The 288,358-nt window shown below is 29.2% G+C and overlaps 8 protein-coding genes across 10 annotated transcripts; 3 read left to right on the top strand and 5 right to left on the bottom strand.

Moving 5' to 3' along the window:
• The first annotated feature begins 5,591 nt into the window (after positions 1-5,591).
• LOC129910379 (soma ferritin) lies at positions 5,592-6,459 on the top strand. The gene is made up of 3 exons (XM_055987740.1): positions 5,592-5,815; positions 5,886-6,107; positions 6,172-6,459. Exons 1-3 carry the CDS (start codon positions 5,678-5,680, stop codon positions 6,361-6,363), a joined length of 552 nt encoding a protein of 183 aa, XP_055843715.1. The 5' UTR covers positions 5,592-5,677; the 3' UTR covers positions 6,364-6,459.
• Positions 6,460-13,009: 6,550 nt separating this feature from the next.
• On the bottom strand, positions 13,010-22,066 carry LOC129910648 (dual specificity mitogen-activated protein kinase kinase 3). The gene is made up of 6 exons (XM_055988104.1): positions 21,650-22,066; positions 21,385-21,583; positions 18,452-18,643; positions 18,251-18,383; positions 13,447-13,649; positions 13,010-13,387 (listed from the first exon to the last, which is right to left on the bottom strand). The coding sequence occupies exons 1-6, from the start codon at positions 21,706-21,708 to the stop codon at positions 13,184-13,186; spliced, it is 990 nt and encodes a 329-aa protein (XP_055844079.1). The 5' UTR covers positions 21,709-22,066; the 3' UTR covers positions 13,010-13,183.
• Positions 22,067-24,702: 2,636 nt separating this feature from the next.
• LOC129910109 (UPF0488 protein CG14286) lies at positions 24,703-28,567 on the bottom strand. Its single transcript, XM_055987372.1, has 3 exons — positions 28,294-28,567; positions 28,099-28,233; positions 24,703-25,080 (listed from the first exon to the last, which is right to left on the bottom strand). Exons 1-3 carry the CDS (start codon positions 28,454-28,456, stop codon positions 24,782-24,784), a joined length of 597 nt encoding a protein of 198 aa, XP_055843347.1. The 5' UTR covers positions 28,457-28,567; the 3' UTR covers positions 24,703-24,781.
• Positions 28,568-30,017: 1,450 nt separating this feature from the next.
• On the top strand, positions 30,018-30,933 carry LOC129910146 (60S ribosomal protein L30-like). The gene is made up of 3 exons (XM_055987417.1): positions 30,018-30,160; positions 30,231-30,376; positions 30,717-30,933. The coding sequence occupies exons 1-3, from the start codon at positions 30,140-30,142 to the stop codon at positions 30,880-30,882; spliced, it is 333 nt and encodes a 110-aa protein (XP_055843392.1). The 5' UTR covers positions 30,018-30,139; the 3' UTR covers positions 30,883-30,933.
• A 2,015-nt stretch (positions 30,934-32,948) lies between these two features.
• Positions 32,949-34,968, bottom strand: LOC129911466 (uncharacterized protein DDB_G0292186-like). The gene is made up of 2 exons (XM_055989279.1): positions 34,792-34,968; positions 32,949-34,712 (listed from the first exon to the last, which is right to left on the bottom strand). Exons 1-2 carry the CDS (start codon positions 34,864-34,866, stop codon positions 33,039-33,041), a joined length of 1,749 nt encoding a protein of 582 aa, XP_055845254.1. The 5' UTR covers positions 34,867-34,968; the 3' UTR covers positions 32,949-33,038.
• A 2,775-nt stretch (positions 34,969-37,743) lies between these two features.
• Positions 37,744-42,306, bottom strand: LOC129910776 (small ubiquitin-related modifier 3). The gene is made up of 3 exons (XM_055988313.1): positions 42,125-42,306; positions 38,069-38,188; positions 37,744-37,999 (listed from the first exon to the last, which is right to left on the bottom strand). The coding sequence occupies exons 1-3, from the start codon at positions 42,140-42,142 to the stop codon at positions 37,841-37,843; spliced, it is 297 nt and encodes a 98-aa protein (XP_055844288.1). The 5' UTR covers positions 42,143-42,306; the 3' UTR covers positions 37,744-37,840.
• Positions 42,307-47,736: 5,430 nt separating this feature from the next.
• On the top strand, positions 47,737-48,792 carry LOC129911464 (uncharacterized). 2 transcript variants are annotated; one of them, XM_055989278.1, is made up of 4 exons: positions 47,738-48,038; positions 48,091-48,209; positions 48,302-48,521; positions 48,585-48,792. In XM_055989278.1, exons 1-4 carry the CDS (start codon positions 47,958-47,960, stop codon positions 48,633-48,635), a joined length of 471 nt encoding a protein of 156 aa, XP_055845253.1. In that variant the 5' UTR covers positions 47,738-47,957; the 3' UTR covers positions 48,636-48,792. The 2 variants fall into 2 exon arrangements, with proteins under 2 accessions (XP_055845252.1, XP_055845253.1); XM_055989277.1 differs by having other exon boundaries at positions 47,737-48,038; positions 48,302-48,792.
• A 16,058-nt stretch (positions 48,793-64,850) lies between these two features.
• On the bottom strand, positions 64,851-185,830 carry LOC129912307 (protein Tob1). Of its 2 annotated transcripts, XM_055990518.1 has the most exons (7): positions 185,678-185,830; positions 144,514-144,566; positions 105,550-105,578; positions 69,770-70,173; positions 67,635-67,811; positions 67,240-67,568; positions 64,851-67,167 (listed from the first exon to the last, which is right to left on the bottom strand). In XM_055990518.1, exons 4-7 carry the CDS (start codon positions 69,920-69,922, stop codon positions 66,399-66,401), a joined length of 1,428 nt encoding a protein of 475 aa, XP_055846493.1. In that variant the 5' UTR covers positions 69,923-70,173; positions 105,550-105,578; positions 144,514-144,566; positions 185,678-185,830; the 3' UTR covers positions 64,851-66,398. The 2 variants fall into 2 exon arrangements, with proteins under 2 accessions (XP_055846493.1, XP_055846494.1); XM_055990519.1 differs by lacking the exons at positions 105,550-105,578; positions 144,514-144,566; positions 185,678-185,830 and adding an exon at positions 100,033-100,272.
• Positions 185,831-288,358: the final 102,528 nt, after the last annotated feature.

The following is a 288,358-nucleotide window of genomic DNA, read 5'->3' as shown; positions in this document are numbered from 1 at the left end:
TTCATGATAAGGTACTCAAGATATTATTTCAAGGTATTCGATTTTTAAGTTGCTATAAGGCTAGTTTAGTATTCGGAAAAAAAAATCGAACTAGAAATAACAATTAGACATAATGAAAGCGAATACAAAAAAAGTGGGTTCCACAATTCTGTCCGTCTGTCTGTCATGCAGTTACTCAGTTTATTTCGAACTAGAGCTTAAACTACTAAAGCGACATTCTTCAAACTTGGTAGTTGATGGAATTTTAATTTTTTGGGACCAAAATCAACGGTACTTGCCATATATAACCTTAATGAAAAAATATTCGTACTTTTAAATATGCAAATATTTTTGCAAAAGTGTTTTGGTAATCGTAAATTGAAAAAAATCGAAAAACATTTCCGGATTTTTTTTATTTGAATTTAAGTGCCTACATTTTTGAAAGCGTTTGATAAATTTTCTTGCAACTTTTTTTAAGTGTTTCCTATTTTTTTTTAAATATTGCATACCAATTTTTCTTGAAAAATGTAATAAACTTTTTATATATAAAAAAATACCTTTTTACTTGCTCAATAGGGCAAGTATTGGTTTCGTGTCGAAAAAAAAATTTAGGGTTTTAATCAAAACCAACATTACGATGATGGAGAATTAAAAAAAAGTGGGTCTCGCAATTCCGTCCGTGCGTCTGTGCGTCTGTACGTCCATATCTGTACACATTTCCACAGCCTAAACGGGTGGACGGATTTTCTTCAAATTTGGTACAGATGGTTTTTATGGAATTCTGAAAGTTGGTTTTTTTTTTGTTTTTTTTTTTATCTCGCTCAGAAAGTGTACCTCCCATACAAATTTTTCAATTCAAACCAAATAACTCAAAAACGGCTCTAACGATTTTTATTAAACTTCGCAGACGTAATATTTCAAGCAATTGCAATAAAACTGCATTTTTAGTTTTTCTCAAAAAAGTCAAAAAAGTGTACCTCCCATACAAATTTTTCAAAATTTTGCTCTTCCCCAATATCAACAAAATTTCTTTAAATTTATGTAGAGGCAGCTCTTAAAATCTAAAGTAAACTAACATAATAGTGTTTTAAACTGCAAGAGCAAGTACGTGCGACCCCAGTCGTGCATTTTATTTTTGAAAACGATTCTAAGGATTTTAAATTTGTTTTTTCCAAAATACTCTATTATATAGAAATCAAATGCCATACTTCTTTTTATGGTTAAAATCATTTAAAATGGTGTATTGAAACACAATTTTCAATGATTTTAATGATTAAAAATAAAAAGATTTTACATTTCTTAGTAATATGCAATTTAAGAAAATCAAATTATAATTGCTTTAAAAAGCTTTAGTCATGAGAACAAGTTCGTACGACGCAGTGGTGCATTTTATTTAATATTTAAGTAGTATTTAAGAGTGTTTAGCAGAATCTAATAAGCTTAAATTCTCAAGGACTTTTGTGGGAAACAGTCATATTTGTTGGAGTTTTTTTTATTGAAAAGTGTATAAGTAGGTCAGCAAAATTTTATTTGAAACCTCAAGAAATCAAAAGATTACTCATACACCACAGTGAACAAAAAAACTGAACAAATATCCAACAAATTAATCATGAACATGTACGAGTTAATAAACATACTAATGCCAATATGTCGTCGCCCTAGTATTGGAGTGCCGTATACGCCAAATTGCATTTTTTGAACTAGATGCAGTCGTATGTTTTCGAAGTTGCTCTTTTCAAATCTGCTATCCGTTTTTTTCTATCTTTTTTCGTCTATTGTTTCGACAAAAACAAGAAATTTTGGTATTTACGTCAAATTTTTCATGCAATGCAAGAAAATTTTGAGAATTGTTTTGACGTACGTTATGTTTTTCTTTGACGTACGTGTATATGAATAAAAGAAACTTCTGATTTTCATGGCGTATACGGCAAACTCATTTTGGACAAAAATTTAAATATTTTGAAAACAAAACGAATTGCAGATGTCCAATAGCATGTATATAAAAGACACATTTTAATTATATATCATACTAAAATATCAAAAAATACCAGTGGTTAGTTCTTTCGCAATTATCTTCCGAACATTTAAATGCGATTTCCCAAAAATGTCAAAATGGCGTATACGGCACTTCAATACTAGGGCGACGATGTATGTAATATACATAGTATTGTAGTTTGTAGGTGATAGCAGAGTCAACCAACTCATGAGAGTAAGTAATTGTTCTAACGTTTTTCTTAGGTAAATAAAAATAGGTGTTTTTTCCACCAGTACAGTGTTACATAAATGATCTACATCACTAGAAAGGTTTCGATAAGATAATAGTTTTTTGTATGGGGATACATCGGATCTCGTAAGTGGAAATTTCTTCGGTGGCTTCAATTTTAAATACATACATAAGACTGAATTTGGTAAATGAAATTAGGAATAATAGGAATTATTTTTAGAAGAAAAGTTTTAATGCCAAAATTGTAGAAAGAAACGTTCTAATAAATTTCTTTTCTTAGTACGCATTGCATCAAATCCCGCTCAGAAAGTAATTTTTTTTTTTAAGAAAAAAAAATTAATATACAATACCGAACACACAAACATACCAACCTACATTGCATAACAAGAGTTTGGTTTTTATTTGGGGTATCAATCGGTAATAAAATCAATTTTTGCAATCAATTAACATTGATGATATTTGTATCCTAATTAATAGTTTCAACAGTGACAGTGAGAGTATATGTATTAGTAACACATAATAGGAAATTATTTTCATCAATTCAAAAGAAGAAGATGTTGTATTATAACTACTAATAGGAAAATAATAAGGTGTCATATTGATTGTATGATTCGTTTCATTAATTATTATTATTCTTTTTATGATAGACTACATTAATTGTATGGTTTATATAATGAAGGCATTCTTTGTATAAAATCTATGTTTTGATTGATTTCGACAATAGGTTTACATAAATAATTTCTTATTATAAGGAAATAATAAAGGAAAATGTGAAATCATATAAGGCTCAAATCAATAAACATTTAAAGCTACATTGCAAATCTGGCACGTGTGTAAGAAAAATGATACCAGTGAAATAGTAATCCAGTCAAATAAGGGTTTCACCTCGGAATGAATGGTAATAGAAATTTTTTTTTGCTCAATATCTTCGTTTTGGCATTCTATATAACATACCTCAAAAGTCTAGAAAAAAATGTCTGCGAGTCGCGATTTTCAAGGTCAAAGCGCGAAAGGAGATTTTCAAAATTGGCAATAATAGACAATGGTATTATATACACATATGATACATGTCTTCGAGATATTTTTTAATGCTGATGCCAAAAAATCTAAAATCAAGACAATCTGACGTCTCTGAAAAAAGTTATACCAGTTTTTCATCTGTCAACCCATATTATTATAACAGTTGCAAACTTACTACCGAAAAACCCTTAAAAGTTATGGTGGAGGAACCAAATTTTGCATGAAGGTTTTCATATCCATTATTATTGAAAATCCATTATTATTACGAATCAAAAATTTGCAATGAAAAAAACATACATTCATATCTATGAAAAATTGGTATTTTTTGAAAAAAGGAAATTTTGGGATGGGATACTAAAAAACATCCTGGTACAATTTTGGAATTAGTGCTAATAATAGGCTAATTTTTTTGTTTCTATCTTTGTTTGGATATTCTATATCTTATGTCAAAAATCAAAAAAAATCTCATGTCCGCAAGTTTGGTTTGGGAGATCAATTTGCGTTTTTCCAAAAACAAGGCCTTAAAGTTTTAATACCATTCTTTCAGATTTGAAAAAACAGCCTTCCTTTATTTCGTTTAACGAAAAATTCTATCTTTTTTGTATTAAAAGGGCAACTGCCAATCTTATAAATTGTTTGATTTGTAAGTCAGTTATTTAATTAACTTAATTAATATAAATATTTAATTTGCAGTCAAAAATATGCTCTTAACCGCCACTGCCAACACCCTCTAACTAAATCTATTACTTTATTACAAACCCTTCAAGTACCTTTTTTTGAATTAGCTAAATCATTATTTCATCAGAAATTTAATTGTCAAAAAGTAGTTTGATAGTCTGTTTTCACTAGAGCAAATGAGATAATTTCGCAAATGAGGTCAGTTCAGATTTGAAATTCAATTTTTTTCTATAGAATTTGCATTCGAAATGAGATAATTTGCGTAATTATCTCATTTTGACTCTAGTGAAAACAGGCTATAATTGAATTCCCATTTTTAAACTAATTATATAATTTATATTATATTGAATTTTTAATTAAAAATTTTAGATTCGCTAATGGTAATTTTTCTTATAAAGAGGTTCAAAATCCTCAGAGGTCAAGTAGATTTAGCCATATATGGTGAAGATCCAAAATAGTTTAGTACAAACAAAAAAGTACCTTTTTTTTAATTAACAATAAAATTGTGTAATAAAATAAATTTATTAATAATTAATAAATAAATTATTAATAAATTTATTAATAATAAAACAAATTTTTAAAAATATTTTCCAAGTTTTAAGCCTTTTAATTTATTCTTACCAATGCCTTCAAGCAGCTAAAGTTTTTTATGGGAATACAGGGGGTTTTGCTCCTTGACAAAAATTAATTTAGTTCCAGCCAATCTATTTACTCCAAAAAATTCAAACTTATTTTAACTTTTGCTATACAATACCTAATAGTAATATAGCAAACATTAGCCTGTTGCTAATTTTTTCCTTTCTTTGACTATTTTTCGCCTATTCTTACTGGTTTAGAGCTTTAATAAGAAAAAACAAAAGTACAACAACACACGTACGCGCTGTTAAAACAAAGACATTAAAAAAAACACGCTTACACTTTATATTGTTTGTGTAGTTAATTTTCATAATAATAAAATAAAGCATTTTTTAGTCTAATAATTTGGATTAAATTTTTCTTAAGTAATTCAATTAAAATTAAACTTATTTATATAGATTTTGCAGACGTATAGCTGTCTTTTATCAAAAAAAGATTATTCTAATAAATTTAAACTAGTACATATTAAAAATATGGTCTCTTCTATATTTCCATAAAAAAATAGTTACACATACACCACGATGACCCTTTTGGATTCTTTTAATTTAATCACTGACTAATATTAAAAAAGTTGATTTTTGTTGGCCATTCACTAACATTCAAAATTATATAAATACATAATTGTTGAGTCGAATTTTCTCATGCGGGATTTTGATAAATAGATTCCTTATACTTGTGACACACCGCTAATAGAAAAACCATAGTATAAAGTTATACCACATGTGTGTCAGGGAATAGAATACCATCCTAATAACAGACGAGCTGCAGATTATGGATATCAAGGTTTTTACTTTTTTAGTGTAATAAATATAAATAAAATGTATATAATCTAGTGTCGATTTCCAATAATTGAAACAGGGGTTTCTGTTTAAGATAGCGAAGACTTGACTATTATATCTTACCTATGTAAACTTGCATCTGACACAATACTTTTCAAATTTGAATTTTCATTCAAAAAACCGCTCAATTATTCCTTTATCCTTATCCTTTAAGGATAATATTCGAGGTCATGCGCACTTTTAAAATTACCGCTCCTGTCAAAATATATTTTAATCATCGTTTCGTAGTTGATTTCCTTTAGATAACAATTACTTTGTTCCCTCAGCCTTTGAAAATTTAATCAAAAATAATTTAAACAAAATGAAATTTCTTCCTAATTTACAAATCCTTCGTCGTATGAGTCTTTTGGTAAGGCAAAATTTCCATGCAGAATGTGAGAAAGAAATTAATCGTCAAATCAACATGGAACTCAATGCCAGCTACGAGTATATGGCTTTGGTTAAGGATAAAAAATTGATGTTGTCCAGACCATATGATATAATAATGTATTATTTTTGATGAATTATAGGCATATCATTTTGATCGAACTGATATGGCGCTTCCAGGATTAAGTAAATGGTGCAAGAAATGCTGTGACGAAGAAAAAGTCCATGCTGAAAAACTAATGACCTACCTAAACAAACGCGGCGGAACCATTGTCTTGAGCGATATTGAAAAACCGAAATTTGTATATGAGTCGGTGAAAAAGTCAATGGAATATGTGTTAAATTTGGAAAAAACCGTCAATCAGGTTAAAAATTATACCTTGTCAAATTTTCGATGAAATAAATCAATAAAAATGTTTTTGTTTCCAGAGCCTTTTGCAAGTACATGCGGTAGCTACGGAAAATAATGATCCAAATTTGTGTGATTTCCTTGAATCAGAGTATCTTCAAGAACAAGTCGACGCTATTAAAGAAATATCTGATTATATTCGACAAATTGAACGCTGTGAAAAAGAACTGGGTGTTTATGTCTTTGATATTAATTTTGATGAGAAAAAGTAAATTATTGTGCTGCTATCAGAACGATGTCAATTAGAAGACTTGGAAATAAAATTTTTACAGGCGAATGTGTGGTTAAAAATGTACCTCTATCTTAAATATTGTATATTTTTGTCATTTTTGTTTTGTTGCTTTTGACGTTATGAATGGAAGTAAATCGGACTTTTATGTAGCTGAAAAGTTATTTTTTTTTAAAGAGTTTTCAATCTTGCTTACTTAGATGTGTGAGTGAGTTAGGAGTTTGACCCCCACTCTCTTATGGCGGAAATCGGAAATTTTCTAAAAACCCGTAAAAAGGATAAGTACTTTTTACTTGCGATAGAAATATGTAAATACCTACTAAGGCAACAAGTTTAAGGGCCGGTTTGTTCACAATCGATTATCTTTAATCAAAGATTATTCCAGTCGATAATTGTAGAATCCGTTTGCTCACTAAAATTTTAATCAAGGAATCTATGATTTGAGCAGTTAAATTGAGATTTTGTTAATCAGCCAATTTAGCTCGATTAGCACCATTTAATCAAGGATTTACTCGAATTCTGTTTGTTCAAACTTGATTTTCGCAATTGACATGATAGGACAAACAAATAATTTTTTCATCTCTCAATACAATAACAAATTTTGGGTTGTTGTTTTCAATGTTAAAAAATATTTCCTTATCTTTTCACCAAATTAAAACTGACATTAGTACCTACAAAGTTCCAAAATAAAGAAACAAAACATATTCTTTGGCTGCCAAATTTACATTTATTAATAGTGTACAACTTCCGCAGCAACATTATGCACCTTTTTTTTCTTAATACAAATTGCATTATTATATTAACGCATCTAGAAATTTATTTGGGATTCGTAGAGTCATTCCGATGTGGCTTTAAAATTGTCCGCAAAGACCTCCCAAGCTGCGTCCTTTTGCTTGGACGTGATTAGGAATTAATTTTTTATCTTCGGCCTTGGAGAAATTTGATGTCCGTTTTGACTTAGCGATGTAACATTATGTATTTCTGAAAACACACAATCATAAATAAAACCAACTGCTTTCAAATTCACGAACAATGGGCAGGTTCAGAAACGTTAGGCACTAAATATTTAGGTAATTTCTCGGTCTCTGATTGGTCAGCTGTCAAAAAAAATCTTTCCAATTTAGGTAATTTTATTGGAAAGATGACTGGAAAGTTAGGCAAGAAAATTTTCCCTAAACATTTAGGAAATTTTTTTTTTTCAACATGACACAAGATTGTTTTGAATTAAAGAATTAATTTAGCAAAATTAAATTTATTTGTGTGAAAAACGATTAAAAAGTGCATTATCGGTTATAATTAATATTATTTATTCATTAAAGCTAAGTGAAATTTGGTGTCGTCCCCATGCGATCGGTAAAATACTTAAGTAAATTTTGAAATTTGACAATAGCATCATATCCAAACTAATTTAGTCAATTTCCTCAAATTTCCGTTCAGAAAATGACGTTGCCTAAATATCTAGTCACTAATATTTCCTGAACGTGCCCAGTGGCGTATTGAGGGGGGGGCTCAGGGGGCTCAAGCCCCCCCAAGCCTTCCAGATCATGTTATTTTTTACATAATTTCATTGTAATGTATATGCTTCACTGAAACTTGTTCGTAAATCTTATAGATTTAGAGGCAGCTCACATGCTCGAGCCCCCTCCAAGTTCTGAAACGGCTATTTGTGTTTGTTTGAGTAAGAGCCTTAGCTGTAGCTGGGGGTTGGGTGGTTTTTTTCGGATTTAAGTCCAATTCGAAATTCTTCAGATCACTTTTTAATATAATACGTACGTCGAATATCATCACCGTGTAATTTTGCAAAAGTTCTTATGCAATCTCGATAAACACTTTTTTCAAAAATTATATACTTCTCAAAGCTATTGGAAATAGAAATATTTGATATCTCAAAATCTTAGTGGTCAACATATGTAACTAATGGTTTCTTTCAGCAAATGCCAGTTTGGACTTCGAATTCGGATTATAAAAGCAACATATTACGAAAAAATATATATTTCGAATTAAACATCTAAAATAATTTAATGGAAAATTAGTTTCTAGGCTTTCACTTTCTGCATTTTTCACTCATTTAGATTTTCTGATCGAATTCAATTCACATTATTTCTGTTTGTAAATTTGGTGCCTTTTTTAATGAATCTATAATTTTTAGACAAAATATTATCATAACTTATTTGTGTCTCCTTATTTTTTCTCTTGAATTCTTCTTTTTTTTTCATTAAAATTGCCGATAAAATTGCATCCAGCAGTAATAATTTAACTTCAGAAACAAAATTAAAAAGGATGATCCTTCAGCTATGACAGTTCGAAGCAATTTCGAAGTTTTTGAAATTGATCCAAATGAAGAATATGATATTTTATTTCACGTGAAATCTAAAAGTGATTTCAATTCACTTTCGGTCGAATTGCGGAACAAGAACTTTAAAAACAGGAGACAGCAGTACGAAGCTGTCGACGTCGAGAGCAGTTAAATGCTACTATACCACTTTCAGTATCGCAGCACAGCGCTTCACTCTCGATCAAAGGTGAATAAAATAGAGAGAAAAATTTTTCGTACCCCTCTAAAAAATGTTTGAAAAATTTTCTAGCCCCCTCCAAATTTTTTTCTGGATACGCCACTGAACGTGCCCAATGTGTTTTGTTCACATCACAAACTTCAACAAAATGACAAATAAAAACTTAATTCTTGATTAAGTTTCGACAACCAAAATGACAGAAAGATTGGAAAATGGAACGATTTGTGGAAAAACTATGATTTGTTAATCAAGGTGAAAAAAATTTGAAAAAAGGCTCTTTGATTATGAAGGATACTAATCCTCAATTAAGGGGAATCCGTAATAATCAAATTGACGATTTAATCCACTCTCAACAAACTGGCACTAAAATCGCCAAAAAATCAATCTCGAGATAACAATCAGACAAGACATAATGATGAAAGAAAATGCGCAAAAAGCGGGTCCCTCAATTCTGTCGGTCTGCCTATCAGTCTGTAATTGTCTCGAACTGTAGTGAAAGTACTAGAGCAAGATCCCAGGGCCGCCAGACATTACTTATTTTCTCAAGAAAAAAATGTATGGAATTACGTAGTGCCAGGACATACTATTAGTGAATGGATACTGGCTATCTTGTGCCGACGGCCATTTTACCACTAACAGGTGCTAAAGGTACGAAAAATACGTAGTTAGATTTCTTATTTTCTCAAGGCTGATTTTTATATATGATACTCAGGGAACTAATACATTAATTTTTGTAAGCTGCCAGACCCGTCGGATGGGCCTAACACCTTGCCAGACACGCATTTTAGTATACGGGAAAGTTAGATTTTGTTATATGGAGGTCTGGGAAAAAATTTATAACACATTTTGACTTCAGGACTCGAAAGAGTATCAAGACACGAGTCGAAAACCACATTTTGAACAATCGCATCTAGAGTCATTTGTTTTTTTTTTTAATTTCAATTTTTCAGACAAGAACAAAATCGTATAACTAACACTGCCAGACCCATTCCGACAGCCATTTTTTTTGCCAGACACCTTAAAGCTTTGAAAAAAATAGTTTAACTTTACTTATTTTCTCAAGCTTCATTTTTATATATGATACTCAGGGAACTAATTCAATAAATGTTTGTAAGCTGCCAGACCATCGGATGGGCCTGACACCTTGCCAGACACGCACAAATGCTCGCTATGTGTATCAGCGCCAGCGCAGCGTGAGCATGTTTGTAAAGGAGTTTTATAACAAAGCTTCGTTAGATTTGTTATTAATAATCTAATGGGTCTTCCGTAGTATTGAAGTAAATGTGGTAATTATTGGTATTATTAAGAATAAACATTTTACTTCAATACTACGGAAGCCCCATTAGATTATTAATAACAAATCTAACGAAGCTTTGTTATAAAACTCCTTTACAAACATGCTCACGCTGCGCTGGCGCTGATACACATAGCGAGCATTTGTGCGTGTCTGGCAAGGTGTCAGGCCCATCCGATGGTCTGGCAGCTTACAAACATTTATTGAATTAGTTCCCTGAGTATCATATATAAAAATGAAGCTTGAGAAAATAAGTAAAGTTAAACTATTTTTTTCAAAGCTTTAAGGTGTCTGGCAAAAAAAATGGCTGTCGGAATGGGTCTGGCAGTGTTAGTTATACGATTTTGTTCTTGTCTGAGTGCAACCTACACGCCTAGGTTGTTGTTATATCTAATGCAAATTACCCTGTACTAGAACATTTTTCCTATATTAAAAAATTGCAACCTTTTTGAAGTTTTTTTCCTACAGATCAAAAACGGACTGTCAAATCGAAAAACCGTTAATGTAATAATTGAAGGTAATAAAAAGATCTACAACTTTTACTTCAAGTTAATTTTCAAAAAAGCTCAAATAAATGATATATGACGAAAATATGGTTTCAAAAAAAAACCACCCTAACTCTTAAACCGAAGGTATAATCGAAAAAAGTAATTTAACATATATTGTAGTAAATTAAATTATCTTCAAGTTTGCAATACATTTTGTTTCTGTAGATTCAAAAATACATGAGTTATGTGAAAAATTGAAATTAAAAAAAAAAAAACAAAATGGCGGCCAAATGACTCTAGATGCGATTGTTCAAAATGTGGTTTTCGACTCGTGTCTTGATACTCTTTCGAGTCCTGAAGTCAAAATGTGTTATAAATTTTTTCCCAGACCTCCATATAACAAAATCTAACTTTCCCGTATACTAAAATGCGTGTCTGGCAAGGTGTTAGGCCCATCCGACGGGTCTGGCAGCTTACAAAAATTAATGTATTAGTTCCCTGAGTATCATATATAAAAATCAGCCTTGAGAAAATAAGAAATCTAACTACGTATTTTTCGTACCTTTAGCACCTGTTAGTGGTAAAATGGCCGTCGGCACAAGATAGCCAGTATCCATTCACTAATAGTATGTCCTGGCACTACGTAATTCCATACATTTTTTTCTTGAGAAAATAAGTAATGTCTGGCGGCCCTGGGATCTTGGACTATACTAGGCGAAATTAAAATTCCATTTTTAGGATCAAAATTAACGGTATCTGCCATATGACCAAAATATATAGTTTGTTTTTCACAACAACGGGTCTAACGATTTTGGTTGAAAAAAATCTGTGGACTTTCACAAATAAGGGCCTACTTTTGAGATAAAAAAATATATTTTTTGGACTGTTATTAACGGTTCGTGTCTTTGAACCGATAACTTCATTTCTGACTTTCTTTTAAATGACTGAACTAATTTCAACTAAAACTTTTATACAGAAACGTTTGAGTAACCTTAAAATTATTGGCTGTTAGTAATTAACCCGAATTTAGCAAAACTCAATTTTAACAAAAAAAAATTAATGGTAATAAAACTGTACATCAAACTTCTGAACTTAGAATTGGCTTAGGGCAGTTCACATATAACTAAGTCGATTTTAAAATCGTAGCACTTTTTTAATTTAATTATGCATTTCTAGATGCCCCACGTAGGGCATTTCTAGATGACCCACATGGGGCATTTTCAGATGCCCCACGTGGGGCATTTCTAGATGACCCACGTGGGCATTTCTAGATGACCCATGTAGGGCATTTCCAGATGCCACCTGGAAATGCCCCACGTGGGGCATCTGGAAAATCTAGGTCATCTGGAAATGCCCCACGTGGGTCATCTAGATAATCTAGGGCATCTGGAAATGCCTCACGTGGGTCATCTAAAAATGTTCCACGTGGGTCATCTAGAAAATCTATGCCCCACGTGGGTCACCTGGAAATGTCACACGTGGGTCATCTAGAAAATCTAGGGCATCTGGGAATGCCCTACGTGGGGCAACGGGGGTCATCTAGAAATGCCCCACGTGGGTCATCTGGAAATGCCCCACGTGAAACAATTAGTTTTTCAATCCTATCCTGAAAAGGGATCGTTGGGAAGAAATTCTGAAGTGAAAGTCAGTCAATTTGAGCCCAACTTGTGTTCGATTCAAGGTACAGAGAAACGAAGAGAAGCATACAATCGCAAAACTCCGTTCGTGATCTGCTCTTTACTTTCCAGCCTGATTTTGCCCGTCGTCGTTTCTGAAGAAAAACACTAAGCTTCAGTAGAAAATGCCTTTATAATCTTTCAAACAAACCTAAATAACAAAACACAATTGGTCTTATCACGAGTTCCATTCTTATCGGAAATTTGCTACGAACTTTGAAAAACAATCACAGAATCCGTTCGTAATGACAAGTCTTTACTACAAACCAGCGAAAACTGATAAAAAATAAAACTACATAAACAAATTCAGCTTAAATGATCAAAAACACTTTATAAGGTGTTGTTTATTAAAAATATATAATTTTGTTTATATAAATTTAAGGCTCATTATGTTTATTTCGCAGCAAAAAGACTTGAAAGCCTTTCGTTTTTCATTTAATTGAATTATTACATCAACATTATAATTATGCTCTAGTTCAACTTTTCATTTGCTCGTTACTTTTTTTTACAAAAATTGCTTTTTTATCTTCGTAGAATTAATAATTGACTTAAAATTAGTTTTGTTTTTTAGGAGTACTTTTAGTTATCCTGCTCGATTGTTAATTTTTTTTTCTTTCTTTTTAAATTGTATTTATGTAAATGTGTTGGTTGTGTAGGCTTTTGTTTTGTTTTTTTTTTTTTTGTTAAAGTTAACTTGAATTAATAAATAAATGTATATAGTTTAAGTGCATCAACAACAATTGTTTTAAACATACTGGGCTGATTTCAAACGCAGCATTGCTGCATGCAAAAAACATGATTTTTAACAAAGAAAACATCCATTGGGTATGGACTATTCTGGAAGATCTAAGATTTTGCCAACAAAGCCCGATATGTCGGTGTTTCTACTTATGTGATCGGATATGAACGCACTCTTTAGCAGTTGATCGTAATTGGGGCGTGCATCGTATTTTTTCTGCAAGCAACTCGTTATGAATTCTTCGAATTCGGGAGAAAATGTGTTGGGTTCTAGGCGAGGTGGATTATCGGTTACAACCTAAAATGAAAATTTTATTAGGAATTTCTAAAAGAACAAATATGTTTGATTCTATTTACCTGTTTCAGTTGTTCAAAAGGTGTTGTCCACGTTTTGTAAGGGAACTTGCCTGTAGCCATTTCAATCATGCTTATTCCTAATGACCAAACATCTGACCTAATATCATACTGCTGTGGATTGCCGGTAGGATCGATTCGTTCAGGCGCCATGTAGGGTTTGCATCCAGCATCTACAGTTTTGGCAACTGAATCAACAAGATAACCTGCAGAAAAAAATGGAATTAATAAAATATTGGATGAAAAAAGATTTTTTAAAAGAGAAATAGGAAAAAAAATATGGACATGTGTGTTAATGTGGCCTTGAATGGGGTAAGATAATTTCAAACTTTAAGAAATGATTTACTAGCGTACTACCAAGATTCATACACCTTATTTATAAAAACATCTAATATACAGTGCTGCTAAAAACATTCCGGATTTTTTTGTCATTTTCATCAAATAAAATTTTATAACACAAAACTGAAACAAAATATTGCTTTAGTATTTTTTCTAGGTCGTTTATATATCAGTTAAGCAATTTCAACAGAAAATAAAGGCCTTTAACACATACAAAAAAATTGAAAATTGAAAAATGAAGTAAAGCCAGAATTTCGGCTGTGAAAAACTAACCGGATTTTTTAATGTTTATGCTTAAAGTTAATATTTTGTTCAGAAACCTTTGTTTTCTAAAACTGCTTGGCACCAACGAGGCTTGGACTCGGACAAATTAAATAAAATAGAACTAGGAATATGCTCCTAGTCATTTTTAAAAGCTACAAGAACCTTAGTTGCTGAGGTGTGCTATTCCTTCTCTACCTGTCACTTAAAGATGGCCCACAAATTTCGAATCGGGTTCAAGTCGGATAATTGTTCCGGCTATTCCAAGCCAGGAGTATTTTCTACCCCGAACTACTGTTTTTACGAGCTTTTAAGAATTTTTGGCATCATAACTTGCAGGAAGAGCCAATGTAAAGGCATTTCTTTCTCCTTTTATGGAGCCATTATCTACTCCAACATCTCTCCATTGTGGAAATGATCCATAATTCCGTTGATTTTGTGTAACGGGGTAGAGCCTGCAGCTAGAAAAACCCCAAACTGTCAATGATCCTCTGCTGTGCTTCACGGTAGGGAGCATATATATTGTTTTGGTTTCAAACATGTCCATGTTTGAGCGCCTGGCTGCCATTTTACAATCGGAATTTACAATAATTGCCTACCTTTTTAGACAATGCTTAGTATTAAGGAATGACTTTTTTCCGAGCGGAAAGAGATTAAGACCAAATCTCTCAAAGCCTTTCTCACTGTTTTTTATGTTGAAGGCATATTAAGCTCCTCATAAATCGTTTAAGAAGTCGCAAACGGATCTTTTATCAAAGAACTCTTTATTCGCCTATCAGTTTTTACAGATATTTTGTTATGGCATCCACCCAACTGATTAGCTTCAACTGATTTTTCTCTTTTCTACTTTTTGACGATATCATACTCACTTGACGTTGCAATTTACAACATCCCAATGGGATAACATTTTGTTTTATTTCGGTTTGAATGTGTTTTACGACTAAGTAACGAATTTTATGACTACAATCCGTTATTCCATTAAATTATTTATACATTTCATAAAGCTAACAACTTTGTTTGTCACCACAAACAAAAATTTTACAGAAATGGCGCTTAAAACCGTTACCTCAACACCGAGAATCGAAATCCTTGAAAAATCCGGTTAGTTTTGCACAGACGAAATTCTGACTTTCCTTCATTTTTCAATTTTAAAAATTTTTGAATGTATTAAAGAACATTTTTTTGTGTTCAAATTCCTTAACTGATTTATTAACGATCTAGAAAAAATATTAAAACAATATTTTGATCCAGTTTTGTGTTATAAAATTTCATTTGATGAAAATGACAAAAAAATCCGGAATGTTTTTCACAGCACTGTATAAAATTCTCGTGTCGCAGAATTTGACACCAAACTCCTTCGAAACGGCTGGACCGATTTTTATGAAACTTTGTGTGCTTATCGGATAGATCTGAGAATCGGCCAACAACTATTTTTCATACCTCTAAATTGTTAGGGTGGTCCAGCCAACCAAATTTTGTATGTACATATGTCGGGAAGGTCTGATAATTGGCCAGCACGAATTTTCATAACATAAAGTTGTTAGGGTGGTCCAAGCAAAATTTTTTTTATATATTTTTGGAACGATTTTTATGAAATTTTGTGTGCATATCGGGTAAGTCTAAGAATCGCCCAACATCTATTTTCATACCACTAAATGGTTAGGGTTGTCCACTCAAAATTATGTTTTTGAACAGCAGCTTCAAGTTGCGGCTTTATATTGTTTTCAACGGGTTCAATAAAGTTAGTTTTTCAACTCATATCAAAAGCCTAAATTCGTACTATTTCATATTGCTCTGTCATTATTATTTTGCTTTATATCAGGAATAGTGTTTTTTTGATTGTTTTTATTCTCAAATAATATGGAATACATTCGTTTTGATGCAAACCATAATATTTCTATTATGTATAACTCTGGAACAAGTTGGCTTTGAAAGTGTTCAACCACACTCAAAGAAAGAGGTTGAAAAATTGAGATAAACTGCGTTTCTAACTTATTTTTCACAAAAAGTGGAATAGATTGTTTTTGATTCTAGGGGACACAAATGACCGTTGACTACCAATATGAAATTTTTTTTTTCACGTTAAGTTTATCTTTCACACCCGTAATTGTGTCAAAACGAATATTTTGATATGTTTTCATCGTTTGGTTTCTGATTGTGGGAGGGGTACTGAAGATAAACATAATCAATTAGTTGTTATATTTGAAAGTAATATAAATCCACGTAAAAAGACTTTAAGTTAACGTCCAAATTATCCGCAATTAAAAGGTATTCGTGAAATCGTATAAATAATATAACATAAATCTATATTTTTTGAAAACAGTGATAAATGTGACCACTTTACAACTATAAATACTAATATGTATATATGGTGCAGAAGCAAAGACAAAGACGAAGGCGGATAAAACTCTTTGGATTGTTTTGAAAAAAATAGGTACTTCGTGAGATTTTGATCCTACTGCATTGGTGTATTTTCTTTCGAAAAGCGTTAAATCTGTTTTCTTCTAAAAGCTTTTTTTTCAATGTTAGTTTAATTCTTAATTTTGAGATAAATAACAAAACTACACAAGAAAAAAGTTCTGGCCAGAGGGTTTCCGGATTCGGTTAAAAAAACATATGATTAACATAGTCGCATCCCCAGATCAGATTTTTTTTTGTATGTGGCTGTTTAATTGTTTGAAAACATTAAAGATAATTTTTTTTCTTTTAAGAACTATACATACATATATGTATACACATCATATTAAATTAAAAGTAAAAAAAACATGACATTTTGATGTAAAATCAAGTTGTTTTTTATGTAAAATCAAGTTTGCAAACATCAGCTGCGTTCCTTTGGCAATATTTATCTACTGCTTAGTACTTAAAGCTGCTTTAAACTACTTTTTCAATATAATAAAAGTAGTTCAAAATAGTTTTAAGTTAACAGTAGATATATCGTCGCCCGAAAATTTGATTGCTCCATAAACTTCTTTTTGAATAAGGAATATATTCCTGATTATTGATCGCAAAATTTTAGTATTATCCTCTTCCATTACAGTGAAAGCAACTGTAAGGTACATATTTTTTGCGTTCCACGAGTATACACAAAAAGAATCAATTTCAAATTAAAGTAGGTGTGACATAAGAGAAAAAAGTAGACTTTTACGTTGATTTATGGAGCTTTTTAATTGTTTGTCAAAACACAGAATTATTAGGTGAACTCTTTATAGGGTTAACTTCAAGTATCCAAACATTTAAATACGTTCTTCTCAAAAAAAATGCCAATGGCTTATGGAACAAAACAATTCTTAGGCGACGATATTGTTCCTAAAAACTTATGTGCAAAACCCCACTGGAAAAGGCCGATGATAAGTACCAATTTTGAATTAAACCGACCCATCCGTGTAGCTTCGTTAAGCTTAATATTTTTGGAAAATTTGCCAACCTCTTCCATTGCTCTTCTAAAGCATCAACTACACAACATCAAAATTATGGTATACCTTTTTGTGGAACTTTTTCTCCGATCAATAAAAATTGAATTAAATAGCTTTAAAAAATGAGAGAAGAAATGGGGAAGAGCTGAGAAGAAAAATACGCAAAATTGTATTTTTATGTCCTGTTTTCCCAGATTTTTCTCTAACTACTAGGTACAAAAATCTGAAGTCATCTGCATGCTGCATTCTAACTCGATTGGCATGCATCTTGCATTAGAACAAGAATTAATTAAAATATGGTCAAGTTAAAGGTAATGTCGTCTACTTTCAAAATTTTTGGGTCAAAGCTTGGCCATTTCGTTACGAATTCTCGTTGATATGTTTATACTTTTCGGTATGAAAAACACTGATTGACAGGGTTCACTTGTTGACGCTCCCAGACGGAAAATTTTGTTAATTGCGTGAAAATAACTCTACTGAAAATTATAAAAATCTAAACGCCTCGCTAAAAGTACTCTCTGTGAGAAGGGGACTCTAATGCAAGACAGTGTGTCTAATGCGTTTAAATTTGGGTTAAATTTTGCACCTTGGATATAGCAAGAATCACAATCTGATTTCGTAACACAAACCCTTATCAACTAATAAGAATTTCAAATTCACAAAAATCACATAATTATACGTCATTCAATATTTTTCTTCTGAAAAGTTCAGAAATACGAATGCATTTTTTTGGTTTGTCAGCAAAGGGAAACTTAAGTTTGGAAAATATAAAAACAAAATATTTTACATACCAGATATACCAAAGTCGCACATTTTAACTTCTCCTTGTCGATTAACCAAAATATTTGATGGTTTAATATCCCGATGAATAACCTTCAACTGGGCGTGCAAATAATGCAGAGCATTCACAACTGACATGGCAATCTATCGAGGAAAAACAAAAAAAAATCATTCATATTTTAGTTACAAAATTATAGACTGAATAACTTTACTTTTCCCAAAACATCTTCTTCCATTTTAAGGTTGTTTTTGAATACTTTCGGATAGAACTTATCCAAACTAGCGTCCATGACTTCCATGCAAATCCAAACATCTCCTTCACGAAACAGTGCACCATAGAAATGTACTGTGTACATGCAATCACTTGATCGCATGGATATGTCCAAATCCATAAGAAGTCGTTTCTAGAAATATTTATTTATTTATTTATTGCCTATAGGTACATATAAACTTTCTTAGACTTAACAATTTGCACTGTGTACATTCTTACAATATTATAATTTACATAAAAACAAGAAAATAATTTACTTAATGATACTCGATTTGAAATATAAACAAGGGGTTTGGATAGGTTTGACTTAAAACTTTTCAAAAACAATGCAAGAATATTATCTGGGGGCAAACTTTTTGAGAAAAAATTTACCTAAAGACAAGATTTTTCTTTACTCAAGTGACGGCCCTATTTTCAATTCCCTTGAGCGATTCCTTGAAATATTTCTCTACTTACTGGAGTTGAGAAATAAATTCCGCTCTAAATGAACTGATCTTAAAATTTGATTGAAAGAATGCTGCGTATAATTCACAACTTTCAGTTTCATTATACTTCATACAAGTTGGAATACCATAAGACTTTCGTTTATAATTTATATATTGCCAAAAACACTTCGAATTCGTTTTAATCTTTGATTCAAGTGACCATAGATATTGACTGTGTAAGAATTTAAAATTTTTTTTCGACGCATAGGCATTAAATACAAATCGATAGCCCCATGCAAAATAATACTAAGTGACTTTATTCTTCAGAAAAGACGTTTAAAGTTTTATGCGTATAACTTTTTTCTGTTTTAACCGATGTCCTATCTGAAAACACGTATTCTTAAAATTTATATACAGATTTTTAGGTTAAATTTCAAATCTGTTAAGACGTGGGATCTATGTTATATTGCACTTAGTATTATTTTCACTGTAAAATTCAAACTCTTCAACATACTATGTGATGTTAGTTTTATTCAAAAGGAAATAAATCAAATTCAATACTATTTTAAGTGCACTTAGGTCCATTTTCTTCACTCGGAGTTGAACAAAACTTGAGAATTTTTATATTAAAAAATTCTCAAGTTATGTTCAACTCCGAGTGAATAAAATGGACCTTAGTATTAAAGTGGTTGGAAGTCAATTTCAAACCAGGGACTTAAGTACTAGTTATGATGGCTTCTTTTATTTTGTTCTCAATTAAAATGTATCGAACATAAGATAGTGTACAAAAATCCAAGTGAAGCCATGTGTGATTGGGCCTTTTTATTTCAAATCGATAAAATATTATAAAGTTAATACTATTATGAACATGCGAGGTAAGGTAAAAACAACTTTAAATAAAAGAAAACAACGCCATTTTTTTTTAAAACATCCTGAATTTATGTTGTATTCCTACACATAACTGGTAGCCACGATCCTACAAAACTTGGATCACTAGGCGAGTGCTATATATCATCAGGATATCTCACTGTTGAAAATTACTGTGACAAACTGCATCTAAGACTAAAATTTTTTTCAAAGTTGTTTCAACATAATTTTTAAGACATTTTTAAGTTTTTTTCTACGTCGAATCAACATTGGCCATTTTGCAATATTTCATTGCGGTTTTCCGTCAGTGTATGTTCAGTTTATGTGTAGGTTTTATATAAGTTCATTATCGTTTTCCAAATTTGATGCATTTGGGACAAAAGATGTGGTCTTTATTGATCTGTTGAATTTTTGGTAGATATTCAGCCCTATTCTGAACGAAAACTCCCGGGAAATTATGTTCAGAAAAAGGGCCCCTTATCGTAAAATGTCCAGAATATCGTTCCTTTTGCTTATAAATTTTGTTCTTTTTTCGATAGTAATAATGAAAAAATAAGCTTTTTATTCTGAGCCATTTTTTCCAATACATTTCCCTGCGAGTTTTCATTCAGAATAGGGCTGATTAGAAAAAATGTTTTGATCGTAAAGCCATCAAATAATAAGTTTTTTTTAGCTTTTTGCATTTATTATGATAGACTGAAGTAATTAGAAATTAGAATATTGAATATCCGCTTCTCCGGATTGTACTTACTTCTCTAAAAGAAGTATTGTAAAAACATGTGTACAAAGGATTTCATCCTTAATGTTGAGCAATTTACCTGTAAAACTTAACTCATTTTAAACTTCATTATAATAGAGATGTTGGATTGCCAACATCTCTGAACTCGCTTGGTCTAGGTTCAATACTCAAGTGTGACGGAAAAAGTTTTTCAGATTAAATGAAAAATTACTAGACTAGCACCACACACAAATGGAATAAAAGGAGCCTGATGATCGGATTGGCATCCGTAAAACAGTACTGTAACTCTAGCCATAAACACTTGGTGGTAGCACCTTCAAGATGTTGTTGTTGTTAAAAGAATATAATAAAATTGACGGTATAAAATAGCAGCCAAACTGCAAGTATGGAAACACACGAAACTTAAACATTTGTTTGTTTAAATTTTAAAGCTTCTTCGAATGATTTCTATGGAATAGTTCCCTGAATCCGAAGTGTTACTATGTCAATATAGTATGAATGTGTTTTGTAGAAATTTTATTCATAAAAATACTAAGTGCAGTTAGTTTGATATTGTTTGGAATAAGTGATAAAATAGGGCAGTATACTAAGATCTTTTTTGCATATATCTACCTAGTCGATTGATGGATTCGCGTGAAACAAATATGAAAAATAAAAGCTGATACGAGGATTCCAATGGTATACATAACTCAAAACTATACTATGTTCACTTAGTATGTTTTTTCATGGGACCATCGATATGAACTTTTTTTTAAAATCATACTCTCGAACCATACGACAATAAATACAAAAATGTTATTATAAGAAACCATTAAACCAACAAAATGTACGCTATAAACTTACTTGCTCCTTCATATTAACTGTGGCAGTTATACGTTTCACAGCCATCACTGTGCCAGTTTGTGTATGCCTCATCTTTTCCACAATTCCATAGGCTCCTCTACCAAGATCACAGATTTTCTCCAAACCATCAGCGTCAACTTCGAAGGTATTGTCACCAATTGTGATTGTTGTCCGCTGGTCGAGATTTCTCGGTGGTGTTCTACAATCGACAAACAAAAAAGGTACTTAAAAAGATGCATTTGCTTCTGAAGTGGATAAAACCTACACTGGAACCTCCGGCTCGGCAGTGAGCTTCATTTTGAGGTTAGGATTACGACGTGACATTTTTAAGTTAAAATTTGGCTTTTCTTTTTACCCGAAAATAGTGTAGACCCGAAAGGGTAATTGATTAAAAAATAAAATTACAATCACTTTCTTTACCACGATTTAGTTAACTCTTATTTACATGTAATTTCAATTACCAAAATATCTATCTATGTAAGTATGTGTATCTATATTATATTTATTTTGTTTAAACAAAAAAAAAATTGGTAATTTTCAATCGATTGTTTTAAAGCAGTTTTATTTTGGCAATTTGTTGGTAGTGGTAACTTTTTTGAAATTCTATTTTAGGAATTATTTAATTATTATTATTTTAAATTTCGAAATGGTATCTATTTGATTATTTTTTTTATTTTTTTTTTTAATAAAATAATAATTGCTTGACAGTAAAAAGATTTTTTTTCGCGTTTTGTTTCGTTCGATAGTTTCGATGGTTTTGAAACTTTCGATGGTTTCGATTTTTTTTTTAATTGTGGAATTTGCGTGGGAAAAGGAATAATATTAGCGAGACTCGAAAAACTGACAGAGAATCGGATAGGGATGGGCGTTGATAGCACTGCGTCAAAATCGATAGATCGTGTTGCCCTTCGAGCAAAAGTCGGAGTTTTTTGAAAATTATAGCCTGTGCCCATGTTCTGTAACTTTTATCACTGGCGATAAAATATTTTAATGACCTAAAAATCCATTAAAAATCATAAAAATAAAAGAAATTTTGTTCCAGATCATATTTTCTTAATTCATAAATTCTGAATTTGAAATAAATTTTGCTTTATTTAAGCCTGGTATGCTGCTCGCGCTAAATTTTAGCTCCCATACAAATTATCGAAAAATTTTAGCTGAGCTAAAATGGATCCCATACAAATTATCGATAACTTGTATGGGAATTTTATCTTGGCTAAAATTTAGCGCGAGCAGCGTACCAGGCTTTATGGAAGAAAGTGGATTTTAGAGACGTTGAAAAACGTTTATCGCCAGTGATAAAGTTACAGAACAGGGGCCCTGGTACGCTGCTCGCGCTAAATTTTAGCTCCCATACAAATTATCGAAAATTTTTAGCCGAGATAAAATGGATCCCATACAAGTTAACGATAACTTGTATGGGAATTTTATCGCGGCTAAAATTTAGCGCGAGCAGCTTACCAGGCTTATGAAAAGTAAAGCAAAAGTGTTTAACATACTTACAAACATAAGCCTGATACGCAGATCGATATAAATTTACCAAGCTTTAAAGCTCCCATACAAACTATCGATAATTTGTATGGGATGCATTTTAGCTCGGCTCAATTTTTTCGATCGATCGAGATAATTTTGGCATGTTGATCAGTCAATTTTTCGAAAAATTTTCGATATCACTTCAGGTAAAAGCCTAGTACACAGATCGAGATAAATTTTTGCTCCCATAGAAATTATCGAAAAAATGTAGCCGAGCTAAAAATTTAACCCATACAACCTATCGATAAGTTGTATGGGAATTTTATATCGGGTAAACTTTAGCTCAAGCCTGGTATGCAGCTAGCGCTAAATTTTAGCTCCCATACAAATTATCAAAAATTTTTAGCCGAGATAAAATGGATCACATACAAGTTATTGATAACTTGTATGGGAATTTTATCTCGGCCTTTATATATAAAATCTAGAGTACTATCATGAAAAAATACGGCGCGACCAAAATAGTAAAGCCTGGTACGCTGCTCGAGCTAAATTTTAGCTCCCATACAAATTATCGATAAATTTTAGCTGAGCTAAAATGGATCCCATACAAATTATCGATAACTTGTATGGGAATTTTATCTCGGCTAAAATTTAGCGCGAGCAGCGTACCAGACTTAAGCCTGGTACGCTGCTCGCGCTAAATTTTAGCTCCCATACAAATTATCGAAAATTTTTAGCCGAGATAAAATGGATCCCATACAAGTTATCGATAACTTGTATGGGAATTTTATCTCAGCTAAAATTTAGCGCGAGCAGCGTACCAGGCTTTAAGCTAGCAAACGAACTAAAAAATATGTCAAATTTCAAACAGAAATGTATATCTCATCTCCTTAAGCCTGGTACGCTGTTCGCGCTAAATTTTAGCCGAGATTAAATTCCCATACAAGTTATCGATAATTAGTATGGGATCCATTTTAGCTCGGCTAAAAATTTTGTATGCGAGCTAAAATTTAGCGCGAGCAGCGTACCAGGCTTAAAGCCTGGTAGCTAATGGGAGGTAAATTTGAGCGCGAGCTGCGTACCAGGCTCTAAGCAAATTTTTTTTTCAAATTCAGGGGTCGAACTACGGCATGGTCTTTTTATACCATGGAACTACGGCATACTTTCGTTCACGTTTTGACGTGAATCAGAAGAAATGATAGAGCCATAAAGCGTCAATACGTTAACTTAAGCCTGCTGCTCGCGCTAAATTTTAGCTTCCATACAAATTATCGAAAAATTTTAGCCGAGCTAAAATGAGTCCCATACAAATTATCGGTAACTTGTATGGGAATTTTATCTTGGCTAAAATTTATCTCGAGCAGCGTACCAGGCTTTACGTATATGCCGTAGTTCGACCCCAGAATTTATGAATTAAGAAATAATGAATTTTAAAGAAATCTCTTTTATATCAATGAAATAAAATGGATTTTAAAGTCATTCAAAAATTTTATCGCGTGATAAAATTTCCAAAACAGGGGCTCTGGTTAGAGAAATATTTTTGTATGTGCGTTCCATAGTTTTTCATGTTGCAAGAATGCCCTTTATAGGTTATAAGAAATGCCTCAATTATGGAAACTATTTAATCTAATTGGTTTTTATACAGTAAAGCCTGGTACGCTGTTCGCGCTAAATTTTAGCCGAGATAAAATTCCCATACATGTTATCGATAATTTGTATGGGATCCATTTTAGCTCAGATAAAATTTTTCGATAATTTGTATGGGAGCTAAAATTTAGCGCGAGCAGCGTACCAGGCTTAACAAATTAAAAGACTTTTATTTAAATAGAGCTGCACATTAGCAGACTTTGTAGAAAAAGTATATTTTGTATGTAATCATAGGAATAAATTTTAATAACGAGTTTTTATGAAGATATTTTTCCATTCAACTTTTAATAGACAATTTTTCAAAATCAATATGTTCATTGTTACTTTCGATATCAAAATTAAATTTGAATCCGCCACCAGATGAAAAATTAATATTATTTGCTACGGGAGCAGTGGTCGTGGCAACTGATTCATTTTCCTTTGTCTCCTTCTCAGTGGCTTGGGTATCGACCGATGATGTATCAGGATTAAAGTTAAACTTAAAATCCTTCCCAGAAGTTAGTATAGCTGCTTTTTTAACAAAGCTTGATTTGTTTTGTGCATCAGTACTGGAAGTAAACTTAATTTGACGGGTTGCTATAAGTAAATTAAACAAATAAGATTAAGATAATTATGTTGCAATCATTTTAATATTTAATATTTTTTGCATTCTGATTATAAAAGTATATGTCTAGTTGCTCTAAAATAGCTAGATTCTATTAAACAACTTTGAACTTTGCTACTTTAAAAATAAAGTTATACACCCACCAAAATAATTATAAAGGCAGTCGATTTTATTCGTTTTTAAACCATATAAAGGATATTTAATTTTTACTCCTTGCACGAATAAGATGACAAGTATATACTGGATTGTTTGCAACCCTTTATTTTTATTTAAAGCCTAGTACGCTGCTCGCGCTAAATTTTAGCTCCCATACAAATTATCGAAAAATTTTATCTGAGCTAAAATGGATCCCATACAAATTATCGATAACTTGTATGGGAGTTTTATCTCGGCTAAAATTTATCGAGAGCAGCGTACCAGGCTTAAAGCCTGGTACGCTGTTCGCGCTAAATTTTAGCCGAGATAAAATTCCCATACAAGTTATCGATAATTTGTATGGGACTCATACAGTAAAGTTATATTTTAGAATGGAGAACTGTTACAAACTTGATCTGGGGTCTCAAAAGACTGCAGAATTAATGATAAATGATGATGTGTTGTGAAGGGACAAAATGGGACAACAGCAGGTGTTGGGTGTTGTTATAGCAGGCCTGAAGGCAGAACTATAACACTAGTTTTCAAAATTATACGTTTTTTGCCGAGACTAAACCACTATACTTTTCAAAAGGTTTTCGGTGTGTTGAACTTAAATCCGAAGTCCGAAAAATGCAATCATCCGATCCGTTAGAAAGTTAAAAAAATATTTGTTTACTACTTTTGATGTTATACTATGTGAAACAATTTTTTTAAAGTTTTAAAAGTTTTAGGTGTTTTAGTTGCCTTTTAAATAAGCTGTAGATCTAGAAGATATTTAAATAACAAAAAATAATTTAAAACTTATAGCTAAGAGTACGAACTAAATACACTTCAAATTTCATATTTCTATCTCATGTCAAACATAGTGAAAGAATAGCTTTAAGGGCCATTTGCTGAAACGAAACTTAAATAATTTAAGTTGAACATAAACTCTTATTCCCTACTTTTTCCTCTGCGTAAACTGCGATTTGAAAAATATTTTAAATAAAGCATTAAACATTAAAAGACCTTTGATTTTGGAAATTTTTTCAAGTAAAACTCCTTAAGTTTCATTAAAATTTAAATTTTAGTACAAATGGAATTCAATTTATTTCTATTAAGCTTAAAAATAATTCAATGACAAAATAAGCCTCAAACTAAAAATAATAGCAGTGATTTTCTTTTTCTAATAAATTTAAATAAAACAAGGGCGAAAAAAGTTCACTTTATGACCCCAATTTTAGTATCTTGAAACCATTGCCTGGCTGCTCTGCTGATGTGTTTTGGGTTATTATCCTCTTGGAAGACCCATTTAAGCGTCATTTGGTGTCAAAGTAATAGCAGCATAATGTTTTGCAAACTATTCAGGTGCCAGAGCTGGTTAATTACAGTTTTGATCAAAATTGTTTTTTTTTTTTCTTTTGTGTTTCAAATCACGTAAAAATTGTCAAAATTTTACTATGAGTAAATTTTAGTAGGTATTCAAAAAATTGTATTATTTTTATAAATTGTAATTTTGTGTTTCAAATCACGTAAAAATTGTCCAAACTTTTCTTTGAGTAAATTCAAACATTTTATTAATTTTTAAACTTTAATTTTGTGTTTCAAATCACGTAAAAATGCCATGTCCTTATTCTTGGGAAATAATATTTGTAATATCTTATGAAGAAAAAAAAAAAACAAATAAAGAATTTATCTATCTATCTATCTAGTGTGAATTTCTTGTATTTATCTGAAGTCTAACACAGTAAATCATATCATTAAATAGTGGTTTATTTTGCTTTTTTAACGTTTTTCGTGTTTTTTTAAACAAGCAGTAAACTAAGAAGATATGCAAACAATACAACTTTTATTTTCAGGACTAATAGTTAAATAGTTTCTATCTTTAGTCAAACCGTAAGAAATCAAGAAATCATAGCACAAAAATGGTTTTTTTTCCAAAGCTCAATATTATGAGCTTAAAATTTTTGCATAAAGCCTGGTACGCTGTTCGCGCTAAATTTTAGCCGAGATAAAATTCCCATACAAGTTCTAAAGTCAGTCAAAAATCACAAAAATTCCGTAAAATTACCAAATTTTCTAAAATTGTTTTTAATTCAGGGATAAATAAAATTTTTAATATTTACTCAAAAACTATCTATTATTTATAAGCTTTGAAATGTCGTTTCAAACAAAAAGAAATGTCAAAAGCAAAATTATAATAACAAAAAAGATTAACTTCCTTACACTCCTAGAAAACATCCTCACAAAGTTTGAGCAAAATCTTAAATGAGACAGCAATTCCGATTGGACGTTCTCATATGGAATTACTAAGCGGTACAGTAAATTGTGGTTAAAAATTTTTGTAATCGAGAGCGGTCAAATTTTTATTTTAACTTTGTTATTTGAGCTTTTAGTAATGCAGTCCAACACTCGTTATACAGATTCATTGACTTTCCCTGGATTCCTTAATTTTACAAATTTTAAGCTTCACTCCACTAAAGCCTGGTACGCTGCTCGCGCTAAATTTTAGCTCCCATACAAATTATCGAAAATTTTTAGCCGAGATAAAATGGATCCCATACAAGTTATCGATAACTTGTATGGGAATTTTATCAATTTTAGCGCGAGCAGCGTACCAGGCTTAACAATGAAATAATCGAAATAATTGCTATTAATTTTTACTTTCAGAAATCTGAAATTTCACTGGAAACTCGACAGGTCGAGAATAAACTTTTTGTTTCTACTGAACTTTTGGTGAAAAAAAGTGCAAACATAAATTGACTTAGACCTTACACGCATTTGTATACACTTTCATTCACCAGAAATGTGAGCAACAAAAAGTACCTATACATTACAAAATTCTAACAAGAACGGTTAAGTTTTCCCAAACTTACCGAGAGCTAATTTCTTTTCTTCTTCCTTCATTTTGGATCTATAATCACCAAACGATGCTTTCATTATTTGTCGCTTCTTGACAACTGGGGCAGTGCTGCTTTTCAGGGTTTTAAGACTTTTCGACATGTCTTCTCCTAAATCAAATTGTAAAATAAGTTAAATATTTTATGATAACTAATGAAAAACCATCTTACTTTGTTTATTAACTTTTGCATTTGCAATTGCTACCTCAAGTTGTTGAACACACCAATATAATTCCAATTGGAACTGAGATTCTGCATCTAAATCACGAACAGGAGGTGCAGTAATAATTGGTGGTGTTTTCTTTAGGGTTTTAGCTGTTTTCATTTTCAACATTTTGTTAGAAATTATAGAAAATCAGACTTGAATTCTTTTTTAAAAATTTTAATTTTTCTTCTATGCGGCCGTGTTGTCTTTTTGTTTTGCTTTTACTGTTCTATCACATTTTTTTTTCTTCCAGTTTGACGTTTTCTTTTGAAACATGTGTTTTTCGAAACTGGGTTTACAAAGTTCTACTTTCTACACGGTGACTCAAGAGATGTGACTCTTCAGCCGTTATGTCACCTTTTACACGGTGACTTTTAAGGCTCTTAAGCATTGGGCACATTTTGCAAAGTGCAAATGTGAAGCAGTACACAGACCGAGCTCAAACGGCGTACCAGGCTTTAACGATAGACCACACCGGAAAGGTATGTGGGAGCGGTACGGGTAATTGTATGAACAAAATTCAAAACTGACACATATCAACGTTCAGATGTAGAATTTTTTTTAATACAAGTACCGTTACCGCATCCCTTTCGGTCAAGCCTTTAGATGTTTTGTTTGAAAAACCAAAAACAAATTGAGAAGGCATGTTGAGAAGGCATGTTGTCAAATTCAAAATGATAAAACAATAGGGGTATTCACGATCTGGTGCAACAGGCCTGGTAAAAATGTAAAATTTTATTTTTTTACAATAGATCGTGAACGCCCCTCTTCTTATCTATAGTAAATATTGAAGCATGAATGATGTTTTTTTTCCTCCACCTTGCTTCTTCTTTTTTCCATTTTTTATAAGGGGTATTCACGATTCGATGCAAATGGTCTTGTATCGTTGTAAAAGTGCAAAAGTGTAACATTTTCTTAAAATAAAACAACCAAATATACAGACTATAATTTTTTTACACTTTTACACTTTTGCTATACCCCAACCCTATTGCAAAAATAAAATACAATGGTGCAAAATTTGTCTATTGTAGTTGTAGTAGTAGAAAACAAAATTTTGCATTTTTACACTTTTTTTGTTACACCGGATCGTGAATACCCCTATAGTTTAATTCTTTGTTTTGTTCTGGTTAATTAATTTTCATTAATTATTTAACATCAAAAGAAACTAAATTACGGGACATGAGTAGCGAAAACCATTATAAACAGAATAAAAAAGACAAACTGTTCATCATGGGTGACGCGACGGTGAGCTGCCATCTGTCAAAAATAATTTTACTCCATTGTATTTTTATTTTGCAATAGGGTTAGGGTATAGCAAAAGTGCAAGACCATTGTAAAATTTCAATCCATATATTTTGTTGTTGTAGTGTTGTTAGATTTTACACTTTTGCACTTTTGCAATGATACTAGACCAGTTGCATCGGATCGTGAATAGCCCTATTTAAATCAAATATCGTTCAAGATTTCGCTATGCTATTTTTATATGAAAAATTTCGTCCCTACACCAAACGCCTAATGTAAATCCATCAAATGTAAACCACGCTTAATTTTCGAAATCGAATTCATCTCGTACCAGCAACCACAACCAACTTCACGTCATGTCATTTTTCTTCTCCGAATTCGATGTACGAAGCCGCCATCATTCTTTTCTTTCTTTTTCAAGTATCCGTTGCTGGAGGTGGGTGTCAACATTTTTTGTTCTTCAAATAATTTCTCAAAACTTTTTTACATATTTCAAATTTTTACTTATAAATTTTAATTTTCAGATTTGTCTTTTAGTTTTTTTAAAAGCTAACAACAAACAACTTCAAAATGGTTGCAATCAAGAAACAAGTAAGTTTCACTAAAATATCCCATCCACGTGTTAAAAATTCTAACCTCATATTTTTGATGCTCTTCACAGAAAAAGGCATTAGATTCCACCAACTCGCGTTTGGCGCTTGTTATGAAATCAGGCAAATACTGCTTGGGTTACAAACAAACTTTGAAGACCCTTCGTCAAGGCAAAGCTAAATTGGTCCTTATTGCCAGCAACACTCCTGCTTTGAGGTGAGAATTGACTATTGAGAAGTAGTTTTCCATTATCTTGAATAGTTGGAACCATATGGAGTCTCTTGACTAAGAAGTATGATTTCATAAAATATTATAAATTATGGAAAACTATGGAGTAGTCAAATGAAGACGACAAATTCATGGTTCCAGCTATTTTACTGGGTAAGATTTGGATGCAACACATTTTTTGTATAAAATTGTATACATGATGATTTTTGACTCCTGAAGCGAATGAAGATATTTTCTAGAGACTCTTTCTGAAGATATATTAATTCTATTCAATGCAGGTAAATGTATTTTCAGATAATTTTAATCTTTTTATTTTTGTGTATTGCAGGAAATCTGAGATTGAATACTACGCTATGTTGGCCAAGACTGAAGTCCAACATTACAGCGGCACCAACATTGAATTGGGAACAGCCTGCGGTAAATACTTCCGCGTCTGCACCCTGTCCATCACAGATCCAGGTGATTCAGATATCATTCGCTCAGACAACAACTAAATGCAAATTAGTTAGCGTTTCTGATTAATTTTATAAAAAATAAATAAAAAACAAAAAAAAATTAACTTCAGACATTTTTATTTGAAAATTTCTCTTAAGATAAAGCTAGTATTGGCAAGATATAAGATACGATTCTTGCAAAACAGAAACTCGATTAACTACATTCTGCAAAGGGAAGAAATTTACAAAAAGGAGAAAGCTTTGTACTTGCGGCGAATATTGCTCCCAGAGTAGGGGCGCTTTCATAAATGCATGGTTGCGCAAGTCTGACGAATGCAAAGCTTTCATTAATGCAAATGACAAATGTCAGGTGTTCATAAATGTAAAACGCAAATATTTGCAGCGCAAATGTGCAAATGAAAAAATTCTCATGCGCAATGAATTTAAACTTAAAGAAAGAAGGAACATGACGTAAAAGATGATACAGCTTATCTTTATTTCTCAATTCTGTTAAAATATTAATTGGAAATTCAAAGTAAAAGTCAAAATAACAAAAATAGCGGCGAATTTCTTGGATATAATAAATTTGTAAATATTGACAGAAATGTTTTAAAAAAAGTTTTTTTTCTTAAAGGATGGAATTAAGATAATATATTGCTAATTTTGGAGAAGAGGCTGAATTGCAACTTAAAATTTTTGTCAAAATGACGCAAATCAGAAAAAGTGTTCATAAATTCAAAGTAAAATACATGCGCAAATAGTTTTTCTGACATTAGTCTGATCGCAAATGACCGCATGTAAACAAAGCAACCATGCAATTATGAAAGCACCCTAGGTTATTTTGGGTGCTTTTTGCAACTATCGGCCCTAGCAAGGTAATCCGGCGGAGCGACTTTATACGAAATATGCTTCGAGGTGTTCCGACATGTAAAAACTGTCCGTTTTGGATGAGATCGGAAAAAATCCGATCTGATCCGTATAAACGCATTTCGAAGTTAAACGTGACAAAATGCAAGGATTTTCCACCTCTTCAGCCAACACGTTAAACCTATCGTAAATTTCTTATCAATTAGACTTTTGGTAACCTCTTGTGCAGAGAATGTCTCTTTGGGGAAAGACTAAAAGTGGGAGGAATTTTTATTTATTGATTTCTACTTCATTTTAAAAATGTATCGGGAAACCAAGTACCTACAAGTGGAGCGAAACTTCAGCCCTATTCTGCCATTTCAGATTTCAACGATTTTTTACTCAGCCATTTTTCGGTCAATTTCACCTCATAATCATGAAAATTGGTGTTTTTTGCAATAAATTGAAATTTATTTCTCAAGTAAAAAAACCATAACTTCCACAAATTCTAAATGTTTTTAATGAGTAAAAGCTTTCTTGATTCAGCATAAATAAAAAAAATGTTGTACTTTGAGATTCAGCCCATAAAACCTACACCCAATTTGGTGTTTGAGCATAATAAAAAAATATTTTTAAAAAGAACAAGTACTCTGTAAAAAAAATCTGAAATTGATCGAAAAATGGCTGAGTACAAAATCATTGAAAAACGGTTTTTGACGATAACTTGAAAATTTGAGGGTCTACGAAAAATTTCAAGTGCCGAAACATGATGTACTCAGTAATACCTACAACCTCTGCTAGGTCATTTCCAAAGTAATTGACATGATTTTTATTTTGTAACACAGTGTAATTTTACTCAATGTTTGAATAAACCCATTCAACCTTAGCAAGATATAAGTGGGAGTGAAAATTTTTCCGATTCCATATGAATAATGCATCGAGGTGTGCTTCTAACAAGCGATAGAAAGTAGTATTGCAAAAACCTATATACCTTCGTATACTCACATTTTGGTCCTTCATTCATAATAACTCTCTCACGTATCTGCTATCTGCTTCCACTAGTGTTCCACCTGTGGGGTTCGCCGGGTTGACCTCAGAAATCGTCGGCAAGCCTCACGGTTTTTATTGTTCAATTTCTGAGGCCAACTGATTGCTGGTGTTTTGGCCTTTGCTTGTAGCAGGCGTTTATAGGCCTACCTTTCTTCTTACTCACATTTTAGTAAAATCTTTATATTCAAAATCAATTTTTGTCTTTGTTTAATAAAAAAAAATATAAAACCTGGGGCATGATTAAAATTTTTATTGAATAATTGAATCTTACTAATAATCTTGATTACATGCAAAGTATAATACTTTCCTTAACTCCCAATCTAAGATTTCACTGGTTTTGGTTTCTCTTCACTTTTTTTAACAGCAGCCAAATGTGCCTTACTAAATATATGCTTCTTAATGCGTGCAACATCTTCCAAAGCAGCATTACAAGTTTTACAATAATACGAACCGCTTGGCGTTCGATACATTGATAAATCCAAAGGACTATTATCATTTAAGCTCTCTAAAATCGTAGTGGATGATTTTTTGTCCAAAACAATCGGAGGTTCACCAAGAGATCGTAATCTTTTGGTATGACGTATACCTTTCAGATGAAGCAACATTTGATCGTATGATGTGGTACTAATTCCACATATATTACATTGTTGTGTATTTAAAGCATCTTGTGCTGCTTGAGTGTAATTATTAACAGATTCTAATGAAATTGATTTAAACTCATTGTTTGGATCTGAGGCTTTTTTCTTTTCATATTCTGTTATCATTGTCCGATATTGCTCTTCCTTTTGTTGCTTTATTTTTGCTTGTTCTGGGTTTTGGGGTTCATTTAAATGGGCTTTCTTTTGGGGTACAACTTCCGGCTTATTCGCTTGCAATTCTGCAGGTCTTTTTACCCCAGCAACCTGAGCTGGGGCAACATGCAAAACAACTGGTTCAAAACCCGTCGGGGTATTGACCAAAATATAAGACGATTCCTTCCCAGTTACCTTGTCCATGACCTTGCCCGTTTCCACCCAATTACCATCAACATTATAATAACCAATACCAGTTGGTGGCGAGATCTTGGTAGCAGCTGTTCTATGCCTCTTGCCATTATAATGCTGCAAAGCATGCTGAGCTGATGTTAAATCAAGCTTACATAGCTCACAACGATACGGACTGACTGTCTCTTGGGTAACAAAACGCTTTACCTCCGGGACATTCAGTCCCTTATCGGCAAATGTTTTTTTCATCCAATTCGAGACCTGTTTATCGTGGGCTTTCGATTCATAATGAATATTAGCGCTCTTAATGGAATTCAAACGAGAATTACAAACGCCACAGAAAAATGGATTCATTAGACTGTTCAATTCGTCGGGATAGGATTCATTTCTACCCATAAACAACGTTGGAGCTGGCGTTTGTTGTTCATCGCCGTTTGAAGTTTTATTTTGGCGATTAATAAAATGTTGTCTGAATTTGCCAAAGGATACATAATTGGCGCTAGAATCGCCATAACCATTGAACTGATCGGATTGATTCGGTTGGTTTGCATTTGGATTATTTCCATTACCAACCGAACCCTGTTCCGACCCGGACAACCACGATCCTCGGTTTTTATTGTTCATTGCGTTATTGGAATTCGATTGATTCCACTGAGAATTAAAATTGTTTTGTTGAGATCCAAAGTTTTTGTTATTCGAACGATTGTTTTGGAACTTTTTGGGATTTTGTCCAAATCTACCACGATTATTGGTATTTTGGTTTTGCATGTATGCGCCGCTATTATTGGTATCTTGACCATAAGAAGAATCATCAGAAAATCCATAATCTTTATGGAAGTTAATGGATTGTTTATCTAACCCAAAAGAGTCAACATCATTTACACCAGTAAATTCATTATTGGATTGATATTGTGCTGTTGAATTAGCAACATAATCGATTTGTTCAATTTCATTGAAGTTAGAATTCGCGGCATTTCCAGAGTCTTGGTAATTTGGTTGCCGATCATATCGCTGGATGAAAATATCGATTAGATTAGATTTTTTGTTTGACATCTTGACTTCTTTTTGTATTTTTGTTTTTTTAACTCACCGAATTAAAAGATCCCCAATTACTATTAGCAATGGGTATAACATTTGCTTGGACATCGTTTTTATTATAATTCATATTTATTTCAACTTTATTTATTATAGTTTTTTGAATAAAAAAAAAAAGTTGAATGAAATTTTGCTCAAGAAGTAGGATGGAAGTTTTTTTGGTAATCAATTTTTTTTTGGCGAAGCCGAATGTTGAAGGGTTGACATTCAGCTAAGAGCTAATAGCTTGAAGATTGTGGATATTTTATTGAGTTACGTTTACACTTTAACATATATCGTATTGTATTCGCTTTTTATTCGCTAAGTGAACATTTTTAACTCTGGGCCTCCGCTTGAAATAAATGATTGCAGAAAATATGTATGTCATGTGAGCAATATAACCTGTGGATTCCCCTTATGTCTATTTTCAGACATCAATTTCTGTATTTATTTCTTTTTCTTCTGAGAAGAAATAAATAGACAAATAACCTTCTACGTTTCATGACACCCCAACCCCAACTACACTGGACACAAATTCCGGTATCTAAAATTCTATTTGCCAAAAGAGATCATTTATTTTTGATCTGAGATCTAACTTCAAAGATCTCGATTTTTAACTAGATTTACACCTGTTTGCACACGCACTTTCATACACACCGCTGTATTTGACATTTATGTGAACATTTGTTTTTATATATTCTTGACTTGATTAGGTTTTTTTTTTATATGAAACAAAAAAAACAACTACGAACAAAAATATATCAATTGGCAATATCCATTTGCCACGATGGATCAATGGATTTGATACAAAAATCTCTGTTTCAAATGGAAATCGACATTAAAAATTGCTATTTTTTAGTTAAGCCTAGTATACTAGTGATGAGAACTATCGAATAAAAACTATCAAACTATCGATAGTTGCAAAATATCTTCACTCATTCAATAGTTTTAAATCATTCATTCATTTACGGCCATATTATTCACTAGTTTAAAAAATACATCTGAATGTAAAGAAATTGAAATGTCAAAAATAAATCCAAATCCATGATATTCACTATCACAAAGACAAAAAAAATACTCATTTTTAACGATTTTTTAACTATTTTTATAGTTAAAATCGGGATAGCTATTTTGGATTTGGATTCATTTTGACATTTGACAATTTTTTATCCAGATGTATTTTTTAAACTAGTGAATAATATAGCCGTAAGTTACTATTTTCATTGAATAGTTTTTTTTTTATTCGATAGTTTTTTCATTCGAATACTTGTTTTTACTCGAATAGTTTTTTTATTCGATAGTTTTTTCAATTGAATAGTTTTTTTATACGATAGTTTATCGTACTCGTGCAAAGACGATCACCTACCCAAATATACGTTATTTTTGGACCTAAAAGATCCGAGAAGTCTTTCTGGAGTTTTTCGAACAAAATTGTTGCTTGAAACCTCTATAATGAGCTCAAACCTCAAAAGTGAACCAGAAGAAAAAACATATTATCATGTTTCCGTTAATGGGATTTCCGAGGGAAAAGTTGTTCAAATTTGAAAATAAATCTACATTTTTGCAACAATTTTTGCGCTATAACCGCGACTCTTAAAAAGCTCTAAGCCAAGTTATACTTTTTATACAAAAATTGCTTCTGATGAAAGCTTTATAGAAGCTATAACATGTATAAGTTTAATTAATAAACTTATTAGTTGTTTTAATCAATCATTTAAGTTAATCGTCAATCTCCAAGGGAATTTTGTAAAAGGCAATAAAATGTAACCAAATCCACAAAATGCAATACATCAAACCTTATTACAGGGAATATTAGCGTTGCAATTTTTAATTTTTACTTCTGGGTTCTGGCGTACATACATGGGTTATGTTGGCTTGCAGTCTACATGCGAACCCATTTAATTCCACACTTGTGTTTCAATACTGTGATACATTTTTTAAGATGTTCGCGAATATTTTCAGTTCTTCTGTGTTGAATTTTCTGAAAAGTTTTCAAAAACAGAACATTTTGTTTTGATGAAACTAGTCGCTAAGCATCTTAGTGTCCTTATAAATACGGGTTTGACAGTTAATTTTCAGCTGGTTCTCATCTTGTTTATATGCGTTTTTGGCCGTTTTCACTATCACTGATCCACTGTATTAAGAATTTGATGCTTCTTATTCAGCACCGAGTTTCCTTGGATTATTTTGCTGCATGAAACAGAAAGTAGAATTTCAAAAGAAGTAATTTTCATTTCATTTTATAGTTAAAAAGAATAACTCACTACAGTTAGATCTCTAGGAAATAGATTGTCCAAAATTGCATCAATAGAACTGCTGACTACAAATATACATATTCTTTTGTGATGACCCGGGGCCCAATTCCGCAAGAGTGAATTCCTCTGTGTACACAAAAATTGCCTTAAGAACAAAGCAGAGAAAAACTTACACAAAAAAACTAATTCTTGCGGAATTGGGCCCCAGCCCCAGGACAACCTTTACAAAAATATCAATTAAAAAGTCAAAACAAAGATATTTCTCTTGGAAATGTTTTCTTTTTATTTCCTTAACATGAAAAAAAATCTAAATACAGATACATTTATTATTCTTTTATACTTCCATTCATATTTAGTTGCTTAGCCAAAAGTTCTTTCAAGACAAGCCTGAATTAGAACCTCACAAAGATGAAAAAATAATAAAATCCAAAATGATGACAGTTTTAAAATTAATTAATTCAGATGTGTTCCACCAATTCAATAAATTTAAGAACTTTTAACATAAAATTTGTTTAGTATTGATGTGTTTACTATATTGATTTTGCATACATATGTACTCTAAGGACTAAGTGTTGTTCTATTTCGCTTGTGGATCAGTACAAGTAGCTGTTTTTATTTGTTTGAGCGAGAGAACTGTTGTTTTATGTGGACTGGGTATGTTTGTCGCTTTTTTTCTAACATACATACATAATTATAAAGTAATAAAATTAAGATTAAAAGAATGATATTCCGTTTATTTTTGTTTTAATATTAATTTTGTTTTGTTTTTTTTTATTGTATTTATTAAAGAGGAATAGTTTTTTTTTAGTTTTAATATGATAAATCTTGGGTTTTAATTAGGCAACCACCCGTCTGTTGTTGGTAGACTTCGATTGTATCGCCTTCTTCCATCTCAAGCGAAGTTGGTGTGTCGTTTTCATTTATTGGCTGTCCATCGAATCGAAACCGAACCACTTGCATGGATAGACCCTGGAAACGAAAAACAGCATAAATGAGATAAATTTGAAACCAAAATAAACAAAAAAAAAAAAAACTTACCGCTCGATCACAATAAGCATTCATCAGTTTTCGCAGTGGGGTATGCTTTTTGATTTTAAACTGGACGACAGCATTGTCTTGTCCCAAGACTTTCAAGTTGATGTGTTCAGTTTCGGATCCCTAATTGAATATAGAAGCAAAATGTTACACATAAACATTAAACAAGAACTAAATTTAATGTAAAAAACTAAAATAAAATAAAATCATCATTTCATTATTTTTTTCCATTGTAAAAAACTTAAGTTAGAAAGTTTGAATGCGAACTGCTTCACTTTTGTGAATTTGAAACGCTAAACGGCAAATGTTCTAGTTCTTTGGTTAGAACTCCGAATGCAGGATATAACACTAAAGTTAGTTTTGGTGATTTTTACTTGCGATATTGTAGGTACTATACAGAGTGTCCCAAAAATAATGGATCAAACGAATTATACTTAAGGGCTCTCAGAATTCGGTAATTTATTCATCCCAAATTTTGACGGTTTTCCATTAAATGCATTTTTGTGAAATTTCGAAAATTCCTTACTTTTCGACAGTGTTTTGTTTTGTTTTACAATTCTTTCACTTAAACATTGCCTTATAATTGGGAACAGTTAATCAATCAAAATATTTTTCATTTCATACGCCATTTCGCTACAAATAAATTAACAGTTTCAAGTTTTATAAAAACTGAATTTCTGTCTTTTATTATGTTTTGTTATTTTAAAAACTTTCCCTGTTATTGCAGTTTTCAAAAAGTTCTAAAAGTCTCCAAAGTTGAAGTTAGAACGAAAGATATTACAATTTGAATTCATCAAAACAGGGGTTTTCAGAGGTTCATTTTTTAAATCCGATTTTGCCCGAAAAAAGCTATTATATAATTTTAACATAAGCCAAAAATAAAATTAAAAAAAAAAGAATTTGAAAATTTTGTTTGAAAAATCAAATTTTCTGAAACAGGACATTGAATTTTTTTGAAATTTTGGTTTAGATGTTTATTTGTTATGGCATTCAAATCTTATATTTTTTTTTTTTTTTCAAAAAATGATTTATAAAAAACCACCCCAGACTTACATATATTTTTCATTCTTTGTGTTTTTTGAGAATTATTTTTTTTTTATGAATTATATATTTTCAATTTTGGTTAAAGTCAATTAAGTGTTATGATTAAGTTAATAATTTGTATTATATCTAAAAATGTTTTTTTTTTTTAGTTAATCCTAGCACCCATATTAAATGTGTTGTTATTGGAAGGTTAATAAAAGAAATTAAATTGCATACTTGTCTTGGAGGTCACTTTGATTTCAGAAGTTTTGTTTTTACTTTTGAAAACCCAATTTTTTTTTTTTCTATAAATTTTCTAAATCTATTGAAAAACTCTTAAACATTTTAGAAACTTTAACCCTAAAAGCAAGTTCGTGCGACCTGGTCGTGCATTTTATTTAACTTTAAAGTAGGTACTTTTGTTGTTTACAGTTTTGAGCCGTGGCAATAACATACAGAATCCAACATTTACAAACATTTGTATCAGTTGGATTTAACGTGCGTGGCTTTAATTGACAGCTGCGAGTTGTATATCTTATACAACTTTTTTACTGCACATACGAATAGCTTTACCAATAAATACACATTGGGCCATATTCACAAACACTGTCTAAGCTGCTTCTAAGAAAGACTGGACTTATTGAAATAACATTGGATAAACCCCAGTCTAAGATAAACTGGGATCTAAAAACGACTATGAATATGCCCCATTACGTCTATTATTGACTGTGTTTTTATTTTGGTAACTCAGTACATAGTTCAGTAAAATTTAGCACAGTAAACAACAACAAATTATTGCTTAGGATAAACAAGTTGTTTATTTGTTGGTTTACCGAGAAATTTTTGACCCTTCACAATAAATGATTATTAATAAAAGTAAACGTTTGTTGTTGTTAACTCAGGAAAAAACTGAGTTACGATTATTATACGATGAACTAAAAAACATGACTTTGAAAATCAAAAGTGCGAAGGAGAAAATGATACAAGTTTTCCTTCACACTCATACAATGAGTCACAATTTTGTTAGATATGTAAGTCGTTTCTTTTATTTTTTGCATCACTAATATTTTGCTTAGAAAAATGGAACCCAATTTAAATTGTAAGTAACATGCAAACATGAGAAATAATATCTTGTTTCCTTTCGTCCAGGTACGAAAATGGACTCATCAGTTAAATACTGGCATACCCTTGGTAAGACGCAAAATTTTGGTCCATGATCAAAATTATAAAAATCACAGCCTGAATAATTTTGTATAAGTCTGTGATCATGGACCGTATTTTTGGTCTTAATAAAGGTATCACAGTTTCTAAATAATGAGCCACTGTCGTACCTGGGAGAAAATTTATTTTCTGTGTTAAATAATAATATCAAAAGTAACAAAATAAAGACGTACCTACTTGGTTAAAACGAATTGAGTCACTAAGCGACAGATGCGACCATGTTCTGTTCTAACAAATTGTCATTGTGAAGAAATGCAAATACGGTTTTCTTATGGGCTTTTCGATTGGTAAAAAAAATCAAATTAATTTTTGATCTAAATCTGTCAACAAATTGATTTTTTGTGTTTTGAACTTCACTCGACTGCTGACCACATCAGTTTTTTCAAAACATAGGTTTTCGTTCTTTTTCTCGTTTTAATGGTCAACTTTTTTTCCCCTGCCTGTTTGATTCTCAACGTTATAAGGAATATGTTCATAACACAAAAAGATAGTACCTAATATGCAATAGTTTTGGATGCAATCATAAAATAAAATAAATCTTTGCCTCCTAACTTATTCATGAATTTCTCTTAGTTCCTAAGACTGTGTTAACCAGTCTTTTGGAATATAGTAAAAAACACATAAAACCGTTACAAAGTAATAAGAGAAGTATTTTTGCATTATAGATACGTTTCATTATGACCAAATTAAGCAACTCTTAATTCTATATTCGATCTTTGCCAAAAATATGTTTTCTATCTAAGGCCGGTTACTCACGATACAAAATAACTTTTCAAATTGACATTACAGACTTGAGCGCATATAAAAATTATTTTGATGTGTACACTTAATTAACTTCACAAACAAGCTCATTCACAACACAAAAACTATCAAACTTGAATTTGCGTTTTTTTTTTCGTGTCGTGAATGGCCAGCCTATTTGAAGTTATAATAGAAATAAAAGTGTAATAAATAAAATAAGTCATAAGTGAACAAAATCGCCATTTTACCAATTTTTAAATAAATAAACAAAGAAGCATTCATTAATCGAATTGTTTTGTAGACAAATGATATTATGCATGCGCAAACTACATTCTACTAAACTACCCAAAGAACTTCATTGAAAAGCAAAATTTTTCAATACATCTGCCTTTTTCACATTCAAATGTTTGGGTATTATTTTTACGACTTAAAAGACGCCGATTTCAGCGCGCCTAAAACACATCACAACAATTAACAATAAAAACATGTGAGAAAGCAAAATGTAAAATTGAATAATTTTTAAAAACTGTCCCTAACATAATTCAAATCGTTTTAACCTTGAAATTAAAACATTTTAATGAAAAAAAAGTAAGTGGGCGGCAACTTTTTGTTGCAACTGTAACTAGTATACATATAAAATATTTCAGCGAATTTCATAAAAAGAACGATTTTTTACAGTGCATGTATTAACATGATTTGTAATAAAAAAAAATACTTGACAGAATTTAAAAATTCTGCCTCGTGAATTGGATCGAGCGAACGCTAGACAAAATATGGTTAAGATTTTTTTTTTTTGAAATTATGAGGAATAAAATGATTTAGCAAAATCGATTTTCAAATTTTGCATTTCTATTTTAAAAGTTTGTTATACGCAATAAATAAAAATAACTTATTTAGTACAAAAAATCGAATATATTTTGTTCAATTTCATTTGCAAAAAAAAAAAGCCGGAGGTTGAGGAACACCGCGCCATGTTGTCGGCGTCATACCCGCACCAAATTTTTTCTATGCCAATCGTTTTCAATTATTTTATAATTTGTTGTTAAAGTACAAACGTAGGTTTTATTTGCTTACCTTCTTTTCATCAGACATTGTGAAATATAGTTTTATAAACCAAATTAACTTCCAAACTTTTAAAAAACGACTAAAATTTAGATTCAACACCAAGCACGACTCGCTCAACGATTTATCACTGAAGAACACAATTATTTAAATGGCGGAGGTGAGGTTTTTTCTTTCGATAGGTATCTTTTTGATTTGCTCAACTTTTTTTTTTGTAAATGATGCCGCTGAAGGTGGAAGAGAGACAGATGGATGGCGTTGTAGCTCAAATAGTTTTGAGCACAAAAAAGTGATGCCAATCACAAGATGGCAGCATTCAGACAGAACAAATTGTTTATGATTATTAAGGCTACCGGCATACTATAGTTTATTTTTGTCAAACTGCTGTAACCTTGTTCTGTAACTTTATCACTGAAGCCTAGTACGCAGATCGCGCTAAAATTTAACTTTCATACAAATTTCCTCAAAAGATAAATTTTAGCGAGGATTTTTAGCCAGGTAGTACGCAGTTCACGCGCTAAATTCGAATTCTCATCTACTACTTTTGCAAAAAGTCTCCACTCAATTTAGCTCGCGAAATAATGCTCAGCGCATTTTTTCACAGATAAATTTAGACATTTTTGTGGTTGTTGTTGTTGCTGCAAGGAATAAGACACAAAAAACCTTGGAATATATAAAAGAAGAGGAATAAAACAAAATGGGAGCGTAAAAAAGGTATTCTGCAGGTAAAAAAAATATGTAATGTAATATTGAATGTAAGCTGGTATAAGTAAATGAAACTGTGATTCAGCCGTTATTTTTAAATTTAAATTTATCTTGGCTTTTAGCGAACGCGTGTAGAGATAAAAATTGTCGAGATAAAATTTAGTTTAGCGCGATCTGCGTACTGGGCTTGATGGTTAAAGCCATAACTAACGCACAAAAACCTTAGAGGATATGAGTGTCAACTTAGCGAAACACCCATCACTGATCCAAACGGGACTAGGTGCATAATTTGCCGTTATTTAGTCGTTAATTAGTTGTGGTAATTTTGATTTTGTCGTTCATTGTTTTCATATATATTTTTGATGTTTCGCTAACTTGATATCAACTTAGCGAAACAACAACTCTTAAAAAAGGTCTTTTTGAAAACTTGAGTATGCCGGAATTTGCCGTTAATTAGTCGTTAATTAGTTGTGATAATTTCGATTTTGTCGCTCATTGATTTCATAGGAAAATATGTTGTTTCGCTAACTTGATATCAACCTAGCGAAACACCATCTCTAAACAATTTTTTTTTGGAAAACTAAGTATGAGGGAATTTGCCGTTAATTAGTTGTTAATTAGTTGTGCCAATTTCAATTTTGTCGTTCACTGTTTTCTTTCAAATTTTTGACATTTTCCCAATTTGACATGAATTTACCAATTTTTGCTTCAAAAAGTGACTTAAACTTGACGCATCAAAGCGTGGCTTATACCAAAATTTGCCATTTGAGACCCTCGAATTAGTTGTGCCAATTTCAATTTTGTCGTTCACTGTTTTCATTCAAATGTTTGACATTTTCCCAATTTGACATGAATTTACCAATTTTTACTTCAAAAAGTGACTTAAACTTGACGCACCAAAGCGTGGCTTATACCAAAATTTGCCGTTTGAGACCCTCAAATTAGTTGTGCCAATTTCAATTTTGTTGCTCACTGTTTTCATTCAAATTGAGTGTTGTTCCGCTAACTTGACACGAATTTACCAAGTTTCGCTTTAAAAGTGGCTTAAACTTAACGCATCAAAGCGTGGCTTGCACCTGAATTTGTTGTTCGGGACCCTCGATTGAGTTTTACCAATTTCAATTTTGTCGTTCACTGTTTTCATTGAAAAGTGTGTTGTTTCGCTAACTTGACGTGTCAACTTAGCGAGGCACCCTACAAAAAGTGGCTTAAACTTAACGCATCAAAGCGTGGCTTATACCTGAATTTGCCGTTCGGGACCCTCGAATTAGTTGTGTCATTTTTAATTTTGTCGCTAACTGTTTTCATTCAAATTTTTGACATTTTCCAAATTTGAAAAAAATTTACCAATTTTCGCTTAAAAAGTGGCTTAAACTTAACGCATCAAAGCGTGGCTTATACCTGAATTTGCCGTTCGGGACCCTCGAATTAGTTGTGCCATTTTCAATTTTGTCGCTAACTGTTTTCATTCAAATTTTTGACATTTTCCAAATTTGAAAAAAATTTACCAATTTTCGCTTAAAAAGTGGCTTAAACTTAACGCATCAAAGCGTGGCTTATACCAAAATTTGCCGTTCGAGACCCTCGAATTAGTTGTGGCATTTTCAATTTTGTCGCTCACTGTTTTCATTCAAATTGAGTGTTGTTCCGCTAACTTGACACGAATTTACCAAGTTTCGCTTAAAAAGTGGCTTAAACTTAACGCATCAAAGCGTGGCTTGCACCTGAATTTGTTGTTCGGGACCCTCGATTGAGTTTTACCAATTAAAGTAAACAGTGAACGACAAAATTGAAATTGGTACAACTCAATCGAGGGTCCCGAACGGCAAATTCAGGTATAAGCCACGCTTTGATGCGTTAAGTTTAAGCCACTTTTTGGAGGGTGCCTCGCTAAGTTGACACGTCAAGTTAGCGAAACAACACACTTTTCAATGAAAACAGTGAACGACAAAATTGAAATTGGTACAACTAAATCGAGGATCCCGAACAACAAATTCAAGTGCAAGCCACGCTTTGATGCGTTAAGTTTAAGCCACTTTTTAAGCGAAACTTGGTAAATTCGTGTCAAGCTAGCGGAACAACACTCAATTTGAATGAAAACAGTGAGCGACAAAATTGAAAATGCCACAACTAATTCGAGGGTCTCGAACGGCAAATTTTGGTATAAGCCACGCTTTGATGCGTTAAGTTTAAGCCACTTTTTAAGCGAAAATTGGTAAATTTTTTTCAAATTTGGAAAATGTCAAAAATTTGAATGAAAACAGTTAGCGACAAAATTGAAAATGGCACAACTAATTCGAGGGTCCCGAACGGCAAATTCAGGTATAAGCCACGCTTTGATGCGTTAAGTTTAAGCCACTTTTTGGAGGGTGCCTCGCTAAGTTGACACGTCAAGTTAGCGAAACAACACACTTTTCAATGAAAACAGTGAACGACAAAATTGAAATTGGTACAACTAAATCGAGGGTCCCGAACAACAAATTCAAGTGCAAGCCACGCTTTGATGCGTTAAGTTTAAGCCACTTTTTAAGCGAAACTTGGTAAATTCGTGTCAAGTTAGCGGAACAACACTCAATTTGAATGAAAACAGTGAGCGACAAAATTGAAAATGCCACAACTAATTCGAGGGTCTCGAACGGCAAATTTTGGTATAAGCCACGCTTTGATGCGTTAAGTTTAAGCCACTTTTTAAGCGAAAATTGGTAAATTTTTTTCAAATTTGGAAAATGTCAAAAATTTGAATGAAAACAGTTAGCGACAAAATTGAAAATGGCACAACTAATTCGAGGGTCCCGAACGGCAAATTCAGGTATAAGCCACGCTTTGATGCGTTAAGTTTAAGCCACTTTTTGTAGGGTGCCTCGCTAAGTTGACACGTCAAGTTAGCGAAACAACACACTTTTCAATGAAAACAGTGAACGACAAAATTGAAATTGGTACAACTCAATCGAGGGTCCCGAACAACAAATTCAGGTGCAAGCCACGCTTTGATGCGTTAAGTTTAAGCCACTTTTTAAGCGAAACTTGGTAAATTCGTGTCAAGTTAGCGGAACAACACTCAATTTGAATGAAAACAGTGAGCAACAAAATTGAAATTGGCACAACTAATTTGAGGGTCTCAAACGGCAAATTTTGGTATAAGCCACGCTTTGGTGCGTCAAGTTTAAGTCACTTTTTGAAGTAAAAATTGGTAAATTCATGTCAAATTGGGAAAATGTCAAACATTTGAATGAAAACAGTGAACGACAAAATTGAAATTGGCACAACTAATTCGAGGGTCTCAAATGGCAAATTTTGGTATAAGCCACGCTTTGATGCGTCAAGTTTAAGTCACTTTTTGAAGCAAAAATTGGTAAATTCATGTCAAATTGGGAAAATGTCAAAAATTTGAAAGAAAACAGTGAACGACAAAATTGAAATTGGCACAACTAATTAACAACTAATTAACGGCAAATTCCCTCATACTTAGTTTTCCAAAAAAAAAATTGTTTAGAGATGGTGTTTCGCTAGGTTGATATCAAGTTAGCGAAACAACATATTTTCCTATGAAATCATACTCAAGTTTTCAAAAAGACCTTTTTTAAGAGTTGTTGTTTCGCTAAGTTGATATCAAGTTAGCGAAACATCAAAAATATATATGAAAACAATGAACGACAAAATCAAAATTACCACAACTAATTAACGACTAAATAACGGCAAATTATGCACCTAGTCCCGTTTGGATCAGTGATGGGTGTTTCGCTAAGTTGACACTCATTTAGAGGATTATAATATATGGAGTGCTTGTGCTGTTAGTTCCGTGAAGCTTTTATAGAGGGCTCTATTTTCTCTAAGTTTTTCGATGAGTGCATCCCAACTAACATTTCAGCTTCGGTTAAGGTATTATAAAAGCTACATATCAGCTTCTTTTAAACTTTAGTAAGGTTGTTGGGCATGGAAAAAGGAGAACGTTTGTTTAAGTTTTTTAAGTTTGACTCTCTATAAGGATCTTAAACGAAGCTTTACCGAAGCTCTACCGAAGCTTTGAGATTTGACAAATAGCTTCGGAACAGCTTGTATAGCTCTTTAATACATGTCTTATCGAAATTAAAAAAAAAAAACAACTACAAAAACAAAAAAGAATTCTTTTTTAGCACGTTTTAAATCATGAATTTTATCTTTTGATCTGATATTAGGTGTGTTTTTTTGTTTATCTATATAGATTTTGTGCAAAAAAACGACATCGAGATTTTTGAAATCAAAACAATTTACGTGTTAAAAACAACAAAAACTTTATCTGTATAGATTTTTGAAAAATCCAGATAATTATCCAGATTTTACTTTCTCTCGATAAAAACAGTAGTGCCATAAGGTAGTTTAATTGTTGTGTTCATACAGAAATATCTGAAAATATTAACAAAAAAAAAAAGCGGAGAAAACGAGGTTTGAAAAAAACTCTCATAGAAAAAAATAATCAAAAATTTGTTTGACATGGTTGCATTGAAATGTTAATATCTCGAGATATACCCAATGCACTTTTCAGATAAAAGTCTTCAATGGATCCTGATAAGATTGTTGAACAGATATGTATATAAAATTACCAAAGTTTTTTCGAAAAATTAGAAATAAAAATAAAAAAGTTTTTACATTTGATTTTTAAAAAATCGAAAAAAAATTCAATATGGCTACCTTCAAACGCTTATAACACAAGAACGACATTTCAACGTTCAGATGTGGCATTTTTTACCCGTACCGCTACCGCATAACCTCCGGTGTGGCCAAGCCTTAATTCATTTATTTCTTGCTATTAAAATTATTTTCTGTTCTGATTTTTCTTGATTTAAATTAATTTTGAATTTTTTTATTTTGACTTTGACAGAATACTGGATGATATTTGTTCGTTAGCATTTTCGTTGTCGACTTTGGAGGCTTGAAAATTTTTCGTTTCGCATCAGCAGCGTATTAACTAGGCTTTATGTGTACTGTGATAAAAGCCGATAATTTGATAGTGTAAACCATATAAGGTCATAAAATGATATTTTGGCACCACTTTTAAAACTATTTTGGCTTAACTTTTATTTCTACAACATCTTGATGAACTCAACAAAACAAGGCCACAATAAACATAAACATCAAAGCGGCAAAGAATGGAAAAATAAAAATGGATACGGCAAACTGCGAAGCATTTAATTTCTTATATATTTCACCCGATAAAAATGATGACATTCAAGAATTCATTAAGGTAATTTCTGCAATATCAATTTTCTTTAATTGTATTAGATAAATACTTACAGATTGCAGCAACATTAATAAAACAAAATAAAAAAGTTCTCCTATTCACTCGTCAACATGTTGATATGATGCCGGCTTTAGCCGGTTTGAATAAAGAGCAGATGCAACATTTTATCATTTCGTATGTACTTTTGTATCTTAATTTTTCAAAACGAATTTTTTATCTTTTTGAATGCATGTTAATTTATTTTTTTTTTTTCATTTATTGGGTAGATATCATTCAGATATAAATACTATCATTGGAAAACTATTAGAACTTCACGATTGGACAATTTTGCCTGATTTCGTTGTATTAAATTTGAATTCATTCTACAATCCTTCAAATGATGAGGACGAGAATGGTCATCCCAAATTTGATAAAGTATGCTTTTGTATCTCAACATTGCTAAATTATATGCGTTTTTTGAAGACAAAGAAATGTTCAAAAAGTGTGGTACTTTTAAATTCAAATCGAGATGTGAAAGTACAGCTTTTAATTGATTTTTATTTTTATAAGATGGCAGCATTCAATGAGATCGCCGCGTTACAAAATAAAGTTTTGAATTAAAAAAAATATAGCCAAAGGCCAGAGCATAAAGGTCTCAATTTAAAAAAAAATTAGAAAAAAAAAAAAATCCATAGAGTATACCTAGACCATAGAGTATTATTATAAGAATCATACATTTTATTTAAGATATACATAACTTATTTTATAAATTAATATTATTAAATTTTGAATTTGTACTCTGCATTTTTTTTTGCAGATACAAACATTTTTGAAATGAGTTAAATCGTTATTTTACTAAGAAAACACATTTTTTTGAAATAAAACTTAGCAAGGTTATTCGAAATTATTGTAAAGTTTCCGATTCAGATTTGGGGATAATTTTCGTTTGGTACAAAAAATAGTCGGAAAAGGAAAGCTAGAAGTTAAGATTCCATATAAAATTCGAAGTTTAAACGAAATCCCAAAGTAGTAGCTATTTGATTAAAATTCTATAGGTACTTCATAATTAATGTATATAAAAAGAAAATGCACGACTGGGGTCGCACGTACTTGCTCTTGCAGTTCAAAGCACTTTTATGTTAGTTTACTTGTAGATTATAAGAGCTGCCTCTACATAAATTTTTAAGAAATTTGGTTTATGTAAGGGAAGAGCCGACGTGGAGACCATTTTTTTTGTTAAATACATTTTTTTTTGTTATTTGACTTTTTTGAGAAAAACTAAAAATGCTGTATTATTGAAATTGCTTTGAATATTACGTATGCAAAAATTAATCAAAATCGTTAAAACCGTTTTCGAGAAAATTGTAATAACTACCTAATTAAAGATTTAAGGGAAGAGCCGACATGAGTGATTTAAAAAAATGAAACATACCATATTTCCATTATCCGTATTTTTAGAGAAAAACTAAAAACGCAGTTTTGTTAGAACTCTGTACAGCATTACGTGTGTTAAATTTAATCAAAATCGTTAGAGCCGTTTTCGAGAAAATTGCAATAACTCGAAAATTTTGTATGGGAGGTATACGTTCTAAGCGAGATATTAAAAAACAAAAAAAAATAACCTTGGAAATTACGAAAGAAACATCTATACCAAATTTCAAGAAAATCCGTCCACCCGTTTAGGCTTTAGCTACTTTTGCAGATGGACGCACGGACGCACCGACGCACAGACGCACAGACCGACGGACGTCATGACGAAAACCACTTTTTTGGACTTCTCTATCATCGTAATGTTAGTTTTGATAATTTTTTTTTTACACGAAACCAATACTTGCCCTATTGAGCAATTTTTACGTACGCTAATTGTGATTTTCTACATGAATCTGCACACAACTAGGCTGAAATTCTGAAATAAATTTTTACTCGGCTAAATTTTTGAGGGAGCTAAAATTTACTTCTATCTGCCTACTAGGCTTCAGCAATACTTTTTTTTTGTATGTAATTATGTTTTCGTCAGTAGGTATTAAAAACATTTTTTGTATCTGAGGTTTTTTTCTAAGCGAGATATTAAAAACAAACAAAAATGCTCGGTTTAGGCTGTGGAAATGTATGCTGATGGTCGCAAAGACGGACGGACTAACGAAATCCACTTTTTTCGTGATGGATAATGATGACACGAAACCAATACTTGCTCTATAGATACGGTGACCATATTTCTAAAAGCAAAACCCGGGGCAAAAAAATTAAAAACTTTTCTTTATAAAAAAAACATACATAATGTATTTTAGGAGACGATTCATATGTATCACCTTTGACGCATATTTTGTTGATCATGTCTGCCTATTGATTCCATTCGGGATTCACTCGTTCTGAAATCTCTATTGAAACATTTTAAATGTGTGTTTGTTTGCATTCGGGACAGTCACGGGAAATCCGGGACGGATGTTCACCGTATCTACAAAACAAGTAAATCCTAGCAATTAACTCTAACTGACACGATTGAAAAATTGGTATTATAATGCTATTTTTTTATTTGGTTAACAGAATTTTCGATTGACGATATACATATTACTGAGAAAAATTTGATGCTGCGTTAATATCACCTCAGTTTTTTTCAGATGCTTCCTTTCCCTTTAATTTGAAGAAAAATTGAAGTTAAGTTCAATTAGTGTCTTGAATCCGGTCAATTTGCATGTTTTCCCTGCATTAATAAAATTATCTTAATATCTTGAGACACATCAAAAAGTTATGAATTTTGTTTGATATGAAAACCCTTTAGTTTGGAAAACGAGTTCCGAAGCAGTGGAAGAGTACTTCCAAAAACACATTGAGAAAATAGTACAACTAAAGCTCAAAAGTGTGAAAATGGTTTAAAAGAATCATGTCTAATAAGTATCTACTAACAAATTAAAAGGTAAAGTGCAAAGTTAGCCAAATGTCTGCCTCCACAATTTTTTATTGTTATTATTATTTAGTTTTTGTGTATTGTTATAGGTTAAGTAATGTTTGAGTTTTAAACACTCCATTTTTCGAATAAAATATTTTCACAAAAAAACCGACATTTTATCCCTTTTTGGATCGTCTAAGAATACTTAGTTTCTCTCCATTGTATTCTTCAATGCAGGGTCCATCGTTGTCAATCTTTTGGTGGAGTATTAAAGTGTGATGAATGTTTTTTTATGATTTTTTTTTTATAATCTAATGTTTATGAATAGTTTCTCTTAACAGTTTTCTTATTCAGTTTAGAGAGCAGTTGGCTTCAGTTAATATCAAATTATTCTACTCTTTTAAAAATGAAAACACAAGACGCAATAATTTTACTATTGGTTTTTTTATTTTAATTATACATTCATACAAAATAATTACCTTCCTATTAATAAATTGAGGACTGTTTTTTGCAAAGTTCAACAAGTAATTTTTTTCTTTTTAATATTTTCATAAGAAGGTTTGATCTTTCCTATTTAAATTTAAAAAAGAAGACATCACCTTTAATGCACATTTCATTGAATAAATGGAATAAGTTTTAATATACATTTATAATAGGCGAGAAAATCGTTTGTGTCTGTTAACCAAGTATCTTTAGAACATAATACAATTTGAAGAAAACACTATTTAGTGGCATTTTAATATTGCAATGGGAATCATAGATCTGGTCTTGCCAAAATTTGATTGCCGATATTTTTTTTTTGTGGATAACTTAATTTCAGTTATATTCTTTAATTAAAAATTAAAAATCAAAAATAAAAATTAAATCAATCATTTCATAAATATTAATGTTGTAGCCTGTGAAAATATTTTATATGTTATAAATATAATTATATCATAGGTAATCTATTATATTATATTATTGTTATATACATATATATGAAAACGCTAATTTTATAACAATTTTTAGCCCTGAAGATGAGGTGTAAATCACCTCGAAATATATTGGCAAAATATTAAAAAATAAAAAATGGCGTTTTAATTGAATTTGAAGAAAGCTATACAACTAAAGAATATAAATATAACAATTCAGCAAAACAAAATAAAAAATATATAATTAATTTCAGTTATTCTTAGATTCATTATATTTATACATTATTTATAAATTCAGTTAATAAAAATTTAAGTTGAAGACATTTAGAGAAAACAAAAATAAGTATCTTACACCGAATTTTTGAAATACTCTTTTAATCATTCTATTTTCTTTTTAAATTTGTACAAAAATAAGATGAATTATAAAGCAATAAACGTTTGATCACGGATTAAATGACTGAACATCGAATGAACTTTCGTCTTACAATTTATTTAATCTGAAGTTCAATTATGTAGGTAGGTACTTCATATCATAAAGTACTACTTCGTAAATAAAAACAATAAACATAAACTACATTATAGACCAATCAGCAGACAAAGGAACCTTATATTCATGATGAATTTATTTGCACACTTATGTATTATATACGTAAATTACACCTTCGTTGGACTATGTTTAATTAATTTTTTATTTATTTAACTAACTTGAGCTCGAATTTATTTTATATTTTTTTTATTAAACATTTAACAAATAAATAAAATAAGAACAAGAACAAAACATTATAAAATGTCTGTTGTTTTTTTTTTAAATTTGATGTTAAATGTATTTATTATACATTTATGTGAATATTAAAAATAATAAAATCCTAAGACTGATTTGTTAAATTTAATCATGTACTCATCGTAGCGCCTGCAAATGACTTCAATATTTTTTCATTGTCATTTGTTTAATATTTTATTTGAAACTTACTTAAAAGAGAAACACGTTTAATTTCTAAGACACATTTAGATTTGATTTCTGAGGGAATATTTTTTTTTGTTTTGTTTTACTTTTAAGCTTTTTAATGACATTTTTGAGATATTAACAATTGGAAATCTTCTAGTTTTTTTTTGGAATAATTTTTAGTGGAGGTTTTGCTTCTTTCTTTTTTTTTTAGTTGTATTCTGGTTTCAGATATTGTGTCTCGTACAAAGTAAAATTACCTGCCTATTGTTTAAAAAACTAAAACAAAAATGCAGTCTATAAATATAAAATAAAATAGATTAGAATAGTAGTTGTTGAAAGAAAACTTTTAAGTAGATAACTAAGAGAAACCTAAAATTCTTCTTTCCAATTCAAAAGTCACACAAAAAGCGTCCTCCATTTTCGTAAGTGTGATTATCTGATAATGACAAACGATGTAGATGCTTTATTTAAAAGTGTAAGATCGAAGTTTGTGATTGGATACAAAATTCACTCCTCCCGAAAAAAATGCGTTGCGTTTCACTAATTGTAATAAGAAGATACCTACCAATTATTTGATCGTTGATTTTCAAATTAAGTTGAGTTCAATTTGTTTCATTATTGAATGATTTTATATAAAATTGACACCGATATTTTCTCAAGCGCTAGAAATTTTTTTTTTTAAATTGAATGTAGGTACTAAAAAATCCACTGAGAAAATGAAGCTAGTCGTAGATAATTTTTTTTTTCAAAAATTAGTTCATACAAAAGAAAATTTCACTAATATGTCATAAGAAAACAAATATAAACAAAAATAAATCGTATCGATATGCTGCTATCATAGACGAAATTAATAAGGAAATTTTACTCAAAATAGAGAATTTGAAAAATGTAAATTGTTATTTTTATCCTAGGCACGTTATATGCAAGAAAGTTTTAATAGTTCTGTGGGCGTTGTTGACTGGCTATTACTTTGTTGTTTATATTTAAATGTATAAATATAGTTTAAAAACTTTTAAAATTTAAACAAACAAATTAATTACAAAAAAAAAAAAACAAAATTCACACGTACCTTTCATGAACAAACAATTTTTTAAGAGTGGTCGTATCATTTCTCGTTCCATTCGGCATTTTAAAATACTTTAAAATAATTTTTCATATCGCCAGATTATATGAACATAAAATTTCTAACTTAATCAATCATCTTCTATTCCCCAACTCTACAATAAATAAATTTAAAAAAAACACGTATACGCCACAGTGTACAACGTTCAAATAATTTCAGTTTTGTTCTAGGTGCCAACACAACCAAATCGATATTAAATAACATTTCCACTTAATAAATTGAACAACAACTTCATTTTCTTTGTCGTCAGTGTTAACAAATGAACGGAAGAAAAAAATCCTTTTAAATAAGAAAAAAAAAAAAACAAATTCTATTTCAGGGATACACAATCCTGTAAGGCGACTATGGCGCCAGTTTTCCCAGTGTCAATTATATTTTTATATTTTTTCAATGATGCTGGTAACCGAACGAGGCCATTTTATCATATTAAATATAAGCAAAACATTGTTTTCTAAAACAAAAAAAATTATTAAAAAATCTTACCTCAAAATAAACTCAACAAAATCTGAAATTAAAGTAGCCTATTAGAAACCCAATTTAAAACTTTTTGCTATAAAAAAAAAATACATTTAACTCCGGCGCAAGAAAACTATCAAGTCATTAAAACGTTTCTTTTTTTTTTAACAGATTTATTTTCAAGTAACAGTTAAATCAAAAGGAGAAACAAATAAATTTCATTACAGACACATACTTTTGTTTTACCGTTTCCGTTTTAATTCCTACACATAATTCCTGTACAAACACATATTTTAAACACACACCAATGATTTTCCTATAATACTTTAACTGTTATAATAAAAAAGATAAATAATTAATATTTCTTCTAATATAATAATAATATGTGTATATCATAAAGGTAGATGTATTCTTAAATTCTATTGCCTATCTCACAGGGATCTCTCTGCATGCGTGTGTGTGTTTTTTTTTTCATTTATTTAATTTTTTCATATATATATTTTATTTTTTTATTAAATAGTTTTATTTGTTCTGTATACAAAATATATGTTTTATCATGTTTTAGCTTTTGAAAAAAGTACAAAACTTGTTTATTTCTTGTTTATAGAAAAAACCTAAGGATAATTTTGTTGTTTTTTTTTTTGTGAAAAGTGTGTCTTCGTGTTTGTGATGTACATTATATATCTATATATGTTTAAGGTATATATTATTTTTTTGTTTGTTGGTAAAAGATGTATGTACAGATATTTTTTTAAATGTAGGTATGTATGTATGTGTTAATTTTTAAAATTGCGACCTGCACAATATTATATTTTATATCTATCATATTTTACTATCCTTTTTCCTTTCATATCTTTCTATTTAATTTCATATACAAAATTATATAAAAAAAAACTTAAAAAAAAAAAATAAACACATACATCTAATAGTTCCTGGCGTTTTAATAAATTGTGTAAATTAAATAGAGTTGTGGTTATTCATTTGGAAAAAGAAAAAATAAAACTACCTACGTGTTGGAAAACTTATCAGCACGACTGTATTCCAATTCTATCAAATGTATTCTGCATCGAATAAAAAAAAAAATAAAATATTTAAAAGGATAGAGTTATGAGCCAATTGGAAAATAATAAAACAATTTTTTTTTGTTTTGTGTTGAAAAAATTAATATTATTTATTGATTTAATTTTCTTTATATGAAATACAATAACAATAATTGTTGCCAGTTCTAGGTATGAACATTGCAGAATTCTATAGATCCTAACTTACTGTCGGAGTTGCGCAATAAATCTATAATTTTTCTTGATTTTTTTTTTTGTTTTTATTATTTAATTACAAGTCTAAGAACTCTGCGAATAAATCATAATTATTTTTCTGCTATATAACTTTTTGTATTCATTTAATAGATCTTTTTCTTTTTTTGTATTTTTTTTTTTTTTAATTTGGTTTCTTGAAAGTTATTATTAGGATAAATTTTAGAAAAACATTTTTAAGAGTAAAAAAGTACACATATTTTTCTCCATATAATATTTTTTTTTTTTGTTTTCTGTACATATATAATAGTATGTAATAATATTTTTTTTTTGCATTTTTTCTTAGTTTTTTTATTTGTTGTTGTTTTTTTTTTGTATGAAAGTTTTATGCTATAAATAGGTTTTCATGTAAGAAATTTGAATAAAAAATCTACTCATTTATAACAAAATTATAAATCTAATATTTTTTTTGTATGTTTTTATTTTTTCAATATATAATTATATATATTTTTTTTTCTTCTTGTTACAAAATGTATATTACATTTATGATGTATGAAAATCGGTTTTATATATATGTATGTATATATTATTCTATTCACTAGTTGCATTGAATACATAAAAATATTGTTTATATATTTTTTTTTTATTTATATTTTTATTTATATTTAATGATATAATTTCATTTTAAAATAAAGAAATCACACCCAGATTATTATTAAGTAGCCTTTATGATGTATATAATATATATAATCTATATTTGATAATATAAAACTTTTTATTAATACTTTTTTGTTCGAAGTGTTTTTTTTTTTTTTGTTTTCTGTAGCATTGTTTTTTTTTTTTTTGTTTAATTAGTATGGTTTTTTTTTTCTTTTGCTTTTATGTATATTTTGTTGAAAAGCGCTTTACTTTTTTTTATGAGAATTATTTTTTTTATATATATATTTTTTTTCATAGAGAATTCATTACTTGCTTTATATTAATTTATATGATTATTTAAGGATTATGTGAGTTTTATATATATATAATTCATGTAATGTACATAAGGTTTAAGTTTTATTTTAAATTTTTTATTTTAAATGGAACATCTCATATTGGCTGTTGTGTTTCGGTATTAAAATTAATTTATATATTTTTTGGAAATTTAATTCGATAATTTTTGTTTTGTTTGGAGTGGGTAATTAAAATCTGTTTATTTTGTTTAAAAATTTATTGTTTCGATGATTTAATTAACAGCACAGCTGCATGATTAAACATTTATTTGTTTGTTTTTTTTTTTTTTTCTTCAGTAATATATAAAATAAATAACACAATAATATCATGTTTTAATTCTTTTTTTTATAATTTATTTTTTGGTAATACAAACAACACATTAATATTTGAGCTGTCTAATAGATTCTTTTTTTCTTTAATTGGTAGGTACTTTTGCAGTTTAGTTTTAGTATTTTTATTTACAGAGTAGTTTAAGTATTAGTTTTATTTATTTATTTTTGCTCTTTTTTTATTATATTTTAATCTTAAAGATTAGTTAAAGTAAGAAAATAGGTTGCTATTTTGCTTATTTTTTTCCATCATCTTTTTTATTTAATTTTAAATATAAATAAAAATGTTATTATCATTACGACAATTCACTTAGCGCCCATGTTTCTTCTTCTTTTCTGGTGTTTATTATTAAACAATTAGTAGAAGGTAAGTTCTATATTTTATATATTTTTTTTTATATAATTAGGTTTATGTATGTACAAAAGACTTAAATACGACAAATTTTTATATTAACTTTTACTTTTTTTGTCAAAGTATTTTTTTTTAATTTTTTTTTAATTTAAAGCGTTCTTTATTTTTTTGTTTTAAATTAACCCTTTTTTCATATAGAATTATTATAACAGGTACTCTATAGCTATGACCTTACGTAAAAATTTCCGCATGGATGTAATAATTAAGTAGAGAACAAAAAAATTTTTGCATTTGCATAAATTGAAAAATTAAATAAACACGATTATACTAATTAACTAACAATTATGTATGATAAAACATTCATGTACAAAAGTTGTGTTAGAAAAATGTTTAAGGTATACTCTACACATAAGGATCGATTAAGTTTAAAATGTTTTTGTTTGGATAAAATATAAGCTTGTATTATAACAGTGAAGAATTCAAGGACATGCATATTTGTATGCAATTTTAATTTATTTAAACTAGGAATTGAAAGTATTTTGAAAATTTTTTCAGAGTTACATGAATTAGTTGCTTAGAGTGTTAAAGGTTTCATTAGAATAATTTTAGTTTAATTTTATAAGAAATGTAAAAATATAAAGTTCTTTTAAAATTACGAAAACAGCTTTGTCAAAAAGTATCCATTTGATTTCTTGTATAACAAATTTTTTGTAAATAAGAACTTTCAAACAAGCATCATAAAAATTGGTGTCTTTCTGTAGAATGTATCAATTTACACATAAAAATAAAATTTCAAGAAAATCCAAAACTAATTTATTTGAAAGTTTTTCTCAATTTTAAAATTAGAGATACTTAAACGTTTTCGTACAAAAATGTTTTTTTTTTTTAAATTGTTTGCATCGTTTACAAGAAAGTCAGTCATGAAGAAAACGGTTTTCTTAAGGTTCGAAAAGTATTTCCAAAGAAGGACCTTAGTTTCAGGAAATCAAAATAGTCTTTTTTGAGAAAAACAACCTTTTCCATTTTAGTCATACACCAAGTACGACTGACGACAAAATAGTGACTGACGAACAAAATTCTACACCTGAACGTCAATCCACTAACTTATTTTTGATTTCTCTTCAAGGAGTATGACATTTCCACTAACACATTCTTCCATGCTTGATGAAGTTTTAACCTACATTATGCAGCTTTATCGCTGTATACGTTGTAGCTCATTGCATACAACTTCCATTAAAACTTTGAAACCAGTCAAAAAATAGTTAATACTTGTACAATGGAATTAATTACTATAAACTAGTTTTGATATGCACAAAATGTGGGTAAAAAAGTTCATACCTACTTTACATTCTTACAGGTAAAAGCATTTACTATTTTGTATGCATACCCCAGTGTGTCGAAATTATTTCGACTCAAAATTGTGGTAGTTCTGATTTTTGACAGAGTTATTTATAGTTCTGATTCATTGTTTTCGGAATACAAAAAGTCTTAAATCCTTCGCTTTAATCCTAATGTTTAAAATATTGCTTTTCAAATAACGTTAACATTCATGAAGTCGAATAGTTTTTGTGAAAATGCAAAATTTGTGAACAAGCGAGTTGGTGCCAACTTGTTAACATTTTGTTTGTTCAAAGTAAGCTATATTCGTCGGCATCACCAATATGAATTAAAAATGTACAAAACTGTACAAATAATGCGGTGTCCATTTTGCAAAGAAAAAAAATTGGTGAAAAAGCTTAGATCATAAAATAAATCTAATGAAACCATACCGTTGTACAATGATAAAATAAATGGAATTATGTAGGTATGCCATTTTCAGTATTCAGTCACATTTTTGTGCTTTTAATCTGACTTCCTATGCTGTTTTTTCACGAGCCGATTTTTGTCGTGCTGCGAAGTTTTTCTGTGTGAGTCGACTCATGTAAAAGTGACCCACCGGTGACTTAAATCCCACACTTTTGCGGTGCGGTTATTAGGTTTGCCGCTGAAATCGACTCGAAAAAATTCTGCACTATGGAATAAAAACTATCGAGTTATTCGATATAATCTATAAATGTTTATTTATTCGATAATTCTTAGCCATTCATTCATTCAGTAACTGTTTTCAGTTACAATTTTTAGTCAGCTACTATTTTTTTCCTGGCAATCATTTTTTCAAATTCCTAACATTTTCTCCTAAGCCTAGTACGCGCTATATTTTAGTTCAAATACAAAATTCTATCCAAAATTTAGTCAGCTAAAATTTAGCACGATCTGTGCACTAGGCTTTAAAGCGGTACCTAACATTGTACCGCCAAGTACGAACGGGTTCATGAAAATGATACTTTTGGAGGCTTTGTCAATTCCTAGCAAAAGGCAGTACCTTTTAAAAAATATTTTTAAATGATTGAGGCTGAGATTCGAACCCTAACCTCTGACATCAGAGTCCATTGCACCACGGGGTATGTACGGAGTATGAAAATAGTAATAAATGAATGAATGGTCTATAGTTTTACAATAAATGAATGTATTTATTTAAATCATTCACTTACAAACCATCTAGCTCAAATCATTCGATAGTTTCCATTACTATTTTTATAATGAGCTGCAATAATTGCAAATAAAATAAATTGCACGACTGGGGTCGCACGTACTTGCTCTTATGCTTGAAGTAACTATAATGTTTAAAATTTGATATTTTGAAGAAATTTCATAAGTAGTATAAAAAAAATCAAATCTGTTTTTATAATTAATTAAAAGACCATTTTAAATTATCTTAAAAAAAAAAAAAATATGCCATTTTATTTCTTGTATAAAAAGGTATTTTTAGAAAAAAATTTTCGAAAATTGTAGGAGCCGTTTTTTAAAAAAATAATTTTTTATATATAAAAAATGTTTAACATTTTTCAAAAAAAAAGTTGGTATGCCATTTTGAAGAAATAATTAATTTACATATAAAAACAAAATTTCAAAATTTTTCATTGATCCGTTTTCAAAAAATTGATTTTTCAAAAAAAAATTTTGAAATATTTTTTAAAAAACCAAAAATGCGTTTTTTGAAAATTTTCTAAAATTTTAATATTATCTTTACTTAAACACTTTTGTATAAAAATTTTCATTTAAATCGGGTTAATGTTGCACGAGATATTCAGAAACGAAAAAAACCGTTCTATGACAGGTACCGTTAATAACGGTACAAAAAATATTTTTTTTATTTCAAAAGTTGGCTCTTATGTGTAGTACTACACACAAAAATTTTAATCAAAATCGTTAGAGCCGTTTTTGAAAAAAATTAACTTTTCTATTTCCGTTATATGGCAGGTACCGTTAGTTTTGGTCATAAAAAAAAATTTCAATTTCCCCTCTAGGGAATCACCAAAAACTGCTAACTACCAAGTTTGAAGAAAATCACTTCACTCGTTTAGACTGCAGCTCCAGATAGAGACAGACACACAGCCAGACAGACAGACAGACAGACAGACAGACAGACAGACAGACAGACAGACAGACAGACAGACAGACAGACAGACAGACAGACAGACAGACAGACAGACAGACAGACAGACAGACAGACAGACAGACAGACAGACAGACAGACAGACAGACAGACAGACAGACAGACAGACAGACAGACAGACAGACAGACAGACAGACAGACAGACAGACAGACAGACAGACAGACAGACAGACAGACAGACAGACAGACAGACAGACAGACAGACAGACAGACAGACAGACAGACAGACAGACAGACAGACAGACAGACAGACAGACAGACAGACAGACAGACAGACAGACAGACAGACAGACAGACAGACAGACAGACAGACAGACAGACAGACAGACAGACAGACAGACAGACAGACAGACAGACAGACAGACAGACAGACAGACAGACAGAATTGCCGGACCCACTTTTTTGGCATTCTCCATCATCGTAATGTCATGTAAAATTGTTATCTCGAGTTCGATTTTTTTTACGAATCCTAAACTTGCCCTATAGTACCTATATCGCAAGTAAAAATACAGCTGCAACAGAGTTCAGATTGATGCTTTAAATTGTTAATGCCAATGTTTATGTGAATTAATCGATCCTTTGCTAAGTAGGTACCTACACATTTATACATTTTGTAAAAATTGCTTAATTTACAGTGACATTTATCTCGTAAAAAAAACAGATTTATATTAATACAAAGATTAATACAAAAACTACATCAAAAGCAAAAATAAAAAAGAATATTATCAGCAATTAAATAGAGTAATACAAACATTTAACAATTTAAAAAAAAAAATTGTATAACTAACAAGTTTTTATAAGTATGCAAATAAATCTATTGAAATTTTTAAACGTATACATATACATTTATATATATTTAAGCATATATACATTATTCTTTGTGATAGTTCTTATTTTTGTTAAACACTTATAAACATGTCCATTAAGATAATAAAAAGCATAAAAGATTTATTTTTGTTTGACATTTATGGTAAAGTTTTATTTTCTTTATTTTAATATTATATAAAATTTATTTTATCATAATTATTGTATCATTTGATATGCAAGTAATTTTTCATTTATTTTGTTAAAGTGATTTTAATTTTATTTATGTAGTTTTTTTTTCAACAAATAAAAGAAATAAAGCACATACAATACATACAAAAAAAAAACAAAAAAAAAATTATGATTGATACATATTGATTTTATTCAAAAATTTAAAACCGTTTGATTGCGAATTATTCAACGATTCTAGTGAGAAACAAGTATCCGACACTTATTTTGTTTTCAATAGAAAAAAAAAATTCGACAAGGACTCACTAAAAATGAACTAAATTTAGTTAGCAATTTAAAAGTACCTTTTACATGTTTTGCACTTCGAAAAACAATTTTTAATTAAATTTTTTTAACAATTCTTACTGACAACTCAGTGTAAAAATATCAAGTTTTAAAGGTGTTCGAAGGTACATATGTATTTTTGAAATCCGAAATAAAAAAGCAGATGGACACAACTCAGAATTAGAAGACAAGTAAGTTACAAATTCAGGAGGGACATTTTTAAATTGAATGTAAGCCTTTTTTGTAACTTCTTAGAAAAATGAAAAAATTCCAAACCTTCCACGTTTGATTTCTGGTGTTAATCTGTTTTTGATATCCGAATCTCATTTGTGTGTGTGGGGTGGAGGGGGGGGTGGTAAATCCTTACAAAAAGTTAAAAAAAAGTTTTCAATTTATCATCAACCGTCTTTGATTGGGGATCTAATCTTCTTACCTATGCAAATCATAATTCAAATAATAATTCAATTGAATTTTCCTTTCCTTAAAAAATTAATTAAAAATGTAGGTATTTCAAAACAATAAAAAACAGGAATGCTAGAAAATTGTTTTGAAAATATTTTTTTTTGCAAGGCTTTAAGTACAAATTTTAAGAATTTTTATTTGTTAACATAAAATTCTTGGCCTATTTAAACCCTTAAATGTTATACAATTTATTTTTGGGATGGTCACACTGATCATTTTTTTTTTTTTCATATTTTGGATAGGTATAACAGTCTGTTTCGGCAAGAGCTAAGAAACAGGCTATAAATTTTATATGTTTTAGCCCTGATTTTTCAATCATCAGTTAGACTATCAGAAGAATTAATGTCAATATAACAAAAACTTTTATTCCTAGGAAAAAGCTCTGGGGTTTATCTGACTATTGAAAGGGTTGAGTATTTAAAAAAAGGAAAAAGGAAACGCACGTACAGACAAACAAGTCAAGCAAGAAATTCTCCTTATTTAAATTAAACAAAATATGTTCATAGGTATATCGTTTAATATCGAAATGTAAACATTGTTATGTACACAAAAGACTATCGTAGAATGGACCTTCGAAGGTTTTTTTTTTACCTTACGGAAATATTTTGAGGGAAACAATATTTTCTTCTTCGTATGTTTCGGTACTTTTAACAAACAAAAACAAAAGATGTAGGTACAACTTAAAACCCAACCTAAAAAAGTGTGTGTGAACGTTTCAAAAACACTGAATAGCAAAATCTAATCAAAATCATCAATTTTCGAAGAAAGAACAAAATATGCTTTTGATACCAAAATAAGTGTAAAAAAATAACAAACATTTTTTTGTTTTCATATAAAATAAAAAAGCTTTTATTCAAATTTAAAAAAAATGTATGATCTATTAGTTTTTTTTTTTGTTTATATAAAAAAATACAAATAAAAATTATTTAACTGATTATACAATTATGTAACAAAATTATAAAAAAATAAGTGTTTATTTAATGTTTTTTTTAAATATATTTTTAAAATTACAATAACAATAGCAAAAAAACAATAGTATAGAAAGGAAAAAAGAAAACAACTTTTAACTATATAAATAGAACAAAACAACGTTTATTACACGTTTAGGAATCTAAAATTCAATTTGAAATTTTTTTGAAATCTGTGATTTTTTTTGTTTTTCTAAACATGATAATAATTATTATAAAGTGATTTGTCACTTTCAAATATATATATTTACTAAATAAATGTAACGCTATAAAAGTATTGACTATTCAAAAAAAAAAAAAACGTACTTAGAAGTTTTATTTATACAAAAGAAAAAAAAATTTATTAATTTTACGTTTATTTTGTTCAGACTACATTTTTGACTATATAAAGTATGCCTACTCTAAATTTAACTAAATGTATATATTCATACATGTTTTTTTAATTTTTTTTATTAACTATATTTAAGGTATAAAAAGATTTAACGAATGTTTTTTATACACTCTGATTTAAATTTTAATATATAAGTGTTTTTTTTTTTTGTTTTTGTATCTAAATAGAAAAATATGTTTTTCTTAAATTTTATGTAATAATAATGTTTTTTCTTCTTCTTTTTTTGTCTCTATTTTTTGCTCTTTAATATGAAAAAAAAAACTTTAAATAAAAAAATTATATAAAAAAGTATGAATGTTTCTATACAATTTTCATCTATTAGATAATACTAATTTTATGTATGTGGCTGTGTGTATAAAAAAATATAAAAACAAAAAAAAAACTTGATGACGGCTACGACCACAATAACTTTTGCCTTTTTGGATGATTTACTCACAAAGTGTGATTATCTAGATAAGTTTATACCTAAGGCAATTAAATCAGATGAACTAGGTTTTATATATTTATTTTTTTGTTTGTTTTATTTAAAGGAATTATGTATACCAATTTATAAATACTTAGGCTTTTATAAATTTTGCTTTAAAATCTGATAAAGAGCTTTTTGTAAAATATTAAACAGTATTTATTTTTTTTACATATACATTTATATAATATATTTATATATATTTATATATATTTTTACCACTATTCAGTTTATTTAAAAAAACTATTTATAATTGCTTTTGTTTTTGGAAGGTTATATTATTCCTTGCGTAATTTTTGTTTTTTTTTTTTTTTTTGAATATTATTCCGCATGAGATACTTTCAAATATTTTTTTTTTCTACTACTCTTTATTTTTTTTTTTTTTCAATTTATAAATAAATTATTGTGATTATAATGCCGTTTTATTTTTTGTTTTTTGTCTTTAAAATCTAACCGCTAATTTTTTCTTGTTGTGAGAAGATAAACTCACACGTATTTTTTCTATTATCTTGTATATCTTTTTTTTTTGTTTGTTGTTGTTGTTTAACTTGTAATATAAATATTAATGAATATTCTACAAAAAATTGGTATAAAAATACAAAAAGATAAAGTCTACATAGGTACATAAAATGTGTTGTATTTAATTTTTTCTTATTTATTCATTTTGTTTTTTTATTTAATATTTTTTTTTCTCTTTGTTTGCCTTATAACTATATTTTTTTTTTTAATTTAGGTGAAAAATAATTAAAATTAATTTAACAATAGAACTTAAATAATTTTTTTTAAGAAATTTTTGTGAGATTTTGAAGGGAGTAGAAAATTCGCTTTAATTTTGTATACAAAAAAAGAATTGTTTGCTTTTATTTTTTATTTTTTCTAAAAAGATATTCGAAATAAAATAATAATTTATAAGCAAAATTAGAAGAAGCTGAAATGTAGCTACTATATACAACATTAATTTTGTGTTTGTTAAATTTAAGATTGCCAGTATTTTTTTTTATTAGATTTTAATGAATACAAAAAGAAAGATATATTTGCGAATTTTAATTAACTCCTCAATTCTCTCGGTAGAAAAAATAAAAAAAAAAAAATAAAATAAAACTTATATTTATTTTAAAACTTATGAAAATGTGTAAAAAAATATCTGTGATTAATAAATTTTATTAATGTGTATTCGTCCATACTTATTCTTTTTTTTATCTTTATATTTGTTTTAATATATATTTATCTCACCAATGTTATAAAAATATATTTATTTTTACGTATATTCTTATTTTTTGTATTTTTTTTTTATTAATTTGTGTTAAGTAAAAAAGGTAAAAAATTATAATATGTTAAATTTAATTCAATACATTCAAAATTTGTCTTATTTTTTTTTTTTGTTTTACTTATTTTTGTTTTTAGTAGTCATACAAAATGTTTAATATAATGATTTTTTTTTATACATATTTCGGTCAAATATCTTAACACTATTCACAGTGGACATTTTTTTTCTCTATTTGTATCAATTCATAGCTGTTTTTTTTTTTGTTTTTGTTCTCATAAAGATAAATAATTTAAGTTTTCTTTTTTTTTTTTTTGGTGGGTAACTCGCGTTTAACTTCTCCATTTTTAATGCCATTCACTGATTTTTTTATTTAGGGTGAAATAAAAAAAATAATAGTAAAAAAATTATTAAACAACATAAATCATTTTATAATAAATAACAGTAAGATAGTTTAATAAAAAAAAATTAAATCTTAAGGTTTATGTTTTTTAATCTATGATTTTTCTATATAAAAAATAACGCGTAAAAAATAAAAAAAAAATATATATATTTTCCTAGATAACAATATTTTCCATAACATATTTTTTTTTTTGTTTTTTGAATTATAGGTACATATATGTGAAAAATTACAAAAAATAAGATTAAAAGATATATATTATATATTTTTATATATATTATTATTATTATTTATAGCGAATTCAATAGATTATATAAAAAAAATTAATGAATTAATTAAAAAAAAAAATTAAAATAAACTTTCACAACTTAAATATTTAATTAGCAACCAAAAGGTGCTGATAAGGTCCTGTTGCATTGGAATAAAACGAATTGAGACCATCAATCAATTTTGAATTGTTCGAGTCCTGATTTCCGCCAGAGCCAGGTGAGCTCATTGGTGAAACAGCTTGCTGTTGTTGTTGTTGTGGCTGTCCATTTGCAGAGCTTACACCAGCTGAATTAGCACTTGCACCTACAGCTGCAGCTGCTGTTAAAGTACCAACAGCAGCTGAAATTGCAGCCGATACATTGTTATTGGCATTATTATTTGGCATTGTGGCATTACTATTGTTGTTGAGATTACCTCCACCATTAATATTATTTGAGTTGCCATTTTGTTGCAATGGCTGCTGCTGTTGTTGTTGTGGTAATTGATTGTTGAGACCATAAAATCCGTGGGGTTCAATGTATGATGAGAATTTACCATGACCATTTGGTGTAGTACCATTGCCAATAGGATTGGCACTATTATTGCTGCCATTGTAGATGCCATTGTTTTCAGCATGGAAATGAGAATCAAAGATATTTCGGTGTCCATTGAATTGTGGGTAGATGCCCATGCCGATGTTGGGGAAATAGAAAGGATCATTTTGGCCAATGCCCAAACCGAGAGGATTTGGTGAGAGAGATCTTGATGGAGATGATGGTCCTATTGGGCCGAAGTGATTACTTGGTGCAGCTGGACCATGGGAATGATGAAACTGCTGTTGCATTGCCCTTTGTTTGATATAGTTGGAGAATTCCGTTGGTGACATTCTGTATGAGCTGTGAAATAATATATTTAAGTTAGTTAGTTTATCTTTGTTATTGGTTAAAAAAGTGAAAATGTTGGCCTACCTGTTAGCTCGCTTAGAGCTGGTTTTTAATTTTGTGCTACCAAACTTAGTTTGGGCAAATGTGGCTGTGGTAAATGTCAAGGGCGCTTGTGAGCGCGCTAGAAAATTACCAGCTGGATTCGGACTACCTTTGTATGTTGGACTAGTAGACGAAGCGGGTGATGAGCCCGAATGTGGTGATGTTTTCGGACTCAAGCTAAGTCCATTCATACTTGAGCTAACAGCATCGATTGGCCGAAAACATTGTGCTTCCGGATTAAATGTTTTTGTTACTTCACGATCGGCTGATGATGAGTCTTCATGGTTGTCATTGTTTTCAGAGTATAAAATCTAAATAAAAAAATAAAATATTTAATTATAGTTTAACATTTTATTTGAAACTAATTTAAAACTTACTTTAACTGCACCCTTCTCACCAATTCGATATGATACCTCACCAGGATCAACCCATACTGATAATTCTGATGGAAGATTTTCTAGGATATCAGAAATGGGTACGCCACTTTCACGAGCCGCTCTTTCTAGCACTGAATCAATTGGATCTCCTGTTTTTAAACAGCGAAATGCTGAGCCCTGGAAATTAAATTTGATATAAGAATAAGTTTTATTTGTTAAATAATGGAATTCAGAGAAAAGAATTAAAAAAAAATAATAAATATAACAAAAGAAACGTGAAAATTGCAACAAAAAGCTACAGGTCTTAAAACCATTTATGTAAATAGTACGACAATTACTCATTTCGTTTTGTAAAAGGTTCGTCATAAGTCGTTCTTGTTCTTATTTTTAAAATTGCTTACATCAGTTTTATTTTACATTTGAAGAGTTTCAGTTCAGTTTCAGTATTTAAAAAACGCTGAAGATTTGTTTTTAAAAATTACAAAATATGAATTTTGTTCAAAGTACCTATACATTATACATTATAGCAACCTAACTGCATGTAAGGAAACATACGGAATTTGAAATTTTGAGGCATTATTTTATTCTTGCTTCACAGTATAACAAAAATATCTGTATTTTTGGTATTTTACCATTTTTAGATTTATTATTTGCGATATGGATAGTTGTGCAACAGTACCTGTCGGCCACACACCTTTTCCGAAAAAAAAAAAAAAAAAAAAATAATTTTCTAAAAAAGCGGCTGTTACGATTTTGATAAAAAAATTCAGAGCCTTTGGTAAAAAACATAACTTTTTTCAAAAATCAATATTAACCTTTTTGATTTCAACCTTTTGCATTTACGTTCCCTTTAAAAAGTTCAAAACCAAAAATGATCTTTGAATTTAAAAAAAAAAATGGATTTTTTTCGAAGTCAATTTTTAGATTTTTCGAAATTTTGTTTGATTTTATTGAAACTTATTCCATGTTCAGAATATAAGACCTCTCAGGAAGCTCTAAAAAAAAATTGATTTGATTTTTGATTCCAAAAATTAACGGTACTTGCCATATGACCAAAATCGAAAAGATTGGTTTTCTTAAAAACGGTCCTAACGAAGTGTGTTAGGATTTCCACGTCCTACTTTTGAAATATAAAAAATATTTTTTGAGTTGTTATTAACGGTGCTTGCCATAGAACCGCTTTCTTAATTTCTGACTTTCTCGTAAGCTAAAAAACTGATTTCAACGAATTTTTTTTTGTAAAAAAAAACTTTATAGCTTCAATGGTAAAATTAGGAAAAATTTTCAAAAAATTTTTTATTGGATTTAAAAAAAAAAGTTTCAAAATTTTTTTGAAAAATCAATTTTTTGAAAACGGGTTGATAATTTTTTTAAAAATTTGTTTTTATGTGTCAAATTATTATTTCTTCAGAATAGCATACCTACTAAATTTTTTTTTTTAATTTTGGAATTTTTTTTATTTAAAAATACTAATTAAAAAAAAACGGTTCCTACAATTTTTTGAAAAAAAAAATCTTATTGTTTGTTGTACAAAAAAATTAAATGGCATTTTCAGTTTGAAGATTAAAACTATTACGATATTTTTGTTTTCAATGCTTTTTTGCATTTCTTATAAAATTAATAATAAAATAAAATTAAAATTTCTATTTTATTAATGCTATTAAAAAACTTTGACATTCTAAGCAACTTTCACCATAAGAGCAAGTAAGTGCGACCCAGTTGTGCATTTTTTTTGACAATTTTGGAATTTTGTTTTTTTTTTTTTGACAATTTTGGAATTTTTGTTTGAATACGTTTTGTTAAATATGAACGAATTTAATGTTTTTTCGATTTGTTTTTGCAATTAAAATAGACGTCCCTCGTGTCCTTAAAAAAAATGTATGTTTTTTTCACATTATTCAATTAGTTTGCGCCATAATTATTTCTTGCTTTTTAGTTAGCAAAAAAGTACTAAAATCAGAGTTATCCAAAAAATGAACTCCAACTCCAACCCTTTTCTCACTTTTCAGAAAATTTTCTTTAGATCTATCTCAAGCAAATCCCTACGTGTGACCCAGTTCAGAATTTTCCTTATATTTCTGAATATTAAATAAATATGATTTTATTTTTTTTTTCTTACATATCAACATTCTTACCTTGAAAGGCTTTTCAGGATACCAATGTCCTTGGAATTTGTCTTTTAATGCTTTTTCTAGCTCCTCACCAAATATGTTGACTCGTCGCCGTGGCAGTTTATTATACAGATACGATATAACAAAATTTAATGCGACCTGAATTTCTATATGCATTGTGATGGTGTGTGATAGCAGTGATGTGGTGGTGTTTTATTGTGATGTAATCCGTTGCAAACTTATTTAAATATATAAATACTTTAAACCGTCCGCCTTGTCTTTTATTTATTCTCCGCTTGTGTTCTTATTTTTTTTTGTCTTTAATTTATTATGTGTAACGTTGAAGTTCCCTTTTCTTGTTGTTGTAGTTCTTGCTTCTTGTTATTATTTTGTAGTAAAAAAAAATCGGGATCTACAATTTACACCACCTGGAAATAGAAAATAGAAAACAAAAATAATTAGTCAGGTGAAATAAAATTCAATCGATTGATTTGTTTGTATAGATATATTTGTGTGTATTGTGTAAATCGTAAATCTATTACAAAGTGATGGCATTCATACGTTTAACTTTCCGTGTAACCTTGACTCTAAAAACTAAATGCTAATTACTTGCCAAGAAATAAGATTAACAAGAGCCTCGTTAGCGTCGTCGTCGTTTGCGTCGTTGTCTTTGTATAGTTTTGTTCATTTTATTTGCTTTGCTATAATATGGTTGATTCTATAATAGCAACGAAGCCCTACACCATAACCAATGTGGTCTATGATTGGAAGCATGGTATGTGGTGTCTAACAAATTTTATGAATGTCACACCGAAATGGTGCAGCAAAACTCAAAACCCTACATTAAATAAATTGCTGCCAAAAAACCTTGAAAATGTGTTTGAATAAAAAACTCACATTAGCCAAAACATCTATCACTTTCAAATGCAATTTCTTTTGTTTTATGTATATATTTGTCCCTATATTAACAAAATAAGATAGATATAGTGTCTATAGTCTTACCATTAATATTAGACAATTCATATTAGTGCCAAAAAAATATTTAATTTATTTAACATTTGAAATAGGCTGTTAGTTATATAGTTTTTATTGCATTTTTAGATACCTACACAAAGGATTTCATAAAATGACGTTTTTTTCATAATTACCTTAGTCAACATTTAAGATAAGATAAACCATGTGCAAATTGATATAAACAATAAATTCAAGATTGAAAAATTAAATTGTCCAACTTAAGATGAGCAATGGACTATTAAATATGAGAAGAAATTGCGGATAGTAGATTTAAGGATTTTCATATTTTTAATTGCATGCAACCGATTCCTTGACAGCACGGTGCTGAAAAATTTAGCCTTCATTAAATGGTCAAACTGCTCATTTTGTAATCTTTTAGATACGACTACTGATGAATACTGTTAAACACATTCAATTTCTACCACAAAACTGTAATATTTATTCCTCAAAAATATTTATTAACTTTGAAAAATAATTTAATATGCTAAATAAATGATTTATTTAATATTTTTGTAGTAAGTATGTTTTTTAAAGTTTTTGACTCAATTTAAAGGACGAAAGAGTACATTTTTAAATCTTTAGAAAAGTAAAATAGACATAATATAATCAAAAATACCTACATACATGTATAGATTATTATTATTAACCCGCTGTCGGCACACGATGCGAATTTGGCAGGACATAAATGAAAGGTGTTCACAAAAAAGTGTCTTTTTAAGAGTGAAAATAACTTTCTTTGAAATTGTGAATACAATATTCGAAGTCCTCGGAAAATTCTACATCAATTTCATATATGATTCTCTATAAAATAGTGAGACAGAAAAAAGTTCTAGCGACATGAAAAAGTATACACCAAATTCGCAAAAAAGAGGTGTGCCTACAGAGGGTTAACATATAAATAATTAAATTTATACATTTTGAGAAATTCTTTGACTATAATAATTGAAGAATATACTCACACCAAGATTTGAATAACAATCCCAATATTATTGTTTTGTATAAAAATAAAAAAAAATAAACAACAAAATACCTTTCTTGACGTAGACGTATATAAGAAAAGAAAAATAAATACATTTATTTCATTTTAAATGATTTGCAATTCAAGGTAGGAGTTTGCGTTAATAAGATGGATATGCTTATAGCGAAACGGATAAACAAAATCCCTCTTTCAAATAAGTTTCATTTTAATTTAATTGCTAGAGATATACCTACATCAGACACAAAAACAAAAATATGTTTTTGATGGTACTTTTGACGGTTTTGTTTTAAATATAAACGATTTCTATATTTAGTTAAAAGTAAAAGTCAATTTTACTTGACTAAGAAGAATATAAGAAGAATATGCACTAAAACTATCAAGCTCAACGTGAACCTCATATATATGTACATATATTGCTGTACTCTATTTAGTTTTCGAGAATACTATTGGCCAATTGAAGTACAATAATAGTTTTCAAAATGATTCACGAAGAAAATTCGAAAAACTTGTTAAAGAAGTCAATTATTTATATACAAATAAATTTTACATACATTTTTTTTTCACTAATAGCACGAACATTAATTTTAAGAGCAAACAAAAAACTTTGATATGTAAATTGTGGCCTCTGATGCAAACCAATTTTCTTTTCCTTTATATTTTCTTTATATTTCAATATGTACACATAAATACTTCTTTATCGACACACGGCCATTATTCTTTCTTACCACTGTAAAAAAGAGTTTTTAACCTCTTTATAAAAGTGTTTAACATTTTTTATATTTTCATAGTTTTTTTTCAAAAGCGCGTACACAGTGGCAACATTGTACATTAATTGTACATCCGGGCAATTCCATGGTAACTCACGTTACATTCACAAAAATTTCCAACACATAAATAATTTGTTTTTTTTTTTAATTTTAATGTAAATTGATACGAAATTACTATCCATGAATGGAGCATAACTATTACTTTCATAATTAACTAAAAAAATTGTCTTTATTTTTAACATTTGCTTGGAAAAAATAAAAGTTTGATGGTAACTCACGTTACAAAAATCGGACACGAATTTTAAGAGTCCGACAGTATAAAGTTTTTATGTGAAATTAAGAATCTTAATTTGTTTTCAATGAAGATTCCATACATACAAAATTACAAGCTTTTAATATAAGTGACAAAACCAATCATTTTTTCAATATTTCGAGGAAAAATTTTAAAATATTTAGGTAACTCACGTTACATTATTTTGGTAACTCATGTTACCTGCGATTTGTGGTTCCAAAAGTAAAGAAAGGACGCATTTTCACTAATTTTATTTTTAATCGAATAGTGTGTAACGAAGCTTGCTTAAATGTTAACTTATTTTAGCACTCACGAGGGGATATTGTCATCGTCACTATTAGACTCATCATATTTTCAGTTTGCTTGTTTTTCCATCATTTTCATGTGAAATTCTTCTGTTGTTGGCAAGCTTATGCTATAAAAATGCTTTAAGATTATTAAACTCCCTGAATTTTATGTCTATCCATAAGGAAATACAACAAAGAATCTTTTCTTGCAACTTGCATAAAGAGTTGCCGTTTGTAAATAGTAATTTGCTAATAAAAAAAGTAAAAAAGACTGCATAATTTGTTCAAAATTCGTGTCCACTTTTTCATGGAATTACCCATCCATTGCTCGTTGCCATTTCTTTGCATTTTTTTTTTTTCTAAAATTATAACTTATCATATTTTTTCAGTTTTCACGCAATTCTTAGATTATTTATTTTTAATTTCATTTGTTTTTTAATAAAATTATTATAAAAAACACTAAAAAAGTAAAAAGAAGAAAACAAATAATTTAAAATAAAATAAGTTTTTTTTTCCAGATTTAGGTAACAAATTAAAGAAGTTTTTTATCCAAATTATTAAGATAACTTTAACTGAATTTCAGTTTCATTTTGAGTGCCGTACCCTTCTGAGTTTTAAAAAACTTGCTGAATTAGTTCTTTATTAAATTGTAACAACCAATTAAATGTGTTGCAAAAATTAATATAAAAAATATTTAAGTTTTATAATTTATTGTATAAAGAAACACAAAAATTTATCAGCCAGCCAGAACTTCTGTCTTATACATATGTAATACATATATTTCAAATTAAAGCATTCAAACCTGGCGTCTACAAATCTTACGCCTTAAATTACTATTTATGAAATTCTTATAGAGATAATTATATTTGGTTCATAAATTGGTCAGCAATAGATTTTAGCTGTATTAATTTTTCCATTGACAAACTATTACGTATACACCACAGTGACCTTCGAGTTTTGAGATTCACTTACAAAGTGAAAGCAAATAAATTACAAAATATTGTACTCAATTCTTTATATTCAATTTTATTTAGTATTTTGATTTACGTTACTTAGAAAATTGATTACTTTATTTGTATTTAAAAAACCAAAGTCATTTAAATTATAACTTCCTATTTGTGGAATTAGGTGGGATATTTATAGATTGAGTAAGAACTAGTTTGAAATATTACGCACATACAATATTTTACATACAGTATTTTACTATTATTTTCTATTTTTCCTTCTTAATTTGATGTGGTTCTAATATGGCATGTTTATGATTCTTAAAAAAAAAAAATGGATATATAAATTGAATCATAAGTTTTAAGAATGGAATGGAAATTGACTTCTTGATAATATAATATAATTTTGTTATAATTATTATAGAGAGTGCATCTTTAACAAAAGCACTGTTTGTAAAGCATTTTTTTTTTCATTTTAATTTTTGACATTATATTAGAAACAAAAAAAAAATTGAAATTCATTATTAAAAAAATTAAACAAAATTAACATGCGCAATTTAAACAATTTTGTCAAATACTCAAATACATAATATCGATTGTTTCTAAAGTTAAGATTTTTGGCTGCGGCTTAATTATAAAATTTGTAAGCATAGTAAAATGGTTAACGAAACCAATCTTACCACTGGAAACAATGCAATGTCAAATTATGCATTCGTAGGATTACCATGATAGAGAAGGTGAACAGAGTAGGTCAACAATTCTGTCTTTTAAACATATTTTTAGTACCAAAAATAATAACAAGTGGCGGTTACCAATTTTGGGAAACTTTTTGTTTTCTAACTTCATTCGGAGCGTTATTTTTTTTGAACAGCCTTTTCCACACTTATATAAGAAGCCGTATTAAGTAACCGTATTTTTTTTTCTAAATACATATGTAGAAAGTGGAGGCCTAAAGCGCTTTACTTTCAAAAAGCTTGGTCTAACATTTGTAGCTCTTATTATTGTACTAACGGTTGAATAAGTATTATTTGCACTAAATTCTTTTTTTTTCACTCATATTTGAGCTGAGATGCATTAATATCTTTTGAAAAATCGTTTATTTTAAGTTTATTGTTATGAAATTTTTAAAAAATGTTTAAATACCCTTCCGTTTGTAATAAATAAAAATAATTTTTTTAAAAATAAACTTTTTCGAGATTTAGTGCAATTACATATAAATTTGCAAAATTGAACATAAAGATAAAAATATCATAGTTATTTATTTACTTTACAGAAAAATTTTAATGATACAGGAAAAATATTTTTGTTTTATTTTATTTTATTAGGCGCAGATACGTACGACACAGTGCAGTTAGTAAACTTACATTTCCTCAAAAAAACTAAACAAAAAAACAGATGGAATGTCAGCGATTTATAAGGTAAAGCGTTTAATATTCACAATATAATAACTCTCTATTTCAATTCATTTAAATGCATATGCCATGTGCAAAAAAAAAATTAAAACTAGTGCAAGGGCTTCGCTATAGTAATTGCCATGCGAAGACGAATCGCATTAGCACCAATCACATATAGTAATACCTGCAACAGCCAGCATTAGACATGAGCTTGGACTTATTGCCTCATTTTGTTTTGTTTCTTTTTATTTATTTTTTTTTTACACATTTTTCAATGCATTATATTATTTTGTTCCTGTTTTGCACAATATGTCCATCAAAGAGCATGCACATTTTGCATATTTTAGCCTATGGTAGTCTCTGCTGTAATAAGCAAAACAGAATATACATATTGAAATGCAAAATAAAAATTTAATGAAGGGAATAATAATAAATACTTTTTTTTTTTTTGTTGTTGTTTACAAACGTTACCTTGCACTTGACCTTGAGAGGTGTTTTATTGTTTATTGCTTTTGTCTTATTAATCATATATCAACGTACGAAGACCGACAACGTCTGAAGTAGTATAATGACACGTTACGTTAAGGAATTCATATTTTTAATGAAGGCATTTTTAATTGTAAGTGACAGTGACATAATAAAAATCATGTAGGAGGGCAGGTATGTAGACAATTTGATTTCCTATATTATAAAACTTTACAGATTACTATCCATAAATCAGAGTAGGAACTACTCATCAGAATAAATGAAATAGTTTTTGTTATACGAAACATTGCATGACAGAAACCATAACCACCTTTATGAAGTAACCACACCATGAACCTTTTGTTTTTTGACTTCATTTTGTTCTTTAAAGAATTTAAGTAAAATCGGTTGGGCAGTTTCAGAGTCCATAACCATTTATTTCGATTTGTGAGAGTTACACGTTTAAAAGCTCAATACAGCTGCTAAAGTACCTACCTATATTCCAAAATTGATGGTTAGAAAATTTTTCAAAAGAAGGAGTGTTCGTGGTTGAGAAAAACAAAACAAAACAAAAAAGAGCTAAATTTTCCAGTACTTTTCAGACTACAACACATGATTATTGACAAACAACACACTAAAATGCTTTGAAAAAAAAAACGAACTATCCCTTTGCAAATGCAGCTTTTATTTTGGCAAACAAAGTTTGTTCTACTTTTCAACTCCAAACTGCATCAGATACATGTGTGTTGTTGTATAAATAGGTATATGTAGAATACAGATAAAGAAAAAAGAAGCAAAACCCCAAATGAAAAATGGCATAGTTTTCTTGGTACAATCGCAAAAAAGTTTTTCGTATAAACAACACTATGCACCTAAATAAGGAGTTAGCTATAGATACGAATATATACGTTTTAGAACGATAATCATACTTAGATATAGGAAACTATTACGCTAATGCTCACAAGAGCCAAAACGATGGCTTTTGCAATAATACTATATGTATACGAGTACAGGAGTACTTTTAACTTATGATGCTGGTACTTTGTACTTAAAGGGTTTATATAATTTGTTTGAAAAAAAAAGAAATAAAAATCGATCGAACTTTAAATAGATATCAGACATGAATTTAGACGATGTAATTTGTCTCAACTCAAGTGTTTATTGGGTATGGCTTTTTTTTTTGCACCACTAGTTAAAAAAAACAAGCAATTTATATTTATAGATATAAATAAAATTGATGCAATTCGCATTTAAAAGAAAAAAACTTAGAACAATCATTTTCTAAGCGATTTAATTATAAAATGTGCTTTAAAAGACAACAAATTTAAGATAAGATCGACACATTTTGGAAGTGAATTATGGAAGTTCATTTTTTTTTAATTTGTAGCATTTGAAACCTCTTTCCAAATGCTACAAATTAAGATTTTTTTTATGAGAGCTAAACAAAATGAATATGTAGTAGATCTATGTATATATCTCCAAATTTGGTACATGTTGCAAATATTCGATAACAGTTTTGAGAGTCAAACCGCGGGTCACTGGGGCGTATGCGTAACTTTGTTTTTATTTATTGAAACTTGCAAATCGTTTTATTCTTCAGGAATTTCTGAATTTCTCCGACGTATTGTCTTTTTGCTGACCATTCTCTGATACTTTAAATACTTCGATTCGCTGTCCGAAGTTTTATATGGGAAGTAGGATTTAGGGCCACGTTAAAATTTGTCAAAAAAATAAAGCTGCGACCGACACTGATAACTTCTCAATGGTGTTCCTGAAAACTTGATATCTGATGACGTTTGTTTTTTTTTTTTCAGAAAATTGACAGTTTATGATCTTTGAACATAAGTGATTTAATAAATTCAGTATTTCAGATATTTGAGTTTTAAACAATATAAAGTAACTAGCTGACCCGGCGGACTTCGTTCCGCCATTTCTTGTATTTATTTCTATTTTGGACTTTGTAATTAGTCATAATTTCCAATACAAAAAGGAAATCAAAACTTGAAAAGTTCATCCAATTAATTTAAAAATATTCACTTTTAAAATTAAAAAAAAAGTGGCCTTTGTTAAAAACGTTTTTTAAGTTTTTTAATTTACCATTGTGAAGCTTGTAGTGAATGTATTGTTATGTGTGATATATCAAATAAAAGGTAATATTATCAGGATGCTCAATAAAGATAAATCAAATTTTTGTAAGCTCCAGATCAAAAGATGTAAAGTGTTGAAAAATTAGAGTTTATTTTACCGTTATTTCAAATTTGTCATTACAAAATTAATTGAAACTTTGTACAAATATAGTCTTGCCCATTATCTATCTACACTGTAAATTTCATTCATTTATCCATTGAAGAAAAAAAGATAAAAATAAAAAACTGTTAAAAACGGCCAAAAAACTTGGGACAAAAAAAAATTGTTTTTCCCGTTATTCGGTCAAAAATCATTTTAAAAATTCAAAAGTTTGTACATGCAAGCGCATGATTATATTTCCTATATTTCCTATAAATTTGAGACTTTTAAAAATTCCAAAAAAATAAAAGACTACTCAAAAATGTCCCTAAAAATTAGGTTGTTTTTCAAAAAATTTTATTTCAAAATACAGGGCCTATGAAAAAAATCCGTTTCAGACCCCTAATTTTTTTTTTAAATATCTTTCTCATGGTGTAACTCAAATTTCTGTGCAAAATTTTGCGTACCTCTAATTAGTCTTTTGTCGAAGGTCTATGACTGCAAAAAAACCTTCACAACTTGGTTTTGAATTTTTTTGAATTTTTTCAATACCTTTTTTAACTATTGAATAAATTTGTCTATCATTTAAAAAAAAAGTCAACTCTTTACGACTTACCGTTTAGAAAATAGCCTCTTTTTTCAATGTCGTGTTACCCTTATTTACCCCACAAACTGCGAGAAACACAATAACTTCCCATTAAAAGTAAAAAAAAAACTTTACTATAAATCACAGTCTGCAATAGCAGACGTCACTGTTAATCACAGTCTGAGATAGCAGACGTCTCTATAAATAACAGCCGGAGATAGCAGGCGCCACTGTAACTACTTTGGACATCGGATTGCACCGTCACTTTTTGGATCCTTAGTCTTTTAAAAGAAGTACTTCGTGTTTTTACAGCTTGGTAGGTGCTAGGTACTCAAGAACAATTCGCTTTGTACTGACTTCATTTGCTCATTTTGCATGTTTATGTAGTTACCAGGAGTGAATTATATTTTCATAGAAAACAAAAATTACTACGTTTAATGTATGGAGTACCGTGTTGATAGTCGGCAATTGAAGATTGGAAATTTACGATTTATTGCTTTTAAAAAATCTTCTGCAAAGGATAAGTAACATATTTAATGGACATCCGCAAAACAGTATCAATTTATTTTATTTGATCTAGAATTACTCTCTTTTATTTTTGAATTTCGATAATAATAAAAACCGATGTGATATAATGTAGGTACATATATGAAAAGATACAAAAAACAATTCAAGGTTTTTTTTTAACTTATAGGAATAATACAAAAAGAAAAAACAAAATATTACTTTCTTTCATTCTTTTACATAAAATCTAAAATGTTATTTCTTTTTTATTCTTTTTGAAAATATATCGATTTCTTTTATGAGTCGCTGGAATAAAGTATTAAAATATACAAAACTGTAAATTGCTGTCGACAATTTAGATGTTTCTTTTTTAAGTTTCATTATATTCGTATGCAATATTATTAGAGGAGAAATCAATGTATAGGAATGTGAAGCAACTATGACATTCAATTTTGGATGTCATCCTTGAAATTGTGCCAAAATATTTCTACAAAAATAATCGTTCATACGATTCTTGTTTTGCAAAAATCTACATCATTGCTTATCTATGTTTTAGAATGACAAAAAGTATATAAACACAAGTGTGTAGGATGTAGGTAGAGATGAGTGTGTTTTTTTTTTTGTAAAATAAGGACATTTTTATTCAACAACAAACAAAATGTTGGAAAGGAGTAAAAAAAAAGTCAGACAGTTTATTCAGAATAAGGTTTTCTAAAGGTTTCGCTGTATTTATTTTCTAAGCAGACAAATAATTCAAATATTGGTGAATGGTTCTTAAAACATACTTTAAGACTGTTTTCTACTATCATATAAATACAACCTATAAAATGCTGATTGCTCTGAAACGAATTTCGAAATTTTTTTTTTCTTAGAACGGCTGATTTGGATACATCCATTGACGTTATAAGTAACTAATGTAGTTCGATGAAAAACAGATTGGCGAACTGTGAAGAATATTTTAGTACTAAGTGACGACATGAGTACAAATAACTTGTACTTCATGTATAATAGCAACTGTATTTAAAAAGTCGTAATGCAGTACCGAAACTGGTGCTTATTAATATAATTTCCATAAAGGTATTCCTTGAAAATATAGAATTAATTACTTGATTGCTTAGAAGCTGTTCTTTTCTTATTAACTTTTGAATTTGCTTTTAAAGTTCTGTATACTGTACAAAGTACTGTATACTGTAGCTCCAATTTCTTATAAACTACAAAAAAAAAGTAGTTTTCACCCTAAATGGTTCCAGATATATAAGTTTTAATTACAAAATCAGGTAAATGTATTAAATTTTTTTACTACTTCTGTAGAAATGTTATCAGTATAAAAACCAGTATTGTACTTATATCTTAAAGAAGTTCAAGGTAGTCTTACTACAATTTGTTTGTTTCAGAAAATAAAACTTGACAGCGAAAATGTGAAGGTATTTCCTATACTGAATTTTTCTTTAGTATTTAAAAATTATTTATAATTTAAAAATAAATAAACAAATATCAGAAATAATAAATATGTTATCGTACTAGAATAAATTCTACTTTGTATTGATTTGTCTCAAAAACTGTCAAAACATTTTAATTTTTTTTTTCGTTGTAAAATCTATTAATGATAAAAAAATAAATAAAAAAAAAAAACAATGAACCGACGAATGATAGAATATTTTTAATACATTTTTGTAAACATTTAAATGTCATTTGAAATGTTTAAAGATTTACGATGATTTGTGATATTTATAAAATTTTAATTGGATAGGAAAATATTTTTCTGTTGGTTCATCGAGTTGGAATTTTGTCAAAAAAAAAAAAATAAATAACATAAAAAAAAAATTTTACGTCAAAGAAAAAGTGATTGACATGTGAAAGGTGTTCATAGATGAGATTTCACTTTCAAAAGGAATGAATTTTTTCTATAACAGGTAACAACAGTATGGTAGAAATGTTCGTTTTTTATGATATTATTTCAGAGAAATTTGTCTCTTTTTGAAAACTGAAAAACCTTGTCTATTTTTATAAAACATACTTCAATTATATTTAGTAATAACGGTAAATAATAGTTAAAAAAAATATGTTAGAATATGTTGAAGTTTTAGTTTTTTTAAATTTATTTTTAAAATTGATAATGTAGATAAACTTCCTTTAAAAGAGTTAAAAGTCATTCTTCACTTTCATGATAAATCTTCAATGTATACTGATAAATTTATGTTCGTACATCAGCATTTTACTAATAGCTTTCTTTGAAATAATCTACACCTTAAATATCCTAAACATGTTTAACCTTTAGAATTGTTTATCTTCTACAAACAATATAAAAAAACAAAAAAAAAAAAAAAAACAAAAACACCCTAGTGATAATCAATCACTGTTGAATTTTCCTTACACACGAATACAGGAACTCTCATTTTTCTTATTGTTTCAACTTATTTTTTTTTCCACCCACATGACCTTTATCATTTTGTGTAAGTGAAAAATCACGCAGTACTCCCACACTCTAGTATATGTATATCGACCATTATAGAGAATACCATATCCACATGTTCTGTACATATTTATTTTCAACAACATGTAAATATATATATGTATATTTTTCATTTGTTAAAATGGTCCGTTGTGGCTTTAGACAGATACTTAACCATCCCCAATGTTTACTAGATGTATGCACACAGCAATACAAATAAAAAACAAAATTCAATACCCAAATGTCCGTTTGAATGTATCTAACCATGCAAATCAATTTTCCAATTAAATTGAATAAATAGTTGATTGCTCTTATTACGAGTTGAGTAGTTATGTTTATCACTGGACAGAGTTAACAAAAAAAAGAAAAAAACAATTTCTGTATGGAATAGTTTGATGCTGCAGTTCAGGTGGAAATAGTTATTATGTTAATTTAAAAAAAGGTACCTACGTCAGTTGGAAGCTTTTTGAAAATTGGATGTTCATGTTTTTAAATAATCGCTATGACAAACGGAATATAATTTCAAAGTGTTCATTACTGATCTTTCTGATATTCGAACCAGATCCGTCAAGGCAAACTGTTAATCGACAATTTACGAGTACCGATTTTTTAATGCAAAAGTGAACCAGTCAACACCACAGAAAAAACCGTAAGCTTGTGAAATAGTTCTAAGTGGAAAAACTTATGATATGAGGTAACTTTCTCGTTTTCACTTTGTTTTATTTTAACATATTTTATGTTTACGGGTGTCGTTTCCGTAAAATAATTTTATCTTTGCAAAGCTTCAACTTATATTTAAACAAAAATTTAACTGCTAATATTATTTTTATTAACGTTACAGGTTTTTAGATTTTGTACAAAAACTTTTTCTTGCAGAGTCCAACAAGTTTTTTTTTCCCTCCCGTGACACTAAAAATTAATTTTTGTATTTTATCTTAGTTCACAATTTTATATAAACCAGAAGGATTGAAATAAATTTGGAATAAATTCGTAGACATTCTATAATAACAAATTATACTTCGAAATCATTTTTTTTGTACATCCAGCCGTGACAGCAGAAAAGACTCTGCCCGTTTTTTTTTTTTAATAAATAAGTTGACCTTTTTTTCATCGCACATTTCAATTAATTCTTCTCTTGGTATTTAGAAAGTCCCTGTCAGCAAGAGTTCAACCCGTGACAATGTCTCTACTACCGATAATTTTGTAGATTTTAATTCCTGTACTTTTTCCCACTGTAGAGTATTTTGATAATAAACAAATTGTCGTATGGTTGCCACTTAATGTAGTTATACGACCAAACACCTAAAAAATTTATTAAACAAATGTTCCCAACATTTTTAAGCCTCTATCATTATATTTATTCGTGTCAACTAAATTTTCATTTTTTCATACAAAAAATCTATTAGTTAAAGGTAGTAGGTATAGTATTTTGCTCTAAAAAAAATGTCTTCAGGACTATAAGTATTACAAAAAGAAATATTTTTTTTTTTAAATGTAATGAAATTGAAGGTTATTTTTTGTTTAAAAATAAATGCATGTCCTATACCTAACTATAGTGACCATTTTTTCATTAACGAACAAGAGAAAAATTCTTTTGTACATATAAAACTATGTTTAAGCACAAGTCAGACTTATCTGGTACTAGCCTATGCCTAGTCGTAGTCTGGCTTTAAAAATAAAACCGATGTCAGTTGGTAACCAATACCTGCTACCAAATGGTGAACAGAACCTTTGCCAGCTGTTGATAAATGGTCGCTAGCGGATGCAATGGCATCAGAACCGAATCTCTCTGCGACTTCCTCAATTAACGGGCTGCTTAATGTGACTCGTGCTTAACAAGGAATCGAAAATGATTTAGGAATTCAATGCAAATAACTTTTTGGTGATCCATTAAGGCTGGTGGGGTTCTTCGACAAGTCTTTGAGAATGCATTTTTCAATGCAGTCACCCCCATAGTATTTGGTACCAAGAGTAACTTTTCTTGTTCTCAAAAACAATTTTTACGGGCGTTGCAAACTAGGGAAAGAAAAATTGGTATTGTTGAAAAGTTTTATCAGTTCTGTCTGTCAAATGTTTAATTCACTAAAATTGTACATAAGGAGGAAAGTTTATTAAAAAAATGATTATTATCTGCTGTCTCTTTAAATATTAGAGAGGACACAATAATACAAAAGGGGAAAGATTTTTTTAAAAAAACATCTTACCTATTAACGAACAAGCACATCATTTTCGAAAATTATATTGTATAATTTTTTCCCTTAAAAACATCTATCTTTCTGCTAAATTTTCGGTATTGGAACATTAATAAGGGGGCTTCAAATTGGTGTGAGTTAAGTAATTTAAGTTCTTCAAATAAGTTTTTGGTGCTAGAATTCTTAGACTGAGCATAATCGTGCCACTTGATTAATGAAATAATGTTGTATAACAAGCTACTTAATATTTTAATTTTCAAAATAACATCACACTTTATAGAATAATTCAAAATTAACAAAAAATTATTGAACTTTTTTCATCTTCACAAAATGCACTTAAATTGCATTTTGTGTTATAAATTCTTCAAAATTATCTATATCTATTAAAAATCTTGCTAGCGCAGCTGTAAATATTCCCATTTACTCGTGCCGACGACGATCACCTTCTCTATCATAGATATTATTTTAAAGCACTTTTCATTAAAATTAATTTGATCGTAAATTCTCCTTGGAAATTAAAAATATTTTCTCTCTTTTTTATATCCATTGTCAGATGTCTTGACTGACATTCTATTTTAATCAAAAAAAGACTCGACCAACAAAAAAAAAAACTAATGTGCAATATTTTATGGCCACAAAAGCAATTTATACGATAGTTTTTGGTTGAAAATTTTATTTGGCTCATATTAAAAAAAAAAAACAAAAAAAAACTATAAATGCCAAGTAAGAGTGAGATCAAAAACTAAATAATTTGCTCTTGTTGTTTTTGTATTAAAATATTTTTTGTTTTGGTTTTATACCAAAAAAAATAAAAAGTAAAAACAACAATTTGATTGCATCCTTGGTCAAAATGCCAAATAATTTTTAGATCTCTATTGAATTGATCAATTGGTTGATTAAACGGTACGACTACAGTCGAAAATAAAATGCATACCTACCTACACTTTTCTAAGTAAAAGTTATGAAATATAAATTAAAAATGATGAATTGTAGTCATTTTATAGTCCAGCGAATAAAATTATCATAAACAAAGCTGAGGCTAAATGGTGTTGAATATTGATAGTTCTGTTTTTTTTTTTTTAATCAAAAATAAATGAGAACTAATGTAGGTAGTTTTATTAACAAAAACAGTGGTGCCAAAAGAAGTTTTTTTTAATTTTGAATTAAAAATTTTATTGCTTCATCTGTTTCTTAAGATCGAAATCCTGTAGAAGGCTTAGTTATAGGTACATACTTAAAATGCAGCTGATATCCTAATAGCTCCAAAAAGGTATAGACAGTTAAAAGTTTTCAAACAACTCGAAACTTTTAAATCTTAGTCAAAAACTATGAAGTTTCTCTGTGGGAACTATTAAATCAGAGCCTAAACCATTTAATTTCTGTCGAACCTGTTAACTTTCAGCCAAAACTTGTCAATGTTAAAAGAAAATGTTTATCTAAGATGAAACTGGTTAACTTAAATAGATTTTCTGTTAAAATTAACATTGAGTTTGGTTAACCGAAATTCAAAATCATAAGTTCTTATTAAAAAAAAGGAAGAAAAGAAACTCGAGGTTAAAATGTATAAAAACGTACGAAGGCAACACTGTTCCTGACGCAGATACAAATAAAAAAAAAGAAAATGCATTTGATGCACCGCCACTATGCAATATTCAGCAAGTACCAACGTCGCCTAAATATCTAGATAGAATGTTCTTTCCCCTGCTGCTGAATAGATATTGTAGATAGATATTCGTAGTTGTAGACAAACAGTATCTAATGTAAAAAAAATTGGTGCATCGAGAAAGGAGCTGAGAGTGTGCTTTTGATAGGATAGATATAGGGAGAACGTGGGACGACGACAACAAGGTGAAGAATTTTCACATTTTACTTGACATCCCGTCTGAGAAGAAACATCGCTGATGGCGTGTCATTTTGTTTTACGAAATCGATTCTCGATTCGAATAAATAAATGGCACTATGTCAGTGAGTTGAAAAATGTAAAAATGTCACTAGTTCAAACTAGTAAAATACATAATATATCAAGAGATAAAAACAAAATAAAATAGTCAGTCAGTAATCTTTATAGTAGATGTAATTATATGGGGAAATACATATAAAAATACAAACATTAAATGCTGTGTTCAAGATTATCACATGTTTTCACATCGATTTAGCTACTTTTGGACACAATGATTTTGGCATCCACAAACATAGATAAAGTTTATTGGTTTTTTTTTGGTCGGTATCCTTTATGCTGTCGTAAACACAAAAATAACCAAGATTGGAGTTTAGTCTTAAACATCAATAAAAAGAAAATACATATGTATATGTTCAGTAAATTCTTTATATCTATATAAGAAGGTGTAATTGCCACATTTAAAAGGTATTTAAAAATGATTTCTGGCATATGGCCAACTTGGCTGGCTCTATCAACGACGTAATCGATTTGTGGAATTTTTCGAAACATCTGGGCGTGTTTTGTTTGATTAGCACGCGTTAAGTGAATTTTTGGTTATATTGAAGCTTCAATTTAAACCTTTGTCCGTTTCCGTTGTTAAATTAGTTTTTTAGGGTTTTTAAATCTGAAAAAGCTAATCGTGGTATTTTCAATCTACACAAAACAAATGCCCAACCAACTTCACAAAAATATGTCATTGGATAACACATCATAACCACGGTAAGATAGATATTTACCTGACCTATATGATAGAATCTTCATCTTAAAAAATCTAATTGCAGAAAATTTCAATTAGTATCTTCATCTTCCGAGAATATTTTTCTTTTTTTTTTTTTAAATTCTTTAAAAAATATGAACAAAAATACCTTCTGGAGTTATTTTGTAGAATTCTACCTACCAAGTAGCATAAAAAAATCATTTTGTGTATGACCTGGAGACAAAAACACTATCCAATTTCTGGGAATTCATTTATTTTTATAGGTAATTCATATGTAATTTTGACCCACATCAAAAAATATTTTGATTCAAATGTGACTAAAGCAACGTTAATGATAATGTCTTCTTCCATTTTTGGAATTAGCGATAAAGTTGAAAACAAAAACATAATAGTGGGGCAAATTACCACAAATTCCTGAAATTACTGAAATCATTATTACCAGTAAAGGACTTATCAATTTTTAACCAAAAAGAATTATAATCAGATTTTCCATCAACTCTTTTGATAGTGACTGCTATGACATGACAAAGTTTAAAAAGCAAATCCTTTTAAAAATCTTAACGCCCAAAAAAGGAGATTTGTGTTCAGAAATATATGAAATTTAGAGGTTTTCAAGGATTGACACAAAGTTATAATAAAAAACGGGGTTGAAGTTGCAAAAGATTAAAAGCTTTTCCTTTGAAAAATGATTCATATAATTGATTGTTCCAATTTTTCTTATAAAACTTAGGGTTTCAGAGATTTCAAAGTGTTTTTTTACGAAAGCTGAAAAAGAAAAATGAACAAAAAAGTAAAATAGTAGCTCTTGGTACCTAAAATTTTAGTACTACATAATTTTCGCAGCATTCTCTCCTATCAGGTAAGAAAATAAAAAGTTCCGCCAACTTCCGCCATTTTATTTTATGATTTATGGGCTAGTGGGTAAAAAATACTTGATACACATTTTCGCTTACGATATTTAATGTCTTCGAAATCTAAGCATCCCATATGCAAAAATTTTGACATTTATTAAATGGTCAACAACTGGTGTAATTGTTTAGTCAGTTATAAATTTGTTTTAACTATTTTGTTTGCGTCTTAACTGCGGATCACTGTGGCGTATGTGTAACATTTTATATTGAAATATCTTATTGGTTAATACAAATTGTAAAATATGGTAAATAAAATTTTTGTATGTATTTATTAATTACACTTTTTAAGAACGTTTTTCATTTAAAAATACGAACAAATAATTTTGATCACCTTTTAGGGTCAAATACCCCTATTCCGATGCGCCGAATTAACTTTAAAAGTTTTAGTGAGCAGACAATTTTGAAAACTATTTTTGCTTTTTTTTATTTTCAGTGTTCATTAAAAAATATCGCTTGAAATCAATTTTTTTAACCTTAAAATCATCCTCTGTAAATTTAGCCTTTTGTGAATCAGAACAATTTTGTTTTCTGCCAACGAAATGCTCAGGAGTCAGAACAAAAAAATAAGCTATCAAAAACATTAAAAATATGTTTTTTTTATTTCTTACAATACTTTATTTGAACAAATTTTAAGAGGATTTTCGAATTTGGCTTTCAAGTTAGACTAAATCTCGAAAAGTATCAAACTATTTAGTTTCGAACTGTCTGTCGTCCCAAAAAGGTCATATCTCTTCATAGATTTGTTTTCTTTGTCAACAACAAAAATTAAAACTTTGAGAACTCAAACATTTTTAAAATTTTTTTTTTTGATTTGTTATTATTACAACAAAAATTATAATTTCCTTTCAAAAAAATGTTTAGAAATGTTTTGACTCTTGGGAGTTAAACTTAAACTTAAAAAGTTATTCTTATATTTCTTGTTTATTTATTCGATACTCAGGTTCTGGTTCATTTCTTATTCTTCGTACTGGTCACTAAATTATTACTCAAAATATAGCCCGAAATATGCTTGAAAAAAAATATGAAAACAACCTTAACTTAAATTATACCTTGAAAACGAGGTCAAAAGGTGTACGTACACGCAGAAAAATGATGGGTTAAAAACAACGTAAAGCTCATGTAAAATTAACAGAAAAGATTGTTAATATAGCACCTGCAAACTAACCCCGGTTAAAATTACACGAGTCGACTCGGTAATTTAAAATAGTTTAATCTTACCCACTTTCTCGGTTAAATTTTACAAAAATCTCAAATTTTAACCGAGTTTCTTGATCAATATAAACTAAACAAGTTGATCTGTTAAAATAACCTTCTAAAATGCTAAACAGTTTAACTTAACCGAGCTGACTACTTTGATTTTAGCAACGATAGCTACGAAGTTTTTAACCAAGACTACGTCATTTTTAACACATTTTTTTAACCCACCTAAAAAAACTTCTCGGTAGGTCCATTATTTTTCTGCATGTATGCAAAGAAAAGAAAGTAAGATTGGTTTCAGTGTCAATTTGAATTTTGGTTGTAAACAAGTTTAGGTTATTGATTTACCGCATTGAATTGAAAATAACCTGCGCTCTGCAGGAATACCGTGGAGAATAGTAAAAAAAGGAAATCAATTTTCCAAAAAAAAACGGCAACCACAGTTTTATTAGTTTAGTAGGACAGTTATAGGACTGCATAAAAAGTGTACCTGGAATCTTTTTTCTTCTGATCTCTTCTTGCTACCTTCTGCTGGTTTGAAAGAGCTTGAGTAAAAGATGAAGTGCATATAGTATCCAAGTGTAACACTATTATGGTTAGGTATCAGTAGACTATATTATTTATTATATAACTTTAATATGTAGATATAAGACGTTATTAACTATTAATTATTTGGTCTTATGTAACATATTTGATATACAGGATTTCACACAAATGTATAATTATCTGATTAATAAACCTTTTATGTTGCAGTATAGAAACCAATTATTAATATTATACCTATACCACATAATTACGAATTTGTATTACCTATTACATACCTTTATCTAGATATTATAATACATTATAATATAATTTATGAAACGAGCAATATAATTAGACCATATGTGAAGAATATTCTTCTTCCTTAACCCCATACTCCTGCCAATTAGATACCCCCTTTATCTTGTCAAAAAAAAGGTAAATAATGTAAGTAAAGTACTTAAACGCATTAGACATTAGATCTATACAAGTATTGTTATAATAACAAAAGCAAAGCGAAAAAAAAGAAACCCATAAGTGCGTAGAATGACAACTTTTAGAAAAACAACATTAAACCTGAGCCAATTATCTCTATGCATGTGGATTTACTGACAATACTCGTATATACATATCTAACACCCCTTCTTTTTTTTTTTTGTAAGTGCTCCACAATTGTCCTCGTCAGGATACAATAATTATACAGATACACATATACAACAAAAAATAAAAATATAAAATGTACACCAGGTAAAAGCAGGCAACAGCAGCCATAAATAAATGCTATAAATATTTCTATAACAATGACGCTGACAGCAAATACGCATATGCATGTAGGAGTATATACATGCTGATAATGATGATGTAGACAAGCTTTGATATGATGGAAAAACTCTATACATTCATTGTAAAAAAAAAAATGGGGATGAATTATGAGAAAAAAAAAATAAATCAAACGAGGTCATTGTTTACTCCCACCATTTAACTTAGTTTTCCCATTATTGTATCAAAAATTTATCAAAAAGACAGACTCATTTTGGTTTTGGTTTTATATGTGATTTAGAAAAAAAAAGTTCCTTTTTTTATTTATTTTTATATACGTACTCGTATACCGGTACTTGTAGTATTGTATGCGAAGAAAAGAAAAAAATCAATAAAATCTGGGACATTTCGGGTGGTGCTTTTTTTTTGTTATGAACAGAAGTGCGAATACAAAAATATATACAAACAAGAATATTTGCCATGTAACCAAACAGTGGGGTCTTAAGGAAAATTCATAAATAAAAAATGCAAAAAAAATCCAAACAATTTCTTCTGAAAGTGCTGTATGATGTTCAGAAGTGGTCATATATGCCTTTTTTTGCATAGCTAAAGCTAAGCAAAAAGCAGGCCCAACTAACACACCGGCTTCTGTACAATAAAATCCCGCAGATACTACTTTGTATAGAGCTTGCATTGAGCTTGCTTCAGAATTAAATTGCTTATAAAAGTTGGAACTTGTTTAACAACTTCTAATAAGTTGTTTTAATACTGTTAAAGAAACTTAACCGAAGAAATCTTGTTTTTGGATAAGCATTGGTTAATAAACTTAAAGAAGCTTTACAGAAGTTACCAAGCTTTGTATTTATATGATTTTTGGTTTTGATATTGAATAATCTAGCTCGGGCATTTTTTGGTTTTGACATTGAAGGTAAGAAATAATATACTTTTAAAATTATTATAAATGATTTCGTATTAAAAGATAAAATTCATGAAAAAAATATCAAATCAAAATTGAAAAAGAAAATTCTTTTTTTTTTATTTTTGTTTCAATAATTTCGATAAGAGTTGTATTAGATAGCTATACAAGCTCTTCCGAAACTATCAAATCAAATCTTAATGCTTCGGTAGAGCTTCAGTTAAGTTTCTAATAGACCTTAATTGTTATAAAGGGTCCAACTAGTATAACGTTCTCCTTTTTCCATGCCCAACTAACTTAATTTTAACAGAAGTTGAAATGTTGCTTCTGTTGTACCTTTATCGAAGCTGAAATGTTAGTTTGGGGGTTATGTATTTTACCAGTGCGTTTGAATGTATATTTATTTGTGGCTTTTTATCGTTGTATCGTTGGAAGCGTCTTGCCTGTCCGCTGGTTAATGGCTATATTTCGCTGCATCAAATTGAAAATGACGCCATCTATAGCCAAAAGCCATGAACTCTTTTTAATTATATTTAATGTGGATACAAAAATTATGAAAATACATTACAATGACATTATAACTCCAAAATGATTTAAATACAAAAATATGTTCATAAAGTAAAACTCCGAATGCACATCACACAACAATTTTAAATGAGAATTTATTTCCCCTTAAGCGTCTTTTCGACATAATTCGATGAGGTTTAATATGTGGACTTATTTTGTATTTACAATTATTTGGGAGCCACTGTACATTCAAAACAAAATGCTTTTTGACTTTTTTTCTCCAGAAGGCATCATATTCAATTTAATGTGACGTCAAGTAGTCTATAACCAGCGGGCATGCAAGACGCTTTTACTGATACCTAATTTGCCAAATGTTGAGGAGTAGTTTATAAATTATAATGGAACAGATGGACATTACTTATAAACAAAAATACTAGTGGAAAAAATAGCACTTTTTTGGACTTTGTCGAAGTAGGTTAAAAAAAGGATAAATAAATATATGTATAAGTAGATTAATGTTCCTATTCAGCTTTTTAATATTTACCACAGATACCAAACTTTTAGGTTTCAATCATGTGAGGGATCTTACAGCCTACCTTTTTAATATCTTTTGGTATTAGGAAGTTCTAGTAAAGTATTTAAAACCTTTTGTGAAAAAACCCTATTAAAAAATAAATAATTTTAAATGAAAAGGATTTCCCTTTAAAAAGAAGATTGAGGTTTTTTTTTCACCTCTTCAATGTCATTCCTAAACACATACAAAATAAGCCCTCATTCCTTTAAAAAAAAAATCAAAGTTTACTTACAAAAAAAGAGATAATCTTTCCCCCTTTAAAAGCTATATGCTTCACTGTTTTTTGTATGTCTCACACACCGCAATGATGTAAGGGCACACTTATATATTTCCCAAGGCCCCACAAACAAAAAAATAAATATCTTCAAAAAAAAACTAAAAAGAAAAAAATATTTTTGTAAAGGAACATACCTATAGTAGGATTATTCATACTTGGCTTTTTGAAGTAGTGCAGGGTTATTATAAGCCAGCATGAGTAAAGAATTTCCTTTCCACGAACAACGTTACTGAAATAAAATACCGCGCACAAAGCACTGCTTAGGGTAGGAATGAGTTAGTGGGGTTGTGGATGACCTTTTTATATATATTTTTTTGCTTTCTAAATTATTTATCTCCTGATGTGATACCATATCGTTGAAAATAATAGGGTGGTATGTGGTGGTTGAGAAGAAAGTAGGTAGGTATATCCTTCCTTCTACTACGTTTTGTTTTTTGAAAAAAATAATAAAAAAAAAAAAAAATATGTGAAGAAGTTCTCTCTTGATATGCTGATTTCTAAAAACAGACCTCTTTACCAAAAGGTAGGTCAGTAGAAGTATTATAAAGAGTACGCTGGTACGTACCTATATAGTGTAGAAGTAGTACTTGTACTATGCAGAGGTAATTTATAGCTTTAGTTTGTGTGTGCTTTTTTCTCAATAAAATTTAAATAGAATTCCATTGTAGTAGAGGAAAAGTTAGTTCTTTATTTTTTTTTTTTTTGTGGACGACGACGACGATGGGTATAAACCTCTCCCAGCTGGAGTGCTGGTTGTTTTCATGAATTTCCCGACAGGTTTGAATTGTTTCCTAGTTTCCTAGTTTTATTACCTACAGTCTTTTCTTTTTTTTTTTTCATTCAACACTTTATGGAATTTTATTTTTACATTTTTTTTTTTAGTTTGTTTTTTTTTTATTTAAAATGTTATGAGAGAAATCTAAGCCACTTTTGTAGAGTCCTATGGTCTCATGTTGGAAAGTCCTCTTACAAACTAAGTGGTTTGTCGATGTGGAAAATTTTTGACACACTTTTGCAACGTAGTTTGGTAAACTCTCTATATCACGTTGGGAATATTAAGTTTTAACACAATTCCCATACTATGTTGTTCATGACAGGGCCGGTCTTTTAAGTTTTTAAAGAGGATGTGGGTTCCTAAAAGATGTTAGAATTATTTTATATAGATAGATTTAAGGTGATATAACTATGAATGTATATTTGTGTATGTGTCTTAAAACTAAAACTAAGGTATAAGAATTCGAGAATTGTCGTCTCGTTACCAAAGTTTGTAGGTTTTGAGTGTAATCAAGTTAAAACAAATTCAATTGACGTTATTTTGTTGTCTGTTGAAATTTCGGTAAAATATTGACAGGGAAGAATAGACAGTTGCGTTTAGAGAAAATTATAATTTCAAAAGTTTGTTTGGGTGTTAAAACCTTGTTCACAGTTTAACAAAATTTAATTTCTGAGTTCTGATGGTCATTTCCCAATATTTTAGATATATAGAAAGGAACTTCAATTTTTCCAAATTCTTTGACTTAAAATTTAAGACGTTAGGCCGTTTTACATTGTTATATTTCAAAAAAGTGACGTTAAAAAAGTGATAAAATATGTTTGTTGGGATGATTTTGAGACATAAAAACGGCATGCCATAACAACTAACGTTAAAGATATAGGTAAGTGTTTTGGAACTCATTTTTTGGAAATATTTGCTTTATAATTATAACAATCTAATACAGGTTTTAATAATGACGTTTAAACAAAATAAAACAAATTGAAAAGCTCTGATTGGAAAAAAATTTAAATCCACTCTCTTTTTTTTGAGAAAAAAAAGCAAATGAAAAAATTAACTAAGCAACATCATCGTCGACACATCAGCAATTTCATCTGATCTGAATGTCAAAGACTCATTTAATTAATTAATTAATCTAATGCTGAATAGCAGGATAATAGATTCAAATCTTAGCGTTTTTTTCGACACGAGCGACTTTTCGACACGATCTGTTAGTAGAGACACACCTCAGGACGGAGTTCTATCTCCTTTTCCGTAGAATCTAGAATTTAACAAGCTGCAGAAGATCACAAAATGCCTGCCTATGCGCACGAAGACTTTGCAATTCTCGTCACATGAAAGTCTCGTTTTTCTTAAAGCATCTCCTACAGAATGCTTTTAACGCGCTTGATTGACTATTCGGCAAACGTCGACTGGTGATGCAGCACTTTAATATTTATTTGGATGTCGGACCACTGAATAGCTTATGAATAAGTCAATCTTTTCCACAAGCAATGAATAAGTTGACATACAAATCGCTACTTGTAAACTCAGGCAGGATGTAGAAGAACATTCCTACTTGTGTGGCTACAAGACAAATCGGTCCAGTTTTTAATAAAAAACGCTCTAAAAATCTTCTTTGAACAGATTGTAGCACACATTAGAGCACTTAAAAGTATAATAACAGACTAACTTGTCCGCAGCCACATCATTCCGGGAACGCTTGTTTTGGGGTATATTTAGATTAAAATTTTTTTTTTTTGTGATATTATGATAAATAATCGAGGCAACTATAATATAATCTCAAAACTATTTCGTTTTACTTTATGACATAAAAAATAAAAATAAATTAACGTCATAACGTCATTTCCGGGAACGCTCTTACAATATGAATAAATAATGTGTTCTTACATACGTAATTCTACATTTTTTGGATATTTTTAATCAGTATCCTATCAAAGCATGACTTTTATCAATATAAATTAAAAAAAAAGCAAAAATTTGTATGGCCTAAGTATTTCGGAAATGCATAAAAAGCAATTTGTTTGTAGAAATTGTTATCTAAATCGAGAAATAAAGATATATTTGATTTTGACCCATATAGTGCCCATAATCTCGTAAAGGCCCTAACTACACTTTTCTTACTTCCGAGTTATAGAGGGAAACACTAAATCTAATATCGCAATTTGCATATAAAAATGAAAAAAATCAAAAGTGCATTTTGAATTTTCTGACGTATTTGAAGACCTAGGCTAAAAAAATAAATGAGGATAAATCAGAGACCTAACTCAAAGTATGCAAAAAAATCAAAATCGAAATTTTTGTAGTTAGGGCCTTTACGAGATTTTGGGCAGTATAGGAGAAAGGCAAAGAACAGGGCGTCAAAACGTAAAAAGTTTAGTGACTTTGTCCAATTTTTCAGAACCTCCCAAACCACGTACAGTTTCCTAAATACAGTCCTATTTGTATCGTGTTATATGAATGCATGAGGCCTTAGGTTAAAAGCCTGATATATCCACATTAAGTGTGGCCTGGTGCTCGTTTTTGATTACCTTGATTAACTATGCAAAGAAATTTGAGTTTCTGCCATAATTGGTACAGAAGTTAAGAAGTGGAAGTGAAAATGATATGAATTGCAATTGAGTGTACGTGATGAAGAGTCTTGAAGGGTATTAAAATGTCATAGTTAATGGACATAAAAACTGGAAACTATCGAGGTTTTTAATTCAAAAGTTTTTAGTTATTTTATACATATTTATTATTAATCATGAACAAAGAAATACTGAAAATCCTTTTATTAAGAATACAAAATTCGTAAACAACTCACAAGTTTTTTTTTGTTTTAGTTTGTTTCCAAAATTTTAACACGTATTTCATACATTCGTGTTCAATAAACACACCAAACACGCACATAAACACATGTATAAGTATGTTCTATAAATATGCCTTCATTTTTCCTAAACATTAACAAGCTAGCACGAAAGGCATACCTACCTATCACCCTTTCAAAAGATGTTCCCATTTTCGCAATGAATTATTATAATTGTGACTTTGACATTTCAGAAGTAAACAAAAGCCATAAGTTTCTCATGTGAAATGAAACCATACATTACAACACATTTCTATTTAATAACGCGGAATAACTGTCACGATGACATAAGATACCATTTGCAAAAAAAAAATAAAATGATAGCATCTTCCGAAAAGGATGATGGTTTCTGTGTCACCTTGTATTATGTAATAGCTATTCTATTTCAATTTTTATTCCATTTAAAAGTATGAACTTAAAATTTAACTTATTTTGCTATGACCTAATACATATTCATAGTTTTTGTTTGACGACAGTTTAATTAAAAATCTAGTTAAGATAAACTCCAGTTTTTCTTAGCAACAGCTTAAACATTGTTTATGCATACGCTCCATTTTATCTGTATAACATAATAATGCCTGTTTATGCTTATCTTTAAATTGGGTCAATTCCAAAAATCGATAAAAAACCACAAGTATTTACTAACGTATAATGCACTTTAAAAAATGTATAATATTTTGGAAATAGCAATCGGATCTTATATGTATTTTTATTTATTTTCTTATGAGACGAACGTGGTTAGCTGATAAAAAAGAAATTCTATTTATTTACAAAATGAAATTAACAATAAAACATGTGTTTTTAGAAAGAACAAATGGTGCGCCATGTTGTATTGATTGTTGAATTTAAAATTTGTCACGTCTATTAAATAAAAACAAAAATGTTAAAGTACAGATGTAGCGTGGGAGAACAATGCTCATCAAAAAACATCTGTTAGACGGTTGATGAAAAGTATTTTATTTTTTTTAGAAAATAGACACACAAAGGTCTCATTGATGATTAAAAAAAAAAAAATTAATACTTAATAAATACGAATATTCTTAGTTGTTAAAAATATTTTTTTTTAAAAACCTGTTCAAATGTATGTATACTTTGCGGTATCTTCAAAAAATTATATGAAATATTTGGTATGTGATGATAGTCCTGCTTCCATAGATAATACTCAAACAAATTACTTATGGCTTCTGAAGAAAATATATGTATGAAATTTTTTTTTTACAAAAATCAACGACAACGACAAAACAGCAAACAAAGTACAAAACTTATTTCGTTCCAAATGCATACGTATGGCGTATACGTACTTTTTTCGTTATTTAGAAATTGTTATTGCTGGCTGGGTGAATTACACTGGTCTGCAAAATTTATAATTTTTTTTTTCCATCAAATGAAAGAGAATAAAGAAATATTTGACATTCCTGAATCTAAATCTGGTTTCAGAAAAATTCTAGCACGTACCATTTTTTTTTTTAATGATTTTTTTTTTAAATATGTGTAGTTTGTAGAAAATAACCCTTTTAGATTCGGTTGACCTTGTAGAAAAATAAAACTATTATTCGTATTAAGCTCACATTTAAAGGACTTTAACACCCAATATTTTTCTATGTAGAAATATGTTATTTGAGATAAACCATTCGATAAACTGCCTTGTTAAGCTTCAGATTTGTTTGTCCTAGGAACAAAAGTATACTTTTCTTATAGTTTTTCATGTGCTGAGTTAAAATCCGAAGTCAAAAAAAATTCTATCACGTCAGGATTTTAAAATATACGCATTTAGGGATCACAAAATCAAGTTTTTTTTTAGGAAATCTCAAAAAAACTAGTATACATATTTAAAAAACCAGAACTGACCAATATTTTTTGAGTTCTTATTCAAAATCAGCACACTAAAATTCATTAGACAAGTATACTTCTGTTCTAGTTAGAAAGATATATGAATTTTTAAAGGTCAGTTTTTTTTTATGGTAATATATGCCAAACCTACTAAATTTACTTAAATTAAGATATCTCGGAGAAGAAAAGAGATATTGAGAATTTTGAAATTTTAAAGATAAAAATAAGTTCAAATTTAGTTGAAAAAAATTACATTATGCCAAAATATTGCTTCAAAAACAGCAAAAAAAAGAGGTTTTTGAGATTTTCTGACGATTTTCTAACTAAAGGTTAACTCGAATCTAAATATTGCTGTTAGAAAGTGCAAAAAAAAGGTTTTTTTTGACAACTTCGGACTTTATTTTTGCAAAAAAATGTTTTTTTTTTGCTACTTCAGAAATCAGTTTCTATAAGAACCTGTTTTCCTTCTTTCAAGACTTGTTATTATAATAATTCCTTTTACTCCAACTTCCCTCTAGCTGGAACCAGTTTTCGTTCGACTTAGAGGGAGTCGAGTTTATATACGTTATTGTCTCCTTTATGATAAGTAAAGCCAAACACACTTAGGTAGGTACATATTTCGTCTTAAATATTTCGTGCAGTTAAAAAGGTATCCAAAAGATATTAGCAAGACGTAGGTATGTATATGAGTTATTATCACACTAAAATAGGTTCTCAATAGGAAATGACTTAAAATTACACAGAAATTAAAAAAGGATGTAATTAATTTTACCTACACTTTTGAAAACATGGGCCTTAAAAACACACAAATGAAAGAAAAGAGCATCAAAACTTCTGTTAACGACGAGGAATTATAGCAGACGTTTACTGTTTCTAAAAGTTCTTTTGATAGACATAGCCCCAAACCACGTATCCTGTTAATTTTTGCTAAAACCAGGCGCACAATTAGAAAAATCTGTCCCAAACCAGATACTATTTCACAAAATTAAAATTTGTAAAGAAAATCTTAAAGCAAACGATTTTGTTGTTCTAATTCTTAGAGCAACTTAGTCCCACTTCAGCTATAAACGAAAAAAAAGTAGTTTGAGTTAGCAGTTCAGGATCACTTTGAATTGTTTTTGTAATTTTTTTTTTATTAAAACTTTTTTGATAACAATAACGAAGTAAAAATAACTAAAATAATAAAAAATTATTAAAATTATTTTTATTTTTGGAGTTGAGGTCACTTGAATTTATAAATTGTAAAACTTTATTTTTAAAACAAAAACAAGCATAGTCAAATAGAACTTTAATCACGATGAGAGACTGCTTAGGAAGCAATTCTATTTATAAGTTTAAAAGAACAAATTCGTTTAAGGAATTCCAAGAATTTCATCACTGAGTTAGGTATTCTTTAACAACTTTGCTGGTTTGAAATTCTAGAAGTTTAAATCCTTAAGCAAAGTGGTGTGACCTCGAAATGAATTAAATCAAGTGCATTTTTCTACAGAAATTTCACTTTTCTCGTCATGCTTTTAAAAACTTGAAAAGTTACTATAAATATCTATACCATAGAATTTGACTAAAATAAAGTAAAAGTGCATTACATTACTCAAAAGCAAATAAGTACCAAAATCATTCAAATCTTAAAATTTTCGCAGATTTAAATGAAGATTAAAATAATTTTAGTTAAAATGGTATTTTATTTGATTAGGTTTGAGACCAATTACGCACGACTCAATCGTTAACTTTTTTTTCTGTTACATTGGACATTATTTCCTTCATATTCCAAAAAAAAATTCCAAATTGTATAATACAATTTTTTTTTTTTAATTTTCGCCTAAAAGATAATCCACTTTTTCCATTTCTAACAGTGACTGAATAACGAAAAAAAATAATAGCGATTTTTTGTTACATGGTGTGGGCGACATTATCACTCAACCTTTTCATTTTCTTCAATTTGGCAAGAGCGTTCATCTACATGCACAAAAAAAAAAAAAAAAAAAAACACTACAAAAAAGCTCAAATATCTACGTAGTAATGGCTTCTAAGGATAAAACCCACAAAAATAAAAACAAATGTCGACAAAAAAATGTAATTTAAGGTTCCATTTTTATTTAGAAGTGCGTAGTTACGAGTAATATAGTAGATACCTAAATTGCGTCGTATCCCTACAAAAATCAGAAAAAAAAAAATAAATACAAAAACTCAGTGAATCCTTCGAGATCTTTTTAAAGCGTAGGATGCAAAATATATTATGTAGACCACTCCTTTTAAAGACACCAATTTTATCCATTTACACAATTTTTCAATTCCCATATTCCAAAAGGGAAAAAGTTACTTCTTTAACATTCACACAAACAACACCTTAACTTTTTAACAAAATAATTAAATATGTAAAAAAAAACAGTCCTTAAAAAAAGTGTTCTTTCTTACTTTCAAATCTATTTTTATGTATGTTGTATATTTATCACTCGGTTAACTTTAGGAATTTACGCATTATAAACACATTTTTTTTTTCTTAACTTCTATATCATTTAACACATATTTTTCTATTTTTGTAGTTTTGTATATATTCTACAATAAAATACACACAAACACGCACACGTACAAATCAGCTGATAGTATCCTCCGAAATCAGGACTCTATGTCGGAACGATACGAAAGCCATCTCGTTCGGTATGAAAGTGCCACGTTACTCAATTGAAATTGTGCCAGCAACTGTGCTTCAAAATTGATACCATTTCTGGCCCCGACACACGAACGACGACAATACTCGACAACTGGCTGGAAGGAATCAGCAGAGAAGGATACTTTCCCCAACATCCTCCATCAAAAAAAAAAAAAAATTACCAACACTACTGACCTAGTGAGTTTGCGTATACACAAAAGTAATACCAATACCATTTCATATGTGTGACGACTACACGACTGACGGAACTTTATTCCTATTTTTGTATGTTTATTTTTGAAAAAAAAAAACAGTTATAGCAGGTGGAATAAGCTCCTGGTGGGTTCTTTTTTTTTTTAACTTTATGACGAAATTAAAAATATTTTTGTTTATTATCTCTTCAAAAAGGTACTTCAGAAGTTTGCTCAAAATTTGCATATTAATGGATTAAAATTAAGATTTGTACCAAGGCAGCACAGATTAAAAATATAAAATTAAAAAAAAAAAATTCAGTTAAGAGTAAGTGAAAATAAATATTTGCCGAGTCCTTTTTTTCCAACACACACACACACATACACATATAAAGGTTGACTCTTATATACACAAAACTTACTTACTATGGAGAGTGTTTGGTGTAGAGCTATGTTCAAAAGTAGGTTAACAGCTTCGGCTTTATCGATTTCCCTTACCATTTATATCCTGTGTGTGTTTATGTAGGGAAAAAAGGGTAACTAATATACAACATTTCTGAATTCTATGTAATACTCTCGAAACGGAAGTCTCTTTCTCTTGACTTGAAGCGATTTACTTGGCCTCATCGTCGTCGTAGTCGTCGTCAGTATAGAGATGTGCGGTTTGCACAAAAAAAAAAAGCAAAGTAAGAAAAAAAAAATAATTAAAAACTATCGGTTAGCCAATAAAAATTGGACAAAGATAATAAGAAGGACGACGACGATGATGATGATGATGATGATGCTGATGGTATAGTGGTTTTCTGGTTATTCAATGAGGACATTGTAAGCATGATGTGACTTACATTAGCATGGTGCAGCAGCAGCAACAGCAACATCAACGTTGATGACGGTGACGACGTCAAAAGGATGGCCAGAATCCATTGATATTGTGTTTCTATATTATTATGGTTGTGATAGAGTATACAGTGGGTCCTAAAAGGGGCGGGTATTGTATCAATGGATTTATTTTTTTTGTGTATCGTTTTTTTTTTTTTGTTAAAACTGAGAAAAAGTAAATGGCCTTCATTTTAGGTTTGGCCCGATTCCAAAATCAACAGTAAATTAAGGACACTACTGCCAGTGACATACGTAGATATCTGTATGTAACTGAAAATGAATTCTATTTTTTTTTTCTGTTCATTTAATAATTTTGAAATAGTTTGCAGATTTTAGAGATTTGATATTATAAATCAAGGACTTTTTTTTTTTTGTCAATATGTATTGATTTATCATAAGTTGGAAAACATGTTATGTAATATTAACAACACCAGAAATATTTATCAGAAGTGACATAAGAAAGATGCGTTCAAAGTTGCAAAAGGTAAAGCTTGAAGTAATCCAGTTTTCAGATTAAAACGTTTTTTACCTTACATACTTATGATCGGAAAGTTTTTAATGGCCATGTTGCTTACAGATTTTTTTTAAAAGCGTTCTCGTTATGCATCTCGTTCTCAATGTGCATCTTTGGACCCCTTTCGAAACTTTTGGACGCCCAAAAAACAATATACGAAAGCTGTGGTCACTTTTGTAACTCAACTATGCAGCGATCAATGCGCCTACAAAAACTGCGCATACTATGTTATAAAGTTAGCTTTTTATATAGCCTGAAAAAAGAGTCAATGAACGTCACAAAGAAGAACAATATCCACTTTATTAACTACAAATACTTCCAAAAAAACAAGACAGGTCAAGTAAGTAATTGCTTGCTACCTTACCAACAACCTTTTCGGCATCTACAACTCAAGTTGTCCGATTTCTCAGCCAAAGTTTGGTAGCAGACTTATCAACAGTGTTTGGGTGTTTAGGATAACAATGACAGAAGCGCTGTTATCAACTATTGGATGGCAACTGTGATTAGCATTGGTTGATCTTCATATTCCAACCGAAGCCAATCTTCCTTAGAACCCAGTCAAACTGGATTTCTCTTTGGCAATCTCAAACCTAGTTTTCAACGTTACAGTCGTTCCGACTATGAGGCTAAATTGTTGTCCTTCAATATCACATCTTGATCACCAGCCAAACTAAAGAATTCATCAATTACGTCGATGAGCAAATCATCTTGTCTGCAGTAATGTGGAACTTTTTTAGTTTCGAGACTTACACCGCCACTGGATGAATTAGATAAAGCTATCTACGAGGTAGTTTGGAACCAAATCCACCCAAGAAGACATCAGGGGACTGTTAACAATATTTTTCCGTGTACATCCCTAATTTCTTCTTCGATAGATAGAGGTTTAAGTAAGCGACTACAAAAGATTCACAGACGGTTCTGAAGGAGCTCAATATGTAAACAGACTTCAGTCCATCAAACTAGATGTATACCTACAGAAGGATTATCCAGCTTCATTAGAAATATGCCTTTTATTACCATCAACTATGTATTAAAATAACTAAAGGTGGTGTTAAATCCATAGAGGAAAAAGCCCAATTCTTTTACAGATTCCCAAACAAATTCACTAGTGGATCCCGAATTTTTCGGGCAAGTAGATTAATCCATTAAGCGAGTGAAGTTGTATCAAGAAATACAAGATTCAGTGTTCTATCTTGTTGACAAAACCTAGTTAACCGCTCCTAAGCCAACAGACGAAGTTATACTAGGATTTAAAAAAAAACAGTCTCAGGTGGTCGTGATTTTTCTGACAATACCCATTAAAAAACTTTAAAATCAACGTCTCTTGATCTAGGCAAATTTCTCTCCTCTGCAATCTCAGAAAAATGTTGAAAGATTTTCTACTTAAACCTCTCTTCAGAGAAAAAGAAGCTCTCTCACTGAACTTTCACCATCAGGTCACTATTGTTTGCTTTTTTGATATCGAAAAGGTAACCGAAATTTACTGTCAAAGACTGTCTGATACAATTTTTAATTTTCTGGTAACACTGGTCGGCAAAAAACTAAAAAAAGTCGGGAGCAAAAACTTTATAAGCTGATTTTGATTGACTTTAGTGTGCTGAATTCAAAACTGTTAACAGATTTTTTCTATCACGTCTAGTTTTTGAGCTATACTCATCACTATTTTCGCTATAAAGCTTCAAAAACTACTTTTTAATTGAGTTTTTTTTATGTTTAGTCAAAAATATATATTTTCCGTGATATGTTGCTTATATCACTTATATATGTTATAAGTCCAAATCAGAAGACGCAAGATGGAATTTGATTCAAAAAACCATTCATTACTTTGAAAAAAATAATCAAGATTTTGAGATATCTATCATAAATTCTTTTTTCAATATCTTTGAGAAAAAAAATAATTTAAAAAAATATAAATACATCTGGGACGTGTTAATATGGCGTTTTGAGATTGCATAAGTAGTTTTACAAAAAAAAATTAACGGTGATGTAATTCGATGTCAAATGTACCCAAAAATACGCGTTTTTGACCTATTAATATTGAATTATTTCAAAAACGTGACGTGCCAGTGAAATTTTGACTTCAAATTCGGACTCAGCACACAAAATTCCTCTCGAAAAGTTTGGTTTGGTTTGGTTCTTGCTCTATATCCGTTGCCGACCAGTGTAATCAATTTAAAACAATTTACAACTTAATAATTCAAGGAGTTTTTGTTTTCAAGTCCCGGAAACTGCTAATCAACAACAAAGACTAGAAATTTTCAAAGGGTCCATTGCAGATTTCCAATTTGGTCCACGGCATCAATGATATATGTGAAAAAAGTTGTTATTCTTCGAAAGAAAGATGTTGCAAATGGGTTCAACAACGATTGATAGATATCTCCTCCAATCTAGTTAAAATACACTTTGGAAATCAGTATTTTATTTTAAATTCAGTTGAATTCAAAACAAATTTAATCCTAAAATGAAAAATCGAGTATACTTCATGGCGCAAGTTTTGCTCTGGGTTCAAATCCAGCCCCTAGAATCAAGTGCAAATTGAATTTCTGATAAATTAATCAAACGGACTTCAAGTTAAAGTGGTGCCAAGTTGTATATTTTCAAAAATGGTTAAGGTTAGGTTTAGATTGACTTAAATTTGGAGTCTACCTAAAAATTCTTCTTAACTTATGTTGGAAACTTTTTATATTTTAAACACTCTTTTTTAAAAATCGCACTCAAATTGGCATCACTGGTAACGAACTTCATCATCATTACAACACAACATGGTTCTTTCGACGACGTTAAAAAGGTATGATGTACGATTTGAGTATACAAACAATACTCTATTGATTTTTACAATGTGTTCAACCAACCTACATTTTCTCTGGCGATGTTTCAAAATTGTGCGCCTGTTTTTTTTTTGTCGTTGTTTTTTTTTTTGTTGTTCCTGTTAAATCTAGAGTAGACCATGAGTACAAGATGTTGAGGCAGTAGCAGAATAATATAATTTTCTACCCGCATAAATAACATATACAGCTGTTCTGTTATTTTATGGCCGATTTTATTTTACCTAGGCCGAAATTAGAATGAAGTTATGTATATATTCCCAATTCCAACCTCACAACCCACCCCCTCAAGTTGTGTAGCCAATTTATTTCTATAGTTAGAAATCGATTTTGATGATAGAGTTGAAATCTGTGTATAAGTTAGTGTATCATTTATATGATTGTTGAAACACAACACACATTTTTAAGAGAGAAGGAAAAAATGTTCTGCAGTTGATTAGAATTTTTTATTTTGGAAAATGAAATAAAAAAAGGGACTAAGGGGGAAAAAAAAGGATTCGAATTATAGGTATGTAGAATAGAAAAAAAATTGATGCTGTAGTATATACAGTAGAGTAAAATTAAAGTCTATTGCTATTCACTTTTTTGTTATAGTAGAACAACAAAAATTTTTTGGACCTAGGTATACAGGATTTAGAAAAAAAAAAAACAACACCGAAAGGTCAATTAAGGAGGGTTGAAAAATGCTCTGAAAGTTCAAAATGGATGGGGAATATACTTTTAGCTAAAAGCCCTTTAGAAGTCCTTGTGTACACATTAATCAGAATTAAGTAAGAATTAAATTGCAGAAAACAAGGTGATGTTGTGGGTTGTGTATACTATGTTATTTAAATAGGTCAGTGTGCCTTTTAGAATATTAAATAGAAAACTTACATAAATTTTATTTGGAATCCGATGGTTACCTGGAAGAAAAGAAAAAAGATTAAATAATGTATTCATAATTATAATAAGCTATTACATAATTTTGTTTTATTGATTTAACTATTTGAATTTTTATTATTAAAAATATAAACATAAATTTAAAATTTTATGTGAATAAAAAAAATTTGTTCTAAATTTTACAATTTTAAATGTTTGTACATTATTTTAAGAGATTGGGTCTTTGATGATTGTGATATAATTAATGTTAGACGAATAAAGTTGAAGAAAGTATAGACGAATAAAATAATAGTCAAAGTCCTTTCAGATTCGTTCTTACATTTCTAATAAAAAGATCGAAAATTAAGTGATTTCGTTCATTATTCGCAAAGCTAATACTACAGTAAAGTTAGTAGGTACTTGCTGGTAGTTTGAACCCCACTTTGATCACCATTGTTGTTTCTGAACAACGAATATTAGTAAATCAAAAACTGCACTAAGAAGTCACCTTAAGCGTTGGCGAAGGGTGTCAAAAATAGCTTATCTAGCTCGTTCAGTAAAATTGATTCTACTTAAGAGTAAAAACTTAAAAGTTTTTCTAAAAAATGTTTCTAAAAATTTAGGGGTCACTGTGGCGTATGTGTAACTTACCTATTTTTAATGAACAAATCTAAATGGAAATTGTTTTTCTTTTTCTTGAGTTAATTAATAAGATGAGTTTCTATTCTGTAAATTTAATTAATTAATTTATTTTTTGGTGTTCAAAAATCTATGCATATATGTACCTATGAAGCAATATAAAGGAAGAAGCAAAACAAAAATTCCTTTTTTTTCAAATTTTTCAAAATTTCAATAATTTAAAAAAAAAAAAAAATTAAATTGGTAAGACATTTTGTCGCAATTAGATACACTGGTCGGCAACGAAAATTGAGCTTTTTTACCGACTTCCAAAAAGGCGGAGGTATTCAATCCGTCTGTATTTTTTTTTTTTTTTTTATGTTTGTTACCCCATAACTTAGGCATGAGTGAACCAATTTTGATAATTCTTTTTGTATTGGAAAGCTGGTGGCTGCAGTGTGGTCCCATTTCAATTTCGTTCACATTTAGCCATAGGAACTATTTTAAAAACCATAAAACCCAGTTTTGATCCATGGAAGTCGGTCTTGTTTTTTTGCTAAAAATGATTATTAAGGATTTTTGTGTGCTGAGTTCGAATTCAGGTCAAAATTTCACTGACACGTCACGTTTTTGAAATATATGCTTGAATAAACAGGTCTAAAACGAGTTTTTTGGGTACATTTCACGTAGAATTACATCACCGTTAAATTTTTTTTGTAAAACTACTTATTTTATTTTTTTCGAAATTATCGAAAAAATCTTGATTATTTTTTTTTTTTTTAAGTAATAAGTGTTTTTTTGAACCAAATTCCAGTTTTCATCTTTTGATTTCTCCTTAAAAAGGCAACATATTACGGTAAATATATATATTTTTGACTAAACAAAAAAAAACTTAGTTGAAAATTAGTTTTAGAGTTTTATATAGCGAAAAAAGTGATCAGTATAACTCAAAAACTAGACGTGATAAAATAAATCTGTAAACAGTTTTGAATTTAGCAGACTAAAGTCAATTAAAATCACTAAACCAAGTCCTTGCTGTCGACTTTTTTGTTTGTTAATTTATCAAAACCTAAATCCAAATTTTCAAAAATTTTAATGTCCCATTTTCAAAAATTTGTTAAAAAAAAATTTTTAATGCAGAAACTTAAAATATGTATTTGAAATTAAATCGATAAATTCACAAATTAAAAAGCGGTTCTATGACCGGTACTGTTAACAATCATTTCATCAAATGAAAGACCTTGTACTAATTTCGAAGGATTTTTAAGGTTTATTCGTTTGAATGACTTTGAATCCTTTGTGTCTTTGACCTCACCTTCCCTCCTATTGGAAATATAAAGATTATTATCGACATCAATACTAGCCTATTGAGATTACAATATTTGACATAAAATATAGATATATCTGAGTTCTCCTCAGAGATTTAAAGGACAAGTACATAAACCAGACCACTTTAAAATACAAAATGAAAAGAAAAATTAGAAAAAAAAAAAAAAAAAAAAACAAATAAATTCAAATAAGAAGCTTATTCTTTTCTAAAAATAAAACGAAATAAAACAAAACATCGCCTAAAATGTCTTTAATTGATTAAAGAAAGTTATTATTTTATAAAGCTAAGAAGGAATTAACAGACCTATCTTTTCATATTATGACATTACCTCAAAATAAAAGTTTTAAAAAATAAATAAAACCATTTTCTTGTCAAATTTAAAAGTTTTGAAATGTTGTTGCCTAAGTTTCCTAAGTGCAGCACACAGAAAGTACGTCGAAATCAGGCTTCCTTGGCTTAACGGTTTAGAGCAAATAAGAAAAAAAATCTTGAATGTTATTTCCAGACTCTTAACTTCTCCTAAAAACCTTATCAAGTATCTATTATATTTTATTATTTTTATCGTAAAATTGTCGTCATTTCTATGGAAGTGCTTAGAAACCACACTTTATACACATAACTCATAAGTTGTTTCAAGTAAATTTATTGATTTTTTTTTTGTTGGATTAAAAATAAAAAAGAAGAATCTTTATCTTCTTTTACACAACACAAATTTATTAAGAAGAGAGCCCCTTTTTGCTGTAAAGCACTCCAGTATTGTATGTGTAATAATGTGTAGGTAGGTATTTTCTGTTTTGAGTATGCGACTTTGAGAGGAAATAACTTTCCAAGAATATAGTCAAAAGTAGCATATCCTTGTTATTTATACGAGTATATTAACACATTAGCGTGGGATGGTGCTTCAAAAAAAAAAAGAAAAAAAAAGTAACACAAACGAAATTCTGATTAAATGTTTTGCCACACTTTAAGTTATTAAAACTTTTGAGAAGTTTTCTTTTCCAAGCCAAGTGAAGATTATGAAGATGTGCGATGATTAAAAATGCCTTGAATTTCACAAAAAGTAAATATGCTATAACTTTGAAACGCGAAATTTTGATGATGGATGAAGAAAAATGTTTTTATGATTATGAAAGTGTACGTAGTGAGTTGACGTTTGGTTTTGATTTGTTTTTTTTTTTTTTGTTGTTTGTTCCAAGGATAGCAATCATTCTCTCAGTTTATTTACCAATGGGTTTTGGGGTAAAATTCTAAAAACAACATTTATTTACCCATGATTTTGAAGTTCCAACCAAAAGAACTCAAGATATTAAAAAAGGAGTCTTGAGTTCTGTTGATCGGATCTTAATTAAATCAGATCTTTAGGCTAAGAAAAAATGATAGAGCGTGTTTTCTTTTATTTTTCTATCCAGGTAAATGTCATGGTCACATTTTATATTTCAAAAATTTACAGAAAATATAAAATCAAAAAAATCATCATGTAAATATAATTCACATCAAAATCTGAATTCTATTGTATTTATTTACAATTCGCACTCATTACACACATCATCATGGAAAGCTTTACTAACTGACTGGTGGCGGTCGTCATAAGCCGCCTCTCATAATTAATGGTTTCCATTATCTAATGATATCTATTTTCGTGTAGTTGGGTGGCTTGGCGGCATGTGTGCGAAATAATTCTAGAAGCCATATGGTTATGTCTATCTATATGTCTCTTACTATGATATTATCACAAAAAAAAAAAAAACTGTGGTTTCTTATGACAATGGGGGTAATTAATAATGAAAAATGTACTGGAGAATTCTCTTCAACATGTGAAGTTATTCAAGGGCGTATTATTATAAAAAAATCCCTGATAATATAAAATTCATGCAATGATTGTTGAAAAATTAAAATGATTCAGGAAAAGCATTTAAAAAATTGATAAGAAAAGAACACACACGTTTTTTCTAGAAAATACCTACTTCATCAAAAATAAAGAAGAGCATTAAAAAGTTAATTTCGCAATTTAATGGTGATTTTGTTTTGTTTTGCTGTGCTAAGAATTGCTAAAGATCTGTAAAATATTAAGTTAACAAAGCCGTTTAAATTAAAAAAAAAAACTGTTAAGTTTTAGTTCTTCCTTCACCAGTCATCATAAAAAAACGACTTAAGAACTCTAAGCGAACAAAATAATTTCTAAGCCACTTTTTTCCATCAACTATTGCCTATCCCATAAATAATGCAATTTATAAAAAATAAAAGAAAACATTTAAAATTCCAAAAAAAATATCACTTAATTTTATGAGAATCACCAAGAACGAATAATTTCGTTGATTTCTTGGTCTGGAACGATTAACAAACGCGACAAAGGGCAGTCTATAGAATCCGATAATAAAAGAAAAAGATTTAACACGAGACATACGTATACACTCCCTTACTGTGCTTCGGTTCTATTTTCTTTAGAGTGCGGTAAATGTTCAATATTTAATAAGATCAAGTTACATTGTGGCTCTGTACTAATTGCACTTAACAGTTTTTTAGTCTGTCAAACTGTCAGTTTTTAATTTTTTAAATTTGTATCCAAGGAGGGAATGATTAAAACCAGCTTTCCTGTCTAAAGCAGAAGTGCGACGAACATAATATAGAAATCATAATCAGCTCTCGTTTTTGAAATATTACCGTTTGTCAAAAAAATTGTTTTTGGACTTATTTTGAAGTTAACAAGAACCAAAATATACTTTTCTATAGGTTTTCAGTGTGTTGAACATCCTATCAGCTCCCGTTTTGGAAATATTATCGTTAAAAAATGCAAAAAAAAAATGCACGACTGGGGCCGCACGTACTTGCTCTTGCAGTTCAAAGCACTTTTATGTTAGCTTACTTGTAGATTATAAGAGCTGCCTCTATATACATTTTTAAGAAATTTGGTTGATGTAGGGGAAGAGCCGGCATGGAGGCCAAATTTTAGTTAAACACAATTTTATTTTATTTGACTTGATTTTTTTTGAGAAAAACTAAAAATGCAGTTTTATTGCAATTACTTTGAATATTACGTATGCAAAATTTTATCAATCATTAGAGCCATTTTTGAGAAAATTGCAATAATTCCTTAATGATGTACGGGAAGAGCCGACATCCGCGATTTAAAAAAATGTAAAGACCATACCTATTTCCACTATCCGTATTTTTTGAGAAAAACTAAAAACGCAGTTATATTAGAACTATATACAGCATTACGTGTGTTAAATTTAATCAAAATCGTTAGAGCCGTTTTCGAGAAAATTGCAATAACTCGAAAATTTTGTATGGGAGGTATACGTTCTAAGTGAGATATGTATTAAAAAACCAAAAAAAACCAACCTTGGAAATTACGAAAAAAACATCCATACCAAATTTCAACAAAATCCGTCCACCCGTTTAGGCTGTAGCTACCTGTACAGATGGACGCACGGACGCACAGACCGACGGACGTCATGACGAAACCCACTTTTCTGGACTTCTCCATCATCGTAATGTTAGTTTTGATTCAAACCTCGAATTTTTTTTTTGACACGAAACCAATACTTGCCCTATAGATCAAGTAAAAAAACGTTTTTTTTACCACTTTTGATGTCATGCCTTAATTTGAAGATTTTTTTTTAATATAAATCATAACGCTTTCTATTTTCTTTTTTTAAAAAACTGTTTAAATCTTTGCAATACCTTTTTTATTGGCCGAGATATTTTGAAATAAAGTAAGTATGTTTTTATCAAAAAGGAAATGAAAACGTGATATCTGTTTGATACATTACAATAAGCCAAAAAACTGACGATATCTCTCGAACAATAAAAAAGATATCGAAAAGATTTAAAAAGATCTTGAAAGAAGGAAAATAGTTGTTATAGACACCGTTATAATTTATATAAAAACAAAAATTTCTTCACATAAAGCATAACCTCAAAAGAATTTTTTTTACATCTTCTAACGGTAATATTTCAAAAACGGGAGCTGATAGGATATTTCTGACTTCAGATTCGATCTCAGCACACCGAAAACCTACAGAAAAGTATATCTTCGTATCGGCACTAAAAACCTTGTAGAACTGTGTAGTCGAAGACTCAGAAGACACTTAGGTATGTCGTTTTCGATTGGAATAACTCAAGGATTCACTCATTCTGAAATCCAATAAAACAGTTTAAATCGCTTCCACTCAATTTTGAAATTTTATATTTGTATTGGTGAATAATCAAATAAAATTTTTTTGCTTTTCTACTAGAAAATTTGGTTTGACGTTTACTTATTTAAATATTAGTAATTTTGAGTGAATTCTGTTTTGAAATCAAGAAGAGAATTTTTATTTTCAGAAGCGTTCTGTCTGTCATATTAGTGCGAATAAAACACTTTCAGAAGGCTTCTGAATGATTCCGGACCAGTGGTACCACTTTACTTCAATTGAAGTAGATCTACTTCTTTTTTTCAAAAAAAAAATTAAATCGACTTCCTACTTCGCACCATCACGAAAATAACGAATTCTACTTCATTTTAAAATCTCTGTTACAATCTACTTCAAATTATCAAAATATAAGCCAATTCTACTTCTTTTTGCAGAAAACCAAAAATTTGACTAAAAATTGTTATAAAATAATGTATTGAAATAATATTTATACCGAAAATATAGAGTTTGAAGGAATTCAAATTTTTGGTTTTAGTTGTTTTTACTAATTAAATTATTAACTTAAATAAATTTAAGAAAATAATTTTTTTTAAGATGGATTTTTATTAAAAAATGATATTTTGAAATCTACTTCGATTTTTCTCAATCTACTTCCATTTTTTCTTCAAATCTACTTCGACTTTTTTTCTGCAAGTGGTAACGCTGTTCCGGACTCTTCCGGAGAGCCAATCGAAAACGACATTAGTGTGTGTGCGAGGAGAATGATAAAAATAGTCAAAGATTTTTTGAACAACAGATTTTTTAATCTTCAGTTCATGACTTTCACTGATTGTGTCAAGTTCATTTTAGGTACTTCTTCATTGGTAAATATAAATTTACCAAAAATCTTTAAAAATGAAAAAAAATATCGTAAACCAGGATTTTTGCCATATTTTAACAAATTTCGAACATTATGCCTCACGGGAAGTCCTTAACCAATATGAACCATTTTTGTTTCTACTTAATGTTAAGCTCATATTAGAATATTGTCTAAAGCTATTACATTCAAGAAATGAGATGTTAGGGTGGTCACATTTTGTTTTTAAAAAAATATCATTTTTTTTAATTTTTGTTTTTTTTTTTTTTTTTTTTAATTCAGGGCTGATGCGTGACCAGAAGATTTGAACCGATTTTTTTTATACTTTTCTTAGTCTTCACCATTCTCAACTTTTCCCCGCTATTACGATTTGAAGTTCGAAAAAAAAAATTTTTTCGGCCCATTCAACACTCATTTCACACCATCCCATCAGGTTATTAAGAGAATTAATGTTAGGATTCATGAGAAAATTCATTTTATTGATTTAAAGTAGGTACATTTTTTCAGTTTCAGTTTCAATTCTACCAATTAGGTATTTGGAGAAATTTTCAAACATGTTACTCTATCTCTCGAAAAAGTATTGATTCTTAATTTGTTAAACGTGTTTTTCGAGGTCAGGAAATGCAACAAAGTACCTACGAATGCCTACAATAATTTAAATCATTGTCTATTCGTTATTTAAACAATTTAAAAATAAATTATTACAAATATACATTACTTATATTTAAATATTACCAAAAAAAGCCAAAGAAAATGCAGTATTTAAAAAAAAAAAATCATGAAATTGCAGGCCTATTTTTAAGGGCTCTTCTATTTAAAAAAAAAATAAAATAAATATGTACCGTACCTACTTCCAACCTACTCAAATATAATGTGTTTACACTATTCAAGGGTCATTTTCAGTTTATCTTTTACATCTCGCACTACATTAATGCCAACACACACATAATCAATTAGCAAGATATATATTGACAAATGATTTGTTGCAGCAAGGCCTGCTATTTCACACGTCTTCATTCGTACGTGACTTAACATATTAACATCAATTTGCTACTTACGATACGCATGCCATGGCAAGTATTATTTTTTTTTTTTTTTATATTTAAGTTGTTTTTGAGAATTTAAAATAGCTTATAGATAGTTAAGTTTTATGCTCGTTTAACAGAGTAATTTGAAAATAACATTAAGTGTTATTGACGATATTCTATTTTATTTTTATTGCCAACAAAAAAAAAAAACATTATTAAATTAGAAGTAGACACCGTTAACAAAAAAACAAGGAAAAAAAGTCATTATTTTTCTGAGCTAGCTATTTGAAAATTAATTCAATTTTAGAGTTTATTGTAACCTTTACTTCAAATTTTTCACTAAAATGCAATCTTTGCTGTATTTAATTCCATGTTTTCGTATTGGTACCCTCTTAAAAGAGGCAACATTTCCGGATCAAAAATTATGATTTAATTACTTGTAACCTTTAAGTTAAAGTTAAACATTTGTTTAATGTATTTGAATTTTTTTTATTAAAAACAATTATTGTGATCAGTAGGTAAACAATTATTTCCTAATAAATCTCTTTGACCATGCTAATTAGAAAACTTTCCGAGGAAACTTAAAACAAAAATACAAAATACGGAACAAAAACAAAAACATTTTCTAAAATTAAAATAGTTTTAATTGTTATTTAAAAACACTTATGTTTAATGTTTTAAAGCACAAGTTAGTCTTGAAGTGTAAATAACAATATTTTTGGATCTTGCCAAGAGACACAATAAATCTGTTAGATAAAAATAATGTTTATGACAACAAAATATTTTGATTTAGCTAAATGATTAATAACAGACAAAACCAAGTCTTCCGCTTAATATTTATAAAAATAGTACCTACATATTTACTTGACCTTGTCATTTTGTTTTTTTTTAAAGACATTTTTTTTCTACGCAAAATATTTTGCAAAAATTTTGTCTATTTTGAAATGTTATCTATGAGAGAATTGTCTGAGTAAAATGATTTATATTTTTTGAAGGTTTTTGGACTATTTTTATAATAAATTAACATATGAATATGTAGGTAGATGGTTCTTCTTAAAAAATAAAGTGACATTTACTTTCTGCTAGGTGAAAATTTATACGAAAATCTGGATGTTGGCATAGGATAGAATATAAAGTCAACATTCAATACAAAATACATAGTATACTAGACTGATTAAAAAAAACATTATTTTTTTTTGTTCATAGTTATATCGAAAATATTATTGGAAATGACGAAAAATAAAATGCACGACTGGGGCGCACGAACTTACTCTTAGAATTAAAGTTGCTTAAATTTTTAAGACTTTTTATATAGAAATTTTTAAAAAAATTAAATTCGTTAAAAAAAAAATAAAATAAAATCTGAAATCAAATTCCCCTCCAAAACAAGTATGCAGTTTTGATTGATATATTAAGATGCATTTTTAGAAAAAAAAAATTCAAAATCGTTAGAGCCGTTTTTTAAAAAAATAATTTTTTATAAATAATTTTTTGGAAAAAAAGTTTTAAAATTAAATTGGTATTCCATTTTGTAGAAATCACTAACCAGTATCTTAAAACAAAATTTCAAAAAAATTCAATGTCCCGTTTTCGAAAATTTGATTTTTCAAAAAAAAAAAATTTTTTTTAATTTTTTTAAAAATCCAAAAATTTATTTTTGGTTTATATTTAAATTATATAAATGCTTCTTCACAAAAAGTTTCGTTGAAATCGAATAAGCAGTTTTGGAGATAATCGGATTTGAAAAAAACGGTTCTATGGCAGGTACCGTTAATAATGATTTTCAAAAAAAAAAATTTTCATTAGAAGATAGACCTTAGCTTAAAACTAACATTTGAATTTTTTAATCAAAATCGTTGGAGCCGTTTTTGAGATATTTCAATTTTACTAAAATCGGTATATGACAAGTACCGTTATTTTTGGTAAAAAAAAATTTATTCCAAAAACACCTCTGGAGAGTCGCCAAATAACGCTGCATACCAAGTTTGACATTAATCGGTCCATCCGTTTAGGCTGTAGGTCCTTATACAGACAGACAGACTGACAGACAGACAGACTTCCGGGACCCACTTTTTTCGCATTCTCTACCATCGTAGTGTCATGGAAAAATGCTATCTCAACTTTTTTTTCAGTTTTTTGATGAAATTATTAGGTTTTTCAAGAAATTTGGCAAACTTTTCGAACTTTTTGTATTCTCTGTTGTTTTTTGGTTTCAAAAATCCTTTTACTTAACTGTCAAACTCCTAATACTATCAAATTAGAATTTTTCAACAAATTCGAATAATTTTTAGTTGAAAAAATGAATAATTATTATTCATTTTTTCAACTAAAAATTGTTTTTATCAATTTTTCGCGCCGGTTTTTTTCAAAATTTTATAAATGCATTTTTGTAGAGCGTTCAATTTTATACAAGAAAATTATTAAGTCGAGCCTTTTTGATGATCCATTAAAAAGTTATAAAATTTTTAACTCAAAAACATGATGGCTGCATACCTAGAATTTGAGCCATATTTTGAGTAATAAATGCCTAATCTGAGTGAAATAACCGCGGGACCCAAAATAACATTTCGGGATCAATTAAATGAAAAGGTGCAACTACATAGTGTACAAATGTAAAAGCTACAAAAAAATGAAAAGTAAAAAAGTGAAAATTTTCAAACTTATTTTTTGGTCAGGCTAGAAAACCTAAAAAAAAAATGATGCAAAAACTATGATTCTAAAAAATAATTTATAAACACTTTTTAACACGCAAGTTTCTTAAAAAAAATATTTATACTTTTGTAATTTTGCAGGTTTAACCTTTACCTGATGATAATTTGAAAAAATCGACAGTCTTAGATATAAAAGTTGTCGTATAGAAAAAAAAGTCAAAATCTTAAAAATACCGGAAACTAGTAGACTTTGAGTCAGATTTCTCCTTTAACGTTAAAAAAAATAGAATGACGGTTAATTCTCAAAGTATTAGCGGATTAATCAACTTTCTAACATTTTCAAAAATCCCAACCGTTTTTAGCCTGTAAATCTCCAAAGTGGCAATGTTCTAAAAAATTGCATTATTGTATGAAATTCTCCATTTTATGAAATTCTTTTTGTATGAAATATAATTAAATGTATAAAAACAGGGCTTTGCACGGTTATTAGCAAAGAAAAATAAGGTAGGTCCCTACTTTTTTAAAAGTTCTATGAATAAATTATTTTGAAGATATGAAATTTTTTAATAGCGAGATTTGACTATTTTTTTTTTTTAAATTTGATGAAATACCTACATATTTAAAAGTTTTGGAAGAACTGAAATAATTTAAAAAAAATATTGAGATACACTATTTAACAGAAGAGTAAAAATTCCATTTATACCTAATGTATTTTTTAACAAATCTTTCATTTATAGTGTGGTTAAGACCTTTTGCCGTTGTTATATCTCATTAAGGTTTGGTTTTAGATGTATGGATGTTAAATTTTATGAAAAATAGCGAAAAACGGTTTTCAGATATTTCGATTCCAATTTTATTTTTCTTAAGAAACAAAAGGGCACATCACGTATTAAAAGTAAGTACCTTTGTATTGTTATACCAAAAAAAAAAACAAGCATAAATAAAATGAGTTTGGACTCGAAACAATTAAAACATTATTTTGAAGGATTCAATTAAAATCTATAAGTAAGTAGGTACTTAAAAGTTGATAGACACTTTTTTTTCAAATTAAAAGCACGTTTCTCACACTTCTTTTTTTTTTAAATAAAAAACGAAATCAATATTTTTTTATCTGACATCTAAATTGACAAGGGTTTTCGTAGACTTAACTAAAATGGCAAAAGTATATTTAACATTATTTCTTCTTAAAATCACATCATCATGATCTCTGGTGGTTTCAATACACTCCTATACACAATAACACACATGTAATAACAATTTTTAATCGAAATTCTTTAAGTATGAAATTCAATCTTAATCGTCATTTTCCGTATATGAAACTCAATTTGAAATGCACGATTAAATTGGCTCGTGGCAATTCATCATCATCGTTTGATATGTATAAACGAGAACCTTTTTTTTTTTTATTTTGAATTAAAGTAAAAAAAAAAAAAAAAATAAATCTGGATCAGTTGAGAGATATATTCATTTCAATATTTTATATTCTACCTACATTCATTATAATTCGTATATACAGGTAAGTAGGTACTTTATGAACGGATGAATGAAAAAAACGAGTTTGATAAATTACATGCAGATAAATGCTCTTATGTTGTAAGTGGGTACTTATAGAAAATTAATTACTTCAATATTTTTTCAGAGAATGTATTAAGAAAAATTCCAAATAATAAATTTTGTTCTTAATATGTTTTGCATTGTTTTTTTTTAATGTTACAGATGAATATTTTTAAGAAATATCACCAAATATTTTTAATAAAAATAACCTAAAAAAAAAAGTTCAAACTAAAATAAAGGATTTCGTTAACTTTGCCAATAAACAAAAAAAGTCACACAAAATGTGTACTTAATTTTCAGCCAAAAGCATAGTATGACCATAATTTTTACAAAGCACCAAAGATAACAATACAAATGAAAATTGACAACTTCTAGCAAAAACTTTGACAATCATTTTCATTACCACTCTTGCCAATAATGCCAGAAAAAATGAGTGCCCTTAAAATGAACAACAATAATATCAGTGGCATCACTAGCAGACATTTTCTTCAATATTTTTATAATGCCAAAAGCAACACATAAAATATCATTATAGTGGACCATCATCATCGTTGGCTTTTCTCTAGTATAATGACGAAGACGACAACCTTTACGCCTACATTGAAATAGGAAGAGAATCTCAACCTATTCTTTTCACAAATAATATGACAGAGGACTTTTATGGCTCTTTACTTATATACCTTTTCTTAAAAAAATAAACAATAACGGATATTGTTTGGATAACTGCGAATATTTTGTGTTATCAGAGTACTTTGAATTTTATCAAACGTAATAATTTGGCGAAATTTAACAAACTATATTTTGTTCATTCGTCAGTTGTGGGAAGTTAAAGGTAGGTATTTGACAGGTTTTAAATTTTCATATAAACTCAAGGTCATCGTTTTTTCGGTATTGTTCTAAATTTAAACCATTTTAAACCAATATTTTCAGTGTGCTATAACGTGGGTCAGGTTTTGCGAAAAAAGGCTTTTGATTCTTTTGGGTTCGTAAAATGAAAATTTAAAAAACAAACTTTAGTGTGATTTTTAGGCATAGTGTAGGCGTGCTCGAAAGGTCAATTTTGATGTTTTTGTAGCTGAGGTCATATTTTGTTTATCTTTTCATTCAAAAATCATCCCATCATTTAAATATAACAATATTTTCGACTTCCTACGCTTATTCGGACACAGTGTTTATTAATACATATAATTTGATAAAATTACTTTTGGTTAAATAGCCCACGTGCCATGCTTTTGAATAGACCGGAAAATATAGAAAAAAAGGAACATCACCAGTTAAAGGGTTTAAATTATTTTTTATATTCTGTTTTTTTTTTTTTTTAGAATGTCTAGAATGTCCACTCCAAACAAGTTTTTATGAGCCCAATTAGAAAAAAGAAACTTAATACAAGCTATTTTTTAACTGATTTAAATCATAAAAACTGCCTTTCAATCGAATAGGTTCGTCATTAGTTTATATGAGACTCAAAAGCAAAAACAATTTCCAAATCAAACAACACTAATTTCAATAACGCAGCTGTCAAAAACATAGGAAGCCATCTTGAATTCTCACTTTTCTGAATGCATAGACCTGTTGAATATGACTTTAGTCAAAAGATATCGTTTTCGGAACGTAAGAAAGAAAAAAAAATTATTTGGTTGGAAATATTTCAGGAACCAGATCCCCAAAGAAACTTTCGGTTTGCAGAATTGGGCTTAAAGAGACCTTTCTTCTGATGTCTCACTCGATGAATTTGGAGGAAATTTTTTTAAAATGTATTTTTTTTTTTGGCAAGGAGTACCCCTTGAATTTTTTTCAAAAATCTGAAATGAATTAATTTGTAATTTTTTATTTACCTAAATGCAAAGGCCTGTTCCGTGTGAAATCATATCTGAAAACCAAAACAAAAAAGGTGGCGTTTCCGGTTTATTGTAGTATACTGTGCATTAGGGTGTGTCACTTTTGTGTAGCCAAAAAAAGTACTCTAATTTTGCAATGTAATAGTGGCCGAAAGTTTTATTAGGGTCTAAGGTTTAATAATATGTAAAAAAAAAATTATAATATCGTTTGTCTTTGGCTCACTCAAATCTGCTGAAGTTGTTAAGAAACAAACGATTTTATATGAAAAAATGATCTTTTTCCTTCGCCTATTATTTCGCATCTTCTTTACTAAGTGTAATATAAGCTTACACGTTTTTTCTTCGAATTGCCTTTCACGTGAAAGCCTGTATTTAATATATTTGTTTTTGTATCCAAACGGCGGCGCAAACGCATATTTCCAAGAACCTCTAAAAATCCAAATTTCTTCGATTTCTTCCTATATTTTGAGCGAGCCAAAGATATTAATTAAAATGAAAATTGTAAACGCAGGATTTAGTTTTGATAAGCAATGCAACTTTTAAAAGCTATTACATTTGAAAATTCCATACTTTAGCATTTTGACACACTCTACCTACTGTGCATCCATATAACACTTTTAAAATTTTTTTTTTTAGAAAAAAAAAAAAAAAAACGTTTCTTTGTCATTTAAAGTACGTTGTTCCTCATTAGGTTCTAAAAACTAGGCATGGTGAGAGTTAATGACACCAAACTTGTGACTTTAATTAAAAAATTGTTTCTAAAGTAGTCGAACAACCAAAGTGACAATTTTTCCAAAAGCTTGTTAATTCACTCATACTGGTTCTAAGAACTTCTTAAAAACATTCATACAGCTGGAGTAGTCAAGAAGAATTTCTGATATTATTCTTAAAGATGCTTATATTAAGAAGATGAAAATCGCAAGTAAACGGTCCGATAGAAAGAATTAAAAAAAAAAAAAAATAGATATACCTAATTTTTGACTGAATTCGTAAAAATCCTACCAAATCCCATATATCTATTGATTGTTTAAATACAAATAAAGGAGTCATTATTTTAAGTACAATATATCAAATTAAGAAAATAGAACTTACATAAATAATTTAGTATAATATTTTATTAAACATGTGCTTTCACTTTGTACGATCTCAAAGATCGAAGGTCACTGTGGTGTATACGTAACTTTTTGATTTTGTCTGTACAAAAAGTAATACAGCTAATATTCTGTTGCTCATCAATTTATCGGACCAATTTATGCTTTATTTTTTATCTTTTAAATGATGATCATAAACGGTAATTTAAGGCATAAATGGTTTATTTTTTTTGAGTATATAAGCCAGTTCTGTTCTGTGTGATAATTTTTTGTGGTTAGATAATGAATTTAGGAATTTAAATATTTTGTTCTTTTTGTTGCATTCTTTTCCTGTAAATACATAAGCAGGAGCCTACAAATTATTATTTATTTTTATTTTTACAACGTTGCATTCAAACTTTAATGCTTGGATTACAAATTTAGTATTAAAATAAAACAACGAATTTCAGGAACTTTGTCGCCCTCTATCTTGTAAATAATCAAAATTTTAGGGTGAATATTTTTTTATCTTTCGCATTTTTCGCCATCATCTCTATGACTATTCGAAATAGTGTTGAAATACCGCAATAGCAACAATTTTAAAATTTGTATTTAAAATTACACTATACAACCATCAAACTGTACAACAAATTGTGTATGACAAATCTCTTCTTATTTTTTTTTTTAATTTTTACATAAAATATGGAATTTTTCTTTCTAACATGACACCAATATTTCTTACTTGTCCCACTTAAATATTCTAAAATAATATTTTAGTGCTCTTCGATTTTATTTATTAATAAATATATCTTGTATACAAATAAATAACTTTTTTTTTTTTAGTTCTAAATTTAAACTTCAAATATACTGTGTCATCATAGATATTACCGCAATATCCTTTCGTGTGATTGATGGTAACATTTATAGATATATAAAGTACATTATTGCCTTCAAAACGCACGCCCGTCGTCGTTGTCGTTGTCTATACTTTATGTCCCCAAAGTCCGAAAAGTCCCCCAATAAAAATAAACAAAAACATAAAAATGCGCTTCTATAATGCTCGTTGTAATAGAATATTCCTCATCATCAGGTGACCAGCTAGCAAATTGCTTGCCGTACTTACGTATTACGTACATCTTCGTCGCTTTTATAAATGATGAGTAAGTGTTTTTATAAATAGAGATAAGTAAACTTTCCTATCATAATCACAGTGGGGCAGAGATTTCTTAAAAGATGGAATAAAAGTTGTATTTGTATTTTCTAGGAAATTTTTCTGGTTGGGCATTTTTCTTCAAAGTTTCTAATAAATTTTAAAGGACTAAAAATTATCATTATTTATGAAAAAGAATTGTTGACATAAATATGTATGTATTTGCAACAAAACATATTTTTTTCTTACACTCAGAAGCCGATATCTTTTGACCAAAGTCTCAAAACAAGTTTTGGTTTACAGATATGTGTTCACAGTGAACAGGCCTATACATTCCGGTGAAAAAATTACAAACTTAATTTTTTAAAATTTTTGAGAAAAAATCAAAAAAATTCCATTTTTAAAAATGTTCTTCAAATCCATCGAATGAGATATCAAAAGAAAGGTCTCTTTAAGCTCTATTCATAATTGAAAACTAAATATTGCTAAGAAGTCTGGTTCCTGAGATACATGTAAGCAAAGCTAATTTTTGTACTCTTTTAAAAATCTTGATCAACTTCACAAATTTTGTTTTGATAAAATGCCCCCACTGTGTACATTGCTGTTTGTCTCCCTTGATGTATCCAGAGCACTACCACATGGCAAACTGATTGCGCCAGCATCATCATTTATGATGGCCGACTTTTTGAGATAAATTTCTACAAAAAATATGTAGGTATTATATCTATGGGTGCCAGGTCAACTAACAAACTCAGAAGAGCAAAGCTAAATTATTATTATTATTACATTACGTTGATTACGTATTAGCTGTGACAGAGTGACACGGGGTGGCGGCACTGGCATCTTCAGTAGCAGACACTGTCTTTGATTTTGTACAGCCTTCAAAAATTCGGCACACAAAATAGTATTTTTCTTTTACGTATGAATTGTATACAAATTCCACCTGCCGGCTGTTTTCAATTATATTATACAAATTTTTCTCCCACTCACTTTATGGTTTTTTGTATATATATATTTTTTTGTTTTGTTTTCTTTCGTAACATTTTTATTTGAAGGTGAGTCTGAGTCGTCTCCCATTCAATATAGTAGAGCTTTGTGCTCAAATATATTTCTAGTTCAATAGAAGATGTAGGCGGGGGGGTTGATTTTGATTACGTCTACCCTTTGATATAATTTAGGTGGAGAAATTTTGTTTGTTTTTATAATAATGTCTAAGAACGCAGTTTTGAGTTCTTTGTTATAAGAAATCCAAGTTAATTGAAAACCTTGAAGTTTCAAGTCTGAACCAAATTAATTACACAAACACCATTGAAGGCTTACATTCCAAATGTTATATAAGAAATTTAAATGAAATTAAGATAATAGTCTTTCTAGACTTCACGAGGTGCAAGATTTTTACAACAAAAAACTGCATAACACTTTGAAAAGATACCTTTCTTGAACTTTGATTATAGCTTACAAAATTATTTGGAAGGAACATTTCGAAAAATTCGTCTTCAGACAATTATTATATAATACAAAATTCCAAAACTTTGCGATATACGAAGTATAGTACCTTCGACTTAGGCATTTAAACCCTCCTTCACTTAACCCTTGAATCATATTTTAGACTTACAATATAGAGTACAGAGAATAGTTCTTTGGCTGCACATCAAGAATATGAAATTCGTTTAACCCTTTCGAGCCCAGCGTTACTCTCATGTAATTTTTAAAAATTCTTAAAAATTATTCCATTTAATAATTTTTTAGGGTTTTAATGGCTTAATTGAAAGATAATAATGTCTTGTTACTGGATTAGTACAAAAAGTTACTCGAATATCATACTATTGATTTTTTTATCGGAAAAGAAATTGAAATTCACATTTTTTTTCACTAATTTTTTTTTTGTATATGGTCATAATTTTGAAAAATAAATATTTATAAAAAATCCAGAAGGTGTTTTAATTTTAAGCTTAGAAGAAATAGTATACATTAATATTATATAGAAAATTATTTTCCCAATTGTCCGGCTTTTTTTTTTGGTCATCATCATAGAAAGTGTATGTTACTTACATGTAACACAAGAGTAACATATTAGTTTTTCTATTTATTTTTTGAAAAATAACTTTTTACTAGTCATATTTCTTAGTCGTAATATGTATGACACGATAATACTGAAAACAACGCACTTTTAAGATTTATTGATATTCATAGTTTGGGTTCGAAAGGGTTAATTGGGACTATAACAGGCGAATATTTTCACCGATTTTAATTTAATTGGATTCAATTTCAGCAGACTGTTGTTTTATTGGATTGTTTCAAAAATTCTGCGTCATAAATATGTTCAACACTCAACTTTGTTCAAAATTTAGGCATAGAAAAATTCACATAAAAAACTCACTCTTGCGGAATTGGGCCCTTGGTGAAATTTAAAAAAATGTGAATTTTTTGCATTAGTCATAAAAGGGTAAGAATTAAAAGTTTATTTTTGTAATTTTATTTAAGATATTTTGTATTTAAATCTTATTACAACAATATTATTGAAACTGTGCTCCTTGATTTTGTAATGCATGATGATAGAACCCGTTTATCTTGTTTCGAAGCCATTTTCGACCCCGAATCTTATTTCTATACCAAAGACGTTAGAAATTTAATATTTACCAGGTTTGAAACAAAAAAAAATCATAGTAGGATGAAACCCATTGGAAAAGGAGGAATATGATAAAAAAAAGGAAAAACAAATTACGGGCGAGCCGAGTTCGGGAAGTGGGTGGGTTGAGTTTTTAATGGTAAAAAATGGTATATCTCGATTCCCGGCAAAACTACAAGTTCTATGGAAAACTGTTGTATGGCAAAGTTGTAGGTAATAAAAAGATCTACAACTGACGCATTTAAAATTTTTTTCAAATAACCTCAAAATTTATATGAAAAATTCAAAAAAACCGAGTTTTTGATTTTTTATTTTTATCTTTTTCAAAAAGATGTTTTTTTTTACAAAATTTGATGAAAACCTACCTTATTATGTCTCAAATACACAGTAATTTATTTGATTTAAAATATTAATTTATTTAACCTTATTTTGACTTAATATCAAAAAAACACCCTACTCTTCAATCGAAAATTCACGTGTCAAAATATTAGTTTTTTATAAAAAATCGGTGAGTAATTTGTTCGTTAAAATCTCTTCTTTCTGATGGTGTAAACATAAATTTACATTAGTATACCATAGTACATATTCTCGGAAAATGCAAAAAATGAAAAAAGCTTAAATTCGAAAAAAAATTTTTTATCATTATTAACAATTTTGGCCTATTTATTAAAATTAACACTTTAATTACTCAAAAACCATTAGATTTTATGTTACATTGATAAATCTATTGCTAATTGAGTAGTTAAAGTGTAAATTTTAATAAATAGGCCAAAATTGTTAATAATAATAAAAAATTTTTTTCGAATTGATTGACTCAGTCATACACTGGGAGCTCACCAAAATTATGGTGCACCTTCCGTTATTTAAGAATCTTAAAATTGGTAAAATGATGAGATTTGCCGTTTAGGGGTAGGCTAACCACCTACACTGAGGGAAAAGCCACCATAGAACAACGTGAAATCAATGAAAACCACATTGATTTAACTATTATTCCCAATGATTTTGCGTTCAAAATGAACATTTTAAAATTAACGTGGAAAAAAAGTTAGTTTTTGGTGGTTTCGTATCTTGAAATCACATAAATCAAAGTAGTTCATTTTTGAAACAACCACTTTTCAACTTTAATTTATTTTTTCCCTCAGTGTATTTTTGGCCAATGTAAGGGGTACCTATTACAATCACACAACTATTTTAAAAAACATATTCAACTATGGATTTAAACTCTACATACAGAAATACATACATTTCTACAAAAAACAAGACTGTAACAATGAAAGTTGGTTAGTCTTTGAAATCTGTATTATAAGTTAAGCCTTCTTACTAGCACCTACAAAATGCATTATTTTTTAATATTTCATTTTTAAAATGTAATGTGCTTAAACGTTAATTTCAAATCAGTCTATGCTGACTTTAAAAATAAAATCTTAGTGTGTAGGTCCTATTATAGTAATTTCATTTATAACTTCAATTTGTATTTGATCTCGCAGTTGCCGGTTAAAAAATAAATACCTTGATCTTTAGATGATAGATTCGGTTATTAACAAATCTGTCATTGTTGCTCTAAATATTTGTTAATTTGTTAACCCCGAACTTATCCATCAAAATAAATTATTTTTTTTTCAAGATATATGGGTATTTTCAAGCTATCACCCCCACATCATTCACAAAAAATTTTCCAGCCTTAAACGAAATATATTACAAAACGTGTCATTTATGGCATTAGCATCAATCAATTCCATCATTTCCACATAGTTGTTAGTGAAAACAGTTTTTTATTTGTGTCTGTCAGTCACATCATATATTACAACCTTTCGATGGATTGCTCCCTCTATGAGCACAAATACACTTACACTCTATATAATCTATCGTTCTAAAGTAAAATTTTTAACGTAGGTATATGTATGCACGTGTATCTAGGTTTATCTAATTTTTGCTATCTCAAGACTGCATGAGTATATCGACATTGAAGAAAAAAATAAACATCAACGGATGCCACGTTTTGCCTATGCGCGAATGTCACCGGGGAAACTAATTTACTACCAAATTCTCATCAGACGCTAATTGATGGGGATAATTGAAAGTTTCTATGGGAAATAAAATTAAAAAAAAAAACTATTTCTCTATCAACAATTTAATTTAGTCGTGGTACCCCTTTTTGCTTAAACGGAAACGAAAATATAGTAACCAACTAACCAACGACGACATGTTGACATGATTTAAATCTTTACAATATAATTTTTTGTGAATGCAATGCAATTTGTTGCAAAAAGTAGAGGTCATTTTAAGTTTTTGAATTGTAATCAAAATAATAGATAGTTTATTCCTTTACTTTATGTTGAAGGAATTAAATTAATTCTGAAACAAAGTTAATTTATAATTCTCAAAGTCAAAAGCAATCCTCTTATCTGATGAAAGTCTTAATTTCTTTATTTGTATAAGTTTTTGGTTTTGTGGGTTCACGCAAATGCTCTTAAAATAATTAGGTACGTACTTTATTTTATAACAATTTAAGGCAAGTTTATTCAAAATAATTTTGCGTGAAGGTATAAACAAGCCATTAAATTTAACGATTTAATGGTTGTTATAAGCTTAAGCCTCTTATTTCAAGGTCATTGCCGTTCGTTTTTTTTAGCTATATTGTGATTTTTCTATTCGAAAAATTAAATTTAATTATAGTAATTACTTTAACTTAATATTTTGTATTTGAAATGCCTGTTATGTTACATATCGTAAAAGGGAAATACCTATGCATTTGGTTTCGCGTAAAAAATCAAGGTTTGAAAAATTATAACAGACTATTTGTTGCAGCAAATTTCCTGTATACTCACTTAATACCGGGATCTCAGTTGAAGATGGCTAGCTAGGATCCCTAATTTGAATCTCACTAGACTTCTCTGTTTGATGAGCTTAAGACGTCAGGTTTTTGAGATAACCTCAAAAAATGTCAATTACAAAATTTTTTTTCTCTGATCTGGATGTGCGAATATATTAATCATATAGTTTTTGGATCGCTGAATCCAGATTCGAAGTCAATTTTGCCCTATCACGTCAGGTTTCCGAGATATCTTTAAAAAAATGTCAAAACCAAAAAACAAATGCTCTTATCTGGGGGTGCAAATATGTCAGTCGTATGTTTTATGAGTCGCTTAAACAGAATCCGAAGTCTATTTTGCCGTATCACGTCAGGTTTTTGAAATATCCTCAAAAAATGTCTGAACTCAAAAAAAAAAAAGTTCTTATCTGACATTTTTTGAGGATACCTGATGTGATACGGCAAAATAGACCCAAAAACCATATGAAAAACCTAGTCGCAATCCCAGGTCAGAACTTTTTTTTTGTGTGGTTGTGTTATTTGATTAACATTAAATTTAATCAAATCAAAAATCAATGGTCTAAAATTTTTTTTTAATAAAATTTAAATTAAATTTAGCTTTTTTGTACTTTGTGACTTTTGGAAGAGCCCAAGTGATGAAATGAAAAATGAAATATTTGTTTCAAAATCTAAATTTGTTTTTAAAAAAATTTTTGGTTTCTTCAGTTATCATACTTAGAGGTCTTTGTGAACAAGTGCCTGTACTTGTCACATTGTTTATATTTATACATAATGGTATCTACAAAGATCTTGAAAAAGTATCTTAATAAATAAATTTGTCTTTGGATTTGAATAAAAATGAAAAAAAAAAACAAATTTCCCACATAATGTACAATTTTTCTTAGGTAATAGGTATTATGACTAAGTACCTACTTAGTATGGAGCTTCAGGAAAATTTGTTTATCAACTAAATAAAAGCAAATAAAAAATCATTACTGCATTGTGCAAATAAGAACCATATTTGCTAAACATTCTGTCTCATGACATTGGAAAGAGACTTAAGATGAACCTGGTAGCAATAACAAATTTGCAGTTTTATGCAGAAAAGTCAAATATCAAACAACTTTTATTTACAAGCTTAAACTCTATTGATTTATCAAATGTGAATTTTTTTGTATGACTTTTAGAACGGCATAAACAACGAGACTTAAAAATACTTTAAATGCAGCATGTACAAATTTTTCAAACTTCACATTTTTCTTATAAAAGAAGTTATGATAAAATCCTTCGCTCGACAAAGAACTTAAAGTTCAATATAAAAAAGCTATAATACTAAATAATTCGATTTATTTAAAAACATCTTAAACTTATGCAAGGTGATTTATCAAAAAAAATATTAATTTTTCATTCATACTACAAAATGTGAGAGCTGTCAAAAAATTATATAGAAAATGCTGTATTTTGATAAAAAAGATTGGGTATTTTTTTTTCTAAAAGTTATTTACACAAATTAAAAAAAAATAATATTCTATTCTTGAAAAACTATTTATCAAGACCTAAACATAATGTTTACAAGAAATTGCAAACATTTTGTTTTCGTAACAAGGCTCTCAAGGAAAGTCCAAAGTAGCAAAAAACAATAATCTTAGAAAAACAGCTATAGCTTAAAAGAATGTCAAATACTAAGGTTCAGCAAATCCATCCATAAAAAAAAATGGTTTTAGAATTGCGAAAACATCTTATTAAAAGGTATTAACTTCCAAACGAAGTATACCCTTTAATTTCTTTTATAAAAAAGAATTTTTGGAAAAATATTTATTTTGAAACCATTGGAGTGGTTTTTTAAAACTCAAAAAAAAAAAAAAAAAAATAGGGCATGCCATTTTTCGAAGTAATTAATCGTCACATAAAACCAAAAAAATTGATGTAGCTATGTAAGAAAAAAATGATTTTCTCTTTTTTAATTTCAAAAATATTATTTATAGTAGAGTAACTAAAGTTAAAAAAATGGCAATATTAGGGAACCCGGCCGAACAGCTTAGATTTTGATGATCTTTTTTTTCAAACGTCGGTAATTAAAAATACTTTAAAGTCTATAGATTAAAAATGTCCGGTGTTGCCGTTTTGATTTTTTAAATTTAATTGAAGATTTTTGTGAACAAAAAACATTTTTTTTCAAAAATTTTGCTTAAATTTTATAAATTAATTGATGCCAAAAGATTGTCTAGGAAATTTAAGGAAAAAAAAAATATATGGGAGCGAGGGACAATCTTCCATCGTTTAAGAGATAGATGATATTTTCTTATTAATTGACTTCCAACGCAAAAAAAAATATTTGAACACAACGGCAACACCTACAATACATAAATATACATTTTTAAAAAGCTAGAAGCTTATTCATATTTGTAAAATTAAAATTAAGTAAATTGAATGAAGGGCTTTTGAAAGAATGGTAATTGAACTCAGATTGTTGAAAAAAAAAAAAATTATTGAAAAAATTTTAACATGTCGTTTTTAAAACTTTTTCGCAATATAAAATGCATTTATTTTTCAATTTTTTTTGGCCACATTTATTATGATTTGAAATTATAAACGGAAGTGGCAATTTGTATTACGGTTTCTGAAAAAATTTAAAAAGTATTTCATTTTCGAAGAACTTTTTATAATAGAAGGTTTGAAAAAAATTTAACTCTTTTTTTTTTAAAGTTCAACATTTAAATATAAAATTATTTTTTATTCATTCAATAGCCCTTGTTGTTAAAGGTTAAATACCAAAAGTTTAAAGTTCTTATTTATCAAAATCTTTGAGAAAATCAATTATTGCAATTTTAAATTTTTTTTTTTTCAAAACTGTAATATATGTTACCTTTTCCTCTTCGGAATTCAACTGACAATATTCATGGCCAAAAATTTTTTTAAAATAAATTTATATTCTACTACTTAAAGTTTGAAAAAAATAACTTGTTTTAATTTTTCCAAAAATTCATTCAAAAACTCTTGGTTAAATTTAGTGGATTTAAATTTTACAGATAGAAATGAGATTCTAGCTTTTTAAAAACGTGTTGCCGTTGTGTTTAAAATATTTTTTTTGTGTTTGAAGTCAGTTTGTGAGAAAATTGCATTTATCGCTTAAACGATGAAAGATTGTCTTTTACTATCACCATTTTTTTTTCCTTAAATTACCTAGAAAATCGTTTGCTATCATTTGTTTGGTGAAATTTAAGCAAAAAAATGGTTTGTAAAAAAAAAATTTAATTTTAATTTAAAAAAACAATACGGCAACATCGGCAATTTTTAATCTATAGACTTTAAAGTATTTTTAATTACCTACGTTTGAAAAAAAAATCATCAAAATCTGAGCTGTTCGGCCGGGTTCCCTAATAATTTCCTTTAGTTACTCCACTATTAAAATAAGCTTAGTTTCAGGATATAAATATTCGTTTAAATCGGCAAAGTCGATTCTATATTAGGTAATAGGTACCGTTTAAAAGTACACAAATTTTAGGAATCAAAATCGTGTGAGCCGTTTTCGAAATAACAAATACCCTTTATTACGAATTTTGAAGCAAAACGTTGCAGTGCGGTTTGAACTGTAGAGAAAGAAACAGTAGTAAAAATATGTAGACCTTGATTGACTTGAATATTTTACAACGCTTTCATATTTCACTGTTCGCTGAGGCCAGCTTTAATTTTACGTTTTACGCCGCAGTAGAACTAGATCGATTTGAAATGGTTGGACTCGATCAATTGAGTCTAGTACAATTCTTGCTATCCTTCTCTTCAAATCCAATTCAATCTCTGCATGCAAAGTAAATATTCCAATACATTTGCTGGGGTGTTCATTTAATGCATTATCTCCGTAAATAAATGTCCTTACAATGTCACTATGTCATAGTGTGGTTATAAACTAATAAATCATTGCTAGATCCAGCATTTGATCATAAGAACTAAATTGAAATAAAAAATGTTTCACCTTCATGACTTTGACTTTTAAATGGATCCACGTTTATTTTCTGTTGTACGAATATAATCTTTATTAAAAAAAAATTAATATTGTTCAAAATGTTCCATTCAAATTTTAATGTCGAATTTAAAATTAATTATTTATAAATTCTTAACAGCAATCGGTTTTTAGAGTCTTATCTGTAAATTTAAAAAGATACAATAACTGTAATTGTGCGGTTTTTTTTTGTTTTGTTGTTTTGTGTTTTCTTTAACATTGAACTAGTTTATTTCAATGGTTTTTATTCAAACTTACATATTATTTGATTGACTGTATACTTGCCTACAAACTTATACCTATAAATGCGGCATTTTCCTATGTGACTCGGTACTTTTTTTTTTTTTTGTTTTGTTATTGTTTTGTTCAATCTTAATTCCGTTTCCGCTGGATGATCCCATTTTATACTATTTCATTCAACCTTCAAGAGTTGGTTTGTATATACGTATAAACGACAAACGAACACGATTAAACTGATGTAATTTCAATTATTGAAGCGAAAGAGCGCAAATTTAGCAGCATTTTCGTTAACGTTTTTACGTTCTGAACATTTTAAACTATTGCTATTTTGTCTGGATATAATAATAACAATAAATGTGACGCAGTGAAGTGGAAAATCAGCAGTAATTTGCAAAATAATTTAATTTAACTGTTTATAATATATGACAGAGCCAGTAGAAAAGATAGAAAATGACGACAATATGAGGTGTATCTATATGTACCTATCTGTCAGCATGTGTAGATTTTGATGATGAGACCAAACAATCATCCGGCTGTGTTCACGGCTTCACGCAATGTCGAAATACGTAACATACTCGTAAAGTGTGTTTATTTTGTGTTTTTTTTTTGTAATTTTATTTTGTTTGTTTATTCATGTGTCACGTGTGACACAAGTACAAACAGCTGATGTTTAATGTTTTGGTTGATCATGCAAAAAAATTAACAATATACCAACGCAAAAACTTATGTAGGAATGTTCGCTGCTTATAAATTATTTTATAGAGATAATTTTATCATTTTAAGATTTTAAGACTATCAAAGCCTTAAAAGATTAATAAAATGAAATCCTTATCTTTTGTTGACACTATCAAACTTCGCATAAATTTTAGGTAGATACTTTAGTGTGAGTCGTTAGTTAGGAGTAAAATGCTTGCTCTCAATTTACACAAAATGTTTAGATAATTAAAACGTGGTGGGAATCACATTTATTATGAATCATATCAATAACAAAAACATCAAAAATACTCACTAAAAGAATTGTGTATTATTCAACTTCTTGAGTACCTACAAAATTTATCGCCATTCTTAAGTAGTAGGAGCAGAAGTGGCCTAATAAGGCTTCCTTGAGGAAGTCCAGATGATAAGAAAATTGATAAATTTGTAGCGCAAATATCTCACGAAGAAGTCAGGTCTAGTGGCTTGTACTCGCAACCGTTCCATTTTCGTTATATTTTTGTAGGCCTAGGTATAGGTTTTAAGATTTTTCGTCTACTACGTAGATCCAGCTTAAAAAGCTTCACCAGATAAAGTTTTTCTTTTCGAATAATAAACAACATATGGAAGAGTTAAGAACCCAGCTAAATTTCAAAACTTTTAAAGGCATGGTAAAAGTCGAATTAAAGATTACACAACTTCAAAATCGTTTTAAATAAAATTAAAATTTTAAAAACCAGCTCTCACGATTTTGATAAAGAAAATATTTTTTAAAAGTTATTTTCAACAGTACTTATAAAAGTACTTGTAAACAACTTAAATGATTTTAACAAAAATGTTCCATAAAAACCGTTTAAGAAATCTAGACCTCAAAATTAGGAATAATTATGAAAGGTCATTTTGAAAAATATATTTTTTTTTGTAATCAATACTTTCAAAACGATGCAACGAATTTTTTATCTGTCCCAGGTTTCGCTCTTAGAAATATGGTCACCGTAACTATAAAGTACCCTGGTTAGTTTCAAAAACCCAAACAATTGTTGGTGTTTTAAAGTTTCTCCGTTTTGTTATTGGATACTCATCCTCATTTTCGAATTTTGAAAATTGGTGGTTTCAATCGAAACAAACAATTCATTTATGTGTTTTGACTTACCGTCGTGCACTGGTCGTGAAATTCCAAAGCTGTTTTTGTTTGTTTTTTCAAGTTTTTACATTTTTCTCGAAAACGGCTTGAAAGTAAAATATTTTTTTTTTTTTTTTTCAAAAATCCCATTTTATTAACGGTAACTCAACCATATATTTCTCAGTTTCAAAGATTTAAATAAAAAAAAAAGAAGGTATCTTGCTATCTATCTATTTTTCTATTTTTAGTCCCAAATCACAGAAATAGACAATTCCAGAAATTTTACAATCAAAGTAGGAGTTCAATTTTATAAATAAATTCCAATTCTGTGAACTTAACAGTTTTTAAAATGTTTTATAAATTCAAATTAAATATTTTGATGTTGAGTATGTCATTATTATGACCAACATTCAAGGCAAAAATAAATTAATCACAGCAAAATTACATCTATAAGAAGAAAAGAAATCCTTTTCGAAAAGTTCTCAATATCTATATACGATTTTGATAAGAAAAACCAAGAATATTTAATCACAACAAAAACATTACTGTTAAAAAATGACCCAAGTTCTAATATGTTGAAGTTATGCTAGCACAAAAAGTACTGAAATGTAAAAGTGTACCAAGTTCTAAAGCTTGGCTTTAAATTTGTATACATAAAATGTTGATTGTTCTCTTGAAAATTTTTCTTTAAATTACCGATTTTTAAAGCTATTTGAAAAATTGCCAAGCAAACAATCAACATTTTGTATACAAATTTAAAGCCAAGCTTTAGAACTTGGTACACTTTTACATTTCAGTACTTTTTGTGCTAGCATAACTTCAACATATTAGAACTTGGCTCTTTTTTTAACAGTAATGTTTTTGTTGTGATTTCACTACTTTTTGCAAGGTATTGCTCAGAAAAAATGGGCGGTTGCCACGACCCTTGTCTAAAATTGTCAAATTTTAAATTTTTTCTTTTGTATAAACTACCAGGTCTACCATTCTACCAAATTTTAATGTTCTACGAAAGTTAGAAATGCTCTATAATATTTGATGAAAATTCACCGGAAATAGGCAGTTGCCACGCCCCCCCTGGCTAAAATTCTCAGATTAAAAATTTTTTCCTTTGTATAAACTACCAGCTCTACCATTCTACCAAATTTTAAGGTTCTACGATAATCAGAAGTGATCTATAATATTTTATGATAATTCAGCGGAAATGGGCGATTGCCACGCCCCCTGGCTGAAATTCTCAAATTTAAAATTTTTTCCTTTGTATAAACTATCAGCTCTACCATTCTACCAAATTTTAAGGTTCTACGATAATCAGAAGTGCTCTATAATATTTTATGATAATTCAGCGGAAATGGGCGGATGCACCGCCCCTGAATTGAAAATCTCAAGTTTTCGATTTTTTCCATTGTATAAACCACAAGTCCTATCACCGTGTAAAATTTCAAGTTTCTACGATATCGGGAAGTTCTCCATAATTTTGATGATCTGTCAGTGAGTCAGTGAATCAGTGAGTCAGTGAGTCAGTCACGGTTTTTGCGATTTTTAAAGCCCTATATCTCAGAAACTACTCATCGTAGGAGGCTGAAATTTTGCGAGGTGTTTGGTTTTGACCAGTTCAACAAATGTAGCGAGTTTGAAATTTCTGGCATCTTTGGTGTGGAAGTTAGAGGGGGGTCGAAAATGGCCTGAGTTGTTTCCTGAAAATTTTTTTGTTTAACATTTTGAACTCAGGAATAAACTTTTGTTTTGAATGTTCACTGAAATGGTGAAAAGTTAGTTTCCGGAATAAAAACAAACAGCTATATTGTTTCCATTGATTATTTTAGTTTTAGATAAGGCTTTCAAAACATTTAAAACTTTGAACAAATATTTATATTCACGTTTTTTTTAAAGTTAAATCCATTTAACATCGAAAGATGTACCGGTTTACTCTGGGGCTCAAAATCATTGAACCATTTTTCTTAAAACTGGGTTTGTACCTCCCATAGAACGTTGTTGTTTTGATTCCTGACTCGTAAACGACCTAGTCGACAGCAAAATTTTGTATACAAATGCATTTACGTGAGCGTATTAAGAAAATATTACAAAATTTTTAAAAACTAAACTATTTTAGATTTCATAAAAACATTTTAAATATTCTTTTTTATTGAAGAATTAATGAATGATTTTATTTTATCATTTGCTTATAAATGGCTTACCAAATTTTTTTGTTCTTTTGAAAAATATTTTTTTTTTGCATAAACCATTAAAAATATGGTTAGTTTAAAATGTAAATTTTATTTTATTTGTCATGAAATTTTTTGAATATTTCGCTTCACGGCAGTTCAGCAAAAGTGATTATTGTTAATTTGTTATGAAACTAAAATATTTACATTTTTTATTTAACTGCAATAATTTTTATTTTCAATCTACCTCAAAGTGTTTTAACCAAATTTTTCTCAGAAAACAGATGTTGGTGCGACACAAATTTATCAAGACCTTTTGTATAAAGAAACATTATTATAGTTAGATAATTGGTATTTTTAATTTTTTTTTTAACTAATTGAATTTTGACTTCAAAACTTAAAACTTGAATTTCGACCTCAAACTTAATTTTCTTAAGAATTCATTGGATTTTTCTAAGAAATGAAAACCAAAAATCTTAACCAAAATCAAGAGCTCTTTTTTGAGATTTCTTTTGAAATTTTTCTTGCATTTACTGTCACTTGAAAATGGTTTTTGGTACGAACAATACCTAATTGTTCATGGAAAATTTCATAAAATACAATTATTCTTACCTTTTATATTTTCATTCTAAGGAAACCTACAATTTTTCGAGAAACTTTCAAGATTCATAAAAATTGAATTTCTCTTCTTTAAACCCCATCTTCATAAATTACCTACCTTTTTTAAAATTAAATAAAGATTTCAAATGAAAAATGTCACACAAAATCTATCTTTGACAGAGTCATGAAGTTTATTTTCAATTGTTTTGTTGCTAAGAATTGTTAAGTTGAGATTCAAAATAGCATAATTAAAAATGGAGGGAGAAATTCTTTAATAAATGCACAATCTATTCTTAGAAAAGGGAACATTTTTCTGCGAAGCTATCCAAATTAATAATTAAAAAGGTTTACCAAACCAAAAAAATTCAGTTGACATTTTTATGCTTAACTTGACTTCGAAATATTTTGTGATAAATTTTTAATGATACAATTAAATAATAACCATTTGAGTTATTTCCTTACTTTTTAGGTTGAGGTACAAAAAATATTTATTTTGGCCACAAAACAATGAAACAAATACTAACAATTAAATAAATTTTAAAACAATCTCCTTGTGTATTTTATATGGTTTCTAAACTATTTGACAGCGTCACTCTTTTATAAATTCTGATTAATAACAAAAAAAAAAAAAAAAAAAATACAAATTGCAATGAAATAAAAAAAAAAATGAATTCTGGAAAACACTATCTCAAACTGCACTTCACACACGTGGTTGTCGTTTTGTTTTTTTTTTTTTTTTGCTTTCACAGAAAATTTGTTGTTGTTATTTTTTTTTCGTTTTTATATCACAGAGAAATAATAAGTAAGTTCAGATGTTTTCACGGCTCGATAAAAAAGTTAACTAAACCTTATGAATCAACTTCGAAATACTGCCGACATCAAGTATTCTGGCGTGTAGTTGTTACAAAAAAGAAGACAAAAACAAAAAAAAGTAGTTAATAGCGCCAACGACGACGACGATTAGTGTGACGCATTAAATAAATTAATTTGTCTTATCTTATCAAACACATACATATCTGAGGTATATGACAATTTGATAAAACAAAACAAAAAAAAAATCATTCATGGTCCACATTACATGCAAAATTGACAATTTAATTGATTTGTCTGTTTCGAAATAGATATACAAACTTTTCATGAATGAAGTGTAATTATACAATTTGAACAACAAAACAAAAAATTAAAAAAAGAATATTTCTACGTTTTGGTTATTGGATATATTCGTAGTCGTATGCCACTATCAAAGGCAGATCTGAAGTCTATCTTCACATTTTGTTGTCATTCACAAAAAAGTCAGAATACATGACCAAACATTTTTGAGTTTGACTGCTCATCAGTCCTTGACTATTACATTACATTTTGAGGGCTAGAATAATTACACTTACTGACCTCAATCCAAAATGAAGGAGGATTGATATTGTATTCATGATATTCTAAAATTACGATTGTAACGCCCCCTCTTTTGATGTTTTGTTTTGTTTTTTAGATTTTTGATAAATTATTTAGCTTATACGCACATTTTACCATTAAGACCTTCGAAATTTCCAAAAAAAATCAGATGTCATTCTAAATATAGAGGCTTGAAAATACGGTACATATTTGTAATTAACTGTGGGTTGATTTTCCAAAAACCCCAAATATCTCTGACAAGGGTTGAATTTAATAAATATTTTATATCTCACTTTCATATACATATGTGAGGGAAATATGGTCATTAATAGTTAATTTGATTTAAATTTCATCAAAGGAAATGTGTCGGTGTAATAGTGTAAAGTATACGCAATATTATAATTGATAAGTAAATTTTTAAAAAGAAGCATCCCCAATTTTAGAACAATATGTATTATAGACTTTGATAATGATGAAATAAATGATTGAAACATATACATATATAATGTTGGATCTACACACAATAAACAAAATTAAATTCATAATTTTTATATTAGGTCCTGTAGAGGTTGTGAAAAAACTATTTCTTTTTTTTTTAACAAAATTCCTATATGAATAGGAATTTTGAAAAATTATGACTATGCTATTTCCAAAGACCAAATAGATATTGGAAAAATATATAAATAATGTAGGTTAGTAATTTTTCATAATATTTTAGGTAGATAAAAATTGCAGCAAACTGATTTTGTTGTGTTTTCGTTGGAAAACTTCGAAAGACCTGAACTGTGGTACGTAAGAAACCGCGATTTTTTTTGGATTTATTTCAATTTTTTTTTTAGCTTAAAAAGGCACTATAGGAAGCACACCTAAAATTTTCCCTTAAAAGTACAAGTTTGCCGACCAAACTTGAGAAGATGTTTTTTTAATTTTCTGTCAAAATTTTGTTGTTCTGTCAAAAGCAAGCAGAAATGGAAAAAGCAAAAAAAAAATCGAAAAATGAAACATAAAATTGAATACAAATATGCTATTGATATGATAGATTCAAATTTTAATTTAAATAAATGACAGTTTTTGTTCCATATTTCATAAATATCCCAGGGATATTTTTCAATCTTGAAGTTGGCTAACTTTAGATCTTCAACTGGAGAGTTGAGAAAATAAATTAGTGATATAGGGCTGTAAAAGTAACGACAAAATGAGTACCCGCATGTATACGTTACTTTTGCTAGTATCATCAATAATATCGTTACTCGTTACTTTCGTATGTTTCGCATTTTTCGCATATTTCGTATGTTTCGTGTGTTTCGCATGTTTCGTTACTTTCGTTACTTTCGCATGCTTCGTGTGTTTCGTACATTTCGTATATTTCATGTATTTGATACGTTTCGTATGTTTGGTATTTTAAGTATGTTTCGTACATTGGTATAAGGGTGTAAAAATTTTTTTTTGAAAAAAACCAAAAACAATTTCTATAATCTAAGCTACATTTTAAGGTCATAAACATTAAAATTAGTTGCGGCATTCTCATGTAATAAGAGTTTAAAGGTAGATATATTGAATTTTTTTGGTTTTTTTTTCTTTAATCAATCGTGGAAACTTTTTTGATTTTTTCCAAATTTTTAGACAAAACTTTGGTAATTTTTTGTTTATATTCTTTCAGTAATCTTATCACAATTCTTCAGAGACCTTTATTTCAAAAGTGCAACGCGCAGATCTCGAAATATTAACACTTCAATACAACACTGTCGAACAATTTTTCATTTATTTTTTCTATTGAGAGTGATTTTCAAACCTCGTTTTCTCTGCTTTTTTTTTGTGTTGAAAATTTGGCAACAAAAATAAACTAATTTTTTGAAAAACCAAAAAACTTTTGTACATTCTTAAGCTAAATATCAATACCATTAACACCAAAGCCATAAACAGATTGGTTGCGTTGTTTATATACATATTTCGGCCAAATAGAGAAAATAAAAAAACGTCCCTTTGATATTTCTGTATAAATTATCGACAACACAATGATTACACTGTGTTCGAAAATTGAACTTTTTTTTTCCGACAGAGGGCTCTCATATCTACTAAAGATAATTCGAGTATGCTGAACACGATGGCGTACTCAGTTTTTCTGGATTAGGTCAAATAAGAAAGATTTTTGCGTTTGAAATTTTGTTTGCACATGCCAAAACTGAGGGTATAAAACACCATATATTTTCCAATTTTTGATTTTTTTTCAATGAAAAATGATGGAAAATCTATTTTTTCGATGAAAAATGATGGAAAATCTATTTTTTCGCAAGTATTATTCGTAAAAGAAGGTATTTGAAAAAAAAAAATCTGCCGAATGACATTTTAAATCATTATTTTATGGCAAAAAAACGTCGATTTTTCTTCAATTTTTCTAATATTTTTCGTATTACTTAAATTTAAATGCAGCACTCGGTGGCAACGATTTGATGTTGTATTTCAGGATAGAATATGGCTTTGTTTACAAATACGAATAGGCAGTTCCTACCTATCTACAATATTGGTTAAGCTTAAGAGTGAAAAATTAGCAGTAAAACACTGTTTTTTTTTTTTTAATTTTTAAGTTTATAAAATAAAAAAATTACAAAAAGTTTAAATGCAATACATATGTAGGGGAAGTGGGGGCAAAACGCCCATGGGCTCAAGTAGCATAAAAACCCGCTTAAGAGAAACCCTCTTAAGAGAAAAACCCGCTTATCTGAAACACGTTTCTGATCTTTAAATATTTTCTTCAGTTAAACGGGGACTGTGACAAATATATTATGTGTTGTGTTATGTAAGCTCATATAATGCAGATGGAAGTAATAGTAAATATGTTTTAATTTTAAAATAAATTGAAAGAAAAATGATTTTTTGAACTTAAACAAAAATTAAATAAAAATATTGATACCATGCCTGATTTTTTAATCAAATATCTACATCTACATATGTATAATATTCCAGAGTACTAACACATACAAGATGTGTACAAAAAATGTTGAGTTTTCGCATACATTTGTACCTTTATATTTAAAAAATGTAAGAAAAATTGAAGAAAAATCGACGTTTTTTTGCCAAAAAATAATGATTTAAATAGTTATTCGACAGATTTTTTTTCAAATAACTTCTTTTACGAATAATACTTCCAAAAAAATAGATTTTCCATCATTTTTTTATCGATAAAAATCAAAAATTGGAAAATATATGGTGTTTTATACCCTCAGTTTTGGCATGTGCAAACAAAATTTCAAACGCAAAAATCTTTCTTATTTGACCTAATCCAGAAAAACTAAGAACGCCATCGTGTTCAGCATACTCGAATTATCTTTAGTAGACATAAGAGCCCTCTGTCGGTTTTTTGAACTATCACAGTGTTATTGAACCTTGGCACTACTGTTTTAATCGAGACAAAATTAAACTCCAGATAAATTATCTGCAGTTAGCATTCTGACTATGGTTACGATACCGACACGAGATGCGAAATGCGACAAATTGAGTGTATCACTTCATTTCGTATCTCTTACATCGGATTTAGTTTTGATACTGGAATCGCGTCGTTACTCGTATGTTTCGTATCTCGTACGTTTCGTATGTTTCGTTACTTCAGTACCCAGTAATCAACATACGAGTAACGATACTGTTTAGAAAGTAACGTTTCGTTACTCGTTACTAAAGTGAATACCCGCATTTTAGTAACGAATATATACGATTTGCTACAGCTCTATTAGTGAATAAAAAGAAAATAGAACTTCCGTTTCAACTCTCGAGTTATAGTCAACTCTCAAGTGGGCAAACTCGAGAGTTTGCCTCAAGTTGAGCAATAGTGAAAAAAATGGCCCTAAGTGAACTCGAAGTTCTTTTAAGGGCCAATTTTTCAATAGTCCGATAAACCTCAGACAGAACTTATTCCAAGGAATAAAAGTTTTTTTTTTATATTGAGATTTATTCTTCTGATGATGTACGGTTTAGGCACCGTACAAAAATAATAATTACACTAGTTTACAAGGGTTTTGTTGCCGAAACAAAAATATACTTTTCTGAAGGTTTTCGGTGTGCTGAATTCGAATCCGAAGTCAGAAAAAACTAATCAGTTACCGTTTTTGAAATACATACTACCATTAGAAAATGCAAAAAAAACGTTTTTTTTTTAATAGTTCGGACCTTATTCTTTTATATAAGGAATATTTAGAATATTTAGGAACGGTTTCTAAAATATATTTTTTTCATGTTTAAAAACCTGTTTAAATCTTTTCTATATCTTTTTTACTGCCTATCTTAAAATGAAGGAGATAATGGCGTTATACAATTTCCATGGATAATATAAAGTGCCAAACAACTGAGGATATCTCGGGCAGTAAAAAAGATATCGGAAAGATTTAAACAGGTCTTGAAAGATGGAAAATAGTTCTTATAGAAACCGTTCCTTAATTGAGGCGCTCAGCGCCAAAACGGATTAACCCCAAAAATTTCGTTTTGAGAAAAACGAGTTTAAAGAAAATCATATTTTCAGGGTTTCTTTTTTGTTGGCTTGTAAAAGTTATAAAAACATATTATTTAATTCTTAGTTTGTAATTTTTTTTAGTTAGGAGAGTTGGCTATACTTTTGGGCTAAGGTCTGATATTTTTTTTTATTCCGAAACTACATTTGTTATAAATGATGTAGGCAATTTTGTCGCCGAAGCCAAAATGGCGTCCACTAGAGTGACACAAGTTGTTGGCTCTAATTTTAACTCTATTTAATATAATTTAATGGGAATTTATTTTTATATCATAAATTGTTTTATTGCGGTTCGATCTGTGTACTCAGTTTGATTTTTTTTTTTGAAAATGTGGGTTAGGTCGTTTTAGTTTCTGAGCGCCTCAATTATGCTCAAACAATTTTCCTTACATAAAAAAATAAAGTCCAAAGTACAGCATTTTCTAACGGTAATATTTCAAAACAAAAAAAAGTTTAGTTTTGTTAACCAGTGTTATTAACCAACCTGTACACCAAAAATCAGCCCGTTACAATTTTTTTTCTATTTTTACTGATTTCAAGGATTTTACATATAAATTTCAATAGTTTTGGATTAAGATAGATATTTTATTTAAAGTAATGTTTTTTTTTTTATTTTGAAAACTTATTGCTAAGTGTTTAAAATGTTAAAAATGTTAAAAGATACCTAATAAAAATATTTTTTTTCAAACATTAAAAAATTTTAAATTATATTTAGTTATTTCCTTAATTGGTATACAAGTTCGGTAACGTATAATGCCTTTCAATATAATTAGTATTTAATAATAAAAACACTAATGGAATTTCTTAATCTTTAACTGATAAATTAATAATATAAGTAATTGTTATTGAATTCTAGCTATGTTTATTTATAATTTTTTAACTTTGCTGACAATGCCATTTTTAATATCAAATAAAATGTTATTTATCTTAAAGCATCAAATACTCGTAAAATCCATTTCAATGTCATGAACAAAATATAAAATTCCAGAAAAAAAAACACTAATGATTTCATTTAAAGTGGGCGTCTTTGTCGTTGTCGATTGTCTTAACAAAAATGTTCAAATGTAACAGTTTTTTTTTTGTGTTTTTGCAACAACAACAACAAATCATGTTTTCGACAATTCTTCTTACTTTTCACATTGATTGATTGTCTATCAAGCTTAAAAACAGAAAATCCCTCCGCAGTAATAATGATGATAGAGAAGAAATGGAAACAAAAAAATAGAAAATCGAAGCTGTGTGTTTTCATTTTGTTAATGGAGAAAATAATGTAAACACTAAGTCATTTTTCCTTGCAGTTGTTTTTGTGAGTTTTTTGTTTAAAAAAAAAAAAAAAAAAAAAAAACAAGATGATATATAATGGTGTATCTGATTGATTACAAAGTAATAAATACAACCAAAGACCATGGAAACGAGCTTCTTTATATTCTTGTCTCATTATTTTCAGATGAAAAAAGGTGTCAAAGCATTGTAAGTTTTAAATAAACTAGATCATTAATTTAAATAAAATCATAAAATAATGATTTAAAGATGAATGATGCATGAAGAATTTTTGCATTTAAGATGAATACTTATCATTTTGAGGTATTATAAGATTGAAATAAAATATGATTTGATTATACTAGTTTAAGTTGGAATTAAGATAAAGTTTTTTGAATGAGGAATTTAAACAATGCTAGTAATTTTTTTAAGAACAATACTAACTACAATTAAATTCTTATTTCATACTTTAAAAATATTTTAAATGAAACCAATTGAGGCAATAACACAATTTTTTGTTTTGTGTGTTTTGCACTGCAGTATTCTTATTTTCAGTTATAATCAGTTATGGGTATTACCATTGTAACGGGTGTGACAGAGTTACATAATTTTTTGTTCTTGGGTTGTGTACTATTCACTAAATAAAGTATTTAATAGCTTTAACACCTAATAAATTATGTTGTTAATATATGCTAAAAATAACATTTTTTTAACCTGTCTTTCAATGACACAAACTCTTGAGATAAGATGTAACGGTTGTGACGTAAGAAAAGCGATTCAAGCTGCTTCGTTGACCTTAAGAGCTATACGAACTGTAGATTTTTGAATGAAGATTCGTGGATATCGTATTCAATATGAAAGGAGATTTAATAACGTTTCCAGTAACTCTCAATGAAATCAATACAAAAAATGTGGTTTTATAACAATTCAAAAATGTAACGGCTGTGAGATATTTTCGTAACGGGTGTGACACTGTACGAAAAATATGTATTTTAAAAATCAATAACTTCAAATTTTTTTCCAAGCACTATTTATACGGTATCTAAATAATTTTGTAGGGTTAAAATCTCAGTATACATCAGAATAATTGAATCGAGATTTTTTGAGCAATTTTTTTCAATTTTACATAAAAATGAACGTTCACCGTCAATACAATTTATTATAGGGTTTTAAAACAATGCTTGCTTTGAAAATTTTTAGAATGTTGGTTTTCCTGTCTTTTATTAAAAATTTTTCCCATTTTTTAAATTCTTATATTAAGGTTTATAAAAATAAAAATAAGGTAAAGTGAAATTATTAAAGTTAAATTTTCTTAAAATATAATAAAATCATATTCACTTACATTGATGAAATATTTTTGTTTATATATTTGAGCCGCTATAGAAACATCGCAATCTAAAAAAAAAAAGAATAAAAATATAATAGTAAAAGATAAAAAATACATTTTTGTTTATAAATTAGATATTTTTTTAAACTAATTAAATATGCAACTTTATTTGGAAATTTGTAATAGAAAAATCATTTTGAAGTAACTTACCAATATTATCTATTTAAACACAGAAAAATCAATAGAAAAACACTTTTTATACAAAAGTCTCTAATTTTATTATATCGTTTTAGTAATAATTTCTTTTGAGAACCTAATTTATCAAAATCAATATTTACTTTGTTCACGCAAATAAAATTCTCACCTTCAAATTTGCATTTAATAAATCAGCCCTAGAGCAAGGGTATGATTATTCTACCTGGGTAGAGGAATTTATTAAAATCCATAATGAGCTTAGGGTATTCTACGAGTACGTACAAATAAAACCTAAAAACCTTAAATTTTGTTTAAAATTGTTTCATTTTCCTAAGATCTAATTTTCATAAATCCAACCCATAGGCTGAAAACAAACAAAATTCAAAAAGTAATCCACTCAACCATAAGTTAATTACGAGGCTAAATCTTGAACTTGAATCAATTTTTAAACATTTCGATGAGTTTACATTCAATTAAATTTAATTAAGCTCAAAATATACAAATCATTGGCTTTTAAGTGAATTACGAAAAAAAAAACAAAAAAAAAAAAACATGCTCCATTCACTGTCGGTCATGGTAAAAACAAAACCGACCTTCATTAAATTTAATCTCATTAAAAGTCCATATACTTTTTCTACAAACATTGATGTACATTGTACAAGTATGACAAATATTAATAAATAACTTCTATTTTAATTTAAATTTAATATATTTTACAGATTTTTTTTTATAATCAATGTAAAAATAATAAATTTTAAAGAAAAGTAAATTTACCTTTATTTCTGTTCAATTCAACCATAATTAATTGAAAGTCACACTCAATTATAATGCGAATTTATAAAATATAATAATACAAAAACTCAAATAGTTGAGACTCAAGACCACATTGAGGGCAAGAGCGACTCTTCGACGTTATCGCTCTATTGTACTAAACGAATTGCAATTTGAAATTCATATCGTACACAATTGTCGGTTTTTTATTTTAGTTCTGGATACAAAAAAAAAATTGTATACGACATTGGTCGATGCTGCCACTCGATGGAAGTGTGTCAGGTTCGCATCCATTATGTGGGTCTACCTTCGAGTTGAGGAGATAATGTTTGAGTTGAACTTATAGAAGGTTTTTTCTTTGGAGGCGTATCGCGTATTTAATAAAAAAAAAAACAAAACAACAACAACAATGTCCGCTTTGATTATATTCAATTTTCAATTGCATGTACCCATATAATTACCAAGTGTTGTTATTTTTTCTGTTTATCATGAAGTTGGAGGTTGTCCATGCAAGAAAAATGATTATTCTTTCACTCTATTGAGTGTAAAAGATTTTAAGAAGTAACGTATTAAATGTAGTTAGTTAGAAGAGTGTTTAAATTTATTAAAATTTGTGCACCGAAATAAATGTGTAAAAGTTTCATACAAATGAAAAAAACTAGGATTTTCACGCGAATATTCTAATAGGCAAACACTTCGTTTTTGTTGATTCTCACACTTTTAACCCCTTGTAACCCAACATCGTAAATTTTAAAATTAATAATGTAAATCGAAAGGGCTTTAGCTTTAATAAACACGTATTTTTTAAAAATTCAATAAATTCATTATTTGCTTAGTTATTTCGAGATTTACGCAGTAAAAAAAAAGTTTAAATAATTTATTTTTGTATATAAATGCAAAAATTCAAACAAAAATCTATCTAATATTTATTTTTAGGCGCATTCCTTAAATCCAAAAATAAAACCCCGTTAGTTTATGCACGAAAAATATTTTTTCTGAATTTCGTAGTTTTTACATAAATTTGCTTGTTTTCTAAAAAAGCCGAACTTTCAACATTAACTGCCAATTAAAAACTATTGGTGCTATTTATTAGAAATATGGCGCATTATTTCGATAAATCAATTCTTAAAGATTATGTAAGAAGCATTAAAAGAATAAAAATATGTTTTTTACAGCTTTTGGGAGATCTTTTTCGGTTTGTTACAGAAATGTCACATGGGGCTACAAGGGGTTAAAGGACTTTTATAAAATTTAAAATTGAATCGTCAGTTGTAAGAACGGAATAAGTCCACTTTTTTCTGAAATTGACTTTTTGATGCAAATTTCTATTAAATGAGAGGTTGGAAATTGAAGACAGGATTGCAAAAGCCCCCTTTTTATTTTTTTTCAATATATCTCGTAAACAAAGCATAATTTTGATAAATTGATTTTAAAACTTGGTATAGAGAATCAAATTTAATATCGGAAAAGTGTTTTTTTTTTTAAATGAAAAAAAAAAAAAACTCTATACCAAAACAGTCCAAAAAACATGAACAAAAGTCAAGAAAAGCGATTTTTTGAGTTTTTTTTTTTTGCTTTTTTTAACGGTATTTTTTTCGGGCTGAGATAGTCATATGCATTTCTCTAAATAAAAACAGAAGATTAAATTTCCTTCAAAATGATGGGCTCAAAAAGGTTTTTTCATTGAAAATTAACAAAAGAATTACAATTCGAACCTAGGTTTATTTCTCCATTTTTTTACTCAAGTAAAAAAGAGACCACAACAAAAATTTTTGTTTTACTATGTATAACACTTTTTTTGTTTTGATTACTCAAGCTCTATCAATAGTTTATCGATTGCTATCATTAAAACTTTTGTTTTAAATAAATTATATGTTTATTTCATTCAAAAATTTGGCTTTTGGGTGAAATTTCAAACCAAAAGTTATAAGAACGGAATAAGTCCAAAGTTTTTAAACCGTTATACCTGTCTACTAGAAACCAATAGAAATAAAATTTTTGTCTCATTCTACTCAAATCTACATAATCTTAATTTTATCTGAACGTCAAACATCTGAAAACAGTAGAATACAGAAGCTATTCAGTTTTTTGCGTTTTACCAACAATTTTGCAAAATGGACTTATTCCGTTCTTACAACTTACGATTCAATTACATTTATATCATTTCTGAAAGATGTATGAAAGAAAATTGGTTAAAAATGTTTAATTTATAACTAAAAAAAATACTTGATGGAAGGGTGTTTTTTTTTATTGAAAAAAAAAAAAAAAATATTTGTTACCTTATAAAAATTTATTGATAAAGTTACATTGGGGATAAAGAACAAGAATTAAGACACCTCATAAAATTATTTTGGGGGAAAGGCTGTTTTTTTTTCCAGAAGCGAACAAATTCTGTAAAAAGTCGTAAAAATCCAATGATAAGTTTTTTATTCGTCATGTCAAACAAAATACATAATAGTATGGCAAGGCCTCCAAAAACATAAAACCTTTTATAATTTAGAGCTAAACGTAAACGAGAAAATCACCTCAGACGTTTTTTACCCTAAGAACCCATCTTTTAAGTATGTTGCAGTGACTATACCATTAGGACACCCTGTATACTAACATGGAACGTCCAAATTTTCTGTAGTTTTTCTTTTCCATTTTCATTTTCATTATTCTTTAGAAAATAAGTATATTTTTTCATTTCTTGAACATTTCAAATATTCAGAATTATTCCGTTTATATTTGTTTATATTTTTCTTAACTTAAAACAATTTTTATAACTATTTTTATTTAACATTTATAGAAACATATACAAGTAAAGTTAAAATTTGATTTTAACTTTGAAAAAAAAAAATAAATATGTTTTTTTTGTTTTTCTTTCCTTTTTTTATTCAAAGTTTAAGTAGTCTTAAGTAATACTCCATTTGTTTTAAAAATACTTTCTAGAAGGAGCATCATTAATAAAATTATTTCTACTTAAAATCCACTCCTACTTGGTGTTATAAAATCTTTCTTTGATGTGTCTACATCTTTTAGTCCTGAAATGTTAATAAAAATAAATGAGCTCACATTAAGATTATCCACAAATAAGTGCTAAGAAAAAGAAATCTTTATGCATTTCATAGGAAAATAAAATGTACCTACATCAAGTCGTAGGTATTTGTTTTTAAAATTTAATTTATATGAGACATTAAAGTTTTTATAACAGAGCGAAAAACAAAAGGAAATTATTATCTAAAATAAATTGATTTTATAATGCCCCTAGAAGAAAAACTTTCAACTTTTTGAGAAGAAAAATTAACTATTGATTCTTTAGTTTATAATTTTATTTATCTAAAAATAAAAATCTAGAAGATTTGGCCTCTTATTCATGGAATATTTGATATTTGCTCGCGTCATTAAAAAAAAGTACGTATACGCCCTAGTGTACAAAATCCCTTTGTATACCAAATAAATTTAAATAAGGTCACATTTCTGTTTTTTAATGAAATTTCTTCAAAATCTAATACATTTGTTCAAAACATTACTACCTATAACATACAAAATGAAAAACATATAAAAAGAAATTAAGAAAAAAAAAAAAAACAAATCTTCAAGGCTAGAAATAATTGAAAATGAAAAGAGTGCCTAAATACCTTACAGTACTCTTGTATAATTTTGCGTAGGTATCCCAGGAAGGAGAAAATAAACGACTAACATAGAATTAATAGTTTTTTTTTTTTGTTGTTCCTATTTTGTTTTGACAAATACAAATTAACGCACATGCTAACAAACACAGACTTAAATTTAAAGTACATACTTGTACTATACACTAACAAGTTAGTTTCATGTTTCTTTTGACATACAAAAATTCACCCTAATTAGAAATAATTAACATTTCTTGGCACAACGACGAAACAATAAGAAGCAAATAAGTTGAAAAAAAGCAGGAAAAAAAAATATTCAATTCAAATGTAGGTAGACAGGGGATTTTTAAGTGCGTATATAGAGCGCTGACGTATTTTAAAAGTACCAACGCCATGTTGATATTATATGTATGTATTTGACACAAACCTTCCTTGAAGGTTATGTAAACTTTTTTTTTATTAAAAAAAGGAGGGAAAAAAAACAACAGTTCAAAAAGATGTGTATCTTACTTGAAATACTTATTTTCAACGTCATAACACTTTATGAAGAGGAATTCAAGTAGGTTTTTCTCATTTCAACAAGGATCCTTTAATCACCAAAGAGAAAAAGAGGGATCAAAGCGACCTTTCTTTGAAGTCAATGTCAGACATTGAGAGCCTCATGAATGAAATTAGTTTTTTTTTTGTAGCCTTCTTCTGATATAATACTTATCATAATGTGGGTGAATGGATTAAATAATATTATAATCAGTTGAACCATCAAAATTTCATGCATTTGGTTAGTCAGCGAGTTTGTCCTAATAATCCAATTTGCAGTTGGCAGGATTTTTTTTTGATTATACACATCTTTATTTTGAATCATTTCAACCTTGATGAAATCTCTTAGAAGTCTTCAGATAATTTAAACCAAATAGGAACAGAATATTCATTGAAAACCTTGAATTTTTACAACTTATTCAATCACAGTATTAAACCAGTAACGAGGTCGATTCACTAGTTGAGAGGAATACTGTGCATTATAGATATACACTGAGGGAAAAAGCAACTTAAAATCAATGTAAACCACTTTGGTTCAAGTATTTTTCGGAATAATTTTGTGTTGAAAACGGAAATTTTAAAATCAAAGTAGAACATCGTTATTTTAAACGTTTAAAGTGGTTTACAGTTCCAAAACATACTTAAATCAAAGTTGTTTCAACTTTGAAAAAAAGGATCAATTTAAATTAAAAATTGGAGCCATTGGGGATCAATCCTACAACTCCTGGATCACGTGCTATCTTAATGTTGGAAGTTACGGTGATAAAATGCCAGAAAAGCTAAAGTACGACAAAAAAATTAAAATTTTCTAACGTTGCTTCAATTTGAATTTAAATATGTTTTAGTAAGTTTTTTCAACATTTAATCAACGTTGATCATATTACATTTGCGGTATAGAGCCCAGTGAATATCTTGAGTTTTCGACAGAGTTTTTTTTTTTTCTTCAAAAGTTCGAAAAATTAAAAAAAAGACCGATTATGAGTCTGTTTACATGACTTTTACAGTTGAATGTCAATGAAGTTTGAAGTTGATATTTCATATTTGAAATTGATTGTGTTGTTTTATTTTATTTTTTTTTTGAGGGTACTGAGCATGTGTTCAAAGTGTACCAGCTAAATTTTCAAAACCTTTATAAAGGCAGAGATAAAAAACTGACAAATTTCAAAAGAGCGTTTTGTCGGATTTAGTTTTATTTAGTATTTATAATATTTTGAAATCGGGGCAACCCTATAAAGTTTTAAATTTTGTTAAGGTTACCCTATATGCATGTTTATAAAATAATGAAACCTGCGTATAATTTATATTTAAACTCGATAAACATAAAAAAAAATACTTCTTACCTTGTGATAAACCTGGCTCTTGAAATGATATGGAGCGACAACCCTGTCACGTTTTTAATACTCAGGTAAGGGTGTTGTGTTGTAAAGAAATCTTTTATGCAACCTTGCAACATCAAGGAAAAAGTTTATAATTTTTGAATTTATACTTTTAAAACAATGTTTTAATGGTAAATTACTTGTTTTACTGTAATGAAATTTTAAATTGAGGAAAAAAACTTATTAAAAGTAAAGCCATCATGAAAGGTATGGTAACGGACCAAAATTAACGATAGTCAACAAAACCGAAAACCTAATTTTCCTCAAAAAACGGCTCTAATGATTTTCATGAAAAAGGTTGTAGTATCGATAACAGTAAAAAAATATTTTTTTGAACCGTTCTTATAAGTAGGTAACTTTCACAGAATTGTTTTCCCAAATTTTGAATTTTTGATTTTATTTTTTTTTTTTTTTTTTGAAAAATCAATTTGATGAAATCGGATTGATAAATATTTTTGGTTTTTTTTTTGAAGGTGTTGCTATATTTTTAATATTGGCATATCATTTTTTGTATGCTAGAATTTTTGTACAATTATAGAAAAAAAAGTCGATTTTGACTTCTGTCCAAATTAACCAATAAAAAGAAGCTTTATTTTTCGATTGTAACAAAACAATTATTTTACCAAAATGTCAAGGCACTCTCAGCTTAAACGATTTTTGAATTTTTAATATTGAATAACCAAATTAATATTGAATAAACAATTTCTTATGCGAATTTTTAAAAATCGAAAAATAGACGAAGGAAGAAGTTTTCATTGAACGACGAAGATTTACTAACGATTTTCGAAAAAAAAAAAAAAATTCTAAAAATTCTTCTTTGTATGAGAAATCAAATTGCATGATTTGTTTTGAGTTAAATATCTATTTTAATTATTGTGTATTTCAAAATTTACAATGATTGTATTGTTTGTATCTCGTACATGGAAAATGGCTACAGTGATCTCATTTGGTATTTGCAAGAAACTTCATAAGTAGTGTAAAAAATAAAATCTTTTTTTATAATAAATGAAACACCTTTTTAATTGATGTTTTACAAAAAAACCAAGTATGCCATTTTGTTACTTGTATAAAAAGGTATTTTTAGAAAAAAAAAATTCCAAAATCGATAGAGCCGTTTTTTTTTAAAGTAATTTTTTATGTATCAAAAATTTCTAACATTTTTCAAAAAAAAAGTTGGTATGCCATTTTGAAGAAATAATTTATTTACACATAAAAACGAAATTTTAAAATTTTTCACCAACCCGTTTTCAAAAAATTGATTTTTCAAAAAAAATTTTTTTAAATATTTTTAAAAAATCCAACAATGCTTTTTTTGAAAATTTTTTAAAATTTTAATATTACTTTTACCTGAACGCTTTTGTATACAAATTTTCGTTGAAATCCGGTTAATTTTGTAAGAGGTATTCAGAAACCAAAAAAATCGTTCTATGACAGGTACCGTTAATAACTATACAAAAATTATTTTTTTTTAATTCAAAAGTTGGCTCTTATGTGTAAAACTACACACAAATATTTTAATCAAAATCGTTAGAGCCATTTTCGAGTTATTTGGGATAAATTAAAAAATTGTATGGGAGGTACACTTTCTAAGCAAGATATAAAAAAAAATAAAAAAAAAGAACTTTCAGAATTCCATAAAAATCATCTGTACCAAATTTGAAGAAAATACATCCACCCGTTTAGGCTGTGGAAATGTGTACAGATGGACGTACAGACGCACAGACGCACAGACGCACGGACGGAATTGCGAGATCCACTTTTTTGGAATTCACCATCATCGTAATGTTGGTTTTGATTAAAGCCTTAAATTTTTTTTTCGACACCAAACCAATACTTGCCCTATAGAGCAAGTGAAAAATCGAATATTTTTTGGCAATGGACTCTTATAAAAACTTCAACTTTTCTATCACGGTTCACCATTTTGAATTAAAGATGCATAAAACTGCATTTCGCATAACAACTTGTTTGTTAAGCTTTGTAACTTTGTTAACCATGAATTTTTTGAACATTTTATACTAAATTTGATATAATACCTTATCATTAATTCTATAAATGGCAATTTTTTCTTAATAATTTGGGTTTTAATTTTTCTTCATTTGTTTTAGGTGAATGTTGTTTTCTTTTACAAGTTCAATGTTTCACAGTTAAAATAAAAAAGTATTTCCTAGTATTCATGAATATAAAATATAATTCATTATTTCATTGGAAAATGGTTCACTTCTTCAAGAAAAAGCCAAGTACCTACATATTTTCTTTGTCATGAGCTACCATCATAACTTGAGGAATGCAATAAAGAATGAAAAAATGAAAAAAGTACCATCTGGTTCGTCTTGTATACTTTAATAAGGTTTCAAAAGATATATAATATATTCACATAATCATGATTGCATAATTGGTTCTTTACGTTCATGTGCACCTTGTTCACAAAAAAATTGTACCAATTGCACTGATATTGCTGCAGAGCCATGGCGTTGATTTTCGATTAAAATAATTGAGTGAGAGGTCGATATTGTATAACAGCAGACGGTCGAAATAACGACAACCGACGCACACGGACAGACAGAATAGTGTTGCTTACGTATATTAGTTCGTAGAATTTTCTCCTTTCATAATGTTATATAGAATATACCCTAGATTGGATGCATTTTTATGGATTCATTTAGTTGGTTTGCTATTTAAAATAATGTGTAAATGTGTGTTTGTGTGTGTTTTTTTATTATGACAATGTAGTTCTAGGTGACATTCTTAAGCTTAAACCACATCGATTTGTTCTAGTTGTGGTTCTGTTATGAGGTACCACTCTGCTCACACTCAAGGGAAATAATTAAAAAGTATTATGTTTACCAAGTGTCTCGGACACGTTTTTTTTTTTTTTTTAATTTCTATTTTGTTGTATTTAAACAAACATGTGCTAGAGAGGATATTGTAAAATGCGATAGAAGGAAATTGGATTGGCAATAATGGTGTTGCATGCGTATACATGTGTTGTGGTTGAAATTGATGAGTAGATAAAATTGTATCCTTTTCAACTAATATAGCAAATCAATGTGTTTTATTTTCCTCGTGATCCAGATCAGATCATTGTTTTTATTAGCTTTACAATAAAAGCAGGATTTCGTTTTGTTACTGTAACGCAAATAAATACAATGATCTGATCTGGATTACGAGGAAAATAAAACACAGCTATTATGAAATTAATTTATGTGTATATTATAAAATTAAAGCCTAAAATGGAGCTTTGTTAAACTGATCCCAAAAAATTTCCCACCTTTGACAATTAACTTATTTTGTTGACAAAGGCTTTGAAAAATTTGGGACCAAAAAACACCGTTCCAAAAAAAAATAATTTTTTTCAAATTTAATCACCATTGAATAATTTATAACTTTTTCGAACAGCTTTAAAAATTTCTTATTTTTATTTTTTTTTTATTTTTATTTTTATTTTTATTTTTATTTTTATTTTTATTTTTATTTTTATTTTTATTTTTATTTTTATTTTTATTTTTATTTTTATTTTTATTTTTATTTTTATTTTTATTTTTATTTTTATTTTTATTTTTATTTTTATTTTTATTTTTATTTTTATTTTTATTTTTATTTTTATTTTTATTTTTATTTTTACCGTTAAACCATTACAAAAATTAACCTTTCTATAAAACCATTCTAAGCCATGCAAACATTTTTACTTGCGATATAGGTAGGTACTATAGGACAAGTTTAGGATTCGTAAAAAAAATTGAACTCGAGATAACAATTTTACGTGACATTACGATGATGGAGAATGCCAAAAAAAATGGGTCCGGCAATTCTGTCTGTCTGTCTGTGTGTCTCTCTCTATCTGGAGCTGCAGCCTAAACGAGTGAAGTGATTTTCATCAAACTTGGTATTTAGCAGTTTTGGGTGATTCCCTAGAGGTGAAATTGGAATTTAATATTTATGACCAAAACTAACGGTACCTGCCATATAACGGAAACAGAAAAGTTAATTTTTTTCAAAAACGGCTCTAACGATATTAATTAAAATTTTTGTGTGAAGTATTACACATAAGAGCCAACTTTTAAAATAAAAAAAATATTTTTTGTACCGTTATTAACGGTACCTGTCATAGAACAGTTTTTATTGATTTATGAATAACTCTTCAAGACTAATCCGCTTTCAACGAAAATTTGTATACAAGAGCGTTTAAGTAAAGGTAATATTAAAATTTAAGAAAATTTTCAAAAAACACAAATTTTGGATTTTTAAAAAATATTTCAAACATTTTTTTCGAAAAATCAATTTTTTTGAAAACGGTTTGACGAAAAATCTTTAAATTTCGTTTTTATGTGTAAATTAGTTATTTCTTCAAAATGGCATACCAACTTTTTTTTTTTGAAAAATGTTAGAAAATTTTTATTTACCTATAAAAAATTATTTTTTTAAAAAACGGCTCCTACGATTTTCGAAATTTTTTTTTCTAAAAATACCTTCTTATACAAGAAATAAAATGGCATACTTGTTTTTTTTTTTGTAAAAGATCATTTAAAACGGTGTTTAATTAATTATAAAAACAGATTTAATTTTTTTATTCTAGGTACTTTTGAAATTTCTTCAAAATATCAAATTTTAAATTTCTTGAATAAAAACAAAAAGCTTTAACATTAGAGTTACTTTAAGCATAAGAGCAAGTACGTGAGACCCCAGTCGTGCAATTTATTTTTTAAGATGCTCAGTACAGCATTTACCGCAAAATTAATACTGAAAAGTTCTTTTCGCACTTATGACACTAAATAGAATGAATTGAATGGAATGAGTCCCCAATATTATTTCAGGTCGACAAGGGTACGCTTTGAATTTTTTTTCGAAAATCTAAAAAAAAAAGGGAATTGTAATTTTTTTTACCCAAATGCATAGGATTGTTCACTGTGAACTCATACCTTAAAACTAAAATTTGTTTCGAGACTTGGATTCCAAGTTATCTGTTTCAAAATATTAAAAAACAATATTCCTATTGCAAATAATTCAACAAGAAACTTTTAGGTTTCACTTTTGAATCCAGCTTAAAAACCCCTTTCCCCCAGTAGCTTAACGTTTGTCTTATGCAAGGCGGGTATTAAGGCCATAAATTCGGGCACTACGTTTTCTAATTTGATATTTGACCTTGCAGTGCCAAAATGAACTACTTAGTCTGAATTAAAACTCCAAATAATACTCATTTGGTTGCTAGAGATAACAGTGGTATTGAAGCAAATGAACGGGCAAGAATCAGCCCTATATGACTCCCGCTCTTGAAACCTCCAGAAATCGATTCCTTGGTTAAGCATTCTATCAAGATCTTGATGAGCTCTCGGAATCGAATATCAACGATTTGGATCTTTGTGTTCGTACAATATAATTGAAAAAAGTCTCAGGCTAATTGCTTTATGAGTAAAAATTATGTAAAAGGCAAAAAGTCATATCTCAGAGAAATAATCTCAGAGAAATAATCTCAGCGACTTTTCTTATGAATGTTTTATTTAATATTAAATATTTCTGATCAACCCTTTAATTGACAAAATAATTTATTTTTGAGGCTTAAGTAAAAAACTTATACATTTAATATTTGTTGAGCACAATATCGTAAATAAAATGACATTAAATTAAATAACTTTTGTAACTTTGAAGGTCTTATGCAAATTATTTTGTGTTTTTTTTTTTTTTTTTTTTTGCTGTAGTACCTCTAGTGATATTTTCAGAAACCGTCACGAAGCATCTGCTAGCACTGTGAATAAATCTTTAAAATCCAATTACATTCAAGGTTGGGTTCAACAGAGAAAAGAAAACTTTTCTGCAGAAAAATAAATTACGATATTGTCAAACAAAAAGACGAATTTTCCTTTAAATATTCCATACTTAAGCTGGTTTTTGCTTTTCAAAGTTTGTTTTTTTTTTTTTGTTTTTTTAGGAAAAGTTCATCACCAAAAAGAACGACAAAATTGAAAAAGATAGTTCCTTTCCATGATAAATTGTGAAAGAAAATATGCATTTCTAAAATGTTATTTACTGCATTTTTGGTTTCAATTAAACATGTGAAACAGTACTAAAAGAGTATGTGCACTAGTTTTCAATTAAATTTGTTATTTATTTGTTAAATGAATTTATTTACCACACATGACCTTTGTTTGTTATTATTCAAAATCTCAGTGATAATTAAAATTAAAAATATTTAAAGTTTTTTCGCATTGTTTGTATTTAAATCTAAATAAATCTCGATGTAACACGATTTCAAAAAAAAAAATTGATCTAAATTTAATAAGCATTTCAAAATGAAGCATTGTGATTTCATGTCACACCTTTATAGCAAGCTGGTATCTAACCTTATCTTTGGAAATTATCACATCAGTCATAATTAATCCAAGGTACATAACATACAATTGCATTTATAACAAATTAGTATATATGAAATAACAAAAACAAATAGAAGTTAATTAAAGTATGTGTGCGTACGATATATGTATTATCTTTTGTATATAGTGCATTGCAAGGTACAAATATGATTTCGGCATTTTTGATGTTTTGGGTTTTTTCCATATAATTTTGATTTCGTTTTTTTTTTTTGACAGCTATTATGTTTACTAAAAATATTGGATAGACAGTATTGTACACCGAAAAAAAAAACCAATATCAATTTAACATTTTTTAAATGTCAAATTAACATTTCTTAAATATCAGCCAAAAATGCTCTATAAAATGTGTTTAATGATATTTAAAATGTTAAAACAACATTTTTATTATCAGTATGATATTTAAATGTCACATTTTGGAAATTTTTTTTGATATTTTATTATCATTTTTTCATATCAATTTCTCATTCCAAATTATTGAAAAATATTAAATACAAAATTCTTAATATGTACTAATTTAAAGGCGCGTTGTGTTTTTTCGAAGTAAAATGTATGATTTACTGATAAAATTTGATCGGCACTAAGATTTTACTTCACATAGTTTGGGAGATAATAACAAAACAATTATATCACCTATAATAGAAAAAATAATATGATCATTATTTTGTAAAAAATATTCTCTTTCAGTAATGTTTTGAAAAAAGAAAGAAAATTCTTTTAATAATAAAAATAATAAAAAAGAAAAGGAAAGAAATAGGTTTCATTATAATAAACTAAAACGTAAAATCTAGTCAACATTGATATTTTCATTGTCAAAGTGAAATTTTCACTATCCACTTAAACTTAAAAAAATGTCAAAATGATATTTTAATTGTCAAAGTGAAATTTTCACTATCCCATCTGAAATTAAAAAATGTGAAAATGATATGATAAAATATCAAAATTGATATTTTAATTGTTGGACGACTTTTGTCACTGAAAAATGTTAATTTGATAGCTGTTATTATCATTTTTTTTTTTCGGTGTATTATTAGTGTAAGGTGTTTTCACGTTTTTGTACCTTTGTCACACCCGTTACAATGGAAATACAATCTGGTACGATATTTTCTTTTGAATCTTCTTCTGTAGAATCAAGAAAAAATTTGTCAGCTATGAATGAACTTAACCGAAGAAGTATTTCAAAACAATTTCAAAAAGCTGTGAGAACTTTGCTTCTTTCTGTAACATAACACTTTCACTTTCGGTTCATCATCATTCAGTTCGTATCTAAAAAAGCCAAAAGTGGTACGGATTTGATACTTCAAAACTATAAAAAAAAAAAGGTTCAAGTCAATTAAAACCGACACATTCTAAGTGAAGGCACGCTTGAGCGTCGTCGTCGTTGTAGACAAACATAAGAGTAGTAGTGTCAGTCATAATAACACTATAAAACCGGGCTCAAAGATTGACTTCAATTACATGTTTAAGGTCATTTATCATCATCCATTTCTGTTAGTTTGAGTTTTGTAATTTGTTTGACCTTAAGTAGTTTATAACGATGTCTATGATGGTGATCTTGAATATGACACCAATGCTCCCGAAATATGAAACCTTAACCACAATCTCTTAATGGTGTACTGATGTTGTGTACTTGTACACCACCACAGGTTGTTTTTGATTTGGTTTAATGTTTTTTCTTAATTATTGTGATTTGTTTTTTGTTTTGTTTTAATGAAGTCTTAAGAAATTGAAGATAAAGTTTACATTTTTTTTTTATTTAATTTAACAAGATTTGAATATTCAGTTTAACAGTGTTTAGTTTTAATTCAATATAAGTTCAAGTGACCTCAACTCCAAAAATTTATAAAGCGTTTCGCCCAGGTACGACAGTTTGCTCATCAGTTAGATCTGTCGTACCCTTACTAAGACGCCTTATTTTGGTCGATGTTTACCGACACTATATAAAACTCACAGCATGAATATACTGTGAATTATAATATTCTAAGGGAATTTGTTATTTTTTTCTTTGTTAGTGTTTAGTTTTAGTTAGGTGATAACTTAGTATTACAAATTTGGATGTTTTGCTTAAGACCTCGGGTATTTTTAATTAACTTTTGCAATATTATCAAAATAAATTGTTCACAAACATAGTGTTAACTAAACTAAATGATAACACTGTTTAACAAAAACAAGGTTTTAAAATATACTCGGGCGGAGACCTATCATGTTTTTTAAAGCTAGTTCACTGATTACGAAACGTTACTTAAAAACTCTGTAACACCCCCAAAATCTGGAGTTAGGGGCAAAAAACGGTTTTTTTTTACCTTCACCCATTGAAAAAAATCTATCTCCGTCAAATTTGTACCCATTTTAGATTTCTGTACAGTTTTATAAGCTGACAAAGTTCAAAAATTCCAATTTTTCGTCACTTATACCCAACTTCGACATCAATGGCATTTTTTTATGAAAATCAGTTCAAAATTGGATTAGAAAAAAAATTTAACGATTTACCCAGATACAGAAATTCGAACGTTTAGGCACCGAACAAAAGTGTAATTTTCCTTCAGGCGGGAGAGGTAATTTCCTAAAAAATTAATTAAAATAAAAAAAAAAATATTAGAAAACAACGGCAACACTTACAGTTATAACTTATAAGTGATACCAGAATTGTATATTTAATCTTAATTTTTAAATTAGTATACAGGGTGTCCCGGAATGAGATAAATATTTTTTGGGGAATGATTCTTGGGTATATTCTAAGAATAAAATTGTTAATGAAGTTTCTATCATAAGTATTAACGGAGGTATTAACATTAACATGAGTAAAGGCATACCAAAATAAGCGTTTTCTTAAATCATCGCTACAGGTTATCAATTTTGCAGATAGAGAGTTACTGTAGAAAAATATTATTCTTAGAATATGCCAAAGAATCATCCCCAAAATACTTTTATCTCATTCCAGGACACCCTGTATTTCAACCAATTGTTTTTGAAATAATCGATTTCAAAGTTAATAAAATACACGACTGGGGTCGCACGTACTTGCTCTTATGCTTAAAGTTACTCTAATGTTAAAGCTTTTTATTCAAGAAAATTAAGAAAATTTAAAATTTGATATTTTCAAGAAATAAAAAAAAAATAAAATCTGTTTTTATAATTAATTAAATACCATTTTAAATGATCTTTCACAAAAAAAATTTCGAAAATCGTTAGAGCCGTTTTTTTTAAAAATTAATTTTTTATATATAAAAATTTTCTAACATTTTTCAAAAAAAAGTTGGTATGCCATTTTGAAGATTTAATTTATTTACACATAAAAACGAAATTTCAAAATTTTTCATAAACCCATTTTTAAAAAATTGATTTTTCAAAAAAAAATTTTGAAATATTTTTTAAAAATCCAAAAATGAGTTTTTTGAAAATTTTCTAAAATTTTAATATTACCTTTGCCTAAACGCTTTTTTATAACAATTTTCGTGGAAATCGGGGTGGTCTTGAACGAGATATTCATAAATAAAAAAAAAACCGTTCTATGACAGGTACCATTAATAACGGTAAAAAAAATATTTTTTTTATTTCGAAAGTTGGCTCTTATGTGTAATACTACACTCAAAAAGGAGATGGCACATTTTTGGGCCCAGTGTGTTCACTAACGAAATGGGTATCAAATGAAAGGTGACGGTAAGCACATTACGTGGGTAAAATATTTGCAAATTCGTTAGTGGGGTTTTGGAGATATTTGAGTTTGAAGTTTCGGATTTCACAATCAAGATTTCAGCTAATTTTTCGAACAATTAATCGTAGAATGCGTAATAATGGGTGTGCAGAAATAATATTGGTATCAAATGAAAGGTATTTCTCTTGTCTATAAATCTGTATCAAAGTTTTTTTTTTTTTGTTAAAAAAAATAATACATATTAGCTATTTACTTCTCAAAAGGTGATTTTTTAAGCGATTCATTTGGCACATCGAAATATCAAAATATTCAGTGGTGACATGCACTTTTTTTTGAAATTTTTCGATGGCTGAATGTGTTACCTTTAATTCTATATATAAAATAGTTCTATAAAACATACAAAAACGCATTTGTCTCAATATCTCGAGAAAGACTAGTCGGACAGAAAACTAGAAAGGACTTTTTAGATTGGAAATTAATTAATCTTTCTTTTTTTAGGACATAATTTTTCTCTAGGAGTTATAATTTCAGAGTTACAGTACCGCAAATTGTGTGTTTTTTTTTATATTTTAAATATTTTAAACAACCCTTAAAGTTAAGTGCGGAATTACTTAGAATGAGATACTTTGCGGTTCTCTTACTCTGAAAGTATAACTCCTTCAAAAAAATGATGTACTAGAAAAAGAAAGATTAATTAATTTCCAATCTAAAAAGTCCTTTCTAGTTTTCTGTGCGACTAGTCTTTCTCGAGATATTGAGACAAATGCGTTTTTTAAAATGGCGTTCGCCCCACAAGACAAAACAATACGCAATCTGAGATTTGTACTTGGGATAAACCCCTCTTCAATACTGCATTCAAACTTAGCTGACGTCATAGCTTTTTCCAGATTTTTCCCCATTGATTGAACTATAGTTTCTATTCTCATTATTTAATAGGCATATTTCAGCGCGTTTTTGAGCATATTGCTTATTATAAGGTTTTTGTACGTCTTATAGAACTATTTTATATATAGAATTAAAGATAACACATTAAGCTATCGAAAAATCCCAAAAAAAAGTGCATGTCACCACTGAATATTTTGATATTTCGATGTGCCAAATGAATCGCTTAAAAAAATCACATTTTGAGAAGTAAATACCTAATATGTATTATTTTTTTTTAACAAAAAAAAAAACTTTGATACAGATTTATAGACAAGAGAAATACCTTTCATTTGATACCAATATTATTTCTGCATACCCATTATTACGCATTCTACGATTAATTGTTCGAAAAACTAGCTGAAATCTTGATTGTGAAATCCGAAACTTCAAACTCAAATATCTCCAAAACCCCACTAACGAATTTGAAAATATTTTACCCACGTAATGTGCTTACAGTCACCTTTCATTTGATACCAATTTCGTTAGTGAACACACTGGGCCCAAGCTCCATAGAAAAATGTGCCATCTCCTTTAATCAAAATCGTTAGAGCGGTTTTTTTGAAAAAAAATTAAATTTCCGTTGTAAAACCGTTAGTTTTGGTCCTAAAAAAAATTTCAATTTGTCCTCTAGGGAATCACCCAAAACTGTTAACTACCAAGTTTGAACAAAATCACTCGAATAGTTTAGGATGTAGCTCGAGGTACATACAGACAGACAGACAGACAGACGGACAGACAGACAGAATTGCCGGACCCACTTTTTTGGCATTCTCCATCATCGTAATGTCATGTAAAATTGTTATCTCGAGTTCGATTTTTTTTTACGAATCCTAAACTTGCCCTATAGTACCTATATCGCAAGTAAAAATAGGTGAACAAAAATTGAAAAAATAACTCATTGAATACTATTTTTGTTCAGGCTTTGAATTTGAATACAAGCTTGACTCATGCAGAAAACTGCCTCAATTGATTCCAAATTGAGCAATGAAAACTTATTATAATTATAACAGCGCCATTTTTCAATTAGTACCAATAACAAAAACGAACCAAAAATTCTTATAACATTTACAACTTATTTTCTTATTTACAACCAATCATCAGTTAAGAATTTCCAAATTGACAGTTATTATAATTTCCTTCGTAAATCAACGTGTCGTTATCAATCGTTTTTTTTTTCTTGGTTACCAAACCAAATAATGATTACCTCAAATAGCATTAATATGATATGTTATCCTTCCAGCTTATAAGCATATTATTTAAGGAAGAATTTATTTTATTAAATAGAACCTCTTGAAAGATAATCCTATAAAAAGTATATGGGCATCAAATATGTGATATCTTTGAAAAATAAGACGAGAAAAACATAAGAGTAATTTTTTTTGACATGTCTTTTTTGTCATCGTCGGTAAAATGATTTAATATAATGTGTATGTGTATAAGAACTCCTTCATAATATCCTGGTATATATTGGTTATGATAAATGACAAAAAAAAATGTAATGACAGCATAAGTAGGACACAAACTGAATAACAAATTTAAGATCGTTAAAGCAAGATGGTGCTTTTATGATTCAACCAAGTTTGCATTTTCTTCACATCAGGGAGTATTATTTATTTTTTTTTAAACATCTTTAAAAGAAAATTGATATCTTGAAAATTTATTGTTTAATATTCAATAAAGTTCATCATATTGAATTTCTTTATAATGTTGGCTGGCTTTTATAGTAAACTCATCTAAGAGCCTTTTTTTTATAATCATAAAAAGGGTTGAAAACTGTCAAAGCAATGTAAATAGAAGAATTGACAGGTAATTTCCTTTTTCCTTTGTTAAAAGGCTTTTAACTATAAGGGTATTTATAAGTTAATCTTAAGGTAAATAAGGCAAAAACTATCAAATAAGAAATGTGATAGGTACATCTCAAACACGTTTCTTTAGATAAAATTAACTTTAAAACCAGTTTAAATTATATTTAAAGTCGCCATTATAAATAGAAAATCTGTCAAGTTTCTTAAAAATCCTCAAAGTATTAATTTAAATAACGACTTTTAAAACTAAAGTAGAGAAAATTAAAAATCAGGTGCTTATTTCAGAGCTTTCTACATTGTTTACATCAGCTACATCAATGACTCTAAATATAAATTGCGGCGACCTGTTGGGTCTCCCGAAGCACTTTTTTGAACATTTGCACTATTTAAACCATAACAAGTACATATTTCCCGACGTTCAAACGTATTCAACTATTGACTTTTGAGGTTGCTGATGAAGTAAATGTAGTCGATGTAGTGAGCTCTGAAAGAGGGCCCTAGCGGTTCTTTTTAGAAAAAAAATCGTTAAAGCGATTTTGAAGAAAATTGCTTTATGGATCTTGAATTATGGTTTTTATTTTTAGTACGAGAGGGAATTCTCTCATAGCTTCAATAATTGTTTGATAAAGTAAAATGTTATTGTACTTATAATTCCAAATACAAAATGGCATACCTATCAACTTTATATTTTTTTTAACAATTTATAAAAAGTAAATTAAAAAAAAAATGCTCTAACGTTTTTGAACATTTTTTTTAATGCATCTTAATAAAAAGAATTGCATTCTTTTTTGGAGCTCAGTTTCATTTAAATTTTTTTTTTTTTTTCATTTGAAGAACGATTTTGATGTCTTAAAAATTATACCAGCTTACGTTCTATGAACAAGTTCTTGCAATCTCGTCGTGCATTTTATTTTTTTCCACTCGAAGCCGAAATTTGTTGTATGCGCTTTTATACTATGTTTCCAACTACCCTAAATCCGAGATTTAGCGAAGTAGTTTTAGAATAAATCTCGAGATTTATTCTAATTTACTTAGCTGAATTTCGGATTTAGGGTAGGTGGAAACATAATATTAGACTATTTTATTAAATGACATCGGCAAAACTTAAGTTGAGTTATGTGTTTACTAGCTGACCCGGCGGACTTCGTTCCGCCATTTCTTGTATTTATTTCTAATTTTCGACTCTGTAATTAGTTAATTTTCAAACGAAAAAGAGGGTCAAAATTTGAAAAGTTCATAAAATGAGTTTAAAAATGTTAACTTTTGAACTTTTAGCAAAAGTGGCCTATGCAAAATACTCTTGCATGCGCATGATTGAAACCTGTATTTCCTATAAGTTTGAGATTTTTTGCAGACTTTAAAAAATTTCAAAAAATAAAAGACTACTCAAAAATGTCCCTAAAAATTAGGTTGTTTTTCAAAAAATTTTATTTCAAAACACAGGGCCTATGAAAAAAATCCGTTTTAGACCCCTAATATTTTTTAATATCTTTCTCATGGTGTAATTCAAATTTCTGTGCAAAATTTTGCGTACCTCTAATTAGTCTTTTGTCGAAGGTCTATGACTGCAAACAAAAATTCACAACTTGGTTTTGAAATTTTTTTGAATTTTTTCAATACCTTTTTTAACTATTGAATAAATTTGTCCATCATTTAAAAAAAAGTCAACTCTTTACGACTTACCGTTTAGAAAATAACTCTTTTCAATGTCGTTTACCCCTATTTACCCCATAAAATCTAAATTTTTGTTTGCCTTAAACCTTCTCCTCTTATGCCTCTTTGATTTAAAAAAAAAAATTAAGAAAATAAGTCAGCCGGTGTAGCCGGTTAGCGAACGTACACAAAACCAAACTTTAATATATATAATAGATACCTTTGGTCATCTGAGTCATCATATCTTTTAAATTACTTTTTCTACTCCAACAAATTAGTAATTGTTAGATTCCATGAACTTCAATATTGCGCCATCTAGAGCCAAAACACATTCGCTTACTAATCGCTTGAAAAACCAATTTTTATAAGAAAGTAATTTAAATGTCATCTTATAGAAAACTTTATAAAATCTACAGTTTTTTGATGAACTAGTTTTCCATAATACTAACCGGTTATGAGCCATACCGATACATTCCACATTTTTGTGACGAGTCAAAGGTCTGTACTAATCTTCAGCCTAGTGCAATTATTGTTCCTATTTTGACTGCATTAAATAGAAAGAGATTTAAAAGGACTTAAAAAATGATGCAAAAAAAGTTGTTGAAAACGATGAAATCATGCATTTTTTGAGAAAAAAAAGAAGGTTTATTATACCAAATTTAATCAAAATCGTTTGAGCCGTTTTCAAGAAAATTGCCATGTCTCGAAACCGTTATAAGGGCGGTATACGGTGTAAAAAAAAAACAACTAACCCTGGAAATTATGAACAAATCATCTGCACCTACCAAATTTCCATTAAATTTTTGGCCATACTTGTTTATAAATAAAGTAAAACAAAATGCTTAATTGGTGATCCTAATACCCGCCAGTACCTACAGATTTTTTTGCTCAACAAAGTACATATCGCTCATTTACTTGAATACTGTTATAACTCAAAAATAACAAATTTTGAGCTATAAATGCATAACTTATTGCAATTAAGTACTCTTTAATCCTGCAGAAAGTCATTTCTTAACTTCAAAAACTGACGGAACAAGAGCACTAGTTTTTTTTTTAAGAAACTAACTTTTTAGTTTAATAAAAAAACATTTTTTTTTAGTTATGACACTGTTCAAGTAAATTAGCGAAATATTAAAACGACACACAATATTTACAAGGTCACACAAGTTGTTGTTAATTGAGTAGCGAATTTTTATTTTAATGCAAATATTTGTGTAATTCTATCGAGTAACTTCGTACGACCATGTTAAAAACCTTAGACTTTTATTTGTCTGTGTATTTAAAGACAAAACACTACAAAGAATAAAGATTTTAGTGTAACATTTAAAATGATTGCATTATACAAAAACAGAATAAAAAAAATGAACCATAAAAGAAAATGTATTTTGTGTTTAAATATTTGTCTTTGAGCACATCCTTTCCGGCTATGTGTTTGCAGACAAGGACATATATTTTTTTTGTTTTTTTTTCTTTTTCTAGTATTTAATCTCTATGGAGTACAAGTTTTTTTTTTTCTCTTTTTTTTTTTTTGTTTTATAATCGTATGCCCCAAAAATTGCCAAGAGAGAAAAACTCATTTATTTGATATTGTATTTAAGTATTAGAATATATTTGTTGGTATATCTTTCTATGTCCTTGAACCTAAGGCGCGCGGCATGATACCTACATTTTTTTTTTGCAATTTTGGCATTTATTTTAAGTTATAGTTAAAGTAGGTTAGATTTAAGGTTTAATGGTTTTTAATTTAGCTTAGGTACATGCTTAAAATAATTAAGATAAAATGATTGGGCCCTACTTGAGATTAATTTGTATTCAAGGCATGTTTGAAGTATGGCCTGATGCATACCTATCCCAAATTCCTATGTAGCTTATACCGGCATCTGATCCTTTTTCAAATGGGAAAAATGATGAAACTATCTACATAAACTATATTTATATAAATATATGGTATATGTTTGTATGTGTGGGTAAAAGTGTGAGAGAATAAGCTTTATATGATTCTATTTATACGCTTAAATGTATGAGTATGTGAAAATTCGTTCTAGATAGAATTTCTGTCACGTAATTGTAGACCTAATTTTATGGAAAACTATGATTTAACAGCATTCTATGGACGAGCTGTTTTAAACATTATTTTTGGTTCTAGATACTTTAAATATACCTACGTTTATATTGAAGAAGCCGACTATACGTTTCTGGGGTATATACATAGACATACATCATATTTGGAGAGGGGTTGGGATTTATTTAAAGTTATAGCCAAAGTGCTGCTTTTGCCGTTCATTAATTTTTCAGATTAAAACAAAACTCTTACCACCATATCGCAAGCATATCCTACCTTAGTAAAATATTTATTTAGTACGCACCAGGTAGGACTACTATAGGTTTGCTATGGATGGCAGCATGTGTTTATTATTCGACCAAAAAATTATTAAATTGGTTATAGCTTCAGGTGGAAGGGGTAATGGAAATGTTGGACATTCGTTTACGTATATACAGGGAATATAATTTATTTTCTACAACAAACGACGAGTATCTACACATTTAGATGGTGGTGTATATTTTTAGCTCTAGGAAAAGGTAATTCCAATAAACATTCATTCGACGGCTAAAATTTAATGTTCCATTAATTTTTAGTGAAAGAGGAAGTAGGTAAATGTGTTCTGTTAAAGTAAATTTTATGAAGAAGTAATATACTTAGTTTTGTTCTTTTTTATAATATTTCAGTTGCTTGTCTTAAATGCGTCAAACTTACTTTTACTAACATTTGTGTGGTGAAAATGTTTAAAAAGTTCTTCCTAATTTAATACATTAATGATGGTTAAATATAATGTTGTCAAGTGATATTAATTTTAACCAAACTGTTCGAACAAAAACTTAAATTTGTAACCATTATAGGAAGTACATATGTCACTTTAGATGTCAGCTTTTAATCAATACTCTGAAAACTCCAATACATTGAAGAAAAATAGTGTGCTTCCAAGACAGTTTTCCTTTATCGTGTAGTAAAATTTGGATCACGATCTAAAATACAGTATTTCTTCCTATCGAAAAAAAATCAAGCCTTGTCCAGCATATTATTTATTTATTTAACATAACTAATTTACTAGTTTACAATAATTCTACTTAATCTAGGATATATGATTTTAATTGACTATAGAGAAAAATGTTAATTTAAGCTTACTAGAATTTTCTATTCTCTTGTCAAACAAATTATAATAACTGTTGTTATGTAAGTTAAAAAGTTTAAACATTTTATTTAGAGGTGAAAATTGTTCATAATTAGTACGACAGTTTGAAATAAGTATACTATCTGGTATGTTTCTCAAGTTTCTTTGTGGAATATTGAAGTTGATACGAGACAGAAGGTGCAAAGAGTCTATATTACCATTGATTAATTTAACAATGAATACAAAACATAAATATAAACGTCTGTTCTCAAGTCTGGGTAGATCAATGAGTTTCAGTCTATTGTTATAGGGTGGGAGATCATAAGGGTTAGTCCACCCAAGTCCTCTGAGCGCAAACCTTAGGAATCTTTTTTGCACTTGTTCCAGTCTATTTTTATGGCAGTCATAATGAGGCGACCAAACCTGGCAAGCATATTCTAGAATAGGCCGAACGAAAGATATAAAAAGTTGTTTTATAACGAAGGGATCGGAAAATTGTTTCGACTCTCTCTTTATCCATCCAAGAATTGAGTTAGCTTTATTAGTAATGGAGTTAATATGTTGAACAAATTCGAGTTTGCGATCAAATGTGACACCGAGCACAGAAACATCATTTTCACGAGAAATTGACACACCATTAAACAGATAAATTAAACGAATTAAAAGAAAGTTTTCTAGTAAAACACATAGTTTTACATTTATCGATGTTAAGACTCAAACAGTTATGAGTACACCAGTGGAAAAACGAATTAAGGTCACATTGGAGTTCTTCACAATCACGAGTATTTGAAATAGATTTAAAGATAGTCACATCGTTGGCATAAATGAGACACTTTGAGTGTTTTAATACGGATGGTAAGTCATTAATAAACAGAATAAAAAGAATATTACCCAAATGGCTGCCCTGTGGAATTCCAGGATTGATCTTAAACTTGTTTGATTCGCAACCATTGAAAAGTACAGAGTAAGATCTGTCAAGTAGATAAGATTTAATCCATCTTACAAAGTAATCGCAGAACTTTATGTGACAACTTGTCAAAGGCTTTACTGAAGTCAGTAAATTTGCAGTCTACTTGTGTTTTATTTTTAAAGGAATCAATACAATATGATATGAGGAAGTTCTAATTTGTATACCAGTTTTTTGGGTTTTGACACTAATTCAACGTCTTTTTGAATACCTCACTTGATAAATTTGGAGGAAATTTTCGAAAATCAATTTTTTTTAGCAAGGGGTACCACTTAAATTTTTTGCGAAATTCTGAAATTTACAGTTTTTTTTAACTTAATGCTTAAGCCTGTTCATGTTCATGGTGAACTCGTATCTGTAAATCAAATTTCTTTTCGAGACTTTGGCCTTCGAATGTAAAAAAAAAAAAAATGTTTGGATGCAAATAACTCAGCAAACAGACCTCGAAGAAACTTTTGGTTTTCAGAGCTAACCGTACCACTATTCTTTCGGGCAACATTCGTCTAGTACTTATTTTGGTGTTTGGCTGTAAATTAAAGAAAACACTTTATTGTGCTATGCACGTTTAGAAACTGATAAATGATAGCTATAGCAAACATTTTAGCATTCAATTTTTTATTATATAAGACAAATTTTAATTCTGATAACAAATTCAAGAGCTATTTTTTGGATTAGGTCTATTATTTTAATAATTTTGTCGAAAATTGAAGATACGTAGGTATAACCTCAATAAAACGTTTTTTTTTTTATATATATTTCTTATTTTCTTTCAAAAAAATTCAATTGCTTTTATCAATCAAAACCAAATTAAAAAAAAAATTTAACTTTTAAAATAGTTGTTTTAAATAAAAAAAAATTGGGGAATACCTAGCCGCCCTCATTTTTTTTTTTTTTTTTTTATAAAAGTTTGGAATACCATATTTTTGTATTACACATATTTTTTTGAGAAAAACAGAAACAGCTATAGTTTTACTTAATTGAATCAAAATCGTTAGAGCCGTTTTCGAGAAAATTACAATTAATCAAGAAATTTGTATGGGAGATACAACCTTGGAAATTACGAAAAAATCATCCGTACCAAATTTCAAGAAAATTCGTTCACCCGTTTAGACTGCAGCTTCAATATTTATCCATATGTATGAAGCGTTGATGGATTTTGTGAATTTTAGTTTTTAAAAACATATACGTTACCATTTATTAAAGAAAATTAGTTACTTCAATATGCTGAATACAGTAAAGCTGCCACCTTAATGGACATTTTTGTCTCACAATTTTTTCTAAATGTTTAAATTGAGTTTTTATCTGTTTTCATTTTGTAAATAAAATTTTTAGTAACATTGAAGACTGAATTCAATACATCGTTAGTGATTAAAATTGTTAGCTGATTCTAAATAATTTTAAAAACTACTCAAAAATACAAAAAGTAATAAATTAGTGATAAGGAAATTTTTGTATTGTGCTGAATTTATACGAAACTATAGAAGTCTTTTTATTATTTTTTAAGAGTGTGAAAATTGGGCCTTCCTACAAAAAAAAAAAATTTGTGAAAAAGTTTGTGGAGTAGCTAGAGTATTGGGGAACAAATGTTGAGATCAAAATTTTTACACTTTAATTAAATAGTTTCTAAAAGTTGAAAAAAGAACTAAAAGTACCCGTTTGAAAACATACCTGCTTTATAATGAGATTTAATGAAAAAGTCTTCTGAACCACAACAAAATAAGATTTATAAGTACCTAATATAGCCTTTTTTTTAAATTAAATAGAAGTTTTATATAGGAGAACTGAATTCTAAACTTGTCTTGTTGTTTTGTTGTTACTGGATAGGAATGATTAAACAATTCTATAAAATTTAAATTTCATAAAACTTTAACTCTTTCAAAAAAAAAAAATGGTTACATTAAAAAGAAAAAATAATTTGAAAACCAATTGAGTTTTGATTGAAATTTGCAGCTGCAGAGAATAAGGACGTAACACTGTCACCCTGATACAATAAAATCTGATACTTGTCATTTTGACATGCAAAAAATAAAAAAAAAATAAATAAAATAAAATCATCATCTAGAAATCGCTGGTGGGATCTTTTTTTATATTAAAAATCTCTTTTGCCTGAAGGCTATATAAGCTTTTCCATTTTTTTTTTCTTTTTTATTATTTGCTCTTTAAAATAGAACCAGAAACTTGAACTTCATTTTGATGTTCTTGTTGGTTTATCGATTTTTTTTTGTGCTCTGTCGCTGTTGTTGCTTTTGTTATTATATTCTACTAGCCTAGAATGTGAAATTCTATCGCATTATTTGATGAGGGTTCACAAGGCTTTGGCTGCTGTTTTTCTTTGGGTGCATATTATAGTGTTGTTTAGCCTGTAGGGAGTTGTTTTTTTTTTTTTTAGAAAAAAGAAAAAAAAAACTGTCAACGAGAATGATTATACGAATAATGAAAGATGTATGAGAACTAAAAAAAGCTTTTAGGGTTTTTGTGTCAAGAGGGGGTGAGAATGTTGTTGTTGCTGGCTGTTCTGTATGAATAGCCACTTTTATATAAAAAAGTTAAAAAATAAAAAAAGAAAATTCTCTAATTACTCATGTGAAAAGATTTACTTTTAATTACTTTTAAGTACCTAAATGTTAAAGGTTACGATATAGCTAGCCATTGTGTATTTATATAAAAGGTATGTCATAATGTAAAAAAGTATGTTTATCAGTCAACTTCACGCATCATGGCAGTTAATTTAAACGATTAGCAATTAACCTAAAAGCAAGTCATCCATAACTTCCAGTGTCAAAATTTCGATTAGATCTGTCAAAAGCTCAATATAAAAATGTGACCACAGATCATTAAACGCAAAAACCATGACACATGCAAGAAATAAGTATAAATAAATCACAAAATATAAATTAAAAAAAAAAAATAGCAAAACTTTGTACAGACTAATTCTACTTAGGTAGGAGGTTTTTGTTCAAAGAAAATTCAACAGATTTTACTTGAACTTTAGTTTAAGGATATAAAAGTTCCATGCTCAATTACATTTTTCTTTTCAATTATTAATTTATCAATCACTTGCTGACCATGCTATTTTTGTATGAGTTTTGATGCTATTACTAGATGATATGGCAGTGAAAAACATCCGTACATAGTACAATCACTTAACAATGATATTAAAAAAATCTATAGTTAATAGGTGTGGGAAACAAAAATCGCACACTTATAATAGACAGAGTCGCTTCGAGGTCAATAGGGCGCGTGACACACCAAACTTTTAAGAAATAATGTTAAATGATTCAATGTATTTTTTTTTTTTGAAAACTACCGACAATTTTTGTTTATATCAAAAGTCCTATTTTATTATTACAACTTCCGAATACCTACTTTTTGTGGATGAAATAGCTCATTAATTTTTGAATAGAAGGCTATACTTTTTTTTTACTTTAAACGATTTTCATTTAAAAATTGAAAAAAAAAATTAGATGTTTTTTGTTTAAAAATTGAAATACATCTTTTTTTTTTGAAAAATCAAACAAAAACACTTAAAACATTCAAAAATCAATGCAATGCCTTAGGCAACAAGGGAACAAAATTTAAATAGAAAAGAAATGATATTCTTGGAATTCTTCGATTATGAGCACTTCTCCCGAAAACATTTACCGGAAGTTTTTATTCAGAATAGGACTGATTTGTTTTTTTTTTTTTAATATCAAAGACTTAAACAAAGAGTAAGTTAGTAACTTATAGCCTATTTAAACTATGAAAATTGAGAACGTGGGTGTCTAACAATTTTTTGAAGGGTTAGAACTAATATTAATAAATTCAGAAGATCAGTATATTAACGAAAAGTTTTTTAAATTTTTAAAATAATATAATTTTCATCAAATTTCTATGAAAAGAGAAAGACAATAAAGTGGCTTATTCAGAATAAGACTTTGGGTGGGTTTAAATACTTATTTCATATCCTGGAATTTTCATGCAAATAACGTTTAAATTATCTTATTTCAAATTTTGAATATTTATTTAAAATATCTCATTTGTGCCCTCATCGAAACTGGGTATTAAACAATTTTCATACTATCAACGTTATGTTTTTTACTCAGAAAAAACGTGAGGAGTCGTTTTTAAATATAGCTCACCCAGAGGATTGTATTCTTTAAGTTTAAATATACTTTTAAAAATTTTAAATTTACAATTTTTTTTTTTAACAAAGCACTTTTTCGGGAAACGATAACCTTGAACAATAAACAACATAATACAGTTTGATTTTAATTTAATATTCTGAGAGAAAAATGCAACGTAAAATGTAAAATACTCAACGTTGATTGAATGCTGAAAAAAAACTAACATGAAACATCTTTAAATTAAAATTGAAACAACCAACGCACGTAAGAATTTTTTTTATTTTTGTCGGACTTCAGCTTTTGTTGCATTATACTTCACTCTAATTTCCAACAGTGAGATAGCACATTGGTAAAACATTCACCTAGTAAGTAGATTAAGTAGTTTTAATTAGTTTGTAAGTTTTAAAATAAACAACAAAATTATCAGAATCCAAGTTTTTTTATAAATTTATTATTTTTTGGAAAAAATAAAACCTTGAAATACTATTTGAATTAAATTAATTTTACTTTTTTTATTTAAATTAATGCTTTTTTTGCAAAGTTGAAACAACTTTGATTTAAAGATGTTTTATAACGGCAAACCACTTTAAACTAACGATGTTCTACTTTGATTTTAAATTTATCGTCTTTAATGCAAAATCATTCCGAAAAATAGGTGAATCAACGTGGTTTAAGTTGGTTTTAAGTTGTTTTTTTCCTCAGTGATCAAAACAATGGTGAATAGATTGAAATAAATCCAAAATAAATACAAAATATAATAATTTTGTAGCACTGTGAAATTCTTAGGGCCCCCATGTTAATCCAATTTATACAGAAAACAAATTTATTTTTAAGGAAAGTAGCAATATTTTTAAAAAGAGAGTATTTGAAGTCATAATTTTTGTTTTGTTTGTCAATTTGATTTTTATCCAAGACACAGCCTTTAAACTTGGTATAACACAACTTTTTCAGTTTTTTATTCTAACTACGGTATGGCTCGGCTGAAAACAACGGTACCCTGGGCATATTAAATCTTGGAATTTTTTTTTCCAAACTTCTTACTATATTCTCATTATATCATTACAAAATGATTTGTATTGTTTTTGACCAAAAATATTTGGAAGTAAAGGCCATAATCTATTTCCTTTTAGCTCTCCTTCATTTATGATAAAAATATTTTGTTTAACCGTTGCACCCAAGGAGAATTGGTTTAAAGCCAACAAAATTTAATGCACAAACAAAATCATGCATTACACCTGTAATTGAGAGTCTTCCTACCTAGCCCCAAGTCAAGCCCATCTACATTTTGATGTAAAATGATGACACTGCTCTACTCATAGAGAATTCTGGTTACGTAAATGCAAACTTTATCATACAAAATTCGGTGACCGAAAAAAATATCAAGCCTTTGTATAGCTAGTTAATTCACCAAACTCCAGCGGATGATATTTAAATTCATATTCGGAAACCATCAATGCCCAAATATACTTTGTAAGCACAAAAATGAATTAAAAATAAGACCATGAGGGTGGATTATTATGAAATAAAATATTTGCACCTGGTGATTGTTTTTTTTAGTGTATTCGCATATTTTTGATTTGTATGTTTTTTTTTTTTTTCTTTGAACCGTTTTTCCATGACACTAAAAATCAAGTACTTAAATGCTTTCATATGCATCAAGCATATGTTGGTATGGACACTCTGAGTCACTTGATTAGTGCCATATTTTTTATTTGATTAATTTTTGTAATAAAAATTGGGCCTAAGATATTTCAAAAAAGTATATCAAACGACGTGATTCCTAATTTTCTAATTCGTTCTAATCAAGTTCGAAATTGTTTTTGAAGCAAAAATTTTCTTACTAACAATACAAGTTGAATACAAAAAACAAAATACATAACTAAAATTTCCAAGAAAAGATCTATTTTTTTGCCCCTTTTTGGCTTAAAATCTTCTATAGCTTTATTTTATTTGAAAATCGGTAAAAAGCAAAAATGAATCCCTAATCAAATGACTCGGACTGTGTATAGGTACAAATCTGAACATTTCTGTAATATACTACTATAGCTGCCAGCCTCATCTGTGTTTAATTAATTTGCACAGTGACCTAGTTGTTGTCTATGTTTTTTTTTTTTTTTTTGTATTTTATTTTGCAGAAGCAAACAGCAGCAACTAAGGGTAAATTGCATTTGCATGCATACACACAACACATATGAACCACCACCACCGCACCGCTGCTAGTGGGGTGCTTTGCCTTGCGTTTGCAAGTATCTATGCTATAACATACATTTTTGTCATACATGCCCATAGTAACTAGGTTAAAAATTACACTTGTTTCTGAATGAAAAACATTGTTTAGTAGAAAGTAAAAAAAGAAAAAAAAAAAAGATAAAATTAAAAAATAAAAATTCTGTCACACCTTTTTGGTCACCTGGAAATGACACAGTTTTCTGCAGATTTTCAAAAGAAAACTATACATTTTCTATACAAGATAAATATATTCTATATGTATAGAAAAAAAAAAAAAAACAACATAAAAGTATATATTTTTGGTATGCGATTCAATTTGGCGTGATGGAGAGATAGAAAAGCACAGCACTTATAGCCCTTAACATACATTTTACTTTGACAAGGATAATATGTAGATATATGAAGTATATACCTACCTACTTGTGCACTTGTGATTCAAGAGGAAAAGAGGGTAGATATAGAAAAAGGAATTCCGTACCAAGGAGGAACATAGCGCTGTGAAAGCCTACAGAAGCTAGTTTATTTTTGTGGAAATCCGTATAATGATTTGTGTGAATAATGTGCCATGAAGAAAAACTTTTATCCAGTGTTGGTATGTTTATTTGATTTATGTAGGTATGTCGTCGGAGTTGGAGTCGGAAAAGCCTTCAAACAGAGAGAAAATACACACATGTGTGTGGTTAATGTAGGGACATTTTTTCACGGTTCCCACTTATTTGTATTAAACATTATAATTTCAAAATTTTCAAGAGTACTTATTTTGGTGTTTTTTAATGGAGGGTCAATTCTGTTACACAAAACTTACTATCATAATCGAATAAATAGAATTTGTTATCAGAGTAGGAAAACTACTTTCTTTATTAGATTTTTATTTTCTTGGCTATTTTGCTTTGCCATTATCAAAAATTAAAAAGTACTGTGCTTAATTTACTTCGATTCCATGAACGGGTTTTGTTTCCATTTAAAATTGGATCTTAAAAATAAAATTTCTTGGTACCAGTTTGGTTACCAGAACGCTCATTAGTGAGCCTAATAAAGAAAGTAGTTTTCCTATTTTTTAATTTTCTCAAAAACTAGAAGGCATAGAAAGTATTGAAATCCATAGTCTTGACAAAAATAGTATTCAATGTATTTTTTCATACCTATTTTTCACAAATGTTGACTTTGAAATCGATTATTTCGAAAACTACTGATTAAAATATCTTGATTTAAAAACTCAAATTAAGTGTACAACTCTAGCTTTTGAAAAAGTAGTAGTTTAGTAGTTGTATTGAATACCTCTACAAAAAACCGTTTTCAATTCTCGGCTCCTAAGTTATAGTACTCGAGTCTTGTGCTGATATGAATTTTTCTCGAAAAAAAAAAACGTTTACGGGGGGTATCTCGAAAATGGAAGCTAATCAGATTTTGGTAAAAACAGATTATTATTGCTGAGGCCTTCAGGAGCAAAGTCTCATTTTTAGTTTTTGTCGTCATTTTAGGTCAACCTTAAACTTGTTCAGGCTCACTGTGACAAGTAGCAAATTCTGGATAAAATTTTTTGAGAAAAAAATTCACATATAATATCTACGATTGATGCCTTTATTTATTTATAAGAAAAATTAATATCGGTATGTAATTTATTTTGAAATATTTTAACTAGGCAAACTATGTGTTAAATTTTTGAATATAGTAAAATGCTTAGTTTATTGGGTTCATGCAGACGCATTTCGTTTGAAACAAAATATTCCTAAATTTCGAGATTTTAGAACCCTACATGGCAAATTTAGCTTGACAGTAAGTAAAATGTGAAGAAAGCCCACAATTTGTATTATTACCAGCTTTTCATTTTTTTTTTTTAAATAATTATTATTGAAGAGGGTCACTGTGGCGTATGTGTACTTTTTACTATCAAATCCTACTTCAAGCAAATTTGCGATTCTATGACCTTTTAAATGGTTTGATTTGTAGTGCAAAGTTGTGAACATGGGATTCAGCACTCATAGGCCAAACTAGAACCTGTAATAATAGGTAATCATTTTTATCAAAGAAAACAAAACCGACTTCTATGAACCGAAACTTGGATTTATGGTTTTCTCTTAGATTTTATAGTCAGAACAGGATGAAATTGAAATGGAACCACACTGCAAGTTCTCGCGATTCTGGCTGTCTGTCTTTTTGTGTGTCCGTCTATCTTTATCTTGAGAAACAGCCTAAATTTGGTAATTAAGTGTTTTAGGTGTTTCCCTATACCAGAAAGTGAAATTTGTTTTTTTTTTTTTAAGTTCAATACAATTTAAAGGGATATTTTTTAACTTTAAACCAAATTTTATACGAATTTTAAAGTTTTTTTTTGCTTTTAAATTTGAAGCTTTTATATTCTAGGCAACTTTTAACATAAGAGCAAGCACGTGTGACCCGGTCGTGCGTTATATTAATATAGGCTATCACTATCATTGGCTATGATGTGATCTTCCAAAAGATGTTAGGGGTATGAAGTGAATTAAAAATATTTAGCAAAGAGCATATAGAGGCTTTTTAAACAAAAATACTCAGAAAACTTCTCTTCGATAGCCTTAAGCGTTTAAAAATAATAAATTTTTCTGATATAGTTCTCTCTCTGAATCCTTATATCTATTAAACGATGGCAATTATGAAGAAGCACATCTTAATTTTGTTTAACTCCATCGTCTCTAAAAATTATTTGAAAATATTTTCCAAAAACCGCGAAATAAAATAAAATGCACTACTGGAGTCACACGTACTTGCTCTTATTGTAAAAGTAACCATAATATTAAAGCTTTTTTTTGAACAAAATTAGTTTTGATAAATAATTAAACACCGTTTTACATGATCTTTTGCACAAAACCAAGTATGCCATTTAATTTCGTGTATATAAGAGAATTTTTAGAAAAAAAAAATCGAAAATCGTTGGAGCCGTTTTTTAAAAAAATAATTTTTATGTATACAAATTTTCCAGCATTTTTCAAAAAAAAAAAATTGTTGTTTCAATAAAATTCATCAACCCGTTTTCAAAAATTTGAAATATTTTTTAAAAATCCAAAAATAGGTTTTTTGAAAATTTTATAAAATTTGTATATAAATGTTTCTGCATAAAATTTTTTGTTGAAATCTACTATTTCGTTAAGGAGTAATTCATAAATTAAAAAAACCGTTCTATGGGAGGTACCGTAAATAACCGTTAAAAAAAAATTTTTTTGTTTCATAAGAAGGCTCTCATGTGTAATAGTAAACACAAAAAATTTTATTAAAATCGCTAGAGCCGTTTTGAAATAAATCAACTTTTCTATTTCCTTATATATGACAGGTACCGTTAGTTTTGGACCCAAAAATCACCCAAAACTATTTACTACCAAGTTTGAAGCAAATCACTCCAGTAGTATAGGTTGTAGCTCGAGGTTCATACAGACAGACAGAATTGCCAGACCCACTTTTTTGGCATTCTACATTATCGTAATGTCATGTAAAACTGTTATCTCGAATTCGATTTTTTACGAATCCTAAACTTGCTCTATAGTACATATCGTAAGTAAAAAATTGATTTTTTTTTCACTTCTTATACCTAAATCTAGCTCTGAAATATAAACACTGAATTATTTTACGAAAATAAGCAAAAAACCGATATTTTTGATATAGGTACATACATATAGTTCTCTGTTGAGGGCACTATTTTCTATACGATAAGTATTACGAAAGCATACCTTAAGCAATTTTGTAGAAAACATAAGTCTCCAAAGTGAGTTTAAAAAAATATATTTAAAAAAAAAAACTCATATTTTACGAGCTAAGTACAGATATTCGCAATTTTTAAAAATTTTGATCAAAGACAACTTTTTTATTAGGATTCATCGTATTTTTAATAATGGTATTTTTGGAGACTTTTGAAATTTTACTTTGATCGATGCTCTATAACTGATTTTTAACTCTTTGCGAATTATTTCTGGGTCTGCACTTTTGTAGGTATATGTGTTTTATCCTGGTACAAAAAAAATCATATTAAATAAAAATAAATTGGCAGCACTGAATTTAACACTGTTAGGTTAGAAATAATATTTGCAAAGAAACTTTGATTTTTTTTCAGAAAAATTATTGAGCTTCAGAGAATAAAATGAAGAAAAAGTAAAATCATATTTATTTCCTATGCGTGGGTAGGTTGATTGAATAAATTACTATATATTTGTATTTTGCTTTTTTTTTCATTTCATATTCTTTTAACTTTTTCTTCTTTTGAATTCATATTATTATATAATGTACAAATATATGGATGAAATGTCACACAGGACAAAAAAAGAAAAAAAATAAGAAAATAAGTAATGTCAGCGGAAAAAGTTATAATAAAGACGATCTCATAGAATATTAAATTGAATTAATTTTCAGCTTTTTTACGTATCTTTCTACCAACACACATAACGGAAAAAGAACAACAAAAATTTAAAGAAGCTATAATCAAAAGAAAATGTCAAAGGTTATATTTTTAATTCAAAAAATGTATTTATGTGAAACGATAAAAGTTCGATGAAGAGAAATTAAACTCTGGACAAGAAGGCAAAAATATATATGTACATACATTTATACAGAAACATCGTTAGCCCGGATGACCTTTAAAAATTATTTTGCGTGTATCTCTACCTAGGTATAAGCTTTTCTTTTTTTTTTTGCTTTTGTCTTGCTGTAATTTTATAGGATTATTTTATATAAATACTTTGAACAAAAAAAAAGGATATTAAAGTTTGGTCTTGTTTTCATTCTATTTTCATCCCAAAATCATTTTTCCTATGAAACAACAATGGACCCTATTTCAAAGTATTAAGTATGGATTAAACGATAAAATCAATCTGGGTTCTCAGTTTTTTTGACATACACCTATAAGGATTAAGATTCCAAGGAAATAACACTTTATACAAAAAAAGGATAGGTACGGGTCAATTCTTTTTAAGCTTCACATATTATATGATTGAAGATACAAAAATAAGTATGTGTAGGTATTCAAGCCTTTTGATAATTTAATCTTTCTTTAAAGATCTTGTTACTGCGACTTTACTTTTTTATGAGTACAGCGTTTTCGATTTCAAAAGACTCTTTTTTAACAAAGAGGTTTTAGTTCTATGAATTTAATTTAATTACTAAAACATACTCAGGAGGATCAAATTTAAATAAGTGTAGAATTAAAAAATTTAACTCAAAGTGAAAAATTTAAATTTGACCTTATGAAATTTAAAATCTAGGATATCTTTCTTATAATAAGTAAGTTTTCAATTAAACTTTCAAAATTTATATATATCATGTCTTCTGCCTAAATTCATCAAACCACAAATCATGTACGTAAATATATTCTATTATACAAATAAGTCGATATAGAAAGTATCTACCCAAAAAAAACCCAACCCAAACACACAAATAAAACTTATTTATATTAAAATAAATTGTATTTTCCTTGAATTTAGTGCAAATGTGCAAACCGGAATACAATGCAACAAATTTTCCTTAAATTGCACATGAATGAATGTTAATTTATAGATTACCTTTCGCATTACCCAACAAGCGCATGTTGTTGGCATCAATCCAAGAAATCCTTTTGAAAAGGTCAAAGATTTATTTTGTATGTATGTATGTTTAAAAGGTTATAACTTCTGCATCAGAATGTTGAATTTTGTGTTAATACCAAATTGAAATGCCAAAAGGAAATGGCTTTAAAGTAATAAAAAACAAAATTTGGTTATTAAAATTCATGAAATAAAATAATTTATGTTTATTACGTAAACAGTTATTTTTTTTTTTTGTAAGAAAAATGAAAATAAACAATTTTTTAAGAAAAATAGATAAGGTTTAACCAAGAATTTATTTATTTTGTGAATTATACACTCACTTTTAATTTGATATAAATCATTAGTAAAATCGAGAATTATTGTTGGTGGTTGAAGTTCTGATGAAAAAACAGATAAGAAGGTTTATATTCTACGTCATTTTCAATTCAAAACAGAAAAAGAATTGGAAGTTATTTAAAAATTGCTAATTGTTGGTAAGCCAAACCCTATGAACTACATGTGAACAATTTGTTTGTATATTTAAATGAATATTTAAAGCAATTGCGTGTAGCTTGTTAACATAGAGGTGATGGCCATGTTGTTAACAGTATGATTTCCTGTCCGGAAATTCATACATAGTAGGCAGTTAAATGTTATGTAAATAATTGTTCAAGGCGTTGTTTGTAAGAACAAAATCAAGGTAATGGAAATTGAGGATAGTGCATACTGACAGAAAAATTATGAAAATAAAGAAAAGATGAAATAAAAATGCACCCAAAGAGACTATGGTAAATAAATTTCTACAATATTTATCTTTCTTAGATAACTTAAATTTCTCAATTATTGACATTTGAAGTTACTTCTCAAGTAATCCGGAACATTGCAGCGTGATATTAAATCATGAATGCAATTTCTAAAAATCGTTTTAAATAAAGAATGTGACTTAATAAAGTGAGGTTATCATACATAAATTATTTAGCAAAAATACCTACTACTGAAACTTTTGAACAAGGTGCTGAGTAATCCAAAAATTACAATGAGGGAAAAGCCACCATAAAACAACATAAAATCAATGAAAAACACATTGATTTAACTATTATTCGGAATGATTTTGCGTTAAAGATGAAAATTTTAAAATCAACATGGAAAAAGCGTAAATTTTTGATGGTTTCGCATCGTAAAGTCACATAAATCAAAGTAGTTCATCTTTTAAACAAAGACGTTTCAACTTCAATTTATTTTTTCCCTCAGTCTAGGTACTTGTGAATTATAGATAGAGATATCACCCTCATCTTCTAAATCCGGTTCAAGTTATATAAATTGGTTGAAAATCGGTACAAAGATTGATTTTTAAGATAAAAAAAAAAGGCTTTTTAAAAATTTGATGTGCAACAAAACTTACATAATAACACAGGGCACTTAAATCCAGTGACGGAATAATTTTGGAACAGAATAAAGTCTATTTTCATAAAAACAAATTGGGGTAGGTCCCAAATTATTCCTACCTTCGTGACCTTTTTTAGAACTAAAATTCAATCCTAAACAAGACCTCAAGCCCACTTAGACCCGTTTGCTGAATCGAAACTTAAGCATTTAAGTTCTACATAAATCCTTATGTGACAGTTTACGCAGAGGAAAAAGTAGGGAATAAGAGTTTATGTTTAACATAAGTTATTTGAGTTTCGATTCAGCAAATGGCTTTTAGGATTGAATTTGAATTATAGTAGTTCATTATGTTTCGGAGGCGAACATTTTTTTTTTAACTATTTAGGTATACATTCTCAAAATAAAAAATGTTTGCTGTTTAGTTAAAGAATTGTTGAAGTCATATAATGTAGATCAACTACTCTTCATGTTAAAGTTCTTTTTTTTTTAAGTTGAATAAGTTTCTGACCTTGAAAGAATTTTGACAAGGTACGTTAACGTTTTTAACACAGTATTTACGAGCGTAAAAAGAGTTTAAGAAGATAGGCATGAATTGTGAATATATTATTATTATTATATGTAGTTCCTGAATGTCGTGTCAGCTATCGTGCGTTCAATATAGAGTTTAGACGCACTACAAGTAGGTAAAAAAAGAAAGAATTTCTCTACAGAAGTAAGTTCAAAGTTTAAAACAAAAATAGGAAGTCTATAATATTTAGAAGGAGGATTAGGTTTGAAAAATGTTAATGTCTCTGTGATATTGTATTCAAATAATGTTTATCGCTTACAAGACACTAAAGTCTAATCTAGTGTAAGCTTTGAGATTTTTGATGGCATTTCTAGCGATAAAGAAGTAAGGTCTGTCACTAATACTGGTGTGAAGAAAGGTAAGATCCACGTAAACGTGGAACAACTATACGTTAATAGGTAAATATACATTTTCCAGTTTGATCAACGATCACCTCCTTTCCTACTCTTGTACTTTAAATGTGCCTTAAGAAAAAAGCCAATAGTGGGATTTTGGAGGACTTTGAGCTATAGAGGTTGAAATTTTGAAAATATATTAACATTTGACTAATTTGCGGAGTACCCTAGCACACCTTTTATATTGAGATCAAAGAAGTCTGCCAGTAGTGCTTTTGCAGATTTTGGAATTGAAAACATTTATTTTGACTGTTGTGGTTTTTGGTCCCGTCTGGATCTGGAGAAAATAATTCATAATGAACTGTAGGTACGAATTCTATGCACGTAAGTTAACGTTAATCTAGCCAAACGAGTATTATAATGGGACAGATATAAAATAAAATAAGAGGAGTTTGATGTGCGCAACTGAAGAGCAGAACTGTAGTTCGATGAATAAATGAGCGAACAGATCACAAACGAAAAAACTTATATATCTACGGACGGTATAGGTAACATAAACAACTTTTTTGGACTTTGACAAAAAATCAATATTTTTCATTTTATTTTGACCTTAATGTTGTTGACAAGAAAAATAAATAATCTACTTTAAATGATGTTTATCAAAAACTAACAGGATTTTCCTTGCATTTAATTGTTCCCTGAATTTTAAAGCATAAACTACAAATAAGCCAATTCCCTCTCTTCCCAATTCTCCCCCAATTCCTCCTAACAATATTTCAAATCGATTTATTTTAATTCCTATAGATGGGTAGGAAAAAACTGTGATATCAAAAAATATTCACCTTAATTTTTGGCGCTCTGTGGTTACTAGATAGACGACTCTAAAGTTCCCAAAACTAGTTTTTTAAGATTTAATATTGAAGATGTAATAAAAACATGACATTTTAAATAAGAGGCGTACGTTGAGCTGTCAGGGCCCCAGGCAAAACAGATAGTTTTTTTTTTTTTCTTAATAAGGTAAGACATTAAAAGAAAGGTCTTTTTAAGCTTTATTCATGAGAAAACCAAACGTTTCTTGAAGGTCTGGTTGCTGAGTTATTTGGTTCTCGGCTGCCTCAATGGTAACTATTCCCCTGCTTTAAATGCAATGTTAAAAAAATCAAACTTAACTAATAAATTGTAGAACCCTTTCCATTACCTATTTAACACCTTTATATCCTTTTTGAATTTATTTAAATTTCTGTTCCTCGGAGAGAAATTATTTTATGTCTGAGATTCGACTTACTAAAGTTATTAACAAATTGTTGCCTTAGATGCCTTCACAGTGAAAATTGAAATCTTTTTAAAAAGGCTAAAAAGTGGTTAAAAAAACGCAATAAAATATCAGCGACTTCAAAAATCAATATTTGAATTCGGTTGAACTTCGGGAAATACTTTTTATGGTCTAAATAGTGCAAATGTTCAAAAAGGTGCTTCGAGAAGTCCAACAGGCCGCACCAGTTATCGTTTGAAGTCGTTGATGTATTGCTGATGTGACTGATGTAGTAAGCTGTGAAATAGACCCCAGTAAACGAAATACCATAAGTTCGACTTTATTCCCGATTTAGTAAGATCTATACGAAGCACCCTTTTCATTATGATCAAAATGTACGAATTCTGATCAACTTCCACTTTTATAAAATTATCATGGCTGGACGGAAGTACTTTCAATACCGGTGCGATCGTTAATCTCTAGTCCCAGAAACATTTTGAAACAACGCAATTAAAAACATCCAAGTTGATGCATCCACAAATAATTTTTTTGAAAATCTTAATATTTCTAAAGATGTGTAATCAGCGGTTAAAGGTATAATTGCCAATTAAAAGATATTTTAATTTCTTATAGTAAAAAGGATCGAAATTAACTGCAACAATATTAAAGTAAAACCTAATTTTTTGCTGTTTAATTTAAATAAAATTCATTTGAAAACTTTAAATATAAACAATTAAATAACTTTTACTCACTTCTTCAAATATGACGTCCACTCTGTTTCTCGATGTTAATTTTTTTTTCTCTGTTTTATATAGATTTTATATCGAACATTTAAAAGTTTCTTTGTTTGTTTTTTTTTTTACAAAAAAAAAACCCAAAACAATTAACAAGAAACTTAACACACGCGAATAGAGAATAAGATAAAAGAAATAATTAAAAGAACAAAAAAATAACTCTATTTTTTTTTCACTGAACCGAAATAAATGCGATATTTAAAAACACAGGGATGTGTTTATTTATTTTTTTTTGTTTTTAAAAAAATTTATATACAACACACAATAATTGGCAAGTGTTTTTAAATACAACGAGATAAATCGCGATACATATATACAGAGGCAGGTAGAAGAATGCTATGCACTATATAAAATTTATTTATTTTCAGTTCTCACACTATCTTGTGTCACCACCGTGAATTGTTAAAAATTTGTTTTGTTTTTTTTTTTTGCAATTTGTCGAAGTTTTTTTTTATTTTTATTTAATTTAATTTATAACAAACATTTATGATGTTTTTAAATAGAAAACAAATAAATTTGACATTTAAATCTGAGGGAATTATATATATAATAATATTTTTATATATATTTTTGATTTACAACAATAAATTGTGTTTTAGAGAAATTGAAGTTTATACTTTTTTTTTGTAATTTAGTAGCAAATATTATGGTAAGGTGGCACTACGCTGCGGTGGGAATTTAATGAAATTTATTTATTTTATGCATAAATCAAAAAAACACTTGTTTTATTATTTTTTTTTTTTAATAAATATCCATCCATTCCTTTTACAAAATACAGTCGTGTATTATTGCCTTACAAATACCACACACCGAATGTGGATGAGTCAATTTCGTTGCTTTTTTTGTGTTGGGTTGTTATGCAAATCAGCTGTTTTAGCTTTAGCTTTCGAGCTAAATTATATCATGAAGGTATATTCCGAATGAATTGCTATATAGAACGAATCCTTTTTTTTTTTTTAATTTTTATTGTTGTTGTTGTTATTTTTGTATAGAATAATTGTGGTAAGTATATATTTATATATATGAAACGTTGGGTAATAGATTTTTTTATTTTATTTATTTATTTTAAGTTTTGTTTACAAATCAAGCAACAATAATAATTCACTTTATAAAAGTAGAAAAATACAAAAGAACTTATTTGTGTTTTTTTTTTTTTATGTGTACTCGAATTTTTTTTTTGTTATAGAATAATATTGTATAATATTTTTAACAATTTTTTTTTTATTTATTTAGAGCAAGCGACGACGCACGAAATATTTATTTTGTTTTTAATAAATATATTTTGTAATAATAATAACAGTTATAATTATATGACTTGCACTGGGAGGTATAATTTAATTGATATTTTTAATTAATTTATTTAATATATATTTAATTTTTATGTAATTTGAACTTAATTTTTTTGGATTTATTTTTATGTTTAATTTTAAGTATTTTTTTTTTATTTTTGTTTTTAATTGAAAATATCCGTGATGTGGGTTGTGTTTTGTTGATGTTTTTTGAGACGATTGATTTTGATATACAAATATATCGTTGTTTGATGCGAGGCGAAAGATACTGGGATACAAAATTTAGATAAAAAAAAATATATATATAAAAAAAAATATTTAACGGTAGTTGGCTATTATAACGATGAATACTTCTTGTCGATTTATCTATTTTTATTTTTGTTAAATTTGAAATATTTTTGTATCTTTTGTTTTTGTTTCAAGTGCAATTTAAAGATATTTTTTTTTTTTTTTTTTTTTGAGGTTAAAAGATACCTACTATTTTGTATCTAGTATCTGCACTTGAATTTTTTGACTTAATTATTATTAATTTATTATTATTATTATAACACCGAGAGAGAATAAATATGAATGGCGTGCGCTGTGTTCTGTTGACGGTAAAGTATTGAAATTTCGATTTGAGCTTTTCCTCGAGATATACCAAAAACGACTCGACAGCACCAGCAATATAGTAGCAGTAGCGGCGACGACAACAACTATACGACGATGAAGACGACTACGACAACGACTATGATGATGACGGGCGGTATAGTGGCGGTGGAGAGCTCAAAAAAATTACAAAAAAAAAAAAAAACAACAACAACAACACTGGCAAGAGAGTCAAATTGATTTGGCGCTGCTAAATGTATAGTAGCCTAGCTGGGGCTGACTTGGTTATAGAGTGTAGAGCTCCCTCCGACTCAAAAAGCAAACAATAAATAAATAAAATCAAATTGTAAGAAAAAAAAAAAAAAAAGATTTCCACATGAGAGCAAACCAAAAATTGTGTTTTTATTTAGCTTTAGATACACAGAAGTTTTCTCATTTGAAAAATTTTCTGTTGTGGTGGTGGTTGAGTAGGAGAAATGGCGAAAAAAAGCTTATAGTTTAGTATATCACTGGGGCAAATCGTTTAATTTTTCTTATTTTTTATTTTTTTTAACATTTGTTTTTGTATCCGATAATTATGAGAGTAAAGCTTTTCCTGTGTGTTGTTGGGGGGCTAATGGTGGTTTTGGGGGTTGATTTTGTGTTCAAACTGAGAGGGATGATAAATTGGGTGACACTATAAAATAATACCAAAACAAGAATGGCGGGGAAAACCCCTTTCAATATAGAATTTGTATCTTTAGTATAGGTACCCACAAAATAGTCAGAAGTGTATAGGGTATAGGGTATATGCGCAGAGGCGATGATAAATTTTTGAGTTGAGTTGAGAGTGTTGTTGGTGTAGGTAAAAACAATTTGGATATATTGTTGGTATATGTGTGTCAGTGTTACCCAAATTGTACTCTTTTCCGTAAAATTTTTTGTTTTGTTATTGTTTTTGTTAATTTTTTTTTTGGTGATATACTCGTAGAGATTTTTTTTTTAAATTCTCTTAACACTGAAAGCGTTGTTTTTGTTGTAGTTGTTGTTGTTATTATTGCAGTTTGATATCTCGTGCACTAGGTTATGTGTACCTAGATAGCTGGTATGATGTTTTTCTTTTTTTTTTCAATTACTTTTGTTACAAAAATGATAAAGAAGGAAATGTAAAATGGAAGCTTTAGTTTTATACGTTGTAGCTAAGTTTTAGAAGGAACAAGTTTTGTGAGGTAGGTGTTATTTTGCGAATTGATTTGAAAATATTTTTAGTGTGATTTTTCACAGATTTTTTTTGTAAGCCATTGAAAAATAAAATCTTTAGAACGAATGTAAAGTCAGTCATAGTCAGAGAATTCTTCCAACAGATATTTAATACAAATTTAAATGTAAAACTCATTTTTTAACTTTTTTTAATAATCTAGAATCCACTTTCTTGACATGATGATTGCAAACTTTCTAGAAGCTATTGATATTAGCAGCTTTGAATCGAATCTTGAGCCGAATCTTAAACAATTTTTCTAATAAGACTCGTTTCAGTAATATGTACTACTACTTTGATTCAGTGTTATACTTTATAACTTTTCGCTCCAAATAATGCCAGAGGTATTCAATATGATTTAAAATGGTTAATGAGTATTCGGAGCTAGTTTCAAAAGTAACTGAAGAAGTGAACAACCAAGAGCCAGATTTGCTTAGGGTCGTTTTTCTTCTTCTAAATTTCCCCTCGCAAATGATGCAAAATGGATAGTTCCAACTTTTTTTTTGTACTCAATTACACAATATTCCCTTTAAATCACAAAACACTGGGACCATGAGCTTCCCGGCAAAAAGAGTGATGTAAAACTATTTCTGGAGGATCTGTCCCTTTTCTGTGCAGCTGCATGGAGTCTTGCTTGCTTTCTGTGTGTCACAATAGTGAACCCATGTTTCTTTCTCAGTAAAAATTTGAGGATTCATGGCACCCACCTTGCATTGACTTTTGAAAGGTCATGGTCATGTAGAATGTTGTGCATGGTATCAGTCGAAAGATTAGTTACCTCTGCCATCATTTTAACCAATCAATCAGGCATCCTCGACTACAGTTTTATCTTTTTACTTGCGATATAGGTACTATAGGGCAAGTTTAGGATTCGTAAAAAAAATCGAACTCGAGATAACAATTTTACATGACATTACGATGATGGAGAATGCCAAAAAAGTGGGTCCGGCAATTCTGTCTGTCTGTCTGTCTGTCTGTCTGTCTGTCTGTCTGTCTGTCTGTCTGTCTGTGTGTCTGTCTCTATCTGGAGCTGCAGCCTAAATGAGTGAAGTGATTTTCTTCAAACTTGGTAGTTAGCAGTTTTTGGTGATTCCCTAGAGGGGAAATTGAAATTTTTTTTTTATGACCAAAACTAACGGTACCTGCCATATAACGGAAATAGAAAAGTAAATTTTTTTCAAAAACGGCTCTAACGATTTTGATTAAAATTTTTGTGTGTAGTACTACACATAATAGCCAACTTTTTAAATAAAAAAAATATTTTTTGTACCGTTATTAACGGTACCTGTCATAAAACGGTTTTATTCGTTTCTGAATATCTCCTACAACATTAACCCGATTTAAATGAAAATTTTTATACAAAAGTATGTAAGTAAAGATAATATTAAAATTGTAGAAAATTTTCAAAAAACGCATTTTTGGTTTTTTAAAAAATATTTCAAAATTTTTTTTTGAAAAATCAATTTTTTGAAAACGAATCAACGAAAAATTTTGAAATTTAGTTTTTTTGTGTAAATTAATTATTTCTTCAAAATGGCATACCAACTTTTTTTTTGAAAAATGTTGAAAAATTTTTATACATAAAAAAATTATTTTTTTAAAAAACGGCTCCTACAATTTTCGAAAATTTTTTTCTAAAAATACCTTTTTATACAAGAAATAAAATGGCATATTTGTTATTTTTTTTTAAGATAGTTTAAAACGGAGTTTAATTAATTATAAAAACAGATTTAATTTCTTTTATACTAGGTACTTATGAAATTTCTTCAAAATATCAATTTTAAATTTCTTGAATAAAAAGCTTTAACATTATAGTTACTTTAAGCATAAGAGCAAGTACGTGCGACCCCAGTCGTGCAATTTATTTCTTTAATGTTTCCATCCGTACAAGCAGTTAGTGGGGAACCTGAACGACGTCCTCTTTAATGTTCTCTTTTTTAAAAATTTATTTCATTTTTTTTTTTTATTTTAATTTATTTTTAATTATCCTCTTAATTGAACAAATTAAGACTTATTGCGTATCGAAACAATCAAAATTGGCCAAATTACGGGCATTTTTCGAAAGTAAGATTGACCCATTACGGTCCGTTGGCATACTGTGTTTTCCGTTTATCTCGAAACTACATTTTTTGATCTGGTACCTTAAAGATCTCGGAAAATACTCATCCGATTGCTTTCAAATTTTTACTGAATATTCTTGAATATAATATCTAGGATCATTTTGATAGCTTTGTTCTTATTAATGTTTTTGCTTGAAAAATTTTGGTATAAAATGAAAAAAAAAAAAAAAATGTTTGACGGAATATTTTTCTAAAAGTACAAAAAAGAAAACGGCTACGCACACAGTCACAGTACTTAAAAATAACTTAATTTTGTAATTTTTTGGTTAGATCTACCATAACCGATTACCAGATGGGACAAACACCGCGCATTTTGTGTGAAGGCAATCCGTGGCGACCATTATAACGCCACTATTTATCAATATTTTCAAACAAAATTTTACCATGTTATTCTAGAAATCCTTTTTGATATTGAGTTAAAAAATAAAAATTTTCCGACCCATAGCTTTGGATTTATTAATTAAAAACAAAAAAGTTATTTCTTCGGTCTTCCAGAGTAGCCGTCACTTATTCGATTGAATACGTTTCAAATAAATACGCAAGGTGGAAGCAAACAAGCCAAATTAAAATTTTTCAAAACAAGGAAACATTTCATACTAAAAAATGGTATGAAATGTTTCTTTAACTTCATTAACTTTAACATCTTTTGAGAACTTTGAAATTTTCCTTGTTTTTTTTTTTAATTAAACGATATTTAAGCTCAAATTAGTTATAATTTGATTTTTTAAGGAATTTTATAAGAAATGTAAAAATGTTTATAATTTCTTATGCCATATTTCAGCTACCCGCATTTTTTGAGAAAAACTAAAAATATAATTATGTTAGATTTACGTTCAATATTACGTGTGTAAAATTTAATCAAAATCGTTAGAGTCGTTTTCGAGAAAATCAAAATACATCGAGATTTTTGTATGGGAGGTATATTTTCTAAGCGAGCTATTAAAAAAAAAAAAAAAAAAAACAACCTTGGAAATTACGAAAAAATCATCTGTACCAAATTTCAACAAAATCCGTCCAACCGTTTAGGCTGCAGCTTCATGTACAGCTTTTTGTGACGACGCACCGACGCATAAACCGACGGACGTCATTACGAAAACCACTTCTTCGGACTTCTCCATCATCGTAATGTTAGTTTTGATTAAAACCTCGAATTTTTTTTTGACACGAAACCAATACTTGCCCTATTGAGCAAGTAAAAATTCTATGTTTTAAGTTAAATTGGTAACATGTAATTGAATGCGAAAAAAAAAACATTACTGACACAAAGTCCACCTGTTAGTCAAAAAGTCACCCCATTTTACGTTTCAATCTAATAAAACATTAAAATGTCCATATTCAGTCTCAATTCTCTCCCGTATAAAACTTAATTAAATTTTTAAAAAAATAATAACAATTACATATAATTAAAATAAATACCCACTACTTCCTTCAGGGAAATTAACAAGTGAAAATATTATTACAAGCTGATAGATACCCATACACATACAATCTCACTTGAACAGAAAATGTCAGATACATAAAATAAATTTACATAACCGTTATTTTGCTGCTCTCATAACGTTCTACCTGCGACAAAAAAAAAAAAAAAAAAATAACAATACAATCACACGCATATATAGAGACAATTACTGATACATTTCAAACTAACCTCCTACACAAAAATTCTACAGTAAAAGATTTTCCATGCAGAATCTCCGTTTTGAAGCTTCTTTTAGTGGGTTGATTTGGATTTTTGCACCCCATACATTTCCACCGCATGCTCTTTTTCTCTCAAAAATACATAAACAAAAATTGCTCTCTCTCTCTTTCTGCTCTGGATATAAATATTTTGCAAAATTAAGCTTTTATTTAACCCAATTCCCGCGTGTATTTTGTGATACTCTTGCGCTCTCTGAGAGAATCCACGTGACGTCAAACGTCAAATCAGCTTCCAATGTGACGTCACTTGCCCCAGCAAGAGTAATGTTTACAATATTTTCATAAAAACCCCCGCAAAACGGATCGCCCGCCATCAACAAGAGAATCATCAAAATGTAGGTATTCATATTGAAATTGGGGTAAGATAGCTGAGCTCTTTTGCTGGCAATGGAATACGTCAATTATATTGGTGACGCTGATAGGTTTCGGTGGCGTATACGTACCCAAAAAATCAACAATCACGGATTCATATACACCCACCAGAGCTTTGTGGCGCACAAACAATGTATAGGGGATGGGGATGGGGGTGGTGGTGGTTGTTGGAAAATTATCGGTTCGTATATCATTATTTATTATTATATTCTTCTTTTTCGTTGTTTTATTTTATTTTTTTTTTTTTTTTTTTCGTTTGCTGCTTGATTATTTAATGTCATTCTTTTAGCTTTGGAACATTTTTTCGTGTGCGTGCTATTTACAGATCGCATGTGAAATGGACGGCACAAAAATAGATACAGCTTGTGGGTTGCCATTATGCAAGAGTTAGGAATTAGGATGTTTTTTTGTATTTCATTTCATTTTCTTGGAATAAGTGATTTTGTCTGGTTTTGATTTTTTGGAGTTCGATGATTCTTATTTATATTGAAAGGACGTCAGAATATTAAAATTCTATCATAATATAACATTTTACATTTTGCTTTTCTTTGGAATGTACTCAGTTGTACGCGTTTTTTAAAGTAAGTTTATAAGTTTTTCTTTTTGTAACTAAATATACAAAAACCTCGAAAATAGATTTGTACAGGTGGAAAGTTTAAAATTTCAAGGTGAAAAATAATTTTTTTAGATTTGACAAATTTCCGAGACCATTCCAAATATTTTGCATAAAAAGACGTACTGATCTAAAGTGACAAACGTTTTTTAGAAAACAAGCCAACCAAGCAGCATTGGTTACTTGGAAGTTTATTTTTTATGTTGAAATCTTTTTATCATTTATCAAAAATTGTATACCGAAATTGCTTTAATTGTATTTTCTGTTTGACTAAATGACCTCAAAATGTCAGTATTACCGCATATCCGGTTTATATTAGTATATCAATTCAATAATTGAGAATATTCTTGAGATAATAAATAAATAAAATAAATTTTTATTTTTAGTGGGTTTTTTGAGATGAAAGTTCATATTACAATAAAATGAAGTTCAGCTTAAATTTAAGAAAATTTATGCGGATTCCACTTATTTTAAGCGGAAATAGAATTGTTTTAAGAGGATGGGATTTAAGCATAGCCGTAGCTAGGATTTCATTTCGGGGGGGGGTTAGCTCAGACCAAACAAATTTTTTTTTTAGAAATCACAATACTTTGTATCAACTATATGTAACTGCAGTCGATTCTAAATCCCGCAAAATCAAATAGTCATTTGAACTGTGTAGAAGCGAAAAATTTGCCAATATCCTTTTTAAGTATTTTTTAGGAGAGGAAAAAACCCTGCTTACGGTAAACGAATTTAAAAATGGCCGAATATTCAGTGGCATCTCTAGTTTTGTAGGTACAAAGAGTGATAAGTTGGTTGATATAAATTGTGAGCGTTAGCGAGCAAGAAAATTTTTTTTAAGAAACAAATTGTAACCATTCTAAGGCTTTATAAAAAAAATTATTTCGTACAATTTAATATATAAAACATTGAAAAATGGATTTTTTCTTGCCTGAAATTTTGTAGCAGAAAATTCACAGGTACATTCATTGAGTTCTAAATGAAATTAGCAATACTTAAAAACCAAAATTTTAAATAATCCAAGTTGTTTGACATGAACTAATTACACTGGTCAACAAATTTTTTGTTACAGAAACCAGGGTATACTTTTCTATAGGCTGAGCTCGAATCCGAAGTCAGAAAAATTCTATCACATCACGTTTTGGAGATATTCCCGTTAGAAAATCGAAAATGCCGATTTTTACCAGTTTTCAAAGTTATTTTTTAGCGTTTACTTATTTTTTTTTAAATTAAATTTGTAACAGTTTCTAAAAGAATTGTGTCAAAATTTGAAAGCGATTGGTACAGAACTTTTCGATATTTGCTATTAAAAGCAAATAAATATGAGATGCCCCAAACACTTTGATTTCAAGTTATGATTTCTCGAGGAAGAAAATAGATATTTAAAAGATTTAAACGGATTTAGAGAGACAAAACTTAATTCTTTTCGAAACTGTTACAAATTCAATTTAAAAAAAAAATAAGTAAACGCTAACAAATAACCCTGAAAACTGGTAAAAAGCGGCATTTTCGATTTTCTAACGGGAATATTTCAAAAACGTGATGTGATCGAATTTTTCTGACTTCGGTTTCGAGCTCAGCACACAAAAAACCTATAGAAGAGTATACCCTGGTATCTGTAACAAAAAAGAAGTTTAATTTTGTTGACCAATGTTATACTTCACTTTTAAATTTAACAATAAACTGAAATTGTTTAATTTTATAATTTAAAACAAAAGAATAACGAAATGTTGTAAATACAGTGCTTTGCAAAAGTATAATCGCAACATATAAAAATGCTATTTATATAAAACCGAGTATTGCAGCCACACCCTACTATTTTTTTTGTTAAAGGGGATCAAAAAACAAGAATATTGAGAAGAACAAAATGTCCCGTTACTTTCTCTTATAATTTTTAGAAATAAAAACAAGTTTTTCTTCCATTGCAAAAATTATAATCGCATTTTTTTTATTTTGAGTATGGCCAACAAGGTTTTTGTTACAGAAACCAAGATATACTTTTCTAAAGGTTTTTTATGTGCTGAGCTCGAATCCGAACTCAGAAAAATTCTATCACATCACGTTTTTGAGATATTCACGTTAGAAAATCGAAAATCCGGCTTTTTACCAGTTTTTGAGGTTATTTCCTAGCGTTGGTAGGTACTACAGTCTCTGAATAAATCGATACATTTATTTTCGCTTACATACTGGATTTAGATTAACATAGAACAAAAGTGGGTAATAAGCAACTGAAGATATCTCGGACAGTAGAAAAGATGTCTGAAAGATTAAAATAGATTTAAGGGTAATATTTCAAAAACGAGATGTGATCGAATAAGTCCGTCTTTGGATTCGAGTTCGGCCACCGAAACCCTTTGAAAAAGCATAGTTTAGTCTCGGCACCAAAAACCCTGTATAAGTACTTGTGGTATTTAAAGGGTTCTTAAAAGAGCATTTTAAGGTGTATCATAGTGCTTAAGAAAATGGTCAAAGAGATAAAAACTCTTTGTAATGGACTAAACAATTTTTGTTTTCCTTTATACAAACTTCATCGACAGCTTCTGCAACGATGCAAAATTGGTAGTGATTTTAAGGGAGATTTTCATATAGGTAATCAAATCACTAAAATACAAAAACAAATCATTTAGTGCTGCATATATTAGACTTGTATATGTTTATAATATAGGTATCTTTTGATTTTCTGAAAAAAAAATTTCGGGGGGGGGTTAAACACCCAAAACCCCCCCCCCCCCCTAAATACGGCTATGGATTTAAGGTGGGTATTATCTTATTTTCTGGTGACCTTTTTTTCTACATGTTCATGTAGGTAAAAACTTAAAGAGTCAGAAGATGAATGCGGTTGTATTTGTAATAAGAGAAAAATAATATTAAATAAAAAAATAATAAATCTGTGGAGATCAAGAGAAACCAAGGCCTAGTAACTTACAGCTTTCAAATACTCCTTTTTGTCAGTGTAACTATAGTTTAGTTTGTAAGAATGGAGGAACCTATAATTTTCTTGCTCAGAATGTTAAAGCTTTTAATGTAAAAATGAAATAACTTTAATTGAATTTGAAAGAATAATTAAAAGAAAAAAATGCTGGAACCATTTTATTTTTTTTTGTTCAAACATTTTTTAAGAGAAAATTTACAAGCAAATATTCCGCAACTGCCTCACTAACCATGGATCTTTTAGAAAAATTTTTAAATAATTAAAAAAAATAGTTTAAGTATGGCTATTTAAACACTTTTGTATAAAAAATTACGTCCAAATCAGATCAGTCGTTTAGGAGAAAGTCAGAGATTAAGACAACGGTTCTTAGACAGGTACCGATAATAATGATTCAAAAAATATTTTGTATATGAAAAGTCTGATCTTATATTTGCTAAGGCCCAAAGATTTTTTAATAGAAATTGTTAAATTTCTTTTTAAGAAAATCAAGCTTTTCCATAACGTTGCAATAACGAGAAAAATTTCAGAAGTCAAATTCGACAATTTTTAGTAGAACATTGAGGAGTTATATCCACTTCTTAGTTTTTGTGAATTTTTTTTTGTGGAGAGGCTATTTATTGATGAATGAATTCGAGAAGAAGAAAAAAGAACTTTTTTTTCAAGACAATTTGAAAATGACTTTTCAGAAACCTTAATTTTCAGAAACTTAATGACCGAAAATCATTACCTCACGAACGTATTTAGAAGATTGTTTGAACATTTCTGCCGATTTGGAGAAATTTTCCTCACCAACTTAAACAACGTTTCGAGAAAGACGCGTTTTGAGTTTTGTAAACCATTTAAAATTAGTTAAGATGTCTTTTCAAATACGCTAGTTTCTCCGATACTATTTGCAGGATGAATTTGAAATTTTTGAGAATATTCCTCCAATACGATATTTTCAAAGTTTCAAGAGGATATAACCCCTTAAAGTTTTTAAAACGCGAAAACTAAAAGAAGTAAGAATGTGCTGATAACACAAGCGTGGTTAGAGTTTTTTTTTATGTTTTTTCTGTGTTTTCTTTCTGAAAAATGTAATTTTTCGACTTATGTCACTTTGCTGTTAAAGTGACGATGAATGACAGGTAGAGCTATAATTTCAGCCCCTTATTCGACCTCTTATTGAATTCGATCTACAAGGAAAATGAGCTTAGTAGAAAATGTAGTGATTCCCCATACGAAATAGTCCAAATGCCATTTGAATCTTTTAGGGAGCTCGATATAGTTGAGTTTGTATAAAAGATTTTCATAAGTCTAGACGCTTCGGACGAGTCTTCAATTTTACTGCAGATGTTTCTCCAGGAGGATCTTTTACTTTGTTGACATTCTTCTGGAAAGGGAACTTTGAATACTTTCTTTCTGGTAAGGGCATATAAGTTAACCAAGGAATTACTTGGAGCTTTTGTCAACATCATCAGTATTATAATGCGAGCTATGGTCCATAATATTATAGCAGGTACTAAAGGTTTCTCTGTTTTCGGGTTGCATGTATCTACAGAACCCCGACGATTTTGTACATTCATCAGCAAGATCGAATTGAAGATGCACTTTCTGGCGTGTTGCATCTATGATCACTTATATAAGAGCCCCTGGTGGCGGCTCGAGATGGTTACCTATGGCCTGAAGGTACTCAGACGTAATCCAGTGTGCAGTTTAGTGGTTTTAATATCACGATCGCTGCTATAAGGTTGTAAGAATAAACGTTTAGCGTTTTCTTTGGTAGTATGCATGATCTGGACAAACTTGCAGCAAAATATTTTCAATATATATCTCTACAGTACATATCCATTGTGTACATGGCAACCCTAATATCTTCTTGTTAAATTGTTGATGCTCTCTCTACAGATTTATTGGTAGTAAACGAAACCAGGTGTTGAGTAATGGAGAAAGGTCCAAAAAAGGTTAAAGTAAAGTATTTTCCTGCAAGCTACCTTTGTTGTCATTTTATTTTCGGGTTTTCTATTCATGTTGTATAGTTCTTGTTTTTATATACCTGCCATTTTCTTTTCTCATAATATTAAATGCCTCACAATCTTTCACCATTATTCTTAACAATTTCCTTTCTTCCCTAAAGGATTGCTTTAGTCCTAAATCAAAGAGGGTACTTTTTTCCATTCACATTTGGTCGTGATTTTGAAATTAATAACATCTCAGAGTGAAGCAAAACTGTTTTGAGCTGCCCTCACAAAAAATAAATTACACTCTTTCCCATCAACAAATACCTACAAAAAAAAAAAAAAAGGAACGAACAAGAAAAAAAAATTCAATAAAAACGATGGGCTTAAAGCGAATCCCTTCCGAAAAGGAGAAGGACCAAAAATCGATTTTATTACCCTTCTTAATTCATGGCGTAAATAGGTCATAGTATTTTGTGTGCGCTCTACTGATGGCTCTATTGCCCCACTATATATGCCAACCGAATAAGGGGAAAACTGATGGTTGACAAAAACAACAACAACATAACACAAAAAAAAAAGGACAAAGCACACAAATATAGATATATTTTTTTTTACACACACATAAACATAATCATTGGATGACTCTCAAGAATATTTTAGCCAATTATCCTTGAAGCGTGTGAAATGGCAAACGTGTGAGGTGTTTTTCTGTTGCCTAAGTGTCTGGAAGGAAAAAAAAAAGCCCTGCGAAAAAAAGATGATTAGAGATAGGTAGATGATGATGGGGCTCCTGTCGTTCTACGCATCATATAAATAGAAAAGTGTTATGGAAGAACTATCATAAAAATAAAGAAGGAGGGAGAGAGCTTACACACAAATAAAAAATATGAAATTGTATGGCACAGTGAGAGAAAGCCATCGTGTGAAAAGTTAACAAGTACATGGATTAATTAGCAGAAGTACCTTGTCAGAAGATGTAACTTGACGATTTAATAATTCAAAATGAGATCATGTTGTTTTTATGATTTTAACAGATTTTAAACATCAAAGAAAGTCATAGTATTTTATGTATGAGAATGTGGAATTTGTAAATATGGTTGAAAATCTAAAAGTAAATTGTATTAAGTTGTTACCAGAAAACTTAAATATTCGTTTACACAAGTTTAAACTTGTATAATTATTCTATAAAATACATATAGAAGTCTAACTTTCTTTATTTTTTTATTAATATATCTACGAATTGTAAAAGAAAATATCGCAAAAGGTTATATGACTTTAAAAAACTCGTGAAATGTTATTAAAATAGAAATAAGAGATCCTTTAGCGTATAACCAAAATTTTAATGCATTATGTGTGTAACAATTTTCTTTTAGGTACATTATTGTGCTTTGTGATTTATTACTTTTACTTTTCTATATCTGTTTTCATTTAACTATATGACATTGTAGCTAACTCAAATATGTTCTTTAACTGTCTTATTGGTTTTATTTTTATGGCTCATCCGTATTGCTAGAAAAAAAAGCATTTTGACATTAACGACAAATCAAAATTGCATATTGCAAATGTGTGTCAAACATAAAAAAAAAATGCTATAAATAATGACTTTGTAAATGTACGTTAACTTTACTTCTTTGTAATAAAGTTCAGAAAAAAATTACAAAAACAAAAGAAAATAAAAAAATCAAAAAAAGAAAATTATGTGCTGTCGCACATATAAACAAAAATCTAAAAAAAATTCATCGATTTCTGACTTGATTTTTGAATGGATTTTAATGACTTTTTCACTATTTTTTTTTGTTAATAAAATGAAAAAAATAAAAAATACAAACAGATAAACATTAATAAAAATATTATAAAAATGGGTGAATTATATAAAAATATTTGAATTAAATGAATCTATTAGAATTAAAACCAATTGTTCTTTAAAAGAAATAAAATGCACGACTGGGTCGCAAGTACTTGCTGTTATGGTAAATGTAGCTGTAATGTTAAAGTTTTTAAGAGTACATAATTATAATCTGGTTTTCTAAAGAACTTCATAAGAAATTAATTTTTTTATTTCTTAAACACTGTTTGATTTCTTGTATAAAAGGCATTTTCAGTAAAAAAAAAAAATTAAAAATACATAAGTATAAAAAATTTCTTACAATTTTCAAAAAAAAAAAGTTATCATGACAGTTTTAAGAAAATTTTAATCAAAATTTAAAAACAAAGTTCCTACATTGAATTTTTTTTATAAAGCAGTTACATTGCACATTTTTCCACTTTTTCACCATTTAATTTACCTTAAGAAAAATGTCCAAAATGTTTGTTATTTTCCCAATTATTTTGACTCTGACAGCTTCTTTGGACAACCTTTTCTCGTTGTATAAAATTTTATAACTTTTCGCAAGAATGCGAATAATTTTTGACACCAAAAAAACATGAAGGATACCACTATAAAACCTCAGATCCATCGGCTCCAATGCAAAATCACATGCCAATTTTTACTGAACTTTTTTTTTCAAACAAAAAAATATGGAAAAAATTTGATTTGATTTGAAAAAAAATTATTATTTTTTAAATCCTAAGTATAAGTAAGTAGAGGAGAGTGGGGCACATTTGAAAACTTTTTGCTTTCGCCACTGCTTAAACGAAATATGTTCGTTTTCTTGATCTGTAAAGTTTACTAACATTGAACAGTAACATTGAACTTCGATTTCAAAGAACATTTGGTTAGTTAAACAAATTATTTATATTGAATTTTGATGTTTTAAAAATATAGGCTCTTATGTTCAAAAGTGCCCCATGTATGGGGCAGTTTTGAACATATATTTCTAGACATTAAATCCAAATGTTAAAAAAGCGGATGTTCTTCATGTACCAGGAGCATTAATTGGTGTAGGTAGCTTGACTTTAATTTCTATAACGCTTAAGCGGTATATAATCGAGTTCTCATAGAGAAAAGTCTAGAAGAACTTGAAGAATTCAGGCATTTTTTTTAATCTTCAATTATGTTGTACATATTCCCATTTTTCTTTAATTTTGCCCACAAATGCTAGTTTCATTATTTTTTTTTTATAACAACATTACGATTTATTAAATAAGATACATTCAAGTGTCCTTAAAATGTCTCATACAAACTGCTCGGGGCGGTTTTGAACATGTTCAAAAGTGCCCCACCATACTTGTTCAAAACTGCCCCAACTGTGTCAATGACATAAAATGTTGAATAAATATTTAACATTAATATATTCATTGAAAAATTCACCTTCAATTAGTTTAAAATTCATTAACCATTAACAAAAATTGTATTGCGTTTTGAAATCACGTACCAATTTTTTTTTAAACTCGTACAACTAAAAAGCTGAAATAATGCAAAATCACTATAAAAATCACCTTCCACCTATAAATCTGAAAGTCAGCCGATATAACGATGGAAAGTCATTGACATTTATGGATATCGTGTTGACGGGTTCAAATATCGAAATACTTCTAAAAAAGATTGATATAATAAAATTTTATATGCAGTGTTCAAATGTGCCCCGTGTTCAAAACTGCCCACTCTCCCCTTCATATTTCTAAAATATTACATACATATGTATATACTAAAATAACCGATATAATTCATTCACTTGTGGTCGTGGCGTACAAAATCGTATAACATTGTAATAATTAGGGTCACTGTGGTGTATACGTAATATTTGCTTGACTTATTTTTAGGCGATTTCTTGAAAATAAAACTAAGTCTGAAACAATTATTTTTTGAAAACATTTTGAAAAATAGTTTTGAAACAAGAAAATTAACTTTGAAGATTCAAGAATTCAAGAAACGAACCACACGAATCTTTTATTTAAAAGTTGAAAGAAAGTGCTCAGTAAGTAAGTGGGTTATTAACAAATGTAAAGTGACTTAAAAAAGCACAATTTTTTAAGTAAATCACACAAAATAATGTTTCCATCGAAAGAAAAAAAAATTGACCAATTTCTTTTATATCTGCTATAGTCTTTTTGTTTATCGATGTTCTCAACTTCTTCTTTGGCCTATTCAATATTCAAGGCAATATCGCAACTATTTTTTTTTTTTTTTTTTAATTTTTAGTTTAAAAATTAATTCTAAACAATTCAAAGTCGCTTTCATTTAAAAATAAATTCAAAGAAGGGATTTCTTACTTTTAAACCTATTTTATCAAAGTTTTGATTGATTTTTAATATTTTTTTTCTATTTTTAGGGACTTTCTAATGAAATTAGTGACCTATCCATAATACTTTAAGATTTTGTTTGCTTCATCACTTTTTTATTTCAATATTAATGGTGTTTTTAATCGTCTCTAACTTTCCTTTTGAGCTACCTAATTTTGTTTAAGTTTAAAGAATCATTTAAAAGTAAGGACTTTTTCTCTGAACTACTTTCTTAATCTAGAAATAAAGTAAATAAACAATCAATGACATTTCCAATTTATTGTTGCTAAAAATGCAAATTGAATACAGCATCTCTTCTGTGAACCTAGGTATACATTTATAAAGTGAATAATACAAAGAAAATAAGGTACTACATCGACATACAGTTAAACTTTTTTGAAAGAAAATTTTGTACTTTGCTTTTTAGGTTGTCAATTTATTTACAAAAAATATAAAACTTTGCACAAAGAGTGACATCAATGACAGAACAAAATTACTGACGCATTCAAAAGCACGCAAATATTGCTACTTAATTGTTTCGTTTCTAAACGACAACTTTGGTAGGAGCAATTTATTGTTTTAGTTTTGATCAATCAAGTTTTTATTTAGTTCCCTTTTAAATTGAAGACATTTTTGAAACCAAAAAACTACAGTACAAAAGGATTTAAGAAGACGATAATTGTTTATTGACAGTGTTCAAGAAAATGAAGCCCAAAGAACCTTTGATTTCCTTTTGTACCACTAAAGAGAGCCACATCCAAATAAATTTCAATCGATTCACTCTGTATAAATTAAGTTCCTACCGTGTGTTGAACATTCTCCTGAAAAAGTTTTTATGACCAAAGATTATCGCGTGATTGTCTTATCACTTACTAACATCTACTTTGTCCCTGTTCTTTTCTAGTTCACACTCAATGTGTAACTTTAATGTTTCACAAAACATGTTAATATTATGCCCTAATACATTTGTACAACAAAATAGTGTCCCCCTTGTGAATATCAATGGCCAACTCAACTTTACCGTTTATATAGTTAAATTGACTGCATCCAACACTTACTATTTTAATAAAACAAATTAACCCCACTTTAGCCCGCATCAAGGCACTTCAACATTGTGACTTATAATTCCATTTTAACAACCGGAACATTTGAACCCTTTTTTCCTCCTCGAATGTATAAACTTATTTGCGTGACAACACAATCGGAAGGATGAGAGAAAAAACGATAAAATTGCTTACCCTTGATTGCGCCACAACTATTATACGATCCCTGCATTTAGAACAAGAAGAAGCCTCAAGTTAGGGGTAAATATTTGATTTGCATTAAGCAAGCCGGGGTGGAATATACATAGAGGTTGACCTTGACCAATGTCATTTGTTTTGCCTTAACTATGCCCACAGAAACAAAAAAAAAAACAAAAAAAAAATTCCTCACAGCATTTTTACGAGTATGTTCTTCGTATAAAAGGGATATTGAATGGTACTTTTATACGTTTTTGCTGAGTTTTTGTCTTTCTATGCATTTTCTTGTTTTTCTACATAAATATATTCATCAACTTTACATAGTATACAAATACATACGCATTATAAACATAGAGACCCACATATATTCTATACCTACACATGGCCCTTGTTATCATCCGGAACACCGCATATCTCTACCGCCCACTGGGGACGATATATTGTAACGCAGCAATATCAACCGTAACAAAATCAATTGTAACAGCTTTCAACTAATTTCCTATTCACCATGGTTCGTCGTAAGTGGCGTGTGTGAGTGATTGGTATATGTCAATGTTGACATCGGATGGAAGCTGGCTTTTCAACATGAAAACGCAAACGGGGGCAAGAGAAACTTCAGCTTATCCCTGCGGTTGGGCTCATGTGTGTTTGGAAAAGGCCAATTAAAGAAAAGAAAAAAAAAATGTTTTCAAAATAAATTGGTATCTTATGTGTGAGTGGTGTATGTTTAGTGTATGTGAGTAAACTTAACTTTGGATTTTGCTTTCATTTTGCATTTTTGGAATTGATTATGGAAGTTTTTCATTTTCTGCGTCATTTTTTACTTTCTGTGTATGTACCTACGCACTATTTGATAGGAAATGTTTTTTTCTTAAAAAAACAAATTTTAAAGGTTGAACTGTTGAGAATTCAAAGAAGGGGAAATCTTTTATTTGCTTCTTATATCAAAAGCTACCTACTGATTTCAAGTTTCCAGAGGAAATTGAAAATTTGTTTGTGAAATTAACAAAAGGTAGTATGCACCTGCCATATAATTTTAAAGAAATGCTTATTTTTCTCGAAAATGTAGGAAATAAATATTAAACAGAAATGTCAATTGGAAAACCAAATTAAGACCCATTTGCTCAAACGAAATTTAAGTTCTACATAAAATCTAATGTGAATGTTTACACAGAAGAAAAATTAGAGAAAAAGAAGTTATTTTCAACTTAAATAGTTAATGTTTTGTTTTAGAAAATGGCTTGAGGGGGACGATAATGAGGCTATTATAAACTTAGCAGCTATTCAAATAAAGTGCCAGTAACGCATAGTGTAAAACTGTTGAACACTTTGTCTTTTGCACCAGAGGTCTGAGGTTCGAATTCCAAGACAGGACAATACTTTTTTCTTTCTTTTACTTACAAATAATTTTTTTTAATTTGTTTAAGTAATTATGTTCAGACAACCAAATCTTTACCAAAATATTCACCAAAGTAACATATAATTTTGCCTTTAATTCGTACAAAATATAGCGTTCTTTGTCAAATAATTTTTAACCGTTCCCTTCATGAAGGTATTTTCCTTGATGCTTGGAAATTATCATACATTCACCCAGTTTTTGAATCAGGTTGTTAAAAAGAGACATATTTCTTCTAAAAATAGAGCCATTATTTAAATTTTTACCGTTATTACACTGAAAATAATAAATTTCGTAAAATTACGAAAATCGTTTCATACACTACATTTTCGTTGGCCCAACGAAACTTTCGTTGGCTCAACGAAAATATGTAATTTTTCGTAATATGAAAACCTTCATCAATTAATGAAAACGTTTCATACACTTTTTCTCCCTTTTTAGTGCCAAAAAATCCAATTCAATGAAAAGATTCATCAATGAACGAAAAAATTCATACTCATTTTAAAGAATAAAAATAAGAATTTTTTCCTTACTTTATCAAAGTTTTAATTAAGTAACGAAAAAATACATTAACTTATGAAATTCAACATTAACTAACGAAAATCTTCATAAGCTTATGAAAATTCTTCATATACTAATGAAATATTACATTGGCTTATGAAAAAATACATCAGTTAAAATCGTTGCCTTACAAAAAAAAAACGTAGACTTGGGTGCATTTCTGTTTTAATGATTAAAAATTGAATCTTGCTTTATATAGTTCACATTAGGTTTTTGTTTAAAAATCTATGTAAGCTGAGCTGAATATAAAAAATATTTGCGTATTGACAAGGTGTCTCACGATAAGTCGGACTCATCAGTTGACTTAAGTGAGCTCCACCGAGTCGAAACGCCAATTTTTGGTTTGGACTATATTAAATTAATAATTTAACAAGTCCAATAAAAAAATACAATTAATACAACGAAAAGTTTCGTTAGCTCACAAATATTTTTTCGTAATTTAATAAAAATATTAATAAAATCTACGAAAAAATTCGTTAGCTAACGAAAGTTCTTCCATAAACTAATCAAAAAATACATTGACTAACGAAAAATATCACCGTGGTTAATTAAATTTTACGTTAATCGATGAAAAGTTTCGTAAAGTGATGTAAAAATTCATTAACTCTCGATCAAAAATTTTTATGAAAAATTTCATTAAAATACTACAGTTTTCGTTGATTGATGAAGTTCTTCATTAACGTATGAAAGCCATTTCGTTGAGCCAATTAAATTTTTCATCGGCTGAAAATTAATTAAATTTTCGATGTCTCAACGAATTTTTTCGTTGTATTTACGTAAGGATTTGGTTCAGTGTATTAACAGAGTTATTATCCAAAACATGAGGGAGAGTACGTAAAAGTACGCTTTTTTCATAACTAATTAAGCTCGCAAAAAGGAATAGCTCGATAAAAGATTTTAAAAAAGCTTTTTTCTTACTATTTAGACCCCAAGGAACATTTCTGCATCAAAATATCTGGAGTGCAAGACACTTCCAGTCGTGTCGTGTTCAAACGACCCGTGAAAGGACTTTTGTCCAAAGGAGTCAGAAATGCCCTTTAAAAACTGTCGCCTGAAGTATTGAATCCATTTTTAAGTTAAAACATTTAAAAAAAAAACGTTAAGTTATAAATTTTTATGTCTACGGACTCGAATTAAGAATATCAAAATTTATTACAATTAATCCAGTTAAATAAGGGTTTAACCTCGGAATGAATGTTAGTAGAAATTTTTTTTGCTCAATATCTTCCTTTTGCCATTCTATAACATATCTCAAAAGTCTAGAAAAATCTCATGTCCGCTTGTCGCGATTTCAAGGTCAAATCGCGAAATGGAGATTTTCAAAATTAGCAAAAATAGGCTATGGTATTATATACACATATGATACATGATTTCAAGGTATTTTTTAATGCTTATTCCAAAAAATCTAAAATCAAGACAATCTGACGTCTCTGGAAAAAGTTATACCTGTTTTTCATCTGTCAACTCATATTATTATAACAGTTGCAAACTTACTGCCGAAAAACCCTTAAAAGTTACGGTAGATGAACCAAATTTTGCATGAAGATTTTAGAATCCATCATTATTAAAAATCAAAACAATCCCTTACAAAAAATATATATACCTACGATATAATGGTATTTTTTGATGGAGGGGCAAATTTTAGGATATGCACTAAAGAAGATTCTTTTTCATCTTAGGAATAAGTGCAAATAGGCTAATTTTTTCATTTTAATCTTTTTTTGGACATTCTTTAACTACCCTCAAAAATCTAAAAAAATCTCATGTCCGCAAGTCCTAATTTTCTTGGTTTGAAAATAAGGTGCAGATTTAAAAAAAATTGGAAAACTACACTTCAGATATTTGTGTCAGATCAACATGAATAAGGTGCATTATTTTTCAGGGATGGTCAGGTTGACTTGTTTGTGAGTTTTGTTGGAATTAGTGTTAAAAAATACCTTTAAATCATGTCGCTTATGTTGGTATACATATAAAAATTTAAACTTTTCTTATTAATTTTTTAAAATCTGCACCTTATTTTCAAACCAAGAAAATTAGGACTTGCGGACATGAGATTTTTTTAGATTTTTGAGGGTAGTTAAAGAATGTCCAAAAAAAGATTAAAATGAAAAAATTAGCCTATTAGCACTTATTCCTAAGATGAACAAGAATCTTCTTTAGTGCATATCCTAAAATTTGCCCCTCCATCAAAAAATACTATTATATCGTAGGTATATGTATTTTTTGTAAGGGATTGTTTTGATTTTTAATAATGATGGATTCTAAAATCTTCATGCAAAATTTGGTTCATCTGACATAACTTTTAAGGGTTTTTCGGCAGTAAGTTTGCAACTGTTATAATAATATGAGTTGACAGATGAAAAACAGGTATAACTTTTTCCAGAGACGTCAGATTGTCTTAATTTTAGATTTTTTGGAATCAGCATTAAAAAATACCTTGAAATCATGTATCTTATGTGTATATAATACCATAGCCTATTTTTGCTAATTTTGAAAATCTCCATTTTGCGATTTGACCTTGAAATCGCGACAAGCGGACATGAGATTTTTCTAGACTTTTGAGATATGTTATAGAATGGCAAAAGGAAGATATTGAGCAAAAAAAATTTCTACTAACATTCATTCCGAGATTTACCCCTTTTTTCTCCTTATTTTACTGTATTAAATAATGTATTTTGGTTCAACGAAAATTTATATTTATTTAGTTTTGTTAAAAATTATATTTTTTTATTACATATTTGATGTGTTTTTAAAATTTACCTTAAAACGTAGTTTGGCAACAATATAACACTAGAATATGTCAAAATTAAAATGGATTATTCTGGATGTCATTTTTTTATTTTTTATCCAAAAAAAAAGTTGTACCAAATTTTCATGAATTTTCGTCAAGAAATGCACTTGGAAATAGGGGAAGTTTGTTTGTTTCTCTCTCTTTTTCCATCTATCTGTAAGACTGTATCTATCTTAAGTTGAAGAATGAATTACTGAACGACTGAAGCGATTTTCTTCAAACTTAGTAATAATGAATTTTTTCGAGATTCTCTACATGGGAAATTTTATTTTTAGGAACAAAATATATGTAGGTAGGGTAAGCGGGGGTACATTTGACACCGGGGCACATTTGACTTTGCGTTTTTCAGTATGATCGTGCCCTTAATTAACAATAGTTTGGATGAAGAAAGAAGCTTAGTTTGATTTAAAGAAATTTTGCGAAATTTTGCAGTCTTTCATTAACTTTTCGCGGAGTACCACGTGTTTTCGTGTTTTCTGTATTTCTGATCTTATTTTTGACCACCAGTAAGCGATTTCTGAACCTAATAAAAAGTTTTTTCAATGCTGAATCAATATTTTGATAGCACTATGCTTCAAGTTAAGTAAATTAAAACCAGCTTTGTAAAAAAATAGTATTAGTTATTAAAAAAAAGAAAAACAGTTATGAAGCTCCTTCGGGGCACCTTTGACTTTTGCAATTTGGGCACATTTTTACGTTGATTTTGGGGAATTATTTATTTAATAAATTTTTTAAAAGTAAATCGACATCGATTAATTTTTATTAAGATTTAAATGGAGAGATTTTTTGAAATATTTTATGGTTTTTTGTTTTTTCTTCTTCTTTTTAGAAAATAAGTTTTTTGATTTATTTTTTTCGTTATATTGTTGAGTAGATTGTTTAAAACCAAAAATGTATTTTTTTCTAATTAAATAATAGACGAGTAAGATCCGCTGAAAGTTTTAAAAATGTAATGCACACGATGTGGGGTTTAATCCACCATTGTCAAATGTACCCCTTTTAAAGTCAAAAGTGCCCCGGGATCGGGGCACTTTTGACAAAATGACTTTTTTTAGAAAACATAATTTTTTTAAATGTTGTAATGTTCTAAAACAAAAAAAATTACTGTTAGTATAATCTTGAATAGTCAATAAATCAAATACAAAACAAAACATTGGAAAACATTAACAGTTTTCGAAAATACAGACCTTTAAAAACTAAGTGTCAAATGTACCCCCTTCTCCCCTATAATATAAATGAAACCAAAGAGAAAAATGTATAATAATAATATTGTCAAAAATGGTTCTAACGATTTTGATTAAAATTTTTGTTTTAACTGTCGCAATTAATTATTGTATCTGTCCATAAAACCGTTTTCTTGATTTCTGACTTTTTCTAAAAAAAAAACAACGTTTTAGCGTCTGCAATATTGAAAAAAAAATAATTTTTGGACTTTTCAAAAAAAATTTTTTTTTTGGAAACGGACCAATGAATTTTTTTGAAATTTTATTTGAATCATATTTTCTTTTCAATTTTTTTTAACCTTTCGGTACCAGCGTTACTCTCATGTAACATATCTTTAAAAATTCGTAAAAAATATTCTATTAAATAATTTTTTAGGTTTCGATGGCTTAATTGAAAGATAATAATTCCTAGTTAATGGATTAGTACAAAAAGCTGGTCAAATATCATACTTTTAATTTTTTTTTATCGAAAAAGGGACTGAAATCCACATTAAAAAAAAAAAAAAAAATTTTTTATATATGCTCATAATTTTGAAAAAAAAAAGATATATAAAATGTTAATCCAGCAAGTGTTTTGTGTTTTGGCTTAGAAGAAGTAGCAAACATTATTGTTCTATAAAAAGTTATTTTCTCAGTTGTCCGACTTTTTTGGCTCCGCGAAATTAGGCCCCAGGAAATAAGGCCCCAAAAGAAATAAGGCCCCAAATTGGGGTATTTTTTCATAATGAAAATATTCCCCAGTGAAACAAGGCCCCATCGAAATGAAAAAATGCCTCAAAAATAAATGAAATAAAGCCCCAACTTGTTTTGAACTTTTTTTTAGAAAAATGAAATAAGACCCCAAATGAAATATCACCCCAAACCAACAGAACCATCTTTATGGACGGAATTTTTGAAATTGTTCCTCAAGGATGTTTCAAACTGTTGTTGTGTTTTTTTTTTCGGTTATTCTGTTACTTATTAATGCTTTTTTCAATGATCCCTGATGGTTTTTTACATTGAAAGGCATTTGTTTGCAGTGCACCACGATGTTTACATCGCGCGATTTTTCAGCTATTCTGTTACTTTCTAATGGGTTCTTAGTTGTGACGTTTTTGACACGATAATACTGAAAAAAACATTTTTTAATATTGATTTCATAGCTTGGGTTTGAAAGGGTTAATAGTTGAAAAATTTCATAAATAAAAACTAACTCATGATTTTCAATTTTGTTTTATAAAAATTCTTTACTATGGCATGCCTACTCACTAAAGTTAAAACCATTAAAAATTTGTTATTTGAAAACAAAATTTTAATCCAATTTTTCATTAGCCAGACTACAGTTAAGGCTTGTTTTTAAGAATAAACTTTTTTTTTTAATATTGACATTATTCTCCTGATAGTTTAACTGACGATTAAAAATTGGAATTTAGTTTTATTAAATTTTCTTATAAAATGATAAAACATATTCTTTCATGAATTTTGGCATAAAAATGAACTATGTATATAAATAAGAAAAAGTTCATGAGAACAAGTCGTGCTTTTTATTTATATCAACAGTACCTACTGTAGGTGGGTCAAACCGCGAACCCAGGGTTTGACCATTTGTGCAATGCTTAACCTTGCTCTGGACGTTTGTTAGGATATTGGCCATTCTCGGGGTTTGAGCCTAGCATATACGAGTAGGTATGCAAATGAAAGTGTACGCTAAGAATAATAATTTCGACATCCTATTCTGTATAAAATTATTTGTTCACCTAAATTGATACCATTATTTTGTTAAAGTGCGTAGTTCCTACTGCAGATTTCTAATGAAAATTTATCTCACATATGTACATTGCTATGAGTTTGTCTTTGTTCTTCATATCTTTTTGACATGATGTGTGTGGGCAAATAACACACTTTCGAAATAAAACCAGTGCTCAATCCTCATGTGTTTGCACCTCATTGTTTGAGTGGAAAACAATCGAATATGATAAACCATAATTTCTCTACCTCACCACACGCATATCGCAAACAGCATACAAAGTCAGATTGAACACTCAATTCATATAAGATTAATGTGAAAGCTTTCACATAAATATGTCTTTTATCACCGGAATACGTTCGTCCATATCGTTTTTTTTTCTCTTATTTTTCTGTGTCCTTTAATTCATTTAAATTCGGAATAAATGTATATGTATTTGTGTGTGTGGTAAAGCAAATATAGATTGATGATACTTCCTGTTTCCCACAGTCCTCTGAGATAGCAATGTAACTTTTTACCTTATGAGTTTTTGAGTTTTTATTTTTTTTTGTATTCTTTTTGACTTGGTGGAAAAAAGTTTAGCACATCGAGTATTTTATTAGGTGTTCATTCATGTCAGTTATTTTGAAAATGACTTTTGAAGATTTTCCATTTCATTGAAATAACTTTTATGAAGGAAATGGGAATGTAATTAAACTAAAAACCTATCTGATTCTAGAAAAAAAGTTAAATAATGTTATTTCATATTATGTTATAAAATCCTAATCAGTAGAATAAACGAAAAAATCTTATTTTTATCATGATACGACCTTTTATCTTGTAAATTTAACAAAAGACAAAAATAAAATTATAAATATTGTATGATCCTTAAAACACTCTCACAATTCTATTGTGCTCTCAATTTTGTTTTGTTTTGTAAGAAAATAGAACACAAATTACTTATGACACGCAAGGCCAATTCGTAACTTAGAAAACCGAAAAACAAAACAAAACAAAATAAAACAACACAATAATTCAGGAAAAAGAAATTAAGTTAATTCGAAAAAGTTCTTTTGAAAAGAACCCCCATCATCTCTAACCAGTATTCAAATTGTATCCGTTGCTCTGAAGGAATACAAGTTACCCTAGAAAACGTTTGTCGAATCCAAAAAGAAAACAATACAAAAAAAAAAAGTAAAGAATAAAATTAAATTTAAAATAAAAAAAGGAAATTCTTTTGGCATCACGTTTATTTATTGAATAAAAAAATCGTAGTCACTTAAGTTTGGCTTGGGGCCGATCAATTCTTTTTTATTTATTCTTTTCAAGTGTCCTTTAGTGTAAATGAGATGCTAAAAATACTTTGACACCAAATATTTAAATGCGATTTTTTTTTTCTTTGACAAATTTGTCCTTTGATGATGTAGTTTGGAGAGTAGTTTTTTAAAATGAAACAAGAAACATACTTTGTTCAATTTTCTGAAATCCTGGTGAAATCCTGGTGAAATCCTGTTTTTTTTTTAGGATTTCTGTTAAAAGTAGACCTTCTATCGAATAATGTTTAATACAAAAGTTGTACATAGTTAAAAGTCAAATCAAAATTTGAATATAACTAATTCTGATACTAATGGGATATGAATTTGGATTCTATGGCAAAATCTGGCTGCCCAATATGTGTAACTGTCATTTAAGGACAAATCCATCTGTGTTTTTTTACCGACTTCCAAAAAGGAGGAGGTATTCAATTCGTCTGTGTTTTTTTTTTTTGTGTCTTTTACCTCACAACTTTGGAATGAGTGAACCAATTTTGGTAACTGTTTTTGTATTGGAAAGCTGGTGCCTGCAGTTATTGCTATAGAAACTATGAAAAAAACCATAAAACCCAGTTTTGATCCATGGAAGTCGGTTTTGTTCTATTGATAAAAATGATTATTTTCAATCTGTCAAAAAATATTTTCTGAAATCAAAGTGTAGTTTTTCTACATAGTCTTAAACAACAGCTTTTAATCTAAAACACGGCATCCCAAACTCTTCGATAATCAAAATTTTGTCCAGAAACTTTTTTGATAAGAAATTTTTTCAAATAAAATTTCTTGAAAATCGAAAAATTAATATTTTGCCGAATAAAAAAGGTAACAAACATTGAAAGTAAGTTTAAACCAAGTTTTGATAAAATTCAACTATTTTTATAACAGATAAAAATTAAAAAAATTCTATTTTTGTATTTTTCTCATTATTTATGAGGTTATATTATAACTATTTTGATTTGACTAGAATTTGTAGATTTTTTTTACTGTCTACAACTTTTGTTTTTAACAACTTTTCACAGAAATCATAAAAAAACACGATTTCTGACATCCACCCCAGTATTTCGCTGACACACGACACAACCCCTTTCCACCAATTGTTGACAATATATTTTCCTCTTTCATATGTCGTTTATCCTAAATTTTGACACCACCAATATGCTGCTAGTACAATTTTTTTTTATTTTTCAAAAATTATTGGCACTGGTCCATTATTGTTTAGTGGGAGTTTAAGTACTATTTTTTTTTTTCTTAATATTCTTAGGACCAAAAATGTATTTACATGTCATGCACCAATTTTGAAAACTTATTTTTTTAAACAGCTCTGAGGATTGTGGTAAGGAAATCTTATGTGTTTTTGAAACATCGTTTTTTTTTCAAAAAATCATCATTAATGGTAGGTAATTTTTTATTTCTGTTTGAATTTAAATAAATCGTATAAAAGTTTTTCACTTAACTTAATTTAAATTTAATTAAAATTATCAAAAATAAAATTTTCAAAAACAAAAGCTTTGAATTGAAAATAGCATGCATGACTGGATTACACGTATTTACTCTTGTAATAAATATTGCTTTATGAGCTTCAAAGATTTTTGTGCAAGAATATTCTTAATTTTATTGATTTATTATTAATTAGGTATATAATTCAATACGAATTAATAGATGATTTATTATTAATTGCCTATTAATTTAAAAAAAAAAAAACAAATGTAAAAATACTTTTAGGTGTTGTTTTTTTAAATTACCCTTTTAAATGGTTTAAATCTTCAAAAATAAAGTATGCCATTTCATTTCTTGTATGGCAGAGCATTTTCGAATTTTTTTTTTAATTTTTCGAAAGTTTAAAAAAAAAATGGTATACCATTTCGAAGAAATTAGGTACTTGTTCACAAAACAAATTTTAAGAAAATTTATGTATTCGTTTTGAAAAAGAATTTTTTTTTTTAACATTTTTGAAAAATCTCAAAGTAGTATTTTTAAAAATTTTTAAATTAAATTGTTTAAAAAAATAGTTTATAAGCCAAATTTGGCTTCGTATGCATTAAGGGGTAAGAAATTTTACTAATTTAATTTATTCAGATTATGTAAAGAATACAATAAGAAATATCAAAAGATAAATATTTATCATTTAAAAACAAAATAAAGTAAAATAAATACATTGTAGGAACTACAAAAGGTTAAGAATTAATTCAAATTTGGCTCATTTTGAGACATGGAACCTAGAAAAGCAATTTGTTTTTGTCCGTTATATATATTTTTTCTGGTTCACATTCTTTCCACTGTCGAAGTAAGTCTTGCTCCAACATTTTCACCCACTCCCAGATCCTATAAAAACTAAAAAGTAATACAATTATTGAAAAATATTATAGGTGAGCCCCCTCCCCCTAAAATTTTTGTGGTTACGCCGCTGGAAATGGGGTTAACATGTGAAAAATGCCTCTAAAAGCGAAGGGGCTCCATTTCTAAAATAAAACATAGCTTCTAAGCAAAATAACAATGTAAAGAAACAAAACATTTTTACAAATTGTGTAGATTTATAACCCCTTAATGCATACGAGGCCAAATATGGCTTCCGTACTTTTTGCCCTCCCAAGACCAGGCCAATAATTTTTTTCAATAAAAATTGGTTCATAGCATACACAATAACACAATCGATCAAAAATAAATTTTTAATTCCACTTTACTTTCCAAACAAACGCAGTAATTAACACTTAAAGTATGAATAAACTCTACACTTTCGATTTCATTGCACACGACTGATCGACTCACCTGTGATCATAAAATACACCTTTATTTTGTGTCGGACACACGAAAAAACTATCTCTATGGGTTCTCAGAAACACAAAGAAGAGGATTGTAGTTAATCTTTACCATTTTTGTGTGACAGAGAAGAGAAAAGTGCATACAAACAGACAAAACCATATTTGGCTTCGTATGCAGTAGAAAGTTAAAAATAAATGAAAAACTATTTACGAAGATATGTAAATTACCTTATTAACTATTAACTAGATAAATTTTGAAGATGACCGCTTCACAGATCTAGATTCTGCACTACAGTAGACAGTACCGACGTATTTCCTTTCTCCTTTATAATACCACCAAAAAAAAAAGGATAAAAAGAGTCAGACTTGGTCTTAAGGAGTTGCCTTATACAGTCAAATTGTGTGCTTATGTGATTATACTCCTCATAAAGTTTGGTAGTTTTGTTTTTACGTTCACTGGAAAATGTAACTTAAACAAAAAAAGATGTTTTTATGGTTAGTTTTGAAATGAACCAGATATTTCGTGCAATATCTTCATGTACCTAAATCCAGGTCCTTGTTTTTTTTTTTTGTTTGAAATCGTAACTTACCTTCAAATAGGTACCTATGTACAGTTCACGTACATACCAACTTACATCACCAACAAAAAAAAAAAAATAACGTAAGAACTGAATAAAAGACTAAACACAGAAAAAGGATATATATAGGACTTTCCAATATCCAATCCATGTTGGCTAGTTTTGTAGGTACTCCTACCTACCTAGCTATTCTTTTCGCGTTTCGCCTAACTATGTTTTTAGGGCAAAGTTATTCGTTGGATGTAATGAGGTGTATACGATTTGGATTAATGCCATGGAAATCCTTACAAATCGTTCAAAAGCATGCCAATTGCAGTACAGTAACAAGAAAAAGAAAAAGAAAAAAAAAAGAATTGTAATAATAAATAAAAATCGATAAGAATTTTTTTGTTTTTTTTTTTTTTTTATTATTTGGATTGTGTGCCTGAATGTGCACGTGGGGAACACAAAGAAAATAATTCAACATTGTCCTCAATAAAAATGATGAAATGGGTATAAATTGATTTCTTTATAAATTTATTGTTTGAATGTTAAAAGTTTTTTATGGAAAAATAATGGAGAGCCTCTGGGCTTGATTGTGTATCCAGAAAAGTGTGACAGATAAATGCAGGAGTATTGAAATTTTTGAAAAAAAGAACAAGTTATAAATGGATTATTAACACGAGTTAAAAAAATAAAATAAATAATTGCAAGCGAAACGATAATAAACTTTAAAATGCTAAATGAATTTTAATAACGTCAATTTAAAGTTTTGTTGTATACCGACAATATATACATATAGCAATTGAACAGAAAATAAATAATGCTTTTTTTCATGGCATTATCAACTAAGAATTTTTGCATTCTTTCTTAGGTGTTCATTCCTTGAAAGGATTATCTTTTAGAATCTAGAGCTGTCATACGACTTCTTTAACATCATTATTGAAAGAATAATACAGAATACCTACGTCAATACCTAAGTCATGATCTCTCAAAACTGCCTACAGATTTTTACTTACGTTTGAAAACGATCGAAAGAACACAGCGCACAGTGCGTCGATTAGTGGACAAAAAATTGAAAACAAAAAATGCAATTCCTTTGTTTTAAGCTGTCTTGAAACATCTTGGATAACTTAAATTCATTTTTGTTTATCTACTTTTCACTGTGAATTAGCTCGACTTTCGTTACCAATTGAGACAATTTAATCTAAAGTGTATAAAAAAAGGTTGAAGTTTTGTGCCAACAAGTTTAGCTCGTGTGAGAAAATACTTAGCTTTAAAATGTTTTTTTATTTCAATACTGACAATGGATACATTGAGTAACTGGGGTCGAATCACGGCACACTATTACGATCATACGTTAACGTTTTGACTATTGATGTCTCTATTTAATCAGTAGAAAAAGATAAGGACACATAGCGAAAATACGTTGAGTTGTTTTTTTTTAAATGATCTTTTTAAGGCTTATAAATTGTATAAAATTATGATGTAAAAAAATGTTCTGTTCTGTTATTATTGTGCTCTTTTAACTTTTCTTGCTACTTTTTGCTAACCTGCAAAATATTTGACTTTTTTTGTAGAACAAGGTCAAAATCATGAAATTAAAAAAAATCGAAAAATTGATTTCTTTTGGTAAAAAACTCTAAAATTTTTATTAAATGATTTGAAAATAAAAAAAATAATATTTGGCAATATTTTAACCTAGCCACTACAAAGGGCGTGGCAGGGGCGGAAAAGGTTGATACTACTTGTGTTTTCGAACATACTTAGATTATAAATATTCTTAAGTTTTATTTAAAAATGTTGGAAAATTTTTTAAACTTCTACTTATCTATTATATATATTAAAGTTTGGTTTTGTGTACGTTCGCTAACCGGCCACACAGACTGACTCATTTTCTTAATTTTTTTTTGAAATCAAAGAGGCATAAGAGGAGAAGGTTTAAGGCAAAAAAAATTCAAGATTTTATAGGGTAAATAGGGGTAACACGACATTGAAAAAAGAGGCTATTTTCTAAACGGTAAGTCGTAAAGAGTTGACTTTTTTTTTAAATGATAGACAAATTTATTCAATAGTTAAAAAAGGTATTGAAAAAATTCAAAAAAATTTCAAAACCAAGTTGTGAGGGTTTTTTTGCAGTCATAGACCTTCGACAAAAGACTAATTAGAGGTACGCAAAATTTTGCACAGAAATTTGAGTTACACCATGAGAAAGATATTTAAAAAAAAAATTAGGGGTCTAAAACGGATTTTTTTCATAGGCCCTGTATTTTGAAATAAAAATTTTTGAAAAACAACCTAATTTTTAGGGACATTTTTGAGTAGTCTTTTATTTTTTTTGGAATTTTTAAAAGTCTGCAAAAAATCTCAAATTTATAGGAAATATAGGTTTTAATCATGCGCATGCATGTACAAACTTTTGAATTTTTAAATCGATTTTTGACCGAATAACGGGAAAAACAATTTTTTTTTTGTCCCAAGTTTTTTGGCCGTTTTTAACAGTTTTTTATTTTTATCTTTTTTTCTTCAATAGATAAATGAATGAAATTTACAGTGTAGATAGATAATAGTCAAGACTATATTTGTACAAAGTTTCAATTAATTTTGTAATGACAAATTTGAAATATCGGTAAAATAAAACTCTATTTTTCAACACGTTACATCTTTTGATCTGGAGCTTACAAAAATTTGATTTATCTTTATTGAGCATCCTGATAATATTACCTTTCATTTTATATATCACACATAACGCTACATTAACTACAAGCTTCACAATGGTAAATTAAAAAACTTAAAAAACGTTTTTAACATAGGCCACTTTTTTTTTTAATTTTAAAAGTGAATATTTTTAAATTAATTGGACGAACTTTTCAAGTTTTGATTTCCTTTTTGTATTGGGAATTATGACAAATTACAAAGTCGAAAATAGAAATAAATACAAGAAATGGCGAAACGAAGTCCGCCGGGTCAGCTAGTACATTTATAACAATTTTTTTTCCATAAAGTCAAGGGAGTAATGTGACTCTAGGTCATGTGAAGCGTAGCTCATGGACAAGAATTTTCTGGCCCGGAAAATTTTCCACACCAATCCAGAACACGCAAATGGAATGAAAACTAAATCAACTTTTCGAGCAAATCTGGAAGCAGCTGTCTAAGGATAGATTTGACTAGAGAAGCCTTTTCATTGAGGATTAAACCCAGGTGCTGATCACCTTAACCAAGAAATTTTTCTTTCATTGACACATTGTTTTTTATATAGGTATCGTCGGCTGAAAGGTGAATTGTTTTAAGTCACAAAAAGCAAATTTTACAGGGGACGATTTTTAAGTTAAAAATTGATTGAAAGCTATATTTGTGTGCTCGTCGGTAATTCAAGTTATGTTTTTTTATAGAGTTTGTTTGTTCCTTTTGAAGAAACCATACAAACTTACTTCATTAGTAAATACAAACTATTTTTTAATATTTTTAAAAACTAAAAACCCAAAATCGGACATAGAACAATTCCTATACAAGTATGCACTTTCCTTAAATAGAAATTGGGACTTAGAACAAAAAAAAAACAGGGTGTCGCGGGATGAGATAAGAAGACTTTGAGGGATGATTCTTGGGTATATTATAAGAAAAAAAATTGTTCTACAGTAACTCTATATCTGCAAAGTTGATACCCTTTAGCGATGATTTAAGAAAACGCTTACTTTGGTATGCCTTTACTCATGTTAATGTTAATAACTCCGTTAATACTTATGATAAAAACTTCATTAATATCTTGATTTTTAGAGAAAATGCTATTCTTTGTACATGATTTAAAAAAAATGTTAAAATCTTTTTAGTTGCTCAGATATTAATTTTTAAATGGAATTATTTTTTTCTTACCCATGATAATTTTTGACTTTGGGGCCGATTTTCTTCAATAACTGTGTTATAAACATAGTGTTTTATAAATTTATTCTTATGAAGAAAACAATTGCCAGAAAACTCATAGATTTCATGATATTTAGGAAAACCTGCATAAGGTAAAATCTCTAAAAATGTGTTTTTTTGCTTTAGTCAAAAATGGGTACGAATAAAAAATTTATTTTTGTAGTTTAAGTTTATTTCTGTTTAAGATCTTGTAACAACAATTATTTAAAAAGCTCTTCTTGATTTTGTATCAACTTTGCAGATAGAGCGTTACTGTAGAACGATTTACCCAATCATCCCTCAAAGTCTTTTTATCTCATACCGGGACACCCTGTATAGTTGGATTATTTATCTACAAATGCAACTACATATTATTTTTGAATTAAAAATACGTTTGACAGGTCAACCCTGTTGTAATAATAATGGTTTCTTTCTTTTAAGTTTTGTGAATTGTTCTAAATATTTTTAAATTGCCTTGAAAACTTCATGGAAACTTTATTTTTTATTTATTTTTTTCATGCTTCCTGCTCTTCTCCGTGCCAGTAAAACTAAATACCTATGTATAATATTTATACTTACATATTATATAAACTATTACAAATTACCAGGTACCTATTGAAAAACGCCTTCATAAATTAATATCTACACATTCATAATTAATATCTACTTCAATTTAAAAAAAAATTATTGATTGAAACCGAAACCTACTTTCAACTGCAAGAAAAAAAAAATAATTTATTTGAAAATATTTTAATCCCTCAAATCCAAATCGTTTTTTTTTTTTTTAAATTACAAAAAAAATAATTGTGGTAAATCCTTTCTATAAATATAATATATATTCATAAAAAAAAGATATTTTCTCTACAATATAATGCTTTTAACTAAAATATGCTCATCTAGCTGAAACTTTGTTGTACAATGACCACAAAATTCATCAGAACTCTTTTTTTACTTTTTCAACATAGATAAAAAAAATAATACCAACATAAATACATTTTTAATAGAAACATAAAAGCCGATTAAGCTTTGTGATTTTATTCATTGTGGTTGAGAAATGGTTTGGTATATGCGGGATTGACATGAAAGCAAATCATATTTGAAGTTAAGCTTTTGTCCCTTGAGTTCGATACGAATAGAAAAATAAGTAAATAAAATCAGAGGTATTCCATATATGGTGATGCAAATTCCAAACGAATTCTATTCCATTTCATCCATAAATGTTTTTAATATTATTTATATTTCTATATTATTTCATTCGAAAAAATATCCTAACCAAAACAACAACCGACTTTAATATGGTTGACATTTAAAGGCTCCCGATTTCGGTTCACTGTGGCGTATACGTACTTTTTTTGTTTGTTTATTTTTTTTTGAATTTTATATTGATGCATTTTGAACATGCCTTGATATATGTTTATTACAGAATGAGGTAAACTGAAGTAGCAAAAGAACAACTTTTCTAAAAAATGTAAACAAGAAGGCACTAGCGCCTATTATTGTCCAATATCCTTACTACTCTCCTGCTCTTGATTCTCAATATATGAAAACTTTTTTCCTCACTTTTCCGTCAATATACATTTCCACAAGAATATACACTTGTATTTTAAAATGTATGTTTATGTGTAAATGTATCTCTGTTTATGGCAATGATATAGCATGACTTCGCTTATATCATTTATCAATATATGATTCGAAACTGAACCTCGTATATAGCCAATTTTACAAGAATGAAGGCAAAACTATTGTGCAACAATTTCCAATTGTCCTGAATTCTGCCGCCATTCGAATCATTTCATGACCGGCAAACAACTTATTGACAGTTTACCAAAGGATATAAAAATTGAAAGAAAATGCGGAATTCAACTCCTGAAGAGAAGAGAATAAGGACACATAAAATGCATTCTATCTATATTCTATACATCATATCATTTGGTTGGCGATGGAGAGAAATCGACATAATCAAATATTACAGTTGTGAACTGATGGTTGTTGTGCTTAACAGTGGAACGGAATTATTTGGAAAATTGACTTAAAAACTATTTGGTAAAAAATAAAAATAAAATATTACGCATACACCACAGTGACCCTTTGATCATAGTTTTCATTATTGAAAATAGAACATAGGCAAATTGCGAAATTGTATGCAATTTGTATTTAAGTTTATAAACCAGTGCTTACCAATTTCCGTTGACTTTTTTAAGACTCTTTCTACTTCCTTTATTCGGCGCTTAGTACAGGCATTTAAAAAAAAAAATTTTAATCATGAAACTTGGTAAAATGTTTGCTTTTGTGATAAGAACCAAGGATAAAAAAAGGGTATAAAAAAAATTGGATGGAAGGGTGCTTTTTTGCGGACAAGAGGGAGGGGGTGAGGATCAAAAACATACTGAAAAAAATTGTTTATCGAATATCATCATAAGACACATGTTTTCAAGGTATTTGTTGATGCTAGAACCTAATGACATTAAAACAAAGTCAATACGATTGCTCTAAGAAAAGTTATTGCCGATTAAAAACAAAGGTGCTTGTTTTTTGACTTCAACAGGTAAATATTATCGAAACCCATGTGAAAAACAAGATACCTACATTGATGAAATTCGGGAAGAATTTTTTAAATAAAATTTCTAAGAAAATGTTTGTTGAAAGGGTGTTTTTTTGATGGGTTGAGTTATGTGTGAGAAATGAATCGTAACAGCTGACATACATTTCATTAATTTTTTTAAACTTGGTGAAAGAGTCTCGTTTCTTATAAGAGCTAAAAATCTAAAAAGAAAAAAAAAATCATGTGTGCAATTCACACGTGGTAGAAGTGAAACCTTAAAAAATAATTTTTCTTGAAAAAAAATTACACCATTAAAAATCTTTTTTTTTCTTCTAACACCATTAAATATATTTTTTATGACGACCATTTATATTAAATTTTATATTTGAAAGCTTATTGTTTCAGCTTAAAATATTTATATCGACCACGTCTATACAACATCTACAAAAGGAGCTAGAATTTTGTGAACCCAATTAGTTTTCATCAAAAAAAGCAAAAAAAAATCAATCTTTTTTCTCTTCTAACACCATGAAATCCATTTTTTTTAAATCACAACCTATACAAAATTTTATATCATCTGAAAGAATATTATTTCACCTTTTATATGAAGCTTCAATCATATTTCTACAACGCATACAAAAAAAGGAAGAATTTTTTAAAGTCAACCATGTCGAAATTTCCAACTGAGATTACGGTACTTCCTAGACTGGTGGCTGGTCATCGGCAAAACGGCAACAGATCTCCACAGGTGTTTTGAGGTATTTTTCAAGTTTTTCAATTTAGGATTGTGGATGCACGCACCTTTATGTGTGATATATCAAATGAAAGGTTATATTATCAGCATGCATATTAAAGTTAAATCAACATCTTATCACCAGAATTTTTAGTATGAAATTAATTGAACTTTTGTACAACTATAGTTTATTTTATTACCAACCTACAGTATAAATTTTATTCATCTATCTATTGAAACAAAAAAGTTATAATCAATTGGTTTTTCCTGTCGCTTTTTCGTTTCATCGTGTTTCAAATCACTATGATACTAAAGAAGTTTTAACTTAACCACAAAAACTGTGACAAAAATGTTACACCAACGAAAATTGGTACACATGTTTTTTTTTTTTTTTTGAACAGAAACCAAGAATCTAAGCAGTCTAAACGAATATTTAAGGTGAAAGGGTGTTTCTTTTTTGGAAAATCCGCGATAAGTCCGATTAAATCAAGGGTATAAAAGTTACCCTTGCGAAATTTATTAAAAATATTGTCCTTCCCATAGGAATTACGAAAAAAAAGACTATACATTTTTTTCATGTGAAAGGGTGTTTTTTTTTTTTTTGTAGAGAAAATATGGGTATATCGTATATTGGAAAAAGTGAGTAATAATAGTGGTACCCTATTGAAATTCAGCAATTATGTTACTTTTGAGATAAGAAACAAGAATCTAAAGTGTCTATAAGAATATCATGGTTAATAGGGTGTTTTTTTTTTAGTGAAAACAAAAATGATGGGGCACCATAATAAAATTTGGTAAAAACGTTGAATTTTGAATAGAAATCAAAAGTAAAGAGTTTTCATAAAAAAAAAATTAGTGAAAGGTGTTTTTTTTTTCGAAGAGACAGTAAAAGCTGCAAAAAGCCAATGATCCAATTTATTTTTGGTTTTGATGACAAATTGAACGTCTATTCTTAAGTTCTTAGACGTTTAACATGAATCATTGGCTTTTTGCGACCAATCAGTTATTTAAAAAACTGTGTTTTTCGTGCCCCCTTACTTCTACTCAAGTAGCACAAAAGTCTAAAATACACCAAAATATTTGGTGTATTTTTTGCACTTCCGTGATATCCATTTTTAATATAAAAAATACACCATTTTCTAGTACATAATAAACTCCGGTGGTTAAAAAAATATACCGATTTTGGTGTATAAATGGCGCTAGTGGTATATTAAATGATCTGGTTTTTTAGTGAAAATTATACCTTTGAAATTGAAAAATACACAATAAATCTATGGATAAAATACACCATTTAAATTATTCTGATTTAAAATTTGAGCCAAAGTTTATTTTTTACCTCAAACAGTTTGATGAATTCTAATTCACACCATTTCTTATGAAATAAATGAAAATGAATTTTTATTCACTTTCATAATATTGCCATAAGAAACTAATGGTTAAATATGAATTTGTTTGCAAATTTTAAAACGAAACACATTCTGTCTACTAATTTTAGATACTACCCCCTCTAAAAATCGAGCGCCTCAAAAATGTCAGTTTTTTTTCAGTTTTTCAAAAATTATAATTTTTTTGTTGTTTTTACATTTTTTTAGAAGAGTTTTCTTTTATAATATAATATACCGAATCGAAAAAAAACCAAGAATGCGGGATAATTATGTCGATAAATATACTATTATAGTAAAATAATTAATCGCTGTCTTCTTTTTTTAAATGGCGGCCATTGAAAAACATGTCGTCTCCCACTTTTGCATACTGGTGAATTTTATGTCCACAGGGTGTACTTCCTACACCAAAGAGAGTGTACAAAACATACCGTTTTGGTTGATTTCAGAATCGTATAATTTTATGCACCATTAATGGTATATTATAAAAACAATTGAATATAGGTGTATTTTTTGCACTGAATCTTAAAAAAATGTTTAAATTTTTTACAGAAAAGACAGTGGTATAATTTTTATAATAATAATTTTGAGAAATACACCATATTTTTTCAATTTCCTCAATTTTACACCAAAATTAATGAATTTACACCAATTTATACACCAGTGTGCTACTTGAGTAAATAATCCCTCTTGCGATTACAAATTTTTTACATGACATAAAATTAAAATAAATTTCCAAAAACGTGGTGCTTCATTTGCAAATTATCTTTGAAAAATTGAACTAACACGAAACAAACAACACATGTTGCAGCATTTATTTCCTATTACATAATTTCTTATCACTATGCACCACTGTTAAAGTTTTCTCTTATTCTTCTTAAATGCATTTAAAAAAAAAAGAATCTTATGGATTCCTATTTTGTGGGTGTACATCACAAGGTGGTTGTCGTTGATTCCTGCTCTCAGACATGATTGACCTAGATTAACTTTTTATATTCTCATATTATTTTCATTCTTCTTATAGGTTGGGAACTCTTTTCTTCATATTGGAACTTGAAATATGCACAATTGCACAATGTAAACTATATCAAAACAACATATTCACGTTTTGTGTGGGGGTATTTGATAGATTCTAAAGAATAAACCTCAAAATAATAAATGTAGGTAGTTATTGGTTTTTCTCAATTCTTTAAATGTGATTTAAAAATTCTATTTCTTTATGACCAAAATTTTTGGTTTTTGTTTCTTAAGTTATAATAAAAATAAGTCTTTAATACTAGCTTCTTATAACTGTAATTAAGAAAAAAATGCGGAAACGCAAGTAGTGTCACGGTACTGACACTACAGAGAGATAAAATCTTTTCTACAAAAATATTGCCTAAAAAAGAACTTTTAGAACTTCTTAAGTACTTAAGAGTGTTCCTTTGCAACTAGATTAAAAAATTAAGTTCTCGTGACGTAAACGGACATCTTGTTTAGTTATATTCAGACACAAATATCTTTTTTCAATTTACCACACTGCTTTTGTTCGGTACGTATGAACTATAAATTCATAAATCACATTAAAAGCAAACAATATATGAATCTTCTTCGATTGCAGTTTGCTTGCATTTTTTATAATTATCTCTAAACCTACCTCCTTTGCTATAAAAAAAATCATAGTTGACGCCTAAGCCTAACCATAACGCGTCTTAGCAATAAAAAATAAAAAAATATCATCATTATAACCATTTAAAACCACATGAACATTGTATCTAACAACTACGTCTTCGTCGACGCTCGGTCGTATTAGGACAGCCGGCATCGGGAAAATCGATTTCGCAAATTGAAATGTCAAGGCTGAGGCTGTGCAATTGCAAGCAATCACCACACGTGCCAAAAGCAAGGCTATAAAAAAAGTGCATTTAAAATAATAAAAAAAAATAGTAGGGGAATCTTGAATTGCTACACCACGTGTGAAGAATATAGCTTGTTATAATAAAATAAATAATGTCAAACAAACAAAATCTGGCTGGGATGTTGTCTAGCGACCAAGGTGAACGCCAACGCCCCGTGTCAGCATACTGCTAATATCAATTTAAAAAAAAAAAATATCAACAAACAAAAATTAATGAGTGTAAAAGATAGATTTCACCAGTAAAAGATGTTTAGTTTATTCTTAAGAGCTTCTTTTAAGTTGTTTTAACCCTTTCGTACCCCAGCGTTACTCTCATGTAACATATTTTTAAAAATTCGTAAAAAATATTCCATTAAATATTTTTTTAAGGTTGTAATGGCTTAAAATAAAAATAATAATGCCTAGTTACTGGATTATTACAAAAAGTTAGTTAAATATCATACTTTTAATTTTGTTTTATCGAAAAAGGGGCTGAAATTCACATTTGCTTTTGATTTTTTTTATATATGTATACTAGCTGACCCGACGGACTTTGTTACGCCTCTCCTGCTATTTAGTATTTACTTCCAATTTTGGAGTGTGTCAAAAAAAAAAAAAAAAAACGGGTCACAACATCAAACATAAATTTAAAAACAAAATTATGAGTGGACCACATTTAGTGGTATGAAAATAAATCTTGACCGATTCTTAGGATTACCCGATGTACCTTCCCACAAAATTTCATAAAAATCATAAAAAAATGTTTGGTTAACCATTAACCTAACCATTTAGTGATATGAAAATAGATGTTGGCTGATTTTTAGACTTGCCCGATATACCCACAAAATTTCATCAAAATCGTTCCAAAAATATATAAAAAAAATTTGGTTGGACCACCCTAACCATTTTATAGTATGAAAATTCATGTTGGCCTATCTCAGATCTACCCGACCTACACAAAAAAATTCGAAGAGATCGTTAGGGACCACCCTAACAATTTAAAGTTATGAAAAAAAGATATTGGTCGATTCTCAGACCTATCCGATAAGCACACAAAGTTTCATTAAAATCGGTCCAGCCGTTTTGGAGTAGTTTGGTAACAAACACTGCGACACGAGAATTTTATATATTAGAAGATGGTAATTTTGAAAAAGAGACATAAACAGGAACCAAAATATACTTTTTTGAAGGTTTCAGGGGTGCTGAACTCACTACCTCTAACACCTTTGAAGAACTTTGGCAAAAAAGTTTCCTTTTCCAAAAAAGAGTGTGTGTACACATGTACACGCGACTGAAGTTATACTTCTCATTCAGAATATATAAATGAATTTCATTTGATATTTTTAATTTCTATTATTAAATTAATTAATCCACACTTCGTTTTTTACATTTTTATCAAGTGAACAATAAATTAATTCTTTCATCCTCTTTGCGTCCATGTAGTTTAGCTCATTTGAGCTGAGCTGAAAGTGAGCTGAGCTGATGGTTGAGCTAAGTTGTTGGGTGAGCTAAGGTAAAGTAAGCTGAGCTGAGATGTGATGGGTGAGAGGATACATTGATTTTTATTTGGAAAGTATAATGAAATATGAAGATATTTTAAACTTTTATATAACACCATAGCTTAAGATGTTTGGTTCTAGTTATTAATGGAATTATTTTAACACATAGATATTTTTATAAATAAGACAGATAATTTTTCGTGATCTTTTCTCTTGGTGTTTTTGATAGTAAATATATTTCTATTTTTTTAGTAAAATATTTCTTTTTTTATCATAAAAAAAAAATTCCGGTACAATCCGGTTTTTCGACTTTTTTCAAAATTCCGAGAAAATCGGTTTTGAAAGTTGGGGTACATTTTTTTTTTCGAAAATCCCCGAATCTTTAAACGCTCCTGGAAGCTAAACCGCTTTAGAGCAATTTTTGGGAGTGATGCCAAATGATAGCTTGTGTCATGGGCCTACGCTTTGCACATTGTCAGATTTTTAAAAAATCGCCTTCCATGTTAAACCGCCACATCATGCCTATTTTTCAGAATCGTGCCTATTTTTTTTTTACTTTTAAGTTCTCCCGGTTTGAGAACGCGTGGACCTACAGGGATGGGAATTGTACCCAAATGTAGGTTAAAGTCCCCGCTACCTTTTGGCATCAAAAAATTTTATTTTCATTTTCTTCAAAATTCCGGTTTTTCGATTTTTTTCAAAATTCCGAGAAAATCGCGTTTGAAAGTTGGGGTAAAATTATTTTTCGAAAAATCCCCGAATGTTTGAACGATCCTGGAAGCTAAACCGCTTGAGAGCAATTTTTGGGAGTGATGCCAAATGATAGCTTGTGTCATGGGCCTACGCTTTGCACATTGTCAGATTTTTAAAAAATCGCCTTGCATGTTAAACCGCCACATCATGCCTATTTTTTCAGAATCGGGCTTAACTTTTTTTTTACCTTTAAGTTCTCCTGGTTTAAGAACGCGTGTACCTACAGGGATGGAAGTTGTACCCAAATGTAGGTTAGAGTCCCCGCTACCTTTTGGCATCAAAAAATTTTTTTTCATTTTTTTCAAAATTCCGAGATATAGGCGTTGGAAGTTGGGGCGCTCACTTTCAGCTCAGCTCACTTTAGCTCAGCTCAAATGAGCTAAGCTATGGTACCTAGCTCAAATTTGAGCTGAGCTGTGAGCTGAGCTGAAATATGAGCTTTTTGCAACCCTGGCAACTTGCCACATGGAAATTACCACATGCAACTTGTCACATGCAACTTCCCACATGCAACTTGCTACACGCAACTTGCCACATGCAACTTACCACACCCAACTTGCCACATGTAACTTGCCACATGCAACTTGCCACACGCAACTTGCCACATGCAACTTGCCACACGCAACTTGCCACATACAACTTGCCACTTGCAACTTGCCACATGCAACTTGCTACATGCAACTTGCCACATACGACTTGCCACATGCAACTTGCCACATGAAACATGTAACTTGCAACGTGTTGTGTGTTTTATGTTTACCGTACTACGGCGTACTGCATTTTTAAATACTAAAGTACTGCCTACTCTAAAGGTGAAACGACAGCCCTGCTACCCAGGGTGATCGCGTCATAATCCCTTTGACATTCTTGTCAAAAAGTAAATTTTCATACCCACCCTCCCATAAGAAGTATAACTTCAAAAAGATGAAGGATCAAAAGAGTCCATAAAAATGTTTGGGTGATAAGGTATTTTTTTTTTACGGAAGAGTGAAGAGTGAAATTCTTTATGGACTATAATCATATGACACATGTTCTCAACTTATTTTTTGATGCAGAATCAAATGACATCAAAATCATTGCAATATGAGTACTCTAAGAAAAGTTATTGCCGATTCAACGTAAAGGTGCTGATTTTCTGACTACTACAGGTAAAAAAAAAAAACAAAACTCACGTGAAAAACATGATACACTTATTTTTACAAAACTATCTTGAGTTTAGAGAAAAGATAAAATTCATGAGTAAAAAAAAAGGTAAATGATAAATTGGTACAAACGTTTCATTCTTCATTGGATATTAAAATATTTAAGGTGAAATGGTGTTTTTTGGGAAATAAAGAAAATCAGCGATAAGTCCATTAAGATGAGTGGTATAAATGGTACTCTTGATAACTTTATTCAAAATATTGTCTTTGCCATGAGAATTACGAAAACAATTAATCTATAAACTTTTTTTTACATATGAAAGGGTGTTTTTTTGAGAGCAAAACAAAATGTGGGTTTATTGCATAAAATAAGTAATTGAAATTCAGCAGTTATGTTAGTTTTGAAATGGAAGCAAGAAACTGAAGTGTCTAGAGAATATCATGGTTAAAAGGGTGTTTTTTTTTTTTTTTGAATAAAAAAACAAGAATAAAAAGACTTCATAAAATAATTGTGGGTGAACTGCTAAGATTTTTAGTATTTAAGTTCAATTTAACGAAATAGGATAGGAGTCAAGTATCTATGGAGCCGTACAATTATTTCGGATAAAAAGGTGTTTTTTTTTCAACCAAGGAAAATAAAGAGATTTTTAATGGAAATTTTGTTCGGGCGTATTTTTGTTTCCTCACTAAAAAAAACCCTTTTACTGAAATGCACATATTATTTTTCCATTACAACATTTATTCACTTAATTTCTTATAAGAATTATTGGCTTTTTGGGACTTATTACAGCATTTATTGTCTTCTTAAAAAAAAAACACCCTTTCATTAAAAGTTATTTTATGAAGCTCTGGCAACCTTTTGGCAATTTTACGACAGTGCTGAATATGTAGTAATATTTTTTTTTTTTCAAATAGAGATGCCACAAAGAAATTCCCATTTTGAAAGTTGCAAGACTGTGTTGTCATTTTTAGTATAAACTTATTTTTTTGACACCAATTTCAACCTTTAATCGTAACTTGATGGTAGCCGCTTGAACCATTTGAACTAAAAATAAGTAAAACTTTATAAAAGTTACGTAATTTTCAAAAAAAAGTTTTTCTTAAGAAACAAAAAGTTGATCTCCATTTACTCATATAGATTGAAGCATCATCAATAATATTTGAAAAATTCTTATACGTATTTTCTATTAAAACAAGCACACAGAACAAATCACTCGAGTTATAGGTACACAGTTTTTAACATAAGCTCTTTAAACAAAAAGAAAATATGCCTAGGCTTTTATCAATACGAACATGGGGAACAACACAAATATAATAATTCCTCACCCTCATGTTATAAAATACAGTCTGTCTCGAGCGTCTATAAAAATGCAGTGTGCCTAATTATACTTTCCAAGCTACCCTCTCATTCCATTTTCAGAATAGTATAGGCATAAAAAAAAGTGATGTTGGTTAGTTGGTTGATGTTGATATAAAAAAGCAAAAGCAGCGGTAAATGGCACTCCAGGCTAAGAAGGATACGCTTTTGAGGGAATCTCCGGCCAAGCTTAGTTTTGTTTTAATGCCGGCAAACTAGAGACAATTGAAAAACAAAAGCAAGTCAGAAACTGGGGCACAAAATTCCTTGCGTGTTGAATATGAATGCGAATTGTTTGAATTCGTTTCTTTAATTACGAAAGCTTATTTAAATTGTGTGGTGTTTTTTTTTTTCTTTTATAGTTTTTTTTATTTAAGCTAGTAATCAAATGGAATTTTCTTTTTAACTTAATTTAGCAGAATTTTGCCTGGCGGGATGAGAACTGGATCCGGAAAAAAGTACCAAAAGGAATTTAGTTTTAAAGAGATAACAATTTAATTATTGCACTAAATTAAAACTTTTACTTATATTTTTGTATAATTATTCAAAAAATGCAACAGGAAAACAAATTAAATCACAAAATTTAAATCAATAAAAGATAGAAGAAACTAATATTCAATAAAACTTTCAAACAAAAAAATAATTTTCAAATGCAACAAGCATTAAGCATTAGTATTAATAAGAACGCCCCAAAACAGTTTTCAGAGAACAAAAAGTTGAACAAATTTATTAGCAATTATTAGAATATGAATGAAGAGCAAAATTAGAATTGATGATACACGGTTAAAAATTCTGTCAAAGTTTTTAATACAACCTTTGGAATTAGGCCTTTTTCAAAACAAAAATTATTATTTTTTTATAGTTTTTTTTTAATAAATTTTTTATTAATTTCAAATACCTACAAAAAATTAATATGTAGGTATTAGTTTCAAATACAAATTATTAAAATGTAATCAAAAGTATTGAAATATAAAAAAATTTGAAATTAAAACTAATTCATTTGCACCTAAATTATAACTTTATCTGGTTAAGAATTGAAATAAAATACTTGGGAGCGGGTCAAAATTCTGTTTTTCAAAATTCTGTTTTTCAAAGTTCTGCTTTTTAGAATTAGCAGAATTTTTTTTTAACAAAAAAATTCTGCTAATTCTGCTTTTTTTCATAGCATATGCGTTTACTATGCCAAAATACACTCATTAATGTTTTTTTAGATTGATATTTTCTTCACTGCTTGCTGTTTAACCATCACAAATAATGTTCAAACTGCTTAGAGTACTGACTTTCTTATAACTCACATCTATACGAGTTTACCGTTGAAAACTAATTATAGAAACGATGTTGTGTGATCAAGTATATTCCTTTTCTTATTTAATTTTTTGAATATCAATTTTTATTTGACTAATTAAATAATGTTCGATTACTATTTTTGAAAGACATTTATCTTTAAAAACCCTTTATCAATATTTTTAAATTTATTGATTTAACCCTTTCGAACCCAAGGTATGAAAATCAATACTAAAAAATGTTTTTTCGGTATTATCGGGTCAAAAACATCACAACTAAGAAATATGAATAGCAAAAAGTTATTTTCCAAAATAATAAATAGCAAAACTAATGTGTTATTCTCATGTTCAATGTAAGTAACATGCACTGCCTATGACCACCAAAAAAAGTCGGAGAACTGAAAAAATAACTTTTTATGAAACTATAATGTATGCTACTTCTTCTAAGCAAAAAAACAAAACACTTTCTGCATTAAGATTTTTTATAACTTTTTTTTTTAAATTATGACCATATTAAAAAAAATTTTTTTTGCAAAAAAAAAAAAAATGTGAATTTCAGTCCCTTTTTCTATAGAAAAAAAATTAAAGGTATGATATTAAACTAACTTTTTGTAATAATCCAGTAACTAGGCATTATTATCTTTCAATTAAGCCATCAAAACCTAAAAAATTGTTTAATTTAATATTTTTTACGAATTTAAAAAAAAATGTTACATGAGAGTAACGCTGGGTCCGAAAGGGTTAAGAAAGTGATCTCAAATAGGCAGCAAAAATTTTGCTAAAAGATGATTTTACAAAATTCTGCCAAAAATTAGAAAAGGGTTTGGAAAATATTAAAAAGCTAAGATTTTTGGCAGAATTTTGTAAAACAGAATTTTGAAAAGCAGAATTTTGAAAAGCAGAATTTTGAAAAACAGAATTTTGAAAGCAGAATTTTGACCTCGACAGAATTTTGACCCCAACCCAAAATACTTGTCTTTTTTTTTTAAATACAAGAAAATCAAAAGTTTAGTCAAACTGTATTAAAATCGAAAACAAAAATCGAAGCCATTTTAAAAAAGAAATACATTTTTTGTGTCTGGATAAGGAGTTAAGGAGAAAGCACTTTGTGTTTTTTCGAAGTAAAATGTATGCAATTACTGATAAAATTTAATGAAAAAAAAAAAAATAATAATAAAAAAGATAATAATAATATCACCATTATTATATTTATGATGATTAATCACTTTTAGAAATGTTTTGTTTAATTTTTAAGAAGTAAGAAGTTTAATTTTTAAGAAGTAAGTAAGAAGAGGTAAGGTAAGAAACTTTAAATTAAGGAATACGTCCTTGATTTTTAATAAAAAAAAATATTTAAATTTCAGTAAATTTTGTATTAGACTCAAAAATGTATGCAATCAAAGTATTAAATTTAAATCAAATTTTGGTGTTGCCTCACATGTAACCCAAATTTTCGTAGAATCTACACGAAATTTTTTAACTGTGTATCGATTTGATCGCAACAAATTGTGGGAAGTTGGTTGGTACGGGAAAAAAGGGGTTGGGGTGAAAAACGTAGAAAAACTTAGTCGAAAACGGAAACAATCGCAAAAACGCACTTTTGTGATCGAGTTTTCAAATTTCAATCCTGAGATTACAGACGGCAAGAAGACGACAGACCGAAATTTCTCTCCAAAGATCAACCAATAGAGAATGCCTGTTCGGTGCGTGTAGACGACAAGAAAATATTTCACATGAATCATTTCGAACACAAGAGAGACAAATCATATTCTCCAGTGTAATGCATGATGAATTGGAAGCCAGCCATAATAATATTTCATCAAAAAAAAAAAAAAATATTACCTTAGATGTCCCAAAAAATTAATTGCTCCTATGAAAAAAAATTCCATATTTTTTTGGGGCTCCAAAAACTACTACTTGAATAATCTTAGTGACCAACAAATGATAGGTACATCGTATAGATAGATAGTAGAGATGCCGCGAACATTGGTTTGGCCGAATACCGAATATTCGGCCACGCTCCTCGGCCGAATACCGAATATTCGGCCAAGGACACTCAGAAAAAAACGTTGGTAATTTCAAAATATTTAATATTTTGTTTCAAGAATAGATGTAGCTTAAAAAATTCCATACAACATCGTATTGTAACGATGAATAACTGAACTACTTTTAAGATAAATGTCTGAACACACTACCTAGTACTGCAAAGGTAGACATCTAAAATCGAATTATATATGAGGACTGTTCGCCAAAATCGAACGGCGGATCCATACAAGTGGTGGTCAACACATACTACAAAATTTCATATTTTGACAACATTTGAGGAGCTGATTTCCAGCTATCGGAAAAAAATTGGAAAATGAGATATGCATGTCATTTTTTAGGTCTTTTCAACGCGCGTCTGATTCAATCAAAAATAATTTTCTTAACAGCACACAGAGATAGTTATTCAATGTCAAAAAACTTTATTTCCAAAACAGCCAATTGAACACCAAATATTTTTTCCAAAATGGCCTACACAAAATGTTCTTTCCAATAATGCCTTTCAGTAAAAAAAATATCAATTTGACGTATGATAAAATGCCTCATTACGATGATGGAGGAGTTACAAAAGTAGTTTTCGTCATCACTTAGTTCCGTTCGTCCATCTGTACAGCGTGCTAGGACCTAAACGGTCTAACGATTTTAATTTAATTTTGTATACTTAAGGTTTTAGTAAATAATATTAAGAATCTGTGTTTTTAGTTTTTCTCAAAAATTTGGATAATGCTTGTGGTTTTTTGCGAAAATTGACTTATTTTTTAGCTTATTTCGTACCAATTTTTTTCAAAATTTACAGACTGTTATTTCTTATCATTTAAAAAAATGAAATACCTATAGAGCTATTCAAATAACCAAAAAAACACTCCAAATTACAAGAGCAAGTACGTGCGATCCAGAAACGCATTTTAATTCAATTTCATTTATAAAAATGTATTTTTGTTTCTTGTTATAAACTAAAATACTGATATTGATAAAGGTTTATTTACAAAATTTTTTTTAAAAAATCGTGATTTTACCTGCAAAAGAAGATTTTTTTAATCGTTTTACTTCCAAAAGAAGACATAACGCAACTATACTACTCGTACTTCCAAAAGCAGATATAACGACTTTTTAATAAGGAATTTTCAATATAAAGACTTGAGATATATTTATTTTGAAAACTTTAATTTTATTAAAATTTCGTAAAGAATAAATTTGTAGAAGATTATTTTGCTCTATATCTTCTTCAGAAATCACCTCCTCATTTGCTAAAGTCTACCTTTCTTCTCCTGGAACAAGTGTTTATAGTGAAAGACTATTTTTTGAATTAGGAATAGTCTACGAAGATAAACGTAATCGTTTACTACCAACAAATGCGGAACAAATAGTTTTCACAACACCACAACTTGCCTTTAGTAGATTTTAAGTGCTAAAATTAAATTTTTTTAATAAAACACACATTTTGGTATAATAATGTATGTCTTTTTTCTTCTCCATTTGGTATTCGGTATTCGGCCGAATAGTTAAACTATTCGGTCGAATACCGAATACCAGAAAAATAGGCCGAATAGGCCGAATACCGAATAGTGGCCGAATGTTCGCGGCATCTCTAATAGATAGGTACTTTTTTATTTATTCTTATTTATCAAAGAAACCCCCAAATATCAAAGGGGCCCCAAAATTTAGTCTAGCCCTGGGGCCCCAACAACTCAACGTACGCCCATTCAAGGGATTGTGAACGATGGAACGCCCCGGGTCTCAGGCAGAGTAACTTCATGGATCGAAAGGCCGTTAAGTAAGTTATTAATTGGTTATATGGTAAGGCGTTCGACAAGTATATCGGTATGTGATTGTTTAACCAAAAATGTCAAATATGGTGTTCGAAATACTATCCCTGTCTATTTAACATGTTTTAAAATTCATACCGAGTACTTGATGCAATTTTTTGAAATCGATTAACTTTTCCAAATGGGTTTTTAAGCTAAAAACAAAAATCCAGTATGGAATTGTGATTTCACAGCTGATTTTCTGTTCCTTTGTGGCAAGAACTAAACTCAAAGTATTCCCAAAAATTCAAATTATGATATCGACTAACTAACAATAATACAGTCAAATAAGGTGGAAAAGGGGTAAACCTCGGAATGAATGCTAATAGAAGTTTTTTTCTGCACAAAACCTTCGTTTTAGCTTTCTATAACATACCTCAAAAGTCTAGAAAAATCTCATGTCTCATAAGGACTTGCGGACATGAGATTTTTTTAGATTTTTGACATACATAAGTTTTAGAATATCCAAACAAAGATAGAAACAAAAAAATTTCTATTAGCATTACTTCCAAGGTTAAACCCTTATTTGACTGGATTACAAGCTTTTTAGATTTTTCTTTTCTTGTTTTGGACTAAAAATCATGGATATCTATACTTTTTACTTGCTCAATAGGGCAAGTATTGGTTTCGTGTAAAAAAAAAAATTCGAGGTTTTAATCAAAACTAACATTACGATGATGGAGAAGCCCAAAAAAGTGGGTTTCGTCATGACGTCCGTCGGTCTGTGCGTCGGTGCGTCGGTGCGTCGGTGCGTCGGTGCGTCCGTGCGTCCATCTGTACAAGTAGCTACAGCCTAAACGAGTGGACGGATTTTCTTGAAATTTGGTATGGATGTTTTTTTCGTAATTTCCAAGGTTGGTTTTTTTTTGTTTTTTAATATCTCGCTTAGAACGTATACCTCCCATACAAAATTTTCGAGTTATTGCAATTTTCTCGAAAACGGCTCTAACGATTTCGATTAAATTTAGCACACGTAATGCTGTATATAGTTCTAACATAACTGCGTTTTTAGTTTTTCTCAAAAAATACGGATAGTGGAAATATGGTCTTTACATTTTTTTAAATCGCGGATGTCGGCTCTTCCCGTACATCATTATGGAGTTATTGCAATTTTCTCAAAAATGGCTCTAAGGATTTTGATAAAATTTTGCATACGTAATATTCAAAGTAATTGCAGTAAAACTGCGTTTTTAGTTTTTTTCAAAAAAGTCAAGTAAAATAAAAAAAAATTTTATTTAACTAACATTTGGCCTCCATGCCGGCTCTTCCCCTACATCAACCAAATTTCTTAAAAATGTATATAGAGGCAGCTCTAATAACCTACAAGTAAGCTAACATAAAAAGGCTTTGAACTGCAAGAGCAAGTACGTGCGGCCCCAGTCGTGCATTTTATTTCACATAAAAACAATACATTTTTTTACCTCTCTTCTAAAACTGGTTCTTTTATTTTAATTCAAGTTCTGTGCGACTTAATTGCAAGATCCTTAGCAATTTTGAAACATCTTTTACTGCCTTCCATTATCGTTTTGAATCTTCTTTGTTAAAAATATAGGAAAATCCTCCCAATTTCGTTTTTCTTCAAATTTTCTTCCAACTCCCACCAATCCTAATAATTTTATGAAGATTGTCAGCCATTGATTAAGATTTCCATTCTCCAGTAACCTTCAACAAAAAACATAAAAAAAAAAACACCAACTTCAATAAAAAGACAATAAAATCCATTGTCTATTGTCCACACCCGCCCGCCCAATTCCCAAAACAAAAGATGGGGCTGGAATATTCAAAATTCAATTCAATTTTCATACTAAAGAAACATTTTCTCTTTTGTCTTGCTGCTAATTACAACATGGTGTGTGCTATAGTGTTGCGTCTTCGTTTTAATTTAAAACCCCAAACTGCCACATGACATTTGAAAAAATTTCAGAAATCCTTCCCAGATGACCTTTGAAAATGTTCATTTTGATTGAAAATGTTCCCGAAACCCCAACATTCACCTACACTTTGTCGTCGTTGTCGTCGTGTCGTGTCGCACAGTCAGTTCTTTCGTCCGTCGTCGTCAATCGTTTTCAAAACTTCTATACTTCCAGCCCTGCAGCAGCGCCATCTAAAGTATACGAGTATAGAATCATTTTTTACTATGAGATTTCTATTGCCTATATACAGTTATTGCTTTTGCTTTGCTTTGCTTTCGCCAGTGAACTCTGACATTTTGACAAAGCTTTTCCCGGGGAAAATTCGTTCGTTCGTTCGTTCGTTCGTTCGAGTGTAGTATACTGTTATGGGTTGCACTTATCTCTCTAACTACTAACTGCACGTATACTATGAAATGAAAATGAAGAAGCGTTGTTGCACATTGCACATTACTGCCGATGATGCCGAGCGCGAACGAGGCAAAGGCGTTATTTTAACTAGGCCAGGCCAGGATATGTGTTTGTGTGTGTGTGTATGTGTGTATCCCGTAGAGATGCGAATATATACGTGATATTTATGTTCCATTTACAACGCCATGTAATGTTTATTGTAAAATCGCACAAGTGGTGTATACGCACAAGTTGGTTCTGGGGTTGTGGGTCTTCTGGGGGTACCAACAGAACATATGTGAGCATGAGGATGTGGGATTGGGTATATGGGGGATGTTTTAAAAATATACAACCTCAAAAAGGGTTTTTTTTTTTGAAAGTGTTTCATAATGCACCAGTATCTACCAAGTATGCTTTCCAAGGAAGAACACATTTTAAAATGTCAGCTATGGCTATGAGGATAGAAAATATATGATACATTGACATAATACGCGTACTTCTGGTTTGCATGTCTTGTTAAGCAATTAGATTTAATTTAAGAGCAATCATGCATTTTTATAAGTTGCAATATGAAGTGTTCTTGTAACTTGGATAGTGGGGGGGGGGGTTAGGGTGTAGGTGTTTGAAGCTAATAACCCGTTTACTTGCTACGGGTTTGTCATACGAAAACAATTTTGCTGCCAATCACCAGGTAGATAAAGTATTCCTTCCGCGAAGCGAAAAAAAAAAAAAACTGAATGCAACTTAAGAACTCCTTCACTTTTAGTATTAAGGTGTTGAAGTATTTTGCCAGAGGAGCATGTTTTTTAACAAAAAAAAAAAATACTTGACATTTTCTCAACAAAATTTTGCGTAAAAAACAATTAGACAGCAAAGTCGTTGAATCTTTCTTCTTTTCAACATATCACCAATGCTCACTGAAACGATCATAAATTGAAGTATCTCTCTCTCTCTCAAATAAAATCACAAGTTATTCATCCGATATTGTAAAAAATTCCCGAAGAGATACCCACATCTAAGCAAATAACATCAAGGTGCATCTTTCGACACATAATAAGGTCTCAGAGCTTTTCATAAAACTCGCATTTGCTTTAGCCAACGGACGAAAGATCATCAAAGTAAAAGAGAAAGCCAAAACAGAGGTAATGAGGAAAAATAACGCTTTCAAAGCTTTGTCAATGGCTCCTTTCACATTAAAAATTAACAAAATAATGACCCTGAAATTAGCCCACAGCCGACAAACCACAATTTTGGCAGCTTATATTTCAGAAAAATTAAATAATTATTAATTTTTAAAAATGTGGAATTTTTAAAAATGAATAATTATTTAATTTGTCTGAAATATGTATAAGCTGCCAAAATTTAAAAAAAAATTAATTTCAGGGTCATACAAAATATATAGTTTAAAAAACTTAAACTACGCTTTTATCACGCACTAAAAACTATAAAATAATTTAATTGACTTATTGGAAATGATTGATGGTAGTTAGTTAGTTAGTTAGTTAGTTACAAGTGAAGCTAATAAAAGCGTATTAAAAAAACACGTCCCGAAGTGATCTGCAAATGTTGCAAGAATGAAGCAAAGAAAATGTGTGCCCAGCATTAAGCAGACAATATGGAAAGCCTGTATCGCGATTAGGAAGAAAAATTTTATCCGAGTCGTGATGCAAGTTTTTCACGAGCAGGTACATGCCACCAAGGGTGCAGCTATTTTCAAAACTGCCGTTTAAAAGAAAAAATGCTTTGATCTTTCAAAGAAGCTGGCGTGGGTGGGGAGAAAAGCCCTAAGAAAAAAAAAAGCTGTTGGTTCAGACGAAATATGTACTCTACCCTCTGAATTCTGTAATCGAGTCTATACGGCTCATAATTCTCATCTCCAAGCTTATTAGCGGTAACCAAGCGCTTATACAGGGTGTCCGGTAGAAAATGGATAATCCTGAAATGGCTGATAGGTGCACTTTTGACTGTTCTGAAACCGAATAGAAAAAGTTTCTATAGCAACCAGTTTAGAAAATATTGGCTTTTTTTCGTTCAGTGTACTTTAAATTTCATCATCTTACTTTTTCTTTAACCACAACCACGAATGAATGAATTTTATAAATTTCTTATTTTTATAATTTTCTACAATAATTGGCTCACTACATAAGAAGTTAAAAGTTTTTATAACTGTTGCATCTTTTCTTTAAAATAAATTTTGAAATTTGTTTTTCGATGCAAAATGTGAAAAAAAAATTTTTATGAAAAATTTTTTTTCTATGAATATTTTTTATGAATATTTTTTTTCTACCTTGCATTAAAAAAAGTTAAATTATTTTTTGTCTAGCCATTGTTCAATGGTTATAACGCTTTTTTAATAGTTATGTGTAAGAAGAATTATTGTAAAATATGACTGATTAAAAAAAATGATGGAATCCATGCATTTGTGGCAGCATTGTGAAAAACTTATGATTTTACAGTTAAAATAATTTATTAAATTAATAGGCTTTTTTTGCACTTTGATACCAATAACTTCCTAGTAACTATAGATTTGATAAAAACTTTTACCAATCTGCAATCCCCTTTGGATGCGCATATTTGTAAAAAAATTTGGCCGCCTACGTTCCTATGGATTTTTTTTATACCACAGGTGTTTGAAAATTTTCATACAAAATTTTTTTTCACATTTTGCATCGAAAAACAAATTTCAAAATTTATTTTAAAGAAAAGATGCAACAGTTATAAAAACTTTTAACTTCTTATGTAGTGAGCCAATTATTGTAGAAAATTATAAAAATAAAATTAATGCTGGGCACACATTTTCTTTGCTTCATTCTTGCAACATTTGCAGATCACTTCGGGACGTGTTTTTTTAATACGCTTTTACAACTTCTTTTCCTGATACCGTATTTAAGTGTTATCTTTTCTTGGAAAAAAAATCCTTCTAAACATTAAATTTGATTCAACTGTTTTTGAGAAATAGGTACTACCGCAGGGAGTGGGACAGCTCTACTCTAAACAACTTTATTCATCAATTTTCTTTAAGTTGGAGATAAGCCTGTTTACCATTTACAATATACATACATTTCTATATACAGATGTAAAGGCTGTCGCTGATTTGAAAGATATTTAATTTCAGCTTTCCGAGCGCAATCATTTATCAACACTTTTTCTCTGTGATGCTACCATAGGTCGTATGAAGTTGCTTTCTTTGCCACTCATGTAATTGATTTTCAAAAAATTGGCTGTAGTTGTTAACAGCTTCAATACTGTATATTCGTACCAATTTGTTTCCAGATCTTTTAAAGTACAAAAATGTATTTTCTTAAAGTTTTCTTTTTAGTGAGACAGCATATTTTATGTCGAGCCAAAAACTTTCTGAGAAGTTGGTTTGGTCACTCTAAAAGGAAATTTATTTTTATTTCCTAATTTTTTTTTGTTTTTATTATTATTTTTAGTCACCGCATCTGCCATTTCACTAGCGTGTCAATTCAATCTTCTAATAAACAGTCAGTTAACAGTTCGACGAATTAAGTTATTAGGCTCATAAAAAATCTGATAACAACATTGAATTTTTCAATCAAGAAAGAATTATTCTACAGAATGGGCAGGTTCAGAAACGTTAGGGACTAAATATTTAGGTAATTTCTCGGTCTCTGATTGGTCAGCTGTCAAAAAAAATCCTTCAAATTTAGGTAATTTTATTGGAAAGCTGACTGGAAAGTTAGGCAAGAAAATTTTCCCTAAAAATTTAGGAAAGTTTTTTTTGTCAACAGCAGGTTGTTTTTAATTAAGGAATAAATTTAGCAAAATTAAATTTATTTGTGGGAGTGCGAGTGAAAAGTGCACTATCGGTTATAATTAATTTTATTTATTCATTACAGTTAAGTGAAATTTGGTGTCTTGCCCATGCGACCGGTAAAATTCTTAAATAAATTTCGAAATTTGACAATAGCATCACATCCAAACTAATTTAGTCAATTTACTCAAATTTCCGTTCAGAAAATGACGTTGCCTAAATATCTTGTCCCTAATATTTCCTGAACGTGCCCAATAACAAAAAAAAATGTCAAGTTCAAAATATTCAAAATTAAACGTCATTTTTATCCATAATTGTTTTTGTTTTCTGTATTTTTTTCAAAATTTCTTTCAAAACAGTTTTGACAATTGACACAATATTTTTGATGAGATTATTTCTTAGAATAAATTTTATTCGACTCTGAAAGAAGCAGAAGTTTTATTCCCCTATTAATATTATTCTAGTAATACGCTATTCCTGACTGTTGAAAAATGGATTTTCTCTCTATCTGGAGAATAAGTACTAACTGACTGTTTAACTGACTATTGAAATGGCCCTAATTCACGAAAAATCAAAGTTGTTTTGACTTCCAAGTTACAATCGACAAATATTTCAGTCAAAATTATAACCAAAAATAATTAAATAGGTAGGTAGGTATGTAATTTTTTTTTCTCAAATAGATAGTACCAAATCGGAAACACTGACTGCAACTCACAGTTAACCTCAAAGCCATTTTTCACCGGTTATTAGATATTTCGTCATTTTAAAGTGACTGTAGGGGAATACGAACCTTATTAGTTAAACAATATTTCCTCTTAGTTAGATGCAAAATTTGTAACGGTTTTTTTTTACTTTAGCTCCCAAATAATAGATTTATCTGTCTAAATACCGCAGTATTGTTCAATATACTTAGGTAAGAGTAAATGCTTCAGCCAAAAGAGCCAGCTGTTTTAAACTCCAACGTGTTAAGGTACCCAATACAATGTTTCATTATTCTTTTCATCGAGTTCGTTAAGCTTGTTCATACAATGCCAGTATATATTTAAAAAAGGAAACCCATTTTTGGTTGAAATAAATGTGTTCATTTATTTTAAATCTTCAAATCGGGATATGCTATGAGTACGATCAACACAGTCCAAGTCCAGTTTTGCTGGAAATTTGAACTTCTTGTAGCAATATTCCTTCCTGGCTTGGAATTCACGGGGGTCAAAGTTTATCCATTTTGGATAAAGTTTGTGTTCCAAAAGGACCAAGGTACACCGAAAGAACTTCGGAATCGTACATTATATTTCATGATCAAAGCAAATGACACTTGGTTATTTCTGCTGAAGGCTTTGCAAAATCTCAATTATTCTTGTGTAACATACAATTTACTCCCAAGTTCAAACGGCTCAAGTGAGACGTACTCATTCATGGGCAATGATACTCTTGTAGTCTTTTTCAATTCCGGTCTAGAGGCAGTATCCCTGAAGAACAAACATTTCAGATGGACTTAAACCCAGAACCTCGGAAATCACAGTTCATCGCAATAACAATTGCGCCAGGGTACCCAATAGCCTCTTATTATGATGATTATTTGTTTTGTCTAGCATTTTCTGGGTGGAAACGCACTTTCTTGCAAGATCCTTTAAGATCAAGATCCATAAGAAATATTGTCGAAAACCCCTAATTGAATTCATATAGGTCAGCTTTTATTAATCTTCATACCAGATAAAAATAGTGAATATTCAAAGATTAAAATATATTACACTGGTCAACAAAATTTAATTTTTTTTTTGCCACAAGAACCAAAATATACTTTTCTAGTAGTTTTTGGGGTGCTGAATCCGAATCTGAAGTCAGAATAATTTGATTGGCCTTCGTTTTTGAAATATTACCGTTAGAAAATGTCAAAAAACGTAATTTTGGCTGTTTTCGAGGTTCTGTTTTTATGTGGGGTAATTCATTATAAACAAATTTGTAACTGTTATTATAAGAACAGATATTCTTCTTTCAAAAACTTTTTAAATTTTCCCGATATCTCTTTTATTGCTCGAGATATCTTAAGTTTCATTTAATAAGTCAAAGAGAAACTAAATTTAATCTAAAGTTTAAGTCACTGGTCACAGAATTTTTGCCACAAGAACCAAAATATACTTTTCTGAAGGTTTTCGAGTTGCTGAACTCAAATCCGCAATCGGAAAAATTCTATTAGCCTCCGTTCTTGAAATATAACCGTTATAAAAAAACCCTTTTTTGCATTTTATAACGGTAATATGTTAAGAACGAAGGCTAATAGTATTTTTCTGATTGTGGATTCGAGTTCAGCAACCCAAAAACCTTCAGAAAAATATATTTTGATTCTTGTGGCAAAAAAAGTGTAATTTGGTTGGCCAGTGTTGTTTCTGATTCAAAGACCGCTACTTAAATTTTAAATATCTCGGGCAATAAAAGAGATATCGGAAAGATTTAAACATTTTTTAAAAGAATAAAACTAGCTCTTATAGGCACCGTTACAAATTTATTCACAATTAATTACTCCACATAAAAACATAACCTCGAAAACAGCCAAAATTACGTTATTTGACATTTTCTAACGCTAATATTTCAAAAACGAAGGCCAATCAAATTTTTCTGACTTCAGATTCGGATTCAGCACCCTAAAAACTACTAGAAAAGTATATTTTGGTTCTTGTGGCAAAAACCTTGTTGACCAGTGTTATTTACTCCTTCTCCAAAAAGAAACCTAAGGAAAGAGAGTTTTCGTTAGTGATTAGGTACTAACTACTAAGTAGTAGAAATGTTATTTTTACTTTTTAGTTCACACGGGATGGTAATAAAGAGATTTTAGTTCAAAGCTCCTTTTTGGTTAAATGGGGCTTGAGTGAATTAACAATATTACCTAAGGCTGTCAAGACTGGAAACATCCTTAAAAGTTGACCTAACATGAGTGCATGGTTCTTGCCTCATCTAGTACATTGATTCTGAACCAGAAAATCGTTAAAGCCACGGATACATGTTTACGAAACAACCAATAAGCCTTTTTGATTAAATTCTTTTTTTTTTTTTATATTCTAACAAACCTATAACTTGCCTTTATAAGACCCTAACCGCAAGTTAAAAAAAAAAATAAAAAACACAAACACACACTCAAACAAACCACTAACCTGTATTATTCTATTTCTATACAAAATGTTCAAGCAAAAATCCAATTGTGTAGCGAGAAACCAATATTCAAAAATCCCAGGTGGTTTTCGACCTCTCCTTCGTTTATCTCTTGATTCCGTGTTCATTTTGTATATAACGATACCATTGGCGGAAGAGCTCTAGAATCACAATCATTACCACTGTCAACGGCAGAATTTTTGTCAAGGATCAATTACAGAGATGAAAGAGGGAAAATGCTAGCAAGGAAATCTAAAATTCCATATCAAATGATGACTATATTGCGGAATGATGCTATCAAGATGGGGTATAGATTTTCATGAACCACTGTGTCTGTAAAGCTCAGCTGATGGTATAATGGTGTAATGGAGATGATGAGTTTTCGTTCGGTGCATTCATCCAAAACAGTGAATTGCTTTGAACAAAAAAAAAAATAAAACACCAACAAAAACTGAAAACATCATTGACTAAAAATATACAGATATCTAGGTAAATCTACAAAACCCCTAACATAAATTCAGTCTTACTTTGATATAAAGCAAAAGCTTAGATGGAAGATATTGATTTCGAATGAGATTGAGGGATGTTTTTTTGGAGTTATTCTCTTAAATTGTGGTGGCAAAAAGTTAATTTTCCTTTACATTGAATTTGAAATTGACTTAAATTATATTAAGTTTTTGTTCTTGTGCTTTGTTGTTTTTAATAGAAACACGAAAATAATGTCCCTTCGGTTAGCTGCCACAAAGAACCTTAAAACAACGTGACTTAAATACAAAATGTTCATAATATAACCCAGTAAAAGTGAAGGAAAACGTTACGTGAGGTAATGATGTAATGATGTCTTGTTTTTCAAGAAAACTCTTATGCATTTAGAATTATTTTGTTTTTAATTGTTTTTTTTTTTCTGTTTAATTATTTCAAGACCATTATTCAAATGGTAATACAATTTACTTTCGTGTAGGTTGTAGTGAGAATTTTATTTCTTAATAATTCGTTCGATAACCGAGCCTTTTGAAGAACGTGAATGCAGTCAGGTTTTACACGTGACCTTGGAAGCAAAGAATTGATATTTGTTATTAGTGAGGTGTAAAACTTGAACACCAGACATTATTTCCAATGCACTTGTACCTATTTGTATATTTAGAAAACGGTTATAAGAAGGCGTCTTGGAGATAAAACTACACTTCACAATATTTTTCCTTGAAGTATAAGAAAGGATATATGTAATTGATCAATTGCAGAAACAAATGTTTAAAAAAAATCTATAGTTTATTATGGTGTCAGGTGTATTGATTAAAAGTTACTAATATTTTCCGTCCTTGATTCTGTCCAGTTTTTTTTTCTGGCATTTACAATAAAATTTTGCCTGTGATTTATTTTTACTTTTCAATCGATTATTTTTATTTTAAGAATCTCAAAGAAGAACATCTCACATTTTTCAAAATCCTGCGGGTAAACCAAAAATTTTGCTGTTTAAGAAAAAAGTGGTTGTCTGTAAAACCGGTTAACGGACGATGATTTTACGTGATAACGTGTCATAAGAATACAGGTTGTGTGCTTTTGTTAAAAAAATTATCTAAAAATTATTTAGGTATTTGTCAACTTTCTTGTAAAAAAAATTATAAGTTAATAAACCTTATAGTAAAGTACCTTACATATTTATACCGTATATTTTGCAGAAAAACGGGATTACTTTTTGAATCCTAAAATAATTTACAAGAAAAAGCTAAAAGAAAATACCTTTTTTTCTCATTATATCAATTTTTTATGAAAAGCTTACAAAAAATTACGCCATTAAAAAGTTTAATATTTTTTCTAAAGAATAAAGCTATAGAGTAATTCCATGTGAAAAGAATATACGAAAAATACTTATGTCATAAAATCTTTTTGTGTCATTTTTTACTGGTTCCTTAGCTCAAAATATGAACTTCTGTATATAAATAATCCCCCAAAAAAATTAGCAAGTGAGTAGTATGAATTAATTCCTTAAGTCACTCAATTTTTGAGAGTAAAAAAAACTACGAACTTAAATTACTTTTTTGCATATTTCTTGCGACTTTTAACAAAATTGAATGAATGTTTTTTTGCATTTGTAGGGTGATATTTAGACCTTTCCAAAACCGTTATTAAAAATGAAATTAGTCCATTTAAGCTGATCTATTACAAAAAAGGTGAAAAACACATTTTATTTTTTTTCTAAAAAACCCATTTTTTAATATTTTTTTTCAAAACTGTTTTTTAAGTAAAATTTTATGATCTTTTCAAAAAAAATTATGCCGTTGTGATTTTTACATTTTTAAGCTATTTTTTCAAAGTTTTTAGTTGTTGTTTTTCAAGGCATACTTAGTATTTCTGTTATATCTTGAGTAATAAACGACTAATCTGAACAAAAGAACCAGAACCTGAAAGCTGAATAAATAAGTAAGAAATACTAGAATAACTTTTCTGGGTTACTCTAGATGTTTAAGTGCAATGTTTTAAATCATTTAAAAAAAATCGATATTTTAAAGGAAATTTTTGCAAAAAAAAACTTTATTACTTAAAGAAAAAATCAAAATCTTTCGAATCCTCATAGTTTTAAATTTTTCATGTATAATACACTTTCTAGCAAAGATAAAAAGATAGTTTTCTTTAAAATCTATGGATAATTTATAAAGATATGACTATTTTTGGAACGATCAAAATGTTCGACTTTTTCTGTTACATTTTGAGTTTTTGTCTATAACTTGAAAAGGAAGCCGAATTTGAAAGTTTTATTAAGTAATTTTTTGTAGATAATTAAATTTCCTATCGATATCCTATCGGTATCCTTTTAAAATAATTTAAAATTCAAATATTGCAAAAAACTTAAGAAAAACTATTCAAAAATGAGAAAAAACGACATTTTTAAGTTTTCTACTTAATAGTCCATTTTTATCCTTTGAGTATTTATAGATATTGGACATGTAACGGAGAAAAGAAGAAACTTTATTTTTCATTAAAATTGTCGTGTATTGTCAAAAATTGGACACAATACAAATTGGATAAAAAAAACAAAAATGGTTCAAAAAGATTTTGAAAGTTCATTTTCAAAATCTTTTTGAACCATTTTTGTTTAACACATTTCACAAGTGGTAATTAGGAATTTTGTATATTTTTATCTTTACCAATTTACACCTCTATTAAAAAAAAAATGTAATATGATATCGTGTATCCAAAATTCTGAAATAATAAAATGTTTTCAAATGAAAATAGATTACTATTTTTTTTTTTAATATGTTTAATATTTTATAAGTTTTTAAAAAATTTCTTGTATTCAGTGGTCTTATGGTTTGAATTAATGATAAAGAAGTAATTTTAAATAACAAATGCATACAATAAAATCAGGTAATTACCATTTATTAAAACATGTGTTAGAGAAAAATATGGTTCAAAAAGACCAAAAACAGTAGATTTTGAAAGTTCATATTTTATCAAAATTTAGCCGCATTCAATTTTTGACAATACACGACAATTTTAATGAAAAATAAAGTTTCTTCTTTTCTCCGTTACATGTCCAATATCTATAAATACTCAAAGGATAAAAATGGACTATTAAGTAGAAAACTTAAAAATGTCGTTTTTTCTCATTTTTGAATAGTTTTTCTTAAGTTTTTTTGCAATATTTGAATTTTAAATTATTTTAAAAGGATACCGATAGGATATCGATAGGAAATTTAATTATCTACAAAAAATTACTTAATAATTACTTTCAAATTCGGCTTCCTTTTCAAGTTATAGACAAAAACTCAAAATGTAACAGAAAAAGTCGAACATTTTGATCGTTCCAAAAATAGTCATATCTTTATAAATTATCCATAGATTTTAAAGAAAACTATCTTTTTATCTTTGCTAGAAAGTGTATTATACATGAAAAATTTAAAACTATGAGGATTCGAAAGATTTTGATTTTTTCTTTAAGTAATAAAGTTTTTTTTTGCAAAAATTTCCTTTAAAATATCGATTTTTTTTAAATGATTTAAAACATTGCACTTAAACATCTAGAGTAACCCAGAAAAGTTATTCTAGTGTTTCTTACTTATTTATTCAGCTTTCAGGTTCTGGTTCTTTTGTTCAGATTAGTCGTTTATTACTCAAGATATAACCCAAATACTAAGTATGCCTTGAAAAACAACAACTAAAAACTTTGAAAAAATAGCTTAAAAATGTAAAAATCACAACGGCATAATTTTTTTTGAAAAGATCATAAAATTTTACTTAAAAAACAGTTTTGAAAAAAAAATATTAAAAAATGGGTTTTTTAGAAAAAAAAATAAAATGTGTTTTTCACCTTTTTTGTAATAGATCAGCTTAAAATGGGCTAATTTCATTTTTAATAACGGTTTTGGAAAGGTCTAAATATCACCCTACATTCATTCAATTTTGTTAAAAGTCGCAAGAAATATGCAAAAAAGTAATTTAAGTTCGTAGTTTTTTTTACTCTAAAAAATTGAGTGACTTAAGGAATTAATTCATACTACTCACTTGATAATTTTTTTGGGGGATTATTTATATACAGAAGTTCATATTTTGAGCTAAGGAACCAGTAAAAAATGACACAAAAAGATTTTATGACATAAGTATTTTTCGTATATTCTTTTCACATGGAATTACTCTATACTTAAATTTCTACAGTGCGTAAAAGGTATAAAAATAATAATTTATTGAAAACAATCATTTTTTTTTCTTTTAACACCCTTTAATCCATTGTTTTATATATATTTTATACCATGTGAAAGCCTATTGTTTTAGCTCAAAATATTCATATGAAACATGTCTGCTTGACATCTACAAAAAGAACTAGAATATTTTGAACCCAATCAATTTTCATCAAAAAAAGCAAGAAAAACAATCTTTTTTTTCAATTACCTTAAAGTCCATTTTTTTAAATGACAACCTAAAATAAATTATATATTATCTGAAAGCTTATTATTTCACCTTTTATATGACGATTCAATCATATTTCTACGATGCTTTAAAAAAAAAAGAATTTTTTAAAGCCAACCACGTCGAAATTTCAAACTGAGAATACGGTACTTCCCACACTGCTCTAGATCAAAAGAAAGAACGTGTTGAAAAAAAATTGATTTTACCGTTATCTCAAAATTGTGAATACAAAATTGATTCAAATTTTGCACAAATATAGTCCTGTCTATTAGGTATCTATCTACAACATAAATTTAATTGATTTATCTGTTGAATAAAAAAAGATAAAAGAAAAAACGGTTAAAAACGGTCAAAAAACTTTGGAAAAAAAAACTAGTTTTTCCCGTTATTCGGTCATTTTAGAGTACCAATTTTTTGCACATGCATGCGCATGGTTATTATGTACTATATATGCTACATGAGTTTGTTTGGGAAGATCCGAAAAATTGCTAAAAATGTTTTACCCTTTGAATGCATTTTTCAAATTTTCAAAAAATAAAACCTACATATACCTATAAAATAACTACTTTGTCAAAGGTTTTAGTCTTAAAAAAACATTTATAACTTGGTTTTGAAATGTTTTCAATACCATTGTAGTTAGCCTAAGAATAAATTTATCTATCGATTTAAAAAAAAATCAGCTTTCTACAACGTCGCGTTTAGAAAAAAGCCCCTGTTTTGCAATTTAGTTGTACCCCTATTTACCCTATTAACCTTTTACCCTTCATCTTCATCATCATCCTATTACCCTTCATCTGTATTCAACTTTAGATTATTATCTTTCAAATAACACTGGTCTGCAAAATTTAACTTTGTTTTTCTCCTTCAAATAATTTTTTGATATTATGAAAAATTAGACTTTCCTAAATATAAATTTTTGTAAAAATGATTTTTGAAAAATGTGGGTAGTTTCTAAAAAATCACCCTTTTAGATTCATTTGAACTTGTATAAAATTAAAACTATCTGTCGCATTGAGCTCAAATTTGGAGGACTTATTCTTCATAATGACCTATCGATTGACACCAAATATGTCCTTTTATATTGATGTTTACTCATTTTTTAAAATACTGATTGACAAAAAAAGCACAAATTTCGAAATCCTTCACTTTTTAGTAAATCCTACATGAAAAAAAGCACCTTAATTAAGGAAAATGTAAAATATCAATGCCCATTATATTTAAAAAGTCAAATATGTAAAGAAAACCATAATCAAATACATTAAACAAAATTTTTACGTGTTTTGTAATTTTATATACTATTTTTCTATTTAGTAATATCTTATTAGTAATAAACCATTGGATAAACTGCCTTGTAAAGCTTCAGATTTGTTTCTCCTAGAAACAAAAGTATACTTTTCTTATAGTTTTTTGATGTGCTGAGTTAGAATCCGAAGTCAAAAAAATTCTGTCACGTAAGGATTTTAAGATATTCGCATTAAAGTATCACAAAATTAAGTTTTTATTTTATGAAAATCTCAAAAAAATAAATTGCACGACTGGGGTCGCACGTACTTGCTCTTATGCTTAAAGTAACTATAATGTTAAAGCTTTTCATTCTAGAAATTTAAAATTTGATATTTTGAAGAAATTTCATAAGTAGTATAAAAAAATTAAATCTGTTTTTATAATTAATTAAACTCCGTTTTAAATTATCTTAAAAAAAATAACGAATATGCCATTTTATTTCTTGTATAAAAAGGTATTTTTAGAAAAAAATTTTCGAAAATTGTAGGACCCGTTTTTTAAAAAAATAATTTTTTATATATAAAATTTTTTTAACATTTTTCAAAAAAAAAGTTGGTACATGCCATTTTGAAGAAATAATTAATTTACACATAAAAACTAAATTTCAAAATTTTTCATTGATCCGTTTTCAAAAAATTGATTTTTCAAAAAAAAAATTTTGAAATATTTTTAAAAAAACCAAAAATGCGATTTTTGAAAATTTTCTAAAATTTTAATATTTTCTTTACTTACACACTTTTGTATAAAAATTTTCATTTAAATCGGGTTAATATTGTACGAGATATGCAGAAACGAAAAAAACCGTTCTATGACAGGTACCGTTAATAACGGTACAAAAAATATTTTTTTTATTTAAAAAGTTGGCTATTATGTGTAGTACTACACACAAAAATTTTAATCAAAATCGTTAGAGCCGTTTTTGAAAAAAATTAACTTTTCTATTTCCGTTATATGGCAGGTACCGTTAGTTTTGGTCATAAAAAAAAAATTTCAATTTCCCCTCTAGGGAATCACCAAAAACTGCTAACCACCAAGTTTGAAGAAAATCACTTCACTCGTTTAGGCTGCAGCTCCAGATAGAGACAGACACACAGACAGACAGACAGACAGACAGACAGAATTGCCGGACCCACTTTTTTTGGCATTCTCTATCATCGTAATGTCATGTAAAATTGTTATCTCGAGTTCGATTTTTTTTACGAATCCTAAACTTGCCCTATAGTACCTATATCGCAAGTAAAAACTACTATATCTCAAAAACCAGAGCTGACCGAAATTTTTTGAGTTCGGATTCAAAATCAGCACACTAAAGTCCATTAGAAAAGTATACTTTTGTTCTAGGGAGAAAGATATATTAATTTTTAGAGATCAGTTTCTACTAAAGTTACTTAAATTAAGATATCTCGAAGAAGAAAAGAGATATTGAGAAGATTGAAAGTGAATTTGAAAGCAAAAAATAAGTTCTTTCATAACAATTTAAATTGAAAAAGATTACATTATGCCAAAATATTTCTTCGAAAACAGCAAAGAAATGGGTTTTTGAGAATATCTAAAAAAGTGACGTGCTAGGTCAATTCTGACTTCGGATTCGGAATCAGCATACAAAAATCCTTTAGAAAAGTATAGTTTTATTTAAAGAAGGTAGAAAATTTTTTTATATGCAATAGTTTATTTTTAATGGAAATTTTTGCCGCACTATTAAAAATTTCAGGTGGAACGGGAGAAAATGGCGTCACTTTTTCGTCGATGCTGCCATGATTCATTTTGTTCACCAGTGTAACTGTTCAATGATTTAAATAACGGACTTGAAATTAATTAATTACAAACAAAAAATTATCATGTGCAAAGACACTAGGCTATGTCTTTGTTAAAAACGTTATTTTCGATAACTGATTATCTCAAAAACGTGATGTGATAAAACTTTTCTGATTTCGAATTTGAGCTCAGAACACAAATTCCTTTAGAAAAGTAGATACATATAATTTGATTTCTGTTCCAAAATTTGGAAACAACTCTTGATAATTTCGAGCTATTACCAAGTTCTATGTTTATGTACAAAAAATTTGAAAATATCCAAGTCATACATCCTTTTCTTTGAAATATAGCTTTTCCTAACTGTAAATAAAAAGATCTTTCTAAAAGTTACAATTTCATGCAGCATCAAAAAAAGCATCTTGTATACTAACAAAAATTTCTCCTTTTGAGTTCACAAACTAAAAACCTATTCTATACCAAAAAAGAAAAAAAAAAACAATGAAAGAAATACACAATGATTGCATCTGTGTATATATTTGCAACACTCAACTCCCATTCAACTTTCATACCAAAAAATATATTCCCTTTAAAACGCATGCCATTCTCGACTCGATGTTGTTGCACTATTCCATTCCAGATATAATGTACCTATTTTTAGCTGGGGTAAAATTATTTACGGATGCATAAATGCATTATACTAACCCAGTTTGTATGTATCTATAGAGCAAGAGCAATATACCTACACACACAATCTGGAGCAATGTTGACCGAAGTCAAAAATGCTTTTTGAATGGATTTGAAAGCATAAACTTTTGTCGACGACGAGCGTAAAGCAGCAGCGGCAGCATGCTGGAGAGAGCTTTGACCTAGACCTGCAGAACTACATTCACAATATATTTTTGCAACCAATTTCGCAAAAGATACGCGCGCACACAAGTTGCACATTTTCTATAGAATAAGGTATAGGGGGTCGAATCGGGTCGAATAGGTTTGGTTTTGTTGGGCGCCATTTAGAAGCTTAATATTCTATTTGAGAAGTAGTTGATGTTGAATATTGTGGGTGGGTAACTATGGTAGGTGTGGGTAGTGTTGGGGTAATATAGAATGACGTGGGTTCAAAATGCTTTAATCTTAATCTCTATATTTTGCAAGACTTGTTTATATTTGTGTGTGTAGGTGGGTGGTTAAGTGTGTGTTTGTGTGGGAAAATAAAATAAAAATTCTATGTTCTATGTTGTCAAATATATAAGTAAATAAAATAACAGATGTTTGAGGCAAAATTCATTCGATATAAATGACACTGAAACATTTGCAGCTGCATATTCTAAATATTCACGTAAGGGATTTCTAGCCCTGGGAGCTTTTTTTCTAATGGAATATGGTTTTTCCATTATATTTACTTGCTTGATATATCAAGAAGATGAATTCAAGGGTGCGTGGGTTAAAATTGTTGGCAGGGCGAAGGGTGTAGTGTTTTCTGTTTCTGTTTATGGTTGGTTGGTGTATTGTAACTCTGTAGATGAATGTGCAATTTATTTACCATGTTGATGAAATCCATTTCCGCCACAATAAGCTGCAGATAAAAACGAATTTATTTCAATTTTCACTGGGCCCATAGCAGCAGCAGCGCGGGGTTTTTAGCTTTACAGTCGAGTAACACTATGCAACTGCTGTTGCCTGCCTGATGATATTTTTGATGGCAGTTAAGGGCTGAACGAACATATTTATATACCTACTCTCTCGTACATCATACATGGTATCTCTCTGTTGAAAATGACCTCGTTTTGAGGAAAATTCCTGGTGATGTTTTGTGCACCAGAGAAACGTATATATATTTCAGATGAATCCCTTTTAATTGATTTTTAATTTATTTTTCAGAATTGCTTATTGGTGTGAATGAATGCAGAGCATGACTGTAGATGATTTTTTTTTTGTTGTGTTTTTTTTTTTTTTTTTTTACTTTTTTTGAAGGTACTTGTTGTGTGTTGTGCATAGAAACTGCAGAAGAAAACTTAAAAAAAAATTGTTTCGGAGAAGTCATTTCACGAAAATTTTTAATTGGTTTCATTGTTGGTAATTAAAAATGAAATGAGAAAGTTAAAATAAGGAAGTAAAAAAAAATAATAAAAATGCCGAAGAAGAAATTTAAAATGAAGGTACAAAAGATTGTATTTCATTTCTTATGATTTAATTTTTTTTCATTAATGGGACTTAAAAATACATAATTATAACTGCCTAGTATATTTAACAGGACCTTAAAGGTATTCATATTCATTATGGAATCTATATTAACCAATATGTAAACATAAGATTAGAAAAGTTTTGGTATTACTATAGAAACAACAAAAACTTACTTTTTCATCTTATCTTATCTTTCCAAAAACTGAGATTGTTGAAGGTCGTATAAATATTTTTAGAGCAATGGAATTCGTAGAAGTTAAACAAAATTCTACTTTATGGACTGATAAGAATTTTTCAGTTATTCTTAGAATAAATTTCACTAGGATATGTATACTAAGCTCGCTAAGCTTGCAAATTAAAAACCAACAGAAAATTGGCAATAAAGTAAAAAAAAAAAAAAAAAAAAAACGTGTGTGTACACATGTACACGCGACTGAAGTTTTACTTCTCACTTTTTTTTTTGCAAAACTACAAATTTTATTTCTAATAACATTCATTAATTTCTAATAACATAGGGTAGCGTTGCCTATTTTCTGCCGTCTCCAGTTTCCGGCCACCTTTCGAAAAATCGTTATAACTAGTGATTTCGAAGGCGTTTATTCCAAATTTTCCCTCGTATGCTGTTCTAACAAATAAGAAAACAGCATAAGAACAAAATTTTGGAATAAACCCTATGAAATCCCTAGCTATAACGATTTTCCAAAAGGTGGCCGGAAACTGGAGACGGCCGAAAATAGGCAAATCTACCCTACCTAATAAGTTCAGGACTAATGATATTGCAATAGAAAACAATACCATTCTGATTAAAGAAAGCCGACTAGGCTCTTCAAAAATTTCACATCTTATTTCACATAATTATGTAGATTAAAAAAGAATCGATTTTTTGTTCAGTACAACAGACTTCGCGAATTATTTACGACAAGTAAAACGCAATGAGATCGATTTTAATTCGATTTTAGAAGAAGTTTGTGTATGGGCAATTCCATGGTAACTCACGTTACATTCACAAAAATTTCCAACACATAAATAATTTTTTTTTTCAATTTTAATGTAAATTGATACGAAATTACTATCCATGAATGGAGCATAACTATTACTTTCATAATTCACTAAAAAAATTGTATTTATTTTTAACATTTACTTGTGAAAAATAAAAGTTTGATGGTAACTCACGTTACAAAAATCGGACACGAATTTTAAGGGTCCGACAGTATGAAGTTTTTATGTGAAATTAAGTATCTTAATTTGTTTTCAATGAAGATTCCATACATACAAAATTACAAGCTTTTAATATGAGTGACAAAACCAAACATTTTTTCAATATTTCAAGGAAACATTTTTAAATATTTAGGTAACTCACGTTACATTATTTTGGTAACTCATGTTACCTGCGATTTGTGGTTCCAAAAGTAAAAAAAAGATGCATTTTCACTCAAGTTTTGTTTTAATCGAATAGTGTGTAACGAAGCTTGCTTAAATGTTAACTTATTTTAGCACTCACCAGGGGATATTGTCATCGTCACTATTAGACTCATCATATTTTCAGTTTGCTTGTTTTTCCGTCATTTTCATGTGAAATTCTTCTGTTGCTGGCAAGCTTATGCTATAAAAATGCTTTACTGGTTGAACAGAATGAAAATTCGCTTGTAGCAAAGAAAAACGTCGTGGTACAAGATGTCAAATAAATTCGCTCAAAATGTAGAAAAGATGAACAGAATTATGTGGCGTACAAAAATGTCAATTGCCTTGAAAAAAAATAATTTTAACTGAGTAACCACATTAGAAACGTCAAAAGTCATTCCGCTTGTAGCTTGAAGTAAAAGTCGACTCGACTTGTACCACAGCGAATTTCCTTGCCACAGCCACAGCTACGTATTCTGGCACCAATATACTAATTTCATACTTTTTAACTTTGACAGCGACACAAGACACAAGCCACAGACACACATTCTGGTCTACCAGTTAAGATTATTAAACTCCCTGAATTTTTATGTTGCTATTTATAAATAGTAATTTTCTAATAAAATAAGTAAAAATGACTGCATAATTTGTTCAAAATTCGTGTCCACTTTTTCATGGAATTACCCGTATGGCTTTTCATTCTTGCAGGGAAGCTGCCTATGTAATCAATTTATATTGAAGGTTTTGAGTGAACAACAACAACTTGTGTGTACTTTCAAATAAACTACAAGAAACAAGAATCTTATGTCAAAATTCAAATAAAAAAAAACACTACTAGAAAAGTCAAAATGACATTTTCCTATAGCGTAGATAACTCAGCAGCTACATGTGCATTATTTTTGTGTGCATTATTGTGCCTGTTCACACGTGAAGAACGTCTAGGGTTATCATACGTGAAGAATTACTTCTGCGTATTTTGTTTTTCATTTTATGTTTAAAGAAAAATATAAAAATGGTTTTGAAACCAAATTTATGTTTTTTTCATCTTTGTTTAAAATTTTGTCACAAAATGACTTTGTAAATTTGCACTTTTCTCTTTTGGCAAATAGTAGTAATGGAATGACGACACCAGAAAGAGATGCGTACCTACGGGAACGGGTAGTTGTATGAAAAAATTCCAAACCAGAAAGTCAAAGTTCACGTGTGGAAAAGTTTCTCATGTAAACGTCGGTCGTCGCCGTTCCAGCTTGGAATTTTTCCACACGTGAACGTTGACGTAAATCACCGGTTTGGAATTTTTTTTCATACAATTTCCCGTGTGGAACTGTTCCGGCTTGGAATTTTTCCCTACCGTAGTGCCACCGTATTCACTTTTTCGATTTTGGTTTACAGCTGTGGTGAGTTAAAAAATTTATTTTTCCGAAAAAATCTTAAAAAATTGGGTGATTTGCCTACGGCCTCTAATGGCCCTATTCTGGCAAACCTCACAAGTTATGAGGACCTCACAAGGTGAGCTGATTTTGATTTTGTGAGGTTTTCGCGTCACAAAAACTTTCGAATTTGTGATCTGCTCTGAAGGAGGTCACAACTCACAAGTTGGATTTTTGCTAGTAAGAAGTTTGTGAGAAATAAATTTTTACAAAATCGAGTTATGATCACCTTGTGAGGTTTTTGTGACTTGTGAGGTTTGCCAGAATAGGGGGGTAAATCACTTGATTTAAGGCTTGGCCACACCGGAGGGTACGCGGCAGCGGTACGGGTAGCGGCAACGATATTTGTATTAAAAAAATTCCACACCCGAACGTTGATGTGTCAGTTTGGAATTTTTTCCATACAAATACCCGTACCGTTACCTGTACCTCTACCGCGTACCCTCCGGTGTGGCCAAGCCTTTACCATACAAATATAAAGGCTTGGCCACACCGGAGGGTACATGCGGTAGCGGTACGGGTATTTGTATGAACAAAATTCTAAACTGACACATCAACGTTCAGATGTGGAATTTCTTTCATACAAATACCCGTACCGCTACCGCATGTACCCTTCGGTGTGGCCAAGCCTTAAAGGCTTGGCCACACTGGAGGGTATGCGGTAGCGGTGCGGGTAGCGGTGAGGGTACTTGTATGAAAAAATTTCCAAACTGACACATCAACGTTCAGGTGTGGAATTTTTTTAGTACAAATATCGTTACCGCTATACCGCATACCCTCCGGTGTGGCCAAGCCTTTAAATCTCCCCAAAACAAGATTTAGGCCGTTTTTGAATTGGGTTAAATACTTAACCTCTGTTAAATTTTTGACACTATTGTGGTGAATAAAAATGTTAAGTTGTTAAAAATTTAATGGGCTCTGGGACCAGGTTAAATTTTGTTGGCAGATGTTTTTTTTTTATTGAAAAGGAGTAGTATCATGGTAGAAAGAGGCAGAGAAAAATATTAAACAATAAGCTATACAACTGAAAATTTTTTTATTCACCTCAATAGTGTCAAAAATTTAACAGAGGTTAAATATTTAACCCAATTCACACACGGCCTTATAATCGAAATCGAAAATGAGGAAATCAAACATACCCAAACACACAGATTTTGATGTGCTGAACGCACTCATTTTCTTTTTTGACAACTTATGAAAAAAATGTCATAATAGGGGGGTTCACATTGACCAACTTACCGGACAGACTAGCTGCCATTTGGTCTGATCGGATAGTATTTTGATAATGGGAACACACATCCGACGGCCACCCAACTAACTATTTCGATGTTATAACGATGGTGAGAAGCTTCTCGTCATGACTAATTTCACACCTAAAAGACTCATATAACATTGTTTATCATCAAAAAAGCCCCCTTTTTCACTCCTATTAAACTTATGAGAAGTGCAATGAAATACTCCTGTAAAGTTTCTCATCAGTAGCCGAAAGTGGTATTCGATCCTATAAGTGTGGGAAGAAGTACACTGTAAGACTACTGTAAAGTTTGTCATCAACAAACGCAAGTGGAGGAGAAATAAAAGGTGAGTGAGGATATAAAAGGAGTGGAAATAAAACGAGGAAAAAGAAAAAAAGAAATTAAATTGTGTTGCATTTATGTTGATTTTTATTTAAGTATTAATTTATTTTTATAAAGTTTATCTGAGGAGCTAGGCCCAACTAGCACAACAGCTTCTATAAATTGAGATCTCTACTACTAATACTACTTTTTATACAGCTTGTATTGAGCTTGCTTCAGAATTTAATTTCTTATAGAAGTTCGAACTTGTTTAACAACTTCTAATAAGTTGTTTAAATACTGTTAAAGAAACTTAAACGAAAAAAAAAATTGTTGTCGGAAAAGCCTGCTTAATGAATTTATACAAGCTTTACAGAAATTACCAAGTATAGTAATTGATTTTTGGTTTTGATATTGAATAATCTAGCTCGGACACTTTTTGGTTTTGACATTGAATAACTTAGCTCAGACATTTTTTTTTTTACATTTCTGATATTTGAACTGATTAAGTTTTTGATTTCATTAATGAATATACTAGGATGGCCGAAAGTAAAAAAGAATTCTTTTTTGTTTTTGTAGTTGTTTTTTTTTTAATTTCGATAAGACATGTATTAAAGAGCTATACAAGTTCTTCCGAAGCTATCTGTCAAATCTCACAGCTTCGGTAAAGCTTCATTTAAACTTCTTAAAGAGTTTCAAACTTGTATAACGTTCTCCTTTTTCCATGCCCAACAACCTTACTAAAGTTTAAAAGAAGCTGAAATGTAGCTTTTGTAATATCTTAACCGAAGCTGAAATTTTAGTTGGGTATTGTGTAACAAAAAATAAAGTATCTTGGCACTACTGTTTTCATCGAGATAATAGTAAAATCTGGATAATGATCTGGATTTTTCAAATATTTATACAATTAAAGTTGTTGTTGTTGTTGTTGTTTTTAATGCGTAAATTGTCTTGATTTCAAATGTCTCGATTTCGTTTTTTTGAGCAAAACTCTATATAGAAAAACAAAAAAGCACACCAAATAGCACAAACTTAAACAAATTTTGAATTCATTTAAAAAATAAAGAAATATCTAATTGTTAAATATAATTGAGAAAATTGAACGAAATTATCATCTTTAAATTGTTTGCATTTCCGATTTACAATTGTAGAGATAAAATTTAGTAAAGCGCGATTTGTATACTGGACTTTTGGCCAGAAATTCACTTTCTACCGTGTGAACATTAATTATTATAATGTGCGCAATAATTATGCCCATGTAGCTGCTAAGTTATTTAAGATTGGTACTTGTAATAGAGCTAGGTGGCGCTACTTGCTAATCCTTTTGACAGTTCTTGTCAAAAAGTAAATTTTCACAGTCCACCGCCGGAAAAGAAGTAAAACTTCAAAAATTATCAATATAATGAATACGGAACAAACAAATTGGTATTTTGGACTATGAGATAATAGAGGCGTCCTAAATGGTTACAGCAGGATACTTGGAAACTCAAATGGCTGAAAGTATACAAATATATGCGCTTAACGTGAATTCGGGCTGACAGTAAAGTGAATAATTTCATTAGACGCAGCAATATCAATCACAACATTGCATGGAACAGGAATTTAGGAAACTAGAAGGGTGAGCCAAAAAGTTCTCAGAATGGCATGGAATGGAGAGAAAATTTGTCTTGTTTTTTTTTTTTCTTAACAATTAATTTTCTTTAAGCCCAATGCATTTTATATATTGATAGAAAATTTTATTAATACACTGAGGGAAAAAAACAACTTAAAATCAAAGAAAACCACGTTGATTCAACTATTTTTCGGAATGATTTTGCTTTGAAGACGAAAATTTTAAAATCAAAGTAGAACATCGTTAGTTTAAAGTGGTTTACCGTTATAAAACATTAAAACATTAAAAAAAAAAGAAAAAATGGGCAGTCGCTGGGGATCGAACCTTCAACTCTTGGGTTATTAGGCGAATGCTTTACCAACGTGCTATCTCACTGTTGAAAATAAGAGTAATAAAATGCAACAAAAGCTGAAGTCCGACAGTAAAAAAAAAATTTTTACGTTGTTTCAATTTTATTTTGAAGAAGTTTCATGTTAATTTTTTCAACATTAACGGCCATATTATTCACTAGTTTAAAAAATACATCTGGATGTAAAATTGTCAAATGTCAAAAATAAATCCAAATCCATAATAGTTATCCCGATTTTAACTATGAAAATATGTAGTTAAAAAATAGTTAAAAATTGTGTGATAGTAAATATCATGGATTTGGATTTATTTTTGACATTTTTTCAATTTCTTTACATCCAGATGTATTTTTTAAACTCGTGAATAATATGGCCGTAAATCAACGTTGAACATTTTACATCTTACGTTGCGTTTTTTCCCTCAGTACACTGTGCAAAAAATAATCTACATCTTTACAAAATCTTTACCTTATTTAAACCAACAATACTACTTATAAACCATTGGTTTTTCAAGGCAAAAGTCCACATAAGCAATTAAAATCCTTTCAAAACAATCGGTGAAGTTTTTTTCTTGTCTAGTTGAGACTTTAATCACAGCTATAAAATAAATTGTATTCATAAATTAATTTTATTTCTAGGATTCAGTTGCTAACTCAACAAAAGCTCAATAACTAACGACCCGTATCTAACCAAACCTTGTAAAATTTATCTAACGAATGTCCAAACAATATGAGGTAAAAAAATTTGACGTTTCCTTTTAATATTTGGATCGTTGTACTGCCAGTTTTTCAAAAAGAATTCACACATCTCTTTCCCATTTATGAATTTTTAAAGACTATCAGTGTTTCAGTGTCCAGCATGAACTTTGAGAAACATCAGGAAACGTTCAAAAGTCTTAAGCGGCCCATAGACACCACACTTGTGTGCACACCGGTGTACTGAAAACGGTGTTGGATTTCGGCACACACGCCACACCAAATTGTACACACAAGAGATCTCAAAAAGGAAAAATCAGCAGTATTCGCAAACGCGAATAAGCATTTTATTGGAAAACACCTCCACCGCTTCGCACTCAACAACAATTTAGATGCAACAACATAGTAATTATGTGCGCGCATCCCCATAGACATCACACCGATTGAGACACCGACACAAAAAATCAAAATCTTTTTATTTTACTTGCCCCGTGTCTCACACTGAAAATTGATGTCCAATCCAGCCTACACACATCACACATTTCCACACACCGACACAAGTGTGCACACAAGTGTGGTGTCTATGGGCCGCTTAAAGCTATCGCTAAGAAACCAATTTTCGCACGGCACGTGTTTTAATAGACCTTTATAAAACGATGATCAGGCAGATTCATACCAGGTCGCAAGCCGTGAGCCAACTCTGATCTTTGAAAGTTTAAATGAAATCAAAAACTTTTTGCGAATGTACGATGAGGACAACGTCGTACTTGAGTGAAACACATTTTAGAGTAAAAATTAATGAATTGATCCGCTTAAAAATAAAATGCACGACTGGGTCGCACGAACTTGCTCTTAGAGTTAAATTTGCTTAAATTTTTAAGACTTTTTATACAGGGTGTCCCAAAAGTAATGGATCAAACGAAATATGCTGATAGGCCAACTTTAGGGCTCTCAGAATTTGGTAACTTGTTCATCCCAAATCCTTACGGTTTTCGATTTAATGCAGTTTTTGTGAAATTTCGAAAAATCCCGACTTTGCAACAGTATTTTGCTTCCTCCGCTCATAATTGATTTTTGTTTTTTACAATTCTTTCACTCAAACATTGCCTAATAATAAGAAATAATTAATTAATTAAAATATTTTTCATTTCATACGCCATTTTGCTGCAAATTAATTAACAGTTCCATGTTTTATAAAAACTCAATTTCTTTCTTTTATTTCATAGCAACACCCTGAAAAAAAATTGTATGGTGTGGCACTGGTTCATTATTTTGAAAACTTCCCGTGTTATTGTAGTTTTCAAAAATGTATAAAAGTTTCCAAAGTTGAAGTTAGAACTGAAGATATTACAATTTAAAAGCAACAAAACAGGGCTTTTCAGAGAAAAATAACAAAGAAAAATAAACACATTTTCTCGACTGTTGTTTGTTTATTTCCTTTTGAACAAAAGTCTCGATTTTTGTTTGTTATTTTGCTCTGAAAACGTCTGTTTTTTTGCATTCAAATTGTAATATCTTTTGTTCTAATTCCAACTTTGGAAATTATTATACATTTTTGAAAACTGCAATAACACGACAAGTTTTCAAAATAATAAACCAGTGCCACACCATACAAATTTTTTTCAGGGTGTTGCTATGAAATAAAAGAAAGAAATTGAGTTTTTATAAAACATGGAACTGTTAATTAATTTGCAGCAAAATGGCGTATGAAATGAAAAATATTTTGATTAATTAATTATTTCTTATTATTAGGCAATGTTTGAGTGAAAGAATTGTAAAAAACAAAAATCAATTATGAGCGGAGGAAGCAAAATACTGTTGCAAAGTCGGGATTTTTCGAAATTTCACAAAAACTGCATTAAATCGAAAACCGTAAGGATTTGGGATGAACAAGTTACCAAATTCTGAGAGCAATTAAGTTGGCCTATCAGCATATTTCGTTTGATCCATTACTTTTGGGACACCCTGTATAGAAATTTGGAAAAAAAAATAAAATTCGGTTTTAAAAAATATAAAATAAAATCTGAAATCAAATTGCCCTCCAAAATAAGTATGCAGTTTTTATTGATATATTAACATGCATTTTTAGAAAAAAAATTTCAAAATCGTTAGAGCCGTTTTTTTAAAAAACTAATTTTTTATAAATAATTTTTTGGAAAAAAAATTTTAAAATAAAATTGGTAATTTGATTTTTCAAAAAAAAATTTTAAAAATCCAAAAATTTTTTTTTTCGAAATTTTATTTTTGGTTTATATTTAAATTATATAAATGCTTCTTCACAAAAAGTTTCATTGAAATCGAATAACCAGTTTCAGAGATAATCGGATTTGAAAAAAAAAACGGTTCTATGGCAGGTACCGTTAATAATGATTTTCAAAAAATGAAATATAGATCTTAGCTTAAAACTAACATTTAAATTTTTTAAACAAAATCGTTGGAGACGTTTTGGAGATATTTCAATTTTACTAAAATCGGTATATGACAAGTACCGTTATTTTTGGTCCAAAAAAATTAATTCCAAAAACGAACAGACATTTTGACTCCGGTTTATTTTATTTTCTTCCACTAGGCCACCTCACCACATTTAATTAATTTAACTTTCCATTGGATTGCAAGTTTTTGTATGTGGTGTAATTTGTGGATTTGAAAACTCCGAAGATTCCGAAATAAATTCTTAAATAACTCAAATCTTGAGAACAAATCGCACGTTGAGAACAATAGTTTTGAAAAATGGGCGACACTAGCGTCCCTCCTATGGTAACAAGACTAGGTATCAGAACAAAAATATTTGCAAAAGATACGAGACATAAAACGGAACTTAGATGGCACTCTAACTCGAAAATGTAAATTTTTGTTCAGTGCCACAGTTGTTGTCAACGTCTGCTGTCTTTGCAGGACATTATCTCAGTAATTGTACATAATTAAATGCTAATTTGTTGCGCAAACCAAAAATTTTTAGCTCGAATGGTTTTTGAGTTATTCAATTTTTCGCTAAAATAAGTCCGAAGTTAGTGGAAAAAATCTGAAATAATTACAAATAATAGGTTTGGCTGGCATCCAAATTTGTAGCTTTTAAATTCTTTCCAATTCCACAAACTTCGTTTTTATAGCTTCAAAGTCTTTATTGTTTTTCTAAATTCCTCTTAAAAAAAAAACAGAAGTTAAAATATAAAAATGAAAAACCCATCGCCCAGACCTACCAATCGAATGCAGCCTATGTAACATGAACACCAGAGAGGATATATTTCACTTTGTAGGAGTTTGCCCAATGCTTATAGAAATAAGAAAACTATACCTTGGTAAAGCTATATATACCGTCGAAGAAGTTCTAGTTATTTTAAATGGAAGCGACTGGGATACTCTCTTTAAATACGTCAAATCGGCACTCCGCTATAGAACCCAAATTTTAAGAGAAGAATTTTAATATTAAAAAAAAAAAAAAATATATATATAAATAAATAAATTTGTAACTTAAAACTTATTAACTTTATATGCACCTATAAATAGTTATTTATGATATTCTCTAAATTTGTCAATGTGGCAGACGGCTTATGCCATGTCATTTAAGATTTGTAAAACTAAAATATGTAACACTCAATTTTGAAATTTAATAAAATCTAACCTAATCTAAAAATCTAATCAATCTAAAAATGAAAAAAAAAATATTATTTTTTTTATGTCCAGAATTGTAGCTAATTAAATGCCAATTTGCTGCGCACAATTTAATTTTGAAGCTTACCCCAGTCGTTTTTGACATCAATTTTAAGTTTAATAAGTTCACTTTCGGTTTGCTCAGGCCAGTAGATTTTGTAGATTTTCAAAACAAAATTTTTTGGTAAAAACTCCAATTTTGTAGCTGAAACACTTTTTAAAATATTCAAGGTTGTTTTGCACAAAATGCAAATAAATACGAAAGTACATGCGACTCAGCCGTCAATTTGTAGTTTTGTAAACGGTGTTCTTACTAACAATATTTAAATTTCCAAAGGCACTAGTGAGAAATTAGGTACCTGTGTGGGGTAGCTAGCTACCAGCCTCTTTTTTAAATTTTGATATAAGACATCAAGTGAATCAAATCAAATATTAAATTGACTTATACCCCCTACTGTTATAAAACAATCACATTATAATATGAATTTTGAGGTTTATTTAGCATTTCATTAAAATTTATAATTTATTTGCTTATTATTCTCACTTTCCCTTCAAGCATCAATATGTCATGTAAAAGTAGTTACTGTTTACCTTGGGTAGAAAGTAAACCAAAGATATGAAGATAATAAATTTTTAACTTTTTGCCATTCAAAAGATTAATAATATGAATTTAAGGTGAAGTTGGGAGAAATCGGGCCGATATTTTTAAAATTATTATAGTTTCAAATAATGTTAAGCTGTTTTTATTACTATTTTTTATTTGTATAGTTCACAAATGTTGTTTATATGTGAACAAACTTTATCAAAGATTTAAAGTAAAAATTACAAAAACTGAAATTCTTGTATTATAGCTAAAACACCCGGGCTTTTCTGTTCACTGTGGTGTATACGTACTATTTTTTTAAAGTCACACAACTTTTTTTTTACAACAACCACATTCGTAGATGGCGAATGAGATTGGCACTTTCCCAAAATTGAATCTAATCCCCACCTTACCTTATCCCTATTTTGCTCATCATTAAAAGTAACGAGCTCAATTTTGTTTACTTTTCATTCGAGAAACAATATCTCTGTGTCAGCATCCTTTGAAGGACAACATTACCCAAACTCTTCATTGTACCCCTAGGGTTTTACTTTGCTTTCAAGGCATAGTTATCAGTAAATCTGTAAATAACTTATTAATATTTTTGGCCTTAAAAAGAACATATCTTCGACAAACAATAGAGCGAGGCACATCACCGACCGCTATAGTCCCTTTGGCTAAGAAGAAAAATCTCTTCTTCAAAACAAACAAACGATGCTTTTCTCATTCTCATTGACCCAGTGAGAAGGATTTCTTTACGGACCGATAATATTTCATATTACTTTGCTTATATTTACTCGAAAAAGGATTTCATATGCCCTGTCCTGGTCCTGTCGCAAGTAAGAAAGAAAAAGGCAAGCAGAAAAATTACTATAGCATTTTCAATATTTAAAGCAGAATAAACGAAGGCGAAATAACTATAAGCGATTTATATCTGACATTTCGTTTACAATAATCCTTCCATGATGAGTGGGCTGTGGGCTGGTTTAAATTTTCCATCATCTTTGTTGGAAATTGGGGCAACGGATTTTTGGTCTACTTCTTGTAACTGTAATCCAAATTTAATTATCAAAATTGCCTTCGTATTTATTTAGATTAAGTTCGGGCTCGGTTGGGCTATGAAATTTCCAAAGCTTCTAGCAAAGTATTATTGTTTGAGTTTTAAAAATAAAAATATTAAAAAAAAAAAACAAAAATACACAAGAGAATTTATGAGCGCTTGAAAACTCATTTATTAAATTAGAATTTTGATGAACAATTTTCAAACTTTAACTTTTATTCAAGTAGGTAGGTATCGAACCGAATCAAAAAAAAAAAAAAATAAAGGAAAAAAACAGTTTTCTTCAGTTTGGGGTGGGAAAGAATTTTTTCGTGATGCTGATGCTGGTACTCTGACAACAACACGATGATTCTATTTCATTTGATTGATGAAGTTTTGGAATTGTTTTTATCTGAAGTGCCAATTTGATGGAATGGATTACAAATGTTGGTTGGGCTTGTTTTTTTGTTGTGAGATATCAGATGGATAGATGAAAATCTTCTGAATTTTTTGTTCTTTCTAGAAAGTATACTTAATCAATATCATTGAGGTTTTAAATTAGAGATTCAGTTTCGTTATTGAAAAAATTGTAAATCCTCACACTTAATATACTAGGTATACACGCACTACACTACACACCCTTGTTTAAATCAACAAAACCTTAAAATAAACAAAATGGTGTTGTTGCTTTGAAAAAAATTCATATTTGAATCAATTTTATCAACATGTTCCAATCGAGATATCCACTTTAAAAAAAAACTGATCAAGGAAGAACGGAAAATTTGTTGTTAAGACTTTTTGTACGTAATTTTACGTTTTAAAAGTTCTTTGATATCAATGTGGGGTAAAGAAGAATTGATCATAGAATTACAATTCTTTGAATACATTTCACCGAAAAAACAATTCAGCGAACTACAATTCCTCGATTGTCAATTCTTCAAATTAGTAGAGTAACTAAAGCAAATTATTAGGGAACCCGGCCGAACAGCTCTGATTTTGACGATTTTTTTTTTCAAACGTAGGTAATTAAAAATACTTTAAAGTCTATAGATTAAAAATTGCCGGTGTTGTCGTATTTTTTTTAAAATTAAAATTAATTTTTTTTTTTAACTAAACCATTTTTTTTGCTTAAATTTCATAAAACAAATGATAGCAAAAGATTCTCTAGGTAATTTAAGGAAAATATATAAAAGGCAGTAAGGGACAATCTTCCATTTGAGCGATAAATGCAATTTTCTAACATCCTGACCTCAAACACAAAAAAAATATTTTGAAAACAACGGCAACACCTACAATATTTTAAAATACATTTTTTAAATGCCAGAAGCTCATTCATATCTCTTAAATTTAAATCCACTAAATTTAATCAAGACTTTTTGAAAAAATGGTCCTCAAATTCAGAATTTAAAAAAAAATGTTATTAGAAAAATTTAAAATGACTTTTTTCCAAACTTTTTCTAATAAAATATGAATTAATTTAAAAAAAATTTTTGGCCATAAATATTATCAGTTGAATTTCGAAGCAAAAAAGGTAAAATATATCACACTTTTGAAAAAAAAAATGAAAAATTACTTCAATTTCAATGGTTTTTTTTTTATTAAAACTGAATGTTTGCATTGAAATAATTAATTTTCTCAAAGACTGTGGTAAATAGGAACTTTAAATTTTTGCTATTTAACTTTCAACAGTAAGGGTTATTAAATGAATAAAAAATAATTTTATGTTTAGATGTTGAACTTTAAAAAAAAAAAATAAGTTACATTTTTTTTCAAAACTTTTATTAAAAAAAGTTCTTCGAAAATGAAATACTTTTTAATTTTTTTCATAAACCGTAATACATATTGACATTTCCTTTTATAATTTGAAATCATAATAAATGCGGCCAAAAAAATTTGAAAATAAATGCATTTTATATTACGACCAAGTTTAAAAAACGACATGTTAAAATTTTTTCAATAATTTTTTTTTTTCAAAAATCTGAGTTCAATTACCATTCTTTCAAAAGCCGTTCATTCAATTAACTTAATTTTAATTTTACATATATGACTAAGCTTCTAGCTTTTAAAAAATGTATATTTGTATATTGTAGGTGTTGCCGTTGTGTTCAAATATTTTTTTTTGTGTTTGAAGTCAATTAATAAGAAAATTGCATTTATCGCTTGAACTATGGATGACTGTCCCTCACTCCCATATATTTTTTTTCCTTGAATTTACTAGACAATCTTTTGGCATCAATTAATTTATGAAATTTAAGAAAAATTTTTGAAAAAAATTTGCTTTTGTTCACAAAAATCTTCAATTAAATTTAAAAAATCAAAACGGCAACACCGGCAATTTTTAATCTATAGACTTTAACGTATTTTTAATTACCGACGTTTGAAAAAAAAGATAATCAAAATCTAAGCTGTTCGGCCGGGTTCCCTAATATTGCCAATTTTTGAGCTTTAGTTACTCCACTATAAACGAATATTATTTGATATAAATGTAATTGTACAGCAAAAAATGTATAGAAAATAAAATGCACGACTGGGTCGCACGAATTTGCTCTTATTGGTAAAGTTGCTTAAATTTTTAAGACTTTTATAGAAATTTGGAAAAAAAAATAAAATTTGTTTTAAAAAAAAATAAAATAAAATCTGAAATCAATTTGCCCTCCAAAACAAGTATGCAGTTTTGATTGATATATGTATTTAGATGCATTTTTAGAAAAAAAAAAATTCAAAATCGTTAGAGCCGTTTTTTTAAAAAACTAATTTTTTATAAATAATTTTTTTGGAAAAAAAGTTTTAAAATAAAATTGGCATGCCATTTTGAAGAAATCACTACCTAATCAATATCTAAAAACAATATTTCAAAAAAATTCAATGTCTCGTTTTTGAAAATTTGAATTTTCAAAAAAAACTTTCAAATTTTTTTTAAAAACCCAAAAATTATTTTTTTTGGAAATTTTATTTTTGGTTTATATTTAAATTATATAAATACTCCTTCACAAAAAGTTTAGTTGAAATCGAATAAGTACTTTCGGCGATAATCGGATTTGAAAAAAACGGTTCTATGGCAGGTACCGTTAATAATGATTTTTTTTTCGTTAGAAGATAGACCTTAGCTTAAAACTAATATTTGAATTTTTTAAACAAAATCGTTTTAGCCGTTTTCGAGATATTTCAATTTTACTAAAATTGGTATATGACAAGTACCGTTATTTTTGGTCCATCAACTTCAACTTTGGAAACTTTTGTACATTTTTGAAAACTGCAATAACACGGCAAGTTTTTAAAATAATAAACCTGTGTTACACCATGCAAATTTTTTTCAGGGTGTTGCTCTGAAATAAAAGTAAGAAATTGAGTTTTTATAAAACATAGAACTGTTAATTAATTTGCAGCAAAATGGCGTATGAAATAAAAAATATTTTGATGAATTAATTAGGTCTTATTATTAGGCAATGTTTTGAAAGAATTGTAAAAAACAAAAATAAATTTTGAGCGGAGGAAGCAAAATACTGTTGCAAAGTCGGTATTTTTCGAAATTTCACAACAACTGCATTAAATCGAAACCCGTAAGGATTTGGGAGTAACCAAATTCTGAAAGCCCTAAAGTTGGCCTATCAGCATATGTATTTCGTTTGATCCATTACTTTTGGGACACCCTGTATAGTACCTACATACATATATCGCAAGTAAAAAATGCTAAAAAACGTGGAAGCCGCTTTAAAAAATAATATACCTAATAAAAATAATTTTTAACACAAACGTTTAAATACAAACCTTAAAACAACAATTGGTATATCATTCAAAAGAAATAATTATATTCAACACACAAAAGCAAAGCTTCGAAAAAATTAATCGAACAAGTTTAGGCTCAAAAAGAATGAAATATTTTCGATGCAATACAACAAATACGTTTTTGGAAAATATTACTTGTTTTTATGTTTACAGTTGCTAAAACTTAAGAAAATATTAACTTTAAAAGATTTTATATGCGAAAAAAAATTCATCAAAATCGTTAGATACAGTCGTTTTTGAGAGAAGTTTTATTTTTCATTTTGCTTAAATGGAATCTCAAAAGTTATATTTAAAAAGTTTGAAGAATTTGAAGAAATCTCTATCCCTAGCATCTTAATATCATTGTGTGATTGTTATCTCAAGTTCGATTTTTTTACGAATCCTAAACTTGTCCTAAAACCTAAATAATGGCAACAAAACGATGTAAATAATCAAGGAATAGTTACTTTATTTCAAGACTATTCGATTTCAAATCTTGAAAAGTAAAATCACTTTCGTGATTCAGTACTTATTTCCAATGGGTTTGTTTTTTTATTTTTTTTTTTTGTAAACAAAAGCCTTGATTGTGATATAAATTTCTTAAGTAAACCAAGGCACTACTTTGAAACAATAGAAACCACATCAAGAGATTTTTGCATAGAGCCTGCCTGCTGGGGTGCCTATGCCTATCCATTTTTTCTAGTTGGATGACATTTATATGCATTTTCCATGTGTCGATAGCTCTATTATGTGTTTCACTTTTGTTGTGAAGTTTATTTCTATCTTTAGCTCACAAATGCATAAGGATTGTATTGATTTTTTTTTTAAGAATCCATTCAGTCATCCATCTGCTGTGACCTTGGGTCCTTTCGAGCGTGAAATATATTTCAAAATGATGCAAAACAAAGCAAAAGTCGTCATCGGATGCAATATAAACCTTATAATAGCCAAGTTTATAGAGTTGCATTTTGAGATTTATTTTGCTAGCAAATAAATCAATTTTTGACTCGACAATCTCAATAAGAAAAGAACTAATGCATATAAACTTAAAAATCTCAACCATTCCTGGTTGGCATCTAGAATTTTTGGCCGAGTCCAAACACCTAAGGTAAGGTAGTTGTTCAGTTTTTTTTTACAATCTGAACCACCAGTTTGACCCAACCCTAAATATTTATTTCCTCATACCGCCGTTTCTATTGGATATAGAAAACAAAATGTTTAAAGTAATATAAATGAAGTAATTCAAATCTCCTATATTTTATGTTGTGACAGGTTTTTCGGAAATACCAATATTATGAAAGTTACAGGTCAACTTACTAATTTTTTTTTTAATATTTTCCATATAAAACAATCGTTAAGCTCAAAACTTTCTAAAACTTTGGCATTCAAATCTCTCCAAAGTGAGTCGTTATATTTTTTTGAAAGTGCTATTAGTCACATTTTGCATCCTTTTCAAAAAAATATCAATTTTTTCAATCAATGTTAATATAAAACTAAATATTAATCGAAACATAAAAATAAACTTTCAAACAAAAATTCACCGATCCGTTTTCAATAAATTCATTTTTCAATCCACCCTCCGTATACTGAGAATGACGTATACAAAAATATGGAATGAATAAAACAGAAAGATATAGTACCCCAGGTGGCAATTCAGATTTTCTGGAAAATCCACCCTCTTCGGAGGTCGGCTCTAAGGATTCTGGGGAGAGCCAATTATTCCAATTCGAGCACTTGATAAATCCGTTTTCAAGAAAAAACATGATAACGCGATCACCACCACCAACATCGAGTGCAACCGGGCAAAAGAGTCTGCCTAAACTGCCAGAGCGTGCAAAAGAAGACTCAGAGAAAAAAGATAATCTTGAAAAAGACAATAACGATCTTCGTCAAAGACTCGACGAAACATTGAAACTCTATCAAGAGTTGAAAGAAGAAATCAATTTTCTAAGAATTGAAAATGAGGCCTTAAAGAAAGCCCATCAAGAAATCGATCTTCTCCGCAAGGAAAATGATATGTTAAAAATAGCTCAAACACTTAAAGAAACAAAAACAACTCCACAGCAAGTGGTAATTCACGAATATAAAACAGACGAAAAAGAGCTAGAACGTGAAACGGAAAGATCCTCCAAAAATTCAAAAAGACGTACCAAAAAACGTAAAGTTTTCTCCTCACCAGAGGGTGCTTCTTCTTCCGAGACAGAAGAAATAAAAGAAGTAAATGCACCAAAAGATACAAATATCAAAGAAAAACCGGTTAAAATAAGGCCACCGCCACCGATTAATGTTGTCGGAGTTGCGGAGTTCAATAAATTACAAACCATTTTAAAGGCGTTACCGCCAACGAATTTGAAAGTTATCTCGCTTAATAACAACAAGTGGAAAGTTTGTGTAAAAGACTCCGATAACTATCGTCTCCTTTCGCGAAGACTGAATGAAGAAAAAGTAGAGTGGTACACATATGAAAACAAGTCGGAAAGACCCCTACGCGTCGTGGTGAGGGGCTTACACTCTTCATGTCAAAAAACCGACATCATTGATGATCTTAAAGAAAAGAATTACAAGATCTTAGATGCGGAAAACATAGTAAAGAAAGAAAGACAACAAAAAGATAAAGAAACAGTCGTGGTACAACGTGGTCTTCCACTATTTATACTCACGTTCGATAAAACAGAAAAACTAGAGGAAATCTACAAAATCAAAAGAATACTTAGCCTCGTAGTTAAGATCGAACCTCTAAAAAAACATACAAAACAAGTTCCTCAGTGTAGACGCTGTCAAGGGTTCAACCACACACAAACTTATTGTAAAAAAGAACCAAGGTGTGTGAAATGCGCGGGAAAACACTTAACCGCAGATTGCACCGGAAATAGCAAGAGTCCAGCGAAGTGCATAAATTGCAACGGAAGTCACCCGGCAAGTTATAGAGGCTGTGAAGTAGCTAAAGAGCTACAAAAACGCCGAGAAAAAATTCATGCCCAAAGAAAACCCACAAAGAACGAAACTTCTAAGACCCCTAAAAGGGTAAATACAACAAAACCCGCCACTGGTAAAGAAAATCAAACGCCAACAACATCAAACACGTCTCCAAAGAAACGTAATGGAAACTCATACGCTGAAATGGCGGCTTCACCCGTAATCAAAAATAATTCCGAACCTGTCGCATTCTCTCAATGCTTGGCTATAATTTTGTCAAAATTTGAGGATCAGTTAAAACTTAACAAATTTATGTCTGAAAGGCTTTCTAAACTCGAAGATTTTATTTTATCCAACACTATTCAAAATATAAATGATGGAAAAGCTTAAAATTATAACATGGAACGCCAACGGATTATGGCAAAGACTTGGAGAATTAGAAATGGTTATGCGGGAAAAAGATATTGACATTTGTCTGATATCAGAAACCCATGTTAAAAAAGAATCAAATTTCAATATAAATGGTTTTCTAGATTACCACGCAATTCATCCGTCGAACAAAGCAAGAGGCGGAGCATCATTATACATAAAAGATTGTGTTAAACACTCGACAGGCCTTAAGCTTGAGCTTGAATCGATGCAACTTATAAGTGTGCAAGTTGAAACTAAGCATGATGTACTTAATATCTCATCTATATACTGCCCTCCGCGGTACAAAATTGATAAAAATGAATTTTCAAACTTGCTAAAATTACTTAGACCAACTTTAATTATCGGCGGCGACTTTAATGCAAAGCACACGTTTTGGGGTTCTAGATGTATATCTCAAAAAGGCCGAGCGTTATACGAAGCCGGTATGGAGAACAATTGTGACTTTCATTCTACTGGGAAACCAACTTATTGGCCGGCAGATACCTCCAAAATACCTGACCTGATTGATTACTTTATAGTCAGGGGAATACCGTCAAATCGAATTAAAATAGCGGAATGCTTTGATCTTTTTTCAGACCACTCTCCCGTTATACTCACAATCAGCGAAAGTCTTGTTAAAGTTAAAATGCCACCTAGACTAATAAACGGTAAAACTAACTGGGAAGGCTTTAAGAAAGATATTGAGGATAATGTTGAATTAAGGGTATCACTACAGACACCTCTTGAGCTTGAGAAAGCGGTAGATAATTTTGTGCATGTTGTTCAAAAAGCCGCATGGAACAATACCCCTTGCCAAAGAGAAATTTCAGGGTACAAAGATGCTAAATATCCCCAAGAGATAAAAGACGTACTTAAAGAAAAGCGAAAAGCGCGTAAAAAATGGCAACAAACTCGTGCTCCTCAACACAAATCTAATTCAAATCGCTTAAGTAATTTGCTTAAAAAAATGATATCAGATTTCAAGAACCGCGAAGCTAAAAATTACCTTGAAAATTTGACGGCAGGTAAAGAATCTAACTACTCTCTATGGAAAGCTATAAAAGCCACGAAAAAACCTAAGCTTCCAGCACCTCCGATTATGAAAGACCAAAATGCATGGGCAAGAAGCGACAAAGAGAAAGCAAACGTTTTCGCTGATTACCTAGAGGACACATTCAAACCATTCAATGGGCAAGCATTGAATGATAGTATAAATATGAATTTAACGTCAAGTGAAAGCTTTATCACAAGAAATGTTACACTCGCCGAATTAAAAAAAGAAATTAAGAAGCTAAAGCCAAAAAAAGCACCCGGATACGACTTAATTACAGCGGAAATTCTTAAAATGCTCCCACGGAAAGGTTTAATAAATCTCCTCTATATAATGAATGCCACTTTAAGGTTAGAATACATTCCAAATCAATGGAAAGTCGCAGAAGTAATAATGGTCTTGAAACCTGGCAAACCATCACACGAAAAGAAATCATACAGACCCATTTCACTGCTTCCTGTAGTATCGAAGGTTTTCGAGAGAATATTTTTGCAGCGACTTCAGCCAATAATAGAAGAAAAAGGTCTTATACCTGAACACCAGTTCGGTTTTAGAAACAAGCACTCGACGATAGATCAAGTGCATAGAATCACCGATGTCATTGAGAGAGCTCTCGAAGAAAAGAAAATTTGTTCAGCGGTCTTTTTAGATGTATCTCAAGCTTTTGACAAAGTATGGCACGAGGGCCTCAAATTCAAGTTAAGACAATCCTACCTGAAGGACTCTTTACCATTCTTAGAGAATATCTAGAGAACAGAATTTTCCGCGTCAGACACGGAAATGATTACTCAGACTTTAGGGAAATAGTGGCTGGGGTACCACAAGGTAGTGTTTTAGGTCCTATTTTGTACCTTCTATTCACACGCGATATACCTCAAACAGAAAACACAATTGTAGCTACTTTTGCTGATGATACCGCAATACTTGCAGTAGGCAAAACAATCAACGAGTCGACAAGTAAATTGCAAAATGCCCTTAACAATGTCAATGAATGGACAAAAACGTGGCGAATAGCGCTTAACGAATTTAAGTCAGTCCACGTGGACTTTACATATAAGAAAATAAATAGACTACCTGTTTTTATTAATACTACTCAAGTCCCATTTGCAAATGAGGCAAAATATCTCGGGATGACTCTCGACGCGAAATTAAAATGGAAAGCGCATGTTAAAAATAAATGTGATCAATTAAATATGAAATTGAGAGAAATGTACTGGTTGCTAGGACAACATTCTAGACTAAGTATCGAAAACAAATTATTAGTTTACAAGCAGGTACTAAAGCCTGTCTGGACATACGGTATTCAACTCTGGGGTTGTACACGCGATACAAATTTAAATAGATTACAAACTTTTGAAAATAAATTATTAAGATCATTTGTAAATGCGCCGTGGTATATAAGAAACGAAGATCTTCACAGGGATCTTGGAATCCCCACGGTTCGCGAAGAAATAAAAACGTTTGCCCAAAAACATCGAAAACGGTTAGTCGAACATACTAATAGAACAATACTAGAAATTCTCGACGAGACAAACTTAGTACGACGTTTGCGAAGGACTAAACCTTCCGATTTGGTACAGTGAAATTTTTCAATTTAATTCCTTTATTTCGAAATATCGGCATTGATTAATATAAATTTAAATGTTTTAGAGATTTTATTTATTTAACTTCCTTTAAAATATTTTTTTGATAACAAAAATTTAAACCATTACTTAATGATTTAATTTAAAACAAAAGTTATTTATTTATTTTTAAATATCATCAGTAGGAACTTTCATCGGAAAGTTACCTACAACACGTAACTTAACTTCGAGAAAGATAAATTGCTAGATAAGTTCCATCTGAACTTAGTTGCAATCGGGAGGAGGAGGTGGTTTTAGTGGTTAAGAGTCCCACATATCTATGAGCACGCGTTTTCCGGTCCTCATAGAATCTTTTGAAGATTTCAACACCTACCCACGGACAAAAAAAAAAAAAAAAAAAAAAAAAAAATTTTTCAAAATAATTTTTTTTTAACAAAAAAAAAATATTTTTTTTAACAAAAAAAAATATTTGAAATTTATCAATTTTGACATTAAAACGGTTCTAAAAGAATAATATAATATTATTTAAAAATATCAAAATAAGGACCTTGTTTGCCACCGTACATGAAATTTTTTTAAATAAAAATCGAAAGAGCCACTTTTAAGAAAAACAAATTTTGCCTTTTGGTCTAAGATCCCGCCATAGGACGACCTACCCTACGCGACCCTGTTTATATGGCAAGCCTAAGAGTTTAAAAGAAAATATTATGCAATAGAAAATTTAATTTAAAAAATTTAATTTTCAGGATTTTTTAAAATTCACAAAGGTGAATTAAGAAAACGGGCAAAAATCTATTTTCTACACAAAACATGATAGAAATACGATTGAAATTTGAATCGATAGATATTATAAAAATATGAAAGCCACACATATAAATAAAAAATGTAAAAAATCTACAACTCGAGATATGTATAGTCTTTTTTAAGTTATGACACTCCTCAAATTCGATATTTGAGAAATAATTCACCAAAAATCAGAACGAAAAATTTTTTAAATAATTTTTATTTGATAACTTGACACTTGAAACTTGAAACTTCCTGAACACGTTCAGGAAATATTAGCGACTAGATATTTAGGCAACGTCATTTTTTGAACGGAAATTTAAGTAAATTGACTAAATTAGTTTGGATACGATGCTATTGTCAAATTTCAAAATTTACTTAAGTATTTTACCGATCGCATGGGGAAGACACCGAATTTCACTTAACTTTACTGAATAAATAATATTAATTATAACCGATAATGCACTTTTTACTCGTTTTTCACACAAATAAATTTAGTTTTGCTAAATTAATTCTTTAATTAAAAACAATCTGCTGTCATGTTGACAAAAAAAACTTTCCTAAATATTTAGGGAAAATTTTGTTGCCTAATTTTCCAGTTAGCTTTCCAATAAAATTACCTAAATTGGAAAAAATTTTTTTGACAGCTGACCAATCAGAGACCGAGAAATTACCTAAATATTTAGTGCCTAACGTTTCTGAACCTGCCCAATTAAAATTAAAAATTTGAATATTAGGGATTTTTAGAAATTTGACATTTTAGAAGGGGATACTTAGGTGAATTTAGAAAAAGGTCAAAAAGCTATTTCCTTAACAAAAAGTGGTAGAAAAAAGATTGATAATGGGATCGATAGATATTGTTAAATTATATATAAGTCACTGATACAAACCAAAAATTTAAAAAATCTGCTACTCGAGATATGGACGTCTAAAAGTCAAAACCGTGAAATTCGATGTTTGAGAAATAATTCACCAAAAATTAGCACTAAAGGTATTTGAAATAATATTTATGTTATTAGAAAGCAAAAACAAAATAACTTGACACGTATCTGCCAAATTTTTGATTAGACCTATAGTTTTTGGCTCCTGTGTATTTTACAAGAACTACAGATTTTAACAATTCAATTCACTGTTTAAACAGTTATATAAAAATCTGTAATAGGCTGTAAGAATGGTTATGTAGGAACATCTTATTGAAAATTTAAGTCAAAACTCTTTGATGAACTCAAAGAAAAACTATTATAGCTGACAGAAATAAGCTATCTTCAAACTCACACCTAATAATGATAACACTACCTCTTCGACTATTAAACTAGGTGGAGATGCCATAGTGTCCAACACTCTTGTGTAGGTGTTAGATTGTTGCTATGTGGTGCTGAGTTGTAATTATTTGCACTTGCATATAGAAAATCTCTGTGCCTATTTGTTCAAAACTGTGACGTTCGACTTTGGAGAGCAACAAAAAAAAAAAAACACAAAAAATACATGTGATGGATGACTGCAGATAAATTGAACGATGCCAGAATACCAGCAGAGAGAGGTAAAGGCAAGAATTCACAACCTTGTCTTGCCTCCTATCTTTATGCATGTATGTATGAGTAAAATAGGGTACAAACTATATATATTTAAGTCAGAATATCTACTAAAAAAAAAATAACTGTAAGCAAATGTTGTAAAAAGTCTAAATATATAAAAGTCCTTTTGTTAGTTGCATGGAGGCGGAGAGCAATTATAATTTTCCATTACACCATCATTGAAAATCGCCAAAGGCACAATCCACTTGGCTGTGGGAGAGCATACATATATAAACTATGATGGTGAACTTTCTATATACATATATTCTACCTAAATCTACCTACACATTATATGCACGATTGAATGTGAACAAAATGGAAGAATCCTTGCTTTTATAAAAAAAAAAAGTCAAGCCAACAAGTAACAAGCAACGAAGGACATAAGTAGTCACGGCTCTAACTATATACAGAGATGATGATGGTTTACTGTCATCAAAACATATAAACCCTTTTCGTTGAATTTTATGAAGGCGACAATTTTTCTCCACTGTGTATAACGGACTTTAGATTATATATAAAAATTAAAAATACGAACCTTGATTTAAGAACATTTGACATAAGAAGAATGTGTGTATGAGAATTAATGAAGGTCGCTGAAAAATTTATAAACGGTCCTCCGTAGGCGGATAATGTTTGTTTTTTTTTTAAGACTTCATTTTAACCTCCTTGAAATTTCTCGATTAATTCAAGGTTTGTCAAGTAAAGTGATGAGGGTGATGATGCATTTCATTTATTAATGCTAACATTATACTTTTAAAATAGATATATTCTGCTTTCGTTAACATGCCAATCAACATCCAGTCAACTAGTTCAAGATAAACTTCATTATAAATGCAGTGTGAACCTTAATTTGATTCCTAAGCTGCACTGGAAGGACTCTAAGGCGACCAGCTACAAGAATCAATTAGATATATGTCTGAGGGAGCAAGAAAGTAGTGATCTTGGAAGCATTGAAAATTGTATAAAGGAAGCAGCTGCAGTACACAGCAACTTCAGACGAATGGGTGTATTTAAAGAACCCTGGTTTGATTCGGAGTGTATGAAGGCAAGAAAACTCTCCTACGTTTGGCTGAATCGTTACAGGCGAGACAATGAAGCTTATGCGAAACAAAGTTATCTTTCACAGAATCGTAAATTTAAGACACTATGCAAAAAGAAGAAAATAGCACACTTTGAAAACTTGGCGAAAAGTCTAGCTATATGTAACACCGGTGACTTCTGGAAGGCAGCTAAGAAAATAAATGGCAAGGTTTATGTTATCAATAGGAATCTCAGTTGTGATACTTTAAGAATGCATTACTGTGATCTGCTCAATCAATCGTCCACAAATACAGAGATGATACAATATGCACAACCCGCTTTTTATAATGAACTCTTAGATGGTGAAGTATTGAAGGATGAAGTATATGCAGCCATGAATGGACTGAAAGATGGAAAGGCTGCTGGTTCAGATGGAATACCTGCAGAATTTTACAAGTATGGCACGGATGAGTTGGCTTCCAAATTAACGGTCATATTCAACAGAATTATGAACCACGGTATGATTCCACAGGAATTCAAGAAAGCGCTTATTTTTCCCATTCATAAAAAAGGCAGTACAATGGATCCTACAAATTATAGAGGAATATCATTCTTGAATGCTTCCTATAAGATATTTACTTCGATCTTGCAAGTCCGACTTAGATCTTGGATAGAATCAAATAAGCTCTTAAAGGAATTCCAAGCTGGATTCAGACCAGGCTATTCCACCATAGACAACATCTTTGTTCTACACAGCATAGTCGATTTCTTTTTAGCCCAAAATAAGAAATTATACCTCTTTTTTATCGACTTCAAGGCAGCGTTCGATACAATAGATCGAAACGCACTGATGTACAAATTGTATAGAAGCGGTATGTCATTCAAGTTTGGACGTGTGTTGCAGAACCTGTATCGGGAAACAATAGCAGCGGTGTGGGATGGAAAGAAAATCTCGCAGTGGTTTGAAACAAAGAGTGGGGTAAAACAAGGGTGCATGCTGAGCCCTAGCATCTTTGCACTTTTTATTGATGATATCACCGATGGTTTGCCGGGAGGAGTGGAATATGCTGGTAGTCTGATTAAGGCTCTTCTTTTCGCAGATGATATTGTTTTGTTTGCGTGTTCACCAGAATCTCTGCAACTTATGATAAACAAACTGAATGATTACTGCAAAACGTGGAAGTTAGTTATCAATCTGGAGAAGTCGAAGGTGATGGTATTCCGAAAGGGTGGTGGAAGAGCAAGTGGACGGGAACGTTGGACATACAATAACGAGAGAATCGAAGTCGTTAATGAATACAAATATTTAGGAGTCTATATTACGAAAAATAATAGTATGGAGAGACATCTCAAAGAAAAATTACAAAAAGCAAAAACCACAATAAACATTGCATGGAGCAACATTTTTAATAATAAACATATAGCCCACAGCAGCAAATACAAAATATTTGAATCAGTAACTGAGTCAACATTGTTGTATGCAGCGCAAGTGTGGGGAGGTAAGAAATATGAAACCGCGGAGAAACTCCTTCGTTATTATATTAAAAGGATATTTCGGCTACCACATAATGCACCAAATTACATGATAATGCTAGAAACTGGTATCTCTCCTCTATTTATCAAAACCTTAAAATTGCAAGTTGACTACATATGTAATGTCCTTGAATTGACAGATGAACGTCTCCCAAAAAGAGCAGCACTGCAAGCTATAAATAGTAGATCTGGTTGGTTTCAAAAGTGGTTGGAGTTAGCTGAAGAGTGTAATATAGATCTTGGACGCCCGAATGGGAACTCAAGTTGGAAAGCATCCTTGTATCAACTAATTTCTGTGATAGATGAAAGATTGAGACTGAAGTTCTCAACGGAAGCGGAAGAATCCATCTACAGGTTGATATACAGTAAGCTAGACCACAACCTCAAAGAAAAGAATTACTTCAGTGATGATTACACGACGGATCAAATATCAATGATGTTCAGATTACGAGGTGAGCTCCTCAGCCTCAACTACATCCCCCACCGTGATGATTTGCCCATATTGTGCGAAATGTGCAATATGGGAGAAAGAGAAGATATTTATCATTTTATCGGTAGATGTCCTGTTCTGCGAGAAACAAGGAGATGTATTTTTGGAAGTGATTTCCCATCCGAAGAGCGTACGAGACAATATCTTGATCAAATAAATGTACCCATATTGTACCAATTTTGCAAAATAGCACTAACTTATAGAAACAGAATTTTAAACGAAAATTTCTAATTAGAATTGTAACTTATTAAATTTTTTAAATGTTCATTTTAGTATAAAGTTGTCATTCAGGCAGACGGCAAAAAAGCCATGCTTTACAGATTTTTAAACTTGTAAAATTAATGTAAATTAATTATAAATGCAGTTCATAGAAGACAACCATAGTAATTTGAAATATTAGAGGAAGAAATGTGTTGCAATTTCTCAAGAAAATCATAATTTTTAACATTGCTCCACAATTTGTCCAGTGTGTTATCCATAACGCTGAATGCTGTCAATATATTTCTATCGTTATCATTTGCATGAGTGTAGTGCCTAGCCTATAAATTTATCCGACTGTCCCACTGACCGAAATTGATAAGACTAAACTTTTCGCTGTTCCAATAACAGATCCGGATTTACTTTCGGAGAAAAAATAACATCCATATAGCCACCCCCTAAAATCATGACATTAAAATTAAAAAAAAAAAAGACAACATCTTTTAAATAAATTAGTCTGGTAGTGATTTCAAAAACACTTTACTCAACTAATTCAAGTAAAAGATGACTATAATTCACTATGATAAATTTAATTCCAAATTGAAAATCTGCAACCTTAAGTATGAAATCGGGGAATTTTTAATTTAAAAATATTATAATTTTTTATTCTTTTAGTTTTCAGACACCTTACGGGTGAAAGCTTGCCAGTATCATCATGTCGACGATTGTTTTCAAGTAAGAAGCGTTGAACATGAAGTTTTTTGACGTAATAACGTCTTATAAATTGATGATCCATGGTAGCCACCACAAAAAAGTGACGCCATTTTCTCCCGTTCCACTCTCGAACTTTCGCAGTGCGGCAAAAAATTTCAATTAAAAATTAAACTATTAGAGGTACAAAATTCTTCTATAGCGTATTTGATAGATAGGTAATAACCTAAAGCTTAATCCAAATGAAGGATTTTTAAAAATAACGTCATTTAATAGGGTAAACAGGGGTAAAACGGAAAGATGAAGTTTGGGCTAAAATCTAAACGCGAAGTCATAGAGAGTTGATTTTTTTGTTATAGATAGATAAAACTAATTTAAGAATAACTGCATTTAAGAAAAAATTCTAAAAGATTTTTAATCTAAGCTACAACGTTTTGTTTGAACGTTGTACACGTGTTGGGGCTATGACAAAATGATGATTTTGAGTAGAGGAAATTTTTTTTGACAATTCTAAAGGTGCCACGTGAAAGATGAGGGAAAAAATTTAGGCATCTGATACGAATTTTTTTTTAACACTCTGCGTTTTGAAATATGAATTTTTGAAAAACACCTTGTTTTTTAGGGGTATTTTTGGATAGTTTTTGATTTTTAGCTTTTTTTTTGGAGCGTTTAAAAAATCTCAAACTTATAGGACATGTAGGTCTTATGCATACATGTGCAAAAAATTGGAATCGTTTAGTGAGTTTTGACTGAATAACGGAAGAAACAAAAAACACGTTTTTTACCGTTTTTAACCAATTTTCATCGTTTTTTATTTTTATCTTTTTTTCTTTAATAGATACAGGAATAAAGTATATGCACGACTATATGTGTGCAAAGTTTCAATCATTTTTGTAAATACAATTTTGAGATAACGGTAAAATAAAATTTTAGAATTCAACAGGTTATAACTTTTGACCAAGAGCAGATAGAAATTTTATTAAACTTTAATAAGCATCCTGATACAATTACCTTTCATTTGGTATACCACACATAACAGTACACTAACTACAAGCTACACAATATTAAATCAAGAAACTTGCGAAAAACCTCAAAACACCAGTTGAGATCTGTTGCCCCCCGAACAGCCACCAGTGTGGGAAGTACCGTAATCTCAGTCTGGAAATTCGACATGGTTGACTTTAAAAAATTCTAACTTCTCTTGTAGGCATCTTTGAAATGAGATTGATAAGTCATATGAAAGGTGAAATAATAAGCTTTCACATGGTATCAAAATTGAATTGATTCCATAGCGTGAGAACATAAAAATTATTGTTTTTTTTTGCTTTATTTAATGAAATTTGATCGAGTTTAAAAAATTCTAGCTCTTTTTGTAGATGTCTCATAGACCTGATATATATTCATTTTGAGCGAAGACAATAAGCTTTCAGATGGTATAAAATTTTGTATAGGTTGTTAAGGAAAAAAATGGAATTAATGACGTGAGAAGATAAAAATTCATGTTTTTTTTTGCTTTTTTTGATGAAAATGATTGTTTTCAATAAATTATTTTTCTACTTTTTGCGCATTGTAAAAATTTAAAAATGGTTTTATTTTTAAGGAGAAATACTTGGCTTTTAAATTGCATAATTTTTTTTGTAAGCTTTTAAAATAAAAAAATTAATAAAATGAGAAAATAAAAAAGGTATTTTTTTTAGCTTTTTCTTGTAAATTATGATTGTTTGAAAAAAGTAAACGCTTCAATTGACTCATTTTAAACAAAAGCACACAACCTGTTTTCTGACGAAGTTATCACGTAAAATCATCGTCCGTAAACCGGCTTTACAGACAACCTCTTTTTTTTAAGTTTATGGATTTTCTATGTTTATCATCGAGTTAAGATTTTTTGATCGAGCAAATCAAGGTGGGCAAATATGTATTTCAGATATTAAATGAACAACTTGATAGCTTGTGAAAAAAATTACACTTGTTAACAAAAAAATTTAAAAAAATTTTGAACACCACTTGGTGTTATACTTTTTATATAGATTTAAGCATAGAAAACTCGAAAATCATATTTAAAAAAATGTTAATGGATATGTTTTCGAGATATAAATTTTCAAAGAGATTTTTGTCGTTGTTTTTCTAAGCATACTTAGTACCTATTCAAGTTATATCTTGAGTAATAACAAATGACCAATATGAACCAAAGAACTAGCACCTGAAAGCTGAATAAATAAGCAAGAAACATTAACTTTTTTGTCACTTCAAATAGTTTTGTATGTGAAATGTATCAAAACATTTGAAAAAAAAAATCGATATTTAAAAGAAAACTTTTGACAGAAAAAGTTTCTTACTCAAAGAAAAATTCAAAGTCTATCGCATCGCAGTTTTAAATTTTAAATATTTATATTTAGCACACAATGTAGCAAAGATAACAAGACACTTCGTCAAATTCAATAGATTAGTTTTAAAAATATGAACATTTTCGTAACGATCAAAATTTTCAACTATTTTTGTTACTCTTTTTGTCTATAACTTGAAAAGCAAACAGAATTTGAAAAAACTAAATTTCCTATCGTAATAGTTCAAAAAGACCAGCCGTATTCAATTTTTGTGAACCTCATGTTAGAAGATAAACTATCTTCTCTCCTCATTCACATGTTCAATATCTATAAATGCTCAAAGAGTAAAAATGATCTATTTAGCAAAAACATCAAAAATGTTGTTTTATATTTTTTTTTGAATAGTTTTTGTTGAGTTTTTTTTTTTTAATATTTAAATTTTAATTTCTTTAAAAGGATCCGTTATCCTAAAAAAAAGGTTGAACTACTTCTTAAGACAAACTAAATATTTTTTAAAAGAGTATGGGAATTTGCTACGTTTGACGGCCATTAATAAAATTGTTATCTATTAATTTAAAAAAAAAAACCAAAATTCCGAATTGTAGCTAAAACACAAATCTGTGACAAAACAAGACACTCAGAAATGTACCTCTTTTCTTTTAAAAAAAAATCAAAAAAGTTACAAAAGTGCTTTTTTTTACCGCACCATAAGAACTACCTATATGTGCCATTGATTATGAAAGTGGACTAAGTCACTTTTTGCATTGTTTAAATAAAAAACTTACATCATAATTTTCTTATAACGATTTAATTTTATTTTTTTTATGAAATCACTAGAGGAGCAATAAAGAAGTTTATTTACTGCAATTTCGCTTTCAAATAAACTTTACCCTTTAAATAATAATTATTTTTAGGCTAGATTTGATGCCATTTTTAGGAGTGACTAAGTCCACTTTCATAATTAAGGGCACATATGATCATTTAATTCGCAACTAAAGAAGATGAGCCTATAGCTATGGAAAAAGGTATATTCTCTTAGACGGAATAGTGTTTATGTTAGCTACTTCTTACCCTTGTTAATAAAAAAAAATCTAGTAAAAAAAGAGTACGTATACGCCACAGTGCACGTGGACAACGGGGGAAAATAATGTGACCTACAACTTTGGTCTGGATACTAAGGCACCCTAATCGAAATTAAATAAACATTTGCACTCAATACTTGAACAAAACTTTCTTGTCGTCAGTGTTAATAAAATAATAAATAAATAAAAAAAGTGTTAAAGTGTATTTTAATGCATTTTTTACATCACTCAAATAAAACCTCTGCAAAAAAATGTGACAATTTTGCTAATAAAAAAAAAATAAAAATCATTCATGGCCACACAGTGTCCATGTCCATTACAACATTTTATAAAATAAGCTTAACCTAGGAAAACAAAACTGGTATACAACAAAACACATTACAACTCTTATCCATAACAAAACATTTTTTTCTAAGATTCTTCTAACAAAAGCATTTTAAATTAAATCCTTTTTTTTTCCCACACACCTTCTATATTCCATTAGGTATACCCAAACTGAATATTTAAATAAAAAAGTTCATCCTTTCTTCACCACAAAAACATACAACTTACAACATTCATATTTCATTCGTATAATGGCTGACCGAAAAGACCGAAAAGACCAAGACATCTCAATCCTCTCAACTCAACTAAGACTATTCAACCGAATTATAGGAAATTCACTAAAAAACCATATGCTAACCTTGCTCTTTTGTTTTCGAGATCTATGACAAGTTTTATCTTTTTCTTCCA

The sequence above is a fragment of the Episyrphus balteatus genome, chromosome 2 (genome assembly GCF_945859705.1).
Source record: "Episyrphus balteatus chromosome 2, idEpiBalt1.1, whole genome shotgun sequence".
In the NCBI taxonomy this organism is placed as follows: Eukaryota; Metazoa; Arthropoda; class Insecta; order Diptera; family Syrphidae; genus Episyrphus; species Episyrphus balteatus.
This window is presented reverse-complemented; position numbering and strand designations above follow the sequence as displayed.

Bases quoted from the DNA above. Each gene is read 5' to 3' on its own strand.
- LOC129910379 (XM_055987740.1), top strand. From the start codon at position 5,678: ATGAAATTTCTTCCTAATTTACAAATCCTTCGTCGTATGAGTCTTTTG. The intron at 5,816-5,885 runs GTTAAGGATAAA...GATGAATTATAG, and splicing joins GCTACGAGTATATGGCTTTG to GCATATCATTTTGATCGAAC. The intron at 6,108-6,171 runs GTTAAAAATTAT...TTTTGTTTCCAG, and splicing joins TGGAAAAAACCGTCAATCAG to AGCCTTTTGCAAGTACATGC.
- LOC129910648 (XM_055988104.1), bottom strand. From the start codon at position 21,708: ATGTCACGTCGTAATCCTAACCTCAAAATGAAGCTCACTGCCGAGCCG. The intron at 21,584-21,649 runs GTAGGTTTTATC...TGTCGATTGTAG, and splicing joins GCCGAGCCGGAGGTTCCAGT to AACACCACCGAGAAATCTCG. The intron at 18,644-21,384 runs GTAAGTTTATAG...AAATATTTCTAG, and splicing joins CAGTTAATATGAAGGAGCAA to AAACGACTTCTTATGGATTT.
- LOC129910109 (XM_055987372.1), bottom strand. From the start codon at position 28,456: ATGTTGAAAATGAAAACAGCTAAAACCCTAAAGAAAACACCACCAATT. The intron at 28,234-28,293 runs GTAAGATGGTTT...AATTTGATTTAG, and splicing joins TGCAAAAGTTAATAAACAAA to GAGAAGACATGTCGAAAAGT. The intron at 25,081-28,098 runs GTAAGTTTGGGA...ATTTACTTATAG, and splicing joins AGAAAAGAAATTAGCTCTCG to CAACCCGTCAAATTAAGTTT.
- LOC129910146 (XM_055987417.1), top strand. From the start codon at position 30,140: ATGGTTGCAATCAAGAAACAA. The intron at 30,161-30,230 runs GTAAGTTTCACT...TGCTCTTCACAG, and splicing joins TGGTTGCAATCAAGAAACAA to AAAAAGGCATTAGATTCCAC. The intron at 30,377-30,716 runs GTGAGAATTGAC...TGTGTATTGCAG, and splicing joins AGCAACACTCCTGCTTTGAG to GAAATCTGAGATTGAATACT.
- LOC129911466 (XM_055989279.1), bottom strand. From the start codon at position 34,866: ATGAATTATAATAAAAACGATGTCCAAGCAAATGTTATACCCATTGCT. The intron at 34,713-34,791 runs GTGAGTTAAAAA...ATTTTCATCCAG, and splicing joins ATTGGGGATCTTTTAATTCG to CGATATGATCGGCAACCAAA.
- LOC129910776 (XM_055988313.1), bottom strand. The intron at 38,000-38,068 runs GTAAGTTTTTTT...TTTCGTTTCCAG, and splicing joins ATGCTTATTGTGATCGAGCG to GGTCTATCCATGCAAGTGGT.
- LOC129911464 (XM_055989277.1), top strand. From the start codon at position 47,958: ATGGATACGGCAAACTGCGAAGCATTTAATTTCTTATATATTTCACCC. The intron at 48,039-48,090 runs GTAATTTCTGCA...AAATACTTACAG, and splicing joins ACATTCAAGAATTCATTAAG to ATTGCAGCAACATTAATAAA. The intron at 48,210-48,301 runs GTATGTACTTTT...TTTATTGGGTAG, and splicing joins ATGCAACATTTTATCATTTC to ATATCATTCAGATATAAATA.
- LOC129912307 (XM_055990518.1), bottom strand. From the start codon at position 69,922: ATGCATATAGAAATTCAGGTCGCATTAAATTTTGTTATATCGTATCTG. The intron at 67,812-69,769 runs GTAAGAATGTTG...TTTAATTTCCAG, and splicing joins ATCCTGAAAAGCCTTTCAAG to GGCTCAGCATTTCGCTGTTT. The intron at 67,168-67,239 runs GTAGGCCAACAT...ATTATTTCACAG, and splicing joins AGCTCTAAGCGAGCTAACAG to CTCATACAGAATGTCACCAA.